Source organism: Lonchura striata, chromosome 10, assembly GCF_050655825.1.
Source record: "Lonchura striata isolate lonStrDom1 chromosome 10, ASM5065582v1, whole genome shotgun sequence".
NCBI lineage: Eukaryota > Metazoa > Chordata > Aves > Passeriformes > Estrildidae > Lonchura > Lonchura striata.
Window position 1 is genome coordinate 19,139,046 of NC_140712.1, and position 283,945 is coordinate 19,422,990.

Here is a 283,945-nt window from a genome sequence, read left to right on the forward strand (position 1 = left end):
CAAGTGGCCCCAGTTAATAGCTCTGTTTTGCTTAATGGTGCCTCCCATTCAGACTAAAGATGCTGTTTTAAATATGTAAGCAATTAGTATCTCTAGCTCTCAACACATCTGTGCTGCTTCTCTCTGCTGCATTATAAATCTATCGCGTGCCTCTCCAGCTCGGCAGTGCATATATCACCAGATATTCTGATTTTCAGCAACTTTCTGGTCTGAAAGAGTTGTGCTTGGATTTGGTGATGCTCTGCCAGGCTGGCCCTGCCTAAACCCTGACACAGCCAGCCTCTGCTCTCCGGGTCTGTCACTGGACTAACAGATAACAGGGATAAAGGGAAAGCACATCTTGGTAGTTTTTTGGTGGTTCTTTGGTCCAGTCAGTACTTTTGTGTTTTTCCCAGCTTTCACACACTTTCTGTGTAAGAAACAGCAGTTTTTTCTCTCTCTGACAAAACCCAAGGGCGCCTGTAGCCTGCAGGAGGATGTTTGCAGGGGTTGCAAGGTGGTTGAGATGCAGCCAAGCATCTCAGAGGCAGAACACCTACCTTGCAGTTTTGTTCTTAAATAAATTCTGCCCGCACAAACTCCAGCGGGGATATAGAGTCATGGCAGGACCGGTGCGGTTATGACGGTCAGTATTTATAGTCGTGTAAGAAATCATTGTTGCTAAAATAGAAATTGATAGTAATAGAACTGGGTGTGTAAGTTATTCCGCGCTTTTCTTTTTTTTTTTTTTTTAAGGAAGAGAAGGCACAGCCACCGCACCGCGCGCGGGAGCTCCCGTTGTCTGATTTTATTACAGTTTTTGTCCTTTCGGGGAGAAGCCGCCCCGCCTGCGCCGTGCCCACCCCTTCCCCGGCCAGGAGCGACCCCGCCACACCGCGCGGTGGGCGCAGGGGAGGAGGCGGCAGAGCGGCGAGGAGCGCAGCCCGCTGGCAGGGGCTGGCAGGGGCTGGCAGGGGCTGGCAGGGGCTGGCAGGGGCTGGCAGGGGCTGGCAGGGGCTGGCAGGGAAGGGGCTCGCAGGGCTCGCAGGGCTCACAGGGGCTCTCGGGGGCTGGCAGGGCGCGGCGGAGGCGGCGGCTCCGGGCGCCCCGCGCTCACCCCGGGACGCTCGGGCGGCGGGGCCGCGCCGCAAACTTTAGCGGCGGGGGGCGGCGGGGCCGGGCCCGCCCCGAGCGCCCCCTCCCCGCCCCTCCGCAGCCTCCCCGCGCCGGCGGGGCGGGCCGGGGGCGCCGAGGGGCGGAGCGGCCCCGCCGGGCGGCGGCGGCGGCGGCGCCGAGCCGGGACGCGGCGCCGGGCTCCGCACCCCGCGGAGCGGCGCGGAGCGGCCCAGCCCGGCCCAGCCCCGGAGCCATGCCGCTGCCGTGCCGGGGCTGGACGCTGGCGCTGCTCACGCTGCTCGTCGGTTTCCTCATCTTCGCCGATATCTCGGAGATCGAGGAGGAGAGCGGGTAAATGCCCCCGGCCCCGCGCGGGGGAAGGGGCGCGGAGCGGTGCCGCGGAGCGGGGAGGAGGCGGCGGCGGAGGGGGCGGGCGCCCGGACAGTTTCTTTGTCTCCGGCTCTCCCGGCTTTTGCCGTGCCCAAGTGGGAAGGGAGCGCGCTGCGCTCCCGCGCGGCTCCGCGGGGCCGGGGCAGCCCCGGGCGGGACCGCCCCGCGCCGGCAGGACGGGGCGCGGTGGGGCGCGGGGCCGGGGGCAGCCGCGCCGGGTCGGGCAGGGCTGCGGGAGCAGGTGCCTCTGCCGCTAGAGACGCGCTGGTACCGGTCCGAGTAGGGATGCTGGAGCAGGGGCCGGTCCCTTTAGGGATGCTGAGGTACCTGTCCGGATGGGGATGCCAGAGCAGGTACCTCCCCGTTACAGACACTGAGGTAGCGGTCCGGGTGGGGATGCCGGAGCAGGTACCACTCCCTCTAGAGACACTGAGGTACCGGTCCGGGCAGAGATGCTGGAGTAGGTACTGCTCACGTTACAGACACAGACATCCTTTTAGAGAGGCTGAGGTACCAGTCCAGGGATGCTCTGTGAGGTACAGGTCTGGGTAAGGATGCTGGAGTGGGTACCAGTCTGATTAGAAATGTTGGAGCAGATCCTGGTGTGGAGAGAGGGAATTTGGCACGGGCAGTGCTCAGGTGCTGATGGATGGATGGAGCAGGTCCCCAAGTGGGATACTGGTGTGAGTGGTCTGCTGGACAGGGGTGCTGGCGCAAGTTGCAGCCCAGGGGGCTTAGGTGCCACTGCTGATCCAGATGGGTGTGGTGGAGAGGGCACCAGTTGATGGGAGTGGTGGATAACAGACCAGTCTGCAGGTGCATAAGGGACTAGTCTGTGGGATAGGAGAGATTGAGCAGGGATCAGTTGGGTGGGGGTGATGGAGCAGAGAGCTTAACCCACTTGGTGTGTCTCTGTGGGATGTGTTAGGGGCTTCACGATCACCCCTTATTGATCACTGTCGTGGTCAGTGTTTACCTGCAGGTGCCATGCATGGCAGGGGCTAAAGCAGCCCCTCAGTCTGAGGAGCAACACCCTTCCCACCCCATAAACCCCATCTGTGAGGTCTGCTTGGAAATTTAGGAGATGAAGAACAAATACAGAGAGGAGGGTTTGCATTAACTTGAGGAACTTGATACAGCGATGTGGAAAACCAAATGATTTTAGTAATGAGGTGTGCACTCGGGGGTGTGCCTGAATGACACAAAGGTGTTTCTGTTTGGGACCAGCTGGCTTTGTCCACTGTGTTACACCAAAAGAAACACCTTTATGAGATTATGAACGAAATGCAGTGATGTTTGTTTATTGTTTCATTGTTTTGTTATGCTGGGTGCCACAGGCAAGAAGTCCTTAAAGGTCAGTAGCCTTGTCTAGAAACGTCCAGCACCAGACTGTGGGTTACCAGGGTAGATGAATTGTTGCTCTGCAATGAGCTGGCACTATCTATATAATAATAAAGGAAATTAAAATCTTCTGATGCATCCTCCCCATTGGACAGGCTGCTCTGATCCCCTTGCTTTCTTCCCATCTCCTTTTCCGGCTTCTGTTCTTTATTCTCTCTCCTCCCCTATCTGCTAAATCTACCCACTAGAACTTGCTGTGCCCTTATTGAAAATCTATTCTGTTTTGTTACTTACTTGTCCTGTTTTTCACCCTGGTTCATTAGGGATTCCCAGTATTGTGTCTTTTTTTCTCCTCTCTTTTCTATACATTGTATGGAAATTGGCTGTTTGCTGGCTGCTTATCTCCAAACCCTGGCATCAGAGTTTGTTGCTGTAGTTCCTCCAAGGAAGTAGTGCCAAGCAGTGCGGCGGCAGAGACGGCAGCAGGGTCAGATGAGTTCTGTAGGAGCAGGAGCAGCTTGTTCCACACGCATCAGAAATGGTAGTGCAGGAGGGAACGGCAGAGGAGAGGAGCACCCTGCCCCCAGGGTGTGGAGGAGTGTCCTGGCTCCCAAGCCCTCTGATAGATGTGATCACCAAACCTTTCACAGATCAGTGCCCACATCAGCTGTGCTTCCCATGTGAGGATAAACACAGCAAAGGTGGGACCCTGCTGTATTAATTATATATTATTTAATCATGAACTCGGGCCAACTGAGCCTTTCTCTTGCTTTGTCCTCTCCCACCCACTTTTCCCCATTGTGTCTCTGGAGTGTTTTGGGTTTGATGAACTCCTGCATCCCACAGTAAGGGACCAAACACTGCTCACCTTGCACAGAAGCCTGGCACAATGGGCACTTCATCCCTGCGTGCTGCCAATGGTGCCAGGAATGGTGAGCACAGTGCTCTGACCTGGCTGAAATGTATTGCTGTGGTGACATGGAAAAGCAGAGTGCCTGTTCTGCAGCAGGTCAGGGGATGATAGAGGGTTTTCAACTGTGGGAGCCACATTAACAGCGTTTGTTGTTAACAGGTCCTATAGGTAAAGGGAACTGTGTGACAGCACAAGTGCACAGCAGTGTAGAGAAGAGACCCTTCCAAAGTTTTCCAGGAGCTCTCTGTGTGTCTAGGAGGGAACAGCTCATCTCCGTGAGAGGTCTGGGAGATGTTGCACATTTGTGCAGCTTTCCCCCACATCAGGAATATTTGGTTGTTGTATTGTGTGGCTCAGCATCCTCCTTCACACCCCCAGACCACCCTCGCTTCGGTTGGTGCAGCAGGGAAGGAAGCAGCTGCCCAGATGTCCCCTGGCAGGCTGGTGGCACTGAAGGGGGCTGGGAAACACAGGCAGGTGCAACTCTTTTCTTCATTTTCCTTGGCATCGAAACACTCTCTAATTATTGTGAGGAGCGAACAGCTTGCCCACTTTTACACGTACCCTGCCCCCTGCCTGTGGTTTGGATTGTCTTTGGAAGAACGTTCCTCGTACGGGTGGGAGTGGGGGGGGAACAGATTTCTCTCACCTGCAAACACTGAAAAAATTCAGAAAGAAAACGCAAAACGTTCATTAGGTAAAAAGTAAAAGAGAATATAATACTGCTGGCAAAAGGACAAAAAACCCAAAGCCATGCTCTTTCTCTGGACAATAAGTTCCCCACCTCGCAGGTGAAGGAAGGTAGGAGGCGAGGGCAGCCGGAGCTGCTCTGCCTGCCAGAGGCTTCTGAGAAAGATGTTTGTGCCTTAACAGTCCCATCTCACTCCTCTCGACATCCTTACACCGCCTCGCACCGCCGGGAGATGCTGAAACAAAGAGGTGTTGGGGCAAGGATGAAAATTCAGCAGTTTCTCGCTCCTGGTGCTGCGTCGCTCTTGCTTAGCCCGATCTTCCCACCCTGCAGCCACCCTTGTGCGGGGCTTTTCCCATTCCTACATCCTTGTCACTGTCTGCACGTGTCACCTGCGGGTTTGGGTGGCGGGGCTGTGGGATGCTGGCGGGATGCCGGCGGGCAGGAATACCGCGGCGTGTGCTGCTCCGTCAGGTATTGCTGTGGCGAGCGGTGTCGGCACTTTGTGTGCGAGCAGCCAGCTGGTTCCGGGCTGCTGAACTTTTCCTGCAGCCCGGTGGCGCCTGTGCTTCCATGCACCGCCGCCGCTCTTTGTTTCGCTGGCAGGGAACAAAAGACACGCTCCCGTCTGGCTTGGGAGCGCTGATGCCATCGCAGCCATTTCTTCATCCGCGCCGGGATGGGGCAGCGCGGCAGACCCGTCCCTGTCCCTGTCCCCGCAGGGGGAACAAAGCACTCGGCAGCGAGTGGGGGGATTGCTGGTGGTGAGGAGGAGAATGCTGCTCCGGTTTGAGGGGACTCTCTTTGTTGTTCTGCGCCTGCTGTTGCAGTTCTGCGGGGGTCCGGCTGTGTCCCGGTTGTCTGTAGAGGGAGCTGGTGACCCGCTGCCACCGGTGACTTCTCCAGTTAGCGTCTGAGCCATGTTAGGGAGCACTTGACACTTGGAAATGGGTTGGTCTTAATGTGAGTCAACCTTTTCCCTGCTAGCCCAGACCACATGCCTCTCCATCCTGATTACAGGAGGAATTATATTCTGCTCGCTCTAAGTGACGAATAGGAGTCTCTGATACTGCTGGCCTCCCTGCCTGCCTGGGAGCTTGTCAGTAAATTGCCACTTTTTCCTCATGTGCCCTTTTCTAACACCTGCCTTTCAAAGGCTCGGGAAGAGCGATTTTGTGTCCTTTATGGAGGCTGCTGCACTTGCTGGGAGCAGGCTGTAGTCATAACCCTTCTTGTCAGCGTTGGTCCATGGGGTATAAATGTCCTGCTTACATCTTCCAGACCGTGATTTACTGCACCCAGCCCAGCGTTAGTGCAAGATTTGCTCTCCCCCAGAAAGTTCTGCTGGAGAAAGTGCTGCATTCTGCCAATGAGCGCTTTTGTGCCCTCACACAGTGGGTGTGCACAAGCCAACAATTATCCAGGTTGGGCTGGAGGAGGAATAGCTCTCGGCAGGAGAGGAGCCCATCGACATCCTGGAAGTATTCATGTATATGGAGCCAGAGGAGACCTTTGTACTCCTTGGGTATGGCAGGGCTTTAATAAAAGCTCCGTGACACATCAGGCTGGGAAATAAAAGCAATGATGGAGCTTTGAGTAAGAAAATACTCAGGGTGTTGAAAAATACTCAGGCTTTGATTGCACCTCTTCTGACAATAACCTCAAGTACAAGCAGCCGATTTCAGGCTGCAGAGCTCCCTCTCCTCCCCATGAAACACTCCCTCACCTCCTGCAGCCCTGCAGGGCAGGGCAGCCTGCCACAAAAACATTTCCAAACCCCTGTGCTCCTGCCTGAAGCAGGTTTGGGAAATGAATGTCCACATTAAGCTGAGCTCTGAGGGAATGGAGGGAATAGTGGAGGGCTGGGGTCAGCGGGATGGAAAGCACTCACAGTCGCCCAAGCGAGCCCCCCAGTGAAACAATAAAGAAAAGCCAATGCTAAGGGGCTTCCAGTCTGTTGAAAAGTTTCTCCTCAGCCCAGTACTGGTTGTCAGCAGCTTACAAGACCCCCAAGGAGGAAGTTTGTGACCTTGCTGGTGAGGAAAGCTGTGGCAGGAGGATGCAAATCACCAGCCAGCCTTTCTTGGCTGCACTGTTGCTGTAGCCAGGCCAGTTCCATGAAGACAATAAAGCAGCTCCCAGCAGGGCTCCAGGTTTCCTTTTTGCCCAGGTGGGCTTTTTGTGTCCCACCTCTAACCCTGCAAGTGCAGATTCCAGTTGGGGATGCCAAGGAAACCTTTCTGTGCCAGCAGAGAGCACAGAGCTGCGAGTGCTGGCTCATTTAGTGGAGGCTTGTTGGGCAGCTGATGGTGAGTTCAGAGATTCAGCCTCAGCACTCTGGGGCTGCTCCCCTGGGACCTGGGCCAGCAGTGACACAGCAGATCCTGCTGCTGCCACCACCCCTCCCAGCCTTCCCCAGGCACGGAGGAACTCAAGGGCTCGGTTTTCTCTCCAGGCTTTTGATCTTCCAGGAAAAGCATTTAACAGGAGCGCCTTTATCTTTCCTTGGGCTTTCAGGCTGTCCTAATGATAAGACGAGGAAATGGCCTTAACTAGCACCAGAAGAGGTTTAGATTGGATAGCAGTAAAAAGTTCTTCACTGAGAGGTCTGACAAGCAATTGGCACAGGCAGCCCAGGGAAGTGGTGGAGGAGTCATGATCCCTGGAGGTATTTAAAAGATGTGTAGATGTGGCTCTTAGAAACATGGTTTCATGCTGGACTTGGTAGTCTTGGGATGACTGTTGGACTCGGTGATCTTAAAAGATATTTTTAATCTATGTGATTCTGTGATTTTACAGGTATTTTGCTTTTTCATCCTTGAGAATAGCACTACTTAAATGCATCAGGCACAGTTCCTGTAAAAACCAGTTGTTCCAAAACCAAACCAAAATTGGACTTCTTCTAATTGCCTCCCACAGTTGTTTCTCCTGGGCCTGGGTCATTCTCAGCAGCAAAAAATAAGCCCAAAGTACAACATTAGGCAATAATTATTTTGCAGTTTCTCTGGCTTCCCTCCCCAGTTGCCTCAGGAAACAGGCAAGTTCCCTGGCAAAGTAAATTCACTAGAGGTGCAGAGTTTCAGGTGTCCTTCAACAAACACCACTGCAGAGCAGATAGCTGTCAGCTTCTCAGTCCCTTGCAATGCAATAGAAAAAGAAAAAGTTAAAAAGGAGAGTATCTTTAAAGCTCCTTTTTCTTCATGTTTCCACTGTAAATCCTTGTCTTGGCTGGCAGCAGCCTTGATGGTGGTGATGGCCTTGGGAGATGCATCTTCATCAACAGCAGCAGAATTGGCCCAATTGGGAAGTGAAAGGACTGATGCACAGCACTGCTGAAACGTGCCAAAGCAGTGCAGTGGTGAGGGTGAGAGCTCTTGCCAGACTTAAGTCTGAATACTTCTTGCCATTGCAAATCAGGTCCTTGTTACTGCATGCAGAAATCCCCTGGGAATATCCCAAACAAGCACAAACCCCAGCCCAGGCTCGCTGTCTTTATGCTGAGCACTCTGTCCCTCCCCATGCTCTCCATAGGCAGGGCTGCTTTGAAAAGCACATTTTGTCACAGTTTTGGAGTGCTCTCTCAAGGCATCCTCAGTGCAACAGCATCCCAGTGGGCTCCAGGTATCACCCATGTGTCTGGCAGCTCAGAATCCAAGGATGGTTCTTACAGCCAGGCTTTGCCAGCACCTTCAGGAATACCAGTCAGCCCTTGGCCAGTGGCTACAAGAGTGGCCATGTTCCCCCTGCAAGGGTTAAGATTATTGTGAGGCATCTCCAGCACCTTTTCAGACACCCAGGAGCACACTCAACTGGCAACCAGCAGCTGCTCAGTGGGTAATTAAACTTCTTTCTACTGCCTGAGTTTCCACTTTGTGAGCAGGGGTGGTAAGATGAGTTTGAGCTCTGAAACCACCATGGACTTTTCAGTATTTGACAGCTCGATGTTGTGATCTGGGATCTGCATCACTGTGAAGGTCCTGGGACAGCTCCATTGCTGGCTGTGGGGTGTAGCTCTCACCCAAGCACTCCCAGCCCTCTTTGTGTAGGCACCAGGTGTTATTTTGAGGATGCTCATACAGAAGAACTGCCCCAGGACGGTGTCTCTGCTCAGGAGAGGTCCTCAGCATCTGCATCAACAGGGAAAGAAGAAACCACACGAGACCTTCAGCATTCCAGTGTGCTGCGCAGAGCACTGGGAAAAGAGATGAGAGGGGTGTAGGAGGATGAGCCCAAGGGCCCACAGCCCCACATGATAATATTTCATGTTGTGCCATTTCCCAAGGTATGTGGCACCCAAGATGCTGCAGGAGCCACTGGGGTTTCTGGGGCATGGATGCTCAGGGTGACAGGCTCTGCTGCAAGCCTGATGCTCTGCTGTTTGTGCTCCCTGAGAGCTCTGCTCTGTTTGCAGAAAAAATTATCTCAGGACAAATGTATAGTGTAGACCTGTTTTGTAAGCAGTGGGGCTTTTGTCTCAGCTACTTTCTAGATCTTTTCTGAACTTTTGGGGTTTTACCTTCTCCCTTCCAGAAGGGAAAAAAAGAGAAAAAACTAAATTACACAAACATACACGAAATACAATCACCCTGCCCAGTCCCAAGCCCCTTTGGATCCTTTTTGCCTGCTTCAGTGTCTGTTTCTTTGCTGGCTGTTTCATTAACACAGCCAGAGTAAAAAAGCTGATGCCAGGAATAATGTTTTAAAGATGAAGGAGGGAATAAGGTCCTGCCAGTACGCAGGATGGGGAGAGGGGAAGTGTCTGACATGAGAGGCCTGTGATTATTTTGTCTTTAGAGCAGTGATAGAATAAGAGCATCTGAGGTGATTGAGTCAGGCCATGCTGATGTGGCAAATGCATGTTGGGTGTGAGAGCTGACACTCCACAGGTGCAAGAGACACTTCTGTGGCTCAGGAAAAGCTCATACTGGGTTGGGCCCAGAGCTCAAGGCAGGGACAGGGATTTGGTTACCCCAGTGCAGAGTCATCCCCAGCAGTGTCCTGGTGACAGGCTGCCACGGGCATCTCCCATTGCCTCGTGTCCCTTTGTTGTCAGAGCTGCACAGTTCCTGCTGATTTGTCACTGGTTTTGTCTCATAAGTGTTTCAGACTAATTGGCATGTTCCTTATTAAGCAATAGATGTCTGTTTTGCAAGCTCATGTGTCTTCATTCCATCGTGTCCTCAGCAGTCACTTGCAATGATTGTAGACCATGGCTCTCAGCCAGCCAGAGGTGTCAGGGTCAAACCCTGCTCACATTTACTCCAGAGCTGATGTGGAGCCACTGTCACACCTGGCAGGCAGGGATGCTGAGCACCCCCGACCTTCCCATCCTCTTGTGGTCCCTGGGAAGGAGTCTGCAGGGTGGGTGATGTTGTGGAGGTGGGATTGGGGTGTGGGAAGAGGTGGCCAAATTAACAAGGCTGCTTTGCATGGGACTGAGAGATCTGCATTTCCCATGGCGAGTGCCATGAGCAACAGGGAGGCCATTGGCTGGTGCCTCACTGGTGCTTGCTGGAAGATGCTGTTCTGCCAGCCTGGCTGCTCCTCATGCACCAGACCTGCACTGGGACCCCAGCTGGACCAGGTGATGTTTCTGAAAGCCATAATATGGGCACACTTTCCCAAATGCAATTGTACGATTTGCTAGAATTAAGCTTGGAACACTAAAAGTAGCACCTGATATTTATGAAGTTTTTGACACTTGGGCTGCCAAGCTGTGACAATATAATCAAGTGAGATTTTTTTTAAACACATCGAAGTGTGATTTCAAATATCTCATCAAGATGTATTGCAGGATCTTTTGTCCTAGCAGGCAACTGCTTTAGAAACATTTTCCCAATTAATCCCTTGCTCGCCTGGGGAGTGTGGGTACTCAGCTACCACGCAGCAACCACCACTTCTCTTCATCACAGTCTCCTCCACATCCCAGCATGAGAGAGCCTCCTAAACAGCTGGTGAAATATCACAGGAATGGCCTGCAAGGGTCTGATGTGCCAGCTTCCCCCAGTATTCAATGAGATGGGTTGCAGGAAGGCAAGATGATGCTGGAGCCTGGAAGAGCAGCATTCCTGGAATGGAGCAGTGCCAGGAAAGTGCACAATGGACTGTTTGAGTGCAGGATCTCAAGGTTCAGAAATGCACCTCTGATCCCATCACTTCTCTCTAGTTTTGGCTTTTGTTTCTGATTTGCAAGTTGATTTACACATGGGGCTAAGCAGTCCTTTCTCTTTGAATTTGTCTCTCCTGGGGCAGCAGAGCATTTGATGGATGTGGGTGGATTTTGACCCAAACTCCACAGTAACCACTTGAGAGTCTAGTCAGAAGCCCACAAGGGGACTTATCAGTGAATGTGTCCTTTTTCCATATTTTCAGCCACACTCTGATGGGCTAATGGAAAACCAGGACACGATCTCCAAGGAATCCAGGCTGGATTCTGGGCTCAGTTTCTTCTCACTTTTGGCTCCTGGGACACCTTTGCTTGTCCACCCTGCAGGGTAGGGCTGTATGGGTTAGCATGTGGAAGCCAGTTATTTCTCTTTCATAGACAACTTGGAAATGTGACAATTTCCCCCCAAAAGCCCTGGACTGCAATTGCTGTCCAGTGAAACCTTTGCAGACCAATTCCCGTGGTCCTCTGGGCCCTCTCACCCAGCAAGAGCCATGCCCAGCAAGTAAAGAGCAGCATTTTCAAGAGGACAGGTCTGCTGGAGGCTCACAGTGCCTGCTCCTGGCTTGTGGAACTCATTTTTTGGTGTTAAGAGCCAAGCCACTTCACCCCCAGTGTCCCAGCTGTAAAACAAGGATCATAAAATGCACGTAACATAAAAGCAGGTTGTGAAAACCTAATTAGTAGGTGTTAGTCTTTTGAACCCCTCAGGTAAAAATTTGGCACTCTGAACTCTCTTCCTGGGGAATTCAGGTGGATAAATTCAGCTTAATAATCCCCCAAGGGACTATTACCTAACTTTTATTTGGAGGAGGGAGAAGAGGAGGACTTGGGTTGCCCAGGGTCAGGAAGAGGCAAAGGTTTTGTTCCACCAGGAATAAGCTTCACAAATGTGGTTAAATGCAGGAGGGTTGGAACGAGATGATCTTTAAGGTCCTTTCCAACCCAAATCATTCTTTGAGCTGTGAAATGGGTGGTTGGGCATGGCTGAAATTTCCAGTTAATTCCTGTTTCTCCCCTTTCCCCATGTGTATCACCTGCCACAGATGCTGGGGGGAAGCAGGACTTGGGGGGTAGGCTTTGTAAAATACCCATGGAAAACACATTTTCTATTTTGTGAGCCTGGCAACGTGGACATGTGGAGTCTGCTCATAGAGATCTGCTCCCCCAACGAGGCTGTGTGACCTACTTGTTCAGTCAAAGCAGCTTTGATTTCACGTGTCCAAGTGGCTCCAAGCGAGACTGAACTTACCTAGCAACAATTAAGAGAAGCATTTAAGAAGCAGGAAATGATGAAAAGAGAAATAAAAACCCTAAACAGGCCCATTCACTGGGGGCAAATAGAAGAGTCTTTGCATACCTGATTTGTCACAAATTATTCATCCAAGAAAATTTGGACCTGAACCATGTGTCAATTTTTCTTTTAGATCCTCTGATATATGAATCAGTGTCACTTTACATCTGAGCACAGAACGTTTTGACCTATATAATATCTTAGATAGTGGCAATGCAGCTTGAAAATCTCAGCGAAAATGAGAAAAGATGGCATAAGTCAGTAAGATGGCATTAGCACATATAGATGCAACTTATCACTGGAAAACATCCCAACAGAAGCCCAAAGAAAAATGTTTTGTAAATAATAGGATTAGGAAGCAGGTTGCTACTTTGTGGAGCTGGCTATACAATGAAACTGATAACAACTAGATTAATAAGGCAATTCAGTCCAAACACAGTGTAGCACTAGAAAGCTTTTCAAAATCAATGCTATCTGTGGTGTTTTAATCGAGGTTGGTCTTTGCCTTTTGAAGCAAAGAGATTTGAAACTCCAGGTCAGGAAGGTGTAATAAAATGGACTGGGGTTTGGGGGGCTTTTTTGTTGTGTTTTTTGGGTTTTTTGGTGCTTGCTAATTAAAACCCTCCATTTCTAAAGGTTTTTTGCTTCCCAGGTGGGGGAAGTGAAGGCATACAGGGGTACTGGCTTGCCTGTGCTGGCAGTGAAGTATGGCAGACCTTGGAGAATACAGTGCTTGGCTGAGTTTCTGTGTTTTGGGCAGCTGGTTTGTCTGTCTGGGACCCACCAGTGGGTTGAGCTGAGTGGGGTGGCTGGACAGGGCCACACACCCCACAGCATCCTACAGCACACATTGCCTTTCGCTGTACAAAGGGAGGTTGCAGGGAAGACATCCTGAGGTTGTAGTGTGGCACACAATGCACCAAAGGACTGACAGGTTTGAGCATTTTAAGATCCATAAACCATCTCATAAACCTTCAGACAAGTATCTTGTCTCAGCTTTGGGCAGTCTCCCTCTCTTGGAGGGAGAAACCACGCTTGGCACAGGGAGCAGTGTCTTTGCCAGCATCTCAGGTGTCCAGGAGAGCATCGTGTCTGCTGCTGGCCAGCAGAGCAGTGATCCCAGTGCCATGGCAAGATGGTTAGCAGAGCCTTGCTCTCTTCCACCAGTAAGCTGCCCCCTCCCTGCTCATTTATGACAGCAGAACCCTTTGTGCATTGCAATATTTTAGTTTTTCACAGTGTGTGAGGAGGAAAGAGTAACCCCTGACACTGTCCTTGAGGGGGTTCTCAGCTGGCAGCCAGTCCCCTTCCCCACCAGGCTGCACACAGGCAGAGGTGCTCTCAACTTGTCTTCCTCACATCCAGCATCTCCAGCCCCAACACCTGCCTTAATTCCAGGAGGAAGCACACAGACCTGTCACGGGGGGCATGTAAAGCCAGACTGGATAAGTGCATTTGAATAATACCTTGTGATGCTCTGAATCCTTCCTGCTGTAGCCACAAAACATGGATGAGGTAGGAACTAACACCTAGGGAACAGTCATCTCTACTTCCTAATTTACCTTTCTTCCTTTCACATGTGAACCAGCATGTATTCAGGGAAAAAAAAAAATTTCTTTCTCTAAGCTTTGCCTGTCCTACAGTGAGTGTGAAGGAGTGTGAATCCCATTTGGAAGGCTCCTCCAGAGGAGATGTCTCTGGGCAGGTGCGTGGTTTGCACACTAATCCAGTCTGCTCCCACACCCTGCCGTGAACCCCATTAATGTGGGGGCTTGTTAAATGCCAGTAGGCTCCAGGAATGAGCCAGCCCTGCTGTTCCCTTGATGCACCAAAAAATGAAACAGCTCGCAGGCTCTCAGGTCTGTCAAAGGACAGACGAGAGAGCTGGAGCAGGAATCGCTCTGACTTGGCCATGGATGGTCTCTGGCAGGAGGGAGGAAAGGGAAAACCATCGTGACATTTCCAAGGGTTTGATGTTACGTGGTGCTGAGGGCTATGTTCAGCCTAATGAGGGGATTTATGTGGCATCCTGCAAGTCTGAAAATCCTTTTTAATGGCACCAAGCACACTCACACACACTCTTTCCTTTTTGTCTAATGCATTTGGGATTTTTTTCAGAACTGGTAGAAATACGTTCTCCTGAGATACATTTCCATTAAGGTATATATTTCTGGGTAGCAATATTTCTGCTGGAAGAGAATTTGTTTCTCTTTATGAGTGTGCTCTTTGGGATATCTGTGCAATGGGAACAATAAAACAGAGCAATGAGTGCATGGTGGTTAAAATGTGTGTGAATGGGAGCCCAGCTCCCTTGAGCACCACAAGGTGGGTGGCTTGTTCTTTGTGACCCCTTTGAAAGCAGCAAGCTAAAGCAAGCAGCCAGCTAGATGCAGACCAATACTTTATGTGTTTAAGTGAGGATTCACAGCTTGTGTGAATGGTGTGGATCTCTGAAGGGGCTTGCTCCAACCTGTTCTTCAATATAGCATCATAGAGGTGCTGGAAACTTTGGCTGCTCATTCCCACAGGTCTTGGTCAGGCTGGTCTGACATCTGTCCTTGTGTGCTGGTGTCAGGCCGTGGGAGTGACACTGCTGTCACTTCAGGTCTCAGCTCCAGCGTGTGAATGGCTGTGGTGAATTGGCCTTGTAGCTTCAGCCAAGTTACACCAGAGGTGGGGAGAGGGAGCTTGAAGGCACCCACAGGATTGGAGTGGAGCTGTGGGTCTGGCCTGGGTCCCTGGGAGCTGAGAGAAGGTACACTGAGAGTGTGAGGTCCCCACAAGTCAAGGGGCTGGTCATTCAATCTGCATGAAATAGAGATATTGGATGTTCTCAACTAAAAGCCCAGATGAAGTGGTGAGATCATTCAGTCCTGAAAAGGACAGGGCAAGTCCATTGGCAGCCTGGAGATGGAGGAGAGGTTCTGTGTGCAGTGCCAACACCTGGCTCATAGAGAGAAGCAGAGTATGTGGGGCGCACACTGCGGGGGCAGCAGGAGCAGATGTCTGTGCTGGCTGGGTAGATCACACAGGGATTATTAACTGGGGTGGCTCGGGGTGTTCTTTGCCAGAATGGTTTCACAGTCACATCAGGGCAGTGGTGATGAGGGATGGAAAGCCCTTCAGAGGCATCAAGACATCTCCCTTCTGGATGGGATGGGACACGGGCAGCGTGGCAGTGTCTCCACTTGGAGCCCTTCAGAGCAGGATCTCTTGACTGTTGAACAATGCTTGGCAGAAAGGAGCTGGAATTATAAATAATGCATTTCCTTTGTCTTGCAGGAGTTCTGGAGGCAGAGGTACAATCAGATCAGCTGTGAACAGCTTACATAGCAAATCTAATAGGTTTGTAAATTAGATTTTGTGTTCATTTGTTTTTGCTGTAAGGCAGCTATTAATCTGCTTCTCCTCTTCGCTGGATAGTGCTGTTCTTATTTAGCAAATGTATCTGTTCCTTTTCACTTCTGCTTTGCATTTTCTTAATCATTTCCCCCCCCTCCTTCTTCCAGCTCAATGCAGTAATCATTTGCAAATAACCAAGGATCTGGAAGTTGTGGTGATTGAGAGAATGAGAAAGAGTTTACTTATTGTGAAAATAAGTCAGTGATAGAGTTGCTATTTTCCATAGTTCTAGGTGCTATTAGAGGACAGCTCACTGTGTTTGGGACCAGAACTCCAGTGTTGTTGCAGTAACATCCCTCCGTGGCAGAGTCATTCCCTGGCATCCCAGCCCCATTCAGTGTCTCTCTGTGTCACTTTTACAGTGATTCCCTGTCAGCCCAGCCTTGCCAAGTGGCACATTTGAAAATCTTGGTGACAGCATGCAAGGTAGAGTGATATCATTCTGTGATGATGTCACCACCCGTGACCAAAACACAGAAAATGGACAAAACCAAAAAAACCCATAGTTATTCCCAGGATTGCTTTACCTTGCTTCAGTCATAATTTTTGACACCTTTTAGGTGAGGTTTTCAAGACATGAGTGGTGCAGCAAAATGCAAGAAGCAAACAAATCCAACAGACTGACAACCTCTGGAGAGGTACTGTACACACACACATCAGGACACTGGCAGCCAGCATTTATAAACACATTTCCTTGCCTTTTTCAAACATTATACAGTATGAGCCACAGTGTGTTCTGAGGAGCAATTTCCCTGGGCTGGAGATATGTTCCCAGGAGTTGGATGTTTGTCCATGAGCCTGGGCTACCACCTCTGCCCCATCCCTCACTCTGCTCCCTCCTCAGGGTTTATGTGCTTTATATAAATGCATTTATTTACAAAGCATTTCCCAGCTGGAAGAAGCCCTTTGCAGTAGAGAGGGAGATTCCCTTTAGCTGATAGCGAGTGCTTTGGCTGTGTATTTTTCAGAGTGCTCTGAAGTGTGAAGGCTTTTTTGGGTCTGCAGATATACACGCAGCTTCTTGATGAGATGCTTGGCTTTTCTTTTTGGAAGGCAGCTGGCTGGAACCAAATAGTTGGAAGCTCCTTCAATTCATGCAGTTTGATTTTAATGTCGCACAAGTGCTGGGGCTGATTTGCTTCTTTGAGCAGGGATTAAACACTGGGGTCTCCCAGTGATCTCCAGCATCTGGCTGCTGCTCTTTTCTTGGTCTGGAACAGGTGATATGGGTGCTGAAATCCTTGTGCTCAATTCTAAGCAGGGAAAAAGTTTCCAGTGAGCCAGCTTGCCCCTCTTTAGTACAGGATGCTCACAGCCCAGTCACACAAGCTGCACCCAGCAGCTCAGCTGAATTAATTTCTCCACTGGGTGAAGAGAGAGTTGCTCCTCTCTGGTGAGGAATTTAATCTTCTCCAGGAACTGAGCTGGCTCCACTTTGGGATGTTAGTGTGTGACCATGAGGCAGCAGGGCAGCCACCTTGGCTAGGAAGTTTCTTTGTGAATTTTGGGGGCTTTGGGGTGTCTTGTCTGCAAATGCCCATCTGCCAGCCTGTCACTGTGTGTTTTTCTGTGCATGCAGCTCAGTGTGTAATGGTGTGTTTTCTGTGGAGCTGTGCCTGGCTGTCAGTCTGTGTTTGTAGAAGCGAGTGGGTATTTAAGGATCTCTGTCTGTCTGCTTGAGTGTAGCAGAATACGAACAGGCTTTCACTTCTTGTTTAGCTAATAACTACAATTTTGCTTTTCTGATGAAGTTTGAATTCCAGCAGCCAGAGCTGAAGATGGTGATTAGAAGTGCCATTGGGATGCTAACGGATTCTGTCTCCTTCTCCCTGACTTTCTTTTCTCTAGAGCTGAAGTAGTAATAAATGACTCCTCATCTCCAGCTGTTGTTGACAGAAGTAATGAAAGCATTAAGCACAACATTAAACCAGCCTCATCCAAATGGAGACACAACCAGACACTCTCTTTGAAGATCAGGTACTAGTAATTACCTGTAGGACAAGAGACAGATTTGGTCCTCTCCAATGCAAGCTGGCAAACTGTGTATCATCTAAAGAAGTCAAGGAAGAAATATAAAGACTTACCTCCTGCTGAGATAGGCTTCATATCTGTAAACGATTGCTTGGAAATGAATTCCCAGCTAAGCCAGCTGGCCTGGCAATGACAAAACAAGGAGCACTTGAGCCCCTGTTTTTCAGGCCAAGTGGAATTTGTGTGTGCAGGTGATGGGTCACAGAGGGAAGGAGACCTGCTTGCCTGGGTGAACTCAGGGACCCTCACTAATGGTGGGCTGACTGTGGTAGCCTGCCTGGGCAGGGGTGAGTGGAGAGGGAGCAGGCATTGAGGTGGAGATAACCTTTAGTAAGCTGTGCCTGGAGAGCAAAGTGAGATGGACTGGCCAGAGAGTGAGGGCAGCCGGGAGGCAGGAGCTCACCTTACACCTGACCCAGGTAATCTCTGTACCTCACCTGATAAGGCTGTTTTCTTCCCTGTGCTCAGGAAGCAGATCTTGAAGTTCCTGGATGCAGAGAAGGACATTTCAGTGCTGAAGGGGACGCTGAAGCCGGGGGACATCATCCACTATGTCTTTGACAGGGACAGCACCATGAACGTGTCGCAGAACCTGTACGAGCTGCTGCCCCGCACCTCTCCCCTCAAGGGCAAGCAGTTCCCCAGCTGCGCCATCGTGGGCAACTCGGGGGTGCTGCTCAGCAGCGGCTGCGGGCCCGAGATCGACGCTCACAGCTTCGTCATCAGGTAGGGAGGGCACTGCTCCTGCAGCTCAGGGGCCCCGGGAGCAGTGCAGGGGGCTGGGATCCCCACAGCCCCCCGAGCACTCACAGAGTTCTGCTGGGGACCCTTCCCCGCGTCCCCAAGCGCTCCCCACATGTCCTTGTGAGTGCACCTTGTCTCTTCTCGTGGTGCACCATTGCTCCCCACAGCCTCCCCTTCTCTCAGGTTTGTCCTCTTGAAAACAAACCCCATCCTGGGCTCTCACAAACCTGATTCTTCCTCAAATCACTCGAGCACAAGGGGTGCACCACACAATGCCCTGAATGCACCACACTTGTGCATGGCCAGGTCTGACAGTCCCCTGTGTCCCCTCTGTCCCCAGTGCCATATCCTTGCATAGCACATCCTGAGCCCTGCTGGGACACACCAGATTCACTTCTGGTGGTGTCTGAAGTGGAGAGGAGGAGCTCCTGCCCTCCCAGCCCAATGCCCCTGTTAGTTGGGAGGCTGTGGAATCTACAGATGATTTATGTACATGCAGACATTTGTTTTCTGGTGAGTCTATTACAAGGACAGCCCAATCCATCAGGAGCTCACAGAGGCGGTGCTGGTGTGATGTGGGAATGAGGATAATGTCACCTCTGTCCCCCACTCAAACCCTGCTGCTCCAGCTGCCTGGCTGCTGGCAGCTCCAGCCTGCCCACAGGGGATAGAGTGTTATCCTTAACTGGAACACAAGTGAGCAGAGGGAAAAACTGCTTACTGTGCTGCTGGCAAAGTTTAGTGAGGGGCATTCACGTCAGGCAGCAAAATTGCTGGAGAAAAGCTTTTCTGGATGTGAGGATGGGAATTTTGAGCAACTTCTCTCCAGCCATGTGCTGGTGCAGGTCTGGCACAGACACACTTCCCACTGTCTGAGCCACTGCTGGAACCTGCATCTTCCTGAGGGAGGTTTGCTACATCCAAGCAGCCTTTTCAGCAGGGTTGGCAGTGACATTGGGTCTGTGTCCAGGATACAGGTCCAATGTTTATTTTTACTGAATTCACTCCTGTGATGAGTCAGTTAAAGGGCCTCCATGCCTGTAGCTGGATTTTCTTTCCACCATTCCATTATTTTCTCCATGTCTAAGTAGAGAAAACAGTAATAATGGCTGATTATTGAGGCAGATGCTTAGGATGCAATTCCTGCTCGTTAAATACTGTAAATTCACTGTCAGACACCACAGCAAAGCACTGAGTGTGCAAACACATGGGTATCCTCTGGTTTTGAGGATGCTGGGGGAGCATCTCTCTGCATCCCTCCCATCAGCTGGTTCCCAGTGCCATGTGCCCTGTGCCATGGGCATGGCACAGACATAGATTATCCCCTTCAGGGATCTGTAGGAAACCACTCTATAACAAGGGTGATTTGCTGGCAATTTGCCTCACAGGCCCTCAGCCCTCATGCTGCTGTGACACAGGAGCTCAGAATGGCCTGTGCCCACATGTACAGTCTGAGAGGAGGCACCAATGAACACTACAGAAAAAGGTGTTTTGTGAGGGTCACAGCCTCCAGACAGTCAGACCCTGTGAGACCATGTCCTGGCATCCCCCTCCTGCTGGTGTCAGTATCACCACCGGTGCCACCAGGTCTGCTGCTTGCAGAGACTCGCCAGGGGGAGGAAAGGCTTTTGGGATAATGTTACTCCAGCAGAGCTGGAATTAAAGAGTCAAGTGCTTTCCTTGAGTGGAAAAGGCTGTTTTGTCTAAAACTTGCCATGAAAGCAGAGACTGGAGCTTTGTTGCTGATGTTATTTTTGAGAGGCACCAGAAGAGCCGCTGCTCCCTGGATACAGCACAGTTGTGGCTGCCATTAGCCTGGTTCCAGAGGCACATCGTGCTGAGGGATGGTGGCCTGAGATGGAGATGGCTCATCATCACTAATTTCCTGCAGAGGGTCATTCTCCCTCCTCTTCCTCCTAAAAGCGCGGGCGAATGGGCACAATGTCACCAGCCCTGGCTTTTGGCATCACACCCCCCTCGTGCCCGTCCCTGCCCTCTCTCAGTCCACTGAGCAGGGCTGTTGGGTGTTCCCTTTGCAGGTGCAACCTGGCCCCCGTGCAGGAGTACTCCCAGGACGTGGGCATGAAGACAGACCTGGTGACGATGAACCCCTCGGTGATCCAGCGCGCCTTCGAGGACCTGGTGAACGAGACCTGGAGGGAGAAGCTGCTGCAGCGCCTGCACAGCCTCAATGGCAGCATCCTCTGGATCCCAGCCTTCATGGCCAAGGGGGGCAAGGAGCGAGTGGAGTGGGTGAACGAGCTCATCCTGAAGCACCACATCAACGTCAGGACTGCCTACCCCTCGCTGCGCCTGCTGCACGCTGTCCGGGGGTGAGCGCCTCTCCGGGTGTCCCAGCCAGCATCTCCTGGGCTGGGTTTGTGCTGGGGGAAAGCAGCACAAGCTGTTTGCTCCTGCAAACCATGAGGATGGGGTGGTGGATGGTCCTTGTGAGCCCGGGCTCCCCACTGTGCTCTTTGAGTGTGAGGGCTTGTAGCAATATCCAAACCTCCTGTGCTTTCCTGGAGCATCACCGGAGCTCCCAAGCCTGTGGTTGGGGCTTTCCTTGGAGAAATGGGTGTACACTGAGCTAGCAATGAGATTTGTCACCTTGTGCTTCAGTGACACAGGTCAGACACAGCTCCTCAATCAGCTGGGTGAGCCTGGCTGGGAGGGGAGTGACGTGGTCAGGTCCTGCTGATCACAAAAACGGGGCCAGCTGGTGGTGACTGGGTTTACTCTGAGGGAAGGAAATGGTATTTCTGTTCTCTGCCTGCATCTTCAAGTGTACAGGAGACACAGGTGTGGTGGGCAGGAGAAAAGAAAGAAAATAAAGGAGAGCCCTGGGGGTGAGATTTTCATACAAATGACTTGGGAATGGGGTAGACTCTTGTTTTTGTGCTTTATTTCTCTAGGAAGATCATGATTCCTTAGGCATTTAGGGAGTCGAGGCAGACAGTGGCTTTTGCTGGAGATGACTTATGGCAGCAGTTGTCCTCTGATCCTGACTAGACCCCGTTAATCTCACAGGATGGCAATTTCCTTGTGTAGCTGGTGCTCCCACTTCTAAGCCTCAGCATTAATGTTCCTTGATTTCTTTGAGCACTTCTCCTGCACGCCTCTGAGTCTGAGCCCTGCAGGTCACTTGGTCCCTGCTGGGCATTTCCTGTCCCAGCCCAGGTTGTGTGTCAGTGCAGGGGGTGGGTAGGGGACAGGTTTTGGGGTCATTTCTGTCAGGCACAAACCCAAGGAGGGGCTCTAGGGCAGCCTGGGGAGTCTGGGAGGAGTGGAGTGGTGCCATGGTGCCTCACAGGCAGCAATAATGAGCAATACCACATCTGCCCCCAGTGTCTGTGTTAGAGGCTTCCCTGGGCCAGAGAAGCATCTCACAGAAAACACTGGCTTTGAGGTAAAGAAAGGGAAGGAAGTGATACCACAACTCACAGAAGGGGAAGACAGGAAGGAAAAAAAATCCCACAACCCAAATTCAGAGCTATTTCTAGCTATAATTAACTTACTTTCATCTGTCAAAATAGAATTAAGCTCCTGTAATAAGCCCTCTAAATCAACAGGCTGCTAATCCTGTGCTGGCAACCATTCCTAGTGGCAGAAACTTCCCATAGGAAGCTTTGCAGAGGAGCTGGCAAGGGTTAGGCATCACTTTCCTGTGGGAGAGGAGGATGCCTCCACAAGCTCAGCTGCTGGGCTTATCTTCCAACCCACAGCATCTTCCTGGCCTCTCTGTGCCACAGCCCTGCAGCCCAGCTGGGCTGGCTGGCACGCTGCTGGTCCCTGTGCAGCTCCAGCAGAGCAGAGCTGGAGCCACCCCCTGTGGCTGGCAGGACCTGCCTGGCTGGAGGAGGTGCAGGATTTTGGGAGAAGCCCAGGGGCTCGGTGCTGCCTCGTGCCCAGAACAGTGCACCTGTGGCTTGGAGCTGTGTTCTCCTTCTGCACTTATTTTAGTGGAACCATGGATTTCACTGGGGTCTCGTGCAAGGAATGTGGGTTTGGGCTTCTCAAAACCTCCTGGGGCTCAGAGGAGGGATGCAGGCAGAGCAGGGAGCACCTGAAGGGAGCTGGGGGTGGCACCAGCATGTGGCTGGACAGTGGCTGATGCTGATGGCAAACCCCAAGTCCTGGCTGGAAATACAGCCAAGACCTCCACCCTGTCCCCTGGGCTGGTCACCGTGCTGGGGCAGGGCCAGGTGGCTCCTGGCAGCACAGAGGCTGCACTAATTCAATTATAACCACAGAGGCCAGTGCTAATCCTCATCAGGGATTGCCCTCTAAGCCAGGAGAGCTGCTGCCTGACCTGCCCTCCTGCTCTCACACTTATCAGCAGGAAAACAAGGATGCCTACTGATTAGCAATTAATCTAATGAAAAGTGCAGCCCCCTCAGAAAGCCAGAACTGATGGGAGCACTTCTACACTGACCCATTGTGTTGTGGCCTGGCCCAGGAGCTCACAGAGAGTCACCCAGGGCTGGGGGGGAGAAGAGCTGTGCTGTTCTGGGGGAAGGCTGGAGTCAGTGTTAACCCTTTCCTTGGAGCAGCCTCCTTAGGTTTGGACTTGGGTGGATTTGAGAGTGATTCAGGCAGAATTGAATGACCTGGGCACAGCTGAGGGAGGTGGCTGATGCTCTTGGTGCTGTGTAGGAAGTCTCTTAGGTACCAGTAGGGTTGTCTTGACCATCTGCTCAGGGTAATTGATATGATGTGGTTTGGGGTGAAGGAATCCTTCCTCAGGTCCAGCTGAGCAGAATCACTCAGAGTTTACTTATTCATCTTCTGTGTCACTGGCCAATTCCTGTAATCATGCCATATTTTTGCTTATGAAGGGTTTGGTCTCCAACAACATCCTCTGTCTCTCCAGCTCTCTCTGTGCTGGTTCACAGTGTTTTTATTTGACAGATCTGAATTTTGTGAAACAAACACATTTTGTGGCATGTGGTGTGCAGCAGAGAATGAATAATCCACAAAGCCCCACAGCACATCCTTCTGTGCTGCAGTGGGCAGCTGTTGCAGAGAGGCCCATCTTCTCCCTTTTTGGATAAAACTACCTTTTATCCTCTACCTTGAGTTGATTTGGAAGTCACAAAGAAATGAGAAATGGGGAAAGTTTTTCAGCCCAGGCACCCCTTTATGTTTTTTTTGCCCAAGGAATAGCACTTTGTAGAAAGGCAGACATCTCGGCCAACTTCAATTTGGCCACAAAAATGTTGCCTTTTCTTTCTCCACTACCAGCAAAATACATTTGTGAGCCCTTGACTTCTCCTTGAACCAAAGTATTTATCGTCCTGCTCTGCTTTCCCTCAAACCAAAACTCATTTCAAGTGGCAATTGAGCATTTTTCCTATAATTTTCAGTGCATTTTGGGGCATTTGTAGAGGGTGCATTGCTGAGATAAGTAAAAAGCATTTGGTTTTGTTGTCCTTAACAGCATCATTTGAGACATCACCTTTCAAGCTGTGAGGGTGCTTTAAATGTTTGCTGATAGTCGCAGGCTTTTCTCACACCAGGAGGGGAGAGAGCCTCAGCATTCCAGTGGAGGAGCTCAGAAGGGAGCCAGGTCACCCCCAGGGCTGGAGAGGGGGGCAGTTTGGTGGCAGGGAGCCAGCTCCTGGGGACAGTGCTGTGTGTTTCAGGGTGTGTTCATGCCTTACTTGGCAGCAGTTCCATTAAATGTCCCCTGAGCAATTCCTCTGGTGAGCCCCACACACCTTGCCTGGCTGGGGAACAGGCAAACCCCTTATAGGTTGCCTGTTAGTGTCTCCAACAAGCCTTGTAGTCCCTATTGCCAAGCAGCTTTCCTTAGAGAAATAACATGAAATGCAGGCAGAGAGGGAAAATAATTGTGTTGGGAGGTTTGCCTGCAGCGAATTCAGGGACACCTTTCACTTTGTCTAATCTGCTCTAGCATTTCTCACTGTGTCCATCACAAGGGGCTCTTGGCAGTAACCAATTCCAGTCCCATAAGATTTTGTTAAGGGCTTCTTGAGAGAAAAAAAAATTAAAAATCAATATACCTTGCAGCTCCTTGGCTTGGTCTCCCATTAGGTTTAAATCCAAAGAGCTGTGACAGCTGCTGTGTGCTCTTCAGGACAATCCCCTTGCCCAGGGTGCCACACACACTCAGCACTGCAGTCTGACAGGCCACAAGGTGCACCCATGGGTGTCTGCCTGGGTCCTCACACCCAAGCAGGGCTGAGCCTTCAGCTCAGGTGTCAGGGCACAATGCCTTTCTCATCCATCAGACGTGGAAACCCACACCTACTCTCTCCTCTCCCTCTCCCTCTCCCTCTCCCTCTTCCCATTTTGCCACCTCCATTCCAGCCCCCTTTTCTTCCTTTGCCTCACACAGGACATGTGTGCAGATGGTTCTCCTGACCTGTTGCTTTGGCTGCACTCTCTTGCATCCCTCCACAGCCTCTGCTTTTCTCTAACACATCAAACCTGAGCTCCTGCTTTTCCTTTTCAGAGCCCTCCCAGCTCAGCTTTTCTCACCCTCTGTCTCAGGACTGGTTCTGCTGTGTCCAGCAGTGTCAGGCCAGCATCACCCACTTGTGGGTTTTTTAAAGCAGCTCCTTCATGCTTCCTCCCTTATGGAGTTCCATGCTTACAGGGGCTCCTCTGAAATGCCTGCCCTGGGGTACTGTGCCTTAAAGCCCTTCCCCTAAACATTAAACAAAAGGTTTAAGGACTGTGGTCCTGCACTCGGGTGAAGGAAAATGATGTCCAAAGGGTATTGATGGGAAAGACAACAGCCATTCACAAGTGTGTGATTGGAGTGGGATGTGAGGGGGAACTGTGAACACCCACAAAGCCATGTGTGGGTTAGATCAGTGGATATCCTGCAAAAAAAAGTCCTTGTGTGAGCTATTATGCTCTCCTCTTCTGCACTTGAGGCATGTTGAACCCGAGCTGTGGTGTGTCTGCACTGGGGGCCCAAGAGAGTTAATTTCTTCCTGTTAATCTGGAAGATTCTGTCTTTAGTTTTTCAAAAGAAATGAAGGGGCATGGAAAGGAACAGTGGAAAAAATAAGGTTATTCTCAATTCTTTTCCTTTTTTGTCTGTTTAGAAAACCTTTAATTGAGGGTGTTGAGTACCATATGTGTTTGAAAAGGCATCACAGAGCTCAAGATCTGGAGGAGAAGAGAGTTTCTTATCTGTGGCTCAGAGCTGATTTCTTTGTGCCAAGTCACCAGAACCAGAACCAGGCTACACGATCTGGATCCAGTCTAGACAGGGAGGCTGAGTTTGGTGTTTGGGCTTTGCCCAGCCTGTGGCTAAAGCCCAGCTGACACCAGATGCAGTTTTTGGGTCAGTGTTAGCATCTGGATGGGAACATGCCCGTTCCTGCTTGTCCAGCACAGCTCTCATCACTGTTCATGGCTCTTGGCTGTTGTGGTGGAGGTGACAGAGGAAGCTATACCTGGACAGAAAAAGGGCTGGAAGAAGCAGAGCAGGGGGATATCAGCTGCTCTCTGGGCTCCAGCACTTCATCCCCATCCACCCAGCACTGAGCTATGTTCTGTCCCCTGCCAGCTCCACAGCTCCTGTCCCCACCTGCACCAGTGTCACTCAGGGCACTCGCTCTGGTTATCTGTGTCTGCCTTTTCCTGGGTATTGCTGGGAGCAGGGGGTGTGTGGCAGACTGATAATACACTGCTGCCAGTCAAGGACTAGCACCTCCACAACAGCTTGTGTTTATATCACCCTTTTATGAATTAGTTTTTTTGAAAGAGTCTGAAACTGCATTATTTCAGCTGTTCTGATTTGTATCGTGAAATAAAGCAGCTGATACTGCTGAAATTTGATTTCTTCATTGACCTATGTCTTTTATTCATTTCATGAGGGCAATGGATTTGTTGTTAATTTTATCCTGTGAGTTAACCCTTACCTGGAGGGTACAAGTTATTTTAGGTTTTTCCTCTGCATGGTAAGCAGAGAGCAGATCCCTGCCCTCTCTAGCAGTCCTTGAGTGCTGCCTGAAGGGAGGAGTTCTGCACCCAGCATTCCAGCCCAAATCCAGGCCAGGATCTCCTCCCCAGATTCAGTGATGCTGGGGAGGATGAGCACTCTCAGTGTGGTGGGACATGTGCTCCAGGGGTGCAGTGGGGTGGCTGCCACCTTTCCTGGCTGGGCAGCAGCTGTGGCTTCCTAGGGGCAGCTTCAGGGTGTTGCCTCCTGCAGGATTCCCGCTGGGATTTAAGGTCCCAGCACAGCAGTTTCTGTTGCAGAGCAGCCTCCTCACAAGAGGCACCTGGCAGCAGTTCTTCTCAGGACACTTCTGATATCTCCAGCTGGGGATTAAGAAATGAGGAGCAACCAGAACCATCTCCCAGCTGTAGGATGAGACTCTCTGAGCTGCTCTTCTTAAGTCTCAGTTCAGGAAGGGTTTGTGTCTAGGCTGCCCCCTTACAAAAGATGGCCTTGAAGATCTGGTGGCATTTTCCATCTGTCACTGTCCTGATCTGAAACCAGAGCTGTCTCAGGCAATTTTCCCCTGACAGAATCATGGCTCCTGTTCTGAGCCACATCCTGCTCAGGCTCCTGCCTATCTCAGGAGCTGCATCCACACCTGAGGGTTTATTTACAGACACAGCACCAGCTCCTCACTGGGAGAACAGCTCTTAGAACAGAGGTATTGGGTTTCAGGACTGCTCTTTGCTCTTCTCTTTTAATTGCTGTCTCTTTCCATAAAATGTTGCAGTTAATAGTTATGGTGATTGGTGTAGCCAGTTTGAAAAATAATTACTGCCTGCTCCGAGATTATCTTTCCTCCTAATTAAAATCCTGGACCTTGCATATTAAAGGTGTGCTGTTGACACAGCATCCCATGTGCGCCCAGACAACCTCATTTGGATTTACAGAATTAATTAGGTTTTATTTCCATCCCCAGCTGTTCTCTCCTGCACCAGGGTTGTGGCTGCTGTCTCAGCTGGACAGTGGTAGGAGAGATAAGAGGAAGGTCTTGCTTAGCTCTGACACTCCCATCACAAACCAGTCATTAAAAAGTATTTCCCAGACCTCACCACAGGATTTCCCACCTTCACTGCCCAGGAAACAAATTGCAGGAGCTGTGGCATGGCTTGTTTTATGGATTGGGCATTATGTGTCATGTCATCTGTGTGGGTGGTTTGGGACAGCCTGGAGTCCCTCAACCCCTCTCAAAGCTACATTGAGAATTTATAATGCTGCATCAGTGAGGTTTTTGTGATACCCTGCCTGCAACAAAGGGAAGTACAGACAAAAGGGCCAGGTTTTAATGTTCATTATTACAAAAATGAGTTGTCAGTGTTCCCTACCCCAGTGTTATCAAGTGAGTGCTCAGTAGCTGCATTTGGTGAGGTGGATACACTGGGTTGGTTGTGGTAGGGCTGTTTTAGGGTGGTGGCAGCTGATACTGGTGTGGTGTGGTGGCTGTTGAAGGGTGGTGGCTTGTGCGCACAAGGGATTTTTTGTGTATGCTGGCTTGCAGAGGACAGAATGTGTCTACAGGGTGCTTCAGTGTCTGACCCAGGCCATTTTTCTCATTGTTTATATGCATGAAGCTGATGGTCACATGAATGGCCTGTGCCTCTGTACAAGAATCACTTCATCTTGCTGTCAGGGTCATTGGATGTTCATAGAGTATTAACATCCTCTCAACAAAACACAGAAGTTAGTATTTTGGGAGGGCAAAAGGTCACCAGTGTTGTTCTGTGTACTCCAGCTGGTAAATTGACAGAAAGGAGAGTTTTGAGGCTAAAGCAGCTGTAGGACATACCCAGACAGTTGTCCTCCCTCAAAGCCAGCTGCTTAATATGACTTGACAGTTCTTCCCAGGTGGTTTCCCTGCTGCACGAGGATACCCTAATTCACAGTGTTAAATGGTTGTGATAATCTCCCATTTCCCTCTGCACACTGGGGGTCTAATGTGCTTACCCATAAACTCATCAAGGAGGCTGCTTTATGGTTACCTTGCCTGGCACTGCAGTGAGCTCTGCTGGGTCCCCACAGCACAGCCCAGCATGGCTGGGCAAGCACAGAAAATGCTGATGATACTCTTTTTCCCCCAGTTTCTTGCTCTTTTCATGTACCAGCATGAGCCAGGCAAAGACCTCCTTCCCAAAACATGATATTCATCCTTTGCTAAAGCCCCCTTGAGCACCCCTGGATGTGCCACCCCAAAAAACTGTCCCTGTGCCCTTCCTGCACATGCTAAGGCGGTCACTCTGCTTCCAGAATTTGATTCACCAGAAAAGTCAATTTTTTCTCTTATCTGGCTGAGAACAAGCAAGCATGTTTTGTGCCTTGGTTGCTAAATTTTAATGGTTTTCTTGAAAAGCTAATTTGCAGGATTAAGGCTCAGCTCTCCCAAGGGTTCCTGCTGTCTGAGCATCAGACTCTCAGGAGCCCAGCAGAAAGTGCAAATGAGGAGCAAGGCACTTCCTGGGGCTCCACTGTCACTGCAGGACCCAGCTCAGGAGCCAAACATCTGGTGAGAGCACAGAAATGCCATCCTGCTCTACTCTGCTTCCTCGTGCCTTTTGTCCAAGGTGCTGCCAGTCACTCACCTGAGCTCAGGCCCTTGGAAATACCTGTTAAAAATAATCCAAGGGCTCAGAGAGGCTGCAGCACAGCAGAGTGTGCTGGGGCAGTGCTGGCATCAGACATGCTGGGGGAGGAGGGACTGTGCCTGATGGGGAAATCTTCTACCTCCCCAAACCTTTCGCTTTCTGATTTTGCTCGTCTGACACTGTTTTCCTGCTGAGCGAAGCAGATAAATTGCTTTTGCAATAAATATGGGGCACTGGAAACATCTTCTTACAGGACATGATGTTGATTCTGCAATAATTTTTATCAGCAGCCCAAAATACCACAGCTGATACCGTTTCTGCTGTTGCATCACTACGTCCCTAAATCCTTCCCCTGTTCTTTTTGCCATCCCTCATAAAGACTAACGTGCTTCCCAGCAGCGAGCACAGCTGACCTCAGTATCTCACATTTTCTATTGCAATGTGCCATATTGTGTGTCTGATGGACTCATGCTGCCGAGTGTGGTGATGAATCTTGGTCCAGGATCACAGCAGCAGTTGCTGGGTGTAATGGGAACTCAGCAGTGCATTTTAGCTCCTGCAGCCCGGTGACCCTTTGTTCCAAGGCAGATGTTTTTCTAGCCCTGTCGTGTTTGCTGTCAGAGTAAAATCTTCATTCATCAATGAAAGTCATCATCATGTGTTTGACTGTGTCTGCTTCGAGGGGTTCTTGGAGTCTACTTGACATGTGAATGCTCTGGTCTATGGTATTGATCCCCGGGGTTGATTGGAAGATAATTGTAGGCTGAAGTACCGAAGGCCACTGTTGCAAGCAATTTGTTTTATATAAAGGATTGTCGAGGCATGAGATGCTCCAGTGCCATGGCAACAAGTGTGATGTAACCAGCAGACAGAGAGCAGAAGGATGCAGTCCCTAGAGAGGCTTTTTTTTTCTTGGCACAGAGAACTCTGCTAGTCAGAATCCTCTCACTTTGAATCACCAATACATCTCAGTCAGAGGCTGGAGAGACAAAAGGTGCAGGACACGAGCTTGGTGTGAGGGTGAATAACCAGCTCCACTGTCCCTTTGCAGGTACTGGCTGACCAACAAGGTGCACATCAAGCGACCCACCACCGGCCTCCTCATGTACACCCTGGCCACCCGCTTCTGCAACCAGATCTATCTCTACGGCTTCTGGCCCTTTCCCCTGGACCAGAACCAGAACCCGGTCAAGTACCACTACTACGACAGCCTCAAGTACGGCTACACCTCGCAGGCCAGCCCGCACACCATGCCCTTGGAGTTCAAAGCCTTAAAGACGCTGCACCAGCAAGGAGCCTTGAAGCTGACTGTGGGGGAGTGCGATGGGGCCACGTAGGGTGGTCCCCGGCCACGTTCCTGCACAGCCACGGGAGGAAGGGGAGGGGGCAGAAAGGACGAGAGCTGCCTGGTGGGGTTGGTCGTCTTCGTTAACGCGCGGGACAGCGACACAAATATATCTACGTGGTACCTATATATATTGACCTGAGTATTATAACTGTTCGGTGTTCACCGAGGGAGGGGCAGGAGAGATGCAGGAGCATCTCGCCAGACTGGCCTGGGCAAGACCCCTTGCCGTGGGGCTTGCTGGACTCGGAGGGCGTTTGCCTTACATCTGCAAGGTGTGAAGGTGGCCTTGGTTCTTGAGGGTTTGTTAGGTGATGGGTAAACGTGCGCCGTTTGTCGTGACTGGTCCGAGGTTGGTAGTTAGTTTGTGTGGCCAAGGGCAGCGAGGCGCGTCCTTGGCCCCGTGCTCGTGGCGGGGAGGGAAGGGGCAGGGAGCGGGGTGGGCAGGGAAGGTTTGTTGGTGGCTCTCACAGCCCAGGCTCCCGTGGCACCGAGCAGAACCCAGTCCTGCTCCTCAGGGACCAGTGCCCGGATCCATCCGAACACAGAGCGCCAGGCTGGGCACAGCCTCGGGAGCAGGAGAAGCCTCCAGGGCTGCAGCTGGGTCTCCAGGAGGTGGCAGGGAGCAGAGCTGAGCTGATCCCAGTGGCACTGACACAGTGAGAGCCTCCAGAGAATGAGAGCGTCAGTGCTGGGCCAGGGGGATGGTGAGGAGGATGCTGAATTTTTATTTCTCTTCCTTTTCTGAGGAGCCATGTAGGGAGGAGCAGAGATGCTGGAATGTCACAGGAAGGAGCTTTGCTGCCACAAAGCAGCACCATTAGTACTGAGTAGTCTCACTGTGACACAAGGACACCCAGCATCTGTCAGGGCTCGTGAAAACCATAAATATATCCAGTTCTAATTCCTCTAATTCCCAACTGTTGCCTGCTAAGCAGCCTGCCTTCTTCCCTCCTCCAAAAACTGCTGAAATATGGATGATAGGCCTAGACCCAGCCAAGCAGCAAGACCACAGGACTTCAAGGGACTTTTTCAAGTCTAAATTATTTATTTTCAGTTTCTCCCTGAAGAACCAGCACACAGCACTGAATTCCTGGAGTCCCACTCTGTCAATCCTTTCAAGCCCTAATTATCTCTCACTCCGAACAGTTAAATAGGATGTCAGATGGATCTTGATGGGATGCTTGCCTAGTGATGAACACCATAGAAATAATCCTTTCTTTTTCTTTTTTTTTTTTTTTCTGTCAGACACAACCCAAAATATAAAGAATTTTTAATAACCCCACTTGCTTTTCTCTGATTTTCAGGGATTTTGAAGGAAGTGACTAGATTGATCAGATGATTCTGTTTCATTTTCTGCCTCTTTAGCCTGTTCTGTTTGTCTCCTAATTAGCATTCAGTGCCAGAATGCAGGTGAGTTCAGGGTTCAGTGAGGGCTGTTTGGGTTTAATTTGTGGGAGAGTAAATAACACTGCACAGGCAGATCTCAGGCATGCACTTCACTGCTGCCATGGCTGGGTATCATCACCTTGGGCCTCCTCCTGCTGCCGTGTTTTTTAAGTTAAAAAGTGTACACTTTGGGGCTGAAATGCTTGACATTGTCTCTTTAAAAGCTGAGAGCTTCAAGTGGTAAAAAGAAGAGTTCACTTTCATGTTTTGGGCCGTAGAAGCTACTGTACCCATAGGAGCCTCCAGCCTGCTAATTAGTGTCAGATGAAGATGGCTAAGATTAAGGTATAAGCAACATTATAGTGGATAAATGTGGGCTAATCTGCCACTGAGGGGATGTTTCTTTCCAGCACCAGAAAATCGTTTCTTTAATGTCTTTTTTTTTTTTTTCCTTAAACCTGGTGCCTTTTTTTTTTTCCTTGCATATTGTTTTGACTTGATTTTAGTTTCACAATAAAACTAAACCTGGCTGTGAACCTCAGCTTAAGCTGAGACAGAAAGAGACAGAGAGTGAAACTGCAGGATAGAAGTAAATCTACAATTCCAGGGAGCTTCCCACGATTCAGGAGTGGTTCTTAAAGCCAGATAATTCCCAGGTTTGTCCCCAGCATGGAGGGACAGAGCAGGGCTGGAGCTGCAGGGACTGGTAAAGCCAACTGTTGTATCGAGGGGCCTGGGCCATGTTACTGATTGCTGTTAGCAAACCTTCTTTTTAAATAAAAGTAGAGGAAATGAAATAAATGTGCAGGGGTTTTATTTTAAGTCTGTGTTTTGATGGAATAGAAGGGCAAGAGGGGACTCAAGATCATGAAGTGCCATGGGATTAAATGGGGAGACCCTGGAAGCCCTTTGGCTGGTGAAGGAAAGGGGAAGGCTGGGCTCTGGGCTTGTTTGCCCACGTGGGGTGGGTGTCAGGGCTGTGCCAGGGAGACATCCAAAGCCATCAGGATGTTCTTGCTGTGCCTACAGAGGTTTTTGAGCTGAAGCTACAGCAGCACAACAAGGGTGTGACAAGGGGTGAAAAGGGGATGGGAGAAGGGATTTTTCTCCTGGTGCTCTTGAAGCAGCTGCTGCATCAAAGCACAGGCAAGTTATAAGCAAATTATTCAGGGGGATGAAATCACTGGTGATGTTTCTATTCCCAGATTGGGTCATGTTCCACCCCTCTTGTAAAAATGCATTAAACCATGAGCAAGACCCTGCAGCTATTGAAATCCCTGGCTGAGTTCCCATTTCACCTTGCTGCCATGCAGGCTGGTCTCTGCTGTGTTTATATGCACAAAAAAACAACTAATAATTTCCCCTTGCTTTCGTGTTTTGTGTCAAGCCCTCTGGTCTGGTTCTCTGAGTGGTTCCTTGGGTTGGAAACATAATTTATCATCTCAGCTTCCAGCAAATAGGTGGGACCTGGCTCCACCAAGCCCCAGCAAAGCATAAAGCCTTTGTGCTGTTCATGAGCAGCAGGAGCAGAGATTCAGATTTGCCTCCTGCAGCAGTGCTTGGGGTGTGTGGATGATATTTGGGCTATTTTGGGGCAGCCACCAGCCCTGGAGCAGCACAACAGCTGCCAGATGCTGTGGGGACCCGGCAGCTGCACCAAGCTGCTGCTTGATGGATTTCTTCATGCCCAATTAAGGCTGCTGTGTCATCAGGAGTGAAACCAAAGAGAGCATTGATGCTGCTTGGGCAGAGATGCAGGTGCACGTGTTGCACCACGAATGTGGTGAACTGCCCTAAATGGCAGCAGCAGCTCCCCTTGCTCTTCCCTCTCCATCCCACCACTCCCTCCAGCTCTGAGGCTGCTCCAGACTGGTGCTGGTGGCTCTGGGATGGGGAGCTCCCTTCTATGGGTTAGGCACATTTGTGCCAAAAGGCCCCTGGATGGTAAGAAGCGACCTAAACTTGAAAAACAAAGGCAAACTTGAGTCTCCAACTGGCTAAGCCCAGAGTTTGGGGCTTTTGGGGGCAATTCTCTAAAAGATGCTGCTGGCCAAACACAGAGTTCTCCTTACACAGTGTGGCCCTGGGGCATAATTCCTGTACCTGGAATTATTTTCCAGGTACAGCAGCTTGGGGGTAAGGGCTGTGTGTTCCCTGCTCCCCACACCACATTGAGAAGCCCAGATGCCTTTTGATTTTATCCATGGTTTGCTGGGTTACATCCCAGCCTTGGAGTCTGCCACAGCTTTGGCATATATATACATACATACATACATATATATATATACATACATACATATATATTTATTTTTTTTTCATAGTGGCATGGCTCTTGGTCTCCTGGGGGAGATGATGCCATATCTGGCCCTGACACCAAGCACATCTCCTCTGGTCAAACTTCAGACTCTGCAGGCTCCTCTGCCAACATCCTTTATCATTAATACCTGCACTGCCTTGTTCAAAGCTGACTGGGTGCTCTGAGTTGCAGCAGCTCCTCTGAACTGCAGCACAGCATCCCCTGGCTGCTGCCCAGCCCCTCACCCAGGCAGGGCTGCTCTCCCTTCCAGCCCCACAGGACAGGAGTGGAGTTTGTCTCTTTCCCCCTAAACTCTCCACTTGCTGCAGGTCAATAACCAGACCTCTGCTTCAGTCACAGCCCTGATAATTGGTGAGCAAAGTGCAAATAGTCACTGTGATTCAAATTACCTTTTAATTTCTTTTCAAGCTGCCTGAAGGGTTTCTTTAGTCCTATGAAAAAACTGATTTTTTTTTTTTTTGAGACACCAATCTTGCAAACCAGAAAGACACAATGTTTTGTATTCAAGGTGCAATGAAAGTTGTTTGCATTTTTACACTGCATTTTGGATACTTCTTGGGAATAACACTGAGCACTTCAGACAGTCTCACTTAAGTGATACAAATTATTTCAGTTGATCCCAAAACAAATTCATTTTTAATTTTGTGCAAAATAGTCTCAAAAATATTACACCATCTACAAATCATGACAGAGATATTGGGTTTTTTTTTTTATCCATCACTGCTTTTCAAAATTTAAACAATCCAATTTCATGCTAGAGAGGCTTGAAACTATGGAGATTAAAGCTTAGAGCTTTGAGAGACCCCCAGGGGATAGCAGGAAAATGGTTTGGTTTCCTCCAGAGTGCCCCACAATGTCAGGAGGTAAAACCAGACACATAACCATGCTCTCCAATGTAATATTATGTCAAACCATACATTTTTCAGCTCTTTTGGTCTTTTGGTTGCTTTAATTTTTAGGTTTCTCACATTTATGAATGGTTTATTGCCATGTATTTTCATCTCTATGAGTTACTCTATCACCCTCAGCACCAGACAGCAGAATTTCATTTTGGGGTCCCTGTTTTAACCACATCAAAGCTTTCTAGCCTTCCTCTTCTTCACTGCTACTTAATCTTATTTTTCTCTGTGAAAACAACTGAGCACCTCTGAGCTGGCAAATCTTGTCTGCAACTCCAGTAGTGCTCATGACCATTGGGTCATCTTCTCATGTTGACACCACCAGCAGCAGGGAACAGACTCTGTGTCTTATCACCCGTGTAGGCAGGGAAATTACTGAGAAAGGCCTTGGACAGGGGCCTGAATGATAACCAAAAAAATCACCACCCACCCAAAAGGATGGAATTCTCTCCCAGTATTAGCCACATCAAGGCATTCAGCAGTAAGTTCCTTTTCCATCTGGAATAACTCGTGTTTGATGAACTCCTGTTCATCAAACCCACCCAATGCATCAGCAAAACTGTCACAGACCAGTTCCCATCACAGCCCAGCTGGAGGCAGATGCATTTGGCTGTTTTAACATCACCTCCAAGCAAATCTACCTGTGCCCCTACAAGAGCCAGGACCAGCACTCACTGGGCCTCCTACCTGTGATGCCCTCGTGATCTCGTACATGAGCTGAGAACAAATGTGACATAACAACATGGATGGAAATATCTCCTGTTTTGTTAATGGAGGAACCTTCAGCCATCTCCATCCCCTAAAGAGGGCAGGGGGAGGACACATCCCAAGGATGGCCAGGGAGATGTCATCCTAAATGAGATACCAAACTCTCCAGGCTGAAGGCTGCACTGTGCAGGCACTGAATTTACTGCTCTCATGCTCACAATAGAAGTGAGCAATATCTGTTGATTGCATCCAGGAGAAAAGCACAGATTTTTAGCATGGATTAAGAAAAAACACTGTCCTTGAACACCAAAAAACAGCTGGAACCGTTGTACCCCCTCAAAACGCCCAGCCAGGACTCTGCTGGAGGAACCCTGCCAGCAATAAAAGTTAAGTCCCCCTGCTGAGATGGTGGCAGGCCATCTGACACTAATCCTGTGCCTCCAGCAAAAAAAGCCTCCAGGCATTATGAAATCCCCTCAGCTGTTTGCTGGCTTGGTTGCCTGGAGAAGCTGCTCCGTGGAGGGCTGATGGAGCACTCGGTGTTCTCACACGACCCAGGCAGCAGAGGTTAAAGCACATTAGAGCAGTGTAATGAGGCTTTTAACCAGTGCTCTGGAAAGCCTCACGCGCCACTCTCTAGAAAATGTTGCAATTTAGGCTTCGGCAGGAGCCACAGAGCAAGGAAAATGTTGTGCTTGGACCATCAGTCTTGTAGTGTCTTGCTGCAAAGCTTCCAGATGAACTTGCTTAACTCGGCTTGTGCCTGGAAACCGCTTTGGGCTGGAGATTGCTAGGAAGAGGAGAAGAGGCATGCTCTATTCCTGGACTGCATATTAGTGTTCCATATGGGTGCAGAGCCAAAGCATATGGACCTCCATCTGTTAGGCAGGCCTGGTCTGGCCCCATGGATGGTTTATAATGTGCATAGATTCATCCAGATTTGGGATTCCTCCAAAGCAAGACGAGAGCCGATGACTCAAATATTGTGCAAAGCCATTGAAACTGATGGCACTAAACAACAATCATTTGTCTCCTGTTTGATTTTACTTGCTGTAAAATAATGAATTGGTTACGGGGGTGGGTGAGTATTGTGCTGTGGATGGAAGCTTTGAAGGAAACATGGCTAAAAGAAAACAAAACAAGAATCATCCTAGTAATTCTGTATCAGCTTCCTCCTGTGTATTATTCCCCAGAAAGTAAGCTGTGTCCTTCAACTTCAATAACATGGCATTTAAGCTCCATCTGTGATCAGATTTAAAGACGTTTGCAGGCATAATTCAGGCAACTTTCAATGACAAATTCAAGGAAGCTGGAGAAAGAACTCTTGAAGTTCTTCCATGACTAAAACAACTCTAGGGAAAATGAACTTTGCTCCTACAAGCTCTTTATTAACCACAAGCTCCAGACTTGGATGTTTTCTTTTCTTTTAAAGCAAATAATTAGCCCCAAAAGACTCCAAGTTTTAGCACGCTGTGCTGTTTCTTGCACTGAGAAGCCAGTGTGTGGTGGGACTTGTCCTGACCTCGCTGAAATCAAGAGGCACTGCAGCCCAGCAGCACCCCGACTTCATCCACTTCTTCAGGTCACATTTCTGCTTTGAAAGATGGGCTTCAGAGGCTGAATTTCAGGCACCATGCTGGAAACATTTCTGCTGAATTTTCCTGCAGAACTGTGTGGGACACATGATTAAAGCCGTGGGATGACCGCCAAGGAGATGGGCTATTGTGGCAGCCCCTGGGAGAGCTCATAGCAGGGAAAAAAAACTCTCTCCACTAAATTAATTAATTGCCATGCATGTTAGCTCTGGGATTTGGGGAAATTACCGTGGCCTGATTTTCTTCAGCACTTTTATTCCTGGCTGGAGACCAGGGGAGTTGTTGAGGTTGCTGACTTAAGACACCATAACAAATGGCTCAAAATGACAGCGGGGCAGGCGCTGTGATTTGTAACCTGTGCGTCTCACCTGCCTCGAGCACGGGTTTCATTGCACCTTTTCCAGGGATTTTATGGAAGGGGCAGATTTACAAGCATGCCAGCCTCCTTCTGGGCTTCCCAGGAGAGACCAGGAGGGCACAAATTTCTTGGCTGAAAACCATCTGAGAAGCCAGACAGCTCTGAGCATTCTGTGGTTTATTTCTGGAAGAAGCAATTTTGGTAATTGCATGTGTTAAATGAAAGGCAATTAGGGATGGAGAGAAGGTGTTGCATGTGTGTTGGAACAGGAGCCAGTTACAAGCCAAAGGGCCCGTTAAAAATGTGGACTCCTGAATGTGCCACAAGCCAAAAGGGGCAGGGAGGTGCTGGAGGGGTGTGTGGGTGTTTTTGGGTGTTTAATGTGAAACAGGGCATGGAAACACTCACATCTGGGATGTGTCTTTTATGGTCTTCCCAAGGTTTTAATTAAAAACTCCATAAAAACACGACGAGCGGAAACCAGGAAGTTTTTACAATCAGCTGTTATAAATTGTTTTGTAGGAGGGGAAAGAAAATCAAAGGACAATTGTTCGTGTAAAGGAGTTTGGGACACTGAGTTCACACGGAGAAATAAATCCCCTGGGAAAGGTTTTCCTGTCAGGAAGCATGTGCTGCACAGACAGTAAAGTGCAGGGGGGTTCCATGCTGCTGTGGGGATCTGCCAGATGGATGTTTCCCCATCAGGTACATCTGTCTGCCAGAAACATGGTCACAGGACTGGGAGCAGGATCACATGCCAGGAGGTGGGATGAGGATGCTGGATTTGGGTTGGGATGATCTTTGGATGGCTCAGAGGAGTTTCAGCTGTAATTTCAGAGATTACAGAGCACAATGCATTTTGTGCTTAGTGACAGGCACACTAAAATAGTTTTTTGCAGCACCTGTTGCCTCTGACAGAGGTGACAGCAGGGAAACACTGGAACAGGATGGAAGGAAATTAATGAGGCCCGGAGAGGCGGCTGCAGGCCATGCAGGCATCATCTCTGGCTGTTTTTAAGGATTAAGAGGGTTTAGGTTTGTCCATGGCCTTGGATAGGATCAGGGGTTTGCTGCCTACTGCTGGGGTGCCCAATCCATCTGGAGATGAATCCATCTGGATATGTCTGTGAGCTGGCCCCTTCCTCTGTGTTCACATTCTCAGTGGAGAAAGGAGCCCTGGGCCAGCCACCACAGCACTCCTGGACTCTCTCTCCATCTCTTCCATGACCTTGATGCCTTTGGACTGTTTTCTCTGTTAGTGTTACTTAGTTTTTTTTGCAAGAAGAGAACTGCCTATGCCCCCATCTGGTCCCTGCTGGTCCCACAGAAGTATTCTGGATGGGTTTTCTTGCTGCCTTCCAGACGAATTCAATGAAAGTCCACAACAGCCATGGCTCCCAGCAGCCCCCAAGGACCACAGTTCCCTGAACTTGCAGTTTAAATGGAGATTAGCTTCTAAAATTTAACAAGGATCTCTGTGAAAACAGCGTCTCAAGGATAAAACAACAGCCAAAAAAAGGGAAGCCCATTGAATACCCATCCAATTAAGTCTTCAACTGATCCTCATTAAGCATCCATTCCTGACATTTGACAGAGTGGTTTAGATTAGAGCAGTGAAAAATCCCCTTGAAAAGGCAGACTGACATTTTGCAGAGGAGTGTTTTCATAGTAATATTAATGGCTCCAAACCCCCAGTTTATAACCTAACATGGGGAAAAAAAATAAAAAACCACAACAACAACACAAAAACAACCCATTTGGCTTGGCAAAGGGATAAGGAGCAGCCAGGCTTGCTGGCAGGGAAATTCCTGGACACCAAACTCCTGGCTGTAGTGAATGCAGGCAACCCCTGGAATTGGCTCTCCATGTGCAGGGTCCTCAAAAGGCAGCATTTAATAAGATACAGAAGCTGGGTTTTTTTGGCTGAGCTGAATATGAAATCGCCATGGCAACCTTTCTTCCAAGGTGATCTGAGTCAGGTAGCAACAGCAGGGATGAGTTAAAGGTCATCCCTGCAGAGGAAGATGGGCAGGGATAAAGCACCTTAACAAGTCCCAAGGGAGGTGGCATTTAAAAGCCACTCAAAGGGCTCAGCCAGATCCATGGAGGGAGAGGAACCCAAGAGCAGCAGTGCTTGGAAAGCTCCTGGCTGAGAAGGCAGCTGCATCAGCAGTGCTCAGGGGGCCCTGGACCCATGAAATGTGTGTCCAGCCTCAGGTCTCCAGGACCTGGAGAAGGGCTTGTTTAGCAGCTGGGTAGGAACTGGGGAAAACCTTTGCAAGAAAAGCTGTTCTGGAGTGAAAGCAGTAACTCCGTGTAAGGGATGAGACCTCACCCTCCAGCAGAGCAATAATAATTTCAAAAATCATCTAAGACTAATTGCAAACTGATTTTTAGCAGGATTTATGCTTCCAAAATGCCTGAGGTTCTTTGAGAAATATCCCCTCCCACCTCAGACGAAGGGCTCAGTGTGATTTGTGAGCCAATGCTGTTATCCTCACTCCACAGAGGCATGGAGGGGGGTGCTGTCATCTCCACAGCCAAATCCAAGCATTTAAAAATGCAGCTGGGAGTCCAGTGATAGCAGCTGCTCTGTAGTTTGGCCAAGTGCTGGCACATGACATTTTGGGCATTAAAGGGTTGGGGTGGCTTGGTTTGAATAACCCAACAGAGATCAAGGTAGTGGCAGGGAATGTTTTCGGAATAATATCTGTGGGAATCTTCCTGTATGCCATCTATTTTTAATTTTACTATGTTTTTTTCTAGTTCTCAGAGTCTCTTTTCAAGTTTTCCTCCTGTAACCCTGAGGGCTATAAAACTCACAGGTTTTGTTGCATTAATGGAAGCTGAGCATCCCAAATAATCTCCGGTTCAAGAGCTGTGACTTCAAAAACCTCACAAATAGCATGTCCTGTGGAAAAAAAAAAAAAAAAAGAGTTTGCTGGCTCCTGCTGAAATTTCTGCTTTTCTGACCAAATCCACGTGCTCACTGCTGGCCCCAGCCCTCCTGGCTGCCAACCCATCTGAACAGAGCATTACACAAGTGCTTTGTGCCCTTCCTCTGCTCTGAAATTGGGACAAAATAAACGATTCTGCTCTGCTCACAAGGAGGGTCAGTCTGCACCTTGCTCAGCCTTTGGACTTGTCATCAGAGCTGCTCTAATTGGAACTAATGACTGGGGAACTCATTGCTGATTGCAGGGCACTGCCAGGCTCTAGCTGCCAGCACACAAAAATTCAACTGCCCCCACAAAGCCTGGTAAGATAAAATTTCATAGCATTGCCAAAATGTACTTCAGCCGTTTATTTTGACAGATGTAGTTTTAATTATTCATGTTTAGGTTTTACAGTGTGATGGTAAAAGGACCATGAGGCATTTCATAAAGAAAACAAAACAAAACAAAAAAAAAAAAAAAAGAAGAAGAAAGAAAGAATGAGTCTTGTAGACCCTTGATATACCAGGAGGAAGAAATGGGGAAAGGCTGTGCCAAAGGTCTAAGACTGGGAAACTGGGAATCTTCTACAGGCCACAAGGAAAAGCTGTTTCTCTTTGGATACCTCAGTAATTACCATAAAGTGTGTGAGTGGGCAGTTCAAAACTTTGAGACAGGGCACAACTTTGCAGTTTTTCAGAGCACAGACTTGTTGCAGGAGGCAGGGGACCTGTGAGCAGGAAAATCCATGTGTTCCATCCCTTTGACAATTTAATCCCATCCCACCCACCAGGCAGAAGAGCATTTCCACTGCAGCATCTCAGCATTTGCCTTTTTGGGGAATGGAGACAAAAGCCACACACTTCAAACATGAGAAAATGCACATAAGGGAGGGGGAATTTGGAATGGCTGGAAAGGTTCCAGCCTGTCCAACATCCACCCACGTGTTGAAGAAAAGCCTCACTGGCATCACAGTTTGGATCAAACATACCCTGGGTTCTCCTCTCCTTCTCTGTGGGGCTGTGGGGTCCATAAGACATCTCACAGATTGGATAAACATGCCTGAAACGTGCAGGTTGGGTCATCTTGATTTTATTCCCAGTCCAGAACATCTGCAAAAATCATATAATTCCCATGGAAAACTCAAGGCATGCAGAACTGAAAATTTCATCAGAAGTATATTTAATGGGAATTATTTCCCTGGTGGCACTGGGCAGCCCTTAAAATGTGTGAACTTGAGGACATAATTTAGTACCTGCTGCAGCTCTTGATTTTCCAAAGAGAGAGGAAAACAGTAGCCCACGTTGTTAAAGCTCTTGGAGACAGATTGTTGAACATTAAATAAAAGCTCCCTGTTACGTTGTACAAGGGAGTATTTGAGGTCTTGCTGTTCTCCTGCAGGGCTGAATTTGCACCAAAACTGGTGCTTGATGAATGTGAGCCTGTGGCAAAGGCTGTCCCAGACTTCTGCAATCACCCCTTCAAGTGTTAGTCTGAGGGGACCCATCACTTCAGAGGTGATTTTAAAGGGGAGCATGAAATGAGCTGAGACTTTCCACCTGCACATCAAGAGGAGATAGATGTAAAAAATAAATGGGTTTCTCAGGCAGGGGGTCAGGCTAATCACCTGCAGGTTCTGTTTGCTTGGGTGTGCTTCTGACACAGCAACTGGACTCGATTTTTGGCCATGTTAAAAATAAAAGCAGGTTAGGACATCTGGAACTTGGAGAAGGGATTCAGGGAAGCCCTTGCTCGTGGCTTTGTGCCATGGCTCTCCTGACACGAGGAGCAGGACGGGGCTGTGCCATCCCCACACTGAAGGACACTACACTTCACTGACTGGTGAAGCCATCCCTGGGCAGTGAGTCCCTGCTGCCCTCCATCCTCCATGGCCATTCCCATCAGCCTGAAGTCCCACCAGGTCGTTTCCATGGCCATAATCAAATTGGTACAAATGACTGCAGAATATGCAGGGCAGAAGAGACTCAGCTCGGCTCTCAGCAGAGCGTTCTGCAAAGAGGATTAGCAGCTGTGGGGGATGATTATTATCATTAATGATGTCAGAAGGGAGGCAAGCAGAGAATTCAGTATTTAGTATTTTGACAGAAGCCACAGGGTCCGGATTTACCGTCAAATTCTACAAAACGTTCTGCACCAAAGGCTTAAAAAACAAATTAAATGTTTATTATGCTAATAATTCTTCAGTTAACATCAAGACAGGTGAGCAGAGGATCTAACACTTGATCCCCTGCTAAGGCTTTGGCCATTGCAAATGCTAAAAAATGCTATGAGACTACACAGGTTGCACAGAGCTAGCAGCTGAAGCTGCTGGGGACTCAAAAAGAGTCGCTAATTGCCCAAATCTGCCAGTGCACTGTTTGTGCCCTGGCTCCTGACCTCCACACAGCCTAAAATCCAGCATGCTCCTGCACTCCAGCATCAAACACACCCCAGGAGGATGCATTTGGAGCAGGCAGGATAGCTCTGGCTCTCATGCGATGCCCTTACAATCTGAGCACACCTCTTCAGAAGGCTGTGATCCTCCTCTGAGCCTCATGTGCCTTCAAAGAGTGCTTTTTTTCCTGCAGCTCCAGCTCCTGAGTCTGAGTCCATGCTCATTTTTCATTTCCAAACCCCAAACTAGAAGACCTTGCAGGTGACAGGGTGTGCAGAGAAGTGTGTAAATAGCTGCCCACTGAGATGCTCAAGTTAATTAGGAGACAACATTATATAAAACACAATGAAGGACTAATGAATAAACAAACAAGCCTCATTTGGGATGTTTTCAAACCCTTTCAAGTCAGTGTTTTGACTTTTGGATGCTTGAGAACCTGAGGAGTGTCAGAAGCAGCAGCATGGCAGGACGTAGGCCTGGAAGAAATAGGTGGGAAGGAAACAGAGCTGTGATTCAGAGACAGGAGCAGGACTCAGCATTTCATGCTCCCTGGGGAGAAATCCTGGTTCACTTCTTTGTTGTGGTAAAGACAACCAGCTTGCCCTAGGGCAAGACTTTTAACTTTTCCCATAGCAGTGAGCCTTGATTGCTGCTGAAAGGATGAGATGGACAACTCCCACCAACACCCTGGGCTCCTCATCCCACGGCTACTCCAGGATGCTCACAGCACAAACACAGCACTGGCTTACAGTCTGTAATCCTTTCAAACCAGCCCAGAGCACCTCAGTTTCCCCTAGAACAGGCCATGTCCCTCCTGCTCTGGAGGCTGGATCCCCCCGTGGCAGGGACAGCAGCAGGACACTGTGGGGCTCTTGCCATTCTGTGACCTCCTTTGCCCTGCAGTTTCAAACCTGGGAAATGTAGGTCACTGATCTTCAGCATGACCTACATTCACAGCTCCAAAAAAGCCCCTTTTGCCAGTGCTGATGCTTTCTAGCCTCAAGTTGAATCTGGAATACACACACGAGTGCCCTGCTTTGCAAGGAGGGAGGTTATGAGTGCCCAAGCAGATGCTGCCCAGCCCATGCGTGTCCTGCCCTCATGGCTGCAGCAAGGCCCTGCCTGAGACAACAGCACACTCAGGTCTCTGTAAAAGCATCTCCTCACTCAGCACTTGCTGTACTCGTGCCCTGCAAGAGAAGGATGGACAACAAAAGGAATTTTAGCATTCCTGCTGTCTTTCTAGTGTGTTGGATGGGGCTGGCAGGAGCAGAGGAAAATGCACCCACACAGGGCACCCCTGGCAGAGCTGGGGGCAGGCAGCAGCTCCAGCACTGATTGTGGAATCCCAGAATCACAGGATGGGTTGGGTTGGGAAGGACCTCAAAGATCATCTCCTTCCAAGCCCCTGCCATGGGCAGGGACACCTTCCACTACACCAGGCTGCTCAGAGCCCCATCCAACCTGCCTTGAACACTTCCAGGGATGGGACACCCCTGTGCCAGGGCCTCAGCAGGCTCACAATAAAGCCTTTGCTCCTAATATCTAATCTATAGCTCTCCTCTTAAGGTTTAAAACTGTTTCCCCTTGTTCTATCACTATCTGCTTCTGTAAAAGTCTGGCTCTTTTTTGGAAGACCCTGTTTGGTATGGAAGTCACAATGAGGCCTCCACGGAGCCTTCTCTCCTCCAAGCTGAACAACCCCAGCTCTCTCAGCCAATATTTGTAGGAGAGTTGCTCTAACCCTCAGATCATCCTTGTGCACCCAAATATGTCCTGCCTTGGTTGCCACTGGCAGCACTCCTGCTGTTGTTTTCACTGGAGGCAAGTTTTTCATTCAGGTTTCTTCTTTCTTCACATAGGTGAGGGAAAAAAACCCATCAGGAGCTTTTTGTGCAGAGGGAATTCTTCATATGCTTCATCTGTCTTTTACAGAAGTGCCACTTGCACTGATCCTTTCAGACCTCATCACCATCCATCACATCACCTCTACACCTAGGATACCCAGACAATATGAGTCATACTGACTGGATTTTGTGCACAGAAAGCAAGGAAAATGCCTGTTACTTTCTCTAAGTTTGGGAGTATATTTAAAATGGCCCTAGATTATTCTTAGCAATTCCTTCCACAAGCTGAAGATGAAAGACAAAAAAATCTGAAGGAGGAGGAATGGCATGAGAAAAGAGGGAAAGAAGAAGAAGCATCATCCTTGTATACTCTGGAGACAAGGCCTGGGGAAAAAGCCATTATTCCTGGTGCCTACATGCCCTGGGAAAGGCTTGTGGTACCTCACAGCAGCCACCCAGGTCACCTGGCTGTGTTTGGTGGCCTTTCAGTAACACAAAAACATCTGAAAGGACAATGATGCTCACCCTGGGAATGTCTCCAAATCCTGGATAGCCTGGCATCAAGGACACAGCACAGTTTGAGCATCTGGGGGAACAGAAATAGCCCAAATGCTGCCCTGAACTGTTTATTTCAAGGCTGAGGTGCTTTGGACAAATCACTATCGATGCTCCTCTCCTCTTCCTGCTCCCACAGCTTCCTGAGGCTGCCCAGGGAGAGCCATATCTGGCACTGCTTTCATGCTGCTGTTGGCTGGTGGAAAACAGGGCAGGCTTGGTTTGAGACCAGCACACTTGGTGCAGCACTGATCCCAAACCTGAGGGGCTGGCTCTGACCAGCACAGCCCCCAGAGCCCTCCCAGAACCACACACATCCTGCCCTTCCCCAGCTCTTCCATCATGTCCTGGGTGTGTTTGCATCCCATATCTCGTGCACAAATGTAGGTCATTGCTAAGACCATGTCTCAGCAAGCTGTGAAATCTCAGCTCGGCCTCTTGCCTTATGTGCAGGAGGATTTTCTCACCTCCCATGGCTCCAGGCTGCTGCCACGCTGAGCTCTTCCTTCTCAGCGAGTCCCTGCTCCCCAGGCAGTGCCAGGAAATCTCCTGGCAGCAGCAGTGGCAAATGCCCTGTGACAGGGTGAACATTGTGGGCTGCCTCGGGCAGGAAAAGAGGGTGAGGTGTGACAAACTCCAGCATCTCACCTGAATATCTTTGGTGCAACCACCCATCCACCACCCCCATGCCACTGAGACCTCTCCCAGGTGTGTGCCTCCTCTCTGTGCACCGGAGTGAAAGGAAAACCAGTTTGTTTTGTAACACAAGGCACTGAATTCTTGCAAGCAACAGGGGAAGCTCCACATTCGTGTTGGTGGCAGCAGGAGCAGGGTCCATCCTTCTGGCTTTTTACTGCTCAGTGAGCAAAATTAAAAAACCGAAACAACATATCTGTGTACTGAGAACAAAATAAGAGCTTGTTGACTGGGAGCTGGCAGCACAGGAAATCCACCTTTGTGTCATCTCAGCAGAGCCACAGCTGAACCAGCTGCATTTTTGGCAGGAACCCTTCCTCCTTCCCTCACTCGTGGTCAGTACGTGCTGCACTGAAGCCTAATGCAGGCTGAATGAGACCAAGCTGGGGCATCCTCTGTGTGCTTGGAGGTGCCACACCACATTTCCAAACACCCCAGTGACGAGAGCCAGCCACTGGAGTGTGATGGGGAGAGAGCTGGAGCCATCGAGGCAGATGATTTAATGTATTGGCCCTGTTACACACGCATCACCAGGGGCTGAGCTGACCTGCACAACTGCAGGAACAGATTCTTCCCCCAGTGGCTCAAGCCAGGTTGTTTCCCCTACACCTCCTGCCTCCATCCCAACAAGGCTTCTGAGCCAGAAGAATTAATACTGCTAAATAAATGCAGCTCCAAACAAAGGCTCCTGGTCTCTGACCTAGCAGTTCATGTTTTTCTGGGAGGGTCACAGATGCTGTGTACAAAAGCTCAGTGCAGCAGCTACAGCACTGACTAACCCCACACCTGCTGAACATTCTGTACTTGTGAGCTCCATAAATGTTTCCCCTGTTTGCACACATTTTTATTAGCCCTTAAGAGGCTGAAATAAAGTATTTTCAGGTCCTGCACAAAAATAAAATGCCAAAGGAAACCTAAAATTCCACATTCCTCATGTCCTTCCTCAGATTTCACCTTTTTAGACAGCACATCAAAACAGGAACATAATGGAGCTATTACTGCTAATGCTCTTCACATTATTCGAGGTGCAGGGAACAATTAGATGGCATTAATGAAATGTTGCCACACTCGGATCTGCCAAACTGCAGCTCCATTCACCTCCTCCCCTCTACTTCTGTTCTTCCCCACCTGCTCCCCATCAGAGGGCGAGGCACAGCCTGTTTGCTCTGCTTCCTCTGAAAATCCTATCAAAGAAAACTCCAAACGCTCCGAGCTCCTTTCAGAAAAATAAAAATGAAATGAGCAGAGGAAAATCGCCTTTCAGAGGCTTTTGCCCCAGAGCAGCAGCAGCACCTTGATGCCTCTGGCACAGGGCAAATTGCACAGCAGCTCCCTGTGACAGGAGCAGACCCACCTTGTGCCCGGCTGCCTGTTCTGCTGATGGAGAGCCTGGCAGGTCTCCTCAGTTCTCCTTCCCAGCTTTTATGAGCCAGACTCATTAATCACCTCTCCCTTACCAAGAGAGACCTCACTACACGCTCCCTGCTTGCCAGCTTTGGAGTGAAAAGAGACAGATGGGGCTCCCAGGCTTTTGACCTGAGGCTGTGGGAGCTTTAGGTTCTGCAGCCCTCTGTGCACGGTGGTGATGCTCTGGCTGACTTGTGAAGCCCTGCATAAGGGATGGAGCTCTGAGAGGTCTTTCCTGTGGCTCAGGCTGCCCGGCTTGGCACAAGCTGCAAGCCCAGCCTGATGGAAAGCCAGCCAGTCGTGCAGCAATTCCAAACCCAGCCACACAGTTAAACAGCTGAATAACCCTGTCCTGGCGCTGGGGGAGGAAGTGCCATTCATTTTATGGCTGGAAGGAGCCAGGAGAAAGCATCTTCAGGGGTAAAAAAAAGCACACAGCATCACTGAAGCTGTTGGAGGACTTTGCATTGTGCAGTTCTGCGTGCAGGGGTTCCAAAAATGGTATGTTTCCCCAGAAGCACAGTCATAGTGGCATGGGCCAAGCAATGGGGCAGCCTCAGCATCTTATGTGATTTGGTGAATCTGAAAAACCAAGAAACTTGCAGCCCAATTCTATGTCTTTACACAAGCTGCCAGCTCTGTTTGGATATTCACTGGGCTTCGTCCTCCACCTGTGCCTCGTGGATAGTGACTGGGGTGTGAGGAGCAGCTTTAGAAAGGACAGAACTTGGCAGGTGTTTGATTGTTTGATGAGACTGGAGGGAGGAAGGGTCAGGACCAGAAAATTATAAAGGGCACAAGTGGAGCAATCACTGCAAGTGGTACAAGGTGGTTGGCAAGTGTTTTGTTAGCTACAAGCTGGTGGAGACCAGAAGAGCTCCACACCTGACCAGAGAGATCTCCAGGGCCTTCCTAGAGAGAAGTAAGGTAGAAAAAGTAGCTCAGAGGATTTGCTCTGAGTACACAGAGGTGTTTTTGTTTTAACTGAAATAATGCTGGTATCAGAAACTACATTTATACACGTGCTTGTTTACTCCTGGCACCCTTCTCTGAGTGGTTTGATAATGCTCAGGGTGGAGAGGGGATGCCTGAGACATCCAGATTTGAGACTGGAAATGGGTGAGGAACTGTGACTTCCACCAGTAGTGAGGTGATTGGTCACCTGTACCTGATCTTCAGGCTTGAACCCACCAAGGTGGACATCAGGACTCTTCAAAATCCCGAAGCTAAAAATGCCTGGAGGCGGCCAAGGGCAGCAATGTCAGCTTGGAGAGGGAGCACTGGGTGCATTGAGGCTGTGCTTTTACAAGACTGAAGGGTTGTGCTGTGTTCTCGTGGGTTTAGAGCAAACAGAGCAGGAATTGACACATCTTGAGTGCTGTGCTCTGCATTTGACATCGTGTGTGCACCTCGTGTGCGTGTATTCATCCTCCAAACAGGCTCCTGCCTCTTTGCTCTCACACTAATGAGATATTCTCACTCATTTCTTTGTTATGCCAGCTCTAATTTCCAGCTCTTTGACATGAGCAACTATTTTTCTCTAAAAGGCTGAGATCACATGGCAGGATTATAAATTTACTCCTGAAATGCCCCATTAATAAATAATAAAGTGTTTATAAATATGCAAAATAGATTATTAGTCAATTCTATAAAATCTTGGCTACAGGAGCATAAAAGTGTGCCCTGCAGCTTGTATATCTATTATAAAAAAAAGAGGAAGGAACTAAAAAGAAATTCAGATTCCCTTTTTAACTTCCAAGCAGTGAACGCTGAATAACTTATTTCTGATAATGATTATGTTAAAAGCAAATCATTTGTTTCCTTGGACAGCAATGAACAATGCACTGCAAATATGTGATTTTAAAAATCTTATGTATGAGCAGAGGGACAGAGCAGCATGTCCTCCATTTGAAGAGCTCATTAAATAGAAGCTCTTCAGTGAGAGCACCCTGAGCAGGACCATTCTTTTATTTAAGCTTAGCAGCCTTCAGGAGTGCTAAGAGCATCTAAATATTCCTGCCTCTTAACTACAGGAGCTCAGATTGGAATTTTGAATCACAGAATCATGGAATTACAGAGTGGTTTGGATTGAAAGGGACCTTAAAGGTCATCCAGTTCTTTGTGTTTGCCCATGGAGTCAGACATGGGAAATGGCAGCTCCTGAGGATCTCGGCATTGCTCTGGGTCATCCCTGCCCTTCTAGCAAGACCCAACCTCATCAGGAGGTTGTTGCAGCAATGTTTTGCCTCATTAGTCCAAAAAAAAAAAGATATTTATTTCTCCTTTGCCACAGCTTTATCCACAAGGGTGTTGTTAATCTGTAACACACGGCAGCTGTAGGTGGGAGTCAGGAAATTGGGAATTTGGTGGCAGAAATACCACGGGAAGCTGGATGGCAAAAGGTGCAGGAGGGGAAGAAGGGCAGGGACCACTGCATTCACTGCTGAGCTCTGACAGCATTGCTGCACCATCAGCAAGAGGAGCTGGTCTGACCCAAAAAAGGTTATACACAGAAAAGGAAACAGGAGACATTGATAACAGATTGAGGTTTTTTTCTGTTTACCTGAGAATCATCTCAGTACCCCTGGGATCTGTGCTGTACGAGTCCTTATGCAAGGAGATGGAGAGAACCAGGTAATTTCAGACACTGTCCAAAAGGCAGTACTGAGACAACTCTGCTGACAGCCAGGCAAAAATGAAGTGGGGAAATGTCAAATGTGCTTGACCTAAGCTTAAACCTTTATGAATTGAGGGAAGAGGGAGAGAAATGTGTCTGTAAAGAAGAGCTTCACTTCAGATAAATACGTTTTTATCAAGCCACAGACAGTCTGGAAACCCATGGAGGGGAAACAGCTGGGGGAGGCAAAGGATTTGGAAGTGATGCTTCAAGTGATGACAAAGAGTTTATTTTTGCTCAGCAGCAGTGCAGTGGTTATTCTGGGCTGGCATCAGAGCTGATGAGGACCAGCTACATTAACACAGGCCCCTTTAACAGACTTGTTCCCTGGCAAGAAATGCACATCTGAAACTCACAGCTGAGGATTCACTGTGAGCAGAGCCAGTGAGTCTGGAAGGGAGGCTGGCTTCTGTGATCCCACAGCCCAAAGAGAGTCTCTTTCCAATCTGGATGTAAGAGGGAATTGTGCCACAGTTATTTCACTGGCACTTAGACTCGGCAGAGGAGTCCCCAGGGATGTTCTGTGCTGCTCAACACGGGTCAGAGAAGATGTTTAAACTGGTTTATTTGGCTTTTGGAATTGGTAAAGGTCCTAGACTGTTGATAGGACAGAATAACATGTACATTGAATTAAATTATCTAGAGAGAGCCACTGCAAGAAGCTCAGAGGAGTTAGGATGAGCTTTAGGCAGATGATGTGTTACCCTTCACAGAAAAGCCTTGAAATAAATCGTCCTGGCTGAGGTGGTGCAGTGGGTCCTCTAATCCTTATCCCTCCTCATCCTTCAAACAAGTCCCCCATCTGCACATGACAGAGCTGAAACCCTGGCCAGGGAATCCGAGTTCTTGTCCTTGTTTCACACTCAGATCAGTGGGTTCCTCCATCAGATGGGCAACAACCAGGAGTGTGTTCTCAAGCCAGGGCTGGTAGCCTTTGAAGGCTGGCAATTAGGATTGTAACATCTTCCAACACAGAGATTAAACAAGCTGGTTGAAGCTTTGAAGCAGCAGCTAAAGCTCCTGAGGGCCTGCCTTCTCCTTCCATGTCCATATGCAGCCTAAGTGGGTCCTCCCCATGGAGCTGCAGGGAGCTGGGCTCCCCTGTGCTGCTGGTCCCCCAACGTGGAGACAAGTGAGGGAACAAGGTGGCTGGAGACAGCAGCATGAGGGGAGAAAAAAGCCTAGAAACCAGCTTTATGCCTCCTAAGCCATTAAAAACAGCATCTGGATTTTTAACAACCTTTGCTTCTTAGCTTTAAAAGCAATGGCCACGCCTTCCATGCTGCTTTCTTCAGCTGAAGAGTTGTTTTCCATGAATTAGAAGTACTGTTTTGAAATCTATTTGGCTCATCTAACATGCTGTGAGCAAATGGCCACAGGAGTGAGCCAGCCTGGAGTGGGTGTCTGTCTGAAACCAGAGCTAGAAGAGTTTCTGGCCTCTTCAAAATTGGTAATTACCAGCTGATAGGGAGATTAACTATCCTCAAGGTTTCTGGGCAGCCTAGTTACAGACTACTCAGTCTTAAGCAATTAGAGCTGTTCCTGTTTCACACTCTTAATAGAGCTTGTTGTCAGGCATGATTCCAATCATCTCACTGCTCAGCTCCTGTCTCTGATAGCCTTTGCCACACATTGCTGACAATTTTGCAGTTTCCAGCATCAAGGCATCTAAAGATCACTGACACTGAGACACAAGGAAGACAACCCCCACCTTTTCCAGGGTTGTAAATGTGAATTAGCTCTGTTCACTTCACCTCAGTGCTGCACACAGACTCACCAAGAAGAGCAGCAGCTTGTACGAGGGTGGTAACAACACCCACGGGAGAGGGGAAGCTGTGTTGTACTCTGGCCCATGCAGAACTCTTCTAGATACTGCAGAAACACGCCCTTAATGGGATCCATTTAGAAAAAAAAAAATATATTAGACTTGCCTGAGAAAATCTTTGTTGCAGTTTTGGGCTTTCCCATGTCAAAATTCAGGAAGGGCTAAGCTGAGCCTTGCCCTTTCCTCACACAGCCTCAGCTGCAATCACCTTCATCAAACTCAGTTCCTCAGCTCTTACTTGGGTAATAATGTCCACAGGTCATTTGCTCATCTTCCACTTGAGACCCCTTCAGAAAGGTAAGTGCACCAGCGACTGCAGCCTCTGCCTTTTGTTCTGTCACATCCTCACTCCTGCAGCCTGTCCTGCTTGGCCAGTGTCAGCCTCAGGCTTACCTTGAGGGGTCTTACAGCTTCCCACACAAACCAGCTCAGCTGCTCAACAGCTGGCTCAAGGCTGACAGCGCTTTTTTGGGTATTTTGAATTAGATTGAGCTTCACTTTGCTGGCAGGACATAATTCAAAAAGCAGAGGCGGGACAGCAGCTGCCTCTTGTCTGCAGCACTGAATTACTCTTAGGCTGTTCCTGCAGAGATGAAGACATCAAGGCAGAGAAATCATGGCAGAGGAGACAGGCAGAGCTAATCCATGCACAGGGTGCTGGACCAGTCTGTCCTGTAGCTGCTCCAGAGCCCAGGAGTGTCTGCTCTCCATATCCAGGAGGAAAACAGTCCCCTGAGAGCTGCCAAAAGTGTGGAACAAGAGCCTCAGCCTGCCCTGATCCTTACCAACAGCACTTCAGCATCTTGCCATGCCCTGAAAGCCACAAGGCAAAACTGCTTCAGAGATGGACAACTTCATCAGGCAAGTCTGGAGGGGAAGGAAGTCTGAACAGCTGTGGTGTAACCTGGACACCCCAGGGAGGGGACAGGGCTTGGCCCAGTGGTGCTCAGAGTCCAGGACAACAAACACAGCTACAGTTTGTGGGCTCTGAGGTACCAAACACCTCATAAAGTCAAAGGCACTGAGATCCCTTCCCTACTGCAGAGATTTTGTCTTTTGATCCCAGCAGTAAGCCCAGCTTCCTGATGGTTGATGGGGACCTTGTGTGATTAAACATATTCCTCTACCATGCTGCTAAGACCAGTTTTCCCCCTTGTCAGGCTCTGATTCAGTCACAGGACAAAGGGACTTGCAACCCTCTAATAATGGAGCACACAGGAGCTCTGATATCCACCTCATTCCAAAAAGCATCAGCCCTTTCCCTTTCCTGCCTTAAACATAACACACAGCACAGGGATTTCAAGAACATGTTTAATGATGGCAGTGTCTACTAAAACACATAAAGTCCATTCAAACACAACCAATTTTTCCTTAAAAAGAAGCTTTGGTCACAATGACGAATTCTTTTTAAAAAAAACTTCAAAGCAATTGCGCAAAACTGAACACATGGTCCTGATACCTCCTCACACACAAACTGCAGCAGCAGAAACTCATCTAACAAGGAAAAATCTTTAAAAAAACCACAGCCCACCCTGCAGAGATTATACCATGTACATGGAATTAGAGGGAACACTTACTAACAAAGTGTTTGTGTTAATTAGTGTTTATGTGTTCAAGCTTCATTAGTGCCTGTAGACTGTTACAAGTGAGTTTGGTCTTAAGGTAAACAATAGAGGATCACAGAGTCAGTGTGCTAAACAAGTGTTTGCAGTCACCTCTGCAACTTCCCAGGAACAAAAGGGGGGAAAATGCAAATACAAAGCTATCTGTGTAGTTAGTTCTGCAGGTAAGCATGGCACACTGATTTCTGCCTTCTCAAGTGTAATCTCTGGTGACAGGGCTGTGGCTGGAGTAAAGCAGCTGCAATTCTGTTGCAGGGTTTTCCCTTCACATGCACAAAGGGAAAAGCCTCTGACTCACACACTTTGCCTCAGCCAGGAGTTGGAGGATTCTGTAAGCAGTAAGTGAGCTACAGACAGACAGCTGTAATAACATTTCTGTTTTCATTTTCTGTAACAAAAAAATATGCCTTTTAAAATGCTCTTGAACAAAGCAAGTTTGACTACGCAACACAAAATAGCAGCAGATACTAAGACACGTTACAGTCACAATCAGATTAAATCTGCAGTGTAAGATACACAGAACATTAGGGTAAAAAACTCATGTAGTGGTTAATGGCTATTTCTTCTCTGATGAACTAGAACTACCTGAACCAAACAGTTCAAATTATTAAAACTATGTTTTAAACTGATTTCTACAATTAAAAAAATATTCATATATATATACTATTAGATGAGTCACGTCAAGTGCTCTTAAAATCTTAACTAAATATAGCTATAGAATATTTAACCAGACACTTTAAATCACATACAGCAAGTTTTGTAGAGGTAAACATTGCCTCACATTTGCAACAGCAACTGAGTATCAGACAAAGCATTTGGATTATTTTCATGACTGTGAGCAACTGGTCAGGTTGACCTTTTATTTCCTCCAAGCAGCTGCTGCTTCCCTATAAGCACTTTTTAGCTTATGGCACACAGGTTGGGACTTCCTCAAGGAGCCAGGAAATCCCAGCTGCTGTTGAGCACCTCCATCTTCAACATCTTAAATACCTGGTCCCTGTCCACCAATGAGATTTGGCCATGTTGTGAAAATAGTGGGATTTTATTTTTTGGGTTTTTTTTAAGCTACAAGCAAGGGCAGCAGAAGGCCTTTGCCAGCCTAACTCAGTAAGTGACCTGAAGCTGGTGGAAAAACTGATTTCAAGAACTGACTTGCTCAGAAGGCAGAAGTGCCCTTCATGCATATTTTCTTCTCATCTCTCTCCTACATAACTCGGTCTTGCCTTTCTTTTGTGCAGAGATGGTTTCATTCCCTGTCTCCACTCTGAGAGTGCCTGATGCTCAGCTTAATGAGTGTGGCAGGAGGGTGGGCATGAGCACGTTGCCATGGTGCCTGCACAGACAGGGCAGCCACCTCATCCTGTCCTCTCCTTCCACAAATGCCAAGAGAAGCTTTCAACCTCCCTCTCTCCTCTCAGCATTGCCACTTCTCTGTCTTCAAAAGGGCTTGGTCTGCCCAACAAGTTCAATTCCCAGCCTTCAGTCTTGCAGCCCTGGAGAAACTCATTATTTCCTTCTGGAGCATCCAGCCTAGAACCTGAAACCCGAGGTGAGGAAAGAGCTCCAGACCTCACCTGAACCTGCAGCATCATTCCACTCTCTGCTCCCTGAGGTTCCTGCCAGCCAGAACAACCTGCCCAGCCCATCCTCACCTCCCAGCTGACATGTCAAATATTGCTTGGTAACAGTGGCACAGAATGACTCAAACTATTCCATGAATGAAAATAACAGAGCATTTTATATTGCCTTGATGACTAATATTAACACAACAGTCTGCTTGGGGATTTTTCCATCCAGGCTGAGTTGGCTGTCTGCAAAGCCTTTGCTGAGTCACAGCTAGGGGAAAGCAAGCTGTGGTATGGCAGCTGCTGGGATGAATACACAAGGCTGCTGGAAAGGAAAAAAAAATCCCCTTCACCTCCTTTTACTGACTGAAGGGCCAAGGGGAACCACACAGAACTGGCGCAGGTCGTGGTATTATGACAAAGCAGTTTGGTTTCTCAACAAGCCTCAAATCTCAATAGGGCTTTAAAAAAAGAAAGATAAAAATCCCAAAAGTGGCAGCCTGCTGCAAGGCTGGTGCTTTGCCAGAAACTGCAGTCTCCTTGAGAAATTGCAACTGCAAGGCTGGGATAGGGTCAAGCAAACAGTGGGACAATCCTAAAACAATTGGAAAATATGCATTCCCCAAGAAAAGCAAGCTTTCAGCCAGCTTAAAAACCCAAAATAGAAGGAGTGCAGTAAACAGTAAAGTCTGAATTTTATCTGTGGTTACTCGAAAGGAAAACCACAAAGGAAAGAAACTAACCCAGCTGGGTTTGCCCTTTCTACCGCTGGCCTGGAATGCCTAGATGCCTGCGGTCCCCCAGACCCGACCTTTCCAGATGCAGCAATCTAATTCCCACAGTGTCATCCCACAGCTCTGACCTCTGCAGCACAAAGCACAGCAAGGAATAACAGCTAAAAATCGTCCTTGAGTTAAATGAGCTTTGTCAAGCAGGTAGTAAGGGAAAACTTCCAGTTTGACAGAGAATAAGATCACTTACATGACGCTTCCATGAAAAATAAGACATGTTCTCTCTCTGCAATCCAATCATTCCACATGAGGACTTACTTTGTTTAGAAAAAGGTAATGAATTGTAGACAAGTTACAGTCAGCACAGGGCAGTACAAAACACTGGTTTTACTCCCAGTGGAAGGGCAGAAAATTACAAAAATATATCTTCTTTAATCCAAGGTTGTTGTAGTTTAGAGTATGCCTGATTCTTCCTATTTCCCTGTGGTCTCACTTACTGAAGTTGATCTGATCAGAGCTCCTTGGGACAATGAGAGTGTCATCATGAAAACTTAGTGCAATTGCTGTTTAAAAAAAAAATCAGTAGCAAGTCAAGAAAATTTCCCACATGAGTCGACCTCCCAACCCCTTCCCACCCAAACCCTACAACAAAGACAATGGGGCATTTCAGCATGGCTTACATTTTTACCATCTTAAGTCCTAAGTCACCTCTGTATGGTCTAAAAATACTTCTTGTTTTTTTTTTAAAACACATGATCCTATAACAATGACTGAAGTTTAACAGTGACTGAAGAGTTGAATTAGGGTTTTAGAAAGTAAGTCCTTGGGGCAGCTTGGTTTAATCTTCCTTGTCTTCCTCCTTCAGCAAAACTTATTTAGACCATAAGGAGCTGCACCTTGTAATGCTTTGGTGACACTGCAGCTCTCCTAAAGCAAGAGAGCCCAGCTTGCAAAGAGGAACTCTGGTCATTCCAACACAGGAGCTGGGACACCAGGGAACCAAATGGTGCTGTTTTAGTCAGAAGATCCACAGCCTGCTGTACAAACAGCACCTCGAGGAGGTGAGGTTGTAGCACTGCAGAGATGAAAGCCTCCCCTTTCACAGTTATGGGTTCAGCAGGTCCCTCGACAGCAGAATGACGTCTTGCAGGCACCGACGCTCCACGGAGCTGCTTTACCTGGAAAGCAGAAGAATTAGTACAGCTGGAGATTTGCAATTGAAATTACTCACAGGCAGCGATGAGAACCCATGTGTGAAGTGGAGAAAAAAAAAAAAAATATCTATCTCAATGGCCACAAAGGAAAAGGTGGCATCATTCACTGGGATTGCCACCAATTCCAGCAGTTTGTGTATCTGGTGGCAGTGATGGGATGTTAGTGCCATGCCAGAGAAGAGATACCAAAGGAAGACAAAAGCAGAGTTAGATGAGAGAAAGGCCAGGTACTGGAAGATCCAGTGGCCAGTCACTGTGCAGAGCAGTGAAGGGAATGTGCACAGGGAGGCACATGAAACCACATTCTGCATCTCACAGCTTTTACACACCAATGCACACCTTGCCCATCAACACACATGGACCATCCTCCTTGCTATGGATGTTCCTTCTGATGCCCTAACTGCTTCAGGGTTCAAAAAAAATCTTAACAGGAACCTGTTACACTGCAGGAAGGAGACAAGAGCCCTCCCATAGGACTGCAAGAGCAGCAGAACATGGTGTGCTCGGCAACAACTGTCACAGTAGCATCAGGAAAGAACTGGCCTTCAAAACCCAGCAAAAATTGCTTTTTGACTATCTATTTTTCTCCCCTGCTGTGGGCCTATGGAAATCCTTAACAGCAGCACCAAAGCTTTAGCAATTTGTTGTATTTATAGTGAGCTGCTGCCTGTGTTGGTGATTTGCACCCCCTTCAGATGAGGATAAATGATACCCCTCCATTTACACACAACTTGTCACTGCTGCCTGCTGGGGAAAAAAAATAAGCTGCTATAAACCCCAGTACAATTCACCTGGCATCATCCAGAATTGCCTGCAGCTTTCACTGGAAAAAAATCCATTAGAGCTGCTCCCTTGAGAGTGAACACCTCGCAGTAACAAACGGAACAATTCCATGCTCCATTCAGAGCTGCACACGCAGTCAGCATCTGGAAAGGATGTAGTCCTAGAGAAGATGCCAGCAGTGTAACCCATATTTTACAGAGACTCACAAGACTTGGGTACATCAAAGGCTGAGCTCTGCAACTGTGCTGAAGATGTTTCTCTACAGTTCAATGCTATCAGTGCCTGAAAAAGGGATGAATCTAGAATCCAGCCCTTACACGTGGTGCATCTGTCCTCTAAAACATCCTGCAAGTTCGCAAAAGCCCTTTAGTCCCACAATGGTTGAATAAATCTTCCCGTCCTCTTCCTTAAGCCTGCCACTGTTCCTTAGACATAAATCTTTCTTCTTTCAAGAGCACTTTGGAAGATGCATTCCTAAACCACTTCTGTGTTCAGCCGGTGCTGCTGCTGTTAGAGGAAAAATGACAATCCACAGGGAAAACAAACTGAGGAATTTTACTCAGCCGACAGGAAGGACAGAGGCTTCAATCTGCCTCAAGAAAAACTTCCTATCAGTATTTATTTAAGAGCCTGACACCAGGACTAGCATTTAAATTCAGAGTTCTTTCCCCAGCTCTGGGCTGTCACATGGCACATATGGGCCTGGACAGTTGTGAAATTCCCCCAGCTGGGCCCAGCAAGCGAAGCAAGAACAGAATTCACTGCCTCCAACAGCTGCAAGTCAGCAGGGAGAGGAGTCACTGCTGATATCCCAGATTACTGAAGTGCTTTCAAAGCCTTTCATGTGCAAGACGCCACGGAATTTATTCAGAACCTGTTTTCAGTTTCCTATTGAAGCTGACAAGAAATCCCCCAATGAGCCTCGCTAGAGTTAATAAGCTTAACAAGCTAACAATTTTATTTACCTTTTCATAAACTGGTTCTTTTTGCAGCTGTTTTAATCTCTTTTCTCTTATTATACAAAATAAGTAGTGTTCTGTGGTGGGGGATGGACACCATTTTGCTGGGGATGTTTGCCTGTAACCTACTTTACTTCACTGCTGTCTACTCAAGCATCCCTAAGTGCCAAATGCCTGATGAATTGATGGCTTAGCTCCATCACAGAGATCACAGAACCCTTGCAAATTCCCCTGCCCTCCCGAAAGAAAGAGCTAAAGGAGCAAAGAGGAGAGGGAAATCTTCAAATCATAATCTATTTGTAGGATGAGAAAAAAAACATATGGAGAGTGGGATCTAGTTTTCCACTAACTCCTTTTTGAAGATGTGCAGCAAATCCCATCATAAAACTTGAAAAAACATCTGACATCTGGGAAATGATGACCAATATAATTCATATGGTCGAGGAATCAATTGGACAAGAACACTTTTTGGGCTTCAGCACAGATTAAATTAGTGATCAAGAAACAAACACTCTTTCCATTGCTCCATTTGCTTTCTTTTTGTAGTTTTACAGTGATTTCAGAACAATTTCTGAACTTTTTATCCAGGTGCCTCCCTCAACAGCAGAGCAAATACATACAGAAACACACATATTAAAACAGTGGTTTCCATGAAGCTTTTTAAGGAGGTGTCAATGTCCAAGTGCTCTGGCACATTTTCTCTGTGACAATCTTTGTTTCATATTTTCCTGCAGAAATTGTGCCTGCAGGTTTAGAGGCCATTGACAGAGCTGCTTCCCTGCTACTGGAATGAGGTTGCAAAGAGGGGATCTGATCCAGCACACATTCAACAGAGACAGCAGTGGGTGGCTTTTGCATCCACAGACAGGACTGTGTTTGGGTAACATTTTGAAGTGGTCTCATTAGTCTGCCTTACTGGAGGAAGCTGGTTATTTCTTGTTGCTCCACTGCCCAAGGGAAGCCGGGGGGGAAACTACTGGGAGCCTAAAACTTTAAAGCCTCCTAAAAAAATGGAAAAAAATAACAATGACCTTCATCCAACAGCCCAATTTACACTGTCTGCTGTTCTTTGATGCCTCATGTAAGACTGGAAACAAATCTGCACAAGGACAGAGCATTAAAGGAAAGAAAATTAACTGCACGAGAGCCAATTGGAGAGGTAAATGTCGCTTCTCCCCTGTTGCTGCTCCACACCAACTGCCTTTTAATTAGAGAGCTGTTTGCATTACATGGGGAGAAAGCACAGAATCTCAATCACTCCCCCAAATACAGATGCAAGTGCCAGCACAGATCTTTCAGCAGTGGGAGGGGATCTCAAATAAACCAGTTCAGAGCCTCCCACACCATGAACACCAGCTTGGGGGGCAGAGGAGAACTGAGGCAGAGACACCAAGAGAAGACCTGTAGAAGTTTGTCCCCTGACTCCCTGTGGGCAAGTGTGAGCTGCCCTTTCTGCAGCTCTATCCCTCTCTTCCCATCTGAACACAAGAACCTATGAAAAGAGTCTGACTACTTCAATGGGGTTGTCAGTGGTCAAACTCAGCAACTCCCAATTTGCAAAGGAGTCTCTTTTCTGGTGACAGGATTTGTGAACTGTTTGGGATACACTCTCCAAGCTGCAAAAAGGAACCAGAGAGCTTGACACCTTCTACAGCAAATGTATCCTCAAAGAAGCTTTCCCAAAAGCAGCACTGCTAAGGGGCTGTCTGTAAGATGATCTTCCCCTCCAAAATCAGTAGCTCTGTCTGAGATAAACAAAAGTGTGCCTGAAACAGCGAGGACTGCAGAAAACATGCAATTTAATAGCTGTTGCACTGTGGCAGAAAGCAGGAATTCCCACAGCCTAAAAGAGGACTGCTTGGCCAAGAACAGGGACCTAGGATGAGCTGATACCTTCAGTGATAGTGGCAGAGTTCCTGCTCCAGGGAAGCAATGTCAGATAACACAAACACAGCTCTCAAGAGATAAATGGTCCCCAGCAAGCTCTCTTTGTTCATCCACTATTTCACTTTTAAACATCTTGTCCTGAAGCACTGCCATGATTGAGATTCTTCTTTTCTTACTCTTTGGGGATAAAACCCTCAGATCCCATTTCCAAAAGTTCACAGAGGAAGTATGGAGTTAAAAGGAAGAGGGTGGGACATGGGGGCTGTTTAAACAGCCATGGAAACTCAGATCTCTGGACTCTGGGTTTAACAAAGCTTGAACCCAAAGTACAAACTGCACAAGCTGAAATTATGAGAGCAAACACAGGGCAGCTACAGGGAACGGCAAAAGTCAGCATAGGACTGATAGGAAAAACTAATTATTTACACACAAAGGTTTGACTCACACCCTTCATTGTTTCATGGCTCTCAACTATTTCCTGATCTTTATAGAGAACTAATGCAGTGACTTGGGAAACAACCAGTGGAGCATACAGTGGTGTGTGGTTCAGATGTTGGCATGCATGCACTCAGAGCAGATGTGGTGTTCCCCCTTTTCCAAAGTTAGGATAGGGGCAATGTGAGTGAAGTCCATAAAATCTCCAGTTCGAAGTTGTCAAGATCTGCATTTTTCTAATTAGGAGAGCTTACTTCAGCCAAAGTAGGACAGATTTTAGAGTAGGCCTTATTTGGATGAGAACACAACTCGAATAGTGTGGATGGCTTGATGCAAACAAAAATAAAAAATGCAGATACTCTGATGCCATAAATCAACAAGCAGCATCTTTATGTGCTGAGTTGTTGCCATAAATCTTCATGCCCAGAATAGGCAGCAGAAGTTTGGGGTTGTCACATCACTTCCATCTCAAAAAGACAAACATATTTAAGGAAAGTTTGTTGCTACGGGGTAACTGCTAACAGCATCAGTGAGGGCCCACAGTCCTCTCTGTCACAGACCAACACAGGAGTACTCTGGTACAAATCTTGTGGAGATCCATTCTGATTTCCCTCCCAGGCTCACAGCAACAGCAGTGCCTGGGAAAGAAGCCCTGGATCCATGACCCTTGATCCACAGTCCTCCATCCAGTGTGAACACACAGGAATGACAGCCAGTGGCTGCCCAAGAGGGGAAGTTCAGTCTGGAAACGCTGTCAGCTATTTGGGACACGTGTACCCTGTTGTGCTGCTCTGCAGGGGAAACAGGAGTGCAGACAGCCTGGGGGAGTTGACAGGGTTATTGCAGGAGCAGGGGAGGACAGAGCTGTGTGTGATGGGAACAGGCCAAGGAGTATATAGGAAAGGGATAATGCTTGGGCAAAGAGGGAGACTGTGACTGCCTCATCCCTGCCAAGTCAGCCCAGCAGAGAAATAAAAGAGCTCTCTTCACTAAGAAGAGCTCAGTGAGCAAGCCTAACTGGATGGATGGCAGCAGTACCTGTATTTCACATCAAACACTGTTGAGTCTTCGTCCTCGTCGTCTTCTTCGTTCAGAGGAGCCATTTCCACCCGCTCGGCCGGGGTGGTGATTATGTCATACTTCCTGGTCTTCTTAATCCTCTTGCCAGACCTGAAACACAGAGGTGGGAAAGACTGCTTTATACAGCATTCCTTGCAGAGGCTGAAGCTGCTCCCACCAGCTGTGACTCTACTGGATTCAGACCCCCTGACAGGAACGATGCAGAACCAGCCTCTGTCCCCTCCTGCTGCTTTCCTAGGCCACTGTTGGTGCCTGTGTGGAGCAGCTCCTCGTCAGCTGCAATCCAGATCAATGTCAGCCTTTCCACTGCTGACAAACCAGAGATGCTCTGGCACCCAGGGCAAGCACACGAACGCCGCAGCCACCACGTGCTCCTGCTGCCACACTCAATAAGTGAGACATGGGCTTAATCAGCTGAAGCAGCCACTGGTTTAGTGAGCATGTTCAGATGAGAAAGCACAGGCTAAGCCCTGCTGAGCCATGGGAATGTTCTAGGCAGGATTAGGAGCAAGGAGGGGATGCTGTCTGGGTACAAAATTGCCTGCTCGCTTTCCTTGCAGTCAGGCCAAGCTCAAGAGTCCCACAGCAACAACCTTGAGTCTCACCTGAAGCAGTTTCAGGCTCCATCTGTGCAGGTGCTATGAAAAATAATCAACCATTGTTCAAAGCTAACTGTATCTACCACCTCTCCTCCCACAGATGCCAGCCTTACCTTTCCTTGTAAATGGAGATGCTTACACACCTGCACATCCCACGGTTTTGACAGATCTATTTTCTAACACTTACTTTCAACTAATAAACACTTTGTGTGTGGCTTTTCAACTTATTCTCTGCCTCTAGCTTGAATTGTGTGGGTCTTTTTTTTTTTACTTCACCTACTGTTTTCATACATACTAGGAAGGTCACACTGCTCATGCATGAATGCATTTTTGTGATTATACATTCAAGAACGTGTTGATGTGTACTCGGCCAGCCTTCAGGGAGAAAAGTGGATTGTTTTGGTTAACAAAATACAGAACTTTCCCCTACACCTTTTAGCAAACAAAACTGCTACCTGCCAAGCATGACAAGGGAGCTGGTGCAGGCACAAGCAAGCAGCCCAGCAGATTTTTGGCAATCACAGCTAGTGCTCCGAGCAGCCAGCACATCCCAAGTGCACTTTCACCATCAGGAAGCCCTCCCCTGGCATATCATGTGAGGTGTGCTGGACCCAAAAGCACAGCTTTTGCCTCAAGAAGTCTTTAAAACAGTTACACAGCAACAGGAATTGGGCTATGAGCACTGCAGAGACACTGGGATTCCAGCCCTGAGTGTGCACCTCCACCACAGTGGTCCCTTCTAAGCTTAAAGTTAAGGAAATTTAAATCAGTGACCAGCTCTGATGTGGAAATCTCAGTACTTCTGCCAAGCACTGCTTTTGGGCAGTAGTCCAAGGCTGAACAAACAGGTCCCAGCCCTTGGGATGAAGCAATTTGCATTTTCTCCCTGTTCTAAAGGCTGAGGTTGCATCAGGAGTGAGGAGAAAGTCACCTCCTGGTCTAATTTTTAGAGCTATCTGTGCTGCTGTGTCACGCAGAGCACGGGGTGGTTTGTTCCTTTACTACTGTTGTTGAAACAAGCAATTTTATATCCAGTACAGCAGGACTCTTAACCCAAACACTTGAAAATCCTTTTGAAACCACTTCTCCATTACTCTGCTTCCCTGCTAAAATCTAGCAGCAAAGTGATGCAGGGAGGTCTCCTCTTGCAAGTAAAACATTGTTTTTACATGAAATATTTACTCATGCTGGGAAGCCTAAACACAGACCAAGACTAACCTGTCAGAACTAACCAAGCACAGCCTTACCACTTTGCACTCACATACAGGCTACAGGGGGTTTCCATGGATTCCATTTAAGATCCTACCCAAGTATCAGATCCACTTTACTAAGACCCCTCCTCCCCCATTCCTTCCATTAGAAAATGTAACTTGTTCCACACAGTTAATCTAAAAACTGTTAATAATGGAGTGGTTCAATAAATTACTGCAGAACAGATATTTTTAGAAATAGGAAACTAGAATCCTTTTGCCTCCAGCCATTAATTAGTCTATTTGGGCTACACTTTTAAGAGGACCAGGAGCAGAACTCACTGTACAGTGACCTATTAATCCCCACAACTTCACTTAATTATGGTGCCCATCTAGGATAGGAAGGAAGCTCATTTTGCTGCTGGTTTTTGGCTAAGCTGCTACAACCAGTTGTTTGCCATTGATAAAGCAAAAAGGTCTTTTCCTCCCACCCCTTTCTCAATCCGTTCTACCCTAGATTATCTAGCTAATTTGTCATGAATCTGATTTCCAGTAGTCCGTTTTCTCATTTGTACAACTCCCCAAGGCTTCATAAATACCAGAATTACCCAAGCTAATTTTGCAGGAAAGCCTTGGGAGTTTCCCTACATGCACACTTGAATAAGGCTGCCTGTCAGGAAACTGTTTCACATTAAAGCTCCTGAACCTCAGTGGGATCCCTGTAACCATCAGCAATGACAACACAAAAAGGAAAAGCACTTTATTCAGCAGGTGGGATCAGGCAGCAGAGTCAGCAGAACAGCACAGGGCAGGAACTACAGAATACAAACATTTCATGAACTTTGGAGACCTCCTGGACAGGATCAGGACACATCAGACCTCATGAGCATCTCCTTTCCAGCCACATTCACTTTGTGGGATTTTTTTAAAAGCAAGCAAGAAGCATGCTGGAAGCTGTGGTCAGAGTGTGGCCCTTGCACAATGACAATGCACTCCCCAGGGTAGAAGTGGTTCTGAGTAGTTTAGCACAGAAAACCATCTTCCACTTAAATCCTGATGCTTCTACTGATTCAGCCACCCACTGTAATTTAGGAGGGAAGGCCACAGGTCTTGTCCAGAACTATGAGGTGGAAAGAAAACCAAGGCTAACTGGGGGCAGGGATGTGAACCTTTCATTGCAGACCCAGTGCTGAGGCACCACACACCACCCCAAGGTCTGCCTGCTCCAGCCCACATCCCTGTCCAGACAGCAGGGAAGGACTCACAGAGAGCAGAACGCTGCCTTTGTGGCTGTACTTTGACCAGGGGCTATTTTGATCAAGCACCAGTCATGTGCAGCACTTCATCCTCCTTTCTGAGGCATCATGTGGTGGGCTAAGTGCTCGAATCAACTCACTGGTTCATTGTATTATTTACGCCTCTAATCTATTTTAGTCCACAACCCTGACATTCAAAGATTATTCTTTTCCTGACCCAGAGAGAGAGAGGTCTCTGCATTTTTTACCTCCTGCTAAGAGATGTAGAGGGAGGGGGAACATCCCCTGGAAAGAAAAAAAAAACAAACCAATGAAAAAAACAAACAATCAAAAAAAAACCCCTTACTTAACCTAAGTAGGGTGCTTACTGGAAGTCTGATTAAACCAGTCCCTCCTAGAACTGCAGCAATGTTATATGCAGAATGGAATTAGGACCAGCTTATTTCCTGTTCATGAACTCCCTTAGCAGTTAAAAAAAAAAAAAAATGGAACTAAAAACCTCAGGAAACTCCAGGCTTCCTATCAGCTGATGAATTAGGTCAGCAGTATTTCATTCCTGTTGATCTTCCTGGTATCTCTGCTCTCTGGATGCTGGTGTATACAGCAAAGTTGAAGCACTAAGTCAATTCTTCATGTGTTTTCTGGAGATGGGGAATGTAGTGACAGGCCAAGGAGGAATGGTTTCCAACTAAAAAACAGGAGATTTAAATCAGATAATAGCAATAAATTCTTTACTGTCAGAGTGGTGGTGAGGCCCTGGCACAGGCTGCCAAGAAAATCTGTGGCTGCCCCACCCCTGGAAGTGTTCAAAGCCAGGTTGGATGGGACCCTAAGCAACTTGGTCTAGTGGAAAGTGTCCCTGCTCATGCAGAGGGGTTGAAATGAGGTGACCTTTGAGGTCCATTCCAACACCAACTGTGATTCTGTGATTCCATTATCAATGCTGCAGCCTGCCTATGGCTTTCAACATGGTCACAGATATATATTTTGGGGTTGGATGCTTGGTTGATTTGTTTTGTTTTGTTTTTTTCTTCTACATTTAACATAATTTAATTTGAGTTTCTTTCCTGTTGCTGGCAGAAGTCTTGTCTTTGCTGGAGTACTGTAACTGGTTACAATACAATTAATTTTAAATCAGTAAAACTCTCTGGGGTTAAGCCTTGAATGGCCCGGAGCAACTGTCCAGCTCCTAGAACAAAGGGTCTTGTATCTTATGATCATATGCTTGAACATCTCTCTTCAATCTCATTTATACCATTTATTTTGCTATTATTATTATTTGCTGGAAAACTAAGCTTAAAGTGGCATCTGAGGATGAAATCAAAATTGAACAAGAAGAAAAATAACAAAGCAATGAAATGCAAAATAAGCAGGTAGTTTTTCTTGGAAAATCTAGATATACAGCTGCCTTTCCAGCCTGGATTCTATTTGTTCAAGGGCAGGTCAAGACATGATGCAAACACTTTCAGAGCAGAGTTTTCTGCAAATAAAGCTTTGGGTTGCTCTCAGCTGGCCCACTGGAGCAAAAGTAACTTATCAGATTTCCCTAGAAGGCACATGGTCCACCAGCACAGTTGGCCACATCTGAAAAATTGTATTTCCTGTGAGCTGATCCCAAAAATTGCATTGCAATGGAATGAACCAAGCTGCACCAGGGGAGAGAAACAGTGCAGAACATGGAGGCAAAAAGGCAAAATCCAAAACACAGATCAAAGAGTGAGTTTAGCCACACACAATCTGTTGCAAGACACTGTGTTTCCTGGTAATGCAAACTACCCAATTATTAGACTGAGAATAACATGGAATTTGGCTTGTTGTGGAAATGGTTTTGGGTTGGGAGAATGCAGAGCCCATGGGTGTAAGAAAGAAAGCAAACCAAGGACTGAGCTTAAAAAAAAAAAAAAAATACTATAGCAAATTAGACCTTACCACATGCAGACAAATAGCAAAGTCTTGGTTAGCCTTCAGAGACCCCAGGAGCCAGAGAGAGAAAGGAAATTCAGACCACTTTGAGTGATACCACATTCTGAACCACACAACCGTCAGATGAATTCAGAGCATAGCATTTCCAAAAGGAATGAAGAGGAATCTCTGAGTGCTGCCTTAAGAACTGAGCTGAAAGCTGGACAAAGATATCTATTCCTACGCAAACAAAAAATGAAAATAATATCAACAGAAAAATATGTAAAAATGAGATGTATAAAAAATATAAATGTATAAAATATTAATCTGATGCCTGTGATTAGTATCTGGCCAATCACTGGATTATTCCGTCTCTACAATTCATATAAAAGCATAATTCACTTCCAGCAACACAGAATAATTTCACAGTGAAAGTTTAATCAAAGATTGGATTTCAGCAAAATCTCTTTAATAGGAATCCATGACTCTTCAAAAAAATGTTTTTGACTAAGTGTGAAGAAAGCTTGTATTCTGGGTGAGAAAAGCTTTACATTTATTGAGGGTAATTCCCTTATCTCTTCTGCAACAGAATCTCCACTGATCTGTGTTGTCAGCTACAAGTCTACAAGTGTGACGCTGTACAAACATACCTGTTGGTATTCTTGTCTCGTTTGTAACTGGGATAACTGTTTACAAATAAGTGCTCTGTCAGATAAAGAAATATATTCAGAAGCCAATAGCTGCATTTTCCACTTCCCCAGCAGGTTCTACCAAAGATACACACGACATCTCAGAGGGTGTTTAACGTATCTTTAATGCTGCATTAACTCTGATCAGCTGTATAATGACGAGTCTGGCACCAGAGAATAAATCCATCTTTCCCAAGGTGACTTTAACTTGGACCTGCTTTTGCTGATAATGGTATAGGGAAGGCCTTTAAAGGTTATCAGTTTGGCTACCAATATTCAGCCAGGTCTCCTTGACACAAGATATTGCTTTATACTCAGAAGAAACAGTGGCAAAGAAAATAAACTCTCCAAGATCACACAGAACTAGGAGTAGGAACTTAGTGCAGAATGAAAAGCCTTAGTTATGGACTTCCTAATTCTAGCTCATATAATTTCTACCAATTCTGCTGTTTGTCTGTGACAACTCTGTACAGCTGCAAGCCAGACATATTGATTAAAAAAAAAAAAAACAAAACCTCTTCAACATTTTATTGGGCTCTCTCAAACCACATCACTTTATGAGCACATTTATTTGCATTGCCTTTGCTAGCTGCTGCACACACTTAAGTAGAACACAGTTAAATGTCAATTTCTTCAGAAAGTATCAGCCCTGATCATTTCAGTTTATAGACCACACTTTGGAATACTACCATCGTGAACACTGCCCTTCCTACACAGAATTAGTTCAAAGTGGGAGAAGCAGAGCATTCAGCCACGCACAGAGGAGCTGCCTGAAGACAGAACAAGGAAGAATGTGCCAAGTCCACTTGTTAAACTGCTTCTGTCACCTGAGCCTTGGCTTCGCCTCCTCCCGCCCCGAGCGCCAGCTGCTCCCGTCCCTTTGCCGGACACCGAGCGGTGCCACTCCGGCTCCGGGGGCTGATCTCCGGCTGGGCTTTGTGCGTGCCCACGGCCAGCCCAGGCTCCCGGGGCACCCACCCAGCGGCCCAGCACCGCCAAGAGCCCCGCGTACTCCCAGATGCTCCAGCGGAGCCGGTCGCGTTCCGCCCCGCGCCCGCCCGACCCCCGCAGCGGTGCGCCCACGCCGCAAGATGCGCTCGGAGCCCGCTGCGCCCAGGCCGGCAGCGGTCCCCGGGGGCTGCTGGGCCGGCCACACACGCCGCGCTCTGAGCACATCACTAGCAGGTTATAGAAAACACCACTATCCGCGAGATACGTATATTTATAAATAATAAAATAATAAAACAGGAGGGGGTCGCCCCTCCGCCCCTCGGCGCCCCCGATCGCGGGCGGCGGTGCCCACCTGAAGACGCGGAGCAGCAGGCAGGCGATGAGCGCGGCCGTGAGCGCGCAGGCCCCGATGACGGCGGCTTTGAGCGCGGAGAGGTCGCGGAGCGCGGCGGGCACGGGGCTCAGCCGGGCCCCGCTGTGGTTGCCGGGGCCCGGCGCGGCGGGCGGGCGGCTGCCGTTGCCCGCCGGCGGCTCCAGGCTGCCGCGGGCGGCGGGCGCGGCGGGCAGCAGCAGCGGCAGCAGCAGCGAGGCCGCCAGCAGCGGCAGCGGGGCGGCGGCGGGGCGCATCCTGCCCGCTCCGGCTGCCCCGCTCCGGCCGCGCCGAGCCCCGGAAGGCAGCGCCGGCCGGCCCGGCCCGGCCCGCCCCCCGAGAGGCGCCGCCTCCGCCGCCGCCGCCGCCGGGGCCCCGCGGCCGGGCACGGCCGGGCGCTGCCGCCGCCGCCGGGGCCCCGCGGCCTCCGCAGCTCCCGCTGCCGCCGGGGCCGGCGCTGCTCCCCCGCTCAGCACGAACAGCTCTTGTAGAGAGGACCCAAGGGGAACGCGATGGTGGGGAAGGCTCTGGGGGCCATGCTGAGGGCACAGGCAGAGCTCACCGCGGGGTCTCTGCTGGGTGTGACCAGCGACGGGACCCGAGGGAACCTGGGGCTGGGTCCGGGGCGGGTCAGGATGGATTTTGGGAAAAGGTTCCTCACCCAGAGGGTGGTGAGCAGGAGCAGGCTCTCTGGAACAGGCTTCCCAGAGGAGTGGTCGCAGCACAGAGCCTGACAGAGCTCAAGCAGCATTTGGACAACACTCCCAGGCACAGGGTGGGATGGTTGGCATCTCCTGTGCAGCGCCAGGAGTTGGACTTCGAAGATCATAGTGGGTTCCCTCCACAAAATTCTCTGTGATCTTGTATCCACTTTTAATTACAACACACAACATCAGCCCAGCTGCAAAACAATCACGAGGTTCATACTGCCATCAGACAGGGCACAGACCTCCCGAGCTGCTGGGTCAGCATGGCCTAGCTGCTACATCAACAATTGTACATCAGATTTATGTATTTTTGCCTTTTTGCTGATCACCAGGGCTCTGCTTCCAGGCTAATGTATTTACAGATCTTTCATGTCTTTAAAAATGTAAGATGCGAGAAAATCTTAGCCATGGTTCTACAAACTATCCTGGGGCACTGAGCATGTGAGTGGTGCCATCAGCCAAGCCAGACAGTGAGCATGAAATCATAGAATTATAGGGATCATAGAACATCCTGGGCTGGAAGGGAATCACAAGGATCACCCAACTCCTGGCCCTCCAGGGGACAGCCCCAAAAATCCCAACTGGTGCCTGGGAGCATTATCCAAATGCTGCTTGAACTCTGTCAGGCTCGGTGCCGTGACCCCTGCCCTTTTCCAGTGAACAACCAGCCTTCCCTAGATCCTCCACCATCTTCATAACCCTCCTTTGAATACTCGCTTTGTCTTTATATCCTTCTTGTATTTTAGCACCCAAAACTGCACAGCGTTCGAGGTGAGGAGTAAATGAGGGAGCAAAGTGCCACAGTACTGCCAAAAATAACTTACATTTGCTTTCAGTGTTCAGTATTAGCAGAGTTTCATCACTGCTAAATAATTGTATGTGGGGAGAGGGGCATGTTGGCACTGAAATGACATGAAACAAAGAGGAGAGATGAAAGAGTTGATTTCTGTCCTGTTAAACTGCACTTCACAGCTGGCAGGGCAGGGTATGATCTATGTTATAGGTGTGGCTAAGCTGTGCAGAGGACAGAGGTGTGTTCCTGCAGGCAGTGTCCCTCTGGAGAGGTGGCAGTGGAACAATGCCTGGTGCATTGGCCTCCCTGGCCACTTGGGATGCTGTATCAAATGCCACCCACACAGTAATAAAAGCATCCTGTGTGTTTTGCAGGGAATTCTTTGGGATGAGGAAATTTTGACATGGACACTGTACAGAAGGTCCCCTAGACCATCTGAATTGGGCATTGTTCCGAGTTTATTTCATTGCTGACTTTTGTGCAGTTTCCCAGTTTCCAGCATGGGGTCTGGGTTTATTTCTGTTCAGAAAAAAAATAAAATAAATAAATCAGTAAAAATTCCATCTGGGCAGGAGGTCAGAGTGGTGGTGTGGGCTATTTCCCAAACACTGATGTGAGCATTGCTCACATGAGTTATCATTTGTAAACACTGACCCCAGTGCTGGCCCTGCCTGTTCTGAGATGTTTGCCAGCTGCTGCCAGCCTCTGCCAGATCCCTCTGGCATTCATCCTGGCAGAGCAGTGCTTCCCCATAGGATGAGGGAAGACGTGTAAAGGACTTCCAAAACAAGAACCACCTCCCACAGTTTGAGTGAATATATCGGAGGTGAAGAGCTATTAACACGACAGTTTTGGAGAGCATAATTTGTTTCAAGTGGCTTCAGGATTTCTTGTTTTGGTTTGGCTTTTTTGTAGGTTTCTTTTTTTTTCTCCTCAGATCTTCACTGATATTTCCCATGTCATTTGCCTAATTTGGGAATCATTCCTGGGTCCTGGTCTGGAATGTGGGATTTTGCAACTCTGTTCTTCAATGACATCATGTGGTTTGTTCTGAACACAGCAGTAATAAATGAGAGCAGGGGGAGTTTACCAGCCCTTCTATAATAAACATTTTATCTGAACAGTCATCTTTTGGGGATCCAAACTAATTTGTGGGGTTTAGATTTTACCTAGTAAGTCATGTTTTCCATGTATGTAGGACAAAGAGTCCCAGTTGGATAACAAGGAAGCAACATCTTGGTTTCATCTCCCCCTTAGCAGTGGTGGCTGTGAAAGCCAGCACTCCCGAGAGCTTTGGTAGAAGAACACGGCTTTGAGAAATCGAGAGGAAGTTCAGACAGTGAAATATGCAGAAAGTATTTGGTTTCCCCTCCAATGAAGCTTGTGTTTCATTCCTGACACAAACACACCCCTGGAGGAGAAGGCTCTGCGGGTTGCAGGGCTGGGAGTTGGAGTAGCTTTTCTCCCTGCTGAGTTTTCTTCCCGTTTACACCTGTTCGGTGTCATTACAAGTTGGAGCTCTCCGTAGCAATTGCACTTTCTGTAGAAGAGTCTGTGCTGGCTAAATAGAAGGAGTGAGCGCGTTTCTGTATGCAATTGCTTCTGGGAATGGCAGATTTCTGTATTTATGGATGCCTGATAGAGGAGCAGCCCTGTTTGTGGGGAAGGCTCTTCATGCACTGCTTAGCAATGCATATGAAGCTCAGACTGCCCCTTCCTTTGTGCTCTCAGATGGCCTCCAGGCAGCACCCAGATGTATTTTTAGCTCTCAGAATAGGGGGAAATTTGCAAGAAATTCTGCAAAGAAATAAGCAAAGGAGTGGAAGCTGGCTCAGTCGTCAGATTTAGGCAGATTGGATTTGCAGGAATAAATAAGTGTTTCTGTGAGGGAAATGAAATGTGTACAAAATAAGGCAAGCTACATTCCCAAGGATTTGCTGCAGAAGCAATACACCTTCTGGAAAAGACCAGGGTCCAGTAAGGAAGGAAATAAAATGGAGCTGGTAAGATATCTGTGCTCCATGAGCCCACCTCTGACATCTCAAAAGCAAAAAGCCAGGCTACTAGCAGAGATATAAATTCAAGGAGCAATCACCTCTCCATCAGAGAGTGTTTGAGCTTGGATGTCAGACAAGAGAGCACAGGGTAATTGTAAGATTTAATCATTCTTCCAGTGACTATTTCTAGATAACCTCAACCAGCAGTGCAGTAAAACTGCAATGCCTCATCTATCACAAATGGTCCAAGGGCTGCAAGTACGTCCTATTGCTAAGTGAAGGCCAGTGGTGTAGAGCAAGTAGGAGCTTCAGATCTACTTGGACAAGTCCTTTGCCCATTCCTAGTTAGCACATTACATTAGCCTGTTATTTCTATAGCCCTCTAAAACATTTATGGCTTTTTGCAGATATTATAAGACAGTGTTACTGGTGCAAAAGACTTGTAATTTAAGTCTGTGATAAGCAGCAGATTCCTTTTAAATGAGGTTGGTGCAGTCATTAAGCTGGGGTGCAGAGATTATCTCTTGAGCAGGTTCTACAATATTGCTAATACACACAATGTTGCAGTGCAGCAGTTAATCTAAAGAAAACAGGGAAAGAAAGGACAGCAGTAAACCACAAATCTTTGTTTAGTTTGGATAACAATAATCAAAGAACACAAAAGCCGATTATGACTTTGCCTCCCACTGCTTCACTGCCTATTCATGCAGTCTGTCCTGGCTGGCCTGCCGAAGTGCAACCTGAAGGAAAGTGACAAATAATTCAAGCGGGTTTTATTCCTTTTTTTTTTTTAAAGATAATTTGCAAATGGTGTCCTTAGACTGGTTTTCTTCATTTCAGCTGCATGAAATAAACTTATTGGGGTGGTAGTGGCTAATCTTGCAGCCTCAAATGGTTTTAGAGGTTCTTTGACGATGTTAATGTGATTGCCAAGTAGCAGGATGAATGGCAAGTGTCCGGGATATGGAATAAACAGAATTGGATTTAACCTCTACACTATCTCCCAGTGTAGCTGGACCACCGTCAGACATGGCACTTATTTTGTCGTTGCAGGAAAATCAGTCAGACCAGCTCAAAGAGGAAATATCTGTGCTGTGATAGCGCTTCTCACCCATCAGCACGTACTTCCCCATGTCTCAGAGGTCCTGCACCAGCAGAAGAAGCAGGGAATCCACCTGAGCCCTTGCAGGATGCTGCTCTAGCACATGGTGGCCATTGCTGCTCTGAGCAGCTCGGGATGTCCGTGCAGCCCTCACCAGCAGACATCCCTCTGTAGCCAGTCTCCAGAAGGGCTGGAGGGCACAGAGGTGCCCTGTCCCTCTCTGTCCATCCCACTGGAGCACCTCACCCTGGCAGTGCCTCTGGAGAGGTGATCACTCCCCATGTCCCACACCGTGCTGTGATTTGGAGCTGCTCCTCTGTAAGTCATGAACCACCCCAAAGGGCTACAGAAGAGGGAGTTGTTGGGAGTCACACACCTGGCCAAACATCTGTTTGCAAGTCCCAGGAATGCCAACACCCAGCAGAGCAGGGAGCAGGGATGAGACACACATCCAATACATGCCCCTTTCAGCAGCAACAGCAGACTGTAATCGTGGTGTAGCTGAGCACTGCCTCACGGCCTGTCATCCAGCACCAGCCTTCTCCCTGGAATGACAGTGATCTTGAGTTGCCTGGAATAATTCTCTGTGTGAAGCAGCTCCCCTGGAAAGTGTGAGATTAAGTCCTTGTGGCATCTTGTTACAGGGATCAGCTCATAGGGGATTAAGGATGTGCAAGTGGCACCCGCTCTCTGGGGAAAGGAGGAAAACATCTGTTAACATCTGCAGCCAGGATTCCAAATCCCTGGTGTGAGCCAGACCTAAGACTGTCCTGTGGCAAGGTGGATATCAGGAGGAAGGTGTGCTGAGCAAAAGGTGTGCTGACAGCAGGAAATCTGTGAGCTCTTACTGCAGTTTGTTGCTTTCTGAAAGGGCTGAACCCTGTGGTTTGTTAGTGGGGTTTTTGTTTAGTTGTTTCTGTTGTGATTTCCAGAGAAGGATTTTTCTGTTTTTACTTTAGCAGGAAACCTTATCTTGGTGTGGCTGGAGGGTCTCTATGGATGAGTGAAGAAATAGTAGGATTATGACTTTACTAGATTCAAAAATAATAGATAAGCAATCAGGAAAGGAAGGATTATTTCTCAAATTGCCAAAAATTCACTGTTCCTTGTTATAATCTATTTAATTAAAATATCAGAAAGACACCTGGGATAAGAATCGAGCTGCTCAGAAGATTCAGGTGTGAATCGCTGTGAAAAAAACCTTATACCTACTTTCCACACCCTTTAAAAAGCAAAGCAGGAAGAGAAAATGTCTTGATAGTTCTTCAGCAGCAAACCTGTTTTTTTCAACTAAATTTTGACACAAGAGGAGTGGGTGTAAAATATATTTGTTTCCCTTCAAACCAACTAAATAAATGTCGCTTCCTACCACACAAATTGTCACTTAAAGCAGCTTTTGTGAGCTGCAATTTCTACCCATCTCTTGTTTTTGCTTCCTGAAACACCATTTAAAATATTTTCAACATCATCCCAAATACAGCTGATGATTTTTGGAAGCAGCACTTCAAATTATGTTGGCTGTGAAGAATTTTCCTGGCACTAAACATCTGCTGTCAGTGCTGTTATCAGCTGAGTGCCACAAACCCTTGCTCACCTGTGGGATGCTAATAGGTTTACTGCCGTTTAGATGAAAGATGTCTAGTCCATAAGCCTATCCTGTTTCTCCCAATTTTCTTTCCCCAACCCAAACACCTGTGAAAGAATATAGTGTTTATGAAGCTGGAGTCTGATAGCACTATTTGGAGCCAAATATAACATACCATCCTCCCTAAGGATGCAGTAGGGTTCTAGCTAGGAAGATTTGCTAATTTAGTCCCTACTTCGACTCCTGTCCCTGCCAAATCTGCCATGCCTCTAAATCCTGAGCACCAAAAACCCTGTGAGCCCTTCTCCTGAGCCAGATGTACTTACTGTCTTCCAGTGTACCATAAACTTAATTTCAAATCAAACCCCTTAAAACTTCAGTCCTAAATTCAAATCCTTACTGGTAGAGTGAACCTTGCTAGAGCATGAAGTCTCATCCAGTGCAGGAAACAGCATATCCATTCTCTAGGAGAAGGGCTGATAGAAAAATTAACTCATTTGAATTCAGCTCAGAAAAATTTTCCACTTTATGTCATGCTTCCTGCCAGCAGAATGCAAAGCCTTTTTAATCAGACTAAACATTCTCCAAATCCCTGGGCAGTGAGCAATAATGTCTACTTCTATAGTATACTTCAAAGCCTCTCTTCAAAGCCTTCACTACCTGCAGAACACCAAAATGACCTTTATTTCACAGAGAGATAAAGCCACACTGGGCTGCAGTGCCAGCCAGGGGAAGATGGAGAGATGGCACAGGATGCTCTGTACATGGATTTGTACCAGCTTCAGTCAGAGGCAAGGTGGGAACAGGTCTGTAGGTCACAGAACACTGAAATCAGACAGGCAAGAGGGCTTTAGCTAATGCCAGGCAGAGTGGTGTCAACCTACAGGTAAACATCATTCCTCTGCTCCCACCTACTCCAAATCCTTTAGCACTGGGTGCTCTGGAGCCTTCAAAAGCAATCTGGCAGTGGATTGTCTTGTCTCAGCTCCCTGGCTGCACTGCTTTATCCTGCCTCTCCTCCAGAATGTCCTTCCCTGGCTGCTGGCAGTGTCCTGAAGGGAAGGATGCCACAGTGTGGCAGGGACACTTGCACAGAAGAGCTGCTCCAGCTGGCTAAATTTGCCCAGTTTCCCCAGGGCTTACAGATCCACGATTCATTTGCAGTTGAGAGTGTCCCCAGGAGTCCTCTCCCTGTCCTAGCCCCCTGCTCTTCCAACCAAGAGGTGCTGGGAGATGGTTTAAGGGAACTCAAGACTGCCTGCACACCACAGCAAGTTCCAAGAACTACACCTTGTTTGGAATCTCTAGAATCCCTCCTTAAATCCAACTCCAAACACCTAAACCAAAGGAAACACAGTGGATTTTTTCACTTGTAAATTTTCATCTGCCAGAAGAGGAGCCAAGTGTAGATTTCAGGGAAATAAGAGAGAGTTAGTTATGCTCCCCTGAATAATCCACTCTTGTCAACAGAGGTGGCTAATAGAAGCTCTGCCTGGGCATTTGGATGGAAAATAATGCATGGAGGAGACAAAACCATGTGCAGTTTGCAGACATGACACCAGCTCCCTGAATGGAAAAGATACATCGAGTTTTATTAGAGAAGATTCCTGGTAGACGTGTTTATTAAATGACCTGACTGCCAGAAATGCTAAAGGACTCTCTATTTTCCTTCTGTCTCACTCTGTCACATCTCTAGGGCTTCACATGGAGCATCTCCCCACACACTGCACTTTTTAGGTTTTTCACCCCATGGTATGATCCTAATGGGCATCACCTTTAAAGCTTATAGGCATCTGTAGAGATGAAACTTTCAATCTGACCAGGTCTCAGTTTCTTCACTGCACTGGGATATTTTTGCCCCAAGTGTCTAGTCTATCCAGATTCCTTTGCATTATCTTTCAGCTTACCCTGGTGTTTTTGATCCCTTTCAACTTCATGTCACTGTGTGAATGCCTGTCATCCTTTTGTTTGATCTTTCCTTAGAGTAATCAATAAAAATGTAAGTAAAGACCAAAGACCTGATCTCTGTGATTCTCTAATAAATATAATTCTGTAGCAGAATCATTCTCTATTTAGTATTCTTCTTTGCAGCCACTCAGCTGTGATTTGGTCCATAGATTATTGTATTCAGATCATCCAAAGAGCTCAGTTTTGTGATGTTATCAAGTGATTTACCAAATCAAAAAAGGCTCACTGATTTTTAAGATCAGAAAGAAACATTCGAACATCAAATCTGCTCCTTTCAATCCTCAAGTGAGCTTGCTAAGGTACCACTGAAGCATCTCTTCCAGAATGTCTACAGTTGAAGATGCCATGAGATGAAAAAAACAAATACTTTGCTTCATTAATCATACATATTGGGGTGTTTTGCTTTTGGGTTTTTTTTTTTTAATACTTATGGTTAAATTTAATTAGTGTTTGCTTTCTAGACATTGGGTTTGTGTCTTTTTCTCAGATTAAAGATTGCCTGGAATCCTACTGTTTCTTGCTGTGCTTGTTGATGTTTCATGCAGTGATCTTTGGGTTTTTTTTTCTTTTTTTATTACTAACACTGCCCTTGATTCTACAAACTCTTCACACGTGCTTGTGTGGAGAATTCAGTCTCTGTGATGAGGAGGCCCTGCTTTCATGGGGCAATTTGCAGACTTTAAACTAGAATTTCTAATTCTCCCCATAAACAAGTACATGTCAGCTCTGGCAAGGCTCCCTGTGCTGCACATCTTCCTGTTGCCTGTGGGTTCCCTGATGTACTTTAACTTCCATGTCTCCATGCATAACTCATTTTCAAGCATTTCAAAGCTTAGGTAAGTTTCAAAACTATCTTTAAACAATGGTCCAGATTCTCAACTTGTTCAAATGTGGGCAAATGCAGAGCAACTGCTTTGAAGTCAGCATTGGAAAACAGGTATAAATGTCAGGGAGACAGTCACAATCTCTTTTGATATCTTTGGAGCAGGTCATGCAGAAATAGAATCCCAAACAATACCTGTGACCAGCTGTTCTGTTCATCCTGTGCCTCCAGTCATTCTCCACATACAGCAGATCTCATCTCCCAGCTGACAAGAAAACCAACTAATCCAAAAAATGGAATTACCTAATTTTCTTCCCCATTATCTGAGGCTTATAATAGAAATGTGAAATGACCTGCTCTATTTCAACAGCAAAAGCAAAGATGCCAGTTGACTCCCAGCTCTCAATTCTCACTACATCATATTTCCATTTGCAAAGGTCAAGGTCAAGCCTGGTGGGGATTTTTGTTCAGGAAAAGCTCCCTACAGATTAAATGGGATTCTTTCAGATTTAAAGATGGAAGGGGAGAAAGAGAAAGAAAGAGCTTCAGGTTTTATTTAATGGGAAAATTCTAGTTCTCAGGTGGGGGTAGTTCTTTTGACTTAACACTGTTGCAGATTGGGAGCATCCTGTGCCTGTACTCCACTGTCTGATCCCATAAATTGTGGCCAGAATCACGTAGGTTTCCCTCTGTCCCTTCATTTCAGCCAGCTAGGGCTGTGCCATGCCTTTTTCCACGGGAAGGACAGTGACTCACCCACCATGATGTGGATTCAGGGATTCCCCAGAGCCATCAGTGAAGGAGAGACAGGAGACACTCGTACCTGTGATGGACACTCAACCCACAGGCAGGGAATCAAGAGGAGGGAGAGATATTTAAACATTTCCTTTACTTGCTCAACCTCTGAGCACAAATATACGGGTGTCTAGGTCTGGGCTTCATCCTGTGAGCTGTAAATAAGGACCTGTAAGCCATCTTAAGCTTGCAAATCTCCCTGTCAGCCTGAGAAATCAACTGACGTCGCCAGCCAGAGCCAGCAGAACACATTTCATAACCCTCATTCCTCAGGGCTGAGAGCGAAACCAGCACTGCCTGTGGAGCTGGGACATCACAGAGCACATGGAACAGGGAGAGCACACACCCATGCAGAGCTGCTGTCACCACCAAGGCCACCAGCAGAGCTGGGCTGCTTCCTCTCCAGGGCTGGAGCACTGGATGGATGTGGCTGGATGCCACAGAGAGCCAGTGGCATGTTCAGACTCCTGGCATCGGGGTTGCCAAGGAAGCAAAGTTGTAGAATCTCCTCCACAACATCTGCATTGTCTCATAAGGTATCAAATATGCCAAGGAGGTTCCTCCCCTGGGCCATCATCTAGATTGGTGACATGTTTGACTTGCATGGTAGTGAAGGTGAGAGCTTTGTGCTGTGAGCTCAGTGCCACAGCAGTAAGGAATGATTTTGCTCTTGGGTTTGAGTTTCACAGAGTCAGAAAGGCCCACACTTCATGTATGAGCAGCAGAGCTCTACATCCTCATTCGTGTCCCTAAAGGAGTGTCAGCCTCAGGCTGTGAATTCAGGCCAGGTGGTTTGGCAGGGCCCTGCAGCAGCTTTTGGTAACACGTTGCTCTCAGACCAGCTTCCTCAGCTGCACGGCTCCAGGGAGGTAATGGAGGGCACAGTACCTGCCTGCAGCATGGTGCCAGGCTAAAGTGATCCTTTTTTCCCCTGACTATCCTCCCTTCCTTCCCTGGCCACCCTTGCACAGCAGGGGCTGCAGTGGGACTGTGGAGGCTCAGGTTTATCCAGGGACTGTGAAGCCCGAGGGGTGAAAAAGAGCAGCTCCCCCAGCTCCTGAGAAGTGAGGAAAGGGGCAGTGAGTCAGGCAGGAGCACTGATCCAGGTCCTGCATGGTGAAGCTGCTGTACAGCACATCAGGGGCTTTTTGGAGAGAGAGGACAAGCCCTGGCTGGCAGAGTTACATCCAGACAGTAGCAGTGATGAATGGGATGTGATTCATGTAGCAAATGTGCTCCTGTGATGGAAATCACTTTGCTGGAGGATTGATGGTGCTCAGCATGGGTCAGTTCATCTCTCCCAGTTCCCTGTCCTAGATCCTGACAGACACAAAGACCACAGCTCACCCTCCACCAGCCCTGAGCATCGCTCACACTGTAGGACTGACTCAGGGCACCAAGGGGATTGGCTTTTTGGATGGAAAATTTTCCATTTGTTGGGGGCTTGGGCAGCACAGCTGAAAACAGCTTTGCAGCCCCAACTGAAAGCTGCCCAGGGCTGCAAGGGAGGCTGCAGAGACTCAGACACAGGCTATGCACTCTGGGGGAGACAAGCAGATTTTGAGGGATCAAAGTGGTCCAAAAGAGAGTGTTTCTCAATTTGGCCTGCAAATAAGAGTGGAAGTTGCAAAAGGGTAAATCCTTGCTGGGAAACATTAGGAGGAATGAAAGCTGGAGACTTCTGTGCTACCAAGTGAAAAGGTGTTTGGGACCCAGGGATCAGATGCTGCTTTTAAGCTCCTACTTCAGCCTGCATCAGGACTGCACTCAAGAAATTATTTGAGAACAGTGATATCACCTGGGGATGGGACTCCAGTTCCCCATGAGTAAGTGGTTAAACCCATGTAATTTTGTGATTTTCTTTTCCCAAGGTCAGGACCATCTTGCAGAACCTCTGGGGATAACAGAAGGGATTTTTCCTGCTTGTTGGAAGCACCACTGCCATGTGGGGAGAACTGAGGAGCCACATGTGGTGGAAGAACAATGCCAGCCTGCCTCTGGGATTGGGGCTGCAGCAGCTTTCTCTCCTGTTGTATTTCAAGAGGGTTTTAGTAACTCTTGGGACCTCTTAAAACAGACTGTCTGATTCCTGGCAGTGTATTTTGAGCGCCCAATTTGTTTCATGGCACAGAAGCATTTGTGGACCATGATGTTTCTATGTCAACACGTGCTTGAGGAGGGCTTTCTTTCACCAGAAGTGGCAGGTGTTAGAATCCAGATCAGAGCTCTCTCCACATCATTATTTTTAGAAAAGCATTTCTATTTTTAATAAGACATGTTGATATGTTTTCTCTATGTGGGATTAAAAGCACTTCAGGCTCATGGAATTTTACTTTATAAATCTGTGGGAGTGCAGATTTCTTCCACTCTTGTCCACTTTTGTTATATTGCCTTTGTGAAATGGGAATAATAAACCTTGTCTGCCTCCTGAAGGGGCAGAGAATTAACTCTTTGAAGTTTGTAAGACCATATAAATGCCTTCCTATTATTAAACTTACTACTGCTCAGGGCTTTTAAACAGCTGCCACATTTCACTTCAGAGGAGGTCGCCTTGAACTGGTAGGTGAAGGGAACACAGTATATCAGGGTGTTATGCTGAAAAAAAAAACTTTGGGATCTGTTAGATTGAAAGGCCCTATATAAATATGAGTTATGTGTAGAAATTGATTTTATAACCCTATCATTCTGCTCTGGTGTACCTCTTAATCTAAGGGTTTCACTATCTTTTATGAACACTTAACAAGACCTATATTAAGCTTCAAGCCTCTTCGGAGCACATATTTTACACAGAGTCAATGCAGAGGGGACAGACCCATTTTTCTGCCCAGCTTACACAGCAGGTCAGCAACAGACCCGCCTGGCCTGCTCTGGTAATTAGTAATTCATAATGACCTGCTGCACAGAAAATGCTGAGAGAAATAAAGGAGCTTCAGGAGAAGATGGCCTCTAACGCTGTCATGGTTTGAAAGATTCACTGCCTTTTCCTCTCCTTTCAGCTTTTCTAGGAATAGCTGAAGACTGATGGTCTCGTTTAACAAATGTAGGCTCCTTTTAAGTGGTTTTGGATTACAGGCTCAAGGGCCAGTCCATGAGCCTGGTGTCTCTGTGTTTGATTTGCATACATCCATTCCCATCCTGTTCAGGAACGCTGGGACAAAATAATAAGTAAAAGCTTGTGATCATCCAAATTAATGCTGTTCTGGAGACACAATGGGGAAACTGAGGCAATTCCAGACCATTCTATATTGAGAGTGACAGAGTTTGGATTGATAAAAGATGTAGGAGAGCAGCATATAAGCACTTTTTGAAGAAAGATCCATGAGGATTTCACTGCTTTTATTTATTTTATAATATGCATTTCTTGCTTTGTGTCTTCAAACTATTTAATGCGCATTAGCTAATTAATCTTTCCGGTGTGGCCTGTAAAATTGGTAAATATTATTCTTGCTCTAGAGCCAGAGTAGTGAAAACAAGAAGACACATTGGCTCCACTGAACTCACACAGAAAATTGGTGTTAAAGCCAGAAGTGAAGGCTCCAGATTGTTGATGGCCATCATCATCTGTGCTGCCATGGGTGTGCCTGTGTGTGGCACCTTTCTTAGAGGAATTAACAGCACAGGCCCCATTTGTCAGTATCGAGATGCAGCATGAATTCTGATTTCCAGCCCTGTCAGCCACACACGCTTCACCAAGCATGGGGTTGCTGAAGGGACAAAGCAGAACATGGTCCCACTGTGCATTCAATGCTCAGTTGCATTTACAGGTGCCATGTGAGTTAGAAATTCAATACTGTGAGACAGCCCCTTCTTTTACAGACACTTTACAGCCACCAAGTAAGTTGGTTTTTAAAAAGGCATCTGAATTTAGGACGTTTCTTTCCACCAAACCACTGAAATTCCCAGGCAGGTGAACTGTGAAGCATGAGGGTACCCTGGATGTGGAAAATAAACCAATTTCCTATACCTGTTCTCAGTTTGAGCTAAAGTTTCCCTATGAAAAACAAGCAGCCAGCACTATGGATGGAAATAATTTGCCTTTTTTGGGTAACATAAGTCTTGATAAAAAAAAATAATAAATAAATAAAAGCGAAGCCTAAGAGCTTCACACCATTTCTCCCAGTTTGGTGATCAAAGGTGCTTTTTGTTGTTTCTGCTGGCCCTGTTGTTTTACACGGAGAAGATTCAGTAAACAGGGAGCACGGCCGCCCAGGCAGCGGCAGGGAGGAGGATTAAACTCCAGGAGCGAGGCACAGACGGTACCTGGAGGTGACACATTTTGTACTGAACATTTCATTAGCTCCCACAAGGCTGACGCCTGTTCATTAGGCACCGACATCCCAGCCCAATTGCCCATGCAGCTCTGCAAGGGATCCCATCGCTTTATCCCAACGGTGCCGCATACAAAGCAGGAAGGCTCCAGATTTCAAGCCAGCTCCTCAGTAGGAGCTGTAATTAGGGATCCTGGTCCATCAATATTTCACCACATCTGCTCCTGATCTTGCTGTGGGATGTTTTTCTGTAGCTCATGTGCTGCTTAAACTTATCTCCTTGACAACTCTTTAGTTTAAACAAAGATTATTTTGGAACAGGAGCTGTCAAAAAACCCAGCAGCTCCAGGAAGTTTTCTTGTTAAAAGATGTTGGCTCGGCAGCACCATCTTCTGTCCTGCCCTTCAAACAGCCCGGGATGTCACACTGCGAACGGGAGCGTGTGCCTGGGCTAGCTCGGGGCTAAAGAACGCTTTGAATAAGACTGAGTTAATGTTTTCCGTGCTGGGAGTCGAAGCCATAAAGCACCGACAGCACAGCAGATGGGAAGCCCGAGCCCAGCTGTGCAGGGACCGGCCAGCCCTGGAATCCAGCGGCAAATCGCTCGCTGTCAAGGCTTTGGGGTGAGGCTCTGGTTGTTCTCCTGCTCAGAGGATGTATCACGGCTGTGAGTGACCCCCTCGCTGCTGCCGTGGTTTGGGAGGGAGCAGGGGCTCGCTGCTGCTCAGCACAATCCGTCCATGCTGCCTGAGCCACGCTTTCCCTGGGATTTTGCTGCTGGGTTTGCTCGGCTTTGAGGTCCCGAAGTTGCTGCTCGTTGCTTGTGCTGCTCCAATGCCAGGTCCCACTCAGCAAAGCCCAGGGAGCTCCAGGGACAAGAGAGGAGGAAGGACTCAAAGGAACCAAGGCAGACAGTGAAAAATTAACGGTGAGAAATCAGGAATTGCAGAAAGAGCTGCTCCTTGTCCCACTCCTCCACAGCGCATTGGGATTCAGGCAGAGATTTGTGGCATGAAGGTTAAATTAGGAGGGCAGCTACAGTCATTTCTCATACGTTCCAGCTGGCTGCTGTCTCCTCAGCATCCTGCACACATCCTCTGGGCTGGCAGCTCACTTTACCTCCAAAATCAGCTCTGCTTCTTCATCCCACCACTCAGGCAACACCCATGTATCTCTATAGTGTCTACAGGAGAAGGAGAGGCAATATCTGTATTTACCTTTTACTTTAGTGTGTTGTTGCAGGCCTTAAGTAATTAATATCTGAGCAGCTCGGATCCTCATGTGACAATCATCACACAAGAAAAATGCATTCTTATGAAAAATACAACAAAGCCCTTAAATCTGAACCACAGCAGCTCCCTTGTAAGAGACACTCAGTGGCAGGATTGTGCAGCACAGCAGTCTCACTTTAATATACAGAGCAGGGGAATGTAAGAAATACTTGGAGAGCAGCCACAGCTTTCACAGCAGCTGCTGCTACGTTTTTGTCAGGATGAAGTTCGTTTCAATTATAGAAAGGCTTGTGATCACCTGCTAGGAGGAGGGTTTCAGCCGTTCAGGAGGCCGGGGGTGTGTATACAGCTATATTTAAATGGCAAATGCACAGCACACTCTGGTGCCATCCCGTTTACAGAGCACTCTGCACACATCCCCTAATGAAGTGTTTAACTACAGGTTACTTCTTTCATTATAGTGTGATATCAATGGACTTTTTAAGGAGGAGATTTAAAGGAAGTGAGGAGAGGGACTAAAATAGACATCATTTGTGCTCCTGCATTGCTCAGGCTCTGTCAGGAGAGGGCTAAGCACCATTCCTTCTGGTGCTGCTGCAACTCTTCACTTCTTACAAGGCAGTCATGGAATGTCCTGTCCTGGTGTAAGCACACAAACCCCCAGCAAAAACTCAAAATGACATTTTATTTTGCACAGACATTGATAGACAAGATGCTGAGAAATCCATATGGAAGCCTGGAGGCAGAACAGGAGGGACTGGAAGCTGGGACAGAAAATGGGTATCCAAGGAACGTTCTCTGGGAGAGGATTTGCAGTTTGACATGGCCTTTCTGCCAACCACTGACCCCAAAGGGCTCTTCCACAATGTCACTGGGCCAAGCAGCCAGAGCCTCCTGGGTGCAGTGTGAAAGGGAAGAGGTTTACAGGGATTGCTCCAGGTTAAAGTGTGTTTTGCACAGTACTGTACTGTACAAGCTCTGTGTCCAGCCTGTACCATTTCCTTCCTCACTCCAAACCAGGTGCAGCCACAGACCTCTGCAGCTCCTGAAGTTTAATCGTATTAAGACTTTGCCCTTCTGGGCCTTTATGTGTAGGAGGTTTGCAGAATTAGCAGCAGATGCTCCCACAAGAAATCCTGGTATCCAGTGTGATTGCAGGAGAAGGCAGAGAGGGAGAAGGGCACCCATTCACCTCCCACTCCCCACTGGGGATGTCACCTTGCAGAGCTGGCCAGCAAGGTCACCACTGATGCTCCCCTTCTTACTGTGTCTGTCTTGTGTGTCTGTCTCTGTATCTTCCTACTGTGTCTCAAATCACACAATCACTGGGAAGGTGTCAAAAAGGGGGAGGAAGAAAGAGGACAAAGGACTTGACCACTCAGGCAGAAGGGAAACATTTCAGGGTGACAAAACCTGTGAGAAGTGACTTTTGGTGAGGAGGTCTGGCACCTCATGTTCTCCTAGAGCTGCCAGCAGGCAGGTCACAGCTCCCATTTGACCTGGGAAGCAATGTGGCTTGATTGTCCTTTCAAAAATAAATTAGGAAATGGCTAATGCCAATTTTTAATGTGTCTGAACAAAAGAAGCTTCCTAGCACTTTCCAAAATGATGCCAGAAGGTTGCTCTCAAAGGAATTAATTTTGCCTAATTAAATATCTTCACAGAGCTCTCCAAGTATCAAACCACAACATCAACATGCAGCACTCTGCAGACTAATCGGAGTCACACTGGAATTGGCATCATGTGCTGAAGTGTCAACAGATGGAGAGGGTGGTCATGATGGAGGAGGAGTGGGACAACAAAGCTCCCTTTCCACTACTGCCCCAAATGACACACTTCACCCCCATCTCAGCTCTCCCATCTGTTAAATCCATGGAAAATACTTCCTAAATCACAGATTCATCCTGAGGGCAAGCTGGCTATGGGCACAGAGCAGGGCAGCAGAGGTGTTGAGGGAGCCAAGGGCTTTGGATTTTTTGGATGAGGATCAGATGAGCAGGAGTAGAAGGATCTGGGGGATTGCATCTCACTCTGCACTACAGCAATGGGACCCTCACTGTTTGCACCCCCTGAGCATTCAGGCCTGCCCAGGGACTCTCAAATCTCTGTGTTTTGTTGTACATTGCAGCAGAGACAGCCCTGAGAGCTGAGCTGCATCCTGGAGGCAGAGGGCTGCTGCCAGCTCTGCCCTGGAGCATCCTCTTCTTGGATTGCTGATTCACATCAAAAATCAACTTATTTTCCTTCCAGCCTGATTCAGTTACTGGCTCCTTCTTTTCCTTATTAATGTCCCTAGGAAGTGAAAACCTTGTGTTACAATCAGCTCTGTTGCTACCCCCAAGTTGCTGTTCTGAACTCCTCCTCATTATTGAGGAGGATTTACACCCATGGCTGTGTTTTGGCAAGATGGTGGGGTTTCTGACACTTGGAAAAGAGAGCTTATTAAAATGTCCCACACGTCAACACCTCCTGTTTTAAAAAGCTAGGATTATTAGTTACAAATCAGGTCAAATGAAAATAAAAATAAGTGGGAAATAGCAGCATCTTCAGAGGAGTATAAATAGCTGGTCAAATTGCTGGTGCAGCCTGGTGTAACACAACCATTCCATACAGGCTCAATTATTTCTCCAGCTGCTCTGAAATCCCGCTCGCTTTGTTACCTATTTTGAGCATTTACCCTGTTTATAGGAGACATTGTACACAGTGAAACTCTGGATGAGATTGGACATGGATGCTCCTGGAAAATCCTCCCTGTGTCAGCTGCAGCTGGCAGTGCAAACCTGGTGCCTCAGCACTGCTCGGGGTCACCTGCCTGCAGACAGGAGCGTCTCACCTGCTCCAAACTGTACATCACTGATCCCTTGCAGCAGACAATATGATTATTCCAGGGTATTCTGGCTTTTTTTAGTGAAGTGACACACTCTCAGATGAATTGTTTGCATGCTGGATGGTTTCTGTTGCCAGGGATAGTCTTTCTGCAGTTGGAAAAAAAAAACAAAAGCTGACCTTTTGTCCTGGTACACCTTTTCTCTTACAAATAATACAGGAGATGAACAAAATTATCAGTGCTGTGTGTCTATGTCTATTTAAATGTGTTTTGTTTTGTTTTTTTTTAATGGCATCTCCCATTGCCACGGGTCTGATCCCTGTAAATGCTGGATATTAGAACATCTCCCACGGGTGGACAGGGGCTAAAGAGAATTTTCAGCAGGAGAGGGAGCTCTCTCTGCACCAACTGCTGGGGAACCAATGCCTGCTGCAGGCATTAAAAATGCCAGGGAAAAGCTGTGCTCACCATTTTGTCCTCACGTGTTCTCTCATATGCTTGCAGGAATTTCACAGGCTGTTTAACTGCAGTATTTGGGGTTATAGATCTAGTGACGCTCTATAAATCTAATAGTAAAACGAGCTTCCACGTGGGGTGTGCATTCATTTGGTCCAAGAAGAAATAACACACCCACTTAAACACAACAGCTTTTGGAGGAGCTTGGCCCTGGACAGGGAGAGCACACTTGTCACATCCCTTAGGGAGCTGCAGGTGGGAAAATTTCCCTTATTTCAAGTTTACAGAATGCTAAAAGCTGTGCAAGACAGAGCCGCAGCGATACTGAAATTACTCTTAAATTTAAAAAACTAGATCAGATGAAAGTATTGTTGTCCTTCTGATGGAAGGGAAGGGAAGGGAAGGGAAGGGAAGGGAAGGGAAGGGAAGGGAAGGGAAGGGAAGGGAAGGGAAGGGAAGGGAAGGGAAGGGAAGGGAAGGGAAGGGAAGGGAAGGGAAGGGAAGGGAAGGGAAGGGAAGGGAAGGGAAGGGAAGGGAAGGGAAGGGAAGGGAAGGGAAGGGAAGGGAAGGGAAGGGAAGGGAAGGGAAGGGAAGGGAAGGGAAGGGAAGGGAAGGGAAGGGAAGGGAAGGTGCTCCCTGAAATGCCACTCTGGTGGTCAGGAAGGCAGGAAATAGATAGCTGGAGAGATGGAGAGATAGAAAGACAGCGCCTTACACTGTTGAGCTCTCTGAGGCCGGAGCTCACAGGCTCAGCTCTCAGGCAGGCTCAGACCCCCACCCTGGGCACCGGGAGCTGCCCTCGGTTCCGGAGGGGCACAGGGGTGCCCGGCTCTCGTCCCGGTGCCCGGCTCCAGCCCCAGCTCCCGGTGCCCGGCTCCCGGCTCCCGGTGCCCGTCCCGGCTCCCGGTTCCCGGCTCCCGGCTCCCGGTTCCCGGCTCCCGGCTCCCGGCTCCCGTCCCGGCTCCCGGTTCCCGGTTCCCGGCTCCCGTCCCGGTTCCCGGTTCCCGGCTCCCGTCCCGGCTCCCGGTGCCCGGCTCCCGTCCCGGCTCCCGGTGCCCGTCCCGGCTCCCGGTTCCCGGCTCCCGGCTCCCGTCCCGGCTCCCGGTGCCCGTCCCGGCTCCCGTCCCGGCTCCCGGCTCCCGGTGCCCGGGTCCCGCCGCGCGGGGGCAGCAGCAGCCGGGCTCCAGCGGGACAGAGAGGGCGGCGCCGCATCCCGGGAATGCCGCGGCTCCCGCGGAGCTGCCCCTGCTCTGAACCGCAGAACCACGGGTGGTTTGCGCTGGAAGGAACCTTTCATGGGCCGGGACGCCTTCCACTACACCAGGTTGCTCCAAACCCCATCCAGCCTGGCCTTTAATATTTCCAGGGATGGGGCATGCATCACCTCTATGGGCGTCCTGTGCCAGTTTCTCCACCCTCGTTATAAATAAAACCTTCCTTGTATCTAATGTAAACCGACTTTCCTACAGCTGAAACCATTCTCCCTTGTCCTGTCCCGACAGACCCTGCTGAAAGGTTGGTTCCCATATTCCTTGTGAGCACCTCTGGGTACTGGAAGGGGCTCTAAGGTCCCCCTGAAGCTCCTCCGGGCTGAACGCCCCCAGCTCTCTCCCTGTCCCCAGAGCAGAGGTGCTTCGGCCCTGTCAGCATCTCTGTCGCCTCCTCTGGACTTGCCCCAGCACCTCCATTCCTTCCCATGCTGGGCTCCCAGAGCTGGAGGCAGCTCTGCAGGTGGGGTTTCACCAGCGAGGGGCAGAATCCCCTCCCTGCCCCGCTGCCCACGCTCCTCTGGATGCACACCAGGCTATGTTTGGCTCTGTGGACTGCCAGCACACATGGCCAGGCCACGTCCAACCTGTCACATCCAGTGTCACACCACCAGCACCCCCCAGCCCATCTCCAGACACTCCAGAGAGGTTCCCTTTTACCACCCCCAATGTGCTCCATGAGGCCCCTTGGCTGTGCTTTGCTGGGAATGGGTGTGGTGTGGCTGGGATTTAGCTCCAGTCACTGATAAAGGCAATGTCATGCAACTGGCAGGGTGTTAAAGTGGATTAGAGCTTCATTTAGGGTCATTAGAGTGGATCAGGGTTTGATTTAGGGGTGTTGAAATAGATTAGGGTGTGATGCAGCAGGCCCCAGATTTAAGGACTTCATACTGCTCCTGCTGGGTGGTAAAATGAGACTCTCCTACCTTTGTCCTCTGGGATTCCCAAAAGGATCTGTGGGAGTTTAATTGTATTTTCTCTCATAGTTTGTGCTTTACTTCATCCTTAGTATTTAATTTGAATATCTGATGTAGTTCAATTCCCCTGGCTGTGAACACATTGAATAAGGCAGATTTCAGCAGCCCTTTCATGACTTTATTTTTCTTGTGTATTTTTTTGTTGGTTTTTTTTTTTTTTTTTGGCAATAGGAAAATCTCATTTCCAATTCACTGCTGTGAACAAAGCAGTACATGGCAAAGATGTATTTCCTTTTCACACTCTGTGTTGGTTTTGGCTGGGTTTCAGGTCTGACCTCTCCCTATATACCAGATGTTTGTGCCCTGTTGTAGTTGATGCTGGACAGAAAACATTGCCAGACAAGCAGATATTCTTTTTTCTCCTTTTTAAGGAGAAAATCCTTGAAAAAAAATCCTTATCCTTGGCTCAGAACAGGAGGTATTTAAGTCTAGTGGTATCAATTTGATTAAGAAAACAACATTTTTCATTTTATGTTGTTTCTTCCATGTTGGGATATTCTCGAACACTAGGAAATTGCACAATATGAATGACTGCTTAACTCAAAATTGCAACAACTCACAATTGCAACATCCTTTGGAATGAGCTCATGCCTGACTGCTGAAACAGAATATTCACTGATAAAATATTTATGTGTTTAAAGAAAAAAGCCTACAGTGCATACCTTAAAGCCATGACTTATATTTCAATCTCATAAACAGATGGGGAAAACCATTGGGTTTGTTTTGTTTCTCAGTGTAACAGAGCCATATTCACCTCTCAGCTTTGGGCACAAAGCTCATGACAGAGAAATGGCATTTCAGGACTGATTTAATCTCTCTGTATTTCATAGTTACTTCCATGAGGCACACAGGGGACCTCAGCATTTCACAGCGACAACAGAACTGAGTTGTGGACCCGCCTGTGCAAATCTCCCCAGCCAGCAGCAGGTAAAGGTTTAGGGGCTGGAGCAGTCCCAGACCCAGCTAGAGGAAGGAAATAGGACCATTGGGCCATGTTAACCATTTCTTTAATGGAAACTCTAACAGAAGCTGGTGATGAAAACTGATGCAACTCTCCCAGGAGGCCACTGGTCTCATTAGGTACATATTTAACAGGAATAAATTCCAGTGCTGAGCCAAACCACAGCATCAGAGGTGAAATCAAAGTCCCCAGGGAAACACAGCATCCTCTGAGCATTACTTTAATGGTATTGACATTCATTTCTGGTATTGACATTCATTTCTTCATGAAAGAGTTTTTGTTTACTTGGGATAATGTGTCATTCTTCCCTGGGGAGCTGGAATTTTATCCAGGTGCAAGTCATAGCAAAGCTTTGCCAAATGCCCCATGCACTGCAGCAGGTGGCACAGGGAAAACTGAAGTTCCTGGGTGGAAAAGGACAAGCTGTGGTGGTGGCATTCACCAGCAGAGCCATGCTGACAGCAGGGTAAGACTAGAGTACCAATGTTTGCCCCAGCCTGCTGGGGACTTGAGATGGAGCACAGTAGCCAAAATACCAATTTCCCCTTTCAAGTGTTCTCAGGGGTGCTAGCTTGGCATTACGTGTGTCCTGCAGTGGAATGTGCATCCGTTAGCATATTCCTCTAGAATGAATCAAAGGAATGGGACATGATTCTCCATGAGCAGGAAGTCAAGCCTCATTTCCTGTAAATCTGTGTCCTGTATTACTAGACTCCCCTGTGAAAAAGAATGCCTCCCCACAGCAAGCAGGGAGTGTGTGATGTGATGACATGCACACTAATGAGCAGGCTGAAAGACAGCTGCCTGGATGAGCAGACAGAGCAGGATGGCAGATGGCCACGCTCACAGGCTTCCCACCCTGACTGCCTGGAGGTCAAGTGGAAGGAAGAGTTTTCAGGAGACACATAGAAACTTCTCTTCAGTTCTAAAACACATCTTTCAGGGGCAGTTGGATGTGGCATTGGAGCTGAAAGTGTTTTAGCAGGCAGGAGCAGAACGTGCAGCACAGGATTCCCCTCCCAGGAAAGCAGGATGGCAGGGCTGGGCTGGGCTGGGCTGGGCAGGGCTGGGCTGGCTGCTGTCTCGCCTGACACCACAGAATCTCTACCTTCTGCATCTCCCAAACATCCTCAGCAAGTCTGGAGCTTCAGCTGTTGTCACACCAGAACAAGCTCCTGTTGGCTGGAGCCTGAGTTGGTTCCAGGCTTTGCCTTTTTGAGGGTAGCACAGGAATACATGCTGAGCTTAGAAAATGTGTAAATACTTAAACCAGAAGTGGACTAACTTCTTTCTAAGAATGAAAGAGTTGGTAGGCTCCCTCTTACAGGTCATCTTCCTGCAGTTCCTCTAACATCTGGGGTGGCAATGCAGAGAAGGCCATGGGCTCTTTCTCTTTGATACCTGCTGATTTCATGGTGCACATGCTGTGTGCTGTGTGCTGGGTTCAGAGATGAAAACTTCCCCAAGTCCTTGGTGCTGCTGGCTGCAGAAGTCTTGCACTCCTCTATCTCAGTCCCCTAGCTCCACTCTGCATGTGCTGGCTTTTGTGCTCATGGAACTGATCTAGCTGAAAAGTCAAGAAAAAAGGAAAAAGATGAAGTCTGAGCCTGGATGAATCCACCAGTCTGGCTGATGGTACAGCCACTCGGAAGCAAGTGTTTCTAAAAGAGAAGGGGCTGCTTTGTCCTTGAGCAGCAGCTGATCTAGAAGCCAGCTATTGAAAAACATGTTCCATGAGCACTCCTGCTTCCCTCCAGCCCCATCTGCTGTGTCCCAACCCAGCAGTGCCCCTGCTCTGCTGGTGCTTTCAGCCAGGGCTGAAGTGGCTGGAAGCTTCTGGTCAGTCGTCAGCTAAATTAATTCTTGCCCCAGCACCCTGGGTGGCTGTGTGTCACCAAGGGTGATGAGAAGGACGTCAGTCTCTTCCCTGAACACTACAATGGATTTGTGCCCAATTAAAATGACTATTAACTGTGACCCTTCATTAGTAGGACTGACAATGGAAACTTTTAATCAAGTGTTTGGCTTGCAGAGAGGTGGAGGATCACTTCTCCATCTATCACGGGTAAGTTACAAAAAAAAAAAAAAAAAAAACAAACAAAAAAAAAACCTAAAAAAAAATTCCCCGTGAGTAATTTGAGTGCAATACAGCTGGCTTTTAAAATTCATGATTTAGGCGTGGGAGGGAGAAAATGTATTTTAAACCCCTGCTTTCTCCGCCCAGCCAGATAAGTTTAGCAAGGATCAGGTTAAAGTAGTGACTGTTTTCCTTGTCGGCTCTAGTGTTTCTGCCAGAAGTGGATTTTTATGTCCACATATAAGGGGGCTGGAGCAGGGGAAAGGTGCTGTAATGGAAGTGCTGACATCACTTCAGCACAAGGCAGCCCTGCTAATGGTGCCCACAGAGCTGGAGGACCTCACTTGGCAGCTCACACCCAGCTAAGCCTGACAGAAAGGCTCTTTGAAAATAACTTACTGCTCCAAAAATAAACGCAGAAAGCCCAACCTTCTTCACACTGAACGGGTGGCAAAATTGCTCTCAGCTTTATGGGAGTCCCAAGACATTGTCCAGGGCTTTCCCCAGCCAGCACTGCCATGGGATAGGGTTAATTGCTTGAGGTGTGTTGGATGTGATTTAATAACACTTTACATCTAAAATAGGAGGGAGGAAAATCCAGATAAGCCAGAACAGCCCTGGCCTTGCTGAGGATGGAGGCCAAGCAGGGTGCAAGGGTAAAAATATCTCATCTGTGCTGTGTCCTTCTGTCCACCAAATGTCCTCCCAGCCCCACAGCCACCCATCCAGGACTGTCCCAGGCTGCTGTGCTCCCACTCTTGGCTTCCTCACATATTTTTCATGACTGTGATCCCTTTTGCTTGTGTGGAGTGGAAAGCTGTTTCTAGCAAGGAGGAACAAAGGCTTGGTGCTTTAAGCTACCATGCTGTGGGCTTTGGGGAGTTTCTGGTGATGTTTTTGGAGGAGCTGCCTTTCTCTGCTCCTGTTGGAATGTATGTTGTGCCACAAACCACAGGGCAGAGCAAATACCCACTGCAGGTGTGGGCAGCAACCACCCTGCTCCACACAGCACAGACTCAGGGGAGCTGGGCTACAGAAAAGAAGCTGCTGTTTAAGACCATGTGAAAGTGCTTCAGATGGGGACACCATTTATCTGATTTTTCAGGAAAGCAAGTCCAAAACTGAGTTTAAAGCAGTCAGCTGTTTGCAGAGGGGAGAACTGTGCAGAAATCAGGAAGTTCTCAGGGTTGCTGAGGCAGACACACTCATTCAAACCACAGAATCTGCAGAGAAATTTAAGGGAGCCTGGGCCTTTCAACGAGAAACTGTCCTTTTTACATAATGAGTGTTTCAGCAGGGAGGTGACACTGCCAGCAGGACTGAGCACTGGGAATGCAAGGGACGCTCAGGAGGTGGGAGAGCAGTGGGGCTATCACAAGAGCTGGGCAAATGAATTGAAAATGTGTATTTCAAGCAAACTTCTATAGTTTGGAAAAGTGATGAGGTTACTTGAAAAGCAGACTGTGAAGAGATGTTTTAAACTCAATCCACGTTAACGTGAAGTGCCCCAACCCAGGCTTGTGCTCAGCGAGGCCCCTACACAGTACAGCACAGCACATCAGTCACTGCCTCGCCCTCCCTTTCTGTGGAAAATGTGTTTATTTAGTGGTGGCCAGTGCTGTGTTTACCCATTATGCAGTGACAACATTGTCCACTGTGTGGAAACCCAGGTTGCATTAGCAAAGCTAACAAAGCTGGGGCATCTTTGCATTCCCTCCCTTGTCTGTGTTGACTGAGATGAAACCCCTTTTGCTTTCTTTGTCTCAGAGCACTGCCTTGGAACTGCAGTAGAAAATTCCCTCGATTCCCTCCAGCGGAGCAGAGGCTGCCACAAGGGCAGGTCCATGCCTGACCACGGGTCCTCTGTGCCTCTGTGCAAGATGTCTTTATGTAACCCCAGCCTCCAACCCAGATTAGCTTTCACCGAAATGCAGGTTTGCAGCTATTCCAGGGAGGCTCTGCAGGAAGCCTTGTGTGCTGCTGGAGGGTTTTATTTCACTTCTCTGTACAGCTTGTAAAAAGCTTCTTGGAAACCAGATCTTTGTGTTTTAGTTAAGAGTTCACTTATCTGGCAAAAGCTGTTTCAAGTTACTCTTTCCAAACCATGTTAAATTAATCCGTAGGTAAGAAGGAAACAGCAACAAGTACTGTGTATCTTTGTTGAGAACTCGCCGCTTCTAATTATGTCTCCCTATTCTGAGGTTTAATATCGAGGACTACAAAATGAGGTCAACCTCTATTAAATATAATGACTTTCCCTGCGGAGTTTGCAATGAAAACAACTTCACAAAGGCTTCTATTTAAGGGAGAGGAAGTTTCTATTACAAAGTAGTCCCCTAACTTGGTGCAGGGCCTTTGTTTTCATTTGCTGGCTATAACAGAGTGAAAAGAGATTCGGGTTGAGGCTTTAACCAGTGCTTATCTGAGAAAAAAACAGGCAAATTAATACATGAAGATAGGGAAGAACAAAAGCACTGTTGCTGCAGGGGCTGACCTAGAACCAGTCTGGCATGCAACATCTGTGATCCTGAGCCACACCAGGGCCACCAGGAGCTGCATGCAGTGAGCAAAAAAGGAAAAGCAAGAGCAGCAGGTCTGCATTTCTATTTTTGCTGCTGGATACAGTTCCCCATAGGTACCAGAAGAACAGGCAGCGTGGTCTGCCCCTGAAGGAGACAAAGTGAAATTTGTAAGGGATACAGGAGCTATTTTTGAAGACTTCTGGGAAGAGCACCGTTTGGTGCTGTGCCGTCTTGCTGGGCAGCTCCTGCGTGCTCTGGGGGCAGATCCTGCCCTGCCCAACCAGTAAGTCTGCATAACTCTGGTTTTCAGAGGTGCAGTGGCTCCAGCTGGTTGTTTGGTGCTCCTGTAGCTATTTGTGTGGTTTTGGGCTTGGTATTAAAAGCTAGGTAAGCACAATGCTGTCTTATTAGCTAAATTCTCTTTTACACCAGAAATTGACGTGAACACGGCCACGTTTCTTTTATTATTATTGCTATTGTCCTGATAGCAGCATAAGCACTGCTGAAGTTTGCTCTTTCTTTAAGGGTATTTTTTTTTCTTCCTGCAGCCTTGCAGGAATGTGCCAGGCAGATGTTAAAACGCTGCTCCTGGGTTATTTTGGCATCAGCCCGCTGCCCGTACGAGCTGCACCGCGCCAAGGCTGCCGTGCTCGAGCCGCGTCGGGAGCAGGTCGAGACCGGCGGCCCTCGCTTGTTCAGATCCAGCTCCGCTCCCCCTTCCCTAGCAGGCCAGCCCGCTGCTCTACGCTCCTGATCCCCGCAGCCGGCTGGAGTAGCATGTAAATGATATTTCAGTGTATTCGTGCCCCGGTGCGCGGTGACGCACTGCAGCCTCCCCGCAGGAAACACGGGCTGACCCTGGGGCGCGCCGGCAAGCGCGGTGCGGATCAGCCTGCTCCGCCAGCGGCGGTGCTCGCCCTTTAAGAAAAAGCCTGCAGTAATTTTCCATTACCCTGCACGGTCCTGTCTACGTGGCAAGAATTGTTTGTGGAGGCTGGAGCATCGCGGGAGAGGCGCAAGCCCCAATCCGGCTGCCGTTGCCTGGCTACGCGCTCGGCATGCCGGCAGCACGCCAGGCTCCTGGGAAGCACCTTTGTTCCCGAAAAGGGATTTGAGTTGTGTTTTCATGCCGAAAGCTGGGGACAAATGCTGCTTTTCTCAAGCAGCCTGGCAGAACTGGGCTTTCGAAACAGCACAAGCCCGCCAAAATGCTCAGTAGTAGTACTAGTAATAATAATAATAATAATAATAATAATAATGGTGATGATGATGATGATGTTCATGGAGTCCATCTCTTGTGGCGGATACTCTTCCTTTGCACAAGGAAATATCTTGCAATGTTTGTTTGCTGCTGCTCTGATCATAACAGTCACTTAATCAGGGTAGAAATACCATCAGCAAAATCCTCCCCTGCTCTTGTTCTTTTCATCTAATAAACCAGACGGATCGCTGTTGTTCCGCAACTTGATAAGCAGGTTGGTTTTTTTTTTATGTAAGCTCTGGAGTCCTGACAGGGGAGAGTAGTCTGAAATGCCTAAAATATTTCAAACGCCACCAGGAGAATCTGCAGCAGCAGGAGGAGCTGGTCTGTGTGCTGTCCCTGCTTGCTGGGGCTTAGCTTGAAGTATGGCAGCAGCGTCAGTGCAACAGGCGTTTCCATGATGCCTCAAGCATGGCTTCAGCTCCAGGACAGTTTATTTTATCTGTTTGAGGTTTGATACTTCTCATTAATTAGAGTGTGTGTGTTCCTGCTAGCAGGCCATGGTGCCAAGGTCTTTTTCCAGCATCAGAAGACAAACTACACTGGTAGTTGTCACACAAACAAGTGTGCCACCCCACAAATCTCCCCCACTTAGGTAATGCTGCCACTTCCCTTCTGCAGCAGCTCCAAGAACCCTCAGGAGTTGCTCCCCAGGAGGAATGAATGCAGATTACTTTGGGTTGTTTGTCTACCACTAGAAACCTGAGAATTGAAAAAATTGATATAAAGTGGAACACACTGAGCATCAGCCTTAATTCTGCTTCATGGAGTATGCAGCCAGAGGGGAATTTTGTGCTGGCATTCTGGCATCCTGCATTGCACAGATGAACAAACCTCACCCAACAGAGCCCTGGCATAGCTACACAGGGACCACCTACCCAGCCCCACTCCCTGGGGAGCTCCACTTGGATCGTGGCTTTGAGACATCTCTCCTGAGCACAGGCATAGCCTGCCCTGCAGCCCTGACACTGTCACCTGTCTCCTAACCACAACCTCTCTGAGGTTTACAGCTAAGAGATGTTGGTTTCCTGCAGTTTATTAGCAACGTTCTGTGCTTTCTGGGCTCCTTTTTGGAACTGTTTCCTCACACCCAGCCTTTCCACCACCTCCTCCTCATTGCTGCTGCTGAGGGCTCTGGTGCTATCACCCAGCAGCTTGGTTGATGCCCTGACCATCTGGGGACCTGCACGGTGTTCCCCACCTCCAGGAGAGACATGCAGGAAAGGTGGAGCAGAGCATGTTTAGCAGCTTGGCTGCATGCCATCCATCACCGGGAATATGCTGGTCCTCCATCAGTGAAGTGTGCCTTGTCTAATGGGAACGACTGAGCAGACATTTGGGAGGGTGAGTTTCCACATCTCTAGGTCAAAATTTCCTATATGGGTAACTTGATGGTTAGAAACAGCACCTTATCCCTGTTACACACTGCTGGGCTCTCTGTTCAGTGAACTTTTGGACTTGTTTTATATGTCCTTCGATTGGTTTTTGTTTGTTTGTTTGGATTTTTAAAGTAAACTACTACTGCTTACTATTTAAAAAAAATATCTAACGAAAGATGGGTTTGGTTCTTAAAAACAGGTTGTTAGTAGTAGCCCTTTTCCTTTTCAGTGTGTTTTCAGAAGTGAAAAGCAGTACTTGGGAACACTTTATTTTTTCAAGAAAGCACATAAACACAGAGGCGTGCAAAAGAGGGTCCGTTTCCATGTGCCCTGTGCTGTGTCTGCTCTAACACACCACCACAGCCGCCTTTCTTGGGATTTGCTCCACACAGGAAAATGTGGAGGATCCTAACTGCCAGAGGAGGGTTTGCCTCCCTTGTTTGTGCAGTCAGGAATGTGGGTGAGTCACTGCTTTCTTTGAGGAATGAAACCTTCCATCCCAACCCCTTATGCCTTTGTTTGCTTTTAGAACTGCAGTGCTGTTGAAGGTAACTCATGCTCCTGTGGCTTCTCTGGAGCTCAGATTTAACATCTGGTTTCACGTTTTATATTCCGTTTTTAAAAGCACACAGATGGGACTACATCTTCCCACGTGTGGTCCAAAATCCATGGGATCCTGAGGACCACAGGAGATCAGAGCAGGCAGAGCCCCAGGCGGTCCCCAGGGAGCGAAGCTGGTTTCCAGCATCACCAGGGCAGCGGGGTGTGGCTCTTGAACAGCAACGTCCCTAATTAAAAGCGGCAATTTCCAACGACAAAATTAGAACAGTCTTTGAAGTCATTTTGTTTCAGGACGGCAAGAAAAGCAGAGAAAGGAAAAATGTGCTATAAAGACACAAAACCCAGAGCACAGTTTTCTAACTTTTCTAGCTTTCAGCGATTTAAGCTTAGGGACCTGTGGCTATTATGTGAATGAATTATCTGATTTCAAAGTTTTTAAATGCCTTGAATGATATTCCTACTTTAGAAAATGAAGTCCTTACTTTATGGAGAGGCTTAAGTATCAGTTTCAGTTCTTTTATGTTTTGCAGATTCAAAAAAAAAAAAAAAAAAGACTTCATAATTCTGCCATTTCCCTCAACTGCAATTTGACATCTAAACCTGATCTTTTTTCCATATTTAATAGATGGTTTAATTCTTGTTTTTTTTTTTTGTTTGTTTGTTTGTTTTTTTTTTTTTTTTTAACGCTGTAAATCTGCAAGTTGTTCCCAAAAGCCCAGTATTTATATTTATTCCATAGCAAATATGTGACTGGTGTGACTGCATAATTATATCAAAATGAATTTGAGTTTCTTTTGTTGCAAAATGTTCCAGGGCTACAGATATGTTTTGAATGCATAATGAACTTCAGGTATTGAGATTACAAGAGAAACTATCTGCAAAATCCTATGGATTAAGGTCATACATGAGATATTTAATTCTCCCTCCTGTGAGGTTTGATTGCAAGATAGTGAGCTCCCACTGACTTCTTAAAATGAGAAAGCTTGAAAAATTGACTAGATTCTGTCAAATTTGCTGTGCTGCTAGTGGAACTGGAGGTGTTGAAGAAACAGGGAACTGTGAGGAAAGGAAGAAGCAGAGACCAGGAGGGTCAAAATCCCTGCTGCTTCACAGCTTGGAAGTGAGGAAAGACACCAAGATAACTTTTTTTTTTTCTGCCACAATTTATCTACTATAGAATTCACTGTATGAGAAGGGGCAGCTCTTCCCTCTCTTGTTGTGACTGCAGCAGCGTCTCAAGGCTGCAGTTGGGACCAAGGTTCTGATATGCCAGGCCAAAGGATGTGTCCTTGAGGGTAAAGGCTGCAAAGTGTGGATGGGAGAAATGTGAGGAGCAGAATGGGGGTCGTGGGGGGAACACCTCAGTCTTATGGAAATTCAGTGATATCTCTTCCCCTGACCTTGAATGTGTATATATATGATCAGTCAATACACCACAGAGACTTGATAGGAAGGTAAAACTGGGTAAAACTGTCTGGGGGATAGCCAGTCCCCAAGACCATTGCTCTCCTCCACATGTACCAGGAGGTGGATTCACTGAATTCTTTTTTCATAGAGGTGGTTATTCTGCCTTTTTTTTTTTTTTCTCCATAAACTATTAAAAATGATCCAATGGGAATAACTTCCAGTAACTGATTGTGTCATAAAAATGGGGTGTATCCTTATAGAGAACAAGCCACCCTGGGTTTAAGTTAAATATAGATCAGCTCCATGGACTCCCTCTCCAAAAAAAGTGTGGATGTAACAATTTCACCCTGTTGCAGACAGGATTAGTCACTGGTGTTCTTCATGCCGTCCGTAACTAGGGCATCGCTGCTGCCTCACTTCTTGCCCGAAGGGACCTGGGTGGTGTTTGTGCAAACCCGATTGGGCTGGGGAAAGGGTGGAGAAATGCAGCTCTCAGCCCGGGATATATTTAGTGAATGCAGCTGTGGGAGGCAGCAGGAACAAGAGAGCTTTTGTATTGCTTGTGCTCTGATGGCTCACATGCTTAAATAATCTTCTAGTTTCTTACCCATATGTTTCCTCCCCTCGGTCCCCAGTGTTTTTAATTTGAATGTAAAGTTATGCTTCAGTCAGAATACTTCCTAGAGCTTAAAAGTGAGATGTGTTACAGTGTCAGCCTTAGTACAGCACTTCATATGTGGCAACCTGCAACTTTCAAGGGCACTGGACTTTCTCCATGGCGGCAAAGGAAATTTGACTTCATCTTTTAGGGAAGATAGTGATGTTCCAATATGCCTTTTATGTGCACTGCAGAGCTTGCCTAGGGTGGGAGCAGATCTGCAGTGCTGCTACGGCCCCTCCCAAGCAAGTAAAGTCTGCTTCTTGCCACGGCTCCTGAGCTGCGGTGCAGAGCCTGCTTTGGCACCCTGGGCACTTCAATGAGCTGTACAACCTCTGCTGGTCCTCCTGGCATCCCTGGGAGTCTGATCCAATATTCACTGGTACGTCATGGGATAAAAAAGGAGGACAAAAATAGATTTACTGACCCACTGGGTCAAGCGGGAGCAGGTTACTGTTGCTGCGCATTAGGACTAATTTGTCAGTGCTCTCTGGCAATGTTCAGACTTGCTCCCAGAGGAAAAGATTGAGGCTGAGAATTCCCTGTGCGCCTTCTTCCCTGGCTTGTTCAGTGACACACAACAAGCTACGAGCTGGCCTGCCTCAGGCTTTAAAGGCTTATAACAAATTATACTGCAGTATATTTAAAAAAAAATTTTTTTGTCTTGTTCTGATGTGGTTAAGGAGTTGAAAAAACAAGATTGGTGCAGGGTATTGCTGTCAGGATTGGTGGAGACATTACATTTGGAGGGAGACAGACGCTGCCATGGCTTCCCTAGAGCTTGTCCCACCTTAGGTGTTTTTCCACGCACAGCAGCACTGCTGGGAAATGTTGCAGTGGCACATCCCTTCTCTGGCAGAGCAGCACGCTGATCCTTCCCAGCCCGCCATGGACAGCATGGATTTGCTGTTTCCATTTGCTGATATCCGTATCGGAAATGCACCTCCTGTGGGTGGCTTTTCTCGTTCCACCACAGGCCAGCCCTGATCCTCAAACACATCCAGCTTCTTTCAAAATTGTGCGGGGTACGTGTGCAGGATATAGCTGTCCCTCTGTGATCTAACAGAGTTTCAGTAGCCAGTTTGTCTATCGAAAGTAAAAGAAACAAATGCATCTATGAAGAAATCTGTAGGAACAGGATGCCTTGGGAACCCACACAGTCTTTTCAGTCTCGAATCCCGCGGACTGCGTGCCCGGGACTGGCTTTGTTTCCGCAGTTAAATAGTTAACAGGAGCACTAATTGGCTCGGAGCGCTTCAGCCCTTTGCAACAGATTATTGGCATGCTGGTAGGAGCAGCTCCCTTCCTTCCCTTCCCCCTTCATTATAAAAACATGTACTGTAGAGAAACCAAATACCACATGGCGCCCTGCGCCGAGCCCGTCACCGCTCCCGCTCCGTGTTCAGCACAAAAACTCCTTTTATATTTGGGAAGCGGAGGGAGAAAATTCTGGAAAGGCGAGATGGTGGCGATAGCGGCTGAATCGGCACATTTATTGGCAGTGTGCAGGAGCTGGAGCCCACAGCCCCACCGCCCCACGCCCGTGCGGGGAGCGGTCCCGGGGGCTCCGAAAGCGGAGGGGGAAAGCCGTTTAATGGAGGAGAATCTCCCCGTCAGGTTTCGGCTTTGCGGGGGGCTCTCGGGACGTACCGAGGGGCTGAATGTGAAGAGAGAAAAATAAAAGCCTTGCGGGGAAAAGCTAAGCAAACAAAAAAGAAGTTGCATTTCTGTTTTCCCGAGGAGGCGGGGGCGTTTTGAGGCAGCTGTCTGCAGAGGCAGGCGCCATTTCGTGAGGCGGCATTAATGCAGCGAGAGGAGACATGTTGTGTTCGTGCAGTTCGGATTTTAAGGGTTTTCTCCTTAGTTTGAAGCAAGAGGCTTATTCATCCCGCCTTCATCCTCCTTTAGTCCAAAGGCTTTCGTTTTTTAAACTTGAAGGAAAAAAGTTATGACAAGCGAGGAAATCCAGGGAAAAGGGGGAAAGTTTTGAGGGTATCACAGTGTGCAAGCAAAATCAGGTTTCTCTCCAGGAGACAAAATATCTTAGAGGTGTACATGGTTAGAAAAATGCCACGAACAGTGCAGGGGGGATAACAAGAATGACAGCGTGGCTGTACACCCAGCCCAGGTGTGCAGGGAAAATGGGGTACATCAGGCGTGTTTTAAACAGGACTTTTTTTCCTGGTAAATAGAACAAAAATCTGACTGGTCTGTGCACATACAAAACCAGCCTTTTGTGAGTTACACGAGCTGACTTGATTTCCAGGTTTTGAGATACTAGTTTTGATCTAAAAGCCCAGACTATTGCTAGTGCTGCAGAACTGCTCTTTTGATCAAAGGAGAAAATAGGAATCGTGGCAGGAGTGAGCTCAGGCTGATGCCCTTCAGCGCAGAACTCCTGGAGTAAGCTGCAGCATTTTCATTAAGGGCTTTTGGTACGGGAGTTGACTTTTTACCACTCCAGACCTTCACTTGCAAAATGCATTATAAGGCTCATTTGTTTAACAAGTCTCTGGGAGTTGGAAGAAGGAGAATTAATGCTGGCATTTGGGAATACAACTGATAGTGCTGCATTTGATTTTGGTTTCATGTCATTATTTTCTGGTTTCAGAGTCAGGAAAAGCTGCTCATTTATTTTTCATGTAGCTGTATTTTTTCTCCTGGCTTCTTAAGGAGGCAGAGCTCATGAAATGGTGCTGTTAAAGGCTTGGAGCTTTTGATCTGATGTTCAGTTTCAACAAATTTCTGTTCTAGAGGTTCTGCTCTTTGGGGAAGGCTGCACATTATGGAGATGAATCGGTGCATCTCCTAAAGGAAGAGCTACAAAATGAGTGCAGAGGGTCTCTGTTCATCTTCTTTGCTGACCCATCCTAATGTGTAGCTCGGAAATGTTGCAGCCTCTGAGGGAATATGGTGTGGGATTGGGAACGCTGCAGAAGTGCAGCACGCTTGAGTGTGGGGCTGCTGACTCCCAGGAACACAGCCATCGTTATTTCAGCTGCTCACAAAAGACTTGAAAACTTCCAGCAACAGTATGCAAATCCCAGCTATGTTTTCAAGGAGTATTAGTCATATTTAAGACTCCTCCATGTTATGTGCAGCTGAATTTTGCAAGGTCTTTGATCTCCTTACTCTGGGTCTAAACGTTCATTTTCAGCTTGTCACCTGCAAATAATTCTTTGAGACAATGATTTCTTGATTACAGAAAAGCCTCTTTGCTACCTCACGACCATTATTTTTCTTGATTGCCCTTTTTTACTCTTCTAAGGTTACATTCCATCTACAGTTTAAACATAACCTGGGTGCAGTGCACTGATCACCAGCAATAAATGCAGAAGAACTCTAGCATGACATTAATGCATATGCTTGGTTTGTTTGTCTAAGACTGTGCATTATAATGAGAACATAAAGCATAAAATAGTTTCCATATATAAAAATCACTTTTTCAGCATATACTAATGTGCCTTTTGGAGCCTCTCAATTAGGCTATGTTTTCCCCTAAACTTAATTCCACATTATTAACAGTACTTGAGTAGACTTCAACATTCCAATTTTGGTTACAATTTTCATTCTGTTCAGTGTGTGTGTGTGTGTATAAATATATATATATATATATATGTATATTCAAGAAGATAATCCTTTATTAATCTTTTCAGCAGAACAGTTTTCGTTTGTGTAGCAGAAGTCTTGTGCCTGAATGTTCATTATCAGCACCTGATATGCTAGCCTGGAGCACAATAGCTTAATAATTGGAGTTTAAGGGGAAAAAAAAGCTAGTTATTAAAGTCACAGTGTTTCATTTTTGTACATGTTATGATTGTAAATTATTCAAGCATTTGCCTTTAGCTCCTACACATATGAACTTATGCTCTCCACATATTTTTTCCCCACAAAGTGCTCTATGGCTTCCCCTTACACCCTAGGTTGGAGTATTCAAAGGTGCTGTTGTTAATACCAGTAGCGTGTGTGCCTCGTTACAAGAAAATCTGAGATGGTTTCTAAATTAAAAGCATTTTATTTTGACCTATTTTTGTTTCTACTTCTGTCTCACGTTTGGTCTCTTCATAGTCAATATTCTGTTTTAGGGAAAGGTTTTAAAGGTGTACTGAAGGAGAGGAATAAGAGGTGAAGTACCTAGTGCAATTTATTATTTCTTTTGCCATTATTAATAAAAAGATGAAAGAAAAATAAGTGTTGGGGGAAATTAAAAGAATGGTGATGCATTATATCTGTATGTGCAAAGTTACGACGTGCTTGTTCTTACTGTTGAAATTTAGACCTCTACTTCAGGTTTTCTTTCCCTTCTACAGACTGGATTAGTTCACTTCAGTTGCATTTTCCAAGTACTGCCTTACATGTTCATCCCTAATTCACTTCATGTGCTTCCAAATCCTTAGGACAACATTTGGTTTAGACACTAAGAAAAAACTGGAGCGATTCCCTAGGCCTAAATGTAATTACTCAGCCTTGAATTAAAAGCACAGGCACATAACTTATGTCCCATGTGTTTGGAGTAACAAGAAGAGATCAAAATCTCAGCTTTTGTCATTAAACTAAATGTTTCTACACTTAAGACACATTTATAGAGAGAAGTGATAGATTCTGGTTAGATGCATGATTAAATCTTGAAGAAAATCAATCTTGTTTTGGCCACATAGAGCCTTGTTGGGATCTTCCTCTGGGTGAAATGGCAATGCAGGTGACTAATTTTTCAGGTGGTGATCGAGCACTGTGCGTGTCTCAGCCAAAATGTCTTGTGTATGCTCTGCTGCTTTAATTGCACAAAAAGCCGTTGACCTAATTTTGTTACAGGACTGTACCAACAGTGTTTTCTACGGCTGCTTACGTTTTGTCACAGCTCAACACCTAATATAAAACTTTGACTATTAAAAAAAAAGTGCACTGTGAATAGTTTTAAGCTGAGACAAGATTGTCACCCTTACTGGGTTGGTCAGAGAGAGGGGAAATATTTGTTTCAGCATAAAAATCTCTTGTCTGCTGGTAATTCTGGAGTTTACATGCCTGATATGCCCAGAGCTGCTCTAGATCCTGATGAGCTTTCTGAGTTGGGTGAAGTCCTGGCAGGAGCCAGTTTATAATGAATTGACTGTAGGAAGAAAATATAAAAGCTCAGGAGAAGCATCAGCCTGACACAGGAGCTGTTTTTGTTCAGGTGACATTCTAATCCAAGGGTGTCGGTGCCTCACTACAACAAAAATTGGACATCTAGCAAGTATTGACAAATACAAAGAAGTTTGTTTTGAATTATTACATAAGGGGTCTTTTATGTATATGGTGCATTACAACAGGGTGATTCAGTACTTTGTCACACTGTCTATGAAATAAAAAACTATATGCTTGTAAGATTTCAGAAAAAAAAGGTACCGTTTCTTTTCCCTGCATGTGGCAATTTACTGAATAATGCATCATTTTGTCAACTTTTATATAGCAATCAATAAATGCCCTACGGTGCCACCTGCACACGGGAGACGAGAATGAAGATCATTATAGAAATAGGCTTGAAACTTGCTTGAAATAAAAATCCCAGATCTATACTTGTGGTTTTGGAGGCCTGGGCTGTTTTTCTTTTCATTCTAGAGTAGCTGTAATTTATCTTGTTCAGCCTGAGTGAAATTCCTCATGTTTGCAAGGCTAGTATGAAACTCTTTGCCTCCAAAACTCCAAGGATATTTACCAAGAAAATATAGTTGTTGTTACAATCATCATCATAACTTTCCAAAGTCTCCACTAGAACTCAAATGGAGAGTGTGTAAAAATAAAAATTTGAGCTTATATTTAGAAATTTTTTGTCCTCCGTCCTTTGTTTTTGACGTATAAACACCTATTTGTGCTAAATCTGTTTTCCGTTTTCTGATCATATTCCTCGAACAGTTAAACAATCAAACTTTACTGGCTTTTGCAGGAAATAAGTTTCAAGGATGGTCAGGTAAATGCTTTTGGAAAGTGAGCTTTAAAAGCGCATAAGGAAATGATCATGCTAGAATTTCAAATTATGTGAAGTGACAAAAAAGATTAATTTCATTGTCTATATCTTCTAAAAATTTTGCAGCTACATTTAAAGTCCAGATATTCTGAAGATTTGGCTTAAAAGTTATAAAATATTCTGACTCATTACATAACAGTTCCATAACATATTGGAAAATGGGAGAACAGTATCTATTTTGAAATGTAAGATGGGATTAGGTTCCCTTAATTGTGCGATATTTTTTGGTTTTTTTTTAAACAAACTCTTGTTAAAACAATGACCACAAAACACTCCTGTGACTGCAGACCATTTCCAGCTGGAATGGTGAGATAAAGAATGCAGCTTCTACCTTTTAAAGTGATTTTAAACCCTATCACCACGTCTAATCCTTGTATGGTTCCAGTCCTGCAAGTTTGCAGGCAGGGAACTTGATCAGTGCGGAGCAGTCCAAGTGTGTAAGCCAGGTGACAGCACCTGCCACGGTGCTCTACCTCTGGCATTACAGTCCTAGGGAAGGTGCACTTCAGTTTCTTATTGCTGTCAAAGGTGATGTCAGCAGTAAGCAGTAATTTTTTCATGTAAGGAGACATGTAATACCTTGTTAACACTTCTATGAATTCCAGTGTCTAAGTGGAGACAAGTAAAACAGTCAGTATTTTTCTACCATGTCCCAGTCCTCTTATAAAAGTTTTCCAAGCCAAGCAGAATAGTTTGTTACCTAAAAGGTGATCTTGAATAAGTGGAACATTCCATACAAGAAGTAGGGGCTAAAAAAGGGGGTAAAGAAAGAGATTTGTTGTTCCAAGCTCCAGTGGTTTACTTTAAGAAGCAATTAAACATATTATTAACCAATCACCCACATTATTGAAGTTTGAAACAGTCTAGAGTTTTAAACTCTTATAAGATTTCAGCACAGTAAGGACTACTGCTTCTTTCTGACTTTTCTTATACCTCCAGGGCTGCCATTTAAGGCAATAGCTGTGTGTTAGACATTGATCAAATACAGCATAAATACTTTGACTGAGATGGTCTCTGTTTCTTACATCTAGTCAAAATGCCAACAAGGGCTAGTTTGAAGATGATCTGTAATAAAACCAAAGAACTTCCAAGTCTCAAACCTCCTTAAGAAAAGTGGATTTGATTTCCCGAGAAAAATGTTTGTATATTCCCTAGTGGAGTTAGTATAAAGCATAATAATTAATCCTCTCACTAGACAATAGTTGCTGGTCTGTTATTTGCTTTATTGTATACAGGAACTCATGCAAAACTGAAACAGCGAGGTGTGTCGGTTGTTAAGGAGCTCTTAGATCTAAACTTTGAGCTCAGGCCACAAGATCACATATACAGTGAATATGTGCTGACTCTTTGATACATTGTGACCAACAAGTTAAAAAATTGCTTAGGAGAGACCATTAAGTCCCACAAAATACGTTGAATCCATTTCTGACTTCCATTTCATCTTTATACTTTTTATTAATAACTTACTTTCCTTTGAAAGCAGGAATAGAAAGAGCTGAGTCTTGGTTAAAATAGCTTCATTTTGAATAAATAGAAAAAACACTGGGGTTTGGCTTAGACTGAAGATTTTTTCTTTACCATATGTTTTTAACACTGATAAGAATTTGTTTCTAATTATTCATAGTAATAAATTTTATTTTTTTTTTGCTGTTCACAAGGTTCATCATCCTGAACATGAGCCCCATAGAGGTGTCAGCAAACCCCCCATATTAACATAATCTCAGTTTTTGGTGTTAAAGCCTAGGAACAAAAAGGGCATATGTAGAAGTTCTCTTTATGTGTGTCGATGTGTTTGCAATTATTCATTACCGGCTGGAGCAAAAGTCTGGATTTCACTTCCAGTTCCAGACTTGGAGCAGAATGAACAGCACAAGTTCATTGCTGGAACTGTGTTTTATCCTTGCTGCTGCTGGGTTTATTGTTTGTCTTGTGACAGTAGCAAAAATCTTTAGCTGGGATCAGTACACCATAATCATCTTCACCAGTCACACGGGGAATGTGGTTCCATGCTTATAAGGTGCATTTGTATGTACTTGAGCAGTTACTGTGATTTTAATAGTGAATTACTGAGGAAGGAAACAGAAGGGGGGAGGAAAAAAAAGCAGATTGTTTGTTTGGCCAACATATTACAGGTTATATACAAAATCTGAAAATAGAGCCCCTGCTTGATTCAGGACAAAGTGACAATGTCTATAAACACCCAGATCACAGGAAGTTAAATGCCTGCCACAAACAGCTCGCTGTGCTCAAAGGGCATTCCATATCCTGTTTGCATATTCTCTGTCCAAGTAATCCTAACTATTCTGTTTGGCCAGGAGCCTAGGAAATTTGCATTGATTTCTTCTGAAAAGTGAGAGTTTTGGTTGAAGAAAAGTTTGGTGACATGTCTCAGTATTGTTCAGGCTCCTGTTTTCTACTTCAGAAGGCAGATACAACACTTAACCATTTTGTCCAAGATTTGCCTTTCCAACCATTTGCCTTCCAATATTTGCCTTTCCATTATAGTTGCATTTCCAAAGGTCTGTGGGCTATGCTGTATAACAAAGAATAAACTGCTTCACCAACCTTTTGGTGTCCTCTGGTACCAAGGGCAGTTTGGGACAGGTGGGGAAGGCACTACCCTGTCCTTTTTATATTGTCCCTAAGGGATAATAGCATAGGGCTGGGGGAAGGAAGAAAGGTTCTAAAAGAAAATAGAGTACCAGAAAGTCAGGTTCTGTGCCTCCATCTGGCATTCCAGCCACAGAGGCAATCTCAGAAAATAGTTCCCAAATTAGTAATGGAAACATTAACTTGTGTCATTATTTTCAGACATGTGGTTCATAAAACATGGCTGAAGTGTTTGGTCTAATGATACACAAAGGAAGAGAACGTATTATCTGAAAAAGAAAAAGAAGGAATGAACTTTATAGAGGAAATTGCAGTGTAGAAATGCTGAATTTAAGAGGAAAAAAAATGGGGTAACTGCAGAGTAGGAATGAGAATTTTGTTCCACTGTTTCATTAGGAAGAGGGATGCAAAGAGTTTGTTCCTGGTAAGGAACAGAAACACCATGGCTCTGCAGAGTGACTGTACTTGTGCTCACCTCCATGCAACTACTCGGGGCTAAGGAACAGAGGAGGTCATAGAAGGATTTTCAGAGCTGCTTCAGGTCTTGGTGCCCAGGAAGCAAAAGAGCAGTGCTGGACATATTTAATTAAGATATTAGACTTTGAGTAATTTTTTGGTAACACATAACAGCAATAGAGTAACGGTCTTCCAGAAACATTTATCTATAAATGTACATGGGGTTGTTATGTTGGCTTTTCTTTTTAGAGGAACAGTCTATTACACGAGACAGTCTGGAATAGCTAGAGAAAATCAGAAAACAGTCTGAGCACACAGGTTAGGTCTTGTTCAGGCACAATCTCAGCTCTCCTGGCTGGAATCACACTACTCTTACAAAGCACTATTATGTCTAGAATCCCTGATCTCTTTTCTCCCTTTCATGTGGTTATTGCAAGTGATCACACATATATTCTGCTATTAGCATACTTGTGTTTTGGGAAGAAACAAGAGGAAGGCTGGAAATTGTACATGGATTTTCTAATTTTGGTCTTTGCTATGAAGTTTTACCATGCAGGATTGTCTGAAAATGCTGACATAAGGAGAAATGCTGTTGCTGCACCCTGCTTTAATCTGGATCCTGCCTCATCCCCCTTTTTTCACTGCTGGTGGTTTTCCAAGGAGTACAACATCTGAGTTCTGTCTGTGCAAGTGCCTTTAGATGCAGCTATATGAGAGCAGTTCCACTGAGAGCAAGAGGATTGGCCTTTGCAAGAATCTAAATGGGAGAGAAGTTGCAAGAACAGGCTTTCTGCTATCCATAGTCTCCATAGACTAGAACTTCAATAATTCTTCTTGTGAGAGGGGAAAAAAAAAAAGGCATTTTGCCCCTTTTCAGTGAGAAGCTGCATTGGCTCCTTTGTACCACCACTGCTTCCTGGACTGGAGGTTCCTGTGCTGGGGCACCTTTATGTGGGTCACCACCATCCCTTCTCTGAAGATGGTAACACCTCATCCCACTGTCTACAAGTAGTAGATATCCCCTGGTATCCTATACATGAGGTCATCTTTTCTCTGTATTTTGCAAGGAAATACAACTCTTGGCTCAAACTCATAGGGATTGATTATTTTCAGCTGGCCACTTGTGGCTTTTCCAGGACTCAGCTCAGGAGAAATTTGTCAAAGTCCAACTGCGTGATCTCTAGTGCCAGACTGGATCCTGAGGCCTTCCATAGTAATTTGAAGTATTATTAGTTTAATTCTGTCATAATTACCAGGTTCATTAATACGAAAAGGAGGACTTAGACAATTTCTTTGTGCTTTTAATGGAGTCACCTGGGCAAATGAAAGAAGGTGAAAGGTGTGCATATTATTTAAAGTGACTGCTAAAGTGAAACTTTATATCAGTAAAACTGATATAATTATCAGTTCTCTCATGTTTCCTATGTGTGCTTCTTGCAGAGGAGCACCGTAACTGGGGCTGGGCATAGGATTCATGGCAGTGACCAGGAATTTAAGGGATGCCTTTCCATTTTGCTGATATCTGAAGTGGTTTCCATGGCTCTAGTCAAAATAGGAGACAGTGTCCTAGTGAGACTGGCACACCAGAGAGTTTCTAGGGTGTTGGCTGAAAAAAGCAGGATACCTAGTTTTATTTGTGTGTCTGTTTCTGAGCAGCAGTAATGGGGGACTGATGAGGCAGACAGGCAGGTGACTGGGTTGTGTGGCTCTGTGGTCCAGCCGGGCTCTGGAGCTGAGGTGTACAACAGCGTTGTGTATCCCATCAGAACAGAGGGGTTCATGGCCCCCCGACTCCGAGGGGACCCTGGTGGGCGAGCTGTCCCTGGCTCATGTCAAGGGCTGATAAGAGAGGTGGTGTTTTTGGAATGGCGGCAAACGGGGCGCCAGGAGCCAGCGCAGGGGGCTGAACCGCGCTGTGTCAGTGCAGGCAGGAGGAGGCCCGAGGCGCTGTCCGGAGCGGGGTCAGGGCTGTGCGGGCACTTCAGGTGGGACGGCCCGGCCAGGTGGGGCAGGCGGGGGGCGGCGGCCGCGCCCGCTCCCGCCTCCCCCTGAGGGGCGGCTGCTGCCGCCGGCGCGCGAGGAGGCGGCGGGAGCCAATGGGGGGCGGCCGAGGCGGGGAGCGCGGGCCAATGGGAGGCCGCGGCGCCGGGGCGCGCGGGGCCCGGGCGGGGGGGAGGCCAATGGGGAGCGGCGCGCGGCGCGCGCGCAGCCGAGGGCGGGTAGGGGCGGGGCGCGCGCGCGGTGCCGCCCCTTCCCCGCCGCAGTGAGGAGCGACCGGGCGGCCATGTTGTGCGGGGGGAGGGGAGCAAGGAGTTGAGAGGAGACGGCGGAGGCTCCCTCACACACACGGCACAAGATGGCCGGGGAGCAGCCGCAGCTCCCGCCCGTCTCCCGGCGCTGTCCCCACCGCTCGCCCCGGAGACGCCCGGCGGGCGCCCTCGGTGCCGCTCCCGGGCGCCAAATCGGGCCCGGCGCTCTGTGGGCTCTGGGGCTTCGCCGGGCGGCGAGCCGGGCTGCCGAGCGGGGCTGCCGACGGTCGGGCAGCAATGGCGCCGGGCTGCCGAGCGCTGCCCGCGCCGCTCCCTCGCCGGGCGGGCGCGGGGCCGCCCTTGACGGCGGGCAGGGAGAGCCGTGAGCAGCGCCCCGTCCTCGGGGCCCCGGGTGCCTGTCAGCGGGCTGCTCTTCGCCGGGTAAGTGCCGGAGTCTGCGGGCTCCTCATTGTCCTTTGTCCTTGGGAGGAAAAACAAAATGTCCTTGGAGCCGGGAGGGGGAGGGGGCGCTGCCTCCCCCTGCCCCCTCCTTCCCCCCCGCCGCTGGCTGAGGGGACCCGCGGGGACCCTCGGGGACCCGTGCCCGAGACCGAGCTGGGCTGAGGCGGGCGGCGGGACAAGGGGAGCCCGGTGACCCTGGGCGGCTGCGGGCGCTGCCTGCGCCCTCCTGCAAGCGCCCGGGAGGCTCCGCACGCCCCGTCCCCGGTGCAGCCCCGGGGGGAGCAGCGGCGGGTTTGGGCTCCCCTGTGCAGCACCGAGGGCAGGGGGGGCTGCGGACCGGTTCCCCCCGGCGCCGCGTTCGAGGGGGATATCTGCAAACCAGGCTGGAACTCCAATGCAGCAGTGGAGGGAGGGGGGAGAGGTGAAGTCTGTACGACAGCATCACTGAAATGTTTAGCCCCGTGTCTATGTAAAGAGCGTTTCTTGCCCGTCGCTGGTCGGATGGGGATATGTTTTCGTAGTTTCTAAGAACAAAGACGCCATGTCCTTTTCTCTTAAAAATAAAACTTGGAGTGTTTTTTTTTTTTGGTGGGGTGTTGGCTTTTAACTCTTTGTAAACCAGTAAGAGAAACAGGCTGCGGATGAGACAGATTGGTACTTTATGAAACAATAGAGAGAAATTGAATTCACTGGAGAAACAGCAATTCAGGCGCAGAAGTTTAAAAGAAAACTAGGAATTACGTGCAAATTTGATTTTGCAATTAAAACGGCAATGTAGAATCTTAAAAACTTGAGAAAAACAAAGCTCGGTCATGCCAAGTCTACCGTTTAAAGTTGGCAAAATACTACAGCTGTGATTTAGGCGACACTACAAAAAGAAAAGAGAGTTACTTTAATACGAATTACACGATAAGGAAAAGGATGAGTTTGCGTCTGACACGGAAAGCTTTTAAAAAACATTTAATGGTTATCAGGTTTGTTTTGACTATTCAGTTTACAGTTTTTTTCAGAGATTTCACAGTTACTTCTCTTTACAAAACATTTTAATAGTCATTTCGGTGTTCTGATAATTTAGAAGTTGTACAACACCTATTGCAAGACTTCCTAAAAATGCGAGTTTAAATGTAATGGCTGACGTTTGTTTTGGCTTGGCTTGCGTTCAGCAATTACCAATTTAAGGGTAAAATTGTAATTCTAAATATATAAAAAGTCCCTGTAGAAGAGCAAAAGGTAAATACTAAAAACTTCAGGTTTAATTGGAGGTTGTGTATAGCCATGTTTGTTGGATTTTGATGGTGTACGCTTGTGCAAGGTTATAAAACTCTGTGCAGATTTTAAATACTGCAGTTGGAGGTAAATCTACATTTTTCGGTACTTCCTCTGCAATTAAGAATCTGTCATTGCAACAATTGAAGTTAGCCCTTTTTTTGGAAATAGAAATACAAGTTTTAGCAACCACTGGACTTCTGTCACCTTTATGTAAAGTGTTCGGTGTCTTTATTTTAGATTTGGATTATGGTGGTTTTATAACCCCAGCAACAGTTCTGCAGTGTAGAACAGGTTCTGGCATACACACTTTGCCCTAAAGAAAGTTCTAGCTTTAGGTGGGTGTCTGCTGAATTTGTCTTAAGTATATTACAGGATAATTTTAAAATAGTTTTGACTGGTTTATTTTAACAGTTGAAAATAAAATAGCAGGTAATTGTCCAGAAAATAAATTACTTGTAATTCATAATGTGTTTTATTTAATAGTTCTGCAGCGGGTTTTTTATATTTAAGATGTAGGTGTTTGAATTTATACATCTTTTAATCCAGCATAAAAATGTTTTATAAAATAGTATATTTACAGAATGATCCTACACTTAGAGTATGAAGTAATGCTGGTGATAAATATAATTGCTGCAAAATAAAATCTTATGGCTTTTCACAAAAGGCAAGAAAAGTTGGCTAGAGGTTGTGCAAATATGGTGTTCCTTGTGTTAAAAGAATATAGTTTGAGAGCTGATTAAAGGTTAAAGAAGTTGAAGGCTTTAAAACTGTATTCTAAAGGACAAAAAAGATGTTTTTTGGGGGAGATGAAGTAACTTAGGACTTGCAATTCAGAGAAGCTGATGACAGAAGCCATTTTAAAATAACCTTGCTATCAGTAAAGGTTTATTTGATTTAGTCTAGCCTATTGCTAAAGATTTTAATGTGAAAAAAAAAAGTTAAAGGGCTGAGGGATATTGTGTAATACATTTTGCAGTAAAAAAACCTTAAATTGGAATTTTAGCTCTAAGTCTGTCAAAATAAAAGTAATGGGAGACAGAAGAGCAGACTGCAGTTATTCATGAAAATCACAGATCATGCATGTTGTATGTCAGTCACTCATCTCCAGTGGGTTTTTCTTCAGCCAGGAATGTATAGCCACTCATACTTTTATTTTTAGAGTTCAGTTTAAGAGATAGTTACTGCAATCATAAGTTTTTCCTGACTTAATAAATATCTAAAGATTGATAGACTTCAGGTATATGGCTAACGCTGCTTTTCTAAAGCAAAATACTGAAAATTTCAATACTTTGTTTTTTTCAGGTAGGATTTCGTGAACAGAACCTTATTTCCTGACCACCTTCCGGAGGATTCATTCATGCCTTATTTTTCTTAGGTAAGAATGGCTATACCTTGTGTTATATGTTAATTTACTTGTTATTTTTTTTGAAACTGGAATTTGCCTTTTTGCTACTATGCAGATGTGAAGAAAAAAAATATCTAATTTTTATATATGGAGGGGGACACATTTTGTAAATTTTCTGGACTTCTTAAAAGCTTTTTTTGCAGTTACAGGTAGACTGTCTTTATATAATGTCACATTTATGTGCTGCTTGGGTATAAGTTTCAGTTTAGTAAGGCTATTAAAAAAGTTGGTTGTTTATTTTTATAATAGATGGGTACATATATAAATACTGTATTTGGTGGAGAAGGACAGTATTTGCATATAAACTGAAGTTCTGTATGTCCTGTTTCACCAGTGAAAACCTGCATTAAACTTTGAAAATTATTTAGGTTTTTTTACTTAATGAGTTTGTAGCATTAATGTTTGGGGAAATTGTAAAATTTGTATGTAAGGGTGTAACCCAAGACTTCGGGAATTCCTAGAGAAGGAGATTTTTGGGTCCTGTTTCTTCATTTTGGGAACTAATGCTTAACAATGATAGAATATTGGTTTTGTGCTGTTGGTAAAACTTTCGTTTATTCAAAGACATTTCCTTTATGTGTTTTCAGAAAGTTTGTCAGGATTTAAAGAGCTTGTCTGTACCTTGTTTTAGACAAACCTGGTTTTGTTGTTTTTTATCTTTAAGGGCTATTACTGGATATTGTTCTTCCAAAGATTCAGATGACTGGTTGGGCAAAAGACCTTGAGCAAAATCGTGCACTGTGCGTGCCAGGTATGTTACACTGTGTTGTTGGATTTTGTTTGTTTTGTGTTTTTTTGTTTTTTAATCATCCTGGAAACAATTTTTTCAAAATAAACATTAAACATTGAAGCTTCAGTGTTTTACCTTGTTGAATTTCTTTTGAGCTTAGTGCATTTGGAAATTTTTAGTATGTATGTAACACAGCAATGTTAATTTCTCCTGCATCTTTGAAGATTTTATGGTCACTCACAAGTACAACTTTTTAACAAAATCTGCTATGACCATGTTGACATGTGGTGAAGCCAATGGATTGTCATCTCCTAAGGATATTGTCTAATCAAACTTCAGGAATGCTTTTCCTTAGTTCAAGGTATTGGTTTATTAGCAAAGGATGCTCGTAAGATTTTCCTTTTCAAGAAATTGCTTATACAATAAACTTTAAAATTCTGGTTTTGGTGTAAATTTTATTCTAAAAGCCTAAAGTGGTGCCCAGTTGTTATGAGGTATCTTGCTCTTCTTGAAGTGTAAACAAAGCAGCTTTTTAATGTTTATTTTTTGTTTTTACACTTCAGATTCTGCATTTAGGATCAGAGTAACCTTTGAGTCAGGCTTTCACCACTCTGTAATTAAAAGTGGGAGATCCTGTCTGCCTGTCTTAACTGGTTCCTTTTCACAGCTTCCCATGCTCGTGTGCTTCTGTGCGTACTCAGGACCTCAAAGTGTAAGGCGTCTTCACGAGGATATGTGTCAGGATTCCCAAAAATACTTTTGATGATTTGCTTTTTCGTTACATAATTCATCATGATAACCAAAAAATACAGTTGTGAACCCTCACTTGAGTGCAGCTCGTTTTTTGGGGTTTTTTTTGGCTTGGATGAAGCCTTCAGTCTGTTCATAGAGAGTTGTACATGCTTTCCCGTAAGCTTTACAAAAATGTCTCTTCGGGTTGTAATAAACCTTTATCTGCAGTGAGTCACTGCTGATGTGCAAGGTAGGGTTCAAATTATATTTATAGCTATTGGACATGTGCCACCATCATGGATGTCCTGCAGTAAACACAGCTAACAGCAAGGTGATATGTCAGAATGTTCCTGCAACTTCATCGTGTGGCTGTCTGATGGGAAGTGTGAGAACTAGAAGTTTGTGTTAGAAATGATCTCACACCTTAAGAATGACAGGACATATATAAAATCCCACATAAATTTTCAGTTTAGAGGGTCAAAAATCACAGATACTGCACAGTTTATTACGATAAAGGCAAGACCAGCCTGGTTCACACAAAAGTCTAATAACACTGATGAGATTGAACCTGTCAGACTTGACTTAGATTCCTGGTATTAAATTCTGAAATGTCTGAATCTGCAACTTATTACTGACCTGCTCTTAAAAAAAAACATAGAAAAGTAAAAATTAGAAAATCACAGTGCTCAAGAGAGATCTTGCGTGACCTGAGCATTTTATGATAGCTATGAAATGAGCACTTTGATCTTAACGGCCCTGCATCTTTCCAGTATTGTCCTGATACTGATAGTGCTGAATAGACATTAAAGTGAAAGCAGCTTTAATGTCCCTTTTGTGAGCTCTTCAGAGCTGCCTTTTCTTGCAAGAACAACTTGTTTTCAGCTAACAGTGGCTTCACCTTTAGGACAAGTAGATCTCAGTGGGTTAGATGCACACTACTGGGATTTAGGGAAGTTCCAAGTTCATGGCTACGCTACAGTGTGCTCATGAGGATCGAGGCAGGTCAGGAGAATCTCTCAGGCGGAGTCCAAACCCTCTCAGTAGAGGAAGCTGTTCTCTGTGGGGATATGAACCTGTGTTAAGTATTCCCATAGAAGAGACTCTGGTAGCAATGACAGCGTACGTGGAAGAACATTGGTGTGGTGATACACATAATTTTTGCCAAAATACTTTGTTAATTAAATAATAAATGCAAGAGAAAATTTGATACCAGCTCATAGCTTTTGGGTGTCTGACCTCACCTTTTGCTGAAAAAGGAGATGCATTGTGTCATGGTTAGTGCCAGTCTTTGGGGGAAGGAGCCATGGATCTATGGTGCCGGGCATGTGTTGTGTGGTAGGCTGTACTGTACTTCAAGTATCTCTAGTTTCAAAACAAAAATAAGCCGCAGCTACTAGATAACCTAGAAAAAATAAATTCATGTTTATTTTTAAATAAAGGATGGATTTTTTTTAATCACCCAGGCTACAACAATTATAGCAAGTACTCTGATTAAAAGGTTTTGACATTAGATACAGGAAATACTGCTGTTAACATGAATTTCTTTCAGCCAAGACTTGTATTTCCAAGTTCTGGTTTCTGGCTCGTGCCATAAACCTGTAGCTTTGGTGATTTATTCTGTAGTTTAAGAGTGAATGTATTTTCGATGTAAAAAATTAAAAACTCCTTAAATACAGCGGTATATTCTATAATAGTGAAAAAATAATTCATGTGAATGAAATGTAATATATTATCAACATCCTCCTGCTGTTTTGACAAAACTCATTGGTTTATCCACTCACTTCCAAGAAGTGTCACTACTACTGCTACGTGATACCACTCTGACACTCCAAAGATTCCTTTTGCACAAGTGTGCTGAGGTCAGAAGAACAAACTCCAGTGGAGTCTCCATAACGCTGTCATTAGAGGAAGGTGCTTTGTGGTGACAGCCATATTAAATATTGCCCTCATTAAAGTTTCTGTCAAACTACCATAGCTGTGTGCTTGCTCTAGAACGAAAGAAAACAAGAACCAGCTCAAATGCAATGATGGATGTGTAGCTGTGCCATGAATTATTAAAAATGGCTGAGAGCTGTAAACTGAGAGGCTTCCAGTCATCAACTTTACCTGTCTTCATGTAGATTGTAGTTCCTAAGTGGCCTTTTTTGAGTGAAATGATTCAAAGGGCCCAAGTAACTATTGTTTTCATGCTTTGGGTGACTGGTGGATGCCTCATGGCTGATCAGGGTCCAGCAGCCATGTTGTGTTTCTCCTAAAATGGTGGACGGCACATCACAGAAGTTCTGTGCTTCCATTTAGTAGCAGCTGCTTGTGCACATTCAAATACATTTTGAACTATCATTAATACATTTTTAAACGTCTAAATTTCACATGCATTGGGATATTCTACGTGCTTATGCCAGCCTAGTGCTATATTTTATTTTGTAATTTCCCTTTCTAAAGGCTTTTTCCATAATAAGAGTTTGCATAAATTACACCAACAAAGAAATTACAATCCTGTTCATCCTGTATTCCTTTTTACACCTCTGGTTAGCTGTGAGATGGAAGAGAAGAATTTAGAGGATTGCACAGTATGCTGTCATTGGACAGGTTCATTAATTTTTATGTATTTGAGGATATATTTCAATGTAAGTAGATTCTGAGAGATTGCAAGAGTATTGGTTTGCTTGTATGTGTCAGGAGGATAAACTGGAACGTCTTATTTCTTGTAGTTGAAATTTACCCTGGAAAGTGGATTTATGAGTTGTTTTAGAGTTTTAGGTCTTTAATCTTGCTACCTTTGCTTAAGGTAACTGTGATTAAGAATTTGTCACAGATTGCCAGTAGGCATTTTCAGAGTCAGATTTCAACATTTGGACCTTGCCCATACATGAGGAACTTTGAGATAGACTAGATAACTTGTTCCACATAAATGTGTTACGTAATTGCCCTGCATCCAGCAGATACGTCTTCTCAATAAAAAGAGCATTTTATTTTCTATTGTGAAGGGCGAGTTAGTTTGCTTAAGCATGCTTCCACTTGATGCTTGATTGATCTTTTTCAAAAACTTGTTGGTTTTTTTCCTCAATGAATTTGTGGACTGGTTCTGAATTTCTTAGGTTGTTTGCAGGTTGTTTAATAACAGGTTCCTTAGTGATACTTTATTTTTTTAATAAAAATAACTTCTGTAGCACGTGCTGTGAGCTGGGAGTGGTTGGGTTTTTTGTGTTTGTCGGGAGTGGTTTTTTTTTTGTTTGTTTTTTTAAATGAGGGCTTTTGTAATAAAAGCTAATGCTTAATCTTGTAGACCTTAAGGTCTAGATCTCTTTTATTTTTAAATTTATTTTAATTCATTTTTTTTAATATACTATTTTTCCTACAGATATGTTGAGGAATTGATTTACTCCCTGTAAGCAAAATAGCTGCTCTTGGTTGAAGCACTGGTAAGTTGTTATTCCTAATAACATTTACTTTTTAGCTTTTAAAAACACTTCAGCAACCACACATGGCTGTAATGTTTAAATGGCTGAAGGCTTTGGCTGTACATTCTGAAGGTCATTAGTGTGTGGCCATGTGTGCATGTGCATTTCAGAAAAGCTAAAAGGACCCTGGATCATTCCTGTGGGCTCTGGGGAAGTGAGCAGTACTTGGGTAGGGCTCTCTCCCTGGCTGGCTGGAGAACAGCTTTCAGATCTGATTGTAGTTCTGGGGGCTTCCAAGATTTGACTGCAGATTTCTATATATTTTCTATATCATAGTTGTGCTTGTTCAGAAGGGTTTTTGGTATGCAGATGTCTGTCTCTAGAGAGGTACTACACAAAATTCGGATAACAAATGGTTTGGAAAGTATAGTAGGAAGAACTTGCTGTACAGGCATCTTGTGTTGTCCTTATGCTTCTGTCAGGATCAGTGGGAATCTTTGAGCAGACATTTACTGTCTCCTGTTCTACAATTGTTCTGTTTCTGTTCTTCATTCATAAAGTTCTGGCTTTGCACAAAATGATAAATGCCAGTATTTTTTTAAAATTAAACTGCTAGCTGATAGACTTGAAATCATTCCTCATATAGTCAAAACATAAAATTGGCAGGCTTGAGTAGGTAAATTCATTCAGTTCTATACTGCATGAATATAGGGACAGAATTTTTTTCCCATTGCCTTAACTAAAAGGAATTTGGTCTTGACCTTTTGTTGTCTCTGGCACAACAAAGTCACCTTTTGTGACTTACTTGGGAGTTGCTTGTGGAAATACACAAATCCTTTTGTCTTTTTCTTTGCTTAAAATGCAGACTCCTCGATTCTGCATATTTAATTAGGGCATCCATTGCATTTTGTATACGGATTAACTTTTTTTATGTGAAGCTCTATTCCTGTAGTACTGTGCTTTGGAATATATGCTTTTCTTTAAGAGACAGTTTCTTTTAGTCTGACATGCTACCTGATTGAACAAGGCCTTCCTTAGGCTTCAGATAGCTTGGGAAAATGTTGTTCCAAAATGGAAATCCACTCATTTTAGTGGCTAAATGAGAGTGAATTTTAGCTGTCCCATGGCTGTGTTTGTTAGTAGAGCCCTCCAGCAGCCACTGTCTTCTGCCCTGCCTCAGGTGCTGGGAGAGAAGCTGGTTTTGTACTCCAAAGTCCTGTGCTTCTCTTCCACTCCATGGTGTGGAGACTGATGTAGAGCCCTTCTGAAAAGGAATATGTGGTAGAAGGTGAAAACCTTGCCATGCTTAGTCTGGCTTCCAGCTGCTTCTGGGTCCATTTAATTTTGGACCAATTTTAATTTCATCACTTGGGTTTTCAGTCCTGAAGCAAAAGAAGTAGAAAAAGATGAAGCAAAAGAGTTCATGGACTTTGAGGAATTAAGTTTTTAATGTGTATACACAAATTCAGTTTTGATAAGTAATTAATTTCTTCTACCACTGTGGTCTGTAAGTTTTATTACTTCATTCTTTCAGAAGTCTTAAGCTGTTTTTCCCACTGCAGGTGTGTGTAGAGCAGTATATTTTTTGATACGTTTCTTCTCCAGCTACTCCTCAAAACTCTTCCTATGCTATCCACTGATGCCTTCCTAGCTCCAGTCACCTGATAGAATCTCTAAACATGTGACTCATGTTCCATTTTAATATTAACCTTTGTGTGATTGCTACATCTTTCTGTGTGCGTTTTTGTTTTTTCATTGGGTTGTAAATTAGCTATTGTCAGATCTGGCTCTTTGAATAGAACTTTGAATTTTCAGTTACATGCTGAGTAATTATTCCATCCTTTTCTGGTTTATGATCCTTACCTAAAGGAAGAGGTGAATGTGATACCCTTAAATGACTTAGTTGAAATAGTTGTCTACAAAAGAAGTTATTTCAAAAAACAGTTGTGAAAGCATTCCAATGCGTGGATCTTGAAAGATCTGGTGTTGCATTCTCTGATTAACATGGTGGTTAGTTGAAGCGCTGAGTTTTATTTTTAGCTCTCTTTTTTAAGAGAAGAGAGAAAATACTCAAAAACACCAGGAGCTTTATTAAAGTTGGCATATTTTGCTTAATAAAATCTATTATTTAAAAATAATACCCACAAAAGAGTGCATTTGTGACTAAAATGACATCTGGAATTAACCTTGAAATCTGACAAACCTGGCAAATAGCCTTTCTTACCTAAAAATACCCAAACCTACATGAGTTGTGCTTGTACTGCTCTGCTTAAGGAACATGTAATGGTGGTAAAAGCAGATTTAGGGCTGTCCAGAGCACTTAGTTCCTGCTAAAGATGGTACAGAATAAAATAATGGACTTAGCTGCCAATAAAGGACGCTTCTTTCCTCCAGTGGAAAAGTTACCAGGGATGTTGTTGAGAATAAAGCCTTTCTTTAATGAACTTTGAAGTGTAGAAATTGAGGTTTGGTTTACTCAGAACCTCATTTTGTCCATTCAGCTCCCTCTGTTGGAGTGAATTCCCTTTCCCAAATAGGTCACCTCAGTTAGGAGTTTAAACCTCAGATTTCATTCTGGAATAGTTTGTAAATGTATTGGTATCTTATGCATGGGTATTGTACATGTTGGTCTTCAGTCTCACACTGTAAGGAATGCAGGGTTACAGTGGAGCTGAAATGGCTGAAACAATGGGTTTGGCCGTAAGGGATGTCTACTGTTGCTGTGATCTTTTAATACAGCAACAAATAATTGCAAAAAAGCTGAAGATAAAAACTTTGTAAACTCAGATATTTTGTAATTGTTGCCTTGAACCTTTAGGCAGGTTGGGAATGGATGGCATGGAGTGACAACATGTTACCAGTGGTTTGAAGGAAACTTTGTCAGGATTACGGCACTAGCCCGGTCCCTGATTTATCATGAGCAAAATAACAGAGCTTGGAAACCAAACCAGTAACTAATAGATAACAGAAGCTTGAAAAACGGGTGGATGCCTAATTCATTTTACAGAAGGAATGTTAGACTTGTGTCACCTAGGAGAAAAAAGGGTTTTTCAGTATCTAACTCAAGTGTAGGATCACTGCATATGTCTTCATGGAGGAGTGTATTTTTGTAACATTACTGAAATTTCTTAGCAAAATGTGACTTAATTCATAAATAAACAAATGCTGGGAAATCTTCTAAAGCAAATGTAAATTTCAAAAGTGTAGAGGCTACTATTAATATTTTGGCCATTCTTATGGCATTCTTTTGATGTATAATAACTTGGAGAACAAGAATGTGTTCTTAATTATAATACCTCATCAGTTCTGTTTACTGTTAATTATTTTACAAGATTTAAAGAAGCGTTTAAGATGAAGGTCATGGGGTTACTTGTGAAGTTCTTGGTCCAACCCAACGTAGGTGAACTGAGCAGGGAAATTTGCCCTGAAATTGCTTTTGGCAGGTCCTGTGAGTGTCTGAGGCAGAGGTCTAACCCAACTGGAAAGAGCCTTTTAAGGGTGACTAATACATAACTAAACTACCTTTTTTAGAGATGGGGGAAGTTGATGTCAGTAATTGGAGTTCTATATGTTAAGTTTATTAAAAAGAGCTAAAAATAATTTTAATGGTCTTATTTATGGGGTTTGCACTGTGTATGTATGTTAGTACTTCTGAGTGTTTGATTGTGTCAATAATGGGCAACTTTTTGGTGTCTTTTTGTTTTGATACTTCTGTCAAAGCATTACCATTAAAAAACATACAAAACTTTAATTCATCTTCAAGTGCCAAAATAGATTTGAAATTAATTCAGAGAGAATTGGAAAAAAAAAGAATAACCAAACCCAACCCAAAGCATCCTGAAACTAGCTTAGTGTGAGGGAAAAACACATTTCAAAATATTTCATACATTGTCTTAACTAAGGATGAGTTGAATGTTTAAAACAGAGCATTTCTTTAAACTTGAAAGTTCTGTTTCTGAAAGCATGAATGTCCTGGGGTTGAATACTCCTGCAGCTATGCATGTTTCCCAGTGCAAAGTGAAATTTCCAGATCCCATATTCCACTTTCATGTGCACTACTTTCCCATTGTATTTAAAACAAGGAAGTCTATAGAACAGCATAAAACAGGACACATGGGTATTGGTGAAAGTCAGACTGGGGCTTGTTGCTCTTTCTTTGCTGTAACTGGTTATCGTGAGATGGGACTGGGGATGCTGAGGCAGAGACCACTAGGTGGCCCCACTGGTTTTTGCTGGGCTGTGGGTAATTTCTGCATCCCTGGTCAGAATCTGCCCAGGACCATCAGGGAGCAGAGTGGTGGTGAATTTGGCTTTCAGACTAAAATGAGGTTAAACCTATACATATTCAAAAAAATAAATTGATGTTGGAGTGAAGATACTCAAAATCATGAAGACATTTTAAAACTCTTTTTGCATGTCAGCCTACAGTCAGCATTGGTTTCAAAATGATGCTCTTAACACTTAGTAACTTCCTGTACCTAAGTTTTGCATGTGAGGAGGAGTCAGGTTTTACTTGAAGCACATTGAGCTTATATTTCTTGGAAGAAGATAGGAAGATGGGAACATTTGGTTTGTATTTATCCATGTGGATGCTGATTGTTCAGTTTGGTTTGTCACTCACCTGTGGGCTTGGTTGCAGTTCCATGATGAGTACAGTTGGAATATGGCTCAGGAGCCTTGCTAAAGGTAGCTAGTGTGACTTGTGACCATTTTTGTCTGGTTTCTGGTGTGTCCTTTCCCACCAGGAACCAAACCAGTCATTCCATTTGCTTGTGTGTTTGCTGTTGCACTGTGCATCTTTCATGAGCTGGAAAACTGCATTAAGATGGTGGAATGTCTTGTGTCCAGTCACCATCTGTCTGTAAGAAACCAGTTTTAATTGGTTTTGATGGATCTATGTCTTCGAAGAAAGGAGCTTGAAAAGTACTTAGAAGTTTTGGGTTGTTACAAGAACCTTGGAGTTCTACTAAGCAATGTCAGCTTCAGGGGAAGGGCCAGTTCAACAAAAATGGTTGCAAGAGCAAATTTTTTAGAGTTCCCACCACAGATTTCTCTAGTGGTTTAAAAATTTCAAATTGAATTCATGGATCCTGAAAGGGTTCTTGGACTTCTGATATTTTCTCTCATTTTTTAATGGTTTTGGTTAAACTTTCTTGTTTTGATTCTTGAACTGATTATTTGATACTGTTTCTGATATTGTGGACTGTAACATGGAATGAGGCATCAGTTACATGTTTAAATTTATCTTCGAGGTACAATAGTTGAATGTCTTAGTTTAAAGCAATGATGTGTATTCCAACAGCATTTTTCTTCTAATTTTTCATAAAGAATCCATTCAGATGAAGAGTGTCAAAAGGAAGTCTGCGAATGAGACACCAAGATGGCAGTTCCACTGGGGAATGAGAGGTTGAGGAAATGGACTAATGCATGAGTGCTGGGATGTCTGTCCAAGAAAAGGATGTTAAAACGTGGACTCTCATGTTATTAAACCAGAGAAGATCTGGGTTGTGATCATCCTATCAAAATGGACTTTGCATTTGAATAATCAGTGACTATCCAGTGATGGATCTGTTTGAGGACTGGGTGGCAAAATTTTCCTTTTGGGCTGTTTTTGCATGACAGGCAAATTAATTTGGTGAAAGATCTGTTGCTACTGCTTTTGAGAAAATGTAATTTATAAAGTGACTTTAAATAAAAGGTTTTGGTTTATTTCACACTTTGTGTTTGTCCTTTCTGGCTGAATATTTTTTATTGAGTTGATACTGAAGTGGGTTACATTTTTGGTTGCTATTAAACTGAGAAATACTTTAGCTAAGTACTCGAGGCAAGGTAAAATTTTGTGCTATACTTGGTATCAAATGTGGTTTTCATTTGCAAATTATGTTCACTTTGCCATGACTTCCAATGAATTTTTATTCGCTGGCTTGTTCATTCAGGTGCTTAATATGAGGGGTTCTCAGTACTTGGCCTATTGTCAGGGCACTGCTGCTGAACTTTGTGAAGTTATTTTAAGATGGAATTGATACCAATTGAAGGCTGAGAAAATACAACAATAAAGGAGTACTTGAATGTTTTGTGTAACTTTTTTAGGTATGTTCTTGGGTTGTGGGTATAGAAACTTTTCAACAGATTTCCTGGACTACAGACTTCCTGAACAGTCTCTTTGGTCTTAAAATTGTTCTGTGCAAGTGTCCAATCTGCTTCACTGCTCTTGCATGTAGCCTTTGTGTCACAATACTCTGCCATGTGTTTGGTGAGAAAAAAATGAGTTCTTTTTGATATGGCTACATATGACATATTAACCTTTGCAAATGAATTCTAAAATGGTTCTAATATTTGAAGTCATGATTTCCATAGAGGTCTCTAGTGGATCTAATAATTTAACTGTGTAGGCATTTCTTCTATGTATATTTCACCTGAAACTCAAAGTTGTCTTTGTTTTGTGCTGGAGGGTCAAGATGATAAACCTGGTGCTGAGATAACCTTGAAATCATATTTGAAAACTCAAACAAAATCCTGTTCATTGTTTAACCATTTGCCTTGCTCAGACTTTTTTGGAAATACCCATTTTTGCCATGATGAGTTGCTCATACCTTTTCCATCCAGCCATTTTGGTGGTACACGCTTGCCCCAGTTTGGTTTTGCCATGTGTGTTTTTATGGTGGAGTTGGATTCTGGGACCAGTGTGGAGGGTTTCTCATTCAAATGAGTGGATTTCCTTAGTGTTATCAAAAATGCTTGGAATGGTCTTGCATTGTGGCTTTTTAATTCTTGCAGTCGAGGTGCAAATAGTCTTCTGTGAATAATTGGTAAAGTGGAATTTTTTAAAATGGCTCGTGGCATTGGATAGTTCCTCATCAAACCCCTTGTGGAAAGACAATAGATGTTGTAGGAGATAAATGGCAGGCCTGTGGAGGAATGAAAAGGAATGGTGTTGGTTCTACTGGTCAAAGCCAATGGTTTTGGGCTGTTGGGATGCTGTGTCGTGGATGTTCCAATAGAACCCCAAACTAGCCCATTGCCCCTTTGTCCCCCAGTGGCTGATGACTCTGTCTTGTGATACTTATGAATATGCAGGATGTTCTTGTGCTTTAAGGGGTTGGTTTTAGTCGTGGAAGACAACTGGTAGTCAGAATCAAGTGGTCAGGGTATTCATGGATCGCCTCTGTTCCCTTGGTGATACATCCTCTCAATTCCAGGATGTTGTGTTGGAGATGTCCATTGATTAATTTGCAGTTCTGCAGCTTGGTTACTGTGCAGCTTTAAAATTAATTTGTTGTGTTAAAATCTGTTAATGACCATGAATGGGTTAAGCAAGTGCATTAGCAATAAGCAGTTTGGTGGTGGTGGACTGGCTTGACCACATTGCCCTGGGTAGCTGGTGGAAGTGGTGTGGCTGCTGGATTTGAGTTGTTGGGGAACCACTAGGGAGGCGCTGTGGAGCTGGAGGGCAATCTCAGCTCTGCGGGCTGGCTTGGGAGCGGGTGATGCTCCTGTCCCCCTGCCAGTGCCAGCACTGGGGGCAGGGGGAAGAGCTGTTGTCTGGGGATTCTGCCACCAAACTGGGGGGAAGCTGCCCCTTGGGTGGGGTGACCCCCAGGGTGGGCAGCTGCTGCCTGCATGGCTGTGAGCTCCACTTCCATGCCTTCAAAATGGCTTGTAACAGCACCACTTCCTGTCCAGGGAGGAAGTAATTTTAGCCCAGGCACTGAAATATTTAGCAAATCTTTAAAACAAAAGGCACAAATTCCATTTCTTTCTGGCTTCCAAAGGGTGCTTGAGCCACATGGGGTTAAGGTGCCCCTTGAGCTGGGGTAGTTGGAAGGAGCCAGGGCTGTGGGGTAGCAGGCACCCTTTAGGTGGAGGCTCTCTCTTTTTTTGGTAGAAATGAAGGGGTGGGTCTATGGTACATCACCTGAGTTGTGGGGTAAATGTAGAGAGTGTCAATCAAAGGCAGAGCTCAGAGCTGGGAAGGAGCTCTAGATGGCGGCTGTGCCTTAGAGAGAGCGCGCTCAGCTCCGTGCCTTCCCCAACACTTTACGCAACTTTCCCTAACTTTCAGGCAGCCTCAGGGGGCCCCCACAGCCCCTTGCCTCTCCTAGGCACTAATCGGGGGCCGAGCGGACCTTTTTCGGGCAGAAAAGCAGCTTTTGAGGGCTCCTTTTTCGTGCCTTGCTGGAAAGAAGAAGCCGTGGAGAGAGCCCAGGTCGTTGTTTTTCCAGCTTAGAAGCCATGGCGTACCTCCATTTTTGTGCGCTCTCCTAATGAGCTTTTTCCCCCGGACATTTTTGTACTAATTACCGCTTCTTTTGCTTTATCGGCAGCATATTTTTTGGATTAGAATATATATTTTTTTTTCGTTTTCTGAAATTTGTATTTTATCGGTATAATTACAAATATTTTGGATCTGATGTTTTTCCACTACCCGAAACTAATATCGACTTGGTCCTGGCGGCGGTGCATGGATCAGGTAGGTGAGCAATTAATAATAATAATTTTTAGATTTCTGCCGTTTTGAATACTTTGATTTTCGACCGATTTGTGCTGTATTGGGATGACGCAATAAGATACAGAGATTATTTGCATCCAGTGTTACTTTGGGAAAGTTTGCAGGATGCTCCTCTCCTGTGTTTATTCTCGGATTTTTCTTGTAAAAATGATTATTTGTTTTAAATCTCCGGTTTGCCGTGTTGATCAGTGCTGTGTATTGTTGTAACAATATCATTGCAGCGTCAGGACTTTGTTCCTGATAATGAAAGCCAGTGAAACGAACTGGGACCTTACCTTTCTTTCAACTTTTGACAGTAAATACCTGGGCACAGGACTTCAAAGCAAACAGACACCCCTGACCCCCTTTTAATATTTAAGAATAAAAAGATGATGAGAAATAAGGACAAAAGCCAAGGAGAGGAGGGTTCAGTCCACAGCAATGCATCGAGGTATGACCTATCAACTTTCTTTTTTTTTTTTTTTGTAAAACCTGTGAATACCCTGTTTACTTTGACAGCCTTGGGTTACTGTCAGTGCTTAATAGAAAACATTTTACTGATTTTGCTTCCTTTTTAAGGAATGACCTTGAGATTGTTAGCATGCCACACCCTAATTTTTTTTGGTAGCAATTTCTGAAACTTGTGTTGTGACTTAAGGGCCCATGTCCTAGGCAAAAGGTACTGTACCTTTATTCAGGGCAGCCCTTGCCCCTGTATGATGTTTTTCCAGCTTTTGAATTTCAGTTTTCAGGTTTTTTGTGCTGTGAAAAATGACCTTGTCGGTTTAGCCATTGCTGCATTGCACCATTTTACATACAAGGCAGATTTTTCTTTGAAGAATCTCAGAAGTCTAAACTTTAACTGAGGGCCATACAGAAGCCTGGTGTAGTAGTAAATTATAGTAAATAGGCACAAGAAAAAGTTACATGAATGAAAAAAAGCTTATTTTAAAATATAAACTGGAAAGTGCCTGTTTGTTGGATACCTCTTACTTCAAATTTTATTTGAGCTTGTAGAACTTTGATTCTGTGGAGGTATTTTATAATATTTTTATACAATTTAACCAGACTTTCTCCTGCTGGTGATGGCATTTTGTATCATAAAATATACACTGGGACTGTTAACAAGAGACACCAAATGATTTGCTTGTTTTGTTTTAACATATTTTTGCTCAGGGTATTTTTATTTATTTTTGTCAAGTAATGAGATTGTTTAGAGATTTTTAGAAATTTAACCTTGATGTGGGAAAAGTATGAAACACTGAAAATGTTTGTTTGCTGGGAATGCAGAAGTACAATTACCAAATGGCTCATTTTGTATTTAAAAGGTCAGCTCTTCCAAAAATTGGGAATTAAACTATATGCATTTTTGGGTTTTAGTTTGTAAATATTGCTGAGTTATTAATTTTGTTAATTTCAGTTGATTCTTGGTCTGTTTCTTTTTCTCTGGTGTTGTCTTCCTGCATTTTTAACCGACATTAATAAAAAAGAACTCTGAACTGTCTGTTGTATCACATGTGCTCTGTGTGATGTTCAGGTGTTTGAATAGTATTCTTGATGTCCAGTATTTAACCTTCCTTAAGCACATGAACTTGAAATAGTGTGGCAATATATATATTGTCAAATAACTGTAACCTTTTAGTATCAACTTCGATGGTCTTCTGGGTGTATTAAAAATGAAGTCAAATTTTAAATTCTAAAATAAATATGGGTAAGATTGTTTAATTTGAAATTATTAATAACTAGCCTCAGGGATTGTTGAAGCCCATCAACAGCTTTTCTGATAATGCAGTTTAAAAACACATCAGATTTTCATACTGTACTTTCTTTACTGTAAATGCTGCGCACAAAATATTATGTAAAAAATCACCATTTATAAAAATTACAGATTCTATAAATTGTTACGCTTTTTTGAAGTGGAGATTATCAACAAGAGCAGCAATAGACAGATTTGTTGAGGAAATTGAAAATATTTTACCAGTGTTGGAAAGGAATAGGAGCTAAAATCTGAGCCATGTAGCAGGAATCCCACAGGGGGTTTTGTCCTAAGGGATATGAGATTTGCATAGTGTCTCATGTGCTTTTGGGGTTTTCATTGAAAGGTTATTTATTGTAATTGATCCATTTACATTTAACACCTGTTGTGTGAGGTTACCCTTCTTCCCCTTCACATATTTTTTTTCTCTAAATTAACCTGCTGTGTGTGACACCAACACACACCTGAAGTGTGGGAATAATTGAGCACAGGATATTTGCAAGTGAACCCTGTTGAGCTTATTTGTGAGGTGTGAGTCAGCTCAATGTCATAAAATGGGCTTTACTTCCTGAGGTTGACCTGAAGGAGGGGAAATGATTTCTAGGAAGTAAAGCCACCCCAAAATGCACCGGTGTCTGCACTTCACATGCTGCTGAGATCAGCTTGGCATCCGTGGAAGTACCTGAACATGGAAGTTGCACAGTCCTGGTGGGAACCCTGGGTGGTGCAGGAGGTGGATATGGCCGGTGCCATTCACCTGGGCTGGAGAAGGGTGTTAAAATGAAGAAAATGCAGTTCTTGCACACCACCATAGTGCCCTCAGGAATTGACTCCTCCTTTTCCAGTTCTAAGGAAATACAAAGGCCTGTGTGGAATAAACAAAAATGCCTGAGAATTGTCCCAAAGCAGATGATTTATTCTTGGGGAGAGAGATTATGTTAACTCTTTACAGTTTGAAAGCTGAGGGTTGTACTCCTGCCTTTCCAGATGCCCAGCAACACCTGTCCTTTGTGCTTTGACAGTAAATTGAACTTGGAGCTGAGTGATTTCACGCAACTTTGCCTAAGGTAAAAGTTGCTCTGGGTCTGCTGCGGTTCCTGCTGACCCCCGCCTGTGTGCCTGGGATTTGCATAAGTGATTGAACACAATCCGCTGCATTTTCTAGCATCTTCTGTGCTGCATGTCTGAAAGGCAGGTAGTGTGGAGGTACATCATCCATGGTTGGCCCCCATGGGAAGCGCAGAGGCCAGAGGCGGGCTGGGGCCCCCCTGTAGCCCAGGAGCGAGTTCTGCAGGGATAGCGAGTAACAGGCGTGGGATACGGAGTTTTCCATTCCCTTGGCTGTGTCTGTTACAGTTGCTCTCCCACCTCAGAAATTCCCAGCGGTGGAACTGAGCTGCGGACCCTGCAAGGCTGGGCCAGCCCTTTCCAGCTCTGGGCTTCTCTAGCATAAAGACGTCTTTTTCTGGGGAAAAAATAGGTTGCGATGGATTAGCTCCAAGGCCATTTTCTGTGCAGACCTGGAGCTCCGCGGTCTGAAATGGCGTGTTTTTACTCAGCAGCCACCTCCCAGCGCAGGGCTTTGCGCAGCACAACACCCTCGCCTGACGTGGCAGCCATTTTATGGAGATGTCGGTGCACACCAACCAGCGTTCGGCGGAGGGGCTGGACAGGAGGGAACCGATCGCGGTTAAGCACCAGCTGCCCCCGGCGCGTGGCGCTGGGAGCGGGGCCCAGCCCGTTGTGGCCGGGCAGCGGCGGGGCCGCGGCGGGGCCGGGGCGGGCGGCGCGGCCGGCGCTGTCACAAAATGGCTGTTCTTTGTGCCGCGCTGCTCGGGCGCCGCGGGAAGCGGCCGCGGGTTCAAAGGCCGCCCCGCGCCGGCCGCGCCGCCATTGGCTGCGCGCCGCGCGGGCCCCCGGGAGCGCCGCGGCCGCCGCGGCTCCCCCCGCTTCCGCCGCTCCGGGCGTGGGCTCTGCTTGCGTTTCGAGGGGCTTCCATTGTAATGCTGCGAGCTATTTCGAGCCCTCACTTGAAAACAAGCAGGGCTATTTTCTTCCTGCGGATTTTTTTCTTTTTTTAAACTTCAAAAGGAATTGTAGAATGCCATAGTATTCCCGGAACATCTGTGGGTTTTGGGTTTTTTTTGTTGTTTTGTTTGTTTTTTTTTTTTTTTTTCCCTTTTTAAGGAGAGGTTCAGCTTTACAGCTTTCAGTATCCTTAAATCACCAAAATTCACTATTTGCTTTCAGTGTGCCTGTTGCAACTGATTTTCTTTCAGCTGAGTAGAAACATTGAAGACATTTGTTAAAATGTCTCAAACTGTGGGTTTCAAGTTTTTATCCGGGTGATGAGTTATTTTTTAGCTGTTGTGGCCACGTGCATGTGCCGAGGCTTTCAGTTTCAATTGCACGGCTGCATTCTTCGACTGGGTTTTTTTTTTCTCCCTCCCTTTTTAAGCTTTAACCCTTTGTGAAACTGTCCAAAACCTTTTTTGAAAAGGAAAAATGCTTAATCAGTGCGGGACACAAAAGGAATAATGTGCAAGGAATTCATATGGATTGTGATGTAATCGGTGTGCAGCACAAAGGAGATTGTTCTTGTTTTGCTTTGTTACTTCTGTTTCACATTACCCTCGTGAAGGAAGTGTCTCATCTAATTACGCATGCACAATCTTGAGGCTTTCAACTCCTCTGTTCCCTGTTTTGTGATTGCTGCCAGAGATGGATACAGTATATACAGTGCTATAAAAAGAGCTCACCAACTGCAAGAAGCTACATTTAGCTGTAATTCATTGTTTTCTGGATTGTTCTTTCTTTCTTTCTTTTTTTTTTTTTTTAAAGCTTAATTAAGCTAATTAATCAAATTGTATAGATTCTCTAAAAAGCATGACTTTTGCTGAATAAAAATTGGGAAATGGGAATAAAGAGCTCACCTGGGTAATTCTGTAACCCAGTTTCTGTGGCACAGGCTGTGCTGGGGTGTTGCCATGGCTGAGGGCGCGTGTGTGCAGGCATGTTCCCAGCTCCATGAGTGCCTCCAGCCAAGGGAAGGTGACGTGGCTCAGATGGCAGATTGGAGCCTGTTCCTCTTTCTGTGTGTTCATGTTTCACCTGCCTCACTCTGAGGGCAACAGTTGCCCTTATCTGCACCTTCCCCCACTTCCTCCAGCGCTGGAGCCGAGCTGTGGCTCGGTGGTGGCATTTCTGAGAATGCAGATCCTGACTGTGCCTCGGGAGCAGCGCTGGGGCTGCCATAACCGCATCTCTGTGTTCAAACAAACACTTCCATTGACAGCTTTGACACGGCTCAGAAGGAGGGCCAGGATGGCCCCGATGTTTCATTTCAATCTAACTTGCTATAGGGACAAACAAATTCTTGTCTTTATTATCCTATTTCACCCCTCAGAAAGTTGCTGATAGCATTAGCAGGTTACTGAGCTGCCAAAATTGTCTCTGAGGAATTTTTATACTGGGACATCTCTTAATTCAGGTTTATCAGTGCTGGTGTTGAGGAGCAGGGGAGGGTACCAGTGGCAAGTGCAGGTGAAGTACCTGAGACAGCAAGCAGGAGTCCAAGGACTGAAAGAAGCTTCTGATGCCATGGGCTGGCTGCTTTTGAACTGGAGACAGCCCAAGTAAACCTGCTTTGGGAAGGTTTGGCATTGCATCTCCCTGGTACCTAACCTGGAGGTGTTTGTATCCCCTGTATCTTGTTTCAGGTTGCACACAACAATCCCAACAGGAATTGCAATGTTAAATTAGGCTGCTAAGTTCTGGAGATGGAAAAGGCCTCTAAATCTCTTCTTGCCTCTAGCTGAAATCCAGCTCAGGAAGGAGCTGATAATGGCTAGAGAAAGCTTCTGTTCTGCTTTATCTCTCCTCTCCTTCAAGGAAAATAAATACAAACAGCACAGCACTGGGGGAGGGGATGGCCTGGATTACCATAATTAGATAGAAACAGCCTTCCAGCAAAGGATGTGCTGTTCTACTGACATGGTGTCTTACATCAATCTTTCTGGTGTGCTTTTATTAAAAGACATGTGTTGAAATGCCATGTGAAGATGCTCTTTCAGTAGGTGCTGGTGTGTATGTAAAGCCCACCTTCACATCCTATAGAGGGACTTGAAATTAAAGAAAAAAAAGCCCAGAGGAAAAGTTTACCCCTAGTGACTTGCAGTGAAGCTTTTGTAAGTCTGTCACACTGTTAATGCTTCATTTTCTTAGAGCAGGGAGTATCTTTTGGATATAATGAGACAAATGTTGCTGATTCTTTCAAAATGTGCAGCAGCTCATTTTACATTACAGCTTGTGTAGCACTGCTACTAAATTATAATTTGCAATTTTGACCTTCCTTTATATTTACCTGTGGGCTGAGATAACCTACTCTGTACTACATGACTACATGTGCTTTTTTAACCTTGACTAATAAGGGTTAAAAATTAAAAAGTTTTTAACTGTGATCTCAGATTCCTTTCTGGTATTGTGCTGGAAGTGCTGGCATGGCGTTTGATCTTGGCAGGGCTCAGTGCAGTGTGTCTGCCAAGCTCCACAGACGGGATGGGATGCTTAACGCTTCATTGCTCACCAACCTTTACCCCAGCTATGAACAAGAGTGTTGCAATGTCAAGAATCCACTGACTCCAGAACACCGACTCCTTAGGAAAAAGCCGTTTTGCAACTATTTATGTCTCTTGCAATTGTTATTGTTGGTATAGATGACTTAGTAGAATTGCTAATACGTTAATTATAGGAGTCGTTTGCATCTCTCTTATGGGGAAGAATCTCTGTACTTCACTGCAGAGTTGTCACCAGCTGAGATTTGAATGCCATGTGCTGCCTGTAAAACGTCAGGCTTAAATCTCGGTTAAAAACAGCTTTGAAGAGTCACTTGGAATAACCCCCTCAGGCCAGATCAGGCTCCCTTTTTCTGAACTGCAGGTCACTTGGAACCATAAAGGAATTTCTGCACCATCATGTTCCTGTTATAATGGGGTTTGGGTCCTAAATTCCTATATACACTCCGGGTCTTTAATGTGGGAGGTTTTAAAGGAAGTTTACAATTGTCAAGGGAGAAAGAGCACCCACTTTTTCTGTACTAATTGTGTGTGCACACTCCAGCCATCCCCATGCATCCACATGTCCTTTGCCAGGGGGGATGCAGCTGCGTCCCTGGCTGTCCCCGGCGGCTGTGACGGCACAGGGACAGCACAGGGACAGCCCTGCCCGCTGTCTGGGGAAGGTGTGCACCCCCGGCTCCTGCTCCTCTCCCCGGCTGGGCGTGAGGAGGAGCTGAGAGCTGCTGACGTGGGATGTGGAGCCCGGAAATGCTTCGGCAATGCTTGGCTGCCTCCCGGCGAGGGAGAGATGGGCCCTTTCAAACCCTGAGAACTGCAATTGTTCTCCCCTTTCTGTGCAGGGAAAGGGAAGGATACTGCCTGGGAGATTATCAATGGTGCTCCTTAATCAACCAGACAGGTTTTGACTCCTTTTGTCCCTCTGCTGTTTGGTTTTTTTTTTTTTTTTTTTTTTTTTTTTTTTTTTTCTTTTTTTTTCCTCTTCCCACTAAACATCCCAAGCATTTTCAGCCTCTGGTTTAAAGATCAGAGAGGAGAGAGTCAGCTCTCCCCATCATGAATGAATTGCTCTTTTTGCTTGCTTATGCAAACACAACATAGTGTCTTCCACCAGCTTTTGGAAAGTCAGTATCATTCAGGATAGCCCAATGTGCTTTGCTGAGCTGCAGCAGAGCAGTGAAGGATATATTTAGCTCTGCCTTTGGCATTTGGGAGTCCTGTGCTGGGGTGAGTAGCAGTGGCCAGAATAGGCTGGAAAGTCTCACAGCCTAGTTCAGGTGGGTATTTTGGATAGATACTTCTTGGGTGCATAATTCCTCAGCTAGTACAGCAGCACCATGGCCCAGCTGTGCCTAGTGCTGTGTAAATGGAATTTGCATTAACACGACCCAACCCTGCAAGCCAAGTTTGCAGGCACAGGTGGGAGAAATGTGGATTCTCCATGAGAACTTCTCACATGCCTGTTTAAGGGGAAAAAAAGTTGCTGATCATAAAATGAGGTTAGGGAAATATTTTTATGCTGCTTTGAAGAACTTGTTTGTCATATGGAAGGGCCAGCCCAATCACCGTGGGTGTTTGCTGTGCCCCTTTAAAGCTGGCCGGGATTTGGACAAATCCTATTTTGAGTATTCAGAATTGTTTGAGACTCACTCCTAAACAGCACGAGGAGCCTGGTTGTGTTTAGGATATTCTAGTTTAAGTTCCTGTTTGGAGATCAGTGTGTAAAAGGACCATGAATAGGTATGGAGAGTAGAGGAGCAGGGGTATTTTTCTTCCTTCCCTTCCTCCCATTTCTATTTTTCCCTGCAGGAAATAAACTGGGAAAAGCTTTTTCACCAAATGACCCTTCTCAAGGTTTCTTACTCAGAAAGTCTTTGCCTTGGGAGACAAGCAAGCACCAGTCACTTTTCAGTAGACTTCCAGACTAAAATCAAGGGAACTGAAAAACTTAGGAATTAATTTATTTATGCTCAGTGTCACAATCTGTCCTTTGCTTGGCTCTCCTGCACACTCCATATGCTGTGTCTCTATGGCCTTGTCTATGATTACTGTGGTATTTGCTCAGTCCTCTGTGGTACCCCTATTATCTTCTCTTTATCTAGTGATCTGTAACTAGAACTGATTTTGTGTTCCTCTCCCTGGCTTGTTTAGCCTAAAGGTTAAATTTAGTTTAGTGCCTTTTTACAGCTACCCTGTGACTTGAGTGCACACACCAACATTCACAGTGCTTGTTTGTATTTGTAATATATGTAGCCATTTCATATATGTTTATATAGAAACATGGAATGGTTTGGGCTGGAAGGGACCTCAAAGATCATCTCATTCCAACCTCCCTGCCATAGGTAGGGACACCTTCCCCTAGACCAGGATGCTCAGAGCCCCATCCAACCTGCCTCAAATGCTTCCAGGGAATGGGGCATTCACAACCTGTCTGGGCAACCTGTTCCAGTGCCTCAGCAAGCTCACAGTAAGGAATTATTTCTTAATATTTAATCTAAACCTACTTCCTTTCAGTTTGAAGCCATTCCCATGTCCCGTCACTACATGCTCTTGTAAATAGTTTCTCTACATAATAGGGAACATCCCATTTATAGATCAGATATTCAAGGAAATGTTTAACAGCAGCCAGTCCTTATCTCAGTCGATGTGTTTGCCCTTTCTGTGGTTTGTCACGGTGGTTGTGTGTCTTTGCACAGGTCACTTTAGGAAGACAGACCTGTTTAAATAAAGTTGGAGACCTGCACTGGCTTTGCTGCTCTGTGCTTTGGAGTGAATCTCAGGTTGGTTCTGCTGGTGGGTGGGAGTGGCTTGGAGCAGCTGGCAGCCTGAGCTGAAGAGCTGTGGTGGCCCAGGAGCTCCTCTCAGGTTGAGTTGGCTCTGCCAGACACCTCTGGTCTGGACCCTGCCATGGTGCTGTCGAGGCCAGTGGGGCTGTGGGGACAGGGCATAGAGTTGGGCTGACCCAGCAGCTCCTCCAGCCCTGGGCTGCTCACCCCCTTCTCAGGGTCTGTGAGACTGGAAAAGACCCCTGAGATCATCGAGTCCAAGCTATTGTTGCATTGTCCACTCTGCAACTCACCTGCACTGCCAAGTGCAGTTTATTTCCACTGTTCTGGTTACTGTAAAGGCTTGGGCTGGGCTGAAGCCAGCAGTGACCCGCTGTTTCCCTGCGCTGTCCAGGTGTTATCAGGAAACGCAGCAGGTCCAGCCAGTGCTGGGAACACGGGCTGTGGCGTGAGGAGGGATGGGAGCAGGGAGGGGCTGTGTCCCAGCCACCTGCCTGGGGCATTTTGGTGTCAGTGAGCCGCTGATGTGCACCTGGGTGTCACTTTACCAACAGCACTCGTGATGCTGTGGCCGACAATGCACAGGAGTTAAATATAACGGTTCTGCTGTCATGCAGCCCCTGATCTTATCCAGCCATGGGATCATCTGCCAAGGTCCTTCTCCAGCCTTTGCGGGGTGGTTTTGCTGGTGCCGAATCCCTGCAGAGCTTGCGAAGCCCAGTGGAATGTTGCTGTTGGGATTCAAACTTGTTTAGATTCAAAACATTCACAACAGTTCTGAAAGCTGGGAGGAGCTTTGCTTGTGGGAGGGTCTTGGGTTATTAATCCTCCTTTATTCCCCTGTCTGAATTCAAGTTCTGTCCCTCAAAAGCCACATTTTAAACACTGAGGCAGAATGGTCCCAGTTAGAGCCATTCCCCAGTCAGTTCTTGGTTTCACAAATGCATATTGGGGTCATTTTTTTCAGCTGTCTCACACCTTCTGGAAGCGTATCTACTGTTTGTTCTTACTGAGAACTTATAAATTGATTTGCTGTTTACAAAGATGATCTCCTATAAAATGAAGTAATATGTGAAATATTAAATGCAAAGTCTGGAGGCTTCAGGCACGTGGTAATTGTTTTTTAAACTCAGATGCCTCATTGTAAAGGGCCTTATCACTGCCATGCAGCTACTTACTTCTTGGAAGGATCATGTCCTTCTTGGTAAGGAATGCTAGTTTTGCTCCCCTTCAAGTTAGGAGCAGGCTCTTAATTAAACCAGACTTAGAGCCTGAAGTATTTCTTGGAAACCAGAGGAATGTATTTGGCCGAGTCTTTGCAGATCTTAACTTTTTTTAGGAGTTTCTCACTTCAAGGAAATTACCAATGATCCATCTGTTGCTTTCATTTGATGTTCATGGATGTTTTTGGAGGAGGGTGGTCTGGCTGAATTGTGATTTTTTTGACAATTAATTATAGCTTATTTCTCACTTTTAGTTTAATTGAAAGTAGGTCTTGTTTGGATGCTAACTCAGGGGCGTTAAACCAGGACAAATTCCAAAAATAACTTCTGAAAAGAGGACTTAGGTCTCCAGGTATATACAGTGCTAGGCCTGATTTGACATCTGATGTTGCTAATACATTATATTCTGTTGGCAGTTAGAAATGCTTTCTGATTGTCCCAATGACAGTTAAAAAGGATTCTTTTATGAAAATAGGCCTTTCTGATATTTTTTTTTATCTGATCAACATGGAAAAGAAGACAAACACATATTTTGCCTCAATAACAGATTGTTCATAAAAAAAAAAAAGAGTTATTTGCAACAGCCTTCAAAAGGATATAACCCCTTCTCATCTGTTTGTTTCTTTAGTAGGGGAAGCAGGTGTGCAGGCAAATACCTGCACATACAGATGTGTCTGTCACCAGAGAAGTCTCCCTCTTTTCAGATGACACAGTTCACAGCCTGAAAAAAAGAATTATAGTGTTCAGACAATGTTGTGGATAAAGCACATGAATTATGGCTCTTGATGTGCAGAGAGCCTGTGTCCCTGTGTCCTTGAAATAAAGCTTAAGGCTTTGAGGAACAAAGAGCTCCAGAGTGGGAGGACACTAATTACTGTTCTGCCTCTAAACAAATACTGTAAGAGCTGTCTGGCCTCAGCCTTGCCTGGGCTGTTAAAATTCCTTCCAGCTATTGCTCAGAAATCTGATTGAAGAAAAAACTGTCTTCCTCTTCCTCTGTCACGGGATGCCAGCATACCTCAAGCAGAGCCTGATGCTGCCACTCACTGTTGTGCCAGCAGAGGTTTGGATGCCCAGATCCCATTCCTTTGTGGAGGCCCGTGGGATGGTGGCCTGCTGAGCCCTGCCCATGGGCACCATCTGTCCCCAGAGCGGCTGGCGTGCCATTCCAGGAGCAGCTGGCACCGCCACAGGTCACGGCTGTGGTGGACAAGGGGGACACTCCTGTAGAGCCTGCACAACGAGGGGTGCAGCGGGACACCGCGCGTGGGGCTGCGCCTTTGGTTCTCGTGGATAGCCTCCATCCACGGACAGGGACAGGCAGCAGGGACTGGGATGGCCGTGCTTCAACTTGAATTTCCAGCCCTGCAGTGTGATAACCCCATTCCCTCAAACCCAGGCTGGCACAGTGAAACAGCAGCCACGGGCGATGGCTGTCCCCTCTCCTCGCGGAAGGCTCCGTTTGTGTCCCCTCAGGCTCGGAGGGCCGCGCTCCCCACGGTACCCCTTCCCCGGGGCAGTGCCAGGGATCCATCCCAGGATCCATCCGGGATCCATCCCAGGATCCATCCGGGATCCATCCCAGGATCCATCCGGGATCCATCCCAGGGACCGGGCACAGCCCCGCGGTCGCAAGATGGCGGCGGAGGGGCGGCCGCGAAATGGCGGCGGCGCCTGAGGGCGCGCGGGTGCTGCCCCCTGCCCGCTGCCCGGCCACAGCCACGGAGCGGGGCTGGTGCCGGGATGGCTCCTGCGTGATCCCCTCACGGTAACCCCTGCGGCGGCGGGTGTGAATGTGCATGTGCACTTTTTTTTTTTTTTTTTTTTTGTGTTGTTTCTCCCTTGAGTCGTGAAATCTGAGCAAAGCCTCCTGTGTGCCTTGTCACTTTTGTACAAAAGTAGAAAAAAAGAATTAAAAATTCTGTTTAATCTCTCTGCAAAGTTTTTCCTGGCTCTTCTTTCATAGTGTTCTACCTAAGTGAATCCTTAAATATCACATCTGACAGCAGAAAGCTGACTGGGAAAGGAGTGCTCCTTGTTCTGGAAGTCTGTGGCATCATCACTGTCTTTTTGGGGTTTGAATGCTGCCTTGCCAGTGCATGTGTTGTAAGGTGTACTGAGATTTCAGTTTGCTTTTTTGGCTCTTCAAATAAAAAAAATATATATGTTGGGAGTGATTGGTCAAAGGTATTTGAATATTTTGGTCACCTAAAATAGTTTGGCCTCTCATTGTTTTGTTGAGGAGCTTTTATTTAAGGGGATACACTGGGTGTTAACTCATTTTTATATACAGATAGTAAAAAAAAATTAAAATGGGGGAACTACACTTAGTATTCTGCTCTCCCATTACTGGCTTGAGAAATTCAGTCTGCAGAGCACTGGTATAGTCCTTTAAACAGGAGCCCCAGCCACAAGCCCATATAAGCTTCTTTCTTCTGCCCTGTTGCTGAATTAATTATTTTTGCAAAAAACATTATATTTAACATCACTCACAGTGTTATGGGTATAGTGCTTTTGATACTGGCCTCTTCCAGAAAGCGGATATCAGATTTATTTTGAACCACTGGCCACACTGGGATGCGGAGGAGAGCCGTGCTGGAGCAATTCCTCATCTTTGATGTAGCAGGATGATCTCCGGATGCTGCAGCTCCCACTGTGCCTTATCTGCCCTGCTCCAGGACATCCAGAGCCTCGCAGCAGAACCTGTGCTGCTGGTACTGCTGATCTTCTCCCCACCTGCCACCACTGCTTTTGTTCTGGTGATGAGCAGGACATCCTGGGCAGGGATTTTTGGGGCTGCACTCTCACCAGTGTTCACTGTCCTGGGAAGGAATTGCCTCTGCTGCAGAATGCCAGTGTGGGGTGTCTGGGCTTGCAGGGTCCACACATGCATTCAGGCTTTTCCAAACCTGTTGTTGTGGCTCGGATGTGTCTCAGGTTTGCTCCCTGCGTACTTCACAGCTGTGTCAGTGCAGTTAAAATGTAACCTCTTCTTTCTCTACCATTAGTCACTCGGCATCCGAAGAAGCCTCTGGCTCTGACTCTGCAAGCCAGTCTGAAAGTGAGCAGGGCAGCGAGTCAAACAGCAGCTCCGAGTCCTCTGAGAGTCAGTCTGAATCCGAAAGTGAATCAACGGGTTCCAAATCCCAGCAGACCCCTCCTGAAACCAAAGAAAAGCCAGCCTCTAAGAAGGAAAGGATAGCAGATGTTAAAAAGGTATTACCCCTGCTGCTCTGCATGGACACATTACTCCTGCACCCACCACGGAAGGTCAGACAGCAGGACTTCATGAAGCTGTGCCCAACTTCCTGGCCACTTTGCAGGTGGACCAAACAGCCTCTGACCTCCAGTGTCCCCAGGGGCTGTTTGGTCCGTGTGCAGGAGCCTTGCTGCTGTCACCCTTGAGAGCAGGAGCTGCTGTATTTGTGGAACAACCCCTGGGGCACCCAGTAGATGGTGACAGGGCTGACTGGTGCGAATGAGGGGCAGGTGCCTGTCATCAGTACATGATCCTGTCATTTCATCTTCTCCCTCTGTCTTTCCACTCCTCTATCCTGTCTCTCCTCAGAAGCAGTAAAGCCTCCCCATATGATACTCAGGAAGAGAGTTTGAAGTTTGTCTAGGATTTGAGGTCTGAACCACTTTGTTTTTTTTTACATCACTCTTCCTCTCAAAAAAGCATTAAAAAAAAAACACTTTGTTTTTTTTTACATCACTCTTCCTCTCAAAAAAGCATTAAAAAAAAAACAAACTTCCATAATTAAGTCCAGAACAGGACAGTACTTCTTTGTTGTGTTTTTTTTTTTTTTTCCCTGCACCTTCCCAGCTCCTCCCTAGCAATACCCCTCAGATAGTCAGGTTTTCCCTCCACTTGCTGTCCAGCAGGAAAGGGGATTGTAGGTGTTACTGCTCATGGTATCCCTCTGCACACCCCAGGCAGAAGCTGCACCTCAGGTACCTGCTTTACATGAGGGATGGAGGCATCTGACGAACACAGGGCAGTGTGAGGTGAGAAAGAAGAGCCCAAATACCATTTGGAGACAGGAACTCAGTGAGCTGAGTTCACTTGGAAGGAGAAAATTCTGGTTAGGTCAGCTTGTTTGTTTGTTTGTGGTGTGTAACCATCCTGTTGTTCTTAGCCATGGGTTGCACTGGACACAGCTTGCTCCTGAGAGTCAGTTTTATGGAAAAGGTGCTATTTGTGTAAAAGATAAGGAGGAAGGACAGTGCTTCCAGCCTGTGCTCCCCACAGACATGCCAGGGAGAAGAGAAGGATTTTGTTACGACCTTCTGCCTCCCACAAAGCTCCAGGCTGCTGGCTTAGGTAGTGGTTAAATCCTCCAGTGTTCGGACTGGCAATGGAGGATGAGTATATAAGGCAGTTGTGGTCACACTGTATTAAAATCTATGGTCTATTGTTGATAAGTGGGCACCAAAGGAAATCTTCTCTCCCTCTGAAGGATTCTAAGAGCATGTCTCTAACAAATGTTAACATTATTCTGTGAGGGAGTGCATATACACAGGGTGGTAATTACCACGGGTGAAACATGAAAAGGTCAGGACACCCTCTAATAAGAAAGCCTCTCCCTTCCTTAATTTCTCTGTTAATGGATGTCTTCCTTAGCTAGGTCTGACCTAGGCGTGTTGATACCTCTTCCTCTTGAATAACCAATGCAATTAATTATTATATTATTGTTTGTTTGGTATTTGTCTAGATCCACCCATGAAGGCGAGGTTAATCTGTGTTAGGTGCTATTAAGATTTATCATGGAAGTTGCTCCCACGTTCAAAACCCATGCCATTTAATAGAGGAAAAGACAAGTTCTTCAAATGGTTTGGGGAGCATTAAATTTGAGGGTTTATTCTTTCATGAGAATGTTCCTCAGTACTTGCATGCCCAATAAGATATACACTTTCACAGTCTGTCCGTTTTCTCATTAGTCCTTTAACAAAGGCAGAAAAATTCCAGGGCTGCAGCCTTGTATCCATCATGCTTTCAATCCCATCACTGCTGCACCTGGCAGCGTAGTTTGATTTCCTTGCTCTGCCAATGGCTTGCAGAGATATTTGAGGATTGGAGGGAGAGAGAATCAGAAGGAAATGAAAAGATGTAGAGAACTAAGAGCTCTGCTGAGGGCGAGAGGAATTGCTGGTGTAGGAATTTGAGGGGCATGGTGGTGGTTTGTGTCTGCCCTGTAACTCTTGTGTCCTGTGTCACCAACACAGCTCTGCATTCATCCCCCTCAGGGCATCTGTTTTTGTGTCCCCTTCTCCTGCCCATTCACAAGAACAATTGCATGCTCTTATACACAGTGTGTTGGACTGGTGAGGGTTTCCTTTTACAGCAAAGAGCACAACCATTGCCAGCAGTCACCTCTGCAAATCCACGTGTCCTGTGCTGCCAGACCACATTCCCATCAGTGCATTTGAGAGAAGAGCCAGTGGCCACTGCCTTGCCTTGCCAAATGACAGGGCATCTTACTCCATTTGCCATCCAGACTGGGCCACAGAACTCACCTTTGAAGCTGCAGCTGGCCATGTCTCCAGGCAGCTGGTGGGGCTTTCCACCAGGAAAGGAATTATGCTGGAAGCTGTTAGTAACAGAGAAGTGCCCTGTTGAGTTCGTAGGTCTGCTCATTGCATGTTGAAGGTATTGCCTCCATTCGTTTGGCACCAGTGCTGCAGAGGGCTGGTTACCTCAACACTCTGTCCTTCAGCCGGAGAGAGCTGGAGAGTGATTTGTACCTCAGTGGAAAGATGGACCACTGTAAAGATAACACTGAGATAAACAAATGCTGCTTTAGAGAGGTGTCAAACATCCCAAAATAATAATAATCCATTTCAGCCAGTTTTTTAAACTGTCCATCTGCTGGTTGCTAATTCCCTAATGGTTTTTGTTTTATATTTTCTTAAGCCACCATCAAACTTCTCTAAAGTGTCAAAAATAATTGGGGTGAAGCAGGCCTTCTGATGGTCTGTTTATTTTGCAGATGTGGGAAGAATATCCTGATGTTTATGGGGTTAGGAGGTCAAACCGAAGCAGACAAGAACCGTCACGATTTAATATAAAAGATGAGGTAAGGAAAAAAAAAAAGGATGAGGGATTATCGAACATATAAAACCAACCAAGCCCAAAGAGGAAAGGGAGATGTCAACTGCATTGCCTTGTAAACACTAAGTCCCAGTTTGGTGCATGGATGTTGGAGCTCACAGTTGAGGTCCCTCCTGCAGCTGGATCCTTGGCCTGAGACCTCTGGAGTTAGCAGGACACTGCCTGCGCTGAGATCTGCGTGCACTGATCTGATTGCTGGAACGGGGCGTAATGCAAGTCCTGCTCTGCTGTAGGACCATCCTGGAGAGGAATCTGTGTAATTAAAAACAGAACAAGACCAAAATGCAACACAAATCCAACCAGGAATAAAGGAAAGTTCCCTGAAACACCTCATAGCAACAAAACAGTCATTATTGCCCATCCTGGAATGGATCCCACTAATAAATGCATTTGTGTGTGTGCAGCTTTATGACCCATCACTTTCTTTGGTTGAACACTGGGGAGTCTTTTATGCTTCAGCTGAAGGTGACAGTGGTGAGAGCCTGGCAGCCAAAACTTTTAATTGTTACTGTTTCAGAACACTGTTGTTTTTTTTTCTGAAGTTGTAGAAATTAGGTTCCAACTTCATTTGCATCTGATAGGTTTTCTACATGGAGCATTTCATGTACAGGTTTTTAGGAAGGTTAAGTAGCTATAGCAGAGAGGAAGGAGAACCAGAAAGAGGCATCTGTGGAGAGTTTGGGGCTTCAGGCTGGGAATCTGAAGATAAGCAGCAGACTTTGAGCAGAGCAAGGGTCCAGTGGTGCTCTCTGACTCGGGCTGTTTGTGCTTTGCCGCCAAGATGTGCGTTCGGATGCTCTGGGGGACACGCGGAGGTCTCCAGCTCCTTGCTCTGGTGTGTTACTGCTGAGCCTTGGTGGCACCCCAGTGCCACCAGCTGCCCCCAGACTCCTGTGCTGGCTGTCCCGCAGAGCAGAGGTCAGGAAGGGGCTCGGGGTGCACCATTGACGGAGCTTTTGTTTTCCTTTTCAAGTTGGCAGAGGCTGGGCTGGCCGGCCGCCCCTCTGTGCGATGGCCTGGCATGCACTGTGCCGGCGACCTCACACCCACCCCAGAGCTCAGCTGCACACCCCCCTGCCCTCTTAGGGGCCCAGGTAAGTCCCTGCTTTTTTTGTTTTACAATATTACGTGGTTTTGCAAATGTTGTTTTCTTTTTCAATATCTTTATTTCCTACTACTTAAGGTAAAATTAAAAAAAAAAATCTGAGATGCAAAAACTTTGCTATACCACAAAATATTGTAAAAAACAAAAAAAAACCAACCCCAAAGGTCCTCCAAATGACAATCACTGCAACTTCTGTGAAACAGCTGAAATGAGAATAATTGGAGTATGCCCTCACCCCTCTCTCCCCAAAGCAACACTGACTGGTCCCCACAGGGCAGCTCCCATCTGCAGCAGAGTCTGTTGGAGGGTGTGACATGTCAGGAGCACAGTGCAGGGGCCTCGCAGAGAGCAGGAGGAGACGGAAAGTCTTGCTCTTGGAAAACACCAAGAGAGAGGGAATGGCACAGCTCAGGCTTGTGTGGTGCTGAGCACTCCTTGCTACTGCTGGAGGAGGCAGAAACCCAAGGCACGTCTGAAGATGCTTTTTGCCTTCACAGGGTTAATCCTGTCTCCAGTGATCCACCCACTGCTTAGGACTTCCAGCACAGTGTCTGGGGGCTTGTAATTGCCTTCTTCCCTAATGCTTCTCTGCAGATTAGCAAAGAGCATGGTGCAGACAGTGTGGCAGGCTCAGAGACCAGAGCAAGGATGGATGAGCCATGCGCTGCCCCTGACTCACCTGTGTGGGGGAGATGGCACAGAGGTGGAGCTGATTCAGGCTTTGGGGCCCTGCTGTGTCCTCTGAGAGCAGCACTCTGGGTAGGGTTATTTGTGTGTTAGACATGGTTACCTTCTGAGGATTTCTGGGCTCGTTGTGTAGGTGTCTGAGGTGCGATCAGGGAGGGTGATACCTCGTGGTCAATATCCAGGCTGAGCCACTGGGGAAATGAAAGTGCAGCTTTGCATAGGAGCACAGATCTGCTCAGAGGCCCAGAGCTGTCTCCAGGAACAAGAGAACGTGTGAGATTTTTAGTAAAAACACTACTTCCCCAGTTATTTTCTCTGCAGTTAATAAATTCAGCTTCAGGTTTCAACCAGGAGATGTGAGGCATGCAGAACCAGGTGCCTTTCAGAGTATTTTTAAATTGAAATGGGGGAGATTTAGGTTAGATATATAAAGGAAATACTTCCCTGTGAGGGTGGTGAGACACTGGCACAGAGTGTCCAGAGAAGCTGTGGCTGCCCCACCCTGGAAGTGCCCAAGGCCAGGTTGGTTGGGGCTCTGAGCAACCTGGTCTAGTGGAAGGTGTCCCTGCCCATGGCAGGGGGTTGGAACAGAATGATCTTTAAGCTCCCTTCCAACCCAAACCTTTTTATCATTCCATGATTCTGTGATTCTGGGCCAGCTGAGAAATAAGTGTGCCCCAACCAGACACAATCTTTCTACTATAAAAATAATAGTTTCAGATTGAAATTGGTGACAAATGTCAGTGTATTTTTTTCTGTCAGAGGGAAGCCACAAGTCACGCACCAGTGTGTTCTAAAAATACAGCTGGCTTTCTTATTCGAAAAAAAAAATTGCTCATTTGCATTTTGGTCAATGCTCTGCCTTATGTATTTACTGAAAATTCAAACACTACTGGTCTGACTGGAAAAGAGAAGTTTAGCAAACATAAAACTAACCTGGTGAGCTGAGATTCTCCAGCTTTTCTGGAGCACTAGATTTGTCCTCTGTTAAGCCTGAAATGAGCAAATCCTCACTTTGACTTTAGTCTAAAATACTTTTGGCTCTGTTTAAACAAGTCATTATCTCTCCTGATGTGAGCTCCAGAGGCTCACCTGGACCTCCTCTCCAGTGGCCTGGAATCTCCCTTTCTGCCAGCCTGGGCTAGTGACAAGGACACTCCTGGATAATCTATAGGAGCAGAACTTTGAATTGCTCTGTGTTGCTCTGCTTGGTGCTACATGTGCAGCATCAGTATGTTTGTTCTGTTGCTCCATGGCAGAATACAGTGCAATTAATCTGGTAAAAGTGTGTGAACTTTATGTGCTGGGAGAGGGAAAGAATTGATGGGAGGAGTCAGTGAGGCATGGAGAAGGAAGACTGATCCCTTCAGGTGCAGATGAGGAAATTGTAAGAGGCCAGATCCTAGTCCAGCTTGAAGCAGTGGTGCAGGAATAAGTTGGGCACATTTTGATAAGGGGGAGCCAGGCTTGTCTTTCCTCTTGGCCACAGCAGCAGCACCCCAGCAGGGCAGCCTGATTCTAGCACTGGCACTTGGGCTCTGGAGTGAGCAGTGTGACCCCAGCATCTTGTGCTGGACTGACAAAAATCCCTCTGGGACTGGGGATGGACTTTGCCAGTCTAGCTCGTGTCATCTGGGGAGGTGACAACACAAAAATACAAGTTTCATGTGATTTCCCAACGATTTCCTGACAATGGTGGTAGGCAGACGGCCTCAGGTGCATGCTCTGGACCTGGCATACCCTGACTCTCTGGTAGTCCTCTGTGCTTCCTTAAACAAGGAATTTGCCACCAGGAGACATGAGGGAGTGGGGGGAGAGGCTGAGGACTCCATACTGGGATGGGGAGGATGTGGGAGCACAAGGCAGGCAGATGACTCAAGCTGGGGACTGGTTGTGTCAGAGGAGATGGAGCTGGGCTTGACAAGCATCCAAAACAGACAATGCTGTTTTTGAAATCTGTAAGAGAAGGTGGCTGAGCTGCAATCACAAGTTACGTTTTTCAAGGTGGAAGAGGGGAGGAAAAGTCAAGTCATTTAGAGATAATCATCAGTTTTGTAGAGACAGTGACAGAGCAGGGGGAGAGTACAGCACTGGGAAAATGGACACTAGAAACTTGGAAAATGGGATTTTGGCACAGAAGTGGAGTTCATTTCAAAGAACTAAGTGTTGTATTTGGTTTTCTCCCGGTGTGATCTCTGATGCAGAGCAGAAGAGAAATCCACCTCTCTTTACTTGCGGCTTGTCAAAAGACAGCAAAAGTAAACATGCACTGAGGGGCAGCTGTTAAAATCATGGCCAGCTGGAATGAAAAAGCTTCAGAAAGTGGATAAGAGATTAAAAGAGAAAAGAAAATCTGAGGACTTTTAAATTTTGTGTGTCAAAACTGAAACCTGTGGAATGCTTGGCTTGTGTTGCAAGGCTCTCTGTGGTGTTTGCCAGGCACTTGCTTCGTGGTTGGCAAATGAGATGGGGTTTTCATGCAGGGCCGTGAAACAGGTGGATGGACACGTGTTTGTAGTAAGATATGGTGCAAAAAACTGTTATTGTGCCACATGGCAGTCTGACACCAAATCCAGGAAAGCTCATGGTCAAACATGGCATCTGGTATTTTAGTGCATTTTAGTGGATACACTGATGCAAGTGAGACAGAAGTTTTGATGGGTGGAAGGAAAGCTGGAAAATGGGAATGAAGGATGCATTTTGCAGCTCACACCATTCCACGAGGTCCTTGTGTGCACAGCTGTGTGAGCTCTGTCCAGGAGAGCAGTGGGGTTGTCAGGAGATGCAAAATGTGGTACCCATAGTGATGTGCAGACAGTGCTGGAGCTAAAGCTGAATATTGTGGCAAAAGAGCAGCTAGAAATGGAATATTTCCAGTAAGTGTGTAGAGCAAGCAATCTTGAAGGCTGCTTCTGTCATTTTAATACTTCTTTAGAAATCTCACATGGGTTTCTTCAGTTTTGTCCCTGCCTATTTGCGTTTTCTGGGGGAGGCTAAGGAGAAGTCATGTTATCTGTGTGGTGATCTGTTTTCATGCTTGACTAGTTTTTATGAAAATGGGGTTGTGTACAACCAGCATAAAGAAGTTATTTTAGCTATCTTGGTCTGTGGGAATTCGTAACGCCCACTTTTAAAATAGTACAGCGAATAGTTAGAATAGCTCTAGATATATTTAGCCAAAGAGACTTCACTAGTGGAGACTGTAGAACTAGGAGGAAGGAAAGCCACAGAACACAGCTCTGACCCAGTAAGGTCCTTGGTGACTTGCTGTGGGAGGAAAAAACCCAACAGCAAGACAAGGATACTTCTGATAAGAATATTACCTTTTTATGACAGTATTTTTATTTCATTCTTTGTAGAAAGTTTGTGCAGTAAAGGCAGAGATCATAATGTAATTGTTGGGATAAATTCACCCGTGGGTTTGCAATCCCTGGGGTGCTGCACACACTGCAGGTCTTCTATGATGTCTGTTTGGCACTGGGGGTTGATGCTGGTGGGTCCTGAGCTCAGGGACTTCAAGACAGGTGATCTTGTAGAGCTCTCCAGGCTTCCTGCAGGGTTTTCCTCTTCACACTGAGAGCAGAGCAGTGGGACTGAGCAGCTGAGGTGGCTGTGCTGGGAGGCAGCTGCTCTGCTCCAGTGTCCTTCAGGCTGCAGGGAAAGGACCCTGGCTCAGCCCATGAGCACGTGTTTCACTTGCATCCTTGAGGAGCCAGTCCACAGTGAAGCCTACAACTTGATTTTCTTTCTTTTCAATTAAAGGCAAGTAGCGAATCTGAAAATGAGAGCCCAAAAAGAAGACGCCAGAAGCAGTTGAAAAGAAAGTAAGTTTCTAAGGAAAGGGTTTTGAGTGGTGATGCTTTGGTTTATTTCTCAGAACAGTAGTGCATTGGATTGTTTGATAGGACTTGTCAGCATGGTGAGCTTGTAAAATAAATATTTTAGTAATACTTTGTATTGCTAAAATTGAAGTATGAATATGAATCTATAGATGAATGCAATTTTCCGACATTTATTTGTATGTTCCTGCTGTGTCTGTGGTGGAATCTGAATGAGTCAGGTTCATTTTCTGTTGTTAGTCTTTCACTTTTCCATCAGATTACTGATTCTCCTTCAGCGACACTTAAAACGGTTTAATCTCTTCTCTCCCCACCTTTTTGATAACAGAGAATAAAATCCCGAATTATTATCCTCTTTTATAATCTTCTGTTAAAACAAGAGAACTTCCATAAAGAATGCTTATGGTGCCTAAGCACCATAACTTGAGTTCACTTACAGTCATATTTTATTGCCTTTTCCCATCTAGTAAGTACTTTCTAGTTTTTCCCTACACTAAAGTGGAACTATGAGCTGCCTGATGGAGAAAATCTGAGCAGAGCCACATCATCCTGCTTGCTTTCTCCTGCATCTTGTTTTTTAACTCTTCATTTAGTTGCACCCCTCAGTGCAGGAGGGAAGGTGATAAAGCACAGGGAGGACTGTGGTAGCATGGACCTCTCCTGGGCAAGGGCAGTGATCCTTGTGGACCCTCCTCTAGGAGGGAGGAAAGGCTCCTCCAAAAGGCATTTTGGAGCTGCAGCTTTTTTCCTCGCTGTCCCCAGAGAACGTGCTTCCTTCCACTAATGTACAATGTGACTTGGCTTCACACTTGGAAACTTGAATTGGCAGGAGAATTTCCACGGCAGGAGACTTGTTCCATTTTCTGGGCTCCAAGGAGCTCATGTAACTCTGCACGTTGTGGCTCATGCTCAGTGACAGTGAGCACTTCTCTCCAAATCCTTCCAGCCAATCTCAAAAATGCAGAAGTAGAGAAAGAAAAAAATCATCAATCAAAGCCCTTGCCGAGCCAGGTTTGAGCAGTACAGCTCTGCCACCAGCACATGTGGTAAGAGTTGCTCTCACTCAAGGCAATCCTGCCACTGTGTGAACAAAGCCCCAGGTGACTGAGACCCCCCCACCTCTTAAAACCAGAGAATCACAACACTGCATCTCTCCTGCATTGCACTGAACAGCCAAGGATAGAATTTTGAACTTTTTTTCCTGTAATTATGGTCCTGATGGTTTGTTCAGACAAGTATTTGTGTAGAAATATTGTTGCCCTTTGTGACCTACATTTCTGACTATAGAATTAAATGGAAAAGAGAGGTCTCTGCTGGAGAAGAGGATGAAGATGGAGGGGAGCAAGGCACCAGTGGAGAGAGTGAGCCTGAACCGAAGAAAATTAAAGCAAGAAGACCTGTCCAGAGGAGGTAAGGAATGGTTGGTTTAGTCTCTTTTTCTGCCTGTGCTGGGTGGAGAGGAAATCCCTATTTGTCACTAGTGAATTTTTTGTGCAGTATTACCTTTGTTTGTGACCTAGGGCCTAGTTACTCCCTCATCTCCCCATCTCATGCTCCCGTGAGCACTAGAACGGTTTTCATGATAGTTGGAGCAGATTAAATCTCTTAGGAGTCTAATATTTGAGATCCGTGCTTCCTTAAAGCCTTATTAGTGTGGATGTTTACATAAACCATGCTGTATTATGGCTTTGTTAACTCTTATTTTAGAACAGTGGCCAAAACTGGTGTTAAAAAGCCCCACAAAATCCAGCGTGGGAAGAGGAAGAAACCAGACTCATCTGAAGATGACGATGATGACGAAGACGATGAGACCCCCAAGAGACAAACCCGGCGAAGAGCAGCCAAAAATGTCAGGTGTGAAGAAGTGTGGGGTTGCTTGGGGTGAGATCTGGCTGGAGAAGGGGGGCACTGGAGGCCCCGTGTGTCCTGCAGAGAGCCCTGTGGCTGAGGTGTGGCTCTTCTGACAGGTTCCTGCTGGGCACATCTGGGGTTTACTTCATTTTGCCATTTGTGAAAGAGGGAATGTTTACCAGTCCCTCCTAAGAGACATGTGAGGAGGTGTGCATAATATTTCTAAAGTACTCTCAGATGAGATTAGTAATTGCAAATAATAGATGAAAATGAGCAAAAGGAAGCAGCTGTGCTGGACTGGACCAACTGTCTGAGAGTGGCTGACAGGTATTGCCTTGGGACAGTGTGTTGAGCCAGGGTGGAGTAAAGATTTATCCATTCCCCAATGTACCATCTCACCTTTCAGGCAGACCCAATAAGGAACTTGCAAAGAGCCATCCAAATTATATTTTGTGGTGGTTAAACATTCACCAAAGATGAGAAGTGTAGTTCCTAGGCACCCATGCAGCCTTTTGATGCTCTGCAGCCTCCACAGAATAATCTTTCCTTCAGTAGTGGGGACTTTCTGTGTTATGGCCTTGCCTCTGCTGCAGGGATTGTTCCACCTTATGAATCATCTGATGTTGGCCATGGTCAGAAAAACTATATAGGCAAGATAGAGGATTAGTCTGGTAAAGTGTAGCTGAGTGTCTTGGGGAAAAATACTGCATGGATGACTTAATATATGTGTGTGTTGAACATGCACTGAACCACAGCACAAATGCTGGAGAAGGTGCTCCAGTCTGAGCCATTCTTGGTTGGTGGGAAGAGTCAAGGGTTTTATATCAGTTTGTTTTTGATCTTACTCAGCTACAAAGAGGATGACGATTTTGAGACGGATTCTGATGACCTGATAGAGATGACTGGGGAAGGAGCTGATGAACAACAAGACAACAGTGAAACTATTGAGAAAGTCTTGGATATCAGGCTTGGAAAAAAGGGAGGTGCGTGGCTCTGGAAGAAGCCTTTATTTCTCTTGAACTGGTGCAATGCTTTTGCAGCTTTAAAGTGGGGCCAAGGATTGTTTCAGTGCTTTTCATCTTTTCCTGCATGCCTCTTATTTACATCTTGTAATATGTAAGAGCTTTTGTAACATATAATATTTAAAATCCTAAAAATCTCTAGAGTTTATGTGCTCGGCAGCTTTCATTTAGCCTGTGCACATTTTAAAGACGCAGCCATTGTTCTGCAATTCCTGCTTTTCTCTGCTTTGAAATATGAAACAGATCTAGGAGAGTCAGTTTTCATAGCCTCAATTGACAAAGCCATAATGAAAGTAAAGCCAATGTTTTCTTCTCAAAGCCTTACAAAAGTATTTTTGTAAAACTGAATGGTTGTGGACACTTTCAAGAGGCCTTTGAATTATACTTAAAGAAAAGCTACTTATGACAGATTTAAAAAGATTCTGTTGCATGGAGAACTTTTGTGTGCCTGCCTTATAGGTTTGCAGAATCTTTTGGATGTTCTTTGTGCTCCCACAAAAGATGTATTAGAAGAGTAACTTTCTGCTGTAATGCAGTTGATGTCAGTGGTGGGTAAGAAGGGTTCCTGTGGTGTTTCTCCTGCAGCCATTGGAGCTTCCACCACAGTGTACGTGACCGAGGCCAACGGCAACCCCAGCGCCGACTTCGACCCTGAGAAGGACGAGGGGGAGGTTCAGTACCTGATCAAATGGAAGGGCTGGTCATACATCCACAGCACGTGGGAGAGCGAGGAGTCCTTGCAGCAGCAGAAAGTGAAGGGCCTGAAAAAGCTAGAAAACTTCAAGAAAAAAGAGGAGGAGATCAAGCAATGGTAGGCTTCACTTCACACAGTGATTTGGCCTTGGGCAAATTGGTTTTAGCCAGAGGTTTGAGGAGCCGTGACTGAAAATGTTTGATTTCTTCTTGGAAAGTGTGTTTCATGTGCACTCTGGTCTCTCTTTGCCTATTGAGGAACGTCCTCCCACACAGAAATTATATCTGTGGAGTGGATGGCTGGGAAATGGAGAGGACAAGGCATGAAATCCACACTATTGCCACTTCCTAGGCTTAAGAATTGGGAAGGCTGACATCCAATAATGGTGCACAGACTGACCTGGCCCAGGAGCTGCTTGCCAACTTTTAAACCCTTGTTAACTATGGGCTTCTCTGTGTGCAAGTTTTTGCATCAGTTTATGTTCAGCTTCCCAGGAGCTATAAGGGGAGCTGCAATGTCTTTCCAAAGTGCTAAAGCTGGAGTAGCAGCTTCCATCTCTATCTGGTTCCTGTTTTGAGACTGATTCTTGCATCAGAATAAGGCAGCATTTAACAGGGACACAATCTGAACATCTGTGACATTTGCTTCTCAGTAATAATTTACTATTTTAGGAAATTTAAGAAACACGTCATATAACAGTAATTTGCCCCTTGTTTTGAATGACAGAACCATATAGGAAAGTAGATTTTCTATATGCAACATCCATGAGCACTATAACAGAAACATAGTGGTTTTTTGTTTTGTTTTGAATTATTTTGTATCCAGGCTGGGCAAAGTATCACCTGAAGATGTAGAATATTTCAACTGCCAACAAGAGCTGGCTTCAGAGCTAAACAAGCAGTATCAAATAGTGGAGAGGGTAATAGGTAAGTAGAGCCAAGACTTTGATAAAGATGTGAAGTAGGAATGGGAACTTTATTCCATATGACAGCAGAATGAGTGTGCAGCTCTCTCTTCTCCCCTGTCCTCCAGTATCCCTGAAGAAAACCCCGTGGTGTTTACTGTATTTCACTGTGTGATATTTAGAAATTTGGACAGTAGAAATCTAGATTTACAGATTTGTATTTACAAGCAATACAAATCAGTGACTCTCCTTGCCTGGAGTATGGGATGACACACTAGTTTCCAACAGGTTGCTGAAATTGTTGCTACTGAGTTTCTTTATCTTCAACCCTTTGGATGCAAGATATTTGTTTCCAAAGCAGCAGCATGGGCCTGGCTTTTGTAAGGTCCACTTTTCATGGTGTGGTTGAGGATGTGGTTAGGCTGCAAGGCAGCTCAGGGGTGAGATTTTCATGATTAATTAATAAAAATAAAACCAGAACTTACTGAGCACTTTGATAATATCACAGTCGTGTCAGTCAGAGGTGCCAGCACCCAGCTGCTTTGGGAATTGGCTTGGAGAGCTATGTAACCTATTTCCAATACAATTCCTGTAAAAACGTGGGAGTGAGGCAGTGATGGCCTGCCCTGCTCCCTCTGCTGGCTGTCAGCATTCCAACCCTCCCTTCCCTTCTCTCTCCAAACACAGCTGTGAAGACCAGCAAGTCTGCCACAGGACATTCAGATTTCCCAGGTAAAGGCACATTTTTTTTGGTCTCTCTACAGTTTTGCTCTGAGCCAAGACCTGTTTTGTGGCTGTCTGGGCAGTTCAGCCTGTGAACCATGCTTGTGGTTCAGCTGCTCAGCTACAGGTGCTGAGGTTTGGGCTTTTTTGCATATTTTACAGCAAACAGTCGCAAATCATCCTCGAATGACCCCGAATACCTGTGCAAGTGGATGGGGCTGCCCTATGCTGAGTGCAGCTGGGAAGATGAGGCTCTGATCAGCAAGAAATTTCAGCACTGCATTGACAGCTTCAACAGCAGGAACAACTCCAAGACAATTCCCACCCGTGACTGCAAGGTTTGCTGGCTTCTCTCCATTGCTGGGTTCCTCCAGGCTGGGGGAAGATGCAAGCAGTGGGAACATGAAGTTTTGTCAGGATAAATGTCAGGGAACATTTTCCCATCCTCCCACCTGCATTTGAAGTGTTGTTTGCTGTTCTTGTATTGTACTTCAAGCAGAGATGTGAACCCCTTTGAGTTTCATTTACTCTGTGCACAGTGAGAACGTTATGTCCCCCTGGGGAGTGGGAGGCTTAATTAATCCTTGCAAAATGCTCCCTCCTCAGAAGGAGCTGCAGCAGTTTTAATATAATTTGGATGAAAAAACAGCACACCTGGGAAAATAGGAAGCCTGCAAGATGCTGATACAATGAAGGAGAGGGACAGAAATAATGGGAGAAAAAGCAAAAGAGGACAAAGAAGGAAGTGGAGCTTGTTCTGACTCCTGTGTATTTTGTGCAGCTTACTACACTCCTGGGGGTCTCAGAGCCCTGATCATAAACCACAGGGCAGCAGGCAAATCACAAGAAATGCAGACACAAGCACAGGCTAGGAAAATGTAGATGGAGGTGAAGTTCTCTTCACTCGAACCAGTGAAAAGATACACACTCTTTGCTGAATTCATAGATTTCTTTGCTCAATTTTCAGCCTTTCAGAGTTCTGTCTTTCTCTTCAGTGGACTTATGGCAGCATCTCTTCCAGGTGTTGAAGCAGAGGCCGAGGTTTGTTGCCTTGAAGAAGCAGCCCTCGTACATCGGCGGGGAGAACCTGGAGCTGAGGGATTACCAGCTGGAGGGCCTCAACTGGCTCGCTCACTCCTGGTGCAAGTATGTGCACAGCCTGTCATGTTCATCCTGTGGCTTTTTTGTCCCTGAAGGATTTGGCACACCTCCATTTCAAGTGAGGTCTTTACCCACCCTCCTTCTGCAGCTCGGAGGATTTCAAATGTTACCATGCCCAGCTGCATTGCAGACACTGCAAGCAGGAACTACCTAAAGCATGATCTTAAAAAAACCTTGTGTGAAAACAAAAAGCATTTTCCCTGTCTGGGCCTGTTCACATGGTGGATTTGGCTGAGCCTGGTACATATAAGCCCTAGATTTCCATTGACTTAATGGGAAAAATGTTTTCTGACTTAGTGTGCTTATTTACTCATTGAAGTCTTTGAGAGATGTCCTTCTAAAATTAGGCCACTGATTCCCCTCTCTGCCTTTGCCGGTTTTCCTCCAGTTGAGAGTCATCATAGTTCATTTTTGCACATTATTGTGCCATGTTCAGTCTGGCTGTCTCTGGGATCCACTTGAAATTGTTCAAATAACTGTTTTTGCACTGCCCCTCTCTGTCCTTGTTGTGGATTGCTGTTCATGTGGAGCACAGTCAATCAGCAGTGGCAGAAACATGCACTCAGACAGCATTTTTTTGTTTGTGCTCCTCTTTCTCAGGAACAACAGCGTGATCCTGGCTGATGAAATGGGTCTGGGCAAGACCATTCAGACAATATCATTCCTGTCATACCTGTTCCATCAGCACCAGCTGTATGGCCCTTTCCTGGTGGTCGTGCCCCTGTCCACCCTCACCTCCTGGCAGAGGGAGTTTGAAGTGTGGGCACCCGAGATAAACGTGGTGGTTTACATTGGAGACCTCATGAGCAGGAACATGGTGTGTAATCAGAGAGCAAAGGGTGAGGGCTCAGGGAGAAGCACTGGGTGCAGAGCAGCAGCTTGTATGTGATGTGTGTGACACAGTCAGCTGGAGCGGCTGGTGGATAATGCTGGCAGCACTGCAGGCAGCTGGAGATGGGTGGGTGGGTGCAACTCCCTGCTGCAGGGAGTTTTCTGCTTTATTTTGCCTCTTGGAGTGAGTGCAGGAGCACTGGCTTCTCTCAGAGTCTGGAGCCAGTACTGATCTGAGTGAAACATGCAGTGTAAAAGTGTTTGGGATTGTTCAGACAATGGGACACACAAGTGTTGGGACTCCAGTGGTGTCTGCAGTGGAGTGATGTGTTCATTAAAGTCACAACAGCAAGTTAACCTTATTTTATTACCTGTGCAAGGGCAGTCAAACCATGTGTGCACTAAAACAAATTGTTCCTTGGGCACCTTGAGCTCATCAAATGACACCTTGGAACAACAGGGGTTTGGACTTGGTTGGAGTGTGTGGCTTACAGTCACACTAAAATAACAATTGTTAGCTCTTTCCTTTTGATAGCATGTGTTCAAGTTAACTTTTGTCTTCCCTCACAGATACGTGAATATGAGTGGATCCATTCTCAGTCTAAAAGATTGAAATTCAATGCACTTATCACAACTTACGAGATCCTCCTGAAGGATAAGGTGAGTCATTACGAATGTTTTTATTTAGACTTTTTCTCATTTTCAAAGGAGAGAGCCAGTTCTCAGCTAGTGGGTTTCACCTCTTCCCTCTGTGATGATGGACTATAGCCATTATTTGCTTTTCCTTCCCAGTAATGCAAGCAAATGTGGAAATGTGGGACACATTTTACAGTGTCTTCACTCTTGTACTGCACAGTTAGGCTATTCTTTTTACATGTAAGACATCTGTCAGGATCCAGCAGTACCTGGATTTTTACCTGGTTTAATTTAGGCTTGTTAAGAGGACAAAACATTACACTGAATCTCTGGCTACAGTGTTAACAATATTTACATTTTTACATCTACAAGAAATCTGTCTGCTTAGGAAGTACTGATCAGCCCAGTCAGAGTCCTAGCAGAAAACTGAAAGCTTAAAAAAAAAAATAATCAAAACTTGAATTACCTGAACTTTTTAGGCTTGTTCATCTGCTCTCCTGTTCTTGCTCCAGTGGGACTGGTGCTACCCAGAGCCCCAAGGGGGGAATAAAGAGCTGGGGAAGGACTCTGCTTTCTGGGTAAAGCAAAGGAGGATTAGGATAGGTGTACTTGCTGCAGGTATAATGAGATACAGCATGGATAATTTTCACCTTTTCCTTTCTGGGAAGGGACCCTGGTCCCCAGATTTTGTTAGCAAGAAAATCCAGTGAGGGTGCAGCCGCAAGGCTGGGTCAGGACACCCAGGGCAGCACAGACTACAGGGTTTTCCTGCCTTGAAGAGACACACATGTACAAGGTGATGGGGCCTGTCTGACCCAGCATCTCCTCAGTGCATGTGTTATTTCCTTCTCTTCCTCCAGACTGTTTTGGGAAGCATTAATTGGGCCTTTCTCGGCGTGGACGAAGCCCATCGGTTGAAGAATGATGACTCCTTGCTGTACAAAACCTTGATTGATTTCAAGTCCAACCACAGGCTGCTGATCACTGGCACCCCACTTCAAAACTCACTCAAGGAGCTCTGGTCCCTGCTGCACTTCATCATGCCAGAGAAGTGAGTCTCCTTTCAGGCCTTCCAAGGAATGTCTCTGTTCCATTCTTGTCTGTTAAATAGGCTCAAGGGAGTGCAGAATGGCAGAAATCCCTGAATTAAACTCAGTGGTGTGACAGCAATGATAGGAGAACAGACATTAGTGGGGAAAATCAAAGGTTAAATAACTAACACGAGGAGTATTTCTGGCAGCAAACTGAATGGGGAAACCTGATACATGCCTTTCAAATCTGTCTGCTGTCTTCCAGCCATCTCTAAAAAGCTAAACTTGTTTTAAGCAATCAGTTCAGCCATTTCTGAGGTTTCCAGTACACTGTGGTTCAGGCGCCTCTGCCAACCATTTCATGGCAGCTCTGGGGGTGCCGTCTGGCTGATTGTGTGTCCACAGTGTAACAAATGTTTTGTTTCCTTTACAATAAAATGAGCTATGGGCATCTCTAAAGTTAAGGCAGGTATGCCCCAAAGCTCACTGAAATTATGTTTGATGCAAGAAGAGCTGTCTCCCCCAGATTATTTTTGTTGGATCACAGAAAGAGTGAAGGAGAGGCTTGAGGTTTCCCAAGTGAAGGAGAGCGGATCTCCACATTTCAAAGGAGCTGTCAGAGGAAGCAATAATCCCAGAAGAGCCTTCAGAGCAGGGTAAAACAGTCCAGTTGTCAAAGCCGTGCCTGGGGGAGGCACCGTGGAAAGTTCAGAAACTGCTGCCAGGTAAATGCCAACAGAGTGAAATAGTGGGAAACATGGGATTTTGGGTCCTGGGAGTGCAGAGGTCCTCCACACACACCTCCTGAGTGTGGAGCTCAAATATAAGATGTTAGGAAGGTGTCTAAGCCCAGAGATCTTCTACCTTTGCCAGCAATCCCTTCAGTTAACCAGAGCAGACTGAATCTGTTATTTTCCACTGTGTTTCCATTAAACTGCTGGTCTCCTGTCTTGGGTGCAGCAGGAGTGTATCCAAGATGTTGTTTGGTGCCATAAGACAAGAGGTATTCTGACACCTCCCTTCTCCTCCTTTGTGTTGCCAGGTTTGAGTTCTGGGAGGATTTTGAGGAGGATCACGGGAAAGGCAGAGAGAATGGCTACCAGAGCCTTCACAAAGTCCTGGAGCCGTTCCTGCTGCGCAGAGTGAAGAAGGACGTGGAGAAATCTTTGCCAGCCAAAGTGGAGCAGATCCTCCGGGTGGAAATGTCTGCTCTGCAGAAGCAGTACTACAAGTGAGTCACTGAATGAGGTACTGGGAGATCCAGTAGAAATGGGCACATCTTTCTGTGGGCCTTGGCAATGTGTTCCAGTATTCTGTGCATACTGTGGCCTTCAGAGTGCAATGAGACACCATCACCTGTAGTACCTGGAGCTTCCCAGCAGGAATATGAGGTAGGGGAGTTGATATCTTTCCTTCTGGAAGATGTAGAGTGATACAGTTCAACTGGTCAGTTTTGCAAGATAGAGGTTGTGTCACTGGGGGAGTGACAGTATGCACAAAGTTGGGATGCTGTTCAATATTAAACAGTGATAATATTAATAGGAAAGTCAGGTCAGAGTTTTTAGAGAGGAAAGAGCATCCTGTCAGAGAGATGGAGGGAGGGAAGTAGACTGATGCCTGAATGCGCTATTCCTGAAGGTTTTGTTCCTCCAAGGCTCCACTCTGCACCAAGTAATGATCTGGACTTTAATTTTCCTGCCTGCAGGTGGATTTTGACAAGAAACTACAAAGCTCTTTCAAAGGGAACAAGGGGAAGCACATCTGGTTTCCTGAATATTGTAATGGAATTGAAAAAGTGCTGCAACCATTGCTACCTTATCAAACCTCCCGAGGAAAATGAGAGAGAGAATGGCCTTGAGACCCTGCAGGTGAGTGGTGTCCTTGGTCACCTCCTTTTTTCCTTAAATTCCATTCTTTTGTCTTCCCAACAAAATAGTATCTGGTGAAGCTTTATCTTCTGTGGCTTCTTCTGCAAAAATAGTTCTCACAGCTAAGCCATTTGAACCCCCAGCCCTCCACATCTACTGTAGGCAATATTTTATGGTCTTCTGGAGCAGGAGTTGTGGGCAGTGTAGGATCTGTCTCGTGTGATTCATTGTGTGTGTGGGCTCTGCTGTATAAATCCAGATGATTAGATTAGAGATGTACCAGAGATGAATGACCCTGAAAGGAGCAGGCCTGTGCAGGTCTCTGTGTGATGTACATAAGGGTAAGATTGGAAATGATGGTTATTTCTTCAGTCTTTGATCAGAAGCAGTGGAAAGCTGATTCTCTTGGACAAACTGCTGACCAGGCTGCGGGAGAGAGGCAACAGAGTGTTGATCTTCTCCCAGATGGTGAGGATGCTGGACATCTTGGCAGAGTACCTGACTATCAAACACTACCCTTTTCAGGTGAGAAACATCAGCATGGAAAACAGTGGGATCCCCTTGAAAGTGTGAAAAAAAGTGGAGGGAGCTTGAGCAGTGGGAGTCACTGGGTTCCCCAGAGGCTGGAGGCTGGGAGTACGGGTGGCACTTACTGGGTGGGATGGAACAGAGATGTGACCCCATCTCTGCAAAGCTCCTCTGCCAGGCCCCTGCTCTGGGCTGTGTCATGTGAAAAAGCCTGAGGACAGTGAGCACAGAGCCTGGCTGTAATGGGAGCTGCGGTGTCACCCTGCTCCCGAGCATCCCCCAGCCCTTGTGACACAGCTGAGGCTGTGCAGTTATTTTTAATTGGTGGCTATTTTTAACAATTAAACACCGCAGGCAGCAAAGGGGGGCTGACAACAGTAGGGCTGACAGCACTTGGGTGCAGCAGTGCCTCAGGGCTCCTTCACCTTCTCTCTTTGATCACTGCTGTTGGTTTTTGCAGCGCTTGGACGGCTCGATCAAGGGGGAGATCCGAAAGCAGGCGCTGGATCACTTCAACGCCGACGGCTCCGAGGTACCGCGGTCCTGGGCTGAGGGTTTGTGGCTGAGCCACAGGTTGTGACTGACACAGGGGATTAGCTCAGTTCAGTTCTTTTCACAGGACCCCAGCTGCTTCTAAAGACACGGATATGGCAGGTTTTGCAGCCAGCCATATTGCTTATTTGAAAGATCTCACATCCAAGGAACAGGGTGGCAAGTCACATTTCCAGAAAGTTCTGAAGAGGCTGGGAAGAGCCAAAATTTAGCACTTCTCTCCCTATTGGTCTGGAGAATGAGACAGTTGCTGAGTGACTCCAGTCTGAAACTGGTTTTGAATATGAAATGACAGAGGCAAAAGAAGGATTTTAAGTGTTGGCAGGCACTTGAGTCCAGTGCTGGAGGTGAAAGTCTCCAGTGTAATAGGAGAGGACATCTGAAACCTCTCATCTGGGCTTGCTGACTCATAGTGACTGGTGCAAGACACTTGTTTTTGTGTCAGTCACCCCAGCTGTGAGAAATACCTTTCCTCACTCCAGAAGCCTGGGCTGTAATGGGATCCTTGGCTCACACAGGATCTGTGAGAGATGGTGGCTGTAGGATAGTTAACAAAAGGAAGTGTGAGGGGAAAAGGAGCAAGAATGCCATAGAACCTGCCCTTTTCCCTGTCCTGAGGACGTGGGGGCTCAGGCGTCTTAGCTCTAACCTGGCACAGTCAGTTCTTTGCTGATCTCACTCCTAACAGGATTCAGGCAGCAAAAAGCAGGTGTTTGCCTGCTGCCTTTGCAGGAGTCTGGTGAGCAATGTGGTCTGACCTTCAGAAGTGACTCCAAGGTGCCCTTGCCTTGAGCTGCTTGTGTTGCTCTCCCATATTGATTCATGCCTGGAGTAGCACACCCTTCACCTGGGCCAGCACTGCCTCACCCTGGGTCTGGGCATAATGACTGGTGCTGCTCAGCCTGCAAGAACAGGGGACATGGGAAGGAAATCCTTTTTCTGCTTTAAGAAGCATGAGTGCAGCAGAACCTTCCCTTTTACAGCCTTTGAGTCACCACTGCTATTTTATGCCCACAGTTACAAGGTGGTTAACTCATGGATACTTTTTATTTTTTCCTTTCCAGGACTTTTGTTTCTTGTTGTCAACAAGAGCTGGAGGGTTGGGAATTAATTTGGCCTCTGCTGATACTGTTGTTATCTTTGACTCGGACTGGAACCCCCAAAATGATCTTCAGGCTCAAGCCCGAGCTCATCGGATTGGACAAAAGAAGCAGGTCAGAAGAGCTGCCTGGGTTGTTTCCACTGTGGCTTCAGTGTGTGCATCTAAACATACTCTCACCTCACCAAGGCTTCTGAAAACATGGGCTTTTTGTGCCAGTCCTTGCTCCAGAGAGTGCTGCCCAAGGGAATCTCATTTAAAAAGTAGGAAACAAAAACCAGCCCAGATTTGCCAGATGCCAAGTCTTTCTGTTGGTTTTGAACATACCCAGAGCCCAACCCATGGCATTGCACTTCTCAGCCTAGTCCTAGAGGACTCTGTTCTTTCTTGCCTTGAAAAATTTTAAGAGTAAAGCATCCACCTTTACTAGGGGTTATTAGATATGTGAAAAGCTAGTTTGGTGTTAGTTTGAATTTAGAGTGATTGTTTCAGAAGATTTTTACTCTGTGCTTAGGCACACTACAGGATCTGTGTTAACCATCCTGATTTTAACTGGATCTCCTGAGATACAGAGAGAATGTGCTTGTTTTTCCTCTGAAAAAGCACATCTGTACATGAAGAGACAATGTCAGCAGCTCAGTGAAAACAGCTGAGGGATGCATTGCTGTATCAGCAGATCCTGTCCAGGAAGTAGCTGTGGTCTCTTTTTGCCTCTCAGGTGAATATTTACCGCCTGGTCACAAAGGGAACAGTGGAGGAGGAGATCATTGAGAGAGCCAAGAAGAAAATGGTGCTGGATCATTTGGTTATCCAGCGTATGGACACCACTGGCCGGACTGTCCTGGACAACAACTCTGGGAGATCCAAGTACGTGGCTGTGTCAGGAGGCAGAAATGTCTGGAACACATGGCATAACCAGATTCCCCTGCTGGCATTTCCCAGTATTTAATTGACAGGGTACAGGGCAGAAAGCTAATAAATAATGGCAGCTTACACTGATTTGGCTTCTGCAGCCATTAATTTGGATACATAGGATAAAGATGGTCAGAAATTTAAAATTAGGTTTTGCTTCTGTCTTCCACCCACAGATCATCCTGGTCTGAAGGAACCTGGCTGTGGAACAGCTGCATTTTGGCAGTGACCTCAGATTCTTTTCATTTCCCCCAGTAGATGGAGGTGGTTCCCATTGTACTCTTTGTCTGTGCTAGAGCAGGAAAGAGATTAATAACAAAGCTTTTTATAGTGCCAGGTAGAAAACTTAGTCCTTGCTTCAATTAGGAAAAACTTTGGTATGGTTTTGTGCTGTAGCAGTTCTGTCTGAACAGCTCAAAACACCTTTTCCTTCTTTTCTTCTTGCAGCTCAAATCCCTTCAACAAAGAGGAGCTGACAGCTATTTTGAAGTTTGGAGCTGAAGATCTTTTCAAGGAGCTTGAAGGGGAAGAATCAGAGCCTCAGGTAGTTTGAAATTGAAATCACATAGCAGTCTCTAGTGCTCTCCAGGTCTGCAAGAAGGACTTTGTGTGGTTGTTCCTGCTTTGTTCCTGCCCTGTGCATAAGAGCAAGTTGGTGAATAGGACATGTGGGAGTCTGGAGACTCTGGAAGCAAAGTCTGGGATTGGTGGATCAGGGGTTGAGGAGAGCTTTGTTGTTAGGGATTAAATAGTAATGGTCACCAAGGGAGTCCCTTGCCTTCTGAGGGTTATTAGCTAGTGATAGCACAGCCTGCTGAAGGCTCCTCTCCCTGCCCCTTCTGAGCACTTGCTCAGCACCCTTTTTTGGTGGTTCTGAGCAAGGCAGGAGTTAGCACAGTGCAGTGAACAGGTTGCTCTCTTCTGCCTCAGTGCAACATTGCTTGACAGTTTAGCATTAAGTGTTTTGACCAGTTCTCTTAATGCAGAGAGCAATTCTCTCAAGCAGCAGAGCTTCTTCCCAGGGAGACAGTCTACAGTTCATACATCTCACTGCCTGGAAATTTTCCCCACTGTTCAGCCTTGATAGTCCTTTCCTTCTGTTCTGTCACCTTATTTGTACTTTGTGGTACCACTGGAGATAATTCATCCCTGCCCTCTGGGATGGCACCCTGCAGATATTTGAACTTTATTTAGCTCATATCATCACACGAGCCTGTTCTCAAAGCCTCTTACTTCCTGCTGTGCCTGGCACCCTCTGCTTTATCCCTCCTTCTCCCTGACTGGCAGGAGATGGACATCGATGAGATTCTGCGTCTGGCTGAAACACGGGAGAATGAGGTGTCCACCAGTGCCACCGACGAGCTGCTCTCCCAGTTCAAGGTATGGACCCAGGCTCTGTACTGGGGTGTGGGAATGTGGCTCCCCACACACCCTGCCATGGGGGTGAGGTCAGTAACAGGCAGGAACACCTCGGAGAGATCTCAGAATGGTTTGGGTTGCAACGGAACTTAAAGATCATCCATTTCCAACCCCCCCTGAGGTAGGTATTAATTTAATTTCAGGAAAGTGGTTTTGATGGCTGTGAATAAAATGCAGAATTTACCAAATTTGGAAACAAACCGAATAATTTACAAATACTCAGCAGTACTTCTTAAACTGCACGTACTTCCTCAAAAGCTGTTAGTCCAAAGACGTGGCAAGGAGCCAGGAATGTAGTGGCATAGGGATCAATTATGGAGTAGTTATGGAAGTGTTGGCAGAATTCCTATGGAGAAAGAGTTGAGGCTTAGCAGACATCTCTGGGGTGTTCCTGCCAGGGGAGGGAATTGCTGAAACTTCTTTGCTTGTAAAAGGTTGCCAACTTTGCAACCATGGAGGAGGAAGAGACAGAGCTGGATGAGCGGTCCCAGAAGGACTGGGATGATATCATTCCAGAAGAGCAGAGGAAAAAGGTGGAGGAGGAAGAAAGGCAGAAAGAATTGGAGGAAATCTACATGCTGCCTCGAATCCGGAGCTCAACAAAAAAGGTACAACCCATCTTGAGGGGATGAGAGGCTGGAGGAGGGAGCTGCCAAAGAGAATGCTCAGGGGAAGCCTCCTTGCCATCTGAGCATCTTTCCCTCCTCCAAAGTTGGTTGGGAATAAAGCACAGAGGTAGCACAGTGACCTCTTGTTGGCACTGTGCATTGGGTCAATGGTCTGGGATGCAGCCTGAGGGCCCAGACTGAACTTGGTGCAACTCATCTCACCTTAGCAGACAAAATCAAAAGAATCTGTAGTGACCATAAAGTGCATTGGATTTTGCTGCAAATTTTGCCATTTTCTGGCTGTATCTTTTCCTTGGGCTCTCTTGCTCCTTTCGTGGCTCTTGCCTAAATCTGGATCCTGAGGAGCAAAAGAGATGATGTCTTCCCAAGTTCTTCTTTATGTAATGGGATCTACCCAAATTCAAAAGAAACTGACTGTGCAAGGATGCTCTGCTAGGACGTGGGACTTTAAGGGGTTAGAACTGTTTTATAGGGTGAGCTGGAGAAAAACATTGATGTGAAAAACACAGAGAAGGATAATTCATGTTGGATAAATCCAGATTAATTTTTGAGGTGTCCTGGTTTTCAAAATAGTCTAAGGGACTGTGGCACAAACCCATGGAAATCAGTATTTTAACATCTCTAAGTAGATCAAAATGCAATTGTAAAAGGAGGATGGCCACCACAACGTCAGCCAGCTGGGAGCTGCAAGGGTGTGCAGCCTCTCTGGGCTGGTCACATAGGCTCCTGCACCTTCAGGAAAGGATGCTCTGGTGTTGCACAGTCCATTAAATAGTGCCAGTGCACGGAGAGACAGAAGAGGTTGTTAGCTGATTAGATGAGCAGTTGTTCACTGTCCTGCTGTTTCTCTGGCACGTGCAGGCTCAGACAAATGACAGTGAATCCGATGCAGAGACCAAGAGAAGGCTGCAGAGATCATCTGGGTCAGAAAGCGAGACTGACGATACCGACGACGAGAAGAGACCAAAGCGCAGGGGACGCCCTCGGAGCGTTAGAAAAGACACTGTGGAGGGATTTACTGATGCTGAAATCAGGAGGTCAGTGCTCGGCACGAGAGACAGTCCAGAAGACAAATATAGAAATCCCATGCAGGTGGAGAAAATCCCAGATTAATCCAGAATGTGCTCACCTGTAAGCATGTCAGTGTTAGAGCTCGTTCACTGGCACAGCTTCTGTACCTTTATATAATTCAGTTTGATCCCAGCTGATGACCTTAACATTCAGATCAGTGCAGAATGGACTGGATTGTCTTTAGTCAGGCTACACTGAAGCTTGGTACGTTCTTAAAATTAATCCATGCTGTAACTGCCCTTTGTGGGCCAAGTGGATGGAGCTAATGCTGTATAACATGTGAGGTCTTAGGTGCCATGAGCTGCAGAGCTGGAGAAGCCAAGGGCTCTGGCCTTCCTGACATTTTTCTGGCAGTCATCCTGCTGATTTAAGCTCTCAGTGAAAGGCAAACTCTGGCAAAATGCCCTCATGAGAAGCACTGGTCCTGTTGATCTGAGTGTGTCAGTCTCTGAAGTCAGCTGGAGACTGAATTTCAGAACGTTGTTTTCTTCTCCTACCTTCTAATTCTTGAGTCTTTCCCAGAGATCTTTGTCTTAAAGCTTTACCCAGATGTTCAGCCAAAGATGGAAGAGAGGGAATTATGAGTTTTCCTTATTCTCTGTCTCTGAGCTGGTTATTTTTAAGCAGCAGATAACAGAGTTTTTGGGCTGTGATAACTGCCCCATAACCATCTTGAAACCATGGAGCAGGAAGGACATATTATAATATGCAATATAACAGCCATTTAGATTATTGTGATGTAGCAGAAAGGGGCTGAAAGAATACAAAATGAAAATAAGAAGGCAGAAAATTAATTAATTTAAAAAATAACCTGTTGTTGTAGCCATTGTGTCTACTCCCAGCTCAAGGCAATGTTTGATTGCAGCAACTCTTGCTCTAAAGATGTGTTAGCCACAGAAGGGATTTCCACAATAAAAATAAGACATGAAAATAAATAGCAAACCTCATCTGCAAACCTCAGTGATGGATTGAACCACATTTGGTTCTTCTGTGATGGGTTGCTACAGCCCAAGTTTTATTTACAGCCCAAGCTTTAAAATTACTAATGACATTGATTTAATGCCTCTTTTCTTCCTGGAAAAATGAAGTTAATAATTACCGACATGGTGTGAGCCAATCCTTCTATTTTTTTTTTTGCCCTACAGTTACCACTATCCTTTTATTTTCCCTCATCTGTCAAACACTCAACATTCATAATAATGTTGTGTTCTTCTTCAGCCAAGGTCACAAAACTCTTTGTGGGGGCTAATGGATGAGACTTCCCAGTGCTGAGGGATGCTGAGCTGATCAGTGGGGAATGCAAGGCTGATAATGTGACAGGCTGTAATTAATATATTCAAGCATATTTGTGATATTGGACCTACTTTTTATGGCAGCTAGTTTAGGATATTTTTGGTGTTTTTTTCTCCTTAGGTTTATCAAGGCTTACAAGAAGTTTGGATTGCCTCTTGAACGGTGAGTCCCAAGCTGGCCCTGCTCCAGAGGGGAATCATGGAGGCACATTGTGAGCACAGCCAGGCACACACTGCTCTGGGTGTGTGACACAACCTCCACAGGCAGCACAAGCCTTTCTGCCCTGCCATCAGACCCCAGGCACTGCTGTACACTCCCTGGTGTCTCTGCTGATGGGCACTGATGAACACTGGCTAAAAACCAGCTGGAGCAGTCGTGGTGCTGAGCTGTGACACAGCAGGGTCCTGCTGGCACAGTCCTGCCCTTGGGGCATTCCCACTCTGCCCAGAAAGGAGAGGGAGCAGCTGTCAGAACAACAAATGCTGCCCAAAACACTTGCCAAGCTTCTCTATGCACGTTAGCCTCAGGACTGAATTTGGAGCATCTCTCCATGCTCTGTCCCTCCTGAAGGGAAACAAAGAGAGGCACCATCCTTAAACGTGGATCTGCAGAGCCCTGGCCCTGTGCTGGCTCTGGAAAGGTCTCAGGGCTGAGGCAGAGTTCCCTAAATGTATTATAGGAAAAATTCAGTGCTTTTTCAGCTGGTTCTATTCTGGTATGAAACACAAGGCTTGCGTGCGAGTCTTGATGTTCCTGACTTCAGGCAGGCAAAAGGGACAGCAGATGGCAGCTTTGGACCATCAAATGGAGCTAATGTGGCACTGGAAAAGCCTGAGGGAATACTGGACAGTCACAGAGGGTCCCTGTTATCCCTAAGAGAGACAGTTCTCACCTTTGCTTTAGTACTAAAAAATCCACATGATTGGATCAGTTTTGCTACATCTGCACTGCAGCTGTTAGACCAAAAAAAAAAAAAAAGACAAAAACCTGAGTTACTTCCTGCACGAACTCAACTCGTGCATGTTTCATACATTCACATTTGTACAGCACTGAGCTGTGACACAATTGAATAGGAAATGATTGAGGGAAGAACTGCTGTATCACACACAAAACTCTCCCTGTTCCACAGGCTGGAGTGCATTGCCCGGGATGCTGAGCTGGTGGATAAGTCTGTGGCTGATCTGAAGCGCTTAGGGGAGCTCATCCACAACAGCTGTGTGTCAGCAATGCAGGAATACGAGGAGCAGCTGAAAGAAAATCCAGCAGAAGGTAGGCAAGGGGGTTGTGTGCCGCTGTTAGGGTGATTTTGGGAGTGTTCCATGGAGCTTGTGAGGAAACCATTCCCGTTCTGGACAGGGAGGCCACATTGTGACTTAGAAGCAATGAATAAGAACACACTTAAACCACCCCATCTCTGCCAGGCAGCTCTCACCCACACAGAGGAGCCCCTGAGCTTTCTGATGAGACTGGGCAGTGCCACTAGGGTCTGTTGGCTTCTGCTGGACATGGGTTTTTGTGGGGAGAGGCTGAAGTGACCAGCTTGTTGCATGCTGGGCCACAAATTAAAGCAGATCTTATTTTATCTGCTCCTGAGACTGGAAATCAAGCTGGTGCTGTGCACTCCACAGTAAAGCTGAGTCCACAGTTAGCAATTCCCAGAGCTGGAATCACCACCCACTCTTTGTCTGGCTGTTCTTTGCTGTTTGTTCGGACATACAGAGTCAGGGATGGATTTCCTGCTGGGTCTGCCTGTTGCAGCTGACCAAGACTGCAGAATCAACAGCTCCAGTGTACTTAGAAGTATTTTTAAGAAAATTATACTGGGAGGTGTTTAAATTGAAAATCTTAAGTGAGTTAGTGGAAGAAAATTTATATTTTTGACCTTATGTTTGAATAAGAGGTTGCAGGCAAGGTCTTGATCACTGTCTGTGAAGCCATTTTACAGAGACACTTCCTTCTGTAAGAGTTCCCTTAATTGTTATGTTTTATTGCTGAGCAGGGAAGGGACCTGGAAAGAGACGAGGTCCTACCATCAAGATTTCTGGTGTCCAAGTCAATGTGAAATCCATCATCCAGCACGAAGAGGAGTTTGAAATGCTGCACAAATCCATTCCCTCGGACCCAGAGGAAAGGAAGAAGTGAGTTTGGCTAAGTAGGCAATGCAGAAAGAGGCTCAGGGAATTTGGATTTTGTAGTGGAAAGAGAATAGCCTGGATGTGTGGATTTGCTTTATCCTCCACAGCATTAAAAGTAGCTCGTGTTTGAAATGCCTTTAGGTACCGCCTGACGTGCCGTGTCAAAGCTGCTCATTTTGATGTAGACTGGGGAGTGGAGGAGGATTCTCGCTTGTTAGTGGGAATTTACGAGCATGGTTATGGAAACTGGGAGCTCATTAAAACAGATCCGGAGTTGAAGTTATCTGACAAGGTAGGTGGCTTTGCTTGCTGCTTCCATTGGGTCCATTGCAGTGCTCATAGCAAACATGCCTCATTTACTCCATAAACAGATGTTTATGTTTGTAACTACTCCAAAAATCATGATCAATAATAATGAGGAAAACAGTGGCCTTCGTGGAATGTTGCGTGCTCGATGGAAAGCAGAGTTGTGTCGTCTGGTGGGCAGTACCAGGTGAACCACACTGAAATGATGCAGGCAGAAAATGGCAGTGCTGACATGTGTGGTTCCATGCACAGGACAGAAGAGGCTGTGACATGATGTTTCCTTGAGCATCTCACAAGAAGCTGAGTGTGAATTTCTGAGTGGAAATAATTTCTCAGAGATTTGACACTGCTTATGTCAAGGCTGGTCCGTGTTAGCTTTGAGGGTATGGTTACACGACTGGGAATGGCAGCACAGCCAGCTGGAAAGCCTCCATCTAGTTCCTCTGTTCCTCAGTCATCCCCACAAGAACAGTTTACAGGCACCATGTTGAAATGATCTGGGTTAAAAATAATCCACCATCCGTTGTGTCAGTGTGGTGGAAAGAGTGTGGAAACTGGAGCACAGGGCTGAGGAGCAGTGGGAATCTCCACACCAGCTTTGCTGCCAGCGTGCAGCATTCCCCTGACATCCCTGCTGGTGCTTTTAGCAAAGATCAGGCTCTGCCTGAGAGCCCTCCATGTGTGGAGCTCAGAAAGGCATTTTGCAATGGAAACAGCTGCCTGAAACATGCCACCCATTTTCCAGTGAAGTATGAAGCAAACCTAGCTGGCAAGCTGAGCTATTTCCTCCACAAAGTGTCACCTTTCAGCCTTGTTTTCCACTAAAAATTGTGCATCTGTGCCCCTGCTGTAGCAATGTCTCAGGTTACCAGAGTGACTGGGCTGCTGTGACCAAGCTGTCCCAAACAAATCTGAGGTGTCAAGGCGAGTGGACTCAGTTTTGCAACTGGAGGTCCCAAATATAGCTTGTAAAGGATTTTTCTCCTTCAAGAGAACATAACAAGCTTGCAAGGCTTAGCAAGCCTTAGGATCCTTTAACTTCTGCAGGATTCCAAGGGGGGGGATGCTTGCTTGATAGGAGCTTTGCCTTTGGCCAGACAGGGACAGTCTGAGAAGGGGGAAGGAAGGCTTGTTCTTGTTCCCCTAGAAGGTGCAGCATTTGCTGCCCTTTGCTGGGCCTGGAAGGGCTGCTGCTAATGTGTAAATCTTTTGTCAAGCTTTGTGCCTATGAGTATATATTTTTTTTCTGCTTTATCAAAGATACTACCGGTTGAGACAGATAAAAAACCTCAGGGAAAACAGCTCCAGACCCGAGTTGATTATCTACTGAAACTGCTGAAAAAAGATCTGGACAAGAAAGAAAACATGAAAGATGGGGAAGAGGTGAGATATGGCCTCTTAATTCTGAGGGTTTCAGGGGGAGTGATAGGCTGATGGCAGGAGACACCCTGTGTTCCCAGACATTATTTCTATGAAGGAATACGGAATTATTGTCTGATTACTTTGTGGTATTTCTCATTTAAATGCTAATTAACTTTCTGGTGCAAATTGGAAGAAGGGTAAAAGCTTATTACTGCTCTTACTGAAGGATTTGGGCTCATCAGGTTTCCTGCCAGCCTTCAAGACCTGCAGCTGTTTGCACAATATTCAGGAGATGGGAAATGTCCCCAGGAAGTAGCTGTAGCTGTTTGCCTTCCCTGACTTGTTCTGTGTTTTTACCAGGGCAAGCTGAAGAAGAGGAAACCACGAGTGAAGAAAGAGAACAAGGCTCCCAAAGTCAAAGATGAACATGGGAATGAACTCTCCTCTCCTCGGCACTCGGACAACCAGTCAGAAGAAGGGGAAGTCAAGGTGAGTCAGCCCAGGTGAACAGTGGCTTTTCCAGGTTTCCTTGGGCTGTGCTTCCTTGGGAGGCATTCCCAGCAAAGCCCCCAGGAGTCAGAGGCACTAAGAGTGAATTCCCACAGGACTGGCAAACTCACAAAACCACCCATACAGCTATTGGTGTGAAAGAAGGACCTTGCCCACCTATTCTTTTAGCTCAGTGCTTTAAGGGATTTGGGGCATCCCAGAATGGCCACAAACACCCACACATCAACTCAGGGGAAAGGTTGTCTCAGGACAAAGCCTGTTGCCCTTATAAAGGAGAGAAAGAAGAATTGTTTCCCTCTCCTTTTGGGCACGTCAGCCCGTGGTGAAGCTGGAGTTTACCAAGGTCATGCTGTTGCTTAGAAAACGTTCAGTCTTTGAGTGGTTTGGCTCGTAGTCTGAGGCTTTTTGTTCGTGTGCTGATCAGTATCTACCTCAGGGGCTGATCGTTCTGGAGTGCAGCTGGCACAGGAGAGCAGGGTTGCTCTGCAGCTTGCCAGCTTGTCAGAGTGGGGCTGGTCTGGTTTTCATACCCTTTTGTCACATTTGAGGGGATGGCAGCTGCTTGAGCAGGGCTCAATGTCTGCTTAAAGAGGTGTGAGGGTAAATCTGGATGGACCTCAAAAGTTGCCTGTGTTTCAAGGATGTTTTATGGAAGAAAATGTACATGAGTTGAGGGACTCCAACTTTGTGCTATGACTGATGTTTTAGGAGGATGGCTTGGACAAGAGCCCAGTGAAAAAGAAACAGAAGAAGAAAGAGAACAAAGAGAACAAGGAAAAACAGACATCTTCTAAGAAAGAAAAGGAAAGCGATAAAGAGAAAAAGAAGACAAAAGACAAGAAAGAGAAGGTATGTGGTACTTCCAGGAGCAGCATGATAGGGAAGTCCCTGAGCAGGACAAACTGAGAGACTTAGGAGTCATTAAGGGCCCTATGTGAAGAGACATCAGTGAAGCACCGTGGGGTGAGGGGTTATCCCTTTTTCAGCCCTTCTGAATTGCCATAAAAAATAGAAAAGTCTGTATGTCCTAAAGCTTCATGGAATGTGACCAAAACTGAAGAGATTTTGTCAAGCTGCCTTTAAAGTACAGCTGTCCCTGTGACATGGATATGGTCATGCTAAGGAAAGAGCCTGGAGCACTCAGATCAAAGTTCTGTCCAGCTGTGATTTATCACAGGGTTGGCAGGTCCTTGTCTGTATTCCCCTTTAATTTAAACTCACCCAAATGACCCAAGTGTCCACACCATCAAGACTGTAAGTTGTCATTGTCACTGTTCAGGACTCAACAGAATGAGTGTTTCAACATCACTGGTATGCTGGAGACTCAAATATCTCTTGAATTTTGGGTACAACTGCCCTGAGGCTGGGTGCAAATTGGAAGGGGGGTAAAAGCTTCCATAATAATGACCTGAAGTACCTGTCCAAGGAACAGGTATGTGCTACATGCCCAGTGTGTTTTGACACTAAGGTCATAAGTGCAAACGAAGAAGTTTTGTTGCCTATGTAGGGGAAAGTTTGCTTTCCAGTGATTTTTGGTATGTCTTTGACTGCAGGTAAGCCATATAGGCAAAAATGTACATGAACAGGCCATGCTTTGAGAACTAGTGATATCACATAAAGCTGCAGATCCTTGTAGACATGAGACTACCCTGAGCTCTATCCTTTGCAAGGGAGAGATACTCTTTATTTTAACCTTTCTTCCAAGTCTTCAACATTGGTTTTCCCCCATGAGTGTGACTATCGTATTCGTGTCCAGACTGTTGGCTCTGACTTCTCCCTGCTCCCTCATGGATGATGTAAAGCTAAACAGAGCCATTGAAGCTCAACAGTTGGAGATTTTGGGAGGAAAGTTGTAGGAACGGTGCCCAGGTTTAGCAACTGCCAGTAACAATGGTGTGGAGGTTGTTAGCTGGGTCACCGGGGATCCTCCATTCTAGCTCATTGTGTGATGTGTGTAATTTGTCCTTGTAAAGCCTAAAGGTGGCGAGGCCAAATCTGGAAGTAAAGGGAAGAGATCACAAGGTCCTGTCCACATCACTGCAGGGAGCGAGCCAATCCCCATTGGAGAAGATGAGGATGATGATCTGGACCAAGAAACATTCAGCATAGTGAGTATTTTCCTTGGGAAATGGGAGGGCAGTGCCAAGAGCCCAGCGAGGCAGCCAGGCTTTGCTCAGATGTCATCCAAGGATGTGTTTTAGGTGTTGGGGTGTGACCCCCACCCTAGTGCCCCACAGGGGTTTCCTCTGGCTGATCTGGGAGCAGGGCAGGGCAGCCCTGGACAAGAGCTGCCCACCAGTGCTGCCAGCTGGTGACTTCCCAGTGCTCAGCTGGCAGCTCTGGGTTATGGATCACCCTGCAGCCTTACATTCCCTCTCTTGTAGAAGCCAAGGAGCCACTGAAGCACTTTCAAGCAAGGAAATGCAGGAGAGTTTTGAGGGTGACCTTGTAGGAGGTGCAGAGCTGTGTAAATGCTCTCACAGCAAACATGCCCACAAGGCTTGTTGTAAAAATTTCCTTTTAGTAAAAGTTGTCATGGCAGATTCTCCTTGGCTGAAATACCACTTCTTCAAAGCAGTTCTCTCAGTACAAATATCTGTATTTGCTGCAGGTCCTGTGGGTTTTTTTGTCTTTTTCTTTAACTTTCCTTCTGTGATGCACAAACTATACAGGCAGGCAGTCAAAAAATCTTTCTGATTTCCTATCTGTGTGCAGTGTTGATGTGGCCAGGCTGAAAAACGTGGTGCTTTCATCTCATGTCTGCCAGTTCGGGTAAAAGCAAGCATTAAAGTGACCAAAGATGGGCTTGGACAGGATTGAATTGAGCAGTCTTTCAGCTGGGGTGGCTGGTTCAGCATGTGGAGGCTTGGATACACTTCTCTGCCTGCCACAGGATCCGTGCAGGGGCAGACCATGTGTGATTAATGCTTGCAAAGCAAATTGTTCCCTCCTAAAATGCAGGGACAGTGGAGGTGGGGAGAATCTTGTCTTCTACTAATTATTGTCTGCAGCTTGTTTAACAATTTGTTATTTTATAGCTGATTTCTCCTTGCCTAATGGCCAGATAAAGCTGAATTAGCTTATTTTCGATTAGGGCAATGATGTAGAGCCCTCTGCCAAATTAATCACTTTCTCCTCTCTGTTGCTCTTTCAAGTGCAAGGAAAGGATGAGACCAGTAAAAAAAGCACTGAAGCAACTTGATAAGCCTGACAAGGGACTGACAGTTCAAGAACAGCTGGAGCACACACGCAACTGCCTGCTAAAAATTGGTGATCGCATCTCTGAGTGCCTTAAAGCCTACAATGACCAGGATCACATCAAGCTATGGAGAAGGTGAGGGAGCTTTTTGTTTTCTTTAGTTGGTCTAGGATATTTTGAAATGGTAGTCAGAGGCTGCTGGTTTTTTTTTGTTTGTTTGGTTTTTTTGGGTTTTTTTTGGTTTTTTTTTGTGGATGGATATGCCATTTGCCTCTTACTTAACCCATGAAATCTTGTGGTTGCTGGTCCACTCAGTCTGCAGAATCACAGAATCATAGAATGGTTTGGGTTGGGAGGAACCTTAAAAATCACCCAGTTCCAACCCCCTGCCATGGGCAGGGACACAGTTCACTAGACCAGGTTGCTCAGAGCTCCAGTCAGCCTGAACTCTGAACACTTTCAGGGATGGTCTTCCATCACCAGTCTCAGGCAAATTTTTTCTCTTCAAGTTGTCCTGGTTTCATTAAAATTGATTTTAAAGCTAAATCACATAAACCACTGCAAACCTCTTTATTTTACTTTGAAGAATGTGGTTCCAGCCCTCCTGATCATCCTGTCCTGAGCTGAGACTGTTTTCCAGAGAGGGTAGAAGGAATTTGATATTGGTTTGGAAGCTGTTGGCAGTTAAACTGCTGCTGTAACACTTAACAGAAAATGTTCATGTCCTCCTAGGAACCTATGGATATTTGTGTCAAAATTCACAGAATTTGATGCCAGAAAACTACACAAACTCTACAAGATGGCTCATAAGAAAAGATCACAGGAAGAGGAGGTGAGAGCTGAAGTGCTTTCCCTTTGATTTCTGTCCTTAAAAGTTGCTGCACTGGAAGTTCCAATCCTTTCTGCCTCTTACTGTGGGTGCTCTTTGTTGTTGTTGGCAGTGTGTGATTTTCTGAACATCTAAACAGTCTGATTAGACTGATTAGACTTCTTTTTCATGTGGTATTTCTGGTCACTTTGTCCTGGCTGTTCTGACCAAGCAAAAGCATTGTTTGGTGTGGCATGTGATGTTCAGTTGCCCTGTGGAGTGAAAAGCTTGGGCACGCTGCCCTGCAGAGATCAGGTGTAGAAGCACAGCTGCCAAACTGTGCCTGTCCTCCACCAAGCTTTGTGCTGTCCTTGAGCACAGAGCTGGCTCACCTCGAAGAGGCAGGAAAATCCAGAGCCTGGCAGACAAGACCATTGCTCACAGAGAGCAGCTGAGCTGTATCCCTCTGTTCCACCTTGCAGGAGCAGAAGAAGAAGGAGGACATGTCCAACATGAAGAAGCAGTTCCGCCCGGAGCCTTCGGGCTCCAGCCGCGATTCCGTGATGTCCCAGTCCCACGTGCCCCACAATCCCCATTCCCAGAAGATCCACATGCCCCCTTCCCACACCCAGCAGCAGATGCACGGGCACCCCCGGGACAACTACGGCCATCCAAACAAGAGACATTTCAGCAACACAGGTGAGCGCTGGCAAGCCAGGAGAAACCTTCCCTTCTGACCTAATGCTCCTGGACACAAATCCTTCTGGGGCTTGTGACTGCTCAGGTTTAAAGGGGATGGGCTAGAACGTAACACTAGCACTGGGATAGAACACTGCTGGGATAGAAAACATGGTGATGTAGTGAGGAAAAGAACGTAAGAATGGGACAGAATAAGATTTGTGAGGATGATAAAGAGATAGGATAAAGATATTCAAAGGATAAAATTTGGCCCACATTGTTTAGGGAGGAAAAACTTAAAGGGGCACCAATAGCTGTTATTTCTTGGACAATTCAGGGAAGCAAATGGGTTGAAACCAAAGCACAAAAGCGACTCAGAGGTTGCTCTTTTCTCACGGCAGACCGAGGAGACTGGCAGAGGGATCGAAAGTTCAACTACGGCGGCAACAGCAACCAGATGTGGGGCGGGGAGCGGCACCACCAGTACGAGCAGCACTGGTACAAGGACCACCACTACGGGGACCGGCGGTCGCGGGGGGATCCCCACCGCAGCTCCGGCAACTACAGACCAAACAACCTGTCCCGCAAGCGGCCCTACGAGCAGTACAACAGCGACCGCGACCACAGAGGCCACCGCGACTACTACGACAGGTGAGCGATGGTTTGGAACGACAGGAAGGCAGGAACCTCCCCTGAAATGGAAAGTGTAAGCCCCTCCCTCCAAATTGTTAGAATTTTGAAATTAAGGGGTGACGAAGACCACCCTAGGTCGCGGGGTGGCTTCGTGTGGTGGAAAAATCTCTCCTCCAACCCGTGCTTCCAAAGAAAACTCAGCAGTCTCTTGTTCGGTCTCATGGTTGTTTATTGCAAGTTATCTAAAAGATTTTCTTCTGGAGCTGCTGTGGTTTGCTCACCAGTTCAGACAGAGGCACACACCCCCCTGAAATCTTCTCTGTCCCCTGTCTTCTTCTCTCCCCCCACCCAGGGCTGCTGCTATCTTTTATATGGTACGTTACATGTTAAATGTTTATAATTTTTCCCCAATACCTACTACCTATATTAAATGGTGCTTTTCTACTCTAAACCAATCTGTGAGTGCCAACATCACCAAAAACATGGAGGTAAGGAAGAAGAAAGAGGAATGACAGGACAGGCCCAAATCCCTCCATCTTAAAACCTCTGACCCCCATGTACAAGTATTAAAACCCCCCTGTACAGCACTAAAAAATTCTTCCCTCTACTTTGTGACTACTTCTACTATAATATCTAAGCTTTTGTGACTTCTTGTTCTTCATGCAAAGTTGGTAAATCATTCCATGGCTCAAACTCAAAATCACAGCTGTTTGCAGCTGCCTGCCAAGGTCTCAAATGCTTCTGACCTGGGCCCGGGACCTCCAAAAATGTCTGAGGGACATTTTGAGTTCCGACAAAGGGGCTCTCAGGCAAAGATATGGGAGTAGGAATAACAGTTCTTTATTAGGGAAGAAAATAAAAAAAAAATAATTAAATAATGCAGTAATACAAAACAACACTGACAGGGTCAGAATACGACCTGACACCCTGTGGGTCAGGGTGTTGGTAGCAGTCTGACTGAAATGGTGGCTGCAGCCCTCCTGCAGTGACAGGTGTGGATCTGTTGGAGCAGGGATCCTGTAGAAGGGTGGAGTTTTCCTCTGAAAGTGCAGTGGTGGTGTAGATGGGTCTGGTCTTCCTTTTGGAATCCAATGGAAAAGGCTGCCTGTGGTCTCCCAAATCTCTGATTATATCTAGATAGTAATGCTTGGCTCATCCCTCTGGGCAGAGCATCTCACAATGGGGTGATGTAATTTCATCAGCCATGCAGGGGCACTCACTGGCCCATTAACAGAAGAGATCTCCTGGAGGGAGGATTGGTTGTGGAAGAGATAAACTGTCCAGTTAACAGAAGATAACTGCTCCACAGATAGGAATAGAACACACACACCCATTTCCAACCTAAGGCATTGCCCTCACCTCAGTGGCTTTGCGGAGCTGATCTCCACCCATTTTTCTCTGCACAGGCACCACCACGATTCCAAACGCCGACGGTCCGACGACTTCAGGCCTCAGAACTACCACCAGCAGGATTTCCGGCGGATGTCTGACCACCGGCCGCCCATGGGATACCATGGCCAGGGACCTTCGGACCACTACCGGTCCTTCCACACAGACAAACTGGGGGATTACAAACAGCCCCTCCCTCCAGCCCACCCTGCCGTGTCGGACCCTCGCTCGCCCCCCTCTCAGAAATCCCCCCACGATTCCAAGTCACCTCTTGATCACAGGTCACCTCTGGATAGGTCATTGGAACAGAAAAACAATCCAGATTATAACTGGAACATTCGGAAAGCGTGAAGCGACCGAGAGGGCGAAGCACACGTCTGAAATACCGGGGTTGATGCGACGGTGGCTGCTTTCTCCAAGCCAGCAACAAGAAACTCTGAACATGCTGCTATCATCTGGCTGGGTCAAGGAGGATTTTGGGGGAGTGGGTGGAGGAAGATTTTCCCTAGTTCTTGATTCTGGTTTAGATTCCCATTTCCTTTCCCCTTTTTTACCATTGAACTGGTCTGTCATGGAACCAGCCTTGCTGCCTCGTTTGTTGTTTTGTTTTTGTTTTCCTCAGTCCAATGGACCCAAGGGAGTTTTCCCCAGCCAGTGTTTCCTCAGAAGGAGAGGGCAGATTGATGCTGCTTAGGATGGTGCAGAAGGCTGTGTGCCTGCTCTGACTTGATGTTACATGACAGATGCTGCTTTGGTTGGGGATAAACTGGTTGGGCTGGGATTTGTATGTCATCAGCATGGGGCTATGGGAGGATATGTTCAAGGAGGGACAGGAAAGTCCCTCAGCAGCCAAACTTGGTTGAAAGAGGGACTTGATGTCCCTGCAGAGTGACTCCAAATGAGCTGGAGCCATGCTGGTGACAATCCATCACTTTCCTGACCACGTTATCATTTTCATGTCTTTATCCATTTCAAGAAACTGGCTCTGCTTTGATTGCTGTTGTGTTCCCTGAAACAGAAGAGGTGGGGAGATCTTCCTCCCATCTCCAGAGCTGGAACTGGCAAATCTTGACTCTGGGGGTAAGTGGGAGCTGGGAAAAAAAGGCCAACATCCTTAGCAAAGGCTTAGTTCACTTCTAACCAGCAGAAGAAATTGAAAGAAATTGTTGTGAGAACAGTATTTCTCAGTGGACAGGGCTCAGGAATTCATAACAAAACCCTTCTCTTCTGGCATGGGCAGCTTGGATGCTCCAGGAACTAACAGATGCTGGCTGGGAGATGCAAGATGAAAAGATGGCTCTGGGGATCCTGGAACTCCTAACCTGCCTGGCACTAAAGTCTCTGGGCAAATCACTTCTCTCTGTACTTCACAAAGCAGTGATCACAAACCTTTACTGTAAGTGAAAGATAAGGGATGGTAGAACAAAGTGAAATAGGAATTCAGTGGAGTGATCACTGTTAGGGAATGGTCACCTTCCTGCCAGTCAGCAGTGACTCTAAATTGCTGAAAGTACCTGCATTTATAGACCTTTTGTTTGTCTAAATTGGAAATGAACCTGAGGATTTAGCACCTCAGTGAGCAGGGAGAGAATGAGGAATTCAGGACTGATCAATAAAGATCCTTGGAGCAAATATCTTAGAGCCCAGCACGGCAGAGGGAAAAGAGGAATGTGCAGCCCAGCTCAGTGGACTTCAGGGCAAACACTCCAAGTATTCAAACCACAGCACTTGATGCAAACCAGTGTCCAGCCTGAACACTGGTGTGGTGAGAGGGGTTAGTTATGCACATCCTGCTGGCCAAAAGCACCTTGGGTGATTATTTTTCAGGTTGGAGTTCCCTGGAGACCACAAAGGCTCCCGAGCGTGGTGTGTGGGGCTGCATCACCACCCGGAGCTCAGTGTTAAAGACCAGGCAGTTCCAGACTCCTGTTAGGTGGGGCACAGAAGCTGGGCCTCCTGTTAAGATGCCAGTATTTGACTCTAATAAGCTGTGATGTCCCTTCCCCAAAAGACTGAGGGCAGATGGGTGTTCAGGGCTGGCTTCCTGACTCCAGCCAGTGCCTTGGAAGGCGCATGCAAACTGACACTAATACTCCTCCATGCAGTATATCCCTGGAAATCTGCTGCCATCACTCCTCCCCATCCTGCTGCTCTAAGGGGACACATGGGAAGTGTTTTGTTCCCCTTTTGTTTTTATCTTGCAAGATTTCCACCGAATTCAGGGCAGTTTTGTTTCTTTAGGGGCACTTGCTGCCCTGGTAAAGTGTTACACTTGTGTTTACCTGTGCAGGGCGAGCTGAAGGCAAGTCTTCCACAGTCCCCCTTGGAGGGGTGGGAGGTGTGGAGAGAGCACATTTCCCACTAAGCTGTGATTGCAGGCTGTGGTATTCAACAAAGAGGTCCTTTCTTTCAGAGGTATTAGCTTTTAATGTGAAAATGGAGGCAGCCTCGCAGGGGCAAAGAGAATTGCTGTTTTTGTCACGGTGCGGGGCTGTCATGGTGGGAAGTTCGTGGCATGCTCGTGTAGCAAAGGCAACCAGGGTGAGGGCTGGTGCAGGAAAACTTTGGATCCCAGCAAGAGGCATTTTCTGTGTCGAGATGTGGGGGTTTCTGCTTATCCCAGGTTCCAGGCACGAGGTTGTTTGGGATTTCCTTCTTGTGCAACAGCAAAAGCTTTACCCATATTCACTGGAGAGCTGTCCCCGCTGTCACTTTAGCCTGGTGTTGAAGTCACACCATGTCCACTCACGATGGGTGAGTCTTTGCTGGGTTTTGCTTGAAGCTGGAGCAGGAGATTTGGGATAAAGTCTTCCCTGAGCGCACACACACAGTCTTATGCATTTTATGTCCCCTCAGCATAGGGACCATAACCAAACACAATCACGGGGACGGGAGTGGGATCGGAGGGAACACATCCACAGCCATAAACTTCCCTGTGCTGTTTGTGTCAGCATTGGTACAGCTCTTCCTTCCTAACCAGCTGTGGGATTCCCTCCAGCTTCTTTGCAGAAAAAAGCAGTAACTTGCTGTGGATCAATTAAAAAAAACACACACAAAAAAGAGTTTTTCAGCCTGACCTCTTTGGAAATGGTGTAAAGTAATGAGTTCACATGGTGGAAATCCTGCAGACCAAAACTTGCTGTGGGGACAGGCAATGTGGTCCCAACCAAAATGGACACGGAACCGAGTGCTGAAGTCCTTGTGTGAACGGTTTGTGATGCACACAAAAATATTTTTCTGCTTTCACCCTTTTCCTCCCCACCTCTGCCTCCCCTCTGGGGAGAGAAGGACTCTTACTGTAAAAATACGGACTTTTAAACCTGTTGACTAAAAACAGTAATTAATATTAATTTATATTTGTGAAAGAAATGCCACTGTCCTAGTGATTTCTGATGTAAATATGTTGTTTATATAGTATGTATGAAATTTTCCTACATTGTAAAACTGCTGTACTTTTGATTCTTGTATATTAAAAAGTGTTACTGAGATTTTCAGAAGGGCCCCAGCGTGGTGTCTCTGGGGGGTCCCGTGGCAGGTCTGGGGGATGGTTTGGGATGACAGGGCCCTTTCCTGCCAGCCACATGCAAGACACCGTGGATATTTTCATTGTACAGGAATAACCAAGTTCTGCTTGCCTGCTTTTACATAGTTTCACAGTCTGGTGATAGAGACTTGGAAGCCTCTTCAGATGAGAATTTCCACCTGATCAGAAGGAGCTGTACATTCTCTAACAGAGAAATCTAACCCAGATCCACCAGGATTTCACAGGGATGATGCTGATGATTATATGTTTATCCCACCTCCGTGTTTTGTGGATCTCTGAGATGTGTAAATTTTTACCTTTTCAGGAGAGAATTCCTCTTTCTCTGGAAGTGTTGCTCCTGCTGCACCAGTGAGTTCTCCTGTCTGTCCCCAGCCCCTCCTGGGCAGGATGTGCCTCTCCCCAGGTGGGATGTGATGGCATCGAGTGGCTGCTTTGCTTTGGTCTTTACCCTCCACTGCTCACACTGAGGCCCACACAGCAAAACACAGAGCAGGGATTGGAGCCATTTCTCCCCAAGTTATAAAAGCTCATTGTAAAAAGCTCTTTTCACACCTGTAGCCACTGGGTCCAGCCCTTCCCAGTCTCTCTGCTGCTGAGCCAAGTTTCAGCCAAGAGTGAAATTTCACAGCTGAGTTATATGCTCCTGAAAAATGGATTTCCTAATGGAAAGAGTGACTGGCTGTTAGCCATGGGGCTCAGCAGGGAGAGGGGCTCGGGGCAGGGAGGCACAGGGGCTGCAGGGAGCTGGCCTGGGTGTTACATGCCTGGATGAATCTACCTGAATGCTTTTGATTTAGGCAGGCAGGTAAGGGACGTGAGCACCCTGATGCCAGGTGTTGTGGTAGTTGTTTTTTTTACAGTTTGATCTGTTGTAATAGTTTCCCTTGAATTGGTTTGTTTTAGGTGTTTTCGTTATAAGTTTATAATGGTGCATTCCAAGTATCCCCTTTGTGCTGCCTCATAAACAAGTCCCTGACCGGTTTACCACAGAGTTTTCCCACCACTTGTCTGCCCATCATTATGTCAGTCTCCCTGTTCCTCCCCTTGTTCCCCTACATGGTTAAACCAATCCGATACACTACCCATGGCAATCAAAGTTTCTACACCCCTTTCTTTCCAAAATGTTCCCTGCCAATTGTCCCCTCCTGGCTGGAGGATTGGTTTATGAGGCTTCTTCCTTCTTCTGTGTAAACCCCATTGGTTGCATTGAGTGATTCCTCTGAGATCCCCTCATTGGTTGTAAGTTATACCCTCCCCTGAACCCTCCCCTTCATAAAAGCAGCAGTTCTCCCTTAAAACTTTGGTCATTTGTCCCCGGATCCTCCTAGAGAGTAAAAACCTCTTGGAACCCAAACTGGTGGCCCCTCTCAATTCCTTTACCTCAATCCTCAGTGTGGGACCTTAATTGCTCCTTTGCTCAGAACCCACTGCTGCCATGAGGGGCTGTGCACCCTGTGTGCACCAGCACCCAAAAATCTCCGTAGAGATTTGGGGGCAGCTGCTGCTGGTACGTTCCTAAAGGGTGTGGGCTAGCTGGAGACCACCCCAGAAAAAGGACTATATCAAGGTGTCTCCCCAGCACAGCTCAGCCTGGCATCTCCCTGCCCACCCACATCCACAGCACCACATAGAACAGCTCAATCCTAAATCCTTCCCAAAATCGATGAGGAAATGACCTCCTGACCTTCCCACCTGTCCATGCCAGGCAGGTCTGGGCAGTCCCACGGGAAGGCATCATCCATAAGGACATGGTCCATGCAAAGCCATGTGCTGGCACAGGACCCCAGCCCTGCCTTGCACCCACCCCAGTGAGGGCACAGGGCTGTGCTTTACAGTGGGGCAGACCCCGCAGAGGGAGCTGATTCCCAGCAAAAAGCCCATTTTTGGTGAACATCACTGCAGTTGTGGCTGCTCCCGGACAGCTGGGCCTGGCTCAGCCCAAGCACTCGGATGTGAAGCTCAGAGCCCAGGACAGTGGCCAAAGGCCAGGGGATGGGCAGGCACAGCCAAAGTGGGGCTAGAAACCCACCCCAGGCCCCAGGTGGTGGCACTTGAACCATCACAGTGATGGGATTGGACCCTGGATCCCCCAGGGGCTGCCCCCTCACCAGCCCTGAACATGGTTTGGAGAGCAATTTGAACTTCTCCCAGTGCCACAAGGCCACCACTGCCACCACCTATGTCTCTGCACAGCCTGTGCCTGCCCCACTTACCTCCTGGGGATGCTTTGCTGCCTTTTGTGGTTAATGGGGACGGGGCATCCTTGTGCCTCGGGGGTCACCATTGCCTCACACCAGCACTTTGTGCCACTGGAACATGCAGGGGCTGCCTGCTCCAGGTCCCTGGACAGCAGGGGACATTGGTGACCTCCTGGCAGAACACTCAGTGAGGGAGACCCCTGACCCCTGCACTCTGGGCACTTCGTAGAGGAGTGCTCAGGTTTAGCCATGTCAGCTTGAGGAATTTCATGTGGCTAAACCTGAGCTCTCATGCAAGGACTGGCAGAAGAAGTGGATTTGGCTCTTTCCAAATGCTGCCAGTTCTCTGGGCTTTGAAGGAGGGGAAGGCCAGATGTCAGTCACATCTCTGGTGCTGGGCATCACTGCACAGATTTAACCCAAATAATGTGGGTTTTGAGTTGGTGTGGGTGTCCCACCTGCCCTCAGCATCTCCCTGTATCTAGCTGCTGTGACAATGAGCACCTTCAGATTTCAAAACCGGAAAATTTAACAGAAAAAAATGCAATTTTGTCTTTCCTCATTAGAGGGCAGCAACAAACCCAGCTGGGACAGGAGAGCTGCCCAACGAAGGGAGGAATTACCATTACCGGGTTCTACACCTCAATCTGCTGCGGTGAGCAGGGGAAGGGTGGTGGCACCCACTTGGACTCCATTGCTGCACATCTCCCTTCCCAGCGAGGCAAGGCTCTAATAGTTTATTATCTATATTTTCATCCCCATCCCCTTTTTAATTTTCTCCTTTGGCTTTAGATAAATCGAACTCCAGAGCAAAATTCTCAGGAGAATTCAGGAGAGAAATGAGCTCTCAGAGGCTCCTTCAGGTCCTTCACTGCTTTGGAGTGAATGCAGAAATGGGGCAGCACTTGCATCCAGCCAACACAGGGGGAACAAAGTGAGACCCACTCATTTATTGTCAAAAAAACCTCAAACTTTACTTGCGTTTCTCTCAATAAATAATTTACAGTATTTACACGCGGTGACACTCCCGTGGGTCTCAGCGCAGGGAGGAGCTGGGGGGGCCTTTTCAGAATGCCCCCCTTTGCCTATGTTTTTTTTTGTTTTGTTTTGTTTGTTTCCAAGTATCGTGTCCTTCTTGGCCACACTTCACCTTTAACCAGAACTGGGTCAGACACAACCAAAATAAAGTGCTTCACTGTTTGCTTCTAAAATAGGGATACCCCAACCACCTCACACCATCAGCCACCACTGGAGCGCCCACCTGGACAGAGGGAACGAGCCACGCCAGAACCAGACTTTCCTTGGATGGAAACTGTCCCTAAACCACAGCTGTTGTGCCGTGGGGTGATTGTTTTATAGGAAGGGGAGGTCCTAAGGGAATTCTTGACCTGTTGGCACACTGTAGCTGGGCCAGCTCAGGCAGCTTTCAAGCAGAGGGAGGCTGTGCACAGCTGCATTTAGCTGTGGGGTAAAACTCTTCTCTGCCCAGAAACAGGTTTTGGCTCTTAAAAGGTGGGTTTTAAACTTCTAGGGAAGATAAACATTTGTTTTCTCTAGAACAAAGGAAACAAAGTCCAAATCAGCCTGGCTGAGCATTAGTGCATTGGGAAATGAAACTGTCTGGTGCCGTGGTCCAGTGGCTGCTCCTCTCAGCACCTCCAAACTGTGATATCCTTATTTCAATATCTCCCTAAGCAGACTATCTGGGGCATCAGCAAACAAAGCAAGGAACAAAGTAGTAAACACATCTTTTTGTTTCTTTTCTTTCCTTAAACATTTAAAAACCAATTACATCTTTTCATCTGTACAGTCACACGAGATCAATGCCAGGGCTCTATATATTAAAGAGACAATATAAATTACATCAATTGACACAAGTTTGCATTTCTCTGCTGCTTTACAAATGGAGCTCTAGAGCTGTAAGGACACAATGAATAGTCACGTTCAGTATTTACACCAGGCTGCCTCTTGGCACCAGTTCAGACTGCCAAACCAAGCCTGTTCCCACCTCTTTTGGTGCTAGCTTGTCTCATCACGCCCAGAGACCTCCCTTTTGAGAGCAGGAGGTGCCCCCAGGTGTGACATGTGTTTTGGGGCTTGTTTCTGGGAACTTCCCCCTGAGTCAAGGTGGGGGAAAGCCACCAGGAGGTCTTGAAGGTGCAGACCAAAGGTGGTCTTGATGTTTGTTCAGTGAGCGATGGGGTGAACCACAGAGGAACATGGAGTGGAGGAGGTGGGCAGCACTAGGTGGTGGGGGAAGGAGATTTTTGATGGTTTCGAGGCAGGGAACAGACATCTGGAGGCAGCTGGGGGGGTCCTCTGCTGCATCCCGTCTCCTGGCTGAATTCTGACATTGCCCCATTTCTGATTCAAGCCCTGAAGGGCTTAAGGTGCAACTGGTCTGCAATGGGGTTGCAAGTCGCGGCCCCAGGATGGGGAGCAGAGCAGAGACCTAGCAGCAAAAAAAAGAGCACCACACTCCTGCTCCATCCCAGGGCTGGGCCAGGCCGAGCCACAGGCAGGGAGGGACTGAAGGGAGGTGCAGGTTGGGTCTCCTACTGAGCAGCCACCCTGCTGCCAGTTTTAGGGGACCAGAGAGCGAATGGTGTGAGGAACTCATCCAATGCTGGGCAGAAGTTGCAGAAACCACTTGAATACTGGCCAAGTTTCTCCCATTGCCATCAAGAGTCCATGGTAGGTCCAGGCAGAGACAAGGGAGACAGGAGTAAAACTACTGAGTGAATCAGCCAGGTGAACTGGCTGAAATAGGGGACGCCTTTGAACCACAGAAAATGCAGGCCAAAGCTTGAGGAACATGTTCTCCTTCCACCCAGAAGGTGCCTGGCACCAGCAGCCAAGCAAGCATGGGATCACTGCCCATGGGATCACTGCCCACCATTTCGGCCCTTTGCACCACCTTCTGCAACAGCAGGACTGTGGGCAGAGCAGGACGTGCCAAAAAGCAGAGCCCAGCCCCAGTGAGCAGGACATCCTGCCCTGCTGTGCTGGCCAGGCTTGGTCCTGTCTCACTGCTCCGTGCCCTCCTCGTGGGCTCTGCTCTCTGCAGACAAAGCCACGTTCACACACGCCAGTGTCACCACGTGCACGGCTGGGACCAGGGGAGAGCTACAAGCAGAGTAGCTACAAGAGCTCCCCAGCACCCCCTCGAATGGGGGCAGGAGGAGGGGGAAGTGAGGAAGGTCCAGACAAGGTACAGTCCAGCAAAAACTCTTGACTGGTCCCACTGGCAGCACATTCTTCCCAGGCAAGAGCTGGGAACGTGGAGGACTTGCACCAAGAGAGAGACTGAGGTCTGAGGACAACCCACGTGGCTCTGATGTACAACCTCTTGTTTTCCAACATCCCTGGTTGCCTCCTGCTCCCCTTTCCCTTCTCTCCAAGCTGTGAAGGAGCAAACCTCTATAACAAGCACAACCAACACAAACACAGCAGTGCTACCCAGAGGGTGGGATGCGTTCCCGTGGGAGCCGTGTTGCCTGGGGTCAGAACCCGTGTCCTTTCATAGAGGTGCAGCTTGTCTTTGTTGGAGTGAAGCATCTTCACGTCCTCAAAGGCATAGTAAGCAGCCAGCATGAAGTTGACATCCCCCGTGGTGAGGAGGTCGAAGACACAGGACTGGAAGTAGAGGTCCTCCACGGGCAGCTTTTCCCTGCACTTGGCCGTGGCCGTTTCGTAGGTGAAGGCCTCGGGGGGGGCGGGCAGGCTGGGCCCCTTCCTTCGGGCACGCCCCTCGGTGGCCTGAGCCGAGCGGATGCTCTGGAAGTCAATCTGCTGGCTGGCTGGACAGCCACGGAGGCACAGGTAGAGGCCCTGACTGTCCCGGTCCTCCACGGCGTTGACCACCTCCTCCGGCATGCGCACGGCGAAGGTGAGGTACCGCCCCACCTGCCTCACCACGATGGTGGTGCCGATGTACTTGGCCTGGATCTCGATGTGCTGGCCCGACACCTTCTCTGTGATCTTCAGGCTGTTGGCCCCGTGCTTGTCCCCTCCGTTCTTGGAGCCGTCGACAAAGGCAGCGGGGAGCTCGTCCATCTCTGCCTGGTACACTTTCTGATCCACACACTCCTGGAAGCTCTTGAAGATGATGGTGAGCTGCGGGGGAGGAAAGGAGCATGGTTACAGCCAGTGATGACCACCTGAGAGCACACGCAGCAGTGGGGTGGGAGGTGGAAGGGCTGGATGCTCAGTCCAGACAGGAGCATGACCTTCAGGCTCATGGTCCTTCATCCTAAGAATTGGCCCTGACTTTTAACCCCCTAGACATGGTGATCCTGCTCCAGCCAAAGGGTGTAGACATCCAAGACCCAGAGGCTTGACTGAATACACCACCTGCATCTGCCTGTTATCTCCAGGCCCAGCACAGGAGCTTCCTTGCAGCTGGAGCTGGGTGGAGTATCCCTACTCACAGGCCTGTGGCAGCACGCCCGTGCACGCAGCACTGCCTCGCCTCCAGGGCTGGCAGATGACAGGAGGGATGAGCCCCGACTCCCTTGGAGGCGGTGGAGCTTCTCTTCTGACTCCCATGACATTTACATCCCAAGGGCTGGAGCAATTTGTTTCCCTAACCAACTGCAGACCAACAGGATTTCTCCCATGGGCTCTCAAACACGTCCTGCTCCATCTCAACCCCACAGGCACATGTGTTCAGCCTGTTCCAGCAGGATGGCCCTTCCAGGGGTGACTTCGTGGTGGCCTTGGCAGTGCTGGGTTAATGGCTGGACTCGATTTTAAGAGATTTTTCCCAGCCTTAATGATTCTGTGATTCTGTGACACAAACATAGCCCAGCATGCCTCCTCACCCCTGGCTGGGCTCAAACACAGGCCCCCTCCAGAGGAAGGACCTCACAGTGCTTGCTCTTCCCTTGCTGGCCTGGCTTTTGGAGGGAATACCTGGGGAGGAAAATGAGCAGAATTTGCATGTACAAAGAGAACAAACTACGTTTCCTCTTCCAGCTCTTACAGAGTTGCTCATGCACCTTCCTGCCCATGAGGGAGAAGTGGCAAAGGGGACCTCCTGCCCCGTGGGCCCCATGAAGGGGGAGACTGAGACCTGGCTGGAGCAGGGTGGGGCTGGAGAAGAGAGCAGAGAACACAAAGAGCCCCAAGGACTGAGTGCTCCCATGGTTTCCAGCAGCACAGTGCCCACAGCAGTGCTTCCCACAGCTCATGCTGCAGATCTCATGACTAATGCCTCCTCACCACAAGACTGTGAGGCAGATAAGAAGAGAAAAGGCTCAATTAAGATGGTGATCTGCAATCCCAGCAGGTCTTGGGATCCTTAAGGACCACTTTCCTCAAGCCAGACTTCCTTGCAAGCTTCAGCAGGTTTTGATGTCTTTTAGCAGGTAAGGACATCAGAGCATCATTAAGTATCTTTTAGGGGGTTTATCTGGGACAGGTCAGAACCTCACTGTCAGTTCCAGCTCAGGATAAAGGGGTGACATCCAGAGCAGAGAAGCAGCCCCTGTTCTACACATGCTTCTCTCCTCTCCCCACACACAGGGAGAAGCAGAACTCCCAGACATGGTGGGACAGGACATTTTCCAAAAGCAAGAGGATGCCTCTTACTAAGCCTCCCATTTTCTTTGGCACAAAAATTGCCCTGTTAGCTTTAGAGCTTGTGAACCAGGGGCAGCACAACAGTTCCTCAGCTCCAGGTCCCTCCTGAAGCTGAGGCTGTGACACACAAGTCCTGCTGTATCACAGCAGCACATTTTCACCTGGGCTCTCTGTGTTTGCCTTGTACTTTCAGGATGTTTATTTAGTCTGTCAAAGCACCTCCAGAACAGACTGTTCCCCACAAAATGTCTTGACTAGGCTGCAAACCACAGAGACAATTAGAAGCCTGGGTAGAGGGGAAGGCAGTGTGAGGAGCTCAGCTCCCTCCAGGCTGTTCCTGCAAGCTGGAGCCTCCATGGAGGGAAGTCCTGGGTTTGCTTGGGCCTTGGGGGTCCCCCAAGAGGTGCCAGCATCATTCCTAATCTGGCTGTTCACAGCAACCTGGAGTCTTAAGGTGGGAGCCCTCCTAATTTGGTATACCTAGCTTGGCCATGAAGGGCCCCTGAGGTGCAGCACCTCAGCCTGCTCACTGTGATGGGGCTGGATGTGCTCAACAAAAAAACACATTTCAGTGAAGGCTGGGGACACAAAAAGGATGGAGATCTGATACTGAGGGCCATACATTCAAATTCAGAGGAGCTCTTACCCTCCCCAAGATGTGGAAATGGGGGAAGACACGGAGGAACGAAAGGCTGCTCTGAAGCCTCTCTGCCCTCGCCCACCTCTGCCCAGGGGGACAGGGCTCACCTTGCTGGTGGCGGTGGCCGAGGAGCCAGGCAGCACCGGCGTGTTGGTGACCTGCACGTTCAGGTAGTTATTGTCTATGAGCGGCCACGCCCCCTGCACCTTGCAGGTCTGGAAAGTGTCCGTGAAAGTCCTGAGGTGGGGGTCCCCAAAGAGCCCGCAGTGGGTGTAGTTGGGGGCGGCCGAGTGCTTGTGGAAGCTCTTCTCGTAGTGGCAGATCTCGGGGCTGTCGGAGCGCTCCTGGCTGTCCCCGGGGGGCAATGTCCGGAGGCGGGGCTGGGACGTGGGGCCATCCTTGGAGCAGTTGTGCTGCACCATGAGATCGTCTATGCCATGCACGGCCGAGTGGTAGGCCAGGTCTCCCCTGCAGGTGCGGGCGGTGCGGCGCGTGCAGTGCGCGTATGCCCGCAGCGCCGTGCAGAACTCCGGCGCCTCCTCCGCGCCCAGGTGGTGCGAGCCCGACGTGGCCGCCCAGAACTCAGAGTTGCACTTGAGGATCTTGCATGGAGACGTCGCTGCGGGAGGGCAGGAGAACACAAGGGGGTCAGTGCTGGCTTGCCCGCGGGTGGGATGCCCGAGTCTTAGCCCATCCACATCCTCTTCCCGCTGCCCAAACTCATGATGCCGGCCCGGCCGCGTGACAGGGCCTCGCTCGCCAGATGTGACCCTCTCACATGACCCAACTCTCATGCATCAAAGCCAAAGAAACCAACAGGATCTGCCCCAATTGAAGCCAAAATGGGAAAGAACATCCAGCCTTTAGATGAATGATCATGGGGGGGAACCATGGTGTGGAAGAATGGGACATATTCATAAGCAGTGATGAGGGAGGATCATTAATGCAATGGGGTTTGACATTCTAAGCTCTGTGCTGTGTGAGTTACTGGCCACTGCATCCAGGCTGATCTCTACCAGCAAAAAGCTCTCTTCCTTTTCCTCCTTTATGGGCTTGGGAAAGCAGAGCAGCATCACAACCACTGTGCCCAGGTTAGAGCAGGATGGGTGCCATGACCCACCCTGCAGCACAGCCAGAGGCCATCCACCATCACCCACGCCACGCTGAGCGGTGACGGTGCAGCCCTTGTCCCTGTGCCTCTGGAAAGAAGCGGGAGCCAAAAAACCTCCTTCTTGACATCTGTGCGGCTCTGCCCAGCCCTGGGAGCCCGTTCCCCACCACGGCCCGCTGAGAGAGAACAAGAGGTGGAGGAGAAAAACCGGCACAGCAGGTGCGGGGATGGCAGCGAGCCCCCGCCTTCCCTTCCCACCCGCCTGGGCAGCGCATGGCGGAGGCGAAGCCAGAGGCTGCAGGGCCTTTGCCGGGCTCAGCCGCAGCCCTGGTGCTTCCTGGCAAGGCGGAGGAAGGCAAAGAAAATTCAGATCCTGTTTCTTCCCCCCACACACAACGTCTGCTCCCTGGGGCAGTGTGGCTTCCCTGGAGCAGACTTGAAAGCAGCTGTGCGAAAAGCACATGGCCATCGCTGAATGTCACAGACGCTGCTCTGCCCCTGCCAATTTGGAGTCTTGCTGGGTGAACCCAGGCTCACACTACTTAAAATTCATGGCATTTTCCTTCCTCTCCTCTTAATCGACCCCCTCAGAGCGCTTGGAAACAGGATGAGTTCAGGCAGAAAAGGCAGCAGGAGGAGAATACAACAAGCCCCACCATTTCCAGATGCTTTCATGGTGCCTTTTGCAAGCGTACCCATATATTCCTGTCTTGGGGCTTGTTTAAAAGGAGCTTGTGAGGGAATCCGTGCCAAAAGTATCTGAAGATTTGTTTAGAAAGAAAGTTACAAAACCCAGTATTGTTTCAGGGAAAACAGTATGTTTGAGTTTTAAACATCACAGTGCTGGAAACTTAAACAGAGTTGGTGCTGGAAAATCAGAAAGGGAGACTTAAGACTATAAAACACTGAGCAGTTCAGCTGTGAGAAACAAGGCAGTCTCCTCTCTGCTTCCAAGAAGACTGAAGTGCAAATGGGAAATGGTGACAGGTTCCTCACAATTTTAAAATTCATGTTTAATAAACTCAGATGCTAGCAACAGCACTGAGAACCTGGGAGCTGTTTGGTCTTGGCAGCATCCCACTTAAATCTGCAAGAAGCTCTGTGGAAAGTCTTTAACTCATCATTGACCAGAGGTTACTCAACAACAATGTGCTGCCCTGGGACATAGACTCATGTTTCTGCTAAATCTTTTGCATGTATGGGTCAAATTTAAAGATATTTATTATTTCACATCCCTCTCTTGTTCATCCCAGGAGTGTGGTTTTCCAGGACTGTCATAATGGTAGGCAGGAGTCAAAACAGCACGCAGGAGTGTGTGACCAGTGCCACCACTGCTGGTTATCCCAAACCCTTGTGGCATCAGGCAATTAAAGTCATTGCTCTCCTACTTGTTATGCTAATGTACAGCTTGAGGGTGCCTTGGGGTTTCTCTCGGCAGAAGGTGCTGTCACTGCAGCCCGCACAGCCCCAGGAGAAGCTGGAGGACACATCCCTGGACACAAAGGAGCCACACACCCCACAGCTCAGCAAGGCACCAGGACGAGGCACCCAAAGCATCCCATCCAGGGAGCAGCTTGCAGAGTCCTGGCTGCAGCACTTTGCCTGCTCCAGCCCTTCAGCCGCTGCGTGGAGAGGATGTGTTTAGTAGGAACAAATCCACTGCCTCTTGGTCTTTAAGGACTTGCTTCACTAGCTTGGATGAGGAGATGTAGGCATGAGCTGTGGCTGCTTAGGGACAGAGTGGGCTCTGCTGAACAGCCCCCCAACACCCAGTGCTGGGCACATCCTGGTGCTGAGCATCCCTCACTGCTGCCCTGCCCGGGGTCACACATGACTTTATAAGGCACTGAATTAAAAAATCCCCACCGAAGGGAGGGCAGGGAAGCCCATCTCCTTCCTCCCTGTGCCTGAAGGGGGAGCGTTCTGCTCTGAGATGTTATCGCTGCACTTTTGGCACTGGTCCCCTTCTGGCTGTTTCGCTCAGGGCCCCATATAAGGCCAGATCTCCAAATCCAGGTGCTGTGTGGTGTGTGAGCCAGGCTGCTCAGGCCCGGCCTTTCCCATGGACATTTCCCCAGCCACCCTCGTGGCAAATCCCTCGTGCTGCTGGGGAGGGACCACAAAGCTGACAAAGGCTGTGGAGGAGAGCAAACACGACCCTTACCCCTCCCAAGCAGCCTTGCCTCGTCCCCTCTGGCAGCAGCTTTGGCACAGTGGTGCAGGCTCATTTGTACCCTGGCCAAGAAACGATGTTTATTCAATTTCGCATAATCTATTTTCCATCGACTCACAATGGTTCTGTTTTTCAACCACAGATGACTTAGCATGGAAACAAATCCCTCTCAAGCAGGAACACAGCAAGGCTCTCCCGGGATCTGTGAGACATCCCCAGGTCTGGGTGATTTCTCGTCCATGGCAAAGCAGCCTTCATCTCACAGACAGGTGACTTCAAACCCTCCAAGCCACCTCCCAACCCTCCCCCCCCCTCCATGATCTTCTTTCAAGGCCTTGGTGCCACTCAAACCAGAGAACAAAATTTCCTTTGTTATCTTGAAACCAACGGTTTCAGAAAGCTAAAGCCAGGGAAAAAAAAAATCAGAAAAGCACCTGGACTAGGATAGCCCCCTCCCATATCCCCCATTTGTTCAGGGACTCCTGATGTCTGTACCCACTGAAAAGCCACCCCGGGCGGGCTGTTTCAGGAGTTTATCACCTTTACAAAACACGGGTCTTGGTTCTAAGTGGATTTTATCTGACTTCATTGTAAGGACATAAAAAGAACCAGCGATTTTCTCCAAAGCAGTAAAAGGTCCGTTAGTAATGAGTGTGTTTCCCAGAAAGATATTTACACACTGCAATCAAGTCCCTTGTCAATCCTCCAGATAAGCTAAACGGTTTGCACTTTTAAGTTCTCGCTGGAAGGTGTTTGCCCAGCCCCACCATCAGATCTCCCTCCAGCAGCCTTGTTTCCTGCATAGCCTACCACCCCGACAGGACACGGGATAAAGACCAGCTCACAACCCTCCCAAGTCAGCCCTTTAACCAGGACATCGCATTCAGTAGGCAATGAATAAATTGTGGCCTTTTCCTGGGTTTGCAAAGCCCTGGTCCTCCATTCACCAACATCCCATGGACCACCAAACGCACACTCAGGGCTCTGGGGCATCACCCGACCCCAGTCCCACCACTCTGCCCTCACCATCGTTACACTGCATTACCTGATGTCAAATTAAGTGTTCAAACACACGCACACATTTAACTTTAACAGCATTTAATTATCACTGCCCCCCTATCTCACTTCAGCTGGTGTCAAGTAACCTGGATTTAATTTACCCAAATCAGGCTCTTACAGAAAACTAGCACAAAACCAACATTTTGTCTATTCTCCTGTAATTCCTGTAACAAAGAGAAGTACTGGAAATTAATTTCTGTGAGCAAAAGCCAATTCTTTTAAGACTCTTGAATGCACATTCACCAGACCTGTTAATTTTAAAGTGTTCACTGCTAAGCAATGTTTTTTAATATCCTCTTGGTTCCTAACGGGCTGGAAAGTATTTCATCACCCACATGTGATGCAAATACATCATCCCGCGTTTTTCCAAATACATGGATTGAAGTGTAGATGTGCAAGCCTCACACATGCAGTAAAGGGCCTTTTTGGAGAACACAGTAAAACGTAATTACCTTTGGCCTCAGATCTGAGCACCCAGACTTAGGCTCCTAAACACGTATTTATTTAAGTAATCTAAATAAACATATTTATGCTGACACCTCAATAGGAAAGGCACGATTCTCCAAGGTGCTAAATACCAGCAACATCTGCCAGCTCCAAGGAGATGGGGGCTGCTCTGCTCACAGGCAGACAGAAGTCACCACCAGCATGAAAATGAACCCAGAAGAGTTAAAAAAAAAAAAAAAAATCAATCTTATTGCTCCTTATAAACATGGCACAAGGGATTGCTTCCAGCAAGGTATCAGGAGTCCCAAGCAAAAACTGAGGGAATGAACACTGTGCTTCACGTCCAGCCCCTCGTGCTGCTGCTGTCCCAGGGGGTGTCCCCATGAGCCATTCCTCATGGTGGCCATGCTGGACCCACATCTTGATGCCCATGAGGGTGGTGAGATTAGACACAAAGAAGGGATTTTTTACAGTCAGGGTACTGAGACACTGGCACAGGTTGCCCAGAGAGGTGGTGGCTGCCCCATCCCCAGAGATATTTAAGAGGTCGCTGCCCATGGAAGGGGGATTGGATGGGGTGACCTTTAAAGACCCCTTCCAACCCAAATCATTCAGTGATTCTATTTTATGACAGGGATCAGCCGGCGCCTTGTCACACCGGGGAGAGCAGGGAGCGGGTGGGTGCAGCCCTGATGGATGGGAGAGCAGGGAGCGGGTGGGTGCAGCCCTGATGGATGGGATGTCACGGGCAGGGACAGCTCTCCCGGGCACCGTGGGGCGAGCAGACCCAAGCGCCACCTGACCCAAGCTCGGTGAAAGGATTTGTGCAGCGCCGGGCTCTTCCAGAGACCTCCTTTGAACTGTTAATCAAGCACAATCTTGCAGAATAATAGCCTGGTTATTATTGCCTTGTTTGCATAACAAAGAGGCCCAATAAAACTGATTTGACTGTGCTCAGAGGGGGTGTGAAAGATCAGCCCTGAGAAAAGAGCTGCAGGAATGCAGCAAACTGCTCCAAAGCCTCAACCCAGGAAGAAAGACAATGCAATTTGCCATCAAGAAAAGCCCAATAGACCAATAAATTACCCATGTGCAAAGGGATTAGATCAGGTTTCAGTTGCACTGAAGTGGGGGGAGGACCAGGAGGAGGGGACTGAAAGAGAAAAATAAACCTGACTCTCTTAAAGAGCTGGGGCTCATATTTTGCAAGGGTGTGCGTGGGGAGGTTGGCGTGGAGGGGCCACCTTCCACCCTGGGGCTGGGGTTGTGTGCTCATTTCTACTGGCAAAATCAGCAAATGCATAAAATCCAAGCAAAGGCCCTCCTTTGTGTACGATAAAGTGATTCTAGATGTACCCCAGAGCACACCTCAAACCACGCAGCTTCCTTTAACCCAGTCCTTGTCTTGCTCAAGAGGATGCTGGGGGAGGGAGAATCCAGTTCCTTGAAGTCAGAAGAGGGACACAGATGGATTTTTCTCTTTTCAGCCCATGTCAATCGCTAAATCATCCGGAGGACCTGCCATGGCCATCTCCTTTCTGTCCTCAGCACCGAGTTCACGGCCCCCCATCTCTCCTCTGCAGGCATCACAGAGACACAGGGCAAGTACAGGCAGGAAACCAGCAGAGTCAGTGTCTTCAGCAGCTACAGCACAAAGTGCTGCACGCTGCCGAAGGAGCCCTTGATCGCTCCTGTCACTTAGTCAGCTCTTTTGGCTCCAGACTCAGCCCGGCATGCTCCGCGCCAGCCAAGGCAGCTCTCCCCAGCCCCCCGGCCACTGCTCCTCCAGGCTCACCTCAGCATCCATGTGCAGGGAGAAGGGAGCAGACACCATCGGAGAGGGCACCAACCATGGAGCTGCCAGCCAGAGCAGCTCTGAGAACTACAGCAAACCTTGGGGACTTCAGCAGGCACAATGGGCTGAGAGGGGGAACCAGCACAACAGACAATGCAGCAGCAGAGTCACTGACTTTGCTCTTGAATCTTCCTCCTGGGATTCAGGCCTTAGTGCTGCCTTTGCCACAGCTGTTGAGCTTTTGCCTACTCAGAGGAAGCAGTGCCAGTGGGTGGTTCAGAAGATGCAGGTTTTACTCCTCCACGAGCTGGTGGATGGAGGATAAGCAGGGAGGGAAGCGATAAAGGCAGTGATCTCTGACTCTTCCTCTGCAGAAGGGCACTAACAAAGCTGGCTCTCCATCAGCACAATGTGCTGCAGGCTAGGAAGCTGCTCTGGAGCTCACACCTGACTTTCCCCGTGGGGAGTGCACCCAGACACTTTCACCAACAGTTCCCAAGAGCTGGTAAATCTCCTCAGGCAAATGGTCCAGTTTAGAGATGAGGACACTGAAGGATGTTAAGGTTTTCACCCAGGATGATTACCGTGGGAAGAGAGGTGAATCTGCACTCTCATGCCCTGCATGAAGCATCACCCTCACCTTCCCCCTCAGCCACCACCACTCATGTCCCCATCCCTCTGGAGAAGCGGTCCCTGGATAAGGCCACCTGTGCCACAGTGTTCACCCCCACTGCTGAGTGTTTCAGGCTTCCAGCAGACATTTCTCTCCCCACGCCAAAGCTGTTTTCCCAGGGTGCCTTTGAAGGCAGCGCTGCCACCCACCAGTGCCCGCAGGCCCCCCAGGTGTGGCAGCGGGTCCCTCGCCCTCCTCCCCCTTGCCCAGGCCGCGGCAGGGCTGGCAGGGAATCGCTTTCTGCTCACAGGTGTGGATTCCCTCTAGGAATAATCATCCCCGCTGTGCTCTTGTGAAATTTCAACCCTTCAAACGCAGAGGTAAATGAGATACAAAACGAGGAGATGGAGAAAAGCCCGGAGCACATAAATCTGGATGAGGCAAATTTATACAATCAGCTGTCTGCCAAAAAACTGTGGCATCTCAATCAGAGGCGTTGGTTTGCGCAGGGCGTGGGGTGGCAGCTGCCCGGCTGGAAGGCAGCAGCCCCACAAGCCCATCAAGACACCTGACTGATTCTGCAGCCCCACCTGGGGATGCAGGGGACCCTGTGGATCTGTTCCTGCAGGCTGGGCTCCCACCCAGCACCAGACTCCCTCCCCATCGCTCACATCCCATGGAAGCCACAGTATTTGTTCATGTTTCACAGCCACAGACTTTCAGAGCTTTATTTATTTTTAAATGCTGCCTCTCCTGGACTCAGGTTTTAATTTTAAGAAGAAAAAGTAACTTTCTAACTGGAACCCACTCCCCCAGTCCCACTGCTCCCTCACTTGTATCCCAGCACAGTGATGCTTTCTCATCACCGTGGGCTGGCCAAGTTCAGAGTCACGTCCTGCCACATGCCCTTGTCATCTCAGAAAGGGCCAGCTGGAGTGTGTCACACAGCAAGAGAAAAAGGTAGCTTGTCCAAAACCCAAAATGCCATAGATCATTACTAAGTCCTTGGGGACCAAAGTCAACATCTGTCCAGGAAGGAGAGGAAACCAAGGGAGGAGAAAATTCTTTGGCTTCAAGTGAAGCTTGCTCTCTGCCTGACGCATAAAACCTGTACATCAGGGACAGCTCTGCTTGCTGGATGGCCAAACACTTCTGGATGCTCATGTAGTGCAAAGTGGGACTCGACACCCTTCTGAAGGACCTGCTGTCCCTGCAGCTGTGGGGACATGAGACCCTGGCCACCCCACACACCACGGCCAGGCTGTCAGACAGAGCAGCTCAGTCTGTGCCTACCAGGGCTCTGTGTGTGTCGGAGCCAGCTTGTTCTCTGCAGTGAGAGCCCGATGACTTCATCAAGGGGATGGCATCTGGTTTTGCAGTTGGCCATAATTCAATTCTCCCCCTTGCTGCAGGAATTTCAGCTGGTGGAGCAGTGATTTACTCAGCCGGGCTGCACTTGAGTGCAAAGCAATCTTGAGGCTACAATCGAACGCACTGTTATTTTGAGAGCTCACAGACAAGGGAATAAATATCCTCTTCTTTTCATCCCAGTAGCTGCCAAGTGCAGGCTACAGAGCTTTTTAAAGGCATTTAGGAGCTCTCCTCTAACAAGTGCACTCTGGATGCTGTGCATGGTCAGGCAGGACCTTGCCTGCACAGCTCACTCCTGATCTGTGGCATCAGGATGGGATTTGCAAGGACAGCCACAGGCCAGGGCACTCCCTCACCTGCCCACCACAGCTGCATCTCCACACAACCCCCATCCTCCCCAAAAACCCTTCTCAGTCACCCCAGCACACATCACTCCTGGATTCCAGCAGCCCTGAGCTCACCCCAGCCCCCTTCAAACCACCTGGGACCCTGATGCTCTTTTGGTCCTGGGTTCCTACACTCCCCCTTACTCCAAGTCTGGTGCCTGCTCCAACAGGAAAAGCAAATCAGACCAAATCAAACTCATCCAGACGGATCAAAAGCCCCCATGTTTGACCTCTTTCGCTGTCTCACCAACAATTATCCCTTGGGAGCAGTAGGCTTGGCTGTGGGATCCCCTGAAGGACTGACAGGCTGAGGAGGGGCTTGCTGGGGCCACACACTGCCATGCCAAAGCCTATGGATGCTTTATGGGATATGCCCATCAGGGAGCCAGAGGAGAGACCACAGAACTCATTGTCACTGGGGCCGCAGCCTGGCTCTCCAGGGACAGCAGGTCAGGGCAGAGCTCAAGAAGAGCCCCCAGGTCAGGAAGTTTTTATGGTTGCCCAGCCCTGTGAGCACTTTCATGTGCATATCCGACTCAGCACAGCTGTCCAGGCCACAGAGAAAGAAACCTCCCCTGTTCCCATGATAAACCCAAAGTCACTCTTAACATTGCCTTGTGCCCAGTAACTAAGGGCTAGGAATTCTACAATTTTCTGTGGAAAAGATCAACATATCCACCCCATCTACAATAAAAACAAGGCGCCTCCTTCCAGCCCCACAACGTGCATTGCTGGCAATGGCAGAGAACTCCCTGTTCCAAGTACGAGACCGGCTCCAAGCTTGCAAGAAAACAGGGAAGCCAAAATATTTCCAGGTTTACGTTTGAATCCCTCCCTTCTTCTCTGCCCCGACAACATCCCGCACAGGCGCGTTCCTCCCCTGCCTCCACCTTCCCCAGGATGGGCTCCATGTTCACAGCACTGCAGGGGTTATTTTAGCCTCTAAGGCCCCATCTCAATTTTGGCTTACTGCTGCCATCACCTCCCTGCTGCTGAGACAAAAGCCATTTATTGAGTACCCCGTTACACCTCCAGTAGGGTTGGATCCTTATCTGGAAACCACTGCACTGCCTGGATGGACCAAGAGCAGAAAATGCCAAATTTTTATGGAAGCAGGGAGTGTATTACAGCCAAAACAACCAAGCTGGAAACAAACAGGGAAAGCCAAAGCAAACCTGAGCCTGCTACACCTGGGGCAAAAACACCCAGGGCCAGATCTTGGAAGTACAAAAGGATTTGCAAGAAAACTAAGCACAGCCTGTACTGGGAGGCACAGGTTTGGTTCACCCAGGAGATCAGGGTCTCAGCTGGGAGAGCACCCGTGAGCATCCAAGACTGGGACTTGGCACAAGCTCCAAGTAGAATTTCTACCAAGGGAACTGTCAGCAGAGGCGTGCTCTGCCCAGACCTCCTTCCCCAGCTGCCTCACGGTCACCCCGACCAACGGCCAGAGCACCCAGCCCAAGGGCGCTGGATGGTGGGGGCTGCCCCGGGGGCAGCAGGGCGAAGCCATCAGTGTGAGAGCAGCACAAGTGGGAATCCAGCCCTGGCTGTGAATGTAGGGGGGTTAAGCAAATAAATAAATAGGGCAGGACTCAGCGAGGCACTGATCTGACACGCCGAGCACCCGCTTGGGCAGCCTCCAGCAGCCCTGCTCACCTGGGGCTCCCAGGAGGGCGGCGAAGCCTCCTTGGTGCTGGGAACCTGCTGGGAACCCACAAATTCCCAGGAAGCATGGGGCAAACGGCTATGGCAGGGAATAAATCCCCCCTTCTCCTTACCTTCCCACCCACAAAACTTTCAAAAAAGCCCCCAGCCTGCTCCCAGCCCACGGCACGGGGAGCCCCGTCTCCGCCTGCGCCCCGCTCCCGCGGGCTCTGGATCGCCTCGTTCTGCCAGTTCTTTGCACCTTATTTGACTGCTGAAGGGAGAATCAAACAAAGCAGCCAGCCAGATCTCCTATCAAGTTCTTTCTTGCACCGTAAATCTCACAGCCTCGACGCTTTGCAACTCAACCGCTCCAAAAAGGGCGTTAAGCAACACACACGGGAGCAGCTCCAGAGTTTCCAGAAAAAAACCAAGGGGTTCAGCTTCCAGCCTGCTGGGAAGTTTCATGGGAGAAGTGAGGTCCAGAGAGACACCTCAGTGCTAAGGGCAGCGCTGAAAAGGTCTTCCTGGAAGAGGGCGAAGAGGGCAAAGATGGGAGGAAGGGCGTAAAGCAGTTATTTATTTATTTCCTACATGTGTGTGCAAGACTACTTCACCTACGGTTATGCAAAAGAAAGGCAGAGGCGATTTAAAAATTAAGGTTTTTTTGGTTGGTTTTTTTTTTTTTTTTTTTTTTAATGAAAGCTTTACCAAAGTAAAAAGGGACAAGAAAAACTCTAAGGCTTAATCTCCCTTTCTCCCTTCGGCTTTCTCTCAATTTTTCTCCCCCTTGCAAGTGAAAGAAAAAAAAAAAAAAAAAAGAGGTAAAGAAACTGGAGAGTTTTGGAAGGAACAAATCCGCCTCTGTGGACTGGGTTTCCCCTCCCCCAACAAAAACAAGCACTCAGGGCTTGAAGGAATTTGCAGGCAGAGATCTGCCAAAAACATTGTGAAAAACTATGGGGGATTCATTGGAAACAGATGGCGTTTTCAGCTGTAATTCTGAAATTCTCCCCTTTTCTGACACAATACAAACATCGGGGCCGGGGGCGGCGGGGGGGCCGAGCCCCGCGGCGGCTGCGAGCGGCCGGCCCGGGGGTGCCGATGCTCGCGGGACCATTTGGTCGCCATCCCGCCCTCGGACAGCACAACAGCTCCCGGCCCGGCCAGGACGAGTTTTCCAAGCAAACGAGGCTGCCGAGCCCCCAGAGCCGCGGGGCGGTGAGGGGGAAGGGGCGGCCGCGCATCCCCCGCCCAGGTGCGCCCCGCGGCCGCGCTGCCCCGGCGGGGCCGTGCGCCCCTCGGTCCCACCGACCCCACATCAAATCACACCAAGGACCCCCGAGCCCCTCCGCGACCGCTCCCCGGCTCTGCCCTCCCCTCGGAGCGTGGAGCGCTCCCACGGCAGAAATTTCGGATGGAGGGGGGTTCATGCGTGGGTCACCCCATCAGTGTCCCCCCTTCCCTTCGCGGCACCCGGGAAGGGCAGCACAAGGGAACCTGGCGCTGTCAGGAACACCTCCCGGCTGCCTTGGCCGCTTTGATTTCCACCATCTCCTTCCTTGTGGGATGAGGAGCGGGGAGACAAAGGAGATGAGGTCAAGGAGAAACACCCGCCGCGACTGCTTGGGGAACGGGGAATTGGGGGTGCGCGCACCAAAACTGAGCCCCACTTGCTTATTTTAAACATGTGGCAGACTGCTGCGAGGAGAGGGAGAGGGAAAGAGGCCCAGGGACAGGGGAACGGGGGCGGCGATCCAAGGGCTGCCAGAAACACAAGGAAAAAGTCTGCAAAATAAAGAGGCTGTTCCTTACCTGAAGGGAAGATGCAGAGAAAGACAGGGAGGATTTGGAAAAGTCCCAGGGCTGTGGATCCTGCCCCTCTCCCCATACCCATCCATCCAGCTCGAGCTTTAACCACTATCCTCTCCCTGGAAGAAGAGTTTAAAAAGGAAAAAAAAAAAAAAAAAAAAAAGGAGAAAGGGAGAGAGGAATAGGGGAGAAAAAGGGAAAAATAAATCAATCGAAAGAACTTGGGGGAAAAAAATGAAATCAAAAGCCCCACATGGCTCCGCGGAGCGCGGCAGGCACAAGCGGCCCCAGCTCCGGGCTCGGCACTGAAAGATTACACAGACTTTTTCTCCTTCTTCTCCTCCTCCTCCTCTCCTTCCCCTCCCACTGCAACCCAGCCCCAGCCATCAATCATCCCTGTGCCTCCCAATGCCTGCATCCTGCGGGGCGCCTCCTCCTCCGAGCGCGCCGCCTCCCCGGCCATGCTGCGGGAAGGGGCGGGAGCGGCCGCGGCCATGGGAGCCGGGAGCGGGGGAACGAGCCGGGAGAGCCCTGCCAGGGGCTTGGAGCCGGCCCTGGAGCCGGCCATGGAGCCGCCAAGCTCTCCCGTGCCCCGGGGGAACGGGGTGGCGGTGGTCTCACAAAGGATGGGTAACGGGAAGGGCTCTTGATGCGTGCCATCATCGCAGCTCGGTGGCACTTTGGGAGAGGGGCTTCCTTCCACCCCATCGGGTCTCAACACCCACTGTGCCTTCCCTGCCCCTCTCCCATGGGCCTACCAAGAGCTTTTTGATCCAAAGAATAAGCCCAAAACTTAATCAGTTTGGGGTAAAGGGGTTGTCGTACAGCAGAGGAGGGAAACTGAGGCAGAGAGGCTTTAGGCAGCTGGTGTGGGGTAGGGGTTGTGACAGCGACAGAGGTCTCCAGCCCGCTGGGGGATGGCGTCTCCCCAGCACATGGAGCTCCTCCATGTCTTCCCAGCCCTGGCACCATGGTAGGTGAGAGTTTCACAACAGTTCCAGGTCATTCACCCGCACCTGCACTGGCAGCGGTGAAGTAACCCCAGGTGACTCAGAAACAGCAAGTCTCATAGATCCTTATCATTAGACTGGCACTCCTTACATGGCTGTCAGGTACCCAAATCCAGCTGCCAGCCCACCAAGGACCGATGGAGACGAGCAACAATACCTAAACTCGCTCAGGACCACCACCACTGCCTCTGCACCACCAGCCCACTTACAGACCTGGATGTTCACTGGGGGAAAGTCTCACCAATTATGTTGGTGGGGTTGTCCCAGGGTCTCACTTTGAAGCCTCCCTTAGAGACCCTCTGGGCAGTCCCAGGCAGGCAGCAACCCTGGGAGAACCCTGCCTGCTCACAGACCATCACACGCAACAGCAGCTTGGAGCACACAGGCATTTGCCTGCTGGGTTTCAAGATCTGCTCTTTTCTCCCTCCTGCAATGCTACAGCATGCAGAGGTGAGCAGAGTGGCTCTGCATCCCCACCATCCCAGGGGTCTGTGCCACCCGTAAGAGGGCTAGGCCAGGAGGAAGGCATCCACTTAGCTTGGGTCTTTTAAAAATTACCCTTGAGGGATGTTTTAGCCACAGTGAACTAAAGACTACTTCTGAATGAGGGTGCCCACGGGTGTAGCTTTAATAACTTCCCTGTTTTGGATCATTAGCTCTCCTTTGATGGTGTGTCCCTTTGCCATCCGGATGTTTCATCTTTCTTTTGGGGTTCTTATACAAAGAATAAAAGGATGCTGGTTGTTTTACACCACCTGTCTCCCAACTCTGTAAGGGCATGTGACTTTCCTCCTGCAGGTTGGTATAGGCTGGGATACTCCTTGACATTTCTTCTAATTATTCTTGGAAACCTCTTCTAGCTCATAAACATCCTTAAGGATGCCTTTTCAAGTGACCGTGGCTTAAAGTCTCTAATATGAGTTTGTCATCTCCTCCCTGTCACAGATTCAATCTGTGATCCAGTACAACAAATATCCCATAGAAAGAGGAAGAGGAGATGGGAATAAATATCCAAGAAGCAAAGATATCTTTTAACACATATCTATTTCTCCATGAGGGGAGTGAGCCCCCATGCCTCCAAATGAAGGAGGAGCTTCTCTGGGACTTTATCCAGGCTGCATCAGGAGTTAAAACACTGCAGCTTTTCCATCTGGGACCCAGATGGGATCCAAAAATCCTGTGGCCTTGCCTGCCTAACGGAGTATCTGTCTTGGTCCTGCTGGTCCTAGAGCTGCTCTCAAATGGTGTCCACTAAAGTCAGAGGGAGCTCTGTGTGCAGAGGAGCTGCCAGAGTGGGCAGAGCTGGGCAGGAGATGAAAGCTGGCAGGCCGGATCCAGACCTGTAGCAGAGGCAGTGTGGGAGGAACGCCGACTCGAAGCACCTCTTTGTGGGGGATGTCAAACAGGGGCAAATATGTCCAAACCCTGCCAGCTGCTCCTACCACCCAAGAAGAAATGCCTGCTGATGGGATGTGTAGGCAGCTGGAGCTGGAAGGGGCCTGGGGGAAGGAGAGGGAGGGTCTGTGAACTGGGGAGAGCCCAGGAAATGGTGGGGGGAGATCCAGGGGAGGGGTTCCAGACCTCAAAACCCTTCCTCTTTCTCCCACCCTCTCCTATTGCAACACGACTTTTGCTTTTATTTCAAAATGAAAAACATAATTTCTGCTGTTATCCTGACTGATGACATCTAACACGATCTGTTTAACTAAAAAAACCCATCTGAATTACGAACTTTTAAAACCCAGCTGTTAAATAGCTGCTGCGAGGCTGCTTTGATGGTTTGACCTAAAGCACCACTTTGGAATTGCTGTTTTGGGGCAGGCTGACACATTGCAACGATAGCCTGGAATCCAGTCTGAGGCATTATAGTTAAAATAAGACCCTTGATGGAAATTCTGCCTTTGGTGTAGGGAAAACTGTGCTGCCATAAAGCAACGGTCGGGTGCCCCTGGCTCCAGTTTGTAAAAATTTCTCCTTGATTTTGCTCCGTTGCATCATGCATTGCAAATGGGATTGCTGTTCTTGGCAGTGATCAAAGCAGCGGATTTTGCTGTAGAAAACAACAGATGTGTCCAAACCGTAACTTCAGGGAGGAAAAGGCCCCAAATAAGGTGTGTTTCTGAAATCCTGCTCCCCCTTACATGTTTTAGAAATAAACTTCACCTTTCTGTTTAGCTGAGTCAAAGCTCTGGACTTTAAATCACCTACTGAATCAGAGGCTGTATGAAATTCAGATCTGTGCCCTGCTTCATGAGGATATCTAGGCTTGGAAATGTGGAGTTACTGCGTTTCCCCCAACTTCTTTCCTTCTCAAAGCCCATCCAGGACTCCCTGTTGAGGCAGCGTTGATGCTCCTTGCAAACAGAATGTGGGAAACCACCCAGGGCTGACATGCAACCACTGCAGCAGCTCAGCTCCGGGGCACAGGCAGCTCCGTGGTCATCTGCACGCTGCTGCCGTGTTTGGTGTCATTGTGGAGGGGTGACATGCAAATCACAGCCTTCTCCGGGGTATTTGCAGGATGCTGGAGGAGTCACAGTTCCCACGGGACACTCAGCTGGGATCGCTGGGCTGAACTTTCCTTTTCTCTGCCCTGCGTGGCTGTGGGCTTCAGTGGGGCTGAGTGAATGTGGCTGATTTGAACCCAGAGGTTTGCAGATGAGGGCTCCCCTTACAGCCTTCCTAATGGAATCGTTCACTACCTGTAATTATATGGCTAAAACTGTAAACATGGGTATTTCTGAGGGCTGCAACTAGTAGTTAGAGGAGTGGATGTCGGGGCTCCTGGTCTGCTCCTGACTCTCCCATGAACTTTCTGTGTGGCCACTTTCCACACCACTATCTCCACACTCCTGCTCTGCCTCAGGACACGGTGTTCAACTCATGGTCTGTCTGGGATAAGCCATAATCACTCCTACAGAAAGCTAATCCTGAAATGCTCTGCAGGGATATGTGTATGTTTGGGGTGTGCAGCAAAAAGCAAACTGCTCCTTAAAGAAGGAAGAAAGGAAGTTTGGAATGGAAACCCCCAAGCTGTTGCCTGGAGAAGTTTGACAGCTGATCCCAAAATGTTTGTGAAAATAAAAGCAAACATTTGTGCGCTGAACTAAAGAAAAAAAAACTTCACTAAAGAAAAAGCCCTCTGAATAAGAACCAAAAATACCCCAACATCTTTATGCAGTAACAACCACCTCTGATATCTGCAATTAAAGTAAAATACTTTCCTTTTACTCATCAGTCAATTTTTTATCATTTTACAATTTCCCTAACTGACCAAGCAAACGCTGTCCCTGAGCTGTGCACCCAAAGCTGCTGAATACTTATCCAAACCCCCTTCCCTGCCAATGCTTCCTTGCAGGCAGAGGAGGAAAATGTCCCCCCAAGATCTCCTTAGTGCCCTGCACTGAACTTTGGCATCAGTTGGATGGGGCAGGCAGAGGGGATGGCACAGAGCTGGGCTTTGAAGAGTGACCCACTCCTGCATAGCGAAGTGCAGAGAGGAGTTTGTTGGTTTATCTAAATCCTCCTTCCCACAGCTGCCCCTGTGAACATCAGCCTCACCAACCTGGCTGTGTAAAAAGAGGCCATTTGTGAAAGGTGGAAAATAAAACTACAGCTTTGTGCACCAGAAAATGAAATGTAAGAACTCTTTGTTGACCTGCATCCTTGCATCTGCAGATTAACTGATTATCAGCAACCCCCACTGAAGTCACAGTGGGTAACCTTCTCTCCTCAAATTGCCTGCTCCAAGCCCACAGCCATAAAAATCACCTCTGAATGCTGAAAAACAGCCAGGCTGCATAAGGGGAAGGGAAGACAGGTTGGTGGAAAACTTAATCTTACCCATGACAGAAAGCAAAACAAGTAGGGATATTTTCAGGCAAATAGAGTTCATCACTTTTTTTTTTTTTACTTGTAACATTCATTTGTGTCTCTCCCTTTCCCTTGCCTGCAAAGCCCTGGGGGGGGATGAGGCCTAATTCTACACATGGGAGCATGTAGCCATCCCTTCTTCAGCAGGGTTTGGAGGGCTGGCTGGAATTCACCATCTGTGTATTTAATTCTCTGCAGGGAGCTGGTCCTCCTGGCCCAGTCTCCTCTTTGGGGTAGATATCAAGTAATATCTCTGTAGTGAATCTTCTTCACATCTGGGCTCCCCTCTAAGCAAAAATAGAAGATGGGCTAGGAGGTTCCCTAGAGCAAGTTCAAATGGCCAAATGTCAGCTCAGCAGAAAAGATGGATAAGTCTGAACTGCCAAAAAATGTTCAGAATCATAGAATCACAGAATGGTTGGGAGTTGGAAGGGGCCTTAAAGATCATCTAGCTCTGATTCCCCTGGCATGGGCAGAAGAATTGCAGAGTGCGTATCAGCAGAGACAGAAACCAGTCTGTGTGATGGGACAGTCTTTCTCTGCTGCTTTTAAAAGCTCCTGACATGTAGAGAAAGTGCAAACATAGCTCACTGATTCCCCTCTTCTGACTGACAGGTCAGCTAAGGACACCTCTCAGTCCTATTTAAAGGTGGGAGATGGCATTGAGTGTTTGCAAGCCTACATCTGCAGCCCTTTGAGCAAGGGGTGTTTGAAGGATCCTCCAGAAAAAGCTCTGTGAAACCCAATCAGCTTTGCCCTTTGCCAGGTCTCCTTCTGCCAATTCGTGGCAGCAGTGGCCAGAAATACAACCCAACACAAGATGCCTTTCCTGCGTTCTCAGTTGTGACACACTGAGTGACAGTGACCTCAGCCAATTTAAAACTTTGACCTGAATATCTGAGAAAGAGACATTCCTTCTTATGGGGAAAAAAAAAACCCAAAACACCCAAACCCAAACAACTTTAATCCAGCACTTCTCTGAATATTTTGGCAAACGAAAATGGGAATTTTTCTGAAGGGGGAGCATCTTGGAGTTTGCACTAGGAGTCCTCCCAGGTGTGCCTGGCTCGGGGCTGGGCTGGGTTAGGGTTGGGCTGGGATTAAGGCTGGGACTGGGGCTGGGGTTTGGGCTGGGACTAAGGCAGGGCTGGAGCTGAGCTGGGACTGGGGTGAACTGGGCTGGACTGGGATTGGGCTGGGCCGGGGCTGCGGCCCCACTGGGTGGTGCTGTTATCCCTGCGCCGCCTGCGAAAGTATCCAGTTTATAAAATAAATGCAATCCAACGCCGCCTTAAACCACATGACATAACAGCAGCTTGCGAGCTCCCATTAAAATCTCAATTTGGGGAAATTGATTCTACCTCTGAGCAATTGCGATGCAATTACTCCAACAGGCAGCAATCAAGAATCACATCAAAACAACACCAAACTTTCATCTCCTGCCTCACAACCACCACCACAACAAAAAGCACCTGTCTTGCAAACGCTGCCCGGTTTCCATAAATATATGTAATTTTTAGGACGGGCAACGTGCGTGTCCCAGAGTGGAAGCTTGGACACGGGCTGCTCTAGATGGTGCGTTTGAACTGTCCTGTCTAGGGGCTTTTTTCTGTCCCCACCCGTGTCCTGGAGGAGGTTTTGGGCTATTTTCGGGCTCAGGACATCAGGAACGAAGTCGCTGCCCCTGCCCTGCCACACTCCAGCTGCCCATCCTCTCCCTGCACACAGATGTGCCCACCCCAGCCGTGTCCCACATCTGTCCAGCTGTCACCCCCCACCTCGGAGCTCGTAAACCCCCCGAGCACTTTGCAACCAGGCGAGTTCAGGGAAAGCTTTGTGTCCCCGCTCCGGTCTCGATAACCGCGATCAGCCCCGGGATGAGCAATCCGAGGGAAAGGGGGAAATATTGGGGAGGATGTTTACAGTTCTCATCAGTGGTCTGCGAGGAATTACTCGATTGACTTAGCGCAGCAGGGAGCAGCTTTAGTGGCAACCATCAGAAGGGAGGATAAATGAATAACCTCAGGCATGCCAGCTAGCGCCGAGCCGGGCAGGGAGCGCTGGGCAGGGGAAGAATCGAGGTTCCCTATAAAAACGGGCGGGGAGGGGGAGCCAGGAGGGGACCGGGAGCCTCAACAGGTCCGGAGGAGGAAGGGCCATGCAGGGAGCCGGGGGACATGCGGCCGGGGGGTCCCCAGCCCCCGCCCCGCTTACCTTGGCGGCCGCATCAGCCTCTCCAGCCCCGCGGGGGTCGGTGCAGGCAGCGGCGGCTTTTTTTGTAATTTTTTTTCCAGGAGGGGTAAATCAAACAAAAATAAAAAACGAAATAAAATAAAACCCAAACGAAATAAAATAGTAAAAGCCCCCAAGGGCCGAAGTGGGGGTGGCGGGGGGGTGGAGGCCGAGGGGCGCGGGCAGCCCCCCGCCCTGCGCGCAGCCCCGGCGGGGTGCAGGCGGCCTCGCTCAGCGGGACGCGGGGAGCCGCATCGCCCTCCCGGAGCATGTGAGAGGCAGCGGAGGAGATAGAGCCAGATAGGGAGGTCCCCTCCCTCCTCCCTCCTTCCCTTCTCCCTCCTCCCTCCTTCTCTCCGCGCACGCTGAGCAGCGTCGCTCGCAAGGAGCGGCGGAGGGAGGGATGGAGGGATGGAGGGATGGAGGGATGGAGGGAGGGAGGCGCAGCCCCGCGAAGGGAGGGCTGGGGGTCTCCGCTGCAACACCCCCGACCCCCAGCACCCCCTCTCCATGTGCAGGCACACAGGAGTGGGGGACGTGGAGGAGGATTTCAGGGTTTTCCCGGAGTGGTAGGCATGCTCCACCTGCAGCAGGAGGAGATGAAGGGGAAGTGGGGTTTGGGGGGCACCCCCCTCTCCAGCCCCTGGGGAATGTGTAGGTGCTGAGAGCATCTTTACATTGATGGGGGATGGTGACAAATACTGGGACTGGGGGCGGGAGGACAACCCTCAGCAGAACTGTGTGGTGGAGAAGGGATGGAGACCCCACGCTGCCCTCAGAGCCCCTCAGTGGAGTCACCCACCCCAGCACCAGCACCCAGCGTTGCTGAGAGCTGGGCAGTGTGGCAGCTCGCCCTCAAGTCTCCCCACCACTCCTGGTGAGAGGCTTGTGGGGGCTGGTTTTGGCACGCACAGGTACCAGGGCAATGGGAAAGCTCTGGGTGCGGGGCTGTGCCAACACAAGTGTCAGACACACAATTAATTACTGCAGCCCCAGAGCCACAAACGCTAAATATGCTGTCGCCGTAGTGCGTGGATAATAGCAGCTCTTTGCAAAGTGTTTCTTTCTCCCCTTTCTCCTCTGTGTGCAAGAGACAGCGACTGCAGAGAGCACACAGCAGCTCTCCACTGCTTGATTAAGTCAGCAGTGAAGACAAAATGTGCCTGTACAGCTCAGGCTTAAGGAGGGATTTGAGTGTGTGTAAGGTACAAATTAGAAAATGGATGTGATTTAATCACAACAAATCTAAACAGCCCTGCTACAGAAACCTTGCCATCAAAGAGGACTTTCTCTTAAATGTGGGCACAGTGAGTGTATAGTCCTGACAAAGGAACAACGTGTTTGGGGATGAGTTATTAAAGCAGGAACAGAGAGAAGACTGGGGAAAGCCTGATGTATACCAGATAAGTTATCAGTTATAGAAGGAGCGGCTTCCTTCCGTAATAATTATTTGCAAATCAGTCCTCAGTTCTGGATACTGTGGTGTCTGGACACCACAGCAGAGACAGAGCAGCTTCTGTCAGGCTTGGGATGCTGCACAGACAGGAAACCAGGCACAGACTGCCTGGGAGAAGGTAAACTGCTTGTTCGGAGGAGCCCAAGTGAATGCAGCAGACAAAGAGGAGGGGGAGAAGTGATGGCAAGCCCAGGCCTTCCTGCAGGTGTGCACAGTGGGTCGGGCAGGAGTCCCAGGCTGTAAAATACTGTACACTGGAGCGTCACTAATCCCAGCTCTTGGGGACTGTGCCCCTGCAGGCTGGGGGGGCATTGCCACCGCAACCACGGCAGCTTTGGCTGTGCTGGGGAAGGGCTTCCCTGAGAAGACAAAGCACGAGACAGAAGAATGCTAATGCACAGGGCGCTGGGGTGCCTTGGTAACAGCAGCAGAGCATCGCGGCGGCAGCAATTGGTGCTGAGCCCGTTCCTGTTGGGAGCCAGGAGCCCAGAGCAGGGAGGCTCCAGCAAAGCACAGCTGCATCCGTGGGAACGCTCAGAAGTCTCCGCTGGCCACGGCCCCCAGCTCTTATCGGCGCGCCCGTTAATCTTTGGCATCACAACAGGAGTTGGCACCTCCAGTTCCAGGTGCAAGGTGCACGTCTTTGACCTTGCCATTTCCTCCATAAACACCCTGCGAGGTGTAGGAGCAACAACGGCCCTTCATGGGCACCTTCTGAATGAGCTTAGCCCCTGTGGTGACAGCAGCACCCAGCTGGCAGGGCAGTGGTGAGGATGACTGCGGGTCCTGGGGCAAGAGAAGGCCTCCATGGGGGCTGGGCTATTGTCCTTGAAGGGAAACTCCAAAAGTACTGATGTAAATTTGGTCCCCATGAGTACAGTACAGCCACGATACAATTAGATCCAGCATACTCAGATTTCCCTTTTCTTTGCTTGTCTGATGAATTCCCAGTTTAGTGCCTGTGACCAGTTTCTTAGCCCTGGAGATGAATTTGCCACTCTGCCTGTGCAGGCACCTTCCTGGCCACAAACCAAACAAAGCAAATAGTGTCAGCAGAGTTTGTCCTCCCAGGTATGATTAAGACAATGCAAGTGAACAGGCAGTTAAGGGAGGAGCTTGGCCATGGGAGAAGAGGAGCAGTAGAACAAGAGCCCTTATCAGGAGGCAGGTGGCTGTCCTGAGAAGCAGGAGGACTCATGTGACCTGGGGAATATTGATGGGTTGGGACATGCTGTAGAATCACAAAATGGTTTGGGCTGGAAGACACCTTAAAGATCATCCAGTTCCACCTCCATGCCAGGGGATATGTGGCAGAGATCACAGCTCACTGACACTGATGGAAATAATCTTCAAGAGTTTTTGGGCATCACCAGGCTGACTTGCAGGTGCAACTGAGAGTGTGAGACACATGAGCTTTTCATCTGCCATTTCCATCCATGCATGAGGATTGCCTAAACCTATTATTTTGAAGGCATTTTCCATGCTGCAGCTATCTTCCTTGACCTCTAAAAGATCTGGCTGATCCTGATCTCAAGATGAAAGATTGCCACCTCACAGGCTGTGAACACCCGTCTGTGAGATTAGGCCCTGAATTATTAATACAATCAATGACTACCTCTTTTCATCCTGGAAGAGGCACAAAGGAAAGCTACGGGGGCCCTGAAAGGGAGGGAGGATTCTCGAGCAAGGGGGGAAGAAGTCACCAGTGGAAACTGGTTTTCTTTGGGTGGAAATGCCTCCTGTGTCTGTTTTATTTTGGAGGCAGGAACAATGGCACCATTCAGGAGGCGACAACCCAGCTGTGTTGGTAGGGCTGATGGTGGCACTGGGAAACCTCCCATGGGGACTGTGTCCCCAAGGAAGGGCATTCTTCCTTCCTGCCCCTTTCCTGCATTCAGTGCATCATGGGCTGCACTGAAATGGGGGCCCAAAGAGTCTGAACTGCAGAGCTAAAGCATGTGGAGCCACCGAGGAGGGGAGGAACAGGGAAGCAGGGACGTGTTCATCCTTCCAGTGCCACACAGCTACCAACACCTACTGTCACAGGTCAGACCTGGCCTGCAGGCAGGTGGCAGAGCCTGTGCTTTGTGGGGTGGAGTGTGGGGTTTCTTCACCATGGGAAGGTTGTGGATGTCACCAGACTGGAGGGAAGGATGGACTGCAAGGCCATGCTTTTGCTGCCTGGAGCACAGGAACCTTTCCTTTCCCCTCTTCCCCATGGAAGCTTCAGTGTGGAGGTGTTGTGACCATGTGCTGCTGGGTCTCTGTCCTGATCTTTACACTTTTCCTTGGCTTGAGCCTGATTGACCTATTAGGGACATTTTGGTGATACTGGTTCCCTTTTCCTTTCCCTGCTGCATTTGGGAAGAAGGTACCATGGCCCCATCCTCATCCAGGACCAGAGAAAATTCCCCAGTTCTGAGCCCCACATAGAAAATGAAGCTAGTTGGAAACCAAAAATAAAATGCTATCTTTGCTCCATTTTTCAAGAGGTTAAAAAAAATTATTGTGCTAGTGAAGCTATTCTTTCTGGGTAGATAATGTAAAGCATTACTTCAGTGCTGGCCAAAATGTCTGAGAAACATTTTTTCCCCCTTCCTTTTAATTAAAATTCATATTAACATTGCAAATAAGATAAGAAAGAAGTGTTCAGTTACAATTATATGGCGCTTTGTGATCACAAACAGATTCTGTAATCCCTACTCAGGGGGTTTCAGAGCTGAATTTAGCTTATTTCAGAGTACAAAGTTGAGCTCAGCCAAGACTGCTCTCCTACTCCGTATGATCCTCATCTGTGCTCTGGTCACACGAGGGACCCATGGCAAGCCAGGCTGCACAGCCAACAACATCCCACAGATGCATCAGCTGCCCTGGCTGGGGACCAAACCTCCTTTTTGTCTTTGCAGCTATTTATTAATATTCTTCTACCTATTAGTTTGAAACTGATGCTTGCTTCAAGTATCAAAACCTATTACTGGTTCAGTTGCAGATGCTGATGGGCTCATTCCCAGAGATGAGCTCTTCACTGTGGCTGAAAGTGAGCATTTATGGGCTCTGACCTGGTCAGTGTTGTCTTGTCCTAAGTAGGGCCATGGCCCATGGGCAAAGGCAGGATCCTGAGCTGGTGGAAATACTCCTCCTCCCTCACCTGTGCTTCTAAACTCTCTGACCTTAAAGTATTTGCAGCAGGCATGGGAGTAGTCCCCTGGTTCAGCATGGCCATCCTGTGTTTAAATTTAGGCACGAGTTGAAATACCTGACTGAGAGCCTTGGAGTGCCATTTACAGCAGAGCAACCCCCGGCACTTAATGGACTTAATAGAGCAATGCAATCCACAGCAAATGTGAAATTCAGTGCCAGACTGTGCATGGATAAAGCTACAGAGAGATGGACAGGAGTCAAGTGCATCTGGGCTTCTGGAGAGCAGCCCCAGCTGCTCATGGCTTCTGCTGCCATTCCTTGACTTGATGTCACAAGATGGAAAGAGCAGAGGATGGAAGGTCAGTGGCAAGAGGATGCCCTCTCCACAAAAATAGTCCTGTGCTGTGCTACAGAGCTCTAGCTCCGTTTCCAGGCAGCTGTTAGAGAAACATTTTTACATCGTTATGTCTCCTAGAGAGATCCACAAGAGGAGCTTAGGGAGGCATTAGGGTTTTATGTGAGTTTAGGTTGCAGTTTGCAAAAGTGCTTTGTTCCTAAAATGCTGATTAGGTTTGCTGCAGACACTGGTGTGTTAGAGGCAAGTCTGGCTAGAAGGTGAGGAAAAAGTCACCTGCCAAGCAATTTGGAGAGCTTAGGTCTCCCCAGATAATTCAGTTCTGTCAGGTGACTTGTGCAGGACACCACCAGAAAACTCTCCAGTTCAGAAGGCTGCATCTGGAGAGTGAGCGGTGAGGCAAACTTAAACTAAATTGAAAAGTTCAGCCAAGGATTTTGGGGTTTTTCTGAAGAGATAGTGTTAACTTCAACACCAATCACTAGAAATAAAGATTAATGAAGGTCTGAGCTCCAAAAAGCAAAGGAGCAATGTAGAGGGTCTCAATACCAGCAAAATGGCATGAAGACCCAAAATAAACATTAAATAATTAATACGAATATCTGAAGGCACTTTAGACCTTTCTCCCCATTTCAAGATATGCACTGCAGGGAGATTAGCCAAGTTTGAGATTACCCAAACCCTTCTGCCCCACAGGGCTGATGTCCCCCCTCCCCGGGACCTGCCACCCTCCCCTGTGCCGCTGCTCTCACTCCCTCCTCTCCGGGGGAATACAAATTGGGCAGCACTGGAGCATATGGAGGGGAAGAATGCTCAGCTGTGAGTTTCTGGGATGGGTATTATACAAACCCAGCCACCAGCACGTCACCTTTTCAAAGGCTTCAAATCCGCTACAAATTGCTTCTGAATGACAATGGGAATTTCTCACCCTTCACAAAGCCCCCCGTATTAGCATCTTTATTGGAATAAACTAGCTAATTTCTGCAGTCGAAGGGCTGGTCTGGAGAATCCGTAATTCTAATTAGATGGATATTCATCAGCACCCTGATGCTGGCGGGGTGTCTAGTCCAGCCAGGGGCTGCCACCTGCCCAAGTGTGGATCAGACAAAGGGAAGGGGAGCGTTCAGTCCCCAGGGCCAGCAGCAAAGCAGGACATTGCGGGGACCGAGGGGTCCTTGTAATCCTCAATTTGTTCTTTGTGCCATTTGTTAATTCCCAGGCACAGGCTGGGGAGCCTGTACTTGCAGGAATAATGATAAATCTGTGCCCTTCACCATCCCTGTATGGCAAATAAACCTATAGCTAGGCCAGGCTGACTGACTGTGGCCGGACTGAAACACTTTCGGAGTAGAGGAGGATTCAGTCTGTCTGTCTGTCCATCCTGAATAACTGCATAACAGCTTGTCATTAAAATCAGCATTTATCTTGGAGAATGGCTGTGGGCTTTCTCAAAACCAAGGGCTGATGCCTTGCAGTTGGCAGTGGTGCACAGATGAAATTTCATCTTCGGTGCTACCAATAGATTCCATAAAGAGAAAGGAAAGAGAGAAGAGATAAGCAAAAACCCATAAACATAAATACCCCAAAGCTAAACCTCGATGATTTTGCAGGGAAGCAGAGCTTATTTCTCACTATACATTGAAAATGTGAAGACTTGGGAGCATTTTTCCTGGATGTGTGCTTCCTGGAGCATGAATTAATTGGGCATTCACTGGCCTGGCTCATAGCCAGGATGGCTCAGGACTGTCCCAGGACTGTCCCCACAAAAAATCCTGATCTATAACCCAGGTACCAGCCATGCAGTAGTAACTGCAGTGTCATCAAGAGGGAGAATGAGTGATGTGCCTTCCTGCCTGCAGTAGGTATCTTTAATCTCTGATCTGTTTGGCCAGATGTGGCTCAGATCAGTTGCATTCAGTGGCTCTCAATGTCAGCAGGGCAATATTTTCCCTTTGTTTTTATGTTAAACTCTTGGATTTAACCCATGGGGCATGGCTGCTCAGGAGCATTGAAGTCTCCACGGTGTCATTTGTGGGGACAGATCCTTCAGATTTTATTCTCTTACAAGGTCAGGCTTGGTGGAGGAATGCTGAAAATGTCTCATCTCTGTGCTGGATAAACACAGCCTGAGGGCAAAGCAGGGCTAGTTTTGACACTTTCTGTCTAATTGTCAGAACAGTGAAGCCCCCCAGATGTGCAGCATCAGAGGCAAAGCTGGTGGCTCCAGAGTCCTCAGAACTGAGCCTCTCCAGTGTGCTGTGGACCAGGCAGAGCAGCAATGCCAGGCTGCTGTCCCCATGCTTCCCCGTGGATAAATCTGTGCCCGTGGTGTATCCTGAGAGCAGCTCGCTGCCCTTCCCGCAGAGCACCAACCACCCAGTGTGCAAACCCATTCCTTTCCCTGCCTCCCACCCCTCCCAGGGTTAATGGAAACAGGAGATGGGCTGCTGAGATGCCGGTAAACAAGGCTCAGCTGCTGAGGGGAGAAGGTCAAAGGACAAAAATGAGAACAAGTCTGTGCTCAGCCCGGCTGCTGCTGCTGCTGACACCTGCCCCGGCCCCAGGATGGAAATTGCTGCTTGACTCTCCCTTCCTCCTGTTGAAGGTCTCACCCTTCATCCAGGCTCTGTTCATATTTCAATGGATTTGCCTGAAGTTTTCTTCTCCCCCAGGCCAGTGGCTGAAGGTCCCATGGATGTAAATTGTCTTGTTCTGTTTTCTTCTGAGATGGGGACACAAGGGTTCCTGCTGAGGAGGAGATTTGACCCAAAATGTGCAGAGCAGTGAGGTTTGCTTCCCATCACCCAAAAACTGCCAGGTCACCCCTTGCCTGAAGCAACACCTTACACAGGCAGATTGTAGAGCCTGGACCGTGGTGCTGCCTGCTTTGTGATCATGGGTGAGCTTTACTGCAGACTTATTTATGCTGGAAAAATTATATTTGAGAATATTTTCCCCAGCCACTGATAGGCAGCCACTGCTGGGGTGGGATGTGGGAGCCTTGATATGGGCTTTCCTATCCCTTGCCAGTGCTCCTATCCCAAGTCCCAGGCATCTTTCAGCAGTGCTCTGGTGATGGGATTAACGTGCATTAGGAGGTTTTGTTCTCATCTCTCCCTGGGAGGATCAGATGCAGTGAAATATCTCATTTTGCTGGTTGCTTTTTGAAAAATGTGTGGTATGTGTTAATGTTAGAAAGGCAAGGTCAAAGGAACAGGAAAACAGGACACAGGGCTGGAAAAACCCTTTTAGGGCAAGGATTTTGGTCCATGTTATTGTAGCCCTGTTTGCACTGTTTTAGAAGCAGTGCAGTTGTTTACCCCCAGCACATGTGCTGCAAGGCTGTTCCTGGATCCCAACTGTTTCCTGTGAAGAAATGTGGAAGAAAAGCTGCGGATCTTGTGTCACTTGTCCTTCAACAAGAGAGCGAGCCCTGTGCCAGCTCAGCACAAACTCCATCAGCTGCACCTACAGGAGTTATCCTGCCTTGGGAGGTTTCTGCTCTACTCAAGAAATACAAGTCATTGCTGATATTTATCCCAAAATTTTTCATTGACCATTTTGGCTAGAGGAATGTGAATTTGAGTTTGAGCAGTTTTGGCAGAAATCAGCCCTGAGAGGAGGCTTTCTTCCGTTTATAGAGAACACTGATGGCATGGTTTAGGAAGGATGTTGAAAGTATCAAATCCAGCTGAAAGAAGCATCCATGTGAGCAAGTTTAAACACCAAAAGCCATTCAGGCAGCACTGGTATGTTGCTGCTGGCATCAGGTACAGCTGCTAACTGAGCCCTTTGATGGACAAAGTGTCAGTGACATCCCCACCACATACCTCCTGCATGCTTGATCTGTGACCCATTTCTCTTTGTGGGGCCAATGCCCCCAGCTTGACCTGCTTGAGTCAGAGTCAGCCTGAAACTGTTCCTCATGTGGAAGCAGAAGTGCTTTTAGATCAGCTGCCTGGGGATAATTTATACCTCTGGTACATCAGAAGTGTGGAATTATACATCTATATTTCTAGGCACTTGTAGGTATGGTACCAAGAGCTCTGGAGAATTCCCTCACATATTGCTTTTCTTGGCTTCTCCCTCCTGGAGTTCATCCTCCTTCCTGGCTCACAGGAATGGAGAGGTGTCCAAAGAGGGTTGCACCTTCCTCCAAGCAGATGTGACACAGCAACAACCAGAGGTGACCACTAAGGGCACCGGGGCCACACACCTGGAATGAGTCCCACACTGAATGGTACAAGCTGGGGGGTTATGAACCCTTTCAGGACAGAGATTTCCAAAGACAGGAGCGTTTCCCAATGCTGCAGTGAAATCAGTGGTAGCAGTGGCAGAACCATTGTTTTTGTGGTGAGGAAAGCATTGTGTGGCCAATGCCAATAGAGTGTGATCCAGCTTCCTGGAAGAGTCTTTGAGCAATTTGTCTCCCTTTGGCTGTTGGCACCCTTCTCCATTCTGTGCCCTAGGGATTTTAGCTGAGCTGGTGTGTTTTCAAAAGGTCTCCAAACCCAATGCAGCTGTTGAATCAGAGGTACATTTGCCAGCAATGCCTGAACTCAAACCTGGCTGGGAGCTCTGTCCAAGCCATCCTGGACCAGAGCTGTTGGCCCATCAAAGTCAGCAGCCATGGATGGAGTGGGTGAGCTGCTGAAGTGATATTGGCTGATATTTTGGCTGCCAGGCTGGGGTGGGAAGGCACAGGTTTTATGTTTTATGAGGGATGAATCTTCTCTCCCCAAGGCATGAGTGTTGTTGGCTCCAGATGCCTCATGCTGGAAGTTTTAAAGGTTAGAGTGCACATAGAATATTAGAATATCCTGAGTTGGAAAGGACCCACAAGGATCATTGAGTCCAGCTCCTGGGACATGGGACACTTGACAGGCGCCCCTGGACATGAGTATTGAACAGACCCTTCTCCAACATTTCTTATAAAAGGAGCATATTTTGTGTGTCTTTTATGTTCTTCAGCCCCACAAATCCCCAGCTACACCATGGGACCAAAGTTACCTGGGGTGAACAGTTCTTGAGGGGATGTGACTGGATCTGGAACAACCCAACAAACCACACAGTTCTTTAGGAGATGAAAAGGAGCTGGTGTTCTTGTGGGTGTAGAGTACAGTCCCTCCCAAAACCCTCTGAAGGCAGATGAGGCACTAAAGGGCATTTATCCCAATGCTGTGATTAGCAGCCATGACTCTGCTCATGGGAGATTTCCATTTACAAAGTTAATAATGCACTAGTAGGAGGCAGAAGGCAACCAAAGGCTGACTTTTTCAGCTGTTAATTATCAAGGTCACACTGCATTTATGTTGGATTTCCCTGTTGTTGTGTTTTAATTTCATTACAGTTATGTTTGTTGGGATAGAATCACAGGATGATTTGTGTTGTAAGGGACCTTAAAGACCATCCAGTTCCAGACCCACCACCATGGGCAGGGCCACCTTCCATAAGATCAGGTTGCTCAGGATATAGCTGGGATGAGCATGGATGAGCATTGAGAGAATTCCCCATGCAGAACAAGAAATTTTTTCCTTTCCCCAGATAGGCAGTTAATGCACTGCTTGTTCATAGCAGCATATTTCTGGAAGACAAGTAATTTTCTTCCCTTTAAAAGGACTTGGGGAAAAAGGACCATCATTTCCAGGCAGAAATTTTTCTAAGGAGGATATTTTTGTGCCTGGCTAAGGAGAGATGTAAAAAGGTCAGAGAAAATTAAAATCACATGCTCAGAACATTTTGGGGCAGGTGCTTTTCCTAAGCCAGAATTTAGTATTTGGAGGGTGTATCCCGGGACTTAAATTCCTCCTGAGATTTCACCTGTTGCAACAGTACAACTGGAAGGGTAATATTGTAATGATTTCATTCCCCAAGCAGCCTGGTTCCTCTGGACCCAGCTCAACAGCAGTGCTTTAAAACACTGCAATTTCTGCAGCTCTCACAGCCCTCAGGCGAGCACTCCGGTCTGGTCGCTGCATTTCACTTGGCATGTAGGCTACGGATGAGGAATGCACAGAATTTCCTTTTCCACCCCGTCAGATCCTCTGTCTCGAGCCTGGCCCGGCCCCAAGAGCACAGCGGATGCAGCTGGAGAAGGGCAGGTCCAATCTTGCTGCTGAGCCCCAGTGACACTTAAACTCCTGTACTGAGCTGGGCTGGGCTTTGCTGGGCTGGGCTTTGCTAGGCTGGGCTGGGCTGGGCTGGGCTGGGCTTGGCTTGGCTTGGCTTTACTAGGCTGAGCTGGGCTGAGCTGGGCTGTGCTGTTCTGTGTGTGCTGTGCTGTGTGAGCCACCAGCAGCTGGAGGTGGATGCGATGAGTGGTGGAGCATCAGCTGCTGCCTGTGGAAACAGCTCCTTTGTGAGGGAAGAGGGGTTTTTTCCCAGGCTGGAGGAGGTGATGGAGCCTAGAGAAAAAGGAGGTGGCCTTGAATCTGAATGAAGGTGTTTTCCTGATTTTGCATCTTGATTTCTCTGTTGGTGTTGGGCTGTGTGAGCAGGTGATGGGACCGCAGGCTCTGCCTGCTGAGGGTTGCTGCCAGCAGCTTTGTCCCAGCATGAAAACTGGCCACAATTAATTGTGATTCCTTAGTGTCAGCAGTAGTTGGGAATCAATATCAAATAATGAGACCAGTTAATCCCTTGTGTTGCTCCAAAAAGGTGTTTAGGAGGAGCATTGCTCTTTGGGGCAAGCATTTCTTTGTGCCACTGGTGCTCTGTGAGACTGAGAGGCTTTCCCACAGGTCTGTTGGCTTGGCCTTTGCTGCAATGGGGGCTGTAAATACAGGATCAAATTCTGTCTTATCTCATCCTTAAAAATAATTTTTCTTGGCCTGGGATGGAACATTAACTGGCTTCTTTCCTAAAGCAGCTGTACAGCAAAGATGGGATTGAATGAACCTCTTTCCCTTGAGCTTAGGAACAACTCAGGATGGGTAGAAAGCTGCTATTGCATCACTGGTACAAAAATAACTATAATTCACACCATGTACAAAGATACCACAGTCTGATTACTGCCAGCAATGGCTGTATTGGTCACAACTCTCTTTATTGCATCAGAAAAGCAAGTAATACCCCAAGGATTTTGCTGAGAAATGAAAAAGGGGTTTTAGTTTTGTTTGGTTTTTCCTTTTCATTTTTTTTTTCCAGTGGAATTATCCCAGCAAACGGTGTATAAATTGCTGGAAGAAAGTCAGACTTCAAAAGATATTAGAAAGTATTCCTCTTCCTCCCCAGACTATAGATTTCCTTTATTAGAAGAACAGTGCCTCGAAAATAGCTTGTAATAAAATTTGCTGTTTAATTAGACTTAATTTAATTTATGTATTTAATTTTGCTGGAATGGTTAAAGACTACTGATGTTGAGGGAATTTCCTTTTGTTTTTCCTGTGTATTTCCTTATCTTAAAATTTCTAGGACTGTCAAATGTTCTCTTCTGGTTTTGCTAGGAGGTCTTCCTTAGCTGTGTAGAGGCAAGTTTGCCTAATAATGTTTATTAACTTAATCAAAATATTAACAAAGACGTCTTTTAAACAAAGTGCTGGCTAGGCACTGGAATGAAATAACTGTTAACAAAACCTATGAGTTTAAACTAGAAAGGAACTTTCTGCATTCAGCTTTGTGTTCTTAATGGTGTCATTATTTTGCTATTTAGTAACCATATAAAGCTCAACTCTCACTTGAATTTTTTGCATGCAAAATTACAGAGAAATGAAAGGTAATTTCTACAGAGAAGTGTTTCAGGCTTCTCTCACCAGCAAAAAGAAATCTAAACTTAATCCTACATATTGATGTTTCTGGCCTCATGGCCAATTGGGCTGGATTTAGTTTAACCCAAAGCAATCATCAGGTCACGGTGACTCTGGAAACAATTTTTTTTTTTTTTAAGCTGAACTACTTTGTTCTTGTCTCTTCATTCCAGTTGCTATGAAGCAAAAGGCTTCAGTTGTCTTTTCTCCAGAGATTTCAGCAGCAGCAGAACAAGTGCCGTGCTAATGAAATCCTGTCTTGGCTTAATCTAAGGAGAGATTTGGGATAAACTCTGTTTGTTCAGTGACCCCCCAGCACAGAAGTGCCCTGGGGATGGCTCAGGCTGTGGCACAGACCTTTGGAGGGCCAGCCTGGGGGCTGAACCCAGGCAGTGCTGTTATCCCCAGCTCCTGGTGCTCTGCTGCCTGTCCCAGGGATAGAGTGGAGGGGGAAGGTTACTCTGTTCTCCTCTGCATCACTGGGAATTTCTTGGTGAGGTGATCAGCCACCAAAGCAGTGCCTTGTCACCCTGTGCTGGGGATGCCAAGCACTGATGGTGAGAAGGAAGGATGCTCCCATCCAGCTGCTTGGCAGAGCACCCCAGGGCCCTGAGCCACTTGTGCAGGCTGTACATGATGTACCAAATTGTCTGCAGCAGGCAGGGAAGGGCACCTGACCAGTGTGTGGTGTGGAAAACTCCCTCCCAGGCTCTGGAGCACGTTGCAATGCTGCAGGATGTAGAAAATGGACAGCATTTGAAGTGTTTCCTTATAGGATAATCAGAGGAAGTCATTGTATTAAATATCCATTTGTGTCATTAGCCTTTTATTTGGTGCTTTGTCCAGACATCCTGTTTGCTTCCCCTTGGAAGTAATTAATGTATTTCCCGTGTGCCGGGTCCGATCCAAAGCTCCGATGGAGAAGCGAAGTGAGCTGGGTCCAGTCGTGCCCTCAGCGGGGAAGGACATCTCCAGAGTCACCTCATGTGAGGAGTTTTGGATAAACACACAGCAGTGGTTATTGGTTGTCCTTAAACCTCACTCCAGCCCTGCCCAGAGTCACAGTTCCCTGCTCCCTGTGCTCCAGGGAAGGAGTTTCTGGCATCTGGGACCTCGTGCTGCTGTGGTGGGACATTGCAGCAACATCACTGGGTCATCCTGACTGGCCCAGAGATCTGCTCCAGCTCCCAGGGTGCACAGAGCAAAGGCTGAACCATAATTCTCTACATGAGGAGGTATCAGGTGCAAAGAGTTTTGACTGAAAACTTGGAAAGTTTACACTCTACATCCCTCTCCCTATCTCCTTCCAGTTCTAGCTGAGGAAGTTCTCACCACCTTTCAGGCAGGCAGGATCAGTGTCCAGCTACTTGTCTGCAGTAATTGCTTCATACCTGTTGCCTTAGCCATCCTCAGGAGCTGAACCTGGGATCTCCCCAGCTGGCAGCAAAAGCCACTGTTTCTAAACTGGTGTCTGGGAAAAGAGACAGAGGTTTTGTATATGGGGCTTCAAGGAGAGGGTGTGACATATGCTGATGAGTGGAGTACAGCCACATCCAAGGTGCACCTTAAATACCATGAGGAATATTGTGCCAGCACGTGGGATCCTGCCCAACAAACAGCTGGAGGAGCTGCAGAACCCCTGAGCAGAGTGAGGAGTGCAAGAGAGAGGGAACCAGCTCTCTTTGTGTCTCTTTTGTGCCGGGTTGGGAAGGGTTAACCAGGGAAGCACAGCCCCTGAGGACCGGGGCTGTTGTTCTATGCAGATTGGCTTGTTCTTGTTCCTTCTATTGATCGCAATCACTCAGAGCTGTGCCTGTAACAAACTGCCTTAAATCACTGCAATCATAATAAGCACACCTTGGTAAATAATGCATGAGATGGCCCTAAGCCTATATTCGTTAGAAGGAAGGTGCACATGGACCTTGGTAATAATCAGGGCTGGAGATGGGGCTTGGCTGGTTGGATTGAGATGTAGTAGCTGCTAAGGATGAGCCCTGAACTGAGATGGGTTTCAGGAGGGCTCCCCAGCCCCTCAAGATGTTGGAAGCATAGACAGGCTCCTTTTCACATTCATGAATTTTGCAGGAGATGTTTAAAATGCCTCCAAGGTTCACAGTGTAAGACAGGTTGGGCGGAAGTGGGCTTGTGGCAAGTCTCCAAACAGCATAATAGCAAGGCATCACAATTAATAGTGTTTAATATACCTTAGTGACAACAAAGCATGCAGTGGGTAACAAGTTTTGCTGTGAAAGCCTCATAGCCAAGTTAATGGTCTGGATATTAGAAGCCTTTGTTTTAAAATGCAAATTAAAAATGTTTCGTTTTCCATTTGTCTTGAGGGGTGGTGTTAGAATGTGGAGCTTCTTTAGGGCAGTTTTGCTTGGGCTGGGGGTCAGTGTAATGCTTTGGCCAGACCCAGAGCAGGGCAGGCTTGGGTGCTGTAGCCTTCATTAGAAGGTTCACGGGGCAATCTGCAGGAAAAATTGGTTATGCAGTAATTTCCACCTCCTTTTCATTCTGGGGAGATGACTTTTTTGTTTGTGCTAAGTGGCAATGATAAGTTTGGCTTTTGTGTGGTTAGAGGAGGCTGAGGAGGAGGCAGAAACATTCCTGGTTGTATCAGACAGCTGCGGATGGTGCTGGGTCATTTCACCCCATTACGGTTTCTGGCAAGTGAGTATTGAAGGGGGTGTGAGGGCATCGTGTCTCAGCGATGACTTCATTTGGCTGTCTAAACAAACAGCCGTTCCTCTCCAGGTGCAAAAGGTCTTGTATTTGTTTTTTTCCTTCCATGAAGGGAAAAGAAATACCTAAAGTTAAAATAGCCCCAGTGGGTCGTGTCTGCTGGACAGCCATGGTGGTCCCTGCTTCCTGCAAGGCAGCAGTGATGTGAGCAGGGTTCTGAGCCCCCGTGGGGTGCCTGCAGGGACAGATGGGTGGGTTCAAAAGCCCAGAGCCCCCAGTTCAGACCTTGTGCTCACGCTGGTTGGCTCTAGGCTGTCTGGAGCCAACGTGCAGGTCTGCTGGGAGCACCCACAGTGGGCTGTGTAAGGTCTGAGCTTGCACAGGACATGAGGAGCAGTGGTCACTAAGCCCCTGAAGGTTTGTGCTGGTGGAGGGACGAGCCTCTGGTGTGTTTGATCTACCTGAGATTAATTGGCCTCTCCTGGAACACAAGTGTGGGGACTGATCTTGTGCAAGGTCAATGAGTCTGGCCTTGAAAATGGGTGAATCTGTCTGGTAACTCAATTTGCAGCCCACTTCCAGCTGTCCTCCTGCCCCATCCTTCACTGGTACTGGCACAGAGATTCACAGCATGCTTTCAGTTGGGAGGGACCTTAAAATTCCCCTGTTTCCATTGTCCTGCTATGGGCAGGGATACCTCCCACTAATGCCCCATCCAACCTGGTCTTGAAAGCTTCTGGATGTTTACCTCACCATGAATCAAACCTCAGCCATCCCATTTTTCTTGAGGTCTGGAAGCAGGAAATTTAGAAGTGCTGATAAGTCTACTGTCCCTGTAAAATGTCCTCTTGGAGAATGCCAGGAGATCAGCTGGTTTGGAAGAACACCTCAGCTTCACTTCTTCCTGAATCAAACCAGAGCACTTCATAGCTGCAAATAATGTAAAATTATGTCAGACCCCTAAGTAGGCTGCATCTCAGATAAAGTTAAAACCCCATCTCTCTTGCTGGCAGTCACTTCTTAAACTTTCATTTAACTGCTCTACCTTCATCTCCAAAGCTGTATATTTGTCCTTGATACTGTTCCCAGAAGGCTATTGCAAAAATTCACAGCTGGTGGCTATGGTTAAATATAAGGAAGAATAGCAAAAAAATTTCCTCTCTGAAAGTACATTTCTGAGTGCCAAGCTCAGCCTTATCTCCAGGAACAGTCTGAGGAGCTTGAGATGATTTTGGAGTTCAGGTTTTTTTTTTTTTTTTTTCAGAATAAAGTATTTTTGCTTCTTTCTGATGTAAATAAATAAATAAATCCCCCAGCAGCTCAGCCCACATAAAACAGAATTCCCCACAGAAAAGTGATGATCCTAGCTAGTTTGTAGTTAAACTATATTTCTTCCTATATTTTTACCTGCCTCATTCATCACAGAGAATTTCAGAATGAAAAGACAGAAAGGGCCAGCAAATTTTTAGCTGTTCCAGTTGGACTGGAGAAGAAAGATCAGCAAACCCAAAGAAAATAAATGGGGAAATATTTCCCAGCCTGCATTCACCTTCACATCCTTGGGTGCTGCTGGCTTTGCAGCAGCAGTTTGTTGTTGGAATCTGTGGTACTGATGATTCTGGGATTGTAGAAAGTCTCTGTCTTTCTGCCCCGCTGCCAAAGCAGAAGCCATAATTGGTCTGTGCTGGTTTCCAGGTTGTTTATTCTGTTTATCTCTCACATGTTCTGCTGCCCTGCCCAGCTCTGTCCTGCAGGGCAGTGTGTGGGGCTCTGCCCTCAGTGGGATGTGACAAACATTAAATACCAGAAACTCCCTGGGCTGCATTTACAATAACGTGCCAATATCTGTCACCTGCGTTGGACAGTGTGTCCCCAGCCTGAACCAACAGAAAAATGCCAACACCACAGTGAGACATGGAGGGCATGAAGAAGGAGAAAAAGGACAAGACACACCCAATTTCCTCCATCTTGTCCCCTTTGGACCCCTAATCTAGAATCCTAAAATTTTACTTTTGCACCCGTGCCACACTTAATTATTACTTATATCAAACACTCAGAGCTTGTAATTCATCCTGTAAGATTGAAAACTGTTTTCCATGGACAGAGATCCCAGACAGTGTCTCTGGGGACTCTGTCCAGGGGGTTCCTGACCCCTGCCAGGGTCCCAGACCTGCCAGGGCAGCCAGAGGGAAGCTCTGGATTCCCACAGTTTGTAGCCATGAAACTGCCCATTTGGCCAGGTTCCCTGGAAGTGGAGCCCCAGCAGGAGATGCTCTGCAGGGATGTGGGATGCTGAGTGTGGTGCTCAGCACTGTGCTGGCAGGGAGGAACACTCAGAGCTGCTTCCTTTGGTAACCTGAGCCAGGGTTTGAGGCAGAGGTGAAAGGCTGATACTCCTGCCTTCCTCCTTGCCCCTGAGCCCCTCTTCTGCTTGGTTAAAGGGGTGCTCTGAGTTTGGGGAGTCGCTCCTGCAAGCAATGGCTGAAGGGAGAGCGCCCGGCTGGGTGCGCGGGCAGGGCGAGCGGCTGGCGCTGCTGCTGGCTCTTTGCTCTGTGATGGGCAGCAAGCAGGCTGCAAAGAAATCTCAGCTCCATCCTGGACAAAAGGAGAGGATAATCAACTGGAAAACTGGGTTCAATCATGGGCTGGCTGCCCTCACCATTCCCAACCACCCCTCCCCATGAAGTCTGTCTCACAAGGAGATTTCTCTAAGGTCTCAGCACAGCATGCAGAGGTATTAGGCTCATAAAGGGTTTCTTATTCACACAAAGTCCTGTGGATGCTGTGGAAGCTTGCACAGATTGCTTCTGGGTGAGGCCACAGTCTTGGAAGTGGAAGGGGCTGGGATGTTCTTAAGGCTGGGAAATCCAGGCTACAAAAAAGAGAGAGGTAGTTAAAGCCCATAAATAGTTCTCAACTAATGAAATTGCTGGGTAGGGAAAAGGGGAAAATAGCTCTTTTTTAAAGCAGATGAGGCAAACATGCCTCCCAACATATTTTCTGCTCATAAAACTCAGCCTGGGTTTCTAGGTAACTGGTGAGATACCCCAGGGAGAAGCCTCTAAGGGTTTCCCACAGTAGCCAGCTTTGAATAACCAAATGGTGGCTATCAAGTTAATTTGGTACAGGACTTGGCTCACCCCACCCCAGCTCTCCTGAGACTCACTTGTGTATAGAGCAAACCTGAAAGCCTCGGGGTCCTTCACCCACTGCTTGGATGCAACATTCACCAAGTTCAAGAGTAAAAGAGATAATTTTTATATGACCCAGGCTGACTTTCTGTCTAGCTCTGCTGAAATTAGAGTTTTCTTCTCTGTCTGAGCTCTGTCCTGGCTCCTGGGACTGCCCAGCCTCTCACAAAGCCACATCCCTTGGATGGCTCCTTCACCTGCTGGATCAGGATTCAAATTCTGATGGACATTCAAAAGGTTCTGATCCCACTCTGGATCTTACTGTTTCTTTCTTCATGTTGTTTGACTGCTGAATTACTTTACTTCATTTTACTTCTAAATTGCTTTGTTTCTAAGCAGCTGTTACTTTCTGGAGCTCAAATTCTCTGCTGATCTCAGACTCTCCTTCAGTTTTGCCCACAGTCTTGCTGTGCATTGTAATGAGGCAGTGAGTCAAGTCAGTATCAAAGGCATGGAGAGGTTCAGATGGATGGATATTTTGTGATGGATATTTTTCCTTGCTGGCCATGCTTTTCTTGCAGGACCAGGTTGCAAACAGTGGGAGATAAATAAGAAAAAGAATTCTTTCCTTCCAATGTGAGCAATGGAGTTGGGAGCGATCAGCACTTTTATTAAAATTATTTTGAATGTTTCTCCCTGACTCTTTGAGATATTTGAGTTTACCCCAGTCAGTGGAAATAAGCTGTCAGATCCCAGCTGAGATTTGACATGAGCTGAGGCATTAAAAACAAATCAAACTGGATGAACATTTGGCTTACATGGAACATTTTTACCTATTGGCTCCTCGTCTTCACTGGATTCAGACAAGTTAATTCAGTGTGTGAATGATTAAGGGCTCTTGCCTGTCATAAACTGAGTCCTGAATCCAGGGAAACCTCAAATGGCAAAGAGGGGAATCCAGGGGGGTTAAATGCACCAGTGCTTTTTGTGCACAGAAACAATTTAAATCTAAAGAGTAACATGTTTTATGTGTTAGATAGCAACTATAGAGAAAGTAAAGAGGCAGCTGATCACCACTGTGATATGAGAAGGTCTTGGGCTGCAAAAGGCACAGATACTTTTCCTGTGAGCAGGCAGGGGTGCTGGTAGGGACAGAGACCCTTTACCCTTGTGCTTGGATTTAGTATTACTCATATGCCCGTGCAAACAGGTGGCCACATAGTGAAGGTGCCAGGAGAAAGGTGAGCTGCTGATGGGTGTGGGTAGGTTAGGAGGGCAGAGATGGCCTGTTCCTGCTTCCAGAGAACCAAGCCACAGGCAGGATGGCTGAATATGACTGCGATGAAATCTGGTGATAAGTGCATTAAAATGCTTTTCTACAGATGCAGAGGTCAGCTGTGACTATAAAGGCTGAGAAAATCCTCAGTGTTTCAGGATTAATTAACACAATCTGCCAATCCCTGCAAACACAAGCTGCTCTCGTGTTTGCAGAGTAGAAGGGGCTGTAAATGAAACAACAAACTTGGGCACTGACAAGTGAGGAGATTGTTGTCTTATTCAAAGCTTCAAAAAGATTGCCTGGTGAACGAGTTCCAGACCAGTCTTGCCAAGCCTGGGGCTGGCCAGTCCCTGTGGCTGGCACAGGTGCAGGGCAATGCCACCAGCTGCTCTCACCTTTCCAGTGCCCTGTGCTGTGTCCTTCTGCTCCTGCTCCTTTTGCCCCATGGCCAGTTTCTGCTGTCCTTGTCCCTGCTCCCATCACCCACTGTCAGGGCAGGACAGGTTTCACTGCTCAGGACCTGGCACTGCCTCCCAAAAGCCAAGGATGCTGTGCTGTGACTGAGCCTGTCTCTGACCTTTCTTGCTTTGCTACACCTGCTTTCTCTCTGCCTCTTTGGCTCTTGGCTTGCCTGAGCATCTCTTGAGCCCAGATTGGCAGTTTAGTGCAATCCCAAATTATTGTTTTCTGACCAGCTCTAACCACTGAGGCATAATTTTCTAGTTCACATGATAGTTTGAAGCCCACAGGAGCTGTTAATGTCTGTTCAGGTGTTCAGCAGAGGCTGACGTGTGTGGGGAGTGGAGGACTGTGTGTTCTGTACATCCTTCTCGCCCCAAAGCTGTTGTTTTTATCTTCAGATCAATTTTATTCTCCCTACTAGACACTTTGGGAGGACAGATATAAATTAAAAGCAAATTATACAACCTGATACCATCAGTCAACAGACACCTATCTCTGCCCACATATCCCAAATAAATGAAACAACCATCACATCTGACTGCAGACTATGGAAAAGCTGAGGGAGAGGTCTGAAGGTCAAAACACTCAGACACTGTATCCATCATGTGTTTGGGCATATTTTGAATAGTGCTGCATCAAGCAACTGTCTCTCTCTTTGTGGTTGTGCTTGGAAGCCCTGGCTGTTTCAGGTGACAGCTACTGGATCAAAAAGCAGAAGTGGTGGCATGAAATTCCCTTCAGAGGGAAGATGGATGGTGTGCATTTCTGTTCAATGCATGGAGGAGCTGATGCAGTCTGGAACTGCTCCTGCTGTGGGGGATTTTCTCTGCAGGTGCACAGACCTGTGGAGAGTGCTGGCAGCCAGGTGAGGGGGTGCAGGACTCCCAGCACCCCTTTATTTTGGGAAGAGGGTGCAGGATGCCACTTTCCTTTGCACTGGAGCCCTCCTGCTCCCCAGGAGCTCAATTCCAGCTGTGCTAGAAATCAGGGTTGGCAGCATTTTGATCAGTGAGAGATCCAATGTCTCTGGATCCATCCCATGGTGTGCACTCTGTCCATCCAGGCATTCACCACTTCCTCCAGCTGCAGCTCAACTTCACCTGTGGAAATACATTTCCCTGTTAAATCTGTGCTTGCAAAGCTTGCACAGAGTCCAGACACGGAAAGCCAAGTGCTCTGGGCTGTGCTGCAACCAGCTGGGTGCTGTTTATTGCCCCCAGAGCTCTCTGTAATTGCAGGAGCAGGGCAGGGCTGGGCTGCAGGCTCCTGTTTCACGGGAGGCAGATGAGAACAGCAGTTTTGCTCTCACGCTTTTTTCCACACAAGGATTTTGTGTCTCTGCATGAGATACAGGTCTGGCTGCTCGGTGTGAGCTCACAGAGCTTGGCAAGAGCCCCTGTCCCCACTTCATCCCTGCCCATTTCCCCATGGGCAGTAATGGGGTAACCCCTGCGATGGAGGGAGGCTCCAGCTGGTGTCCATAAAAGAGAGCCAACATTTTGTTTCTGTTCTCTGCAGAGCTGAAGAGGTAATTTTTCCTCTGCAAACCCACTGTTCTAGAGAAGGGTGAGGCCAGGCCTGTCCTGATTGACTCTGCTCTCCCATGGTGGCAGGTGAGGCATAAAATGAGGAATTTGGAAGGGGCTAATGGAAGACGAGAGTGAGCCCAGAGGTGCAGCTTGAGGGGCCCATGGAGTAGAGACCTTGAAAAGTGTGTCCTTGGTATTGAGGACAGCCTTCTCCATGCTCTGCTCTCCATTGGTACCTGCCAAACTTCTCCATTCCTGAATTAGCTGATTGCACAAGAAGCTGTCATTGTCACAATTTCTGGAGATGGCATTCCCTTCCTCACATTTGCTCCTGGGGCTGTGCAGGAGGGTGTTTCTTCTGCTTGGTAGAGGAAAGCATCCAAGCTGTGTCTCCTTGGTATTACTGCATTTCCCAGGAGCATCCAGCTTGTTAAATGCCATTTCCCCTGGTGTTAGGAGTTCTGGAAGCTGCAAGCAGCAAGATCAATATCTTTAACTGTATCATGAGGACTTCTTCTGGGAAAAGGCAACTGTGTAAGGAATTGTCATGGATGCATGAATGAAGTGTTGAAAATCAGATGAGGGGCAGAGCTTAGAGGGAAAGGTGTGTCTCTGGGTGTGCTGAAAGGAAATGTTGTCTCCAAATTGCTCATTAAAAACCGCATTTTAATGTCCCAATTCAGATCCTGTTTATCCCAGTGCAATCAGGAGGAGCAAGGCTCGTGCCTGGGATGTGGCAGTACCCAGGTGGTGCAGCAGGAGGAATTTGGGAGCAGAGGCAATCCCTGCCTCTAGGACTCCTTACTGTGTTGGAGCACACAGCAGCTATAACCGAGCTCAAAATCTGCCCCATCTGAGGGAATTTTGCTGTCAGAATTGAACACAACGCCCAGCTGCTGAAACTTTGGTCTACCTGGCTCTGTCCATCAGAGAGTCAGTCCTTGGTGTGCTGCTCTGGAGATCCAGTAACGCTGTGTTGGCAGATTTTCCAGGCAGCTCATGGGTAGTCATTCACTCTTCAAAACCCTCATGTAATAAGTTAGTAGCAAGGCAGCTTCCAGAGCTGTGCTCTATTCCAGCCAGCTAGAAATTACACTATTTTCCAACTTCATTATTACCTCTGTTTTTTATTATAGCATCATTATAGTGAGAAAACTGGAAAGGAAGTGGGGATTGTATAATGCAGGAAATAGTGAATTAATACCTCTACCATATGATGGAACGGTGCAGAGCTGTGACTGTGTCAGGAAAATATAAAGCAAATAAAGATCATGCTGGCTGGGTGAGGATGGGACTTTTCCACTTGCTCAGAGGAGTATTAAGTTTCAAAAAGAATTATTTCTCAGAAATGCAAGATCTGCATTTTCTCCTCTCATGCACGTGCTCTTGCTTTTGATTAAAGCCATCATAGGGATATTGAATGTGGAGAGGAAAATAAGCTTTTATGGTATGGAGATGGGCTTTAGCACATCAGCAGAAGAAAGCTGATTTATTGCCTGAGAAATCGTGTCAGGGCATTTTAAGGAGAGGGCTACGTATGGTTATAACAAAGAATTGTCTATTCCTTATCATGTGCTTCTCCAAGGCTAAATCTTGAGGAGTGTTTATTGGCTCTTGAGCATTTATAACTACTGGCTTTGGTGGGCTGGGATCTGAATAGGAAAGTGCAGCTTGTGACAGCCAGGAATGTAGAGGGGTTTGTCTTTTTTATTCTGAAAGAGTAGGCAGTACTAAATAGTGCAAAAAATCTTTTTATTCTTATCCCTGACACTTTTTGAATCACGTTTGTACTTTCAGGCTCGCTGACCTTACAGTGATATACACAAATCAGACAAACAACCTGCTATTTGCTGTGTCCCCCTGAAATTTCTGTTGGAACATGGAAATTCACTGCCATAATACATGGAAATGGCTTTGCCTGCACTTTCTTTCTGCACACGCTCGGCTAAAAGCCTTTGTAAAATGTACCCCTAAAAAACCCATTTTGTTTATAGCAACACCAGCAGGTAATTAAATCCTCACATGTATCATTTTTATTTTGACACTGTCTTTGGAGAAGTGCAGGATTGCTTGGGGTAAACCAGCCCTGCACACAACCTGTGTGTATTCTCTGGTGCAGTTGTCAGACCTCAGCAAATGTGCTTTTATAACAGCTTGTTACTCCCCTCGCCGGGCTGAAAAGAGATGCAGCTTTTAGAAACAATTTCTTATTTATGTATCTCACAATCATTCCAAAGGCCTGACAGCAACGGGATGAAGATGCCACTCAGCTGAGTAAATGCCTTCAGAAGAGCTGCAGGCAAAGAGGGGAGAGCACAGATATCAGTTGGGAAGCATCAGTGGGTGAGGAACTATGAATTTTGGAGGATAAAATCCGGATTATACGTTTCTAGAGGCTCTTGAAGGTTTAAACTCTTTACAGCCTGTTGAGAGCAGAATGATCCCTGACTTCCTGCGGGGAGGCCAGCGCAGGGGTGGAGGGATGCAGCTGTGGTACTGGCCTGGAGCAGCTGGACAAGGCTGGGAGGGAGGCAAAGAGGAATTTCGCATCACCTGAAAACGCAGGGAGGAGGTGGGAAGGAGTCCCCAAACCTGCAATGAACCCCTGGGAAAGCAGCAGAGCTTGGTCTCATTCCTGCTGTGAACGGGACCAGTGCAGAGAGCTGGGGCAACCCCCGGCGATGCTTTCAAAGTCCAAGAGTTATATAGGAAAATTATGGGATGTGAAATAAAATACTAGGTGATCGATGAAAAACATACGTTTATTGAGATGTAACAGTCAATTGCATGGCTGTTAAAACAGCTATAACTGCGTATTAAATAATCTGTTCAGCTGGTATTTATTTAATATAATCGCAGCCTATTAAACCTGAATTAAGTACAGAGTTAAGTGTCTCTGGGACACACAGCTGAAAATGATGCCAGGAACATTTAGTGTTGCCTGAAACCCTTTGTGGAAAACTCCCACAAACACGGACTCTGCTGAGCTATCCTTTGCTTGATGGGGGAAATAAAAGATGAGATTTTAAATTTTGACCTGGACTGTGGGAGAAATATCTGCATCTGTCACCTAGACCCAGACTTAATGTAGATGCTTAATTTCTTCAGATCAAAAATATTTGTGTGACATTTTGGAACTGCTCCTTTTCAGATTTTTGTATGGTTTATTTTGCTTTACTTGCACATCTTTGCTCCCCTGATTGCCTGATACTTATGCAGTTATTCACACCAGCACAAAGTGAGTCCAAGGTAAATGTAAAATTCTGCTAAATCAACACAGGATTTGCTCTGACCTGGCTGGGCTTCCAAATGAGAGATGTGGCTAAGGAGTGGCTCACACCCTGGAAATACGAGGTCGGAGGACTCAACTCCCAACAATTTTCTTTTTTTCTTTCTGCCAGCTCCAGGGTTTGTGCCCATCTTGTGGGCTCAGGCCATGCTCTGGTTTGCTCCATGGGTGTTCCAGTGCTGCTCTGGAGTCAGCTGGTGCCAAACACCTCGGAGCAAGCACACAGCAATACCTGGGATGAAACTTATATCTGTCGCTTTGTGGAATTGCTGCTAAACCTATCCTGGGTTTGTGTCAAATTTTTGCTTATTTTATGGCTCTTCCTTCTCTTTTTAGTGACAAATGAAACCAAGTGAAGACTCTTGTCTTTCAAAAGAAATATCCAGACCGAACGCTACGTAAACTGCGTATGGTGTGCATTATAGATTTATTTTCATGAGAGCTTGCAAAGAAAAAGTGCTGAAGTCAGGGCAGACCCTCACTCATTAACCCTCGATGCCAGGGCTGTCTGTGGTGTTTTATGCGCAGATCATTTGTGTTTCTTTTACAGGACTTTGTCTTTCCCCAGCTTCCTGAGCCAATCTGTCATTTCACCATTCCCGGGGTGTGGAAGAGCTGTGGAGAGCTGATGGCAATTTATCCTTCCCATCAGAGACTGTGGCAAACACCAGCGGAGAGGAGGCAAGCGAACCCACGCCACCCTGCCTCCCAAAAATCTCTCCTGTTTTACAGCCGGGGCGGAAAGAAGCGGGCAGATCCCTGTTCCTACAGAACCTGAATGTCTCTGTGTAATGAATGGCACCGCCTCAATGCCCCTTCCCCTCTCTCTGGCTAATTATCCCGTGTTTAACAGGCAGACAAAACCCCGCTGCACCTGCACAGCCTCGGGAAGCACAATGCCAACAAAGCGGCGTGGCGGGGACCCCACCGCGCTGAAAGCCCCGCCAGCCCCTGCAAGCGCTGCTTAGAAAAAGGATAAGAGAAAAGGGAGGAAAAAAAAAAAGAAAAAAAAAATAAAAAAGAGGAAAAAAAAAAAAAAAGAGGAGGAGGAGATTCGCTCGCTTGGACTTTTTCACTATTGGAGAGAATGGGTGAAAGCCCCACAAAAGCGGCTTAATAAAGAGGAGAGGGAGAACAAGGCGAGAGGGGAAGTGCAGGGCAGGCTGAAAGGAAGGAGGGCTTTCCAGGTTGTATTGTTCCTTCGCCCTCCAGAGATCCTTGGGCAGCGTCTCAAAAGCCGTGGATGACATCCAGTTGATTGGTTTTGCCGCAGTGTTAGGCTGGAGAATCAATGTGTCCCTGTGCACATCCCTGTCCACTTGTTAGGGGGACAAAACGGGTCTCATTCATGGCACTACAAAGGGGGAGCTCTGCTTTCATGTGGTGCTGGATGGCCCCTCACCTGTTCCTTTCCTTGGGAAGAACTGGGCGAGGTATTTTTGGATGCCTTTTTGACCAAGTTCTTCCTAAAAATCGCTGCAGTTCAGCAATAGGTGAAGCTATGATTTTTTTTTTAAATACAAAAAATTATCTAATCACTAGAATATAAATAATTTTTTACTTTCCATACAGAAGTGTAGACTTGTTCCTCCCCAGTCCATACGCATACGAAAGGAAACCTTATGTAGAACCTGTGTTTTTTTATGGATGGGTTGGATGACTATTTGGCTCAGTTTTAGGGCACAACTCTTAGAAAATGCTGCTGCCTTGCCATAAATCGTGGTTTATGTGCCATGTGGGGAGAGTCAGGCCCCCAGGTTGATGTAGGGCAGCTCAGGAGGGAGCAAAGTGGGGTGCATTGCTCACAGTCACCTGGGACACGAGGGACAACCTGAAATGCCACAATTTTTAGTGTGATAGATGAACTGAGCTGCTCTCTCAGGAAACCTGAGAGAGCACGGTTAAATATCTTTCCTGAGATTGCTGAAAGGTGAATGTTGAGGATGGCCGCAGATCTCTGGAGATTCTTACTTCCAGGCCAGCCTGGCCATATCTTTAGTCATCTTTTCTTGTTATTATCTGTATGGGGTGGAAATAATGGACCCACACAGCCCAGATGAGGTCCCAGCTCTGTTGTGCAAGGCATTTCTCCTCGGCTGAGTTAGCACTCCCTGACCCACAGTTTGGTGCAGAATTCCTGAGAGAGCTCTTACAGGGGAGAGTCTGTTCCCTGTGAATGAGCTCACTGATGTAAGGATTCACTGCTGTTCGTGCTGGGGAGGTCTGGGGCACCCTGGGCACACCCACATCCCCTTCACAGCATCCCCAGGAATGCCAGGCACGGTGCACACGGGCGGCTTGTGCGTGACTGACCAGTCCTGGGGTAGGCTCTGGCATCTGGGCCTGCAGGGCAGCCAATTAGGAGATTGCTCATAAGAGTAGCAGCACAGTCATTAAGGGCTTCAGGCATAACAGGGCTGGTCTCAAAACACGAGCAGAATACAGGCAGGCTTAAGTAGGAGAGTGATCAGAAGGTCAGTCCCAACAAGAATCCCTAGGAGTGTAATATGCTGGACATAAATTAGTATCATTAGCTCAAACACCTCAAAATGGGAAGTAAATTACTTCAGACACTCAAGACAGATGGTATCCACGCACCAGGCAAAGAGCCCATCTCCCAGAGCAATCCCAGTTCCTCCCTCTCCTGTGGGCTGGATGGCAGCAGGGAGATGGGACTATTGCTTGATGTGAATTCACTGGAAAGCAGAGAAGGGAAGGGGCAAAGAAAAGTGATTTTCACATGGGAACAGATAATTTTTCTGGAAGTACTGCTTCAATTCATCCAGAACATGAGCAGCAGAGAGGAAAGCTAGTTCACTAACCCAGTCTCCTGCTGCGTTCTCCTACAGTGATAAAAATATGGCTGGAAAATGTCTGTACTGTTTATTACTTTGAAGTCAAATGTGCGCTGGTTATTTTCAGAAACAAGGGAGCAGAAATGCTTTTGGCTGGCTCTGAGTTGTAAGGTCATGTGACAAATTTCCCTTTCCCTGTCCCCCTGCTTTTATACACACATGGGAATGCCGACATGGATATTTTCACTATATGTATTAAAAGTAGACCAGACCTTGGTGTGCTCTTTGGAGTTGTGTGGAATGGGAATAAATCAGAGAGGAGAGCAAGGGAGGAACACGCGCTGCTGCCTGGCAGCTTGGGTTTGCTCAGGGCACCACAAATGAGCAAGACACGGCTCTGGAAGAGACAGGTGGATGCATACCAAACCATGTGAGCCTGTGGGTTTGAAAGGAGATTTAAAGGGTGTTTAGGGAGTAGCTGGGGGGTTCAGCACAATGCTGATGGCTTCAAGTAGGGAGAGGGTTCATGGCAAGGAGAGAGGAGAAGAAAGCTGATTTCTCTGGTTTTCATGGCTACAGGGTTTAAGAGGGGCTGCAGCCTTGAGGGACTCCATGGAAGTGGTGGAGAAAGAAAACAACTGGGCCAGCCCTCTGCCTCGTACAACCTCTTGGAAGTGTCCCAGGGCATCAGCTCCAAACAGCCAAGCAAAGTAAATCCAGACTTTTAAAGAAAGCACAAGGTTAAAGAAGATTATGGAGCTCTTTTGTTTCGCGCTATTTGCTTCCTGACCCTTGTGATTAGATAAAAGGAAGAAAGCCCTTGAAAAGGTGACTTAGGTGTATTCGGGGCCATGGAATTAGAGCTGCTGTTCTGACAAGCATGAGATTCTGGACCTAGCGCTTAGCAGAGGGCACCAGGGACTAATCCCCCACCTGATGCCACCAAGAGCAAGGCAGCTCTGCCTGGTGCACCCCACAATTCCAGATCTCCACCTTTCCCTCAAAAAGCTGGCGCTGTCCTGTCTGTGACAGGGGGCCAGGCTAATTGCACGGCCCCGGTGCTGGGGGCAGCTCAGAGCAGAGCTCCCCGAGAGCTCTGCCTGCTCTTTACACTCATTCTCGTTATCCGGGATGGATGGATGGGCAGCCCCGCTGCCTCCAGAGGGTTTGTGCACAGACCTGGGCGCTGGGAGAGAGGAGAGCTGGAGCGGGGAGGAGGGCAGAGCCTGGGCTTCTCTTGATTGAGTGTTAATGGGTCCCAACTGGGAGATAGGCTCAGCTGGGTGCCAATTACCCTAATTGATAAGAAGCTCTGATGGGAGCCTTGGAGGAAGCTGGCTCCTCACCGAACTTACTAAAGGGAGGCTGGAAAAGGAAATAGCTGTTGTTGGAAAGGCTTTGGTTATTGATTTCATTTTTCTGTTGTTGTTGTTTGCTTGGTGTTGTTTGTTTTGGGTTTTTTTTTGGTCAGGATTTGGAAATGTGCTATTAGGCAAGTGGAAGAATTGACAAACAGAGCTAAGAGAGATGTGTTGTGGGTTGAGTTTGCAATGAAACAGGCAAAAACACCCAGAAGAAGGTTTCCCAAAGGCAGGTAAGAGAAGGGAGCCTTAGCAGGGCTTCCTGATGGGTGTCTACTTGTTCAGCTACTTGTAAAGAAAAAACAGAGCTGCAGTTTTTTTCTTCTGCTCTGGTTCTTTCCCAACAAGTGAGTGGGGCCGGGAGAGGACTGTGGAAGCTCAGGCTGTGAGGAGGTGGTTCTGTGGCTCTGGTTCCCCCCTTGCTGGGGGCAGCTGTGAGATGCAGGGCTGGTGTGATGGAAGGTGGGGACTCTGCAGGAGCATCTGTGCAAGGGTGAGGGTGCCTCTTGGAGCTCGGGGTAGCTCTGTACTCGCTGCTGTGGCAGGCTCTGTGTCAGTGTTGTGTGGGGAAAAGGGGTCAGGGAGAGCAGCTTTTTGTTCTGTGTCTCTGGGCCTGCTGGCAATGCTGATGTGAGTGATGGCTTTTGCCTGATGGTTTCCTTCCTCCTGGGACCTGCTTATTACCGTTGGACTAGATGGAAATAGGAACTCCTGGTTGTCTTGGAGGCAGAGTTAACCCTTTGTAAATAAGAAGGAAACTGAGGCATGGGGAGGCTCTGCACCAAAAGCAGTCCAACAAGCCTAAATTAGCTCTGCTCTGCCAGGTAAATTCAGACTGTAAACACACAAGCACATCTGGTGCTGAAGATTCTTTGCTGTTTATTTCACTGCTGGTTTGCTGAGAATACCTGAAACTTTTCCTTTGCCTGCCAAGCTGCTCCATGGTCCTGACTCTATGGAGAGGTGTTACCTTTGGTGCCTCAGTCAGAGCCCTTTAAATCCTTCCCACAAAGGGTTTTCCTTTCCTGCAGGAGGAAGGAGTGCAGCAGGCATTGCACAGCCTTGCTGCAATGCCAGACACTGGTAATAACCTCATTAGAAGATCCCCTCTCCATCTTTCTTCCTCTCTAGGACCATAAAGCTTGCAGATGTGAAAGCAGCTTCCAAGCATGGCTCACCTGCTCTTTGCAGTGCTTGGGCTTGATGCAGCTCCAGGGAGCTCTTTAGAAAGCCCTGTAAAAGTATCCAAGGGAGGACTGGATGTTTTAAACTCCTTGGATAGGGTTTTCTGGCCCAGGCTTTGTGAAAGTTTTGTTTTTCTGTGCTCAGCCAAGGTACCTGGGCAGACCAAAGGCGTGTCTGGGTCTGAGGCTGTGTTTGTGCTCATTAGTACTGGCTTTGTGCATTGCACTGGGGCACCTGACCTGCATCACCTTTGCCACGTGCAGGACTTGCACTGGTTTTACCCTGGTGTGCTGGGGAAGCAGGCACAGAGGGAGCTGGATGCTATTTAACACAACACAGGCACCTAAGCTGTCAGAATTAACCTGACAATATTTTTGGAGCTGGAAAAATGCATTTTTGTTGAAACAGCACATGACACTATTTTTTGTTTTATTGTGTCTTTGAGCTATAACTGCACAATGAATTTTGGACTTAAGGTGGCTTTTCTGAATCCCAGCCTTAGATGATCAATATTAGAGGTTTTTGGAAAGAGAGTCAGAAGGGGGCAAGCAAGGAGTGATTCTTCTCATTTTATTCTCTCAGGTGCTATTAAGTAAACAATGCTGGCCATAACCATATGAATTTTATCTGTCTCTGCTGGTGAAAAAGGAAAAGCACAACAGGCATCAAGGAAAGCAGCATAGCCTCATCCCCCAGTGCTGCTGCTGACTTATCAGCTTTTAAATTGCTGACAAATGACAAGCTTCTGTAATGATCCAGTTCAGAGGGTACCTTCTTGGAGAAACACAGGGATGCTCCTGGCAGGGTCATTACTGGAAGTCGTTAATCACTGATTTGATATTCAAAGCTGAAGGCGAAGTCAAAGCAGGTCAGCATGCTAATGGCCATCAGCGGTGGCAATGACCAATTTCCACAGAGTTATTGTCAGTGCAGGCAGCAATAAGCAGCTCCGAAAAGGCAATCTTTTATTTTTAAATGGGAGCCGGTATGGGGTGGGCTGTAGGGGCAGGATGAACTGCCTGACAGGAGGCAGATTTGCTCCTAATTGGGAGAGGCAGCAGTCGGGAGAGGTGCGGCTGGAACTCCAGGGACAAGCAGCATTTCCCAGCTGAGACCTCTGCTGTCATTTTTGACAGGGAAATTAAAGATGGCAATGCTTCTGGATAGCATGAGGGGGCTGGTGTGTGTGGTGGGGGAGCATTAGCCTGGGGTGACTCTGTCCTGGGGACTGTGGGAGGTGGGCAGAGCTGTGAGCTGTCCAGTTTAAAGGTGAAAAAAATGCTGGGAGTGCTTGAAGTCATTGCTCAGCCATAGGCTGGGAGCACACTGTCCAGGAAGAAAACAAAAATGTCCTTTTTTATGTACAACTGCTTCTGGCAACACTAAGGACACTCCAGAAACAGCTAAGGCAGGTTTTGGTGTGTTTTCCCCTAGTCCCAAGTGGTGCTATAGAGGAACCATCTAGAACACAATTGCTGTGAACTGCTGGTTTGCCAAACATGGACAATTTGATTTTATTTTTGTCCAATAGTTTCCTGCTTTGTCAAAAAAGCTGAATCATTTTTTCCATTAATGGTTTTTTTTTTTTTTTTTTTCAAGTATTTGGATATTTCACTTTCTGTTTTAAACATCTTAGCGAGTGGCTTTCCCTGAGAAATTTTCTCTTTCTTTGAAGGACAGCACTGGCTCTTGCTGGGAGCACAGTGGTGCTGCCTGGCCATGCTTCAGAGCAGTGATGGGTTCTTAGTCCTGTGCTCATGGGGGAGGGAATTTTGTGCTAATGGCAGTGACAAATTGGAGCAAAACGTCTGTCCCTGCCCTATAAATCTCCATGTCTAACTCCATCCTGTTATCTCAGACATTTTCCTTAGAAAAGAAAGATTGCAGCATCATGATAGGTATGCTCATGACTCTGAATTATTGACATGATGTATGTGAATCTGAGAAATCTCAAAGTTTTTTCTCTGCAGAAGCACATGTGTTGTGAGAACAAAAGCTCTGGGAGTGGAGAGAGCAGGACAAGCACTGTTTGGTCAGACTGACCTTCACCAAAGGGGGGTTTCCATCTGGGAATGAGGCAGGAGCTTCCCCACCCCTCACTTCTCTGCCCTTGTGCTCCAGTGGCCTTTAGCTGCTGCAAGTTTTACTAAAGTGGGCACACATGTACTAGGAACTGGACTTGAGAGCAGCAATTAATTTCACATAATACTTTTGTTGGACCAGATTTGAATTACTGACCTGGAGCTGAAAGTCACCACAGTTCCCTAATGGTCTCCCAAGATGGGTGGGTGAGCAGTTTTCTTGCTGGCTGTGCTAAAAGCCCATGGCCAGGCTGTTCCCTGCCTCCCTCAGGTTTAACCCTCTCCCTTCTCCCACCTCCTCCAGCTCTCTGCCTGCTGGGCATGGCCAGGATAAAAGGAAGAGCAATGAGAGCCATATGTGGAGCCTTTTCACCCCTCTGCTGTGGCCTGTGGTGAGCCTGGCTGGGGGTGAGCTGTGCAAATCCTGGGGTCCCCTGGGTTGCTTGAGCCTCCAGACATGGCTTTCAGGGCACTGCCTTGAGTGGAAATGTGTTTGCTGGGGAAGAATTGGGAGTGGTAAGGAGTGGAAGACCTGTAGCTGGCATCCAGTAGAAGGGAACAAGGCTGCATCTGATTCCTTTCATCTTTGTGTGATCCTGTGGTCCCCACGTGCTGACAATGACTGGTTGGGATATACTGGAGAGCAAATTCCCAGCATCTCTGCTGCTGCAAACAAATGGAATTACCCTTTCCCATAACACCATCCACAATCCTCTTCCTGATGTAGATTAGGAAAACCCCTCTGACCTTGGGTCTTTCAGACAAGATGCAAGATCATCCATTTTCCTGTCCTTTGTGCTGCTGAGCCATAAGCCTGAAACTCCAGAAGCTAGTCTAAGACTGACATGCCCTCGGGTGGGGAGGCAAATTGAGCGTGGTTAAGTTTCACTCTGTAGCCAGAGGTTTAGAGCTGAAGCTGTCTTGCCTGGAGGACCTTCAGAAACAGAGCTTGAAATGTATTTCTGAAAGGGGATTAGCCAAAGATGACAGTATTCCTGAACAGCTCCACCTTAGCAGAGCAGGCAGGGAGTGCCTGTCTCGTGTCTCTCACCTTGTCTCTGGGCAGCCTCCTCAGCTCCTTTTGGTGTCCCAGTGCTCCTGGGCTGGCCCTGGCTTGGCTGTGATGGATCTAGGCTGGGTAAGGAGCAAAGCAGAGAACAGCTCCCATCTGATGGCCAAGCACTGTGAGTTACCAGCAGCTTCCATCCTGTTCCCAGTGATCTCCAGCAGCCCCTGGGATGAGCAGCAGCCCCTCAGCACTGGTGACTGCTCGTGTTCCCACTCGCTGCAGAGGTGCCACGATTTGGGCTGGATCTGCACAGTGCAAAGTCTTGTCACTCTGGTTGCGTGGAGGGGAGAGGGGCTTCTCTGAGGTGTATTTTATGAAGCCTAAAAGCCGTGTGAGAGGAAGGAAAAGTGAGCTACACTCTGGTGAAATACCCTGATTTGGTGCTACCCATGAAGTGCTGTGGTCTGGTGAGCACCAAGAAGTGACGGGCGTGCTCTGGCAGCAGTGAGGTTTGTGCTGCAGAGAACTCCCAGAGATTTTATGGGCACTAATAAATTTAACCTCATGTGTTGACTCCAAAAATGTGGTGGCAATGAACCAGCCTGGATTTACAGATAAGGGGAGCAGGGCACAGAGTAATGTGCTCATTTCCCTGTGCTTGCAGGGTCTTCCAGCAGTGTGGGTGGGATGACACCCAGGATTCCATCTCTCCTGCACAATGGGCTTTCCTTCCTCTTGCTCCTTGCCAAAATGCACCCAAATATTCTCTTCCAAAGTCTTCCCTCTGATTTTCATCTAGCAGTACATGGGGTACTTGTGACTAGCCTTGGAAAAACAGGCTTGTTGTTAACCTGGAATTCTCTGTCCAGGAATTCCTCACCAGTGGAGGGGAAAAAAAAAAGTTCTGGAAATCAGAAAGATGCTGATGACTCCATAGGTCCCACTGTCTCTGTTTTCCAGAGCTGTGGCTGCTTGGCCATCCCCCTTTTGAGGGCTGGCTGCCAGATTAGTGACAGAGTTCCTGAGGAGGGGAACACGTTCCTGCAGGTCCCACGCTGAGCAGGAGCTCTGCAAGCCTTCCCCAGCTCCTTGCCAGCTGACACGGAAACACAAGAGGCACCCTTTCCCCAGATAATTTTTTTTTTTTCCCCTCAGTCCTCTCCCTCTTCCACAGATGTCTTAAGGACCTTCCCAAGTCTTGCATTCAGGCTCTTGGCCCTGACGAAGCAGAAGCTGCCTGCAGGCAGCTTTTGGACAGCTGGATGAAGATATCACTCGTCAAGCATCAGCTCTCTCCAGGTAACAAATATCTTGCTCCTGCTTTGCAGGAATGTCTCAGTCACAGGTTCACACCTGAGGCTGTCAGCCTTCAAAGCCCCTCTCCTGGGCTGCCCCCCTCCCTGCTCCTGGCACGGGGAGGGTGAGTGCTGCACCCTGGGCTGCTCTGGGCTCGGCCCCGTGAGCCTGAGTGGGCTCCAGTCCCACCAAGCAACTCCCAGTTCACCCAGGGCACGGGGAAACCTCAGTGCAGGCCAGAAGGAACCTCATTCCTTAGGAAGGGAAAAAGCTTCTGCTTCCATGTTGGAAAGCTCATTGGGATTGTCTTGGTTTGAAAAGACAGGAGTCTGTGAAGGAAGGCAGAAGCCTCCTGTGAAATGGAAAAGGTAAACCCCCTCCCTCCGAATTACCACAGTTTTAAAAAAGGCTCTCAGGCAAAGATATGGGAATAGCAGTTCTTTACTAGGAAAAAAACTAAATAAAAAAATGTAATTAGTACAAACGAAACTAGTGATGGAGTCAGAAACCTGACACCCTGAGGAGTCAGGGTGTTGGTAATAGTCCAGTTAAAATGGTGGCTGTTCCTCCCGGAGTGGCAGATGAAATGCTGCTGAAGTGGTTCTCTAGAAGGGTGAAGTTTTCTCTGAAGGTCTGGTAGTAGCTGGGCCTGGTCTTCCTCTGGGAATTCAGCAGAGAAGAAGCTGCTCCTCTGGGAATCCAGCGAAGGGGTTGCCAGTGTCTCAAAAACTGCTGATTTTATGCAGGTAGGAATGCTTGGCTCCTCCCTCTGGGCGGAGCATCTCACCATGGGATGATGGAACTTTACCAGCCATGCAGTGAGTCATTCCATGGTCCATTAACAGAAGATATCTCCCTGGAGGGAGACATTGTTCTTGGAAGAGATAAGAACACTGCCCAACCTCCAACAGATGGTAATAGAATACATGCTTATCTTACAAGCCAGGACAGGGATCTAGCACTGTCCCCACTCTACAGAGCTGCTCTGCGAACTCCCTGCAGACCCCAAATCCCTCCTGCCACACCCCATCCACCCAGCTGGGATATTCCACTCAGCCCCCACTGCTGCCTCAGTCTTCTCCTCTCCCTTGCTGTATAAAAATATTAATAATAAACACTTTAAATGAGTCTTTTTGTCCCTCAGGGTCAGGAAGTGGAAGGGGTGAGTACAGGAAAGGATTTATGTGGATGTGAAGGACGTTGGTTCAGGAGGTTGGTCCTGGTCACTGAATTAGTGCCCCTTAGTGTCGTGCTGCAGGGAGCTGATGAGATGACAGCTCGGTCATCCTGCTGTCATCCAGGAGAAAAATGAGAGTGGATTTGGGGCAGGAGTGAGGGCTGACAGTCCTGGGAGGGACCATGCCTTCCCTACCCTGCTTGAGAGCAGGATGTGGGGCCAGCTGTGGAGGCTGTGACTGAGCTGCCTGCTCAGGTACAGGTGTGGGCTTTTCCATGCCCAGTGAATTTTGGCTGGTGTGCTCCCTGAGGGATCAGGCAGGAAGGTCACATTCCCCTTGTGTGGTAACAAGGAGAGCATTTTGCCTTTGAAATCGTGTTACAGAGGATATGATGACCTTGTTCTGCTTTCCAGGTCTCCATTGGGCTTTTGGTTTGTGTAAAAGTGTCAAAAGCAAACTCTGAGTACTGCATGTGCTGGGCTCTGCACAGGGAATGGGGTCTTTGAAGCACTGTAATGTGTTTTTGCTAGGGAAGCCTCTCCTAGGACCAACAGGAAATATTTTTGCAGTCTTTGCCATGTGTCCCAAAGCATGAATTGCCTCCAGCACATGGGGAGGGTGCTGAAAATAGCAGCATCCAGACTTTCTTTGGGAAAAAAAAAAAAAAAAAAAATATATATATATATATAAAGAAATGGACACATGGTAGGCAGCAGGAGAAAGGCAGTGATGGAGCCCTTCCAGGGAAAACAACTCAACTCTGTTATGGGTGGTGGAGTAAACACAGATGTCTGGAATTGCAAGGAGCCACAGTGCTGTGCTGGGGAGGGTTTGCTGGGGGCAGGCTGGGGGATGCTGCAGGGTGAGACAGCAAATCCCTGCTGGGGAATGAGCTCTGGGCCAGCCATGGCAACCCTGCCTGGGTCTCACCAGCTGTGCTGGCCTCTTGGCTGCCCCGGTGTGAGCTTGGGATTTTGGTTCGGGGCAGGGAATCTATGGAACAGGAAAAAGGCCACCAGCTTGGCCAGAGTCATTGCTGGGTGTTTTTATCAGAGTGAAGAGTCAAGATTTGTTCTCCCATGTGTCACTGGGCAATCCCACTTTTGCTCACAGCTTTAAGCCATGAGAAAGAGGACCCTGAAAATCAAATGCATTTTGGGTGAGAACTTGGGATGCTCCCTGAGAAGGGGACAGACAGCAACTATCCTTCCCAGACAAATCTGGGTCCTGCCACTGAGCTAACCTCTGCTGGAGGAAAAATTATTTATATTTCAGTTACCTAGATATGGGAAATAAAGGGAAGGAGAAAACAAGAAGTGTTTAAAAAGAAAAATAACAAAGCTGTGACAAATAGTTGGTCCACTTATTCCCTTCTGGGTGAGCAGCCTGGGAGGATCTCCATGATGGGCTGTAAGGGCATGGCATAGCTCTCTCTCCTCTGCTCTGTGATCTCCCAGCTCTGAGGGTTTGCCCAGCAGAATTCTATCCTTTTCCACTTTTTAGGAATTCTCCATCACTATTTCTTGTATCTGTTGCAGTGGTTGAAAAGAAAAGGAAACTAAGTCTTGAAAAACACAGCTGAGAAATGTTACAAGGGCATCATCCTTTGGTTAGATGTGTGCTTGGAGATATTTTAGCAAGGATTCCTTTTGAAACAGAATTTGACTGTGTTTCTCAGGGAAGGGAAGCCAGAGCTGCATCTGCAGAAGTGCTGTGCAATGAGACCTGGAGCAGCTCAGCTTCCTGCAGTGCAAATGGACCTGGATTCTGACCTCACCCGGGCTGCAGGCACTTGCAGGAGGAACAAAAAGTAAATCTGGGCTTGTTGCCATGAATAATATGATGTCTTTACATCCTGACCTAATTGTATTAATTCTTCATGGCAAATATCATATGGAAGTGGCTGATTAGTAGCTAGCAATGAGAGTGGTATTGGCCATCTGGTGTGCTTGGCTTGGAAGGAAAAAAAATAGGATGAAACAAAACTGAAACACATGAGTCTTTCAGATAATGAATTAGCCAGATTCATTAAATTTCAGTTCAGATTTGTCTCTGCTGACACTTGTGTATGGGCAGAGCATAAGGCAGTGGTGTCCACAAGGAAAGTGATCCCTTCAAGCTGATGATGTGAAGTGAATTGTGGTTATTTTTCAAGTAAGAACCAATAAGAAACAGTGGTGTCAGCTCTGTTTTACCCAAGCTTCTCACAGGTTTGCTTCTGTTAACCTTATGTAGAGTTTCTGTGAGCTTTACCCAGGGAGTGCAGCTCACTCATGAGCAAAATTAATTAAAATCAGCCTGGTTTTTCTTCTCTGAGTAAAAATAGAGCGGGAAACTGATCTCTTTCTTATGTCTTACCTTGGCAAAAGCATCTCAGCTTTGTCTGGCAATGCAGTCATAGAAATCTTTCCCTTTGAACTCTGCTCACCTCTGGTTGCACAGTGACAGCAGCCCAGAGACAAAAGACCTGGCTGTGGTTTTACTCTGTTGATATTTAATTTTTTTTTTTCCTTTCCCTGCAGCCCTGGGTAAAGGTGGTATGATGGAAAGGCACTCTGCACTGACCTGAGGAATGCTGCAGCTCCTTCTGGGGTTTGGCAGCAAACATCTCCCTGAGGGTCTTCTGGGGTGTGCAAACTTCCTGAGTGAGATTTGGCTTCACACACCAAGATATTGGGACTTCTGCTGAAGAATTTTGCTGTTGTTGTTGTTGGAATTAGCCAGGAGGATCCCATGTTAGTTTGGAAAACAGGGTGGGAAGCTTGAAATGAGTACTCAAGGGCTCCAGGGGGATGACAAAGTGGCTGGGTTCCTTGGCTGGGTGGGGAGAGCAGCCAGGGAACCTGGGGCTGAGTCAGAGGCTTCCATCTGTGTGAGGGTTGTCCAGAGGTGAGCTTGAACTCACTCTTTGGCCAAATGGCCTTGCTGGACTGGTCACTGAAAGACCTGGGTGTGCCAAAATTTGCTGTGCTCTGCAGTGCTTCATCCTGAAAGGCTTTGGAGAAAAGAAAAGTTCAATTAATTTTTGTTACCAGGGAGCTTCCTGCATTGCACCTGTGCGGGCTGGAAACAAGTGAGTGGTGGCAAGTTTGGATGAGAGGGTGCTGGGATGGGTGGAGGAAAGGGGGTGAGACCTCCTGGCTTAGGCTCCAGAGGCCATACCTGTGTGTTTCAAACCCAGAACTCTGCTAATCCCATGCTAAATCTCTGGAATCAAGGAGGTCTTGGAGGCAGCATTAGGGATGGTAAAAAGGGGTGGGCACATTTCTCATGCAATTGAATTTGAAATATTATTCAAAGACAGCAGCACTGTGAATTGGCAGGAGAGCCCTGATCCCTTAGTGCCAGGTATGGTTACAGGGAGGAGCTGTGTGCCTTTGTCTTTATTCCATGTTTATTATGTACCTAATGAGCTCTGGTTTTGCTTTTAATTTAAGACAACCCTTCTTCCCCCCTCTCCTCCCCAATAATTAATGATCAACACCATAATGCAACCTGATTGCCTGGCAGACAAGGAATACTCTGTGACTGTGGCCTTCTTAACAGAGTCCTTATTAAACATTCTTACTGGCTAAACAAGCTGGGGGGAGGGTGCTGGGGGCAATATATTTCCCAAACACTCCAGAATTACCGAAACTTTGGACCACAGCTCTTTGCTGAGAGCTGTGAGAGTTGTTTTTCAGTGGCTTTACTGACAGATGCTCCTAATTGTGTGTGTGTCTTTCTCTGAGGGATGAGTCATGGGCTGCTGAGAGCAGAGTAACTTTGAGCAGGGCATGGACATGATTATTGCAAGAAGCCCTAAATTTGGGATGCTCTAGGAGGACCTGTGACACAGCCATCACCTTGCCTCCCTTTTTAAAGATTGGACTTGGAGATGTTAAAGGTCTTTTCCAACTGCAATGATTCTATTTAGGCAGGTGCTGCAGGATCTGACCTGATGATGTTGCAGGATATAAAGGATGATGTGCTGTGGGTTAGGAGTGTGCAAACATCCCTTTCTCAGGAGGAAGGACCTTCCCAGTGCTGCTCCAACTTGACTAGATGGGCTCTTCCCCTGGATTTATTTCAATTATGATTTTAATGATGGATTTCAGGCTTGTGTAGATACTAGAGCTGGTTCCAGGGAATTATTTCATGGCTGTGGCTGCTGATAGAGAGCTGGGTATGTCTGACCCCAGTATGTCTCACTTGGATTTGTTCTTCTCCAAGGCGCAGGGTTGCAGCTGGAAATAATGCACCTGAGCACTGAAGGGTGGCTGTTGTTAGCTAAGAGTTGGCGTGAGACTTTCCTATTTATTTTACTTAAAGACACAGATGGGAATCACTCTTGATCATTCATGAAATCTGTTTGGGTTTGGATTCAGTGACCTGCAGGTCAAAGGCTTTGTGTCCTTTACAGTCCCTGGAGAGGTGAGGACTCTCCACACCTGTTTTGCAGTGGCTGCTGCTTTGTGTGCAGCTCCTCAGTGTCCCCTCCTTGCCACACTTCAGCTTTACACACTGTATTTTTTGATGCTAACAAAGTGGCATCTCTGGTTCTTTCCTCCCTCACCTGCTTCCCAAGGTGTTGTGGCTTGTGTAAAGCTCTAGCTAATGGTGCATCAGCCCATCACCCCCTGCAATCCCTCTTGGAGGTCACCCAATGAAACACAGACCATGGATCCTCTCCATTCCCTGCCAGCCTTTTTTTGTGTAGCTCCTCTCTATGAACCTGTGATTTTGTGCCCTGGGGAAGCATCTTGGAAGCCCAAAGTGGGATGGTCAGTGAGGCCAAACTCATATGTAATTCCATTATTTGGCTGGATGGTGTGATGTAATGTGCAGGTGTTGTCCACACTGCTGCTTCCAGGATCACTCCCTTTCCCAGAGAAGTGGCTCTTTATTTCTCCTGTGGACTCCTGGTGTTTGTTCATTATTAATCTAAAAATAAACAGCATCTTGCTTAGAAGCAAGCTTTTGTCAGCTGATTATGGGGGAACCTAAAATATACTGAACTCTGATTCACAAGGGCATGATAAGATTTGATCCTTTTATAACTGGTATGTGGAGGACTGCTTTATAAATAATAACATCACATGATTAATATGACACAGAAGTTATAACTAATAGCAACATCCCATGTGATGGGAAGGGTGAATGCAGGCAGACACCTCTCCCACCCTATCTGAAAACATGTTGAGGCAATAAAGCAAGTGTTAAAAGTACACCTAGCAAGGCACTGCATTTAACAAGTGCTACAGAATGAATCACAAATAAAAATACACACTTCCGTTGATGAAAAAATTGGGAAAATGATAATAAGCAAGTGACCTCAGCTGCAATGGATGGCACTGTGCAAGTACACATAATTATGCAAGTGATTTGCTGAGCATTGGTGGTGTCTGTGACCAGGTGAAGCCATCCTGGAGCACTGTGGGAAGGTCTGTGCAAAGCAAAGCAGGGCCAGCACTTGCTCACTTGATTTAGAGCTTCACTGAGCTTTGGATAGTCTCTGTAACAGCTCAGCCTCTGGGGGCCTGGCATGGTTTCTGCTACCTGCATCTTCCACAGGTTTGCTGAGACCAAGGTAGAGAACACCACCACCTCCAGGGACCACCACACTATGCAAATATATTCTTGCAACCACCTCGTGCCAACCTCAATGTATGTTTGTTCATTTGTTCCAGTGTTAGCAGGACCCAAATGTATTGTTTTCAAAGCATCCTTGCTTCTCTCCAGCAGTTTTACTGCTTCCAAATATGTTCTGTGCCCCTGCTCAGCAGTAGGTCATTATTTAAAACAATACATTTCTCTTCTGTGCAGTGCATTCTCAGAGGTCTTGGCTTGTTCAGGCTTTAACTAGGTTTCAGCATGCAAATTTAATGTGTCATTGTGGCATACTTAGGAATAATTAATATAGAGGGTTACTTGTAAATTGGTGCTGGGGACAGATTTGTTAGGCCAACCCCAGCAGTGGATTTCTTTAAATGCTCGAGCTGTTGACAGGTTTGATGTGAGAGTGTCAAGTGACATTTACTATGGGAGGAGGCCAGGAGTATTTATATTTTGGATGTGTGTGGTGGGAAGTTTTTGGTTTTTGTTGGTTTTATTTTTTCCCCTCTCTTCACTTTTTTTTCTGTTCCCAAATTTTGCAGCTGTGATTTGATTTACACAAAGCAAAGTTGCAAGTTTGCAGTGTTTCAGAGCCTTCCCTCATCAGGGACCAGAATGGCAATTCCAGCAACACCCTGGGAAAGGGGCTGGGGTTTTTCATGTGTGGCATGAAGGCAGATGAACTTATAAAGTTTTGGCTGAGATGGTGCAAATATTGATGTATCTGCTGTAGCATGAAACCTCTTTTAAAGTTTGTCACAGGAGGCTGGAAATACTTTGGGGTGCCAGAGTCAGCTCTTTTGTTATCCACAAAAGCTGGCTGACCCTTGTTCACTGCAGTCCCCTTCTGGAAGCACAGTGTTAAATATTTAGGAATTATTTGTAAAATGCAAAAAAAAAAAAAAAAAAACAAAAAAACCTCCCAAAAAACCAAACCAAAAGCCAAAACATTTGTAAAGCTGCAAATTCCCTTTTAAACCTCCAAGAGGAGGGAAGCCCTCCTGCTTTGGGATAAAAACTGGTTTGTTACAGGAAGGGATTGGGAACAAACCTTTCCTGAAACAGCTGGGGCTGATCCCCATCAGAGTCAGGATGCAGGAACAGATGGTCAGCTCTCCTGTGAAAATTCTATTTTTTATTTACATGAAAATACACTTTTAGCTGGGGGAAACAATGTAGCCAATTCTACTGTGAAGCAACGTAACAAAAATGAAAAACTATTCTGAGAAGCTCCTTGCTTGTTTGAATGCTGTATCAATAGGAATATCAAATGAGGAGTAAGAAGATCAAGAAGGGAAAGCATCAGCTCTTTTTTGGCTTTCAGGGACCAGCACAAATACAGAGAGAAATTGCTGGTAGTTGATACATTGACCGGTTTTCATTATAACTTCAGTGTTTCTTTCAGCTGAAAGAGAAGATATGATATGTCTTGATTAAATGAAATGTCATCTCAGTGTGGAATTAATTACGTAGAACATGGGCAAGGACTTGGTATTGTATTAATTTGGCTGCTCTGGAGAAAACATCAATAGGCTGTTTGTGGATGACAGCTTCATACCCTGTCAGCTTCTGCCTAGGATCTCACAGCTCCTTGCAAGTCCTGGTGTGTTAATCTTGGTAGAGGCAGTGAAATCATTAAAATTTCCCTTTTGTACAAGCTAGAGCAGCACTAAGAAAACTTTCAGGCTTTTCGTCTGGAGTTCAAAGCAATGGGAGTTTGTTACACAGAGGTGTGGAGGACTGGACCCTGAATAAGCCACTGAAAGCCTTTCTGGTCCCCACCAACTTGCACAGGATTGACATGGAAAGAAAAAAAAAAACCAGATTTCCATGTTATTCAGTACAGAGGATTTTAAATGAATGTTGATTTGCTCCCTGCCTGGTGGCTGATTAAGGAAGGGCCACAGCCAGGGATTGGCAAAGATCAAGATTGGTTTTACAAGCAGAGATTGACTCAAGTGAGTTTTGTCACAGTCTGCTTTTCTGGGAAAAGGCAATTATAACTCAGGAAGTTCTGATGTGAAAATTATTTTGGCAGATATGCTCTTTTTAAAAATAGTTTATGCATGCAAAAGCAATAGGGAAGATAAGGTGATGGGAAAGGTGAATCAAAGCAAAAAATCTCTTTGTGTGGGGTCATGTTTTGTTTCAGAGAACCGCTCAAAGAAAATGCAAAGATATCCCCTGGATTTGCCACCACATTTAATAGGTCATTTCAGACTTGAGGAGAGGATTCCTGGAACTTTGTAGAAAGGCTTAAAACCTGCCTTTATGAAAGACCCCATGGGCAGAGACACAATGACAGATCTGCCCACAACATCCCAGCCCTGATTTGGGTTACATCTGGGGCAAGGCAGGATAATAGTGGGGGTTCACTGCCTGTTCAACCCCTCTCCCTCCCCAGAGATGGCCAGAAAGTTTCTGGTCCATATCAAGGTGCAGAGTTCTCCTTCCGGGTAATGTTTCAAGTCAGCATGGGAGGTTTTACAGCACAGATGTAATTTTATGGTTATTATTTGTTTTTATGGTTCATTGGATCAAGGCCCCCAATTTGCTTCACAGCTCTCCAATGTCAACAATTATCAGGCAGCTGCTAATTGGGGCTGGATCAGAAAATTAGCAGCTTTCTATCACTGAAAATCTTCGGGGGTGATGTTTCTGACACCTCCAAAATCAATGGCAACAAGCCCAGCCTGGAGGAGAGCTGGACTAGGAACACATCCTGCTCTTCTACACCCAACTCCAGTGACAGGACTGCAAACTCAGAATAAAACCTGATTTCCACACTGGTAAAAGCTAATGGAGCATGGAGGAGCATCAGCAAGCCAATAAGCAGTTTTTGCATTAGAGACTGGCTGCAAGGAAGGATCCGTTGGGTTTTTGGGTTTTTTTTTGCTTTTTTGTTAGTGGTTGTGGAGAATTCAGCCTTTGGGTGAGTGAAAAGGAGAGACAGACTAAAGGTAAGGGGAGAAAAAAAATGATGGCATCCTTAGAAGAAAAAGGAAAAGGGTAAAAGGATTAACTTTTTGGACAACATTTCTTAAATTTCAAATTCTTGCAAAAGTAGCAAAAAAAAAAAAAAAAGAAAATAAAATGTAGACTAGTCGTAGTTTGGTTCAAACCTCCACCCACTCAATGACAAAAAAAAAAAAAATCCAGACAATTTTTGGTCTCAAAATTTTAAGTGACGTTAACCTTTTAAGCTGAATTTAGTTTTCTATCCATTTCTGTGAGGCAAAAATCTTTAAAAATAGCATTTTGCACCTGCTCTAACAGTGGCAGAAACCAAAGTGTGCTCCATGATCCTTGCTGTCCTTTCTGCCACCTGTCCCATGGCTTCCAGGTGGCAGAACCTGCAAACCTCATGACAGCTGTCGTGTAGGAGGGGCAGGAGTTGGACACATCCAACCTGTTTATTCCACAGGCTTGGATGGCAGGTCATGGGTATTCCTTCGAGCTGAGCAAACAGCTGACATATGTGCACTGAGAACAATTTAAAAATGTGCATTTGATAGATTTTAAATAGTAAGACGCTGATGTTTTTTGCTGTTTTTTCTGAGAAACCACTAAATCTGTCCTGCTCTGCCAACGTGCCGTGCAGGGAAGTTGTAACTCCCCACCCAAGCTGATTCCCCAGCCCTATATTTCACCTTCCTTTTGATGGCTCTGTCATTTAAGCCTTCAGATAATAGGCCATTATTCTCAGAGTTGCTATGATATTTTATTAATAGGAAGGGGGGGAATTGTCACAAACTGATAGATTTGCACTTGGGGCACTCAGAGCTCTCGAGGAGGGCAATTTGCTCATCTGCCTTGCTGGATGGGTGTAGATCTCATCTCCTCCTCCCTGCTTTTCCTGATCCCACCAGCTTTTGCCAGCCACGGGGACAGATCCCACCCCAGGCTGGTGGCAGGACCAGCAGTTTGGTCTCCCAGGAATTTTCCAGAGTGGGATCAGAGCCAGCTGCAGTGGTGGGTGATGGGGATGGAGGCTGGCTCAGTGCTGGTGGCTGCAGCCCAGAGCAGCTGAGCTCTCCTCTCACATCTGTGCGTGTGGGTGTGTGTACACGTAGAGACAGCCAGAACAAGTCTGTTCCTGTTTGGGAGATCAGTGTCAAAAGTGTATTTTGTAAGAGCTGGCCAGGCTCCTGTTTCCACATTACTAACCAAAAGCAGTTAGATGTTTTTTTTGGGTGCCTCTGCTTTTCCAAATCTCTGCATGGCTGTGTCTGTCCCTTCAGAAAAGGGAAGGACATGCTCCAGAGCCTCTGTGGAGGTATGTCAGCAGCTCTTCCCAGTTTGGTGGGGCTGGGCATCACCTAATAGTGTGGCCAAGGTGTGACTGCAGCAAGAAGGGAAGGAAAAACCTGTGCTGGGGGGTGGGGACCAGCTTGCAGGAAGGTTTCTGCTCCCCTGGTGCTTACAAGAAAGGGATGAGTAGAGACATGTTGGATCCAGCTGTGTCTCCCTTTGTGTCTGTATAAATTGTACCTCCTCCAACCTTTCAGAAACACAGGACAAGGATGGGTTTTTTTTTTACCCTGAAGTGCCTGACCACCTGAGGCTAAAAATCCTCTCTTCTGCCTCCCCTTTTTCTCCTTCATTCATTATCCTTGGTGGGGAGTCAGCTGCTAATTGCAGTGTCCTGCATGTGTCCATCAGTGCCCAGTGAAAAGCATCTTCTGGGGGTGCTTTGGGCACCATTATACAGCTGGGATGGGGAAAGAAGTAAGGTGTGGTGGAGGAAAGTGGTTTTGTGGCTGGTCTACCTCTGCTAGCAGGATCAGGAGGGGGAAAGGAAGAGGAGCATGGCTTGCTCCAGTCTGTGCATCAGCCCATCCTGCTGCCCCTGGAGCTGCAGCATGTGGGGAGAGGGGGACACTGAGCAAGAGATGTCCCTGAGGGTGATCAGGACACCTGTGGTGGGAATCAGCTTTTAGTGACGAGTCATTGCCTGACTGGTTTGGGTTTTTTCTTGTCTTTGACACATTTTTCTCCAGCTCACTTTTCTGTCAGGCCCGGAACAAATGGTGTTTAATGTGCAGATGCAGCCCACAGCTGGGATAAATGTATGCATTCCTGCACCTTTGACTAGCTTTAGGTATTTGTCTGTGGGAGCAAAAGTGCTTTCATATTGTTGGAGAAGGGTCGTGCATTTTATGCAGAGGAGGAATATAAATTCATAGCTACCTATTGCAGCAGTAGCAGCTGGTCTTACACACTTGCTTGTATCCTAAGTGGTCTGTTGCAGTCACCAAGGTCTGAAAGAGGATGCTGCAGCCTGATCTGTGGCAGCAGGAGCACAGGTGGGCTCTAAAAATCCCCTGTGGCCAAGCTCTGGGGTGGTGGGGGCTGGAAAATTCCTGTTCCTACACCCAGTCCATGCTCTGAGCTTCAGGGACTGGGTTCTGCCTTCACCTTAGGGTGAGGTGGGGGAATCACCATCCCTGCAATGTGCAAAAGCCATGGAGCTGTGGTGCCTGGGGATGTGAGGGAGTGGTGAACATGGTCAGACTTGATGATCCTGGAGGTCTTTTCCAGCCTAAATGATTCCATGGTTGTTAATGCAAAGGCTTCACTGCCATAAACCAACGCTGACAAATTGATATCCAGCATGGAAGGATTTGAAGATGATCTTTCCTAGAAGAAACACTCCCAAACATCATTACTGACTGAGCTGGAAATAGAAATGGGATTTCTTGACTCCCTGTTCAATCTGCAACCAGCAGATCCAACGGTTGAAAGAAATCAATTGGGAAGTCAGTGGGTGCTTTGATATTTTAGCTGTTCATGTTCAGTTCTTTTTGTCATGTCTTTTTAAATCATGAACTTCAAAAATTCCTGGTTGGTTATGAACAGTATGGTCTGGTTTTCAAAGCTGCTGAGCTGTTAAGAACATTTTGAAAATTAGAATAAGGATTTTGTATTCCTTAATATATCCTCAGGAGCCCAGGTTTAAGCACTTGGGTTTGCATACCTTGTTTTTATTATCTGCACCTTTAAGACAGGAAAACAAATACAATTGCCGCTCGCCACTATCATTAATCCAAGCAAGTTGAAGATTGTTTATTTTGTCATTAATTAGTCAATTAATTCTGTTTGTTAATTTACTCTGTTGCAATGTATCAGGCTAAAGAAATTTTCTGTACATTAACACAATAAATCTTAATTTGTTACTGCTGTTTTCTGAGTAATCCACAGCCAGCAGAAGTCAGATTTATTTATTTTCCATTTTCTTTGGTTAAGCCTAATTCTTATGCCTTTTCTTCTGTCTCTCTGCTGATTCTTCAATTTTTAAGATCCCAAGGTTCAAAAGGTCTTTGGGGAGACCTGGTTTGTATCCTGAACTCAGGAGCAAGTACTGCAGGTCCCAGTTTGAAAAAAGGAGCTGCTGATACTAATTATTTTTGTTGCTTGTTTATCTCTTGATAGTTCCTGCAATCCAATTAAAATCATTGCTGTTCCTTGCAGGTGGCATGGATCTTCATTTGGATTTCAGGAGACATAAACAACAGCAGCTTGTGAAGGCAACACGTCTGTGAAGGGTAAATTCATTTTTGACAATTCACCATGAAATTCACTTTTGTTCCAAAAACTAAAATGAAAAGAAGTGCAGAGACTGTGGAGCGATCACAAGCCTCCAGCAGTGAAGATTTAAGATGGTAAATATTGTAAAGCTCTTAATAACCCTTATATCATGACTCCATTTTAATGATATTGAATTAATTTGGTCTTGAATTACCAAAAATTTCTGAGAAAGCTGTCAAGAGAAAAAAACCAAAACAGGCTCTAGAAAAAAATACAATTAAAAAAAAAAATTAACATCCACTTTCAAACGATTCCCTGAGAAAACTATCTTTAAATGGCTGAGGGCAATTGGCATAATGATTTAAAGTTGGGCTGGAGGTTGAGGCTGCATGTGGGTGCTGGCAGTGAAGTGAGAGCAGCGTGGAGGCTGAGCTGTGAGACAGAGATTGCTCTAATGAAAGGCTCACGGTGACACTGCGTGAACTTAATATTTAGCCAGTGACGTTTGCACTCCACAAAAACCCAAGGGAGGCAATTAGGAGGGCTGGAGAAGGAGGGAATAATTTTACCTGTCAGGTTTGTAAGTGGGCAGCTCTGCGAGTGTGTGTGAACACTTGTGTGTGTGTGAAAGATCCAGAAAGTAATGAAATAGAGAGGCTTGGTGGGGACTGTCAAGCCTGTGGTTAGAGGTGGGGAAAGAGCTGTTTCCAAACCCACAAGATTTATTTCTGGAGCTGGTGGGTAGGTGGGAGGCAAAGTTAGCAGGCTTTACCCTTCAGGGCTTTCATCTGCTTTAAATTAATTGAAAATATTGCTAATTGTAGCAGCAAGCAGGCAAGGTAACCATGTACATCTTACAGGTGACTTCTTTAGATTTTTATTTAAAATTTTTTCTCTGATTTTTTTTTTTTTTCCTGCCCACTCCTTGAATTTCTCAAGGTGTGACTAAGGAGCCATAGGTAGAGAAGGCTCCAAATTCAGTGCTTGCAGCTCACAGGCCTCCCCATGGTGCAGCACTGCCCAGAACTAACCTGGCAAGCCTGAGCTTTCCTTTTGGGATGGAAAATTGAACTGTACTAAGCTGGTGTTAAAAGCTGTGCAAAAATGGTCCCTGCTGCAGGAGCTTGTTGATGGCAGCACTGGTGCACTGCACAAATGTTCCTGTGCCCACAGGAAGGTCTGGCTGAAGTCTGATCTCAGCTTTGTGATCATCGTGGTCTTCAGTGAGTGATGAACCCCAGATCTTCATCTCATTGCTTTTATGAGTTGTGGATCTACAGTATTTTATATCCAAGGCAGATAAAGCTGATGAGTGTCACAAGAACTCCAAATCCAGGGTCCTTTTATTGTCAAATTCTTAATAATTTTCAATTTGGGTATCTGGGGGTATTTTGAGGATATTTTTCTTTTTTGTTTCCTCCCTCCCCAAACAAACCCTTCACCCTGTTTCAGCGCTTTCTTGAGGCATGTCTATGTTCCTTGCAGTGGAAGAGGTCAGTGGGGACAGGACCTTGGACATAACCAAGATTTCAAACAGCCTGAATCATCTGAGGTCCCTCCCTGATTGTTTCTAGGACAAGCCCCTATGGCAGGCACTGGAAGGGATTTCAAATTAGCAGCCAAACATCCCAGGAACTCGGCTCTGGTGCCCTGAGTCAGCCAGCAGTGATGGGTACAGGTGTCACTGCTCCTCCTCAGTGCCCACACAGGCACCTGCCCTGCCTCTGCCAGAAATTATTGGCCAAAACCAGTTCATGGAACCACAGAATATCCTGAGCTGGAAGGGGCCCACAGGCTGTGGGTGTGAATATGAATACGTGGATCAACTGCTGCAGCAGAGCAAATGTATCATCGAGCAGTGCTTTGAGCTAACACACTTGTGTGTCTCTGAGGCAGTTATTTTGGGGGGAATATATAAGAACTAGGGCTTAAAAACTTGGCCTGAACTGAGGGCAGAGAGGACGGCTCACTTAGCCTGAGGAATGCTTTTGACAGAGACGCATTGTCGCCACATCTCTTGGCTGGGAATAAGTTGTACCTTTCCTGCAAATGGAAATATTTCTCTGAAGTCCAACAGCTGCAGGAACAGCAACTTGTCTCTTGATCACGTTTTGAGTTTTTAAAACCCATTTCTAGTCCAGCAGTGAGGAGAAAAACCCAAACCTCATTCAAATGAGCTTTTTAATGGAAAAAAGTCGCATTAAATCTAAACCAATTTCATGATCTTGTCTGAGTCATGACTTTTTAAAGACTGGGGGCTGAGGCTGCAGTTAACATTGCCTTAGCAATGCTCAGTACTTATCTGTGAGTAGAAAGGTAATGGTGGGGAAGGGCTTGTGGTGTTATTTTTCCAAGGGCCTGATCATTTAGCTATCTAATTTGGGAAGCAGGACTATCTCTGGCTGACTCTTATCACCCTTTCAGCGAGGCAGATAGCAGCCAGCACATTGCTCAGCGTTACCCCATGGATATCTGGTGTCTGAGTGTGTGTTACAAAACGTGGCAGTGAAACTCTCAGTGCTGGGCACAGGGAAGTGGCTTCAGCCCCACATGGTGAGAGGTGGATGGATTTGTCCTCTGGGCTTGTCCTCATCACCTGAGAGACCCTCATTTTGTCAATTATTTACATCTCCTGAGGAGTGAAGGATGGGGAGGGGATATACTGTGATGTAGGGAACTTCCCTAACTTGCTTTATAATAATATGGGAAAATAATTTGCAATAATAATATGGGAAAATTTATTTATAGTTAGAGAAGGGCTTTCATTTTTTCCTATCTCCTGCTGGCTTCTCCCTGACAGCTGGTAGTGAAGCACCAGGGAGAAATTTAACCTCTTGCTGGTACTTTGCAGCTTTGTCTTCCCCACAGGGTTTCAATGTGGGTAGCTTCTGAGGGATTTTTTTTTTTTTCTGTTTTGCAGATGGAAAATAGAGGCATGCAGTTCAGAGGTGTTTGTAGGGAGTCTTCTGACTTGAAACAAACCGCGCAAAAATAACCTGTCAGGTTCTCTCCATGCCTTCTGATGGACTTTATGGATTATTTTTATGGATGCTTGTGATGTATAAAAGAGAAAATGGTCACTGAAGAGCTTGGAGAGCCATGGAAAGGCCCAGGAGGCTGGGTTGGTAGGGAGAAGGCCCAGGTTGCCCTTGCTCACTGAGACATGACACATCCCACACTGACCAAAGGTGACTGAGCAGCACCCATGGCTTTGCTCCACCTCCCTTAAATCTGTCCTAGTGCAAGCTGGCCCTTTAACAGGAACCCACTGCTATGTGTCTAGAGGGGAGCAGAGACAGAAAGGAAGTAATATTGAGTCACAGCAGTCAAGAAGGATCAAAGATTGGCTATTTTTGACACACAAAAGGGTAAGTGATGCTGAACTCTCTCTAGACTGATTACAGCTGAACACAAAGCATTTTAACCTCTTAATCCTCACTTCTGAGTTATAGCCCCGACATCGAAAGGCTTTGTGGCTTTTTGGAGATTCTCTGCTGTGTGTGACCCTTGTCCCAAGCAAATAAAACACACCCCTGGCTGCTGCACAGCGTGTGTTGAGTGTTGAGCGTGGTGCTAATCCTGCAAACTCTGTTTTTTGCCTCCCTCACTGACCATAAGTGGAATTCATGGGAATTCTGACAGAGAAAAGCAATCAGGTTGGATGAGGCTTGGAATAGTGGGAAGTGCCTCTGCCCATGGCAGAGAGGTTGGAACAAAATGATCTTGAAGGTCACTTCCAACCCAAACCCTTTTCTGTGATCTGTGGATGTAATTTCTCATTTCCCAATTTGGTTTGTGGAAGCAGAACCCCAGTTTCTGCTCACTGTCCTGAGGATAGGCCTAACTTCCCTGAGTTTCCCCCTGGAGCAGCTGTTCCTGGGCTCTCCTCTGCCAAAAGTTTGCTGTGCTCTGCAGTGCTTCATCCTGGAAGGCTTTGGGGAAAAAAAATATTCAATTAATATTTGTTACCAGGGAACTTCCTGCATTGCACCTGTGTGGGCTGGAAACAAATGAGTGGTGGCAAGTTTGGATGAGAGGGTGCTGGGATGGGTGGAGGAAAGGGGGTGAGACCTCTTGGCTTAGGCTCCAGAGGCCATACCTGTGTGTTTCAAACCCAGAACTCTGCTAATCCCATGCCATCTTTCCACCCTGGCAATTCAGATATTCCTTTTCCAGATCCTGAAAGGTTCCTCTGTGCTTCCCATCACATGGACTGGTGTTCTATATGAATCCACGTCCACGGATTGTAGATATGAAAACATTATTTTGGTTTGAGCCTTGTTTGTATTATTTTTGGTTTGCATATTTGGGCTTGACATAAAAACCCAGCAGTGAGACTCTTACTTAGCCAAGGCCATTTCTGCATTCACTGCAGATGAGCGTGGTGCTCCAGGGAACCAATTTTATTCCAGGCTTTGCCAGTGATTCATTTCTGGATGCTGCCTGTGTGATTCCCTCTGGGCCTCAGTTTCCTGTTCTGTAAAATGGAGATAATACCCTTTCATGGCACAGGACTGCTTTGAAGCCTGTACAAAATTACTCTGATGTGTTTGGATGAAAGTTTCTATAAAGCAGATTTAAAAAAGCATGCAGCTCTCATTGAGGGGTTTGTATGGAGTGATCAGGACCCCAGAATTACTTCCCAGGATGAATGTGTCTGTGTTGAACTCTCAGACAATGCTGAACACTGAAACTATATTCATGTAACTCTTCTAAAAGCATCCACTGTTGGTGCCCATGGCAGGGTTTGCTGCTATTCATTCTTTTTGTTTGTTTTATGTAAATCCTTTTTCCTTCTCATTGAAAACACAAACAAAACAAGGGATGACAAAAAAAAAAAAATTTGCTCCATAAGCCGCATAAAATTGATTCATCTTGAAGAAGTTTTTAGCAGGACCAACCCTCTCTGCCTATCTGTGTGATTTTAAAAGAAACTCTTCTCTTTCTCCTGGCTGTGATAATATGGCAAGAAAAAATACCCTGAAAGCAGAAATGAAAGAGAAAATGAAGAATTTTTGTCTCCTCGCCTTTCTCACTCCGGTCCCTTTATGTGCTCTCCCACCACCCCCTCCTCTGTGCCCTCCCTCCTGCTCTGCCTCAGTTCCCATTGAAATGTCAAATGCAGCAGTTGTCTGGGAGTGAAAGAGGGACTCCCTGGTGGGAACAGGCTGCCCTTCTAACCTGAAGGCCTCGGCTGTTCTCTTCTCCCCTTTTTGGTGCTTCCCATCCCACTTTCTCAGCAGATGTTGTGTGGGGCAGCACAGGCTGTAAAGGAATGAGTTTCTTTTCACCTGGCCATGTGAATGGGCTGGCACAGAAACCCTGGCTTATTCTCTCAGACTCTGGCAACAGCTTACACAGAAAGAGATTGTTTCGAAGAGCTGTCTCTTTTCTTTCTTTTATTTATTTTTTTTTTTGGTAGACGAAGATAGGGAAAAAAGGCTGAGAGATGCTGGCTGTATTTTAAGCTCCCTCCTTGGGTGCCAAAGGAGTCCTTGGAGTTTTGTTGCTGCTACTTTTGTTCCTTTTATAGTTTCCATTCAAGCCTCAGGCTTTCAGCTCCCCTTTGTCTTAGTCCTACTTTTCCCAAGCAGTTGACATGAGAATTAGTTCAGAAAGATGGAGGTTCTTCCAGGAGCATTGCCCCGTTTTAATCTAGGGCTGTAGTTTTTGACTCTTTGGTGGAAATTTGGAAAAGAGTGACATTTCCCATGCTTCTGCAAGGAAATTATTTAGTCTCAGGTCAGCTCTGTCTGAAAACATGCGACAATGGTGTGCAAAAATGCACAAATTCAATCCTAATGTTGAGTTTTGTCACTGTGCTACTTAAGACTGGAGAGGCACGTTAAAAGTGGAAGAAATAGGGGGTGCATGAGTTTTCACCTTTTCTCCCTTTCTTTGGCTCCCTGTTTATCTGTTTAATAGGGCTGGTTGTTTTCTGTAGCCTGCTCTCTGTCCCTTAGCAGGACCTTGAGCATCTTAGAGCTGGTCAATTGAACCACACCAAAAAGGAACCCAGAAGAAATATTCCCTCCCTTGCATGGGATGTCTTTGCTTGGTACCTTCAGAGCCCTGTCACTTATCCAGCTCACTTTTGGCCATGTCTCTGTGCCCAACTCATTGTATCTAAAGTTTATATATATATATACACAAGAGCAAATGATGAACATGGCTTGTGAATGATTTGATTGCCGGCGTGAGAAATGCACACGCTGCTGATCCTGAGAAATGGAGCTGTCGTTTGCTGATTTAATGAGTAAATAATGAATTATTCTGAAATACTGTGGGGATATTATGCCAGTGGTTCTCTTTTGGTCTTTATACACATTTTAACTCCAGTTGTTTTTTTGTTGTGTGTGCGTGTGGTTTTTTTAAAATCTGAAGTTTATTTTCGCAGTGGTGCTTGGAAAGCTGTAAATGATCCACAAGGAATTAACAGACAAAAATCCCTGGCTCTGCTCCACCCTATTGAAGTGGATGGCAAAACTCCCATTGAATTCAGTGGAAGTAACGACTAGGCCCTGTGAGAGTAACCAATAAATCAGTTTTATAATAACAATATTTCTCTCCATCCTGTTCTTAGTGCTTTATGTGGCAGAGGAGTTACGTGCTTGTATGATGATGAAAGGCACAGACAAATCACCAAAATCTCAGGTGAAATACAAGCTTACAAAGGTGAAATTTCTAAACTTGAAAGCTTTGGGTAAGCTTCACCTTTCAGGCAGTATTTTGGAAACCTGTGCTCCAATTCAGTTAATGACAATTCATTTTGAGAGGTTGAACTGCCTCTCCATCCATCATGTAGCCAGCAGGTGTAAGAGAACATTTTCCCTTTCTAGTTTAAAAAAGTGCAGTTTTTAGAGACATGGGAGGGTTAAGAATCAGCAAACTGATTCTCCTGCCTGGAAAAGTGGACATGTCACAAATCCCATTCAAAAACTGATTAGGGAGGAGATGGATCATCTCCTGTCAGATATCCTGCAAATGTGGTGCCTGTGGTTAGAAGTTTGCAGAAGCTTTTATCCCTGTGTCTGCTCTGGCAGATCTCAGTGTTAAAACTATTCTGTCAAATAATAGGAAGGTATAAATAGCTCAGAGGTTTAGTTCTTAACCAGCTTGTTCTGTCAGTGGACTCCAAATCATTTGATTAAGGAAACAAATATCAATATCTTACATTTTACATGGGGCAACCCACAAATCCATGGCATGGCCAGTTATCCAAGGATGGAGTGCAGTCTTTTCCTAAGTCCTAGTCTATCATCTTGTCCCCTGCCTTTTAAAGTCTTTATCCCTAAAATGTGTCTTGAGTTAAGGGCTCTGTATTGTAAAGTTTTTCTATTGATTCCTTCCCTGGAGTTTGTGCCTTTTGGAGGAGATGGGGCATTGATAATTGCTTCAGCTGTTCTTCACTGTTACAGCGCACTTCAGCAGAACTGTGTGCTTGTGCTTTGCAAAATAACCCTTTGGCCCTGCAGAATGGGAGGATTTACAGGTTTAGCCTTCTTGATTTGTTTTGAATTATTTTGTATGAGCTATTCATGGAGAGTACAACACAGCTGAAGGTAAGGCAAGGTTGTTACTAGACTATCCAAAGATGAGAGCCACGGAAATAAAGTGTTGCTGTTGCTCTTCAAGCAATGACAATGACTGAAATAAAAGACATCTGGGTAGGAAATAGCAGCCTGCTTCCAGGGAGCATCCATGGTGTACCTCAGCTTGCCATGAATGCTAGCCCTGCTAGGCAACCAGGAAAGGGATCTGCAGGCAGCCGTGAGCCAGGCCAAAGAGAGAAAAAGAAAAAAAGCCTAACCCTGAGAAAAAGGGGTGCATTCTTCCTAACTGTGCTTTGGAATGGAAGTCTTTTTATTCTTGTCTTTTGTTGCATTTCCCCCCTTCCTTTTCAGGCCCCAGCAGCAGCCTGGGGGTTTCAGGCTGCTGGGAAGTGCTGGGTGGCCGTGTCCCACCCTGCCAGCTCTGCCTGGCCTCCAGGTGGGAGAACTGCAGCTCCTCTGCAAGTTCGTCCCACAGCCCAAGCCCTGAGGGCTGGGTCAGACTGCACTCTTGGCCCTGGCCCTTGGGAAGAGAGGGTGAAACCTGCCTGCATCTGCCCAAGAGGCTGGCTGTGGGTGATGGCAGAATTGCAGTTTCACCTGAGGATAAACATCCAGCCAAAATGGACAGGACTTTTTGAAGTGGCTGGTGGCCAACATCAAGTTCAGAGTGTTTGGAACATTGAATAGATGTTCATAAATAAAACATAAATATCTCTGAGCAGTACTTTGAAGAAGGCAGTGGTGGACAGGAAGAGGTATGAAATAGGATGCCCAGGGTTAGGTGAGAAATCAGTGGCAGAGAGAATTGAATGAGGCTGTCACCCTCACTTCTGGGCCATCTTTTCTTTCAATAGATTGTGCAAGTAGACTAAACCTCACTCAAAATCAAGTGTGAAAGACAGAAAAAAAGGGGGGGACATTGCTCAGGGGAGAGAGAAATGGCTTTGGAGCTGAGAGAAGCTGGGGCAGCACAAGGCATCAGGGCAAGAGTGGTGGCAGCACCAGTGAAAAATGCTCTGAGGTTGTAAGGAAGCAGGACCAGGAGCTGTCTGGGTGAGGAGAGAAGCTCCCTGTGGTTATGGTCTTACCTCTCACACACATTTCTTGTTTTGCCTTTCATGTTTCCCTGTTCTCCCTTTACTATTAGATATGCACTGACAGCAAATGGATTCTCAAATCTTTATCAAAATTCTTGATTAATGGAAATTTATCATATTTAAACAACGAAGCCGTGGTACCCTCTGGAGACCCGGAGGTGTTGGGAGTAACCTGAGGCATCCCCTCCCTTTCAGCACAGGCTCAGGGTTGAAGTGCAGGGAGGGCTGCAGGCAGGGCCAGCTGTAGCTCAGGCAGCAGCCTCAAGAGGGAGAGGCTTTCTCGCAGGCTTTTATGACCTATGTTCAAAGGGAAATGCCTTTAGAGAAGAAAAGGCTGGGCTTTCTGGCTGTACAAACCTCAGACCTGCAAATCTGTTCTGTGCCTTTGTTTTCCCTGATGCTTCCCTTCCACCTAATCCTTCCCTTGTCCTCCTGCTGATGGCTGGGGACTTCTTTTCTCAGCCAGGGGGCTTTAAAGCTTAGTCTGGGATGAGGAGTCTCACCTAAACAGCTTCAAGTCTGCACCTTTTCTCCTCAGTCATCATCCCTGTGTATGACAGGGCAAATAGCCTGGACAGGAGGGGAACAAACTGATTATTTCCCTTGAACTGAAGGATGCCCTGGCCCTGTGTGGTTGATCACTGGACAAGAGCAGCACAATTGGACAAATGACCAAGATAATAGCTAACAAATGGCAAACACTGCTGCCAGCAAAGGAGCCTGGCTATTTAAAGGCAGCAAGAGGTTTGCAGCACCAGCCCTAGCAACAAGGACAAAAGTTATTCCAAACACATGAGGCAAAGCCACCATGAACCCACTGTAGCATGCTATTAATAGGAAGGGGGCCTTCATTAATTTCTTAAAGGGTGATGCCAAAACATCAGAAGAAATTTGTGGTGCACATAAAGGAGCAGCACGTTGCACTGTATCTAATTGCCAGAGTAATTATTTTCTGCTATGCAAATTACCAGGAGCAAATCCACTGCAGTACATCTATGTGTATTTAATTATCATTGAGAGCTGGAGTTGAGTGACTAGATTTAATATGTTCATAATGAAATAGCCAGAATTTGTGTGTGCATTTGCAGAGAACTCGTTATTTTGCCACAGCTGGATTTGTTTATTTTAAATAAATCATTATGGCAGATAGAGTTTCTGCATGCTTGCCCATCTGCTGATTTATCATAAAAATTGTGGTTTCATTTCTATGGGTGGTTTCTATCAAACACACATCACCCCTCTTTCTTGCAAGCTGCACATTTCTGTAGGATTTAAAGAGTAGCTCAATGCAAAGAAAAGCCATTTTGTCCATGTATAAACAAAGGCAGAAAGAATTAGGACCACCTGGGTGGGTTAAGATTTTGTAAAGTTTTGGGTCTTCATACTTAGAAGCTTGTTGTGGTTTAAAACCAAGACAAGGATGAGAACTGGAATTCTAGCAGCACCCTTTTGTAAGCCAAACCTCTTGCTGTTCAATGTCTATTTGATGATGTGCATAAGGAAAGTTAATACTTTTGGTTTCTAGGGAATATTTTATATTTTCTCATCATAGCAAGAAACAATAGAAGTGTACACAGGATGTACACTTGTACATGCCATGGTTCTTCCCCTCTTAAGCTTCAGACTTTCTGGGCCAGAGCTTTACTAAAGATACTGGGATATAATTTCAAGGCTCAAGTTGTAACAAAAATATGAAAACTGCGAAGAAATACTTTTGCCACTTTGTCATATTTTGGTGGTTTTCTCTTAATGGAACTCTCGGAAAAAAAGAAAAAAAAAAAGATCTGAAATCCAGCAGTGTAGGTGGCTGTTCAGCCAAGAAAAATCATGTTGTGTAGTCCCCAGGAGCAGTGTGTGTGACATGATCCTGTTAAGAACTTGGAATCTGCAGCTCTGGAGGAGATGCTCCAGTCAGGAATAGTGATGGGTCAGGACAGATTTATTTCCTGTGTCTCCTGGCGTGCAGCTTTGCTTACCCTGATCTGGCAGCACCAGCCTGGATGCAGTTGGCTCCCCCTGAGCACCCAATTGTTTGTTGTGGTCAGTGTTTCAAAAAGCAGGAGCGAGGCTCCAGGCTGTCCTGGTCCTGATGTGCCAGGTGAAAACGTGGTTGCAGTGCAACCAGAAACACAAACCACTGCCAAGCCTTTGTGTTCCTTTGTTTCCTCTTGCAGACACCAACTCGAGTGACAGAGCACAATCAGCCAGGGGCAACAAAGGGTCACCAAGGTGCTGCGTCACCAGCAGTGGGCTGGGGCCAGCTTCTGGGGACATTTCCATGATGGTGCCCACAGGACCCTTTTTCATAGTGTCCCTGAGCTGGTTTGTGTATAATTGATGGGTACCCTGAGGTTCTGCCTCCCCCTCCTCCCCAGGACGTCCTTTTCTGTGTTAGTTTATTTTTTAAATAATTAAGAGACTTTGTGACTGCCTGTCTATCTGTCCCACTGGAATTCCTCTCCAGCTGCTCTCATCCCTTTCCACAGCTCCTCCTTTTCCTCCCCAGCATGCTTTTCCTTTCACTGTATTTTAAAGGGGTGTCTTTTACTTTTGCTTTGTGCAATTAAACTTTATGAATGAGATGGCCTTTGCTGCTTGCTGGTGTCCTGAAATCTTTCCTGCCCAGATTCCCTCTCTCCTTCCCATTCAATGAATCCTTTGATGCAGGGTAACTCTTACCTGATGGGCACCTTCTCTCCCTCCAAACCACAGTGAGAAATTCCCAGCAGCATGAAGGGGTGTGTGCAGCTGGGGGTGGCCAGGGCACCCCATTTCCCACCCCATTTGTCCCCTCCTGTGCCTCGTGGTGGCTGCTCTGCTCTGACCCATGTGTGAGCTGATGTGGATATGAGGTTATTCCAGCAACGCTCCACGCATCTTGTGAAGGTTTTGGGAGCAAGGATAAGAGTCTGCTCCCTCTCTCCTCCCAGAGCATCCATTTCATTGTGGTGCCAAGCTGCAGGAAAGCTGTGGCACATCTTAATGCCACTGGGAAAATGAGTTTTTGAAGGTGTTGGCTTCCCTTCTGCTGCCAAGATTGCCTCTATTCCCAGGGGAATGTCCTCCAAGTAGAAGAAGAGAAGCCTCAAAGCACAGTGGAGCTGCTGGAGATACTTGCTCCATGTTTTGGGCTTTGTAAAGTGGTCTGCATCAAGGGTGGATGATGTGTCCCTTGTAAAAAAATGTGATTTTTGTGTAAAAGCCTGAGATCTCAGGGCAACACTGGTTTCTGGGCATGGATTTGGGTGCAAGAAACGTTAAGACAATGCATTTCTCTTTTCACTGGCAATGGAACATTTTGTCAGGCTGTTCCTCTTGACCTCATATGAAGACCATCTACCCATTTTAATCACTTGATAAATAAGCTTGCTCCCCCTCTCTGCTTGCCGGGGCTTGCTGCTCTCCAGATCCCCATTTTAATTGACACACAGCTTGTGGTGTGGCTGGGGGCTGTGCCAATAACTCACATATTCCAGGCATGGCAGGCAGATAGGCCCCCTCCCTCCAACACCACCATTCCAAGCAAACATCAGACAAGCACCAGGCTTTGATGTGGCTCCTGGGTTTGCAGCCTCAAAAGAGGAATCTTTGGAACCCCTTTTGCACTGTTCCTCATGCCAGAAATTGCAGCAATGTCACAACAGCCAAGCAACTGGGTGCTCAGAATGGCAGAGGGAATATTTTGCAGACAGGGTTGTGCAGGAGAATAATCAAGAGCAGCAGCCTGAGGTCGTCAGGGATTTGGGCTGTGAAAATAATAATAATCAGGGATGGGGAATGGGTGATAGGGCTGTTGTTGGACCATCTGAGGCACTTGTCAGAGGACATTAGCCCTGCAATTAGGAGAAGCTGGGGAGGAGGGAAGGGAAGACAGCAAGAACAGTGCTGCAGCAGGGAGGGCTTTGTGTCAGCATACAAAGCTTTTTTCTCAGCAGGGCTGCTGGGATTTGCTCAGGTCCCCTCCCAGATAAATTAACTCAGTACAACACCTGCTCCTTTAATATGGCCAGGCTAACTCCACTGAAGACCTGGCCTTTCTTTCTCTTTCTTTGCTTTTCTAAAATTTTCTTTCTTTTTTTTTTAAATGACATTGAAGCAGCCTGTGAACTCCCTTTTCTTGTTTTCTTCCACCTCTAAACCACCCTTTCTCATGAAGGGTGAGAATGTTTCTCCCCATAAGAAGGGCTGGGAAAAAAAACCAACCAAACAAAAACTGCTGAAAGATTTAGAACAAAACAGCCCCCCGCCCCCCAACCAAAGGAAAAAAAAAAAAAAAGAGCCCAAGCTGGCAAGAGGTGAAGGGTATGTAATTGCTATTCCTTCTGCAGCCCACTAAAGCTGCATGTTTTAACCATCTGAGGACAGCAGGAAATTTTCTCTTCCAAGAGAGTCAAATGTGGGGTTTGCATTTTCTTTTCTCTTTAGGAGGGGTGTGGGGTGAAAGAGGTGGGCTTCATTTTCCTTGGGATTAGCTAAAGCTCCTTCCACTTTTATGTTGGCAACATGAGGTTTCATCAAACCTCTGATCCTGCCCTGAATAAAAATATAGCATTACTGTCAAGCAGAGCAGAGGGCTTGAACTTAACTGGATTAAAGCACTGGGTTTCAGGCAGTGCTCTCGGCTTCGTGGAGGGAGGTGTGGGGGCTCCTCTGCTCCCAAATTCAGCTCAGGCCTAGGGGAGTCCTATCTGTGCTGCTGACTGAAAAACTTCAGCCTGAATTTTCTTCCAGGATGTTTTGTTTGATGCTCAGCTCTCCCTCGCTGCAGTTCCATGGATTTATCCTTGACAATGCCCCATTGGCAGCAGCTCCCTGTCAGTGGGGTGCACCTCGTAATCATGGAGATGTATGCACGAGTTTAACTGCAAATAAACGCCACATTTGCTTATAGCTTGGTGTTTGCCTTTCCCATATGAATAAACATCCCTGGCTGCTCCTCTCTGTCCTGCCCACACCCTTGAGAAAACTTTCACAGCCTGTTTGCTGCCCTTGGCTCTCAGTTTGCTCTTTGGACACTTTTCTTGCCAGATTTTGCAGGTTTTTTTCTGACCTCTGCTGATGGTCCAACGTGTTGTGGTTTAATGGTGTGTTTTACGAGGGAGCAGAAGCCTCAAAGCATCTACTCTTGCCTTGTTGTGTGTCGTGCCTCCCATCTTGGTGAGCTTGGATGTATCCCCACATGTCCAGTAATGAGCATGGGCTAATTGCCTAGGCAGATAGAAAAATAGATAGGTAATTTGTAGCTATTTAATTTTACATTAGGTGGAGGGATGTAGGGGCAGAGGCTAATGTTGTTGGCATTTCTTTTCAGGGTTGTTAACCAGATATGCTGCCTCTGGGGCATAACAATGCCTCCCTCGGTAGAGCTCTAATACTTTTATTACATTCTTATTAATTTAGCAATGGCCTAAAGTCTGTGAGGCACCTTCCAAGGCATGATCCCTGCCCTGAGGACCTTACAGACTAATTCCAAAGCATGATACAACCGGGGATTACTCAGTGAGAGCAAGGGCCTAATGGAGTAAGGAATGGTTTGTATTAGATAAATGGATAAGGATGAATCAGTGCAAGAGTTAATGACATTGTTCCTCACAGGCACATGGGGATAAAGCAGCTCCTCAGGAGGTCTGTGGTGTCTTTCAAGCAGGGACCAGAGCTGGAGGTGTCTCCTGTCTCCCAGATCCACACGGATGGCTGCTCTGGGAAGCAAAGCAAGAAGCTATGTGAGCAAATGCTCTGTCAACAAGGACCTTGGCTGTCACCTCCAAAATGGGCCATGCCCTGTCCCCCAGAAACACCAACAGCTCTCAATCCACCTCTTAGCTCTTTGGGGGCAGAGGGCTGGGGGAGGTTTTGTTATTTTGAGTGAAATGGTAAAGCTGCATCGTTTTGCCACAGATTTCAGCTCTTGGGAAGCCACAGAGTGATGGTCCCAGACAAAAGAGCCGTGCAGGAAGCTGGGAAAGGGCTCGAGCTCAGGGGTGGCCAAAGGGTCCCCCACCCCCCAGCACCTGTCCTGCAGCCTGCGAGCTGCCCAGCACGGCCCGGGACAGATGGAGCTGCAACAGCTGAGGGGGCTCAGGGCAGCAGGATGAAAGCCAGCCCAGCACCCTCCCCTCGGAGCCCCGGCAGGGAACATTTGGTGTCCATGTGGCATCTGGCAGCAGGGTTTGCTTCTCTGGCATTTCCTTTGGTGAAAGGAAGAGCAAAGCAATTCCTTTCCAAGCAGCTGCTCGGCTTCTCTGGGAGGGAGCAGCATCCTCCTCCTCCTCCCTGCCCTGGTCCTTTGGCTGGGTGCTGCATCCCAGCCCCCTAAATTAACACCCCCAGCCCCAGGTAAACATCCTGTACACTCATTTAGTCGCTCATATTTTTCTACTACTGAGAAAAGCAAACCTCTCTGCATCACTTACGTTAAAAACGAGTTGCTGTGGCAACTGGACGCCACACTTAAAGTGCTTGGCTCTGTCTTCTTGACATCATTGTTTGACTTCCAGTTGCTGGAGCAACAGATCTCTGGGAAGAGCCAGTGAGGCTTCTCTTTCTTTCTTCCTCCACATTGCTTTTCTTTGGGGCCCAAGAGCACCAGCAATGGTTTGCTTTTCACTGAAGACACACACTGTTAACATATGATGGGAAGATGTCAGGCAGCAGCAGAAGGAATGGGGGTAAGGTCAAGGGCTCATTACAATGGGGGAATTCCTACAAAAGTGAAAAAAAAGACAGAGAGAATGAATGAGCCGTTATGTGTCCCAAGATCAGAGGGTTAGAGAAGTGCCTCCAGCACACTCGGTGTCAGGCATTTGCCATGTAATACTTTTCTGTTGGTGGTGCTGAGCCCCAGGTTTTCCCAAAGCAGAGACACAGCTGGGGTGGCAAGCAGAGAATGTGAAATGCCATCATATATAAGTCAACACCACAATGTAGCTCCTTCATTTCCTCTTAATGAAATATTAGACTTAGAGGTTCCTTCCAAAACCTTTTCCTTGCTGTCCTTGTTGTCTCTGGCCAAAGAGCAGCTGTGTAACCCATCTCAGATAACTTTCTGCTGCAGTGGGATGCAGGAGGGCATATGGGACAGCTGTTTACTTCATTATTGCCCTCTAAAAGCTGCCTGTCCCCCATGGGCATTGTTCAGGGCTCTGGCTGTAGCCACAGGGTGATTGGGGGTGCGGCCCATTGGGTGCACCAATGTCACCATTGTCACCATCTTCCCACTGGCACAGGGGTATCTTGGTGATGCACTGGGACTTCAAGAACCAGAATAATGTACTTTGTCAAAATGCTTACAGCTAGCAGTGCTCAGCTCCATTTTCAATGGGTTTGTGCACCGTGGTGGCTGATGACAACCAGCTCCTACCTCAGCACCTTGGGTGAGCTGACATTCCTGCACAGAGCTCTTGGTGAAATGTGGCTTCCCAGAATCATGGGAATCTGTGGTTTTCCCAGAATCATGGACTTCTAGCATGGTTTGAGTTGGAAAGGACCTTTGAGATCATCTAGTTCCACCCCTCTCCCACGGGGTGGGGGTTTTCTCTGGGATAAGTGCTTGCAGAGCTTGAGGGGACAACAGCTACTGACTCTCAGCCTGATGCTGAATTCCCACTTCTCTAGGGCTGAGTTTTGAGTATCTCCCTGGCAGGAGGCTGACCAGGTGTGGTGTAAAGGCCAGGGCAGGAGGGAGGCTGGAGGTGGGATGATGGATGCACTGGAATAAGCTTCTGGTGTTACACATTAGTGAGTAATAAGTGAAATATCAAAGCTAGGATTGGTTTTTGGCAAAGACTTTAACCTTAAAAACTTAATTATAAATTACTGTACTTTTAGTAGGCTAAACATTTCTTTGATTACCTGGTAACACAACCATAGGATTTCAATTTGTATCCGTAAATTAAGAGAGGCCTTAAGTGATGCTGTTGGATGGGCGAGGATCCATGAAATTAAAGTGCAGTTTTTAATATAAATTGATTTGAATTTAAATGTTTATTTGGAAAACAAAATTTGAGAAGTAGTAATAAAATGATGTTCAATCTCTTGGTGTCAAGATAAAGGTAAAGGCAACTGTCATTAAAAGGTCCTTAGACTCATAGAATCATTAAGGTTGGAAAAGACCTCCAGGGTCATCAAGGCCCACTGTTAACCCAGCACTGCCAAGTCCACCACTAAACCATGTCCCTCAATGCCACAAAATTGCTTAAAAACCTGAGATTTTCTTGTTCTGAGAATTCTTGCTAAGGTATCTGGCTGTCCAGCTTGTACCACAATTCCATATATATACAAAAGTGCAAACTTTTTCACAATGAACTTATGGTTTCAGTATTACATCCTCAATGCCCACAAAATACACAGAATTCAAATTAACAAATATACATGCCTCAAAGTCTACACAATGTCAGCCACAAATATGCAGGCAAGAATGCTGGTTGCTAAAGCTTGGAGTTAGCTGTTGGTGAACATTTGTATGGTGCTCAGATAATTTGTTCTTTAAATGCCACACATGTACCACATGGTTCAGATGTGGTTTGAGGAGCTATAAAATGGGATTTCAAACTGGTTCTTGTCCCCACTCTCAAAGCCATGGCTCAATTAGGGCTCAGATGCATCTCAGCTCTAGGGCTGGCATCCTGAGTCAGGGGTTTGTGACTAGCTGGGGTTTGTGGGAGCTGAAAGGCACGGATGCAGCTGCTTATTAGTGAATTTGTGCACGTGCCAGTCTGCAGTGAAATGTACTTGAAATAACCTATCCTAGATGCCTCTATGAGGATGATGGCCCTGATGATTTAGCTATTTCGGTTCCAGCTTGAATTATTCATGTATTTGAAAACACTCATGAATTATTTGTGTTTTCGCTAAATATATAATTTAAAACCCCAAATCCTTCCGACAAAATATAATATTTATTCATTTCTCACTGCTCTGATGTGCTGCCCCTTCAGCCCTTCAGCCAGAGGCTGGTGGGGAGATGCAGAGTCAGGGCACAGTGAAGGCATCAGCATCCCTGCCTTGACCTGTGCCTACAGGGAATCAGCCCCTGTTGCAGCAAGAAAAAGGAAGACTTATAAAACTTAGATCTAGCCTCAACTTGTTTTCTTTAATTTCTAGGCTCTGGGTTTTGGGGAATGGTGATTGTCTTGCACACATGGGTTTAGGATTTAGAGGCTGCTTTCACAAGCTGACACACCTGGATTTAAGGTGCCCAGCGGTGGATCAAAGGAGCTTGATCCCTGTGATGGAAACTCCTGATCTGGTACAAATTCACCACCTGGTTCAAATGCTTTCGACAGCTTTGTGACATACCTTGATCCTGGGAACCTTTTTGCCAAGTCCAGAGCTGTGTGTCAGCTTCAGATTGACATCATGTGGCCAGCTAACTCAAAGCTGCAGCACATCCCATCATGTGCTCAGGCTAATTCAGCAAAAATGTGTTTGTGCTTGATCCAGATCGAATCTGTCCTGCCACGAAACCTCAGAGTAGAGCAGATGTGATATTAATAGATGTGCAACCACAGCCTGAGCCTCTCCCCCTCCCCAAACATCTGCAGAGAGGGGGAACAGCAGAGATGGGAGGAGGCATCCTGCAGGGACAGCACTTCTGCTCTCCTTTAACTGTGTGAACTTCCCAGAGCTTACATTAATTTTAAAGAAAGCACTTTGGCATAACTGACAAAAAAATCTCGTCCCTTCGCCTCGGGGGATTTGTTTCTTCCAGGGAAAGTTTGAGTACCTGCTCTCTAATGAAGCATCTTAATATACCATGTGGTTTTTATCTTTTTTCTTTTCCCTCACAGCTCCTTCACTGCAGTAAAACTGGCACAGTAACAGCAGTTTTCTAACCTCTTTGGGCTTCATATTATCTTAATGATCTTGATTTCACCTGAACATAATATTGGCCTGAACTGCCCAGTGCCACTGCTGAGGCCTTGAAAAATGTCCTTTCCAATTTAGCTGCTTCTGAGAGACCAAGATCTGTGTTCTTCCCTAATATAAAATAAAAAAAAAAAGCCTCATAGTTTTCCATGAGATTCTCTGGTCTTTTTGCTTTTACATTGACACTACATTCCAGCAGAAATCTTTCATTTTCGATGCTTCTGTCATAAGACTTTAGATTTCCCCCCCTGCTTGCTATTAGCTGATTAATGTGCTTTCATTTTGTCTAAAGTGTGTGTGTGAGTGTGTGTGCGTGTCCTCAACAAAAGCCTTTTCTCTCTTCATCTCTGTGTTCTGGGACTGAGGCCAAGTTGTGATTGTAATAATGTAATCTCTCCTGAATACTTGAAGTGATGGGAAAAAATGAGATTTTGAAAATGAAATAGATTAATCTATACAGCTAGAGGGGGGAAATAATGCATTTTAATTAGCTCTTGAGAGTAATTTTCTTTAAAGTAGTACAAGCCAGGTGTGCAAAAGTATTCTCTTGCCTTAAGAGTGTGGTTTCTCCTTCTGGAGTCCTTGGAAAAGATGGTGACAAGTGACAAGTTCATTTGGGATGCTTCTGTTGAAGGGATTGAACATAAGGTAACTTGATGGAACCTGATTTTTTAGAGGTTGCACTTAAGGATCTATCTGAAAATCAAGCTCCTCTCCCCCTAAAAATGCCTCAAACCCTGAAGCAGCTGCTCACTTCAGCTCGCAGGAAGACTCTTTTTTTGTGTGCTGGTGCACACAGGGGAAGGGTGATTTATCAAGTTGTTTTATTTAACTTTTGTTCAGGATGAGATCATTCCCTAAAAGGTGTTCACAGTTTATTCCCTTGCTGGCTGGGGCTGCTGTCTGTTCTGCAGGCAGGAGGGCAGGGAAGCAGGGAGCTTTTCACCAGGCAGGGGCCTGGGGCTGTGTTGGAAGAGAGAAGCTGAAACTCACTGTGTACCTGCTCCTGCTCTGCCAGCTTGGGAAATGAAAAATCTCTTGTCCATGCTGTGGGGGCTGTGCCCATCCTCACAGTCTGGCTGGGAGAAGACACCCAGGCAGTGCTGGTGGACACCTTCCACACAGCCAGCATACTCCAGTGACTTTTGATTGTCAGACAATGCTCATTACAGCCCTTAGATATGAAGCAACTTCAAATATTCACCCTAATTTATTTTTCTTTAATGGTGAAGGAGCAGTTTTCTGATGGTACAGGAAATAAAGTGTAGTGACTGGGGATGGAGAAAAGTTTGATTCATTGATAAAGATGTTTATTCAGAGAATCATGGAATGGTTTTGTTTGGAAGGGATTTTAAAGATTATCCAGTTCCAGCCTTTGTGCCATGGACAGAGGCATCTTCCACTAGACCAGCTGCTCCAAGCTGGCCTTGAACATTTCCAGGGATGAAAAAGCTTGGGTGGTTTTTGACTGATTGAGACTGGTCTTTTCCCAGAATCAACCCCACTTCTCCTGTTCCATCTGCATAACAAAAATCTGGAGTGCTAACAAGCTCCTCACCCTCCTCTTTCAGCCCTGGTCTACAACCAGCTGCAAAGGACACATGATTTTAGAGAATGTGCTGTTTTACCTCAGTCTGAGTTTTATATTCCAGCTAGGCATACTGAAATTTTTCAAACTTCCTTTTCAATCAGTCACTTTGGCATCGTAATGGCTTGGGTTGCTCTTTTCTTAAGTCTGTTTTAATTCTTTACCTTTGTATTTTAGCAGCAAGTTGCCTTGAATTTACAGTTCCTGTTGAATTCCTCTATGAATAGCACCTAGGTTTCCTATTCTGCAGCTGCAAACAAGGTTTAAAAGCTTTTGGGATTTCTTGGCAGCTAATAACTCCCAGACTCCAGCATAGTTCATTTTCAAAATGTTTCTCATGCTTCAATCTGGACAGCGTTATGCAGGTCAGGGAATCCTGTCAGACTGGGGGCCAGGGGAGGATGTTCCATCAAAAGCTTTTTTGGCAAATTAAAGGGGAAAAAAGAGAAGGCCAAAAGGACCTTTAGGAATACTGCTTAATATCCTTTCCATCCAAAATAGGAAAAGCACCTGTAACTGATGCCAAGCACAGGACAAAATAAATAAATAAAAAAAAATCCCCAAGCAAAGACCTCCAACTGGAAATATTTCCTGAATGATCTCACTGAGAATCCCGTAAGTGGCTGGATCAGTTTTCGGGAAAAGGGAACATGGGCTTGAGCTCCATACTGAAAGACAAGAAAAAGCTTCAGGAAAAAAGAATGAGCCAAATCCAGATGCAAGCTGTCAGAGGTGCTGGGATTTTTTTCATTCCTGATTGGGACCTTTTGACATTTGCACTGAAAATGTCACAGGAATACAGCAAGACTTGAGGTGAGGGAGCAGGTCTAAAAATTGGCACTACATGATGCTGGTAGCTTTCAGCTTGTGCCCACCCTGGCCCAGAGGCAGGGCTGAGCAGGGGCAAAGCTTGAAGGGTGAATTTTGTCTTTCCAGACCTCTATCAGTGTGTGAGGGATGTGGCAGGTGATGGGGTGAGCAGCAGAGGACTTGTTTAGCGTCACCTTGGACTTGAGCAGCTCATTCAGCTCTGCTGGGTGGTAAATGTGGATAGGTCTGGTGACAGAACATTTCTAGGCTGATGCCCTCAGCTAAATTTCAGGCTTCTCGTCATTACAGACTGGCACTTTTAGCAAGAACATCAAGCTCATCACCAAGCTGGGGTTTGTCCTTAACTCTGAGCGGATCTTTGTGTCTGACCTAGAGTCAGATACTGTCTCTCCTTTTTAATGATGTGTCTGCAATTAGTATTTATTTTAGATTTCATCAGTCAGTGCCTGTCAGCTAAAACCTTAATAATTATGATCTTTTTGTCAGGGAGAAAGGAAATTAAACCTCATGAGGTCACACCAAGGCTGTGAGTCCACTCTCAGTGTATTTGGGATCCTGGGCAGGACTGAGTGCATTTAGGGTCATGACCCAGAGAAAAATGCAGCAAGGTTTTTTCTGTGTATTTGGTCCAAACTGAGGCACTAAGATACATTTGGATGGGTATTTTCACTTAGCAAAAACACCTGCTCAGAGCTGGATTTCACTGTTCAGAATTTTTGTGACTCATGCTCAGTTTTTCTTCCTCTCTTCTTCATTTGTCCCTCCTTAGAAGTTAAACTGGATTTATCATGAGATCCTGGATTTATCCTGAGATCCTGGATGTATCCTGAGATCCAAACTCCACCAGTCTTCTCTTCCAGCTGCACTGGAAATGTTGCAAGGTATTTTCTTTTACAGGTTAAGAAATATAAGGCAACTGGATCATACAGATCAGATGTTTTCAACCTGTGAATTGCAAAGGAATAGGAGAGGCCTCCCTCCTATTTTAACTGCCAGGAAAAAGAATCTTGAAATCTTTCTTTTCCATTGCAACATAGTCTTATGAGATAGAAGAGACTGAGACCTGCCAAAGTAAATCCTCATTGAGAGCCTGCTTGGAACTTTAGAAAAGATCTGAAGAATTTAATCTGAGTGGAATTAGTTTGCCTAATCCTAGTGATAATTTGGCTGGAGGTGTTCACTCCTCTCAGATACACTGCAGGCTGCATGCTGTCATACTTAGGCACAGATTTTACAAGAACAGAGTCTCAGGGAACTTCCACACCCCCATGTGAACACCTTCAGCTCAGCAGACTGATGCACTTCATCAAAGTGGACTTTTCTGTCACAGTAGGGTGGCTGGATGTGAGGTACAAGCCTGCAACTGCAGGTCTGCTTAGCAGGAGGAGTAATGCATGTGCCATATGGTAGAAATTGATGTCTGGTAATAGATGTTTCATATATTCCAAGAACAACATTTGCTCCAAATGAAATTTCATACTCTTTAACTCTTTTTTAGCCTGCAGCTTGATTTTAAGTTGAGCTTTTTGCTCAGTTTAAGGTTCTGCTTTCTCTGAGATCCCACAGCATCCATAATGAGTACTACACCTTTCCTCCACAAATACTCTCTGTGGGCTCAGCTTCACCTGTCCCTTCATCCCTGGTGCCCTGCTGGGAGGGCTGCACACTGCTGACAGCTCGTAATGAGCTGCAGGAGCCCAGGGCAGAGAGGGCAAGCTTATCTCTTAATTTCCAATCTCAAAAATACTCTGGGGTTCTGGGAGATGAAGGGCCTGTGTGTGTAAATGTAAAGGATAATTCCAGCAGTGTTTCTGGCAAGTGGAGATGATGGAAACACCATGACAGAACCATCCCATGGTGAAGATCTGGTTGGAGAAGGCATTTCTGTCCCAGGCTCAGTGTGCTCCAGCACTGTACCCATCTCAGTGAATGCTTATTTAGGAGAAACAGGGAAGAGGCTCCAGCATTACTGAATGGCTCAGTATTTTATTGCATTTGGGGTCTCAAGGTCAGATATTTAATTTTAAAAAACTCAAACAACTTTTTTTTTTTTTTTTAAATAACTTACGGTATTTAGTTGTAAAACAGTAAGTTACTTATTGGGGAAATTAAAGGAACCAAAACGAAAAATTACTAAACAATTTGCAAGCCTCAGAGTAAGGCTGAATCTTATTTTCAGGAGAGATGTGATCCTTAAGGACTTCATAAGAATGACCCTTATAAGTTCTTTCTGCATAATTTAAACCTGACTTGGTTCAGCAATAGCAATGCTTCATTCTTTTTGGGTATCTTCAGTGAAAATCACCTCTAAATCATCCTTTAGGAACAAATGTGGAAATGCAGTAATGTCTGGGGTGGAGGATGAACAATGTTCAAACAATGATCAGCAATGAGCTTTCCTGCTCTGGAAATTCACAAAAATACCATATTTCTCTGAAGCTTTTAGGGGCATGGAAGGTACCAGAATATGCTCAGTGGGTTTAGGAATAACCATGACTGGGGTCTCCTCAGATTTATCAAGGGGAAAGTGTTCCCCACTGCTCCCTGACCTGTCCAAGCTTGTCCAGGAGAAAAGGTGTCTACCAAACCCCCATCCTAGGACCTGGAGAATACTTGGAGATCTGGATATCTTCAAAAGTAGCTGGGCTCTGAGCATAAGGTAGGCAAGCAAAGGTGTTCACCTAGGCACAACAGTCCTTCAGCTGCTCCACACATGATATTGAAAATATATATAGAATCTAGAACACAGCTAATACAACCCATAAAATACAAATTAATTATATATTTAGCATGTACATGTCCTGGACACAGTTATACCTTTCCCTCTGGCACTTTTTCTTGTCTTCCTCCCCGTACATGACTCTGTTCAAGCCATGCCACTCCAAGTGCATTCTTGTGGGTCTTGTGAGGCCTTTTAATTCCAGTGGAATTAAAGGAGCACGTGGCTCAGAGTCCCATCAGACAGAGTGGCAAAAGCTGTATCTGGTGAAGTCCAGGGGGTCACAGCATCGGTTCAAAATGAGGGAAGAAAAACAGAGCAGAGAATTGCAGCCAATGTGTTGGGAAAGACTCCAAGAAAATAGCAAAGCTGCCTTTTTGTACGGACAAGACATGCTAACTGGACAGTGGAGTGAGGAAGCACCAGGAAGCAGATCTTCATTTTCAGAGACAGACTTTATCCAGTGTTGTCTCCTTTCTCCTGGGCTGGCACATGCCTGTTTTGGCTGGTGCCAAGGGAAGATGCAGGTCCTGGGCTTCTGTGACAGCCCTGAAGGCTGTAACTATCTGTACTTTGTGATACACAAATCACATGTGGCAGCAGAGGGAGGTTTTCAAGTCTCCTTTTCCACCATTTGATGGAACTCTGGCTGCAGCAAAGGGAACAGAGTCCTGGGGCCTCCTCTCGTGTCTGGCTGTTTTGCTGGAACAATATTTGGGGGATGCAAAGACCCATTTTTTCCCTAGCTATAAGGGGAAGAGAAATGTAAGGAGAGAAGGAACTGCTGGTAGAAATGAGAAAGCCTGCATATTTTTCCTTTATGATCATATAAGCAGCCCACACTTATACAGGTTATAGGTGTTGGCTTCTCAATTTTAATATGATGGGAAGCTGCCTAGAACGATGGATGACCTCCTTTAGTGGAAGAATGCTTTGTGTAACTGCGGTCATAAATTCATATCTAAATCTCCAACAAACTGAAAGGCACTTTCATCTGTCTGAGAAAGATGATGTTGATTTAAGTATTTTTTTTCCTGAACCATACAGTTTCCTATCAATATAAAATCTCTACAGAGAAGGAGGCTGTGAAGAGGTAGTTGCTTGTGCTGAAATACAGTTCTGTGGGAGCTA

At 47.0% G+C, this 283,945-nt stretch overlaps 4 protein-coding genes and 3 long non-coding RNA genes across 21 annotated transcripts; 4 read left to right on the plus strand and 3 right to left on the minus strand.

The window, feature by feature from the left end:
- The first annotated feature begins 1,272 nt into the window (after positions 1-1,272).
- On the plus strand, positions 1,273-30,102 carry ST8SIA2 (ST8 alpha-N-acetyl-neuraminide alpha-2,8-sialyltransferase 2). Its single transcript, XM_021530333.3, has 6 exons — positions 1,273-1,446; positions 15,173-15,235; positions 17,141-17,269; positions 17,792-18,049; positions 20,107-20,400; positions 29,682-30,102. Exons 1-6 carry the CDS (start codon positions 1,349-1,351, stop codon positions 29,965-29,967), a joined length of 1,128 nt encoding a protein of 375 aa, XP_021386008.1. The 5' UTR covers positions 1,273-1,348; the 3' UTR covers positions 29,968-30,102.
- A 22,767-nt stretch (positions 30,103-52,869) lies between these two features.
- FAM174B (family with sequence similarity 174 member B) lies at positions 52,870-69,081 on the minus strand. 2 transcript variants are annotated; one of them, XM_085588891.1, is made up of 4 exons: positions 68,792-69,081; positions 61,811-61,942; positions 58,469-58,473; positions 55,843-56,057 (listed from the first exon to the last, which is right to left on the minus strand). In XM_085588891.1, the coding sequence occupies exons 1-4, from the start codon at positions 69,064-69,066 to the stop codon at positions 55,984-55,986; spliced, it is 486 nt and encodes a 161-aa protein (XP_085445017.1). In that variant the 5' UTR covers positions 69,067-69,081; the 3' UTR covers positions 55,843-55,983. The 2 variants fall into 2 exon arrangements, with proteins under 2 accessions (XP_031361560.1, XP_085445017.1); XM_031505700.3 differs by lacking the exon at positions 58,469-58,473 and having other exon boundaries at positions 52,870-56,672.
- Positions 69,082-84,744: 15,663 nt separating this feature from the next.
- Positions 84,745-87,054, minus strand: LOC146766545 (uncharacterized). Its single transcript, XR_014957626.1, has 2 exons — positions 86,913-87,054; positions 84,745-86,371 (listed from the first exon to the last, which is right to left on the minus strand). It is a non-coding gene; the product is annotated as an uncharacterized LOC146766545 (long non-coding RNA).
- Positions 87,055-87,487: 433 nt separating this feature from the next.
- Positions 87,488-95,850, plus strand: LOC146766546 (uncharacterized). Its single transcript, XR_014957627.1, has 3 exons — positions 87,488-87,617; positions 90,438-90,534; positions 95,716-95,850. It is a non-coding gene; the product is annotated as an uncharacterized LOC146766546 (long non-coding RNA).
- Positions 95,851-97,632: 1,782 nt separating this feature from the next.
- On the plus strand, positions 97,633-183,062 carry CHD2 (chromodomain helicase DNA binding protein 2). 10 transcript variants are annotated; one of them, XM_085588893.1, is made up of 42 exons: positions 97,633-97,772; positions 114,786-114,858; positions 115,553-115,639; positions 119,712-119,772; positions 128,557-128,690; positions 141,587-141,794; positions 144,569-144,655; positions 150,245-150,306; positions 151,609-151,731; positions 152,029-152,175; positions 153,022-153,155; positions 153,780-154,005; positions 154,714-154,814; positions 155,480-155,524; positions 155,678-155,853; positions 156,537-156,661; positions 157,277-157,493; positions 158,078-158,167; positions 159,004-159,194; positions 160,217-160,405; positions 160,880-161,042; positions 161,415-161,567; positions 162,031-162,102; positions 163,187-163,336; positions 163,940-164,088; positions 164,581-164,677; positions 165,421-165,513; positions 165,987-166,160; positions 167,043-167,218; positions 168,666-168,707; positions 169,675-169,814; positions 170,545-170,683; positions 170,822-170,972; positions 172,247-172,369; positions 172,709-172,837; positions 173,567-173,707; positions 174,832-174,966; positions 176,014-176,192; positions 176,790-176,889; positions 177,348-177,564; positions 177,945-178,194; positions 179,583-183,062. In XM_085588893.1, exons 5-42 carry the CDS (start codon positions 128,629-128,631, stop codon positions 179,914-179,916), a joined length of 5,490 nt encoding a protein of 1,829 aa, XP_085445019.1. In that variant the 5' UTR covers positions 97,633-97,772; positions 114,786-114,858; positions 115,553-115,639; positions 119,712-119,772; positions 128,557-128,628; the 3' UTR covers positions 179,917-183,062. The 10 variants fall into 10 exon arrangements, with proteins under 10 accessions (XP_085445019.1, XP_085445020.1, XP_077642052.1 ...); XM_085588894.1 differs by lacking the exon at positions 97,633-97,772 and adding an exon at positions 100,793-100,815; XM_077785926.2 differs by lacking the exon at positions 97,633-97,772 and adding an exon at positions 111,780-112,193.
- A 3,193-nt stretch (positions 183,063-186,255) lies between these two features.
- Positions 186,256-211,334, minus strand: RGMA (repulsive guidance molecule BMP co-receptor a). The gene is made up of 4 exons (XM_021530329.4): positions 211,042-211,334; positions 203,948-204,063; positions 191,638-192,149; positions 186,256-189,423 (listed from the first exon to the last, which is right to left on the minus strand). The coding sequence occupies exons 1-4, from the start codon at positions 211,053-211,055 to the stop codon at positions 188,728-188,730; spliced, it is 1,338 nt and encodes a 445-aa protein (XP_021386004.1). The 5' UTR covers positions 211,056-211,334; the 3' UTR covers positions 186,256-188,727.
- A 17,290-nt stretch (positions 211,335-228,624) lies between these two features.
- LOC146766547 (uncharacterized) lies at positions 228,625-262,704 on the plus strand. 5 transcript variants are annotated; one of them, XR_014957630.1, is made up of 4 exons: positions 228,625-240,520; positions 245,718-245,861; positions 259,103-259,293; positions 262,080-262,704. It is a non-coding gene; the product is annotated as an uncharacterized LOC146766547 (long non-coding RNA). The 5 variants fall into 5 exon arrangements; XR_014957632.1 differs by having other exon boundaries at positions 259,103-259,176; XR_014957631.1 differs by having other exon boundaries at positions 245,737-245,861.
- Positions 262,705-283,945: the final 21,241 nt, after the last annotated feature.

Bases quoted from the DNA above. Each gene is read 5' to 3' on its own strand.
- ST8SIA2 (XM_021530333.3), top strand. From the start codon at position 1,349: ATGCCGCTGCCGTGCCGGGGCTGGACGCTGGCGCTGCTCACGCTGCTC. The intron at 18,050-20,106 runs GTAGGGAGGGCA...TTCCCTTTGCAG, and splicing joins GCTCACAGCTTCGTCATCAG to GTGCAACCTGGCCCCCGTGC. The intron at 20,401-29,681 runs GTGAGCGCCTCT...GTCCCTTTGCAG, and splicing joins CTGCTGCACGCTGTCCGGGG to GTACTGGCTGACCAACAAGG.
- FAM174B (XM_085588891.1), bottom strand. From the start codon at position 69,066: ATGCGCCCCGCCGCCGCCCCGCTGCCGCTGCTGGCGGCCTCGCTGCTG. The intron at 61,943-68,791 runs GTGGGCACCGCC...TCTGTGTTTCAG, and splicing joins CTGCTGCTCCGCGTCTTCAG to GTCTGGCAAGAGGATTAAGA.
- CHD2 (XM_085588892.1), top strand. From the start codon at position 145,281: ATGGAGCATTTCATGTACAGGTTTTTAGGAAGGTTAAGTAGCTATAGC. The intron at 164,089-164,580 runs GTACGTGGCTGT...TTCTTCTTGCAG, and splicing joins AACAACTCTGGGAGATCCAA to CTCAAATCCCTTCAACAAAG. The intron at 178,195-179,582 runs GTGAGCGATGGT...TTCTCTGCACAG, and splicing joins CACCGCGACTACTACGACAG to GCACCACCACGATTCCAAAC.
- RGMA (XM_021530329.4), bottom strand. The intron at 192,150-203,947 runs GTAAGGAACAGC...GCCCTCCCGCAG, and splicing joins TCTCTGCATCTTCCCTTCAG to CGACGTCTCCATGCAAGATC. The intron at 189,424-191,637 runs GTGAGCCCTGTC...CCTCCCCCGCAG, and splicing joins CGGCCACCGCCACCAGCAAG to CTCACCATCATCTTCAAGAG.